This window comes from Scatophagus argus, chromosome 21, assembly GCF_020382885.2.
Source record: "Scatophagus argus isolate fScaArg1 chromosome 21, fScaArg1.pri, whole genome shotgun sequence".
Taxonomy (NCBI): domain Eukaryota; kingdom Metazoa; phylum Chordata; class Actinopteri; family Scatophagidae; genus Scatophagus; species Scatophagus argus.
The window spans coordinates 5,485,564-5,748,450 of record NC_058513.1 but is presented as its reverse complement, the minus strand read 5'-3'; the positions used below and the strand labels follow the sequence as shown (position 1 = coordinate 5,748,450).

At 40.3% G+C, this 262,887-nt stretch overlaps 12 protein-coding genes and 1 long non-coding RNA gene across 22 annotated transcripts; 3 read left to right on the top strand and 10 right to left on the bottom strand.

Annotated features, from left to right (window-relative positions):
- Positions 1 to 9,710: 9,710 nt before the first annotated feature.
- Positions 9,711 to 44,273, bottom strand: antxr1c (ANTXR cell adhesion molecule 1c). The gene is made up of 18 exons (XM_046377479.1): positions 43,414 to 44,273; positions 33,485 to 33,556; positions 31,621 to 31,692; positions 31,068 to 31,149; positions 30,938 to 30,968; positions 30,778 to 30,851; positions 30,579 to 30,647; positions 29,638 to 29,718; positions 28,483 to 28,543; positions 27,473 to 27,571; positions 27,311 to 27,380; positions 22,788 to 22,866; positions 20,750 to 20,845; positions 20,519 to 20,557; positions 19,913 to 20,011; positions 19,614 to 19,781; positions 18,203 to 18,283; positions 9,711 to 12,696 (listed from the first exon to the last, which is right to left on the bottom strand). Exons 1-18 carry the CDS (start codon positions 43,572 to 43,574, stop codon positions 12,427 to 12,429), a joined length of 1,704 nt encoding a protein of 567 aa, XP_046233435.1. The 5' UTR covers positions 43,575 to 44,273; the 3' UTR covers positions 9,711 to 12,426.
- Positions 44,274 to 47,101: 2,828 nt separating this feature from the next.
- On the bottom strand, positions 47,102 to 54,243 carry rbp3 (retinol binding protein 3). Of its 2 annotated transcripts, XM_046378213.1 has the most exons (5): positions 51,565 to 54,243; positions 49,157 to 49,441; positions 48,553 to 48,743; positions 48,042 to 48,184; positions 47,102 to 47,843 (listed from the first exon to the last, which is right to left on the bottom strand). In XM_046378213.1, exons 1-5 carry the CDS (start codon positions 54,223 to 54,225, stop codon positions 47,518 to 47,520), a joined length of 3,606 nt encoding a protein of 1,201 aa, XP_046234169.1. In that variant the 5' UTR covers positions 54,226 to 54,243; the 3' UTR covers positions 47,102 to 47,517. The 2 variants fall into 2 exon arrangements, with proteins under 2 accessions (XP_046234169.1, XP_046234168.1); XM_046378212.1 differs by lacking the exon at positions 51,565 to 54,243 and having other exon boundaries at positions 49,157 to 50,727.
- Positions 54,244 to 59,190: 4,947 nt separating this feature from the next.
- On the bottom strand, positions 59,191 to 62,139 carry gdf2 (growth differentiation factor 2). Its single transcript, XM_046377898.1, has 2 exons — positions 61,420 to 62,139; positions 59,191 to 60,348 (listed from the first exon to the last, which is right to left on the bottom strand). The coding sequence occupies exons 1-2, from the start codon at positions 61,769 to 61,771 to the stop codon at positions 59,429 to 59,431; spliced, it is 1,272 nt and encodes a 423-aa protein (XP_046233854.1). The 5' UTR covers positions 61,772 to 62,139; the 3' UTR covers positions 59,191 to 59,428.
- A 3,412-nt stretch (positions 62,140 to 65,551) lies between these two features.
- Positions 65,552 to 70,099, bottom strand: gdf10b (growth differentiation factor 10b). The gene is made up of 3 exons (XM_046377897.1): positions 69,659 to 70,099; positions 67,420 to 68,324; positions 65,552 to 67,027 (listed from the first exon to the last, which is right to left on the bottom strand). The coding sequence occupies exons 1-3, from the start codon at positions 69,918 to 69,920 to the stop codon at positions 66,836 to 66,838; spliced, it is 1,359 nt and encodes a 452-aa protein (XP_046233853.1). The 5' UTR covers positions 69,921 to 70,099; the 3' UTR covers positions 65,552 to 66,835.
- A 42,015-nt stretch (positions 70,100 to 112,114) lies between these two features.
- On the bottom strand, positions 112,115 to 112,970 carry LOC124052395. The gene is made up of 2 exons (XR_006841993.1): positions 112,832 to 112,970; positions 112,115 to 112,289 (listed from the first exon to the last, which is right to left on the bottom strand). It is a non-coding gene; the product is annotated as an uncharacterized LOC124052395 (long non-coding RNA).
- Positions 112,971 to 113,383: 413 nt separating this feature from the next.
- Positions 113,384 to 126,087, bottom strand: frmpd2 (FERM and PDZ domain containing 2). The gene is made up of 27 exons (XM_046377173.1): positions 125,967 to 126,087; positions 125,614 to 125,777; positions 125,006 to 125,071; positions 124,728 to 124,907; positions 124,500 to 124,575; positions 124,290 to 124,377; positions 123,793 to 123,949; positions 123,591 to 123,662; positions 123,130 to 123,304; positions 122,806 to 122,941; positions 122,571 to 122,709; positions 122,135 to 122,287; positions 121,813 to 121,998; positions 121,528 to 121,687; positions 121,148 to 121,346; positions 120,826 to 120,926; positions 120,353 to 120,433; positions 119,876 to 119,983; positions 119,383 to 119,499; positions 118,389 to 118,570; positions 117,952 to 118,050; positions 117,579 to 117,672; positions 116,784 to 116,869; positions 116,245 to 116,440; positions 114,359 to 114,573; positions 113,694 to 113,760; positions 113,384 to 113,584 (listed from the first exon to the last, which is right to left on the bottom strand). The coding sequence occupies exons 1-27, from the start codon at positions 126,085 to 126,087 to the stop codon at positions 113,547 to 113,549; spliced, it is 3,456 nt and encodes a 1,151-aa protein (XP_046233129.1). The 3' UTR covers positions 113,384 to 113,546.
- Positions 126,088 to 130,892: 4,805 nt separating this feature from the next.
- mapk8b (mitogen-activated protein kinase 8b) lies at positions 130,893 to 160,767 on the top strand. 4 transcript variants are annotated; one of them, XM_046376489.1, is made up of 12 exons: positions 130,893 to 131,192; positions 137,224 to 137,404; positions 138,402 to 138,531; positions 139,456 to 139,514; positions 141,025 to 141,163; positions 143,730 to 143,895; positions 146,101 to 146,172; positions 148,050 to 148,232; positions 149,207 to 149,331; positions 150,302 to 150,365; positions 152,263 to 152,340; positions 160,242 to 160,767. In XM_046376489.1, exons 2-12 carry the CDS (start codon positions 137,283 to 137,285, stop codon positions 160,316 to 160,318), a joined length of 1,215 nt encoding a protein of 404 aa, XP_046232445.1. In that variant the 5' UTR covers positions 130,893 to 131,192; positions 137,224 to 137,282; the 3' UTR covers positions 160,319 to 160,767. The 4 variants fall into 4 exon arrangements, with proteins under 4 accessions (XP_046232445.1, XP_046232444.1, XP_046232446.1 ...); XM_046376488.1 differs by lacking the exon at positions 160,242 to 160,767 and adding an exon at positions 153,297 to 156,621; XM_046376490.1 differs by lacking the exon at positions 160,242 to 160,767 and adding an exon at positions 153,292 to 153,443 and having other exon boundaries at positions 130,894 to 131,192.
- A 357-nt stretch (positions 160,768 to 161,124) lies between these two features.
- si:dkey-191m6.4 (rho GTPase-activating protein 22) lies at positions 161,125 to 188,099 on the bottom strand. 3 transcript variants are annotated; one of them, XM_046376484.1, is made up of 10 exons: positions 187,925 to 188,093; positions 180,314 to 180,513; positions 176,987 to 177,074; positions 167,691 to 167,819; positions 164,837 to 165,044; positions 164,620 to 164,752; positions 164,464 to 164,537; positions 164,236 to 164,357; positions 163,038 to 164,046; positions 161,125 to 162,003 (listed from the first exon to the last, which is right to left on the bottom strand). In XM_046376484.1, the coding sequence occupies exons 1-10, from the start codon at positions 187,965 to 187,967 to the stop codon at positions 161,781 to 161,783; spliced, it is 2,229 nt and encodes a 742-aa protein (XP_046232440.1). In that variant the 5' UTR covers positions 187,968 to 188,093; the 3' UTR covers positions 161,125 to 161,780. The 3 variants fall into 3 exon arrangements, with proteins under 3 accessions (XP_046232440.1, XP_046232441.1, XP_046232442.1); XM_046376485.1 differs by lacking the exons at positions 167,691 to 167,819; positions 176,987 to 177,074; positions 180,314 to 180,513; positions 187,925 to 188,093 and adding an exon at positions 165,494 to 165,678; XM_046376486.1 differs by lacking the exons at positions 161,125 to 162,003; positions 163,038 to 164,046; positions 164,236 to 164,357; ... (1 more) ...; positions 164,620 to 164,752; positions 164,837 to 165,044 and adding an exon at positions 166,746 to 167,259 and having other exon boundaries at positions 187,925 to 188,099.
- Positions 188,100 to 194,474: 6,375 nt separating this feature from the next.
- Positions 194,475 to 198,918, bottom strand: lrrc18b (leucine rich repeat containing 18b). The gene is made up of 3 exons (XM_046378159.1): positions 197,765 to 198,918; positions 197,019 to 197,280; positions 194,475 to 196,016 (listed from the first exon to the last, which is right to left on the bottom strand). Exons 2-3 carry the CDS (start codon positions 197,274 to 197,276, stop codon positions 195,588 to 195,590), a joined length of 687 nt encoding a protein of 228 aa, XP_046234115.1. The 5' UTR covers positions 197,277 to 197,280; positions 197,765 to 198,918; the 3' UTR covers positions 194,475 to 195,587.
- A 5,623-nt stretch (positions 198,919 to 204,541) lies between these two features.
- On the bottom strand, positions 204,542 to 228,366 carry vstm4b (V-set and transmembrane domain containing 4b). The gene is made up of 8 exons (XM_046377091.1): positions 228,085 to 228,366; positions 225,771 to 226,178; positions 211,936 to 211,989; positions 211,597 to 211,704; positions 211,398 to 211,431; positions 211,173 to 211,297; positions 210,123 to 210,187; positions 204,542 to 209,366 (listed from the first exon to the last, which is right to left on the bottom strand). Exons 1-8 carry the CDS (start codon positions 228,134 to 228,136, stop codon positions 209,241 to 209,243), a joined length of 972 nt encoding a protein of 323 aa, XP_046233047.1. The 5' UTR covers positions 228,137 to 228,366; the 3' UTR covers positions 204,542 to 209,240.
- On the top strand, positions 220,266 to 222,386 carry LOC124052617 (golgin subfamily A member 6-like protein 22). The gene is made up of 2 exons (XM_046377090.1): positions 220,266 to 220,492; positions 220,530 to 222,386. Exon 2 carries the CDS (start codon positions 220,549 to 220,551, stop codon positions 222,034 to 222,036), a length of 1,488 nt encoding a protein of 495 aa, XP_046233046.1. The 5' UTR covers positions 220,266 to 220,492; positions 220,530 to 220,548; the 3' UTR covers positions 222,037 to 222,386.
- An 11,454-nt stretch (positions 228,367 to 239,820) lies between the features above and the next one.
- On the top strand, positions 239,821 to 249,119 carry LOC124052780. The gene is made up of 3 exons (XM_046377437.1): positions 239,821 to 239,957; positions 240,044 to 240,140; positions 241,509 to 249,119. The coding sequence occupies exon 3, from the start codon at positions 241,636 to 241,638 to the stop codon at positions 247,963 to 247,965; it is 6,330 nt and encodes a 2,109-aa protein (XP_046233393.1). The 5' UTR covers positions 239,821 to 239,957; positions 240,044 to 240,140; positions 241,509 to 241,635; the 3' UTR covers positions 247,966 to 249,119.
- A 747-nt stretch (positions 249,120 to 249,866) lies between these two features.
- LOC124052781 (bone morphogenetic protein 2-like) lies at positions 249,867 to 257,376 on the bottom strand. 4 transcript variants are annotated; one of them, XM_046377438.1, is made up of 7 exons: positions 257,313 to 257,376; positions 255,838 to 256,016; positions 251,689 to 252,110; positions 251,292 to 251,431; positions 251,009 to 251,125; positions 250,690 to 250,849; positions 249,867 to 250,419 (listed from the first exon to the last, which is right to left on the bottom strand). In XM_046377438.1, the coding sequence occupies exons 3-7, from the start codon at positions 251,999 to 252,001 to the stop codon at positions 250,013 to 250,015; spliced, it is 1,137 nt and encodes a 378-aa protein (XP_046233394.1). In that variant the 5' UTR covers positions 252,002 to 252,110; positions 255,838 to 256,016; positions 257,313 to 257,376; the 3' UTR covers positions 249,867 to 250,012. The 4 variants fall into 4 exon arrangements, with proteins under 4 accessions (XP_046233394.1, XP_046233396.1, XP_046233397.1 ...); XM_046377440.1 differs by lacking the exon at positions 257,313 to 257,376 and having other exon boundaries at positions 255,838 to 257,284; XM_046377441.1 differs by lacking the exons at positions 255,838 to 256,016; positions 257,313 to 257,376 and having other exon boundaries at positions 251,689 to 251,923; positions 252,030 to 253,097.
- Positions 257,377 to 262,887: the final 5,511 nt, after the last annotated feature.

Genomic DNA, 262,887 nt, shown 5'->3' with positions numbered 1-262,887 from the left:
TTGGATTTTGTATAGTTTGAACAGACAGAATTTAACATGTCAGTTAGTAAGCTTTAGAGGTGGTGGTGCAGGTGGGTTTTGTTACACCCGAGGGCAGGGCCAGGCTAACTGTTTCCCACTGTTTCCAGTCTTTATGCTAAGCTAAGCTAAGTTTCTGCCTGAAACTTCATATTTACCATTCATGAGGGTGGTATCAGTCTTCTCATCTGAACTCTCAGCGAGAAACTGAAGCGTATTCCCCAAAACACCAAACTATTAATTCAATGAAGTGGCAACAGGACAAACTGGGTACAACAGTTTTTCACATGTTAACAGTGACGCAGCAGGAATGGGGCTTCAGCACAGGGAGAGCTGGCTCTGGAATGAAAACAAAGCCTGGAATTTATTTCGTACAAACATTAGATTTATACACAGCTCTTGCTGAACATTAGCTGCTGGTATTTCACCTAACAGCACTGACACTGTCAGATTACGGTGGTTCCACGCATGTATAACAAGGTCACTCTGAGTATTACAGTACTTATGTAATATTGTGCTTGGTGTGTGTTTTTGCGTGATTCAGTTTTATTTTCACAGTGTGCAGACTTTAGTGTGGTTTAACATCATTTCCTCTGTATTTTCCATGCAGTCATACCACACCTACATATTTTGTTCAGACTGTGGTTGTTTTTGTCAAACTTTAAATATCACTCAGATCCAGAACTATTGCTATCTTTGTCCGTCTTCCTCCGTATCTCTCTGAAACGGGTACAACTGAAACCAGCTGAGAGATTTTGTTTTCCACTTAGCATAACTTTGGTCCCATAGCCCTTGTTTCAGCAGCACCTAAAACATTTCTTTTGTACTACCCAAGAGATGGTTGCAACCAAACACAGTTGTTTAAAAATGGTTGTAACAGTCACATAAACCCTAGGCCTCTTCATTATATCCATGCTGCATTACAGCAGTTAAATGCCAGATGAAATTTCACGAGGCAGAGAGTTCTCCTCCATTTACTTTCCATGAGAAATAAATGGCCATGATAATGAGACATGAAGATTAATGTAAAGCAGGTCTGCAATATACCTTGAACATTTGGAAAAGGGAGTTTGCACATGAGCACATCTGTGGGATGAGAAGTGAAGCAAAATTCTGCAGACCGTGGGTTTCCTGGCCGCTCTGATGGTTAATGTGCCCACTGTGTAAATGTGAGGCTTGTATCCGGTCCCTGAGTTTGGTCACGTCATGCTCACCATGTCTCTGGACATGTATCCAGTGTCTTTATAGGCTGAGGCGCCTCCAAATCCCTAAAAAACATAGATACAGTTGGTCTTCTTGGGGTGTGTGTGTTACAACTGAGAAGTCTGAGAACTCCTTAGGGACTCTGTGAAAATTATTAGGGAGTCAGTGAGGAAGAGAAAAGGAAAATTTCTTTTATTTTTTTTTTCTTTTATCATTTTTGCCAAAGGCAGGTTTTTGTGAAGGATTTTTAAAACTTTTCTTTCCAACTGAGATTTATGTATTGATCCAACAATCCCTATGAGATTTATCATAAACAAAACAAAAGAAAAGAAAGCAAACAAACACTTAAATTGTAAAAACTGGGGGGCTCAAGTCCCTCAACAGCATCAGTGTTGAAATGCTTACCATAATTTCAACCAATAATTCTATTGTGTGATGTTAAACATCAAAATATTGAGCTTTAAATTGAACTGCCCCAGCTTAAATTCTTTATGTAATTTTAGTTATTAATAGTAAAATGAACTTGAGGAAAGCATTTGCTTTTTTACAAAATTTGAACAGGACATATTGTGTGTGTATCTGTGTATGTTTATCTTCTGAGCTAGTGAGATAAGCGAGCATAAAAGTCTCAATCAGGCCTTCACACACAGTGAAACAGCTTTTTAGAGGACACTGTCACATCATTTTTCTTGGTTTGAATGTACCTCAGCGTGATCTCCATGTCCTGCTTGTTCCTAAAAACCCCAGGTAAACCTCCCACATTCATATCTCTCTTGATCCTTGTGAATCAGCTCCATATGAGCGCACATGCAAGTGTGTGGGAGTCTTGGAACAAGCTGTGATCTCTGTTTATCTTTCTTGTTCTTCCTGCTTCCTGGTCAGGGGGTTGCAATGTAATAAAAGTTTTAAAGGTACAGTAATGCTTAGTGGGAGACAGCCTGGGTCAAACTAAACTTAACTTGGATGACTTTCAGTGTTTCTTCACCAAAGAGTCTAGTTACTAATCTTTTGGCAACACAGATAGTACAAGGAAATAATGCTGTTTTCTCAGTTTGGTTCTGAAGAGAGCCAGTTCAGAGAGGAGTTCTTCAGCAAATTGTTATGGTGCTATGAAGATGTCAAAGGTCGTGACATGAGCTGCACTGGAGACAGAAGAAGCTGAATATAAGACTCTGCTTTACTGAGGAGATGTTAGCAAGGGGAAGATGAGGAAGTGGGGGGGACTCTATGCCACACAAGTTGCCCCTGGGGCCTGAGTGGTTGCATGGGCTTTGGCAGGAAGGGGGAGGTAGGAAGCAGAGAGGAGGGGGATGTGTGTGTGTGTGTGTGTGTGTGTGTGTGTGTGTGTGTAGGGGTAGCTGTTGAGGGCAGCTCCTGCTGCCACGTTTGCATCACAGAACTGTAATTCCTTTCAGTGCTGAGCAAAGCAGAGCTGGCACTGTGGCTGCTTCATTTTTTTGGTTGCCCTTTTTGACCAGTTGCTGCTCCATTGACTCTCACATATCAACATGATAACAATGGGGTTTGGGTTGTATTTATTTATTTAACTTTTCTTTTTGCTTTCATAGTTGTTACATGCTACATTTGTTTGGATCTTCTTTAAAATTTACCTTTGCTACGTAAGATTTGGCAGATCAAACTGGTAGTCATATTTGGAACAGTAGGTCCTAGATTTGCGCTGGAGTAAACTAAATCCCACAAACACTTATTCTGACGTATAAAATAAAGACTGTCACTTGCAGAATTCATCAGCAGTAGGTTGCTAATTGACTGAAATCTGTGAGTTAACAGGATGTTTCCCGGTGACCTGCATTTGATGGTTACATACATTACATATATGAGGATGGACAACCCATCTCCACCTCCCACTGGACAAAATAAAAAGTCAAAGTATTCCTGACACAAGCGCTGCCCTTAGTTATGTCATTTGGAGCCAGAGTGTGCGCAGCTGTCATAGGGCGGTAGAGTGGAGTTTTGAGTTCCTCCCGTACACCTCTCTGACCCAATCACAAGCAGCACTCAGCTGTCAATCATGATGTTTCACTCACTTTTTAGAGAGACAAATAATCATAGTAAACCAATGACCAATGGTAAACCATAATCATGGTCCAAACCATCAGAAAAACACACCTGAACATACATCAGTACATCATACTCAAAATGGACTAAAATTCAAAACACAAAGGAAATAACTCAAGACGAGATGTGACCATGACACATCAATGTGAAAAGTGACAGAAATCATCTTTCGGAAAAATTTATTGGACATTTGGACTTTTTTAGTTTGGTCAAAGTCTTTTCTGCTAATGTGGAGTGGGAGGGGTTAATCACCTGTACTAGGGCCTGCCATCAGGGGGCGATCAAGATTCGTTGGCTTCACTTTGGGGGAGCTGTCACGTTGTTGTTCTTTATATACAGTCAGGTTGCTGGTGTCTTAAATGTCAGCCTAAACTCTGGTGCTTCTTCTAACTTGTGGCTCCATATAATAACCTAGTTGGCTCCTTATATTCTGCTTAGGGAAGGGGTTTAGCAAAGAGTCAGTCAGTCCCTTTCAGCGTCAGAAAAGTCTAATAAGCACCACCTGGCATACTGTGTGTAATGTACAGAAAAGTAAACAAAGATGTAGTGGTGGAAATACAGGTTTGTGTAAATTATGCTTACATACAGCACTTCAACATACAAACACTACAACTTGACAAACAGTGCAAAGTTGCACTCTGATTGGACAATTGATGTTTAGGGGAGGAGTTAGAGTCAGTCACCTCCAATTTCAGAACAGTATAATAAGCGCCATCTGGCGCACTGTGTGTAATGTTCAGACAAGTAAACAAAGTTGCAGTGTTGGAAATGAAGTGCAAATTATGTTTGCCAAAAAACCCTTTGATATAGTCACATCACCAATTTCAGTTTCAATAAAACATGGAAAACACATATCCCAGCATACATGTGCATGTACACACATTAAACCAACCACCAAACTGTTGTTTCTGCCTGTTAATGGCACTGTTTGTGCATCCTCATAGGATGAGGAAATTGCATGACATTAAGTCTAATTGGACCCATGCAGATGTGTCGGACAGCATGTCTGTAATTGTAACATCTGTGTTGTTGCTGGTAGGAATGTTTCTTTTTTCATCTTTGTTTTTGACTGTCATACTTGTACATCGTGCTGTTCAGAGGATTAACAGTGGGACTGCAGCTGAAGCTTCTTTGCATGCAAACAGTGTGAAGTCACTGAAATAGGATTCAAACTAAAAATAAGCATAAAATGCTCTATTAAAGTTAAGTTAACAATATGTATATATATAGGTGTCTTTTCCACATTTAGCCTTTGACCATTTAAGGAGTATAAGCAGGGCCTGCTCATGTGACAATACTGATACAACCAAAGACAACGCTTGGCCCTCAACAGAAACAGTCAGGTTGACCTCAGAAATTCATTGTTAAATTGTAACCAATCTGAAACTAACAACTAAAACAAAACCAAATCATCATGAGCCCACCAATCACACACACTCTCACACACACACACACACACAGAGATAGAGAGGCACTGTTTACTGCAAAGTGAGTCAGTAATACTCTTCAGTGGAAGATTCAATTGGCCTCTGTAACATTCGGGGCTTTCCAAAGAGCCCTGCATGTCGGTGTTGGAAAATTACAGAGGAGCAGCGAATGCTTTTGTTCAGGGAAAAACGCATCCAGAATGCTAATTGACAGTGTTTTGGAGCATTTGATTTGTGTTTTGTCTTGATGGCTATCAAGCAAACAGATAACAAGACAAATGACTACAATAGAACAATAATGATCAAACAAATCAAACCACGGGAGGCAAAGGAAAAACAATACTCATCATGAATGTGGTGAGATGTTAAATCCACACAATCTGATGAGAACAATAATACAATTTTAAGGCATAAGAGAAAGGTGATACTTTAAGAATTCCAAGTCCAAAACTGTAAACATTTAGTGGGTGCACAAGGCAAAATTTGTGTAAACAATTCTTCTTCTTAAATCCTCATTGAGAGAATTATGGGACAGAGGGAATAAATCCAAGACGTTTATCTTTATTTATCACTTCCTCCTCAGTTTTGGTGCCCTTAAATCAGTAAAACATGTATCTACTAAAGGTACAGCAAAGTACAGCAATTGGACAATTGAAATCAGTTCATAAAATGCAAGTGACACCTTTAAAAGCACAGTCAAATTAACTTATCTGGTTGCAATTTTGCCCCATGTAGCAGCACACAGAGGATCAGAAACAGTGAACCCGGTCATACTAAATCAGTTATAACTGCAATAAAAACACCAGTGTGCTTACAGGACAGCTTTCCATCTTTCCAGACTGCTGTTTGCACTCTCACCAGTTACCCTGGATACCAGGGGCATCAAAATACAGGCACAGTGACAAATACCAGCATGTGTGTGTGTGTGTGTGTGTGTGTTGGGTCACTGAGGTTCAGTCTGGGTGGTAATGTGAGACCAAGATGAAACAGTCAGCCATCAGCACATTCCTATGGGCTTCGGTTTTCTTCAGTTTAGAGAGAGAGTGTAAAGAAAGGAAGAAAGGAAGGAAGAAAGAAAGAAAGAAAGAAAGAAAGAGAGAGAGAAAGAGAGAAAGAAAGAAAAAGAAAGAAAAGCGATGATACGCAAAATTAAAGCAAAAAGATGGATGTTAGAACGACAAGAATATTACAGAGGGAGAGAAAACCAAGCAGCAGTAAACATGTCAGCTGCTACTAATGATTCAGTTGCCTCCTGGGTCATTCAGTAATCATAATCATACAGCAATAACTCCTACACCTCTCATTAAAGCAGTTTATACGCTGCAGGTCTGTTTACTGTTGTTGTCTTTATGTAGAGTAATGATATGCTTTATGGAGGCTTTGCACAAACCTGCCTTCAGCCTCATCTGCTTCATGACGGTGGTTGACGGAGGAATTTACTTCCCGCAAATATTGTCTGAATAACTGTGAACCAGACGAGAAACAGAGCGCTGGCTTAAAATGATCGTTGTGATGTGGCTGAAGAACCATTTAATAACCATTTCTTCTACTGTGTACCCAGACGTTTGTTTGGTAAAACAAGTTATGAAACAGACGGCTTTACCACTCAAGTTGGCAGCTTGAACATGCCAGACATTTCTTTATTGTCTCGTGAACAGTACAGAGGTGTGAGCGTCGTGCAGCCGTTAGCTCCATACTCATTTCTGCCCATAGAACTGGATTGCTTTTAAGTACGATAGCCTGCTGTGTCTCCAGCAGTTTATTCCATTGGTGCTTGGCAACCTTCAGGTCATGTGACAAACAGTCTGACAAACTTGACATCTACTTGGCAGATGTAGCTGATACACCAAAATATTCCCTCACTAACAATGGATAAAGCGTTTGCTAACAACCTAGCGAGCAGGTGTAACAGAAAGGCAGTTTCCAGTCGGGCAATTTGTATGCAAATTATCAATTTGTGCAAAGAAGAAGAAAAACTCAAATATCACAAAAGTTTTTCACTCTTGACCAAGGTGAAAAAGTTTGTGTGTCTTTGAAAGCAAATTGTGATTTAGTGAAACACGTCATTTTGTTGCCTTCTTCCTCTGCAGTAGTTAAATGGCACCTGACTGGAGAGTTAGCGCCACCAGGTGTTTATCTCGACAAACCAACTCCTATTAATGACATTACAGTAGTTGATGGAAATGCATGATTTTAAATTTGTTAAAATTACAAAAGTTACTAGTTAAATTTAAATGAAATTCTAGCCAGAGTCCTCCCAGTCAGTGTGCCTAGTTATGTTTTGTCTCTGTACTTCCTGTTTTATTTTGGTTATTTTGGTCTGTTGTTTTGTTTTCTGCTTTGCACTTCTTGTCTTTGTTCTTTTTCCCACCTCTGTGATTGTTAGCTCCTCCCCAATTAGTTTCACCTGTGTCTAGGTACCTCTCGCTTATATATTGCCCTGCCTAGTCTTTGTCTCTTTGTCATTTTCTTATGTGGCATTATGATAGTTGTTCTGGTGTTTTCTTTGCATTTTGCCTTTCAGTTTCTTGGGATTTTTGCTTGACTTACCTAGTTTGCCTCTCTTCAATCCTCTGAATTTGTTGTGGCCTGTGCTGACTGCCTGCCACTGTACTGAACCCCTGCTTTTGTATTAAAGGCCGTCAGTTTGACTAAAGCCTGCACACTGAGTCATGCGTTTGGGTCTTGATCTCTGTGGTTCGCCAGTCTTAACAGATTCCACTTGTCAAAAATCCAGACTCCTTCGCTCATTAGCGAAATACCTCTAGTGGCTATGAAACATTGCTGTGAAGCAGCCAGTTAATAACAGACATGCATGAGGTGGGGTTTTAAACTGGCAAAACTGATTCCAGAGCTGTGATACGTTGTGACACTAAGGGGTGCAACAAGTGGATGGAAAACGTACACACATACAATTTGTCATGTAACATGCAGTGGTGCACTCAGTGGGCTAGCTTGTTAGCTACTGTGGAAAATAATTTTGAACTGTGGCTTTCTGTAGCACTCAGTCCACAGTCAGTAAATGGGAGCACAGCAGTAGTATGAAGCCTCCTAACTATGGCTCCTCCACATCACTCAACATAAACTAGAGTCCAGGGCAGTGTGTGTGTGTGTGTGTGTGTGTGTGTGTGTGTGTGTGTGTGTGTGTGTGTGTGAATTCTGTGAAACTTGTCCTCTGTATACTGTACTGTACGGTGGCTGAGAGTGCTCAGTTTCTGTACTACAGCAAATACAGTATTGTGGTGTTACACAGAGAAGTTCTTTAGGAACGTTATGTAAAAATATAAGCTAACCTCACACTCAACAGCATTCAACTAAAACCGAGAAAGATTTAAAACTGAAAGTGGGTTTGGTGGACGTGATGGGACTGGAAGGGAGACTCCCAGCTGCTGTTATTCTTGTTTTTTGCTTTGTTCAGCTCTCCGTCGTTCAGCATGTCTGTTTGAAGGACTGACTGCACCTCTGCCTCATTTTCTCCATTCTTTTCTCCATTTTTCTGATTCAGCCCACCCCGTTAACATCCCACATCCTCCTCTCCTCTGCCTGCAGAGGGGAAAAACACAGACTCCACAGTAATTATCCAGCTGGAACTGCTCATGGGGGCTATTCTGGCTGTATTAAATTCATTACTGACCAGAGAAACAGATTCTGAATGCTCATTTGGCACAGCAAAAGGCACCTTGATCGTTGGTGACAGAAGGACATCCTTTGAGCTGCAGGGAGACTCAGATACAATTCAGCACACTTGAATTCAGGCCCAGCAGTGACACTATTTCCAAACTTCTTGCTGTCTTTTGACCATTTGGGAGGTAGAGTAAGAACGGTTAGCAGTAAGCACAGCAGAAAATCCATTGAAAAACACTTCACTTCCCTTCAACAGCAAAGAATACCTCCGGAGGATTAAAGGAAGTGGAAAAAATCTTCTAAAGCAAAACCACTTTTCTGGTTTTCTCCTCTCACAGGCTAACTGGGCGAAAATGAATGGACACTCATTTCAAGTATAGGATGTTTGTGTCTCTGGTTAACTTTACATCATAAAGAATTCATTTTTTTTTCTTTTTGTTTTTTTGAAACACCAACACAAAGGAGCAAAAGTCTTACTGCCGACACTACCGGTTTTCACCTTCTGCAAGAACACACCAACATTTTTTATGATAATATTTTTAGTCTGACCTCAATAAACATTTTAAATTAGATCAAGATTCATCTATTTGTGTCTCATTATTCATTCTTGTGGATTTTGTAATGTAAACAGTATGGCAGTGAGCAATGCTTTTAACTGCCCACACAGCAGACGTTTTGATTTGTCATAGCAGGAAAGGCACAGGTGTTACTGATAACATTAATGATGGCTCTGATCTTTTCAAGTGTCTCAGTAAGTCAAGACAGGGTGACGGTTAGCCAGTGTGAACAACACCATAACCTCAAACCTGAAGCAGCTAAATGAAATTCAACCATCATTAACTTATTGACTTATTGGTGCCATCATTTATTTCAGTGCAGTCAAGAAAGTTCTGTAATTTGCTGTAAAGACTGTACAGATTTACAGCCAACAGTTTGTCTTGTCAAGCGCAGGTGTGGCTAATCACATAAATAACAGCTGCTTTACATTTCTGCTGTACTCTACATGCTGGCTCTTCTGTCAGGGTCAGTGGAATCTAATTAAGCAGAGTCACTTGTTAATGTTATTAGTGACACCTGTGCTTCTCTCTGCTATGACAAGTTAAGACGTCTGGTGTGAGAAGGGCTTAATTCCTTAGCAACCAGGAGACTTTTAGGTACAGCCAGATAATTCTGTACTTTTCAGGTAGCCAAACTGAATGTGTGGGTAGTATACAGGTCTAACTGTGAATGGTACAGTTATCCTCTGTCCAAGCTTGCAAGGGCGGAGCTGCAAAAGGGATATTAGGCAGACACGAGACACTGACTCCTGTATTACCCACATGTCCAAGCAGAAATCACACACAAAGAAACTCTCTGATAGAAGCTTGGAAGTCAACCTTTATTGATAATGTAAAAAAAAAAAAAAAATCATGTCAACCAATAAGATAAAATCATATACGTCTTTCATATTTGCTTCAGTACTGCTGTTTATACGTGTAGAAAACAGTGATTAATATAATGAGGCTCATCTCGATTAAGAATGACATCGAGCTCTGACAGCCACTGCAGAAGTTCCCTCTGAAACACCGATTCTGCCTGGCAGTGCTTATTTTATTTATTTATTTTGAAATTTGTTCTTGGATGTTACAGGTGTGGGCCCAATTAATACTTTACAAAAAACAAAGTCTGTCAAACAACAATTCTTTGACACCTCACAAGTTAAGCAACATTGGTATGTTCTGATCAGAGAGAGAAAACAAGGAGATGCACACTGCTGAATCCAAACTAATGATACTTTGTGCATCCATACGACCTTTCAAATCGAACATGTGATGATGTAATGTTAAACATGACAAAACAAGGTACGGATCTTTGATGCAGCAAATTCCTCTGTAATAATAATGGAACTACCTTGCTTGGTTTGGGAATCCGTAAACAGTTGACTTTTCTAAGAAAGAATCTTATTCCTAGTGGTCACACCTTAAACTGCTTAACATACAGGCCTCATTTAAAAAATATTGTGTGATGACACAAGACCATTAACAGCCTCCACACAGCACACTAACATGACGGATGTGCTGTTTGTGCACAAAGCAAATGGAGCTACAGATGACGGTGATAGATTTGAGATGCTGGTGGAAGTGTCTCTTTGTTTACCATGTTCTGTATTGACTAAGAAATAAATCCAAATATACCAAAACTGAAGAGGGTTAGTGACATCTTTTTCTACCAAAAGCTATGAGGTTTATGGGAAATGTAGTCAAATTTAATGCTAGAACAAAAGACATGCATCATGTACCATCTTGTTATTAAAATTCCCATCTCAAGGCCTTTTTTTCAATTGAATAAAAAGTTCATAATGGATCCAATATCTGTACCTTCCTTTGTAGCTCAGCTTTGAGGCGCTGACATTAGGAGTGCATGTAGTAACACAACGGTACACAGCATAACTGAACGACGTACATCAAAATGGAAGCACTAAAAAAAAAAACAAACAAGAGGAAAATTCCAGAAGATTCAGGATATAAAAGGAATACCAGCATTTTTCAATCTCTTTTCCACACATTGAAATCACAATCTCATAGTTATGTTTTTCTTGTCAATTTTTTGCAGGAGGTTCCCCCTGCCACTCTCGCAATTTAGCATTTACTCACTGTTGCTAATGTTGTCTTAAAATTTACACAGCATAACATGTAGCTGTATTATTAAAGATTTTTTCGGTGTAGCTGAGGGGTTGAGAAATACTGGTAAATCTTATATGACTCTTAACTGGCTAGCTGTTGTGTTTCTAAATTCTGCTCACAGTGTCCGTCTTGGTGGTTGGACACCTTGTCGATATTCAAGTACTCTCCTCTATATCTCCTGGGGAGTAAAATAAATTAGATGCTCTTTGAACTGCCCTGCAGTTGCAATGTGACAGGTAATGATAAAACTGAAGACATAAAACACACATTGGTATCAAAGTACAGTATCAGGATTGTGTATAAAAAATGTGAGGAGAGACGTTAAACCTGATTTCTGGTTACTCGATTTTCGTACATTGTCCAAATGGTAACAAAAACAAATACGTATTGTAGTTGCCCAACAGTCTATGTGCGCAGATAACCACGAAAAAGAAACAAAAAATATATATTGCTGTATTCTAAATTCAACTACATGAAAAGGTGGTTAAGGACAAAATCCAAAGCCTCAAAGATATCAACCAAAGTAACATTCAAAAACACATCTCAAACACATATTGTAAAAACTTACCTTCCACATAACATCTGTACACTTCCCTGTCACTGAATGGTACAAAACTGGACCACAAAATCATGTAATGATTGAACAAAATTTCTGCATTAAAGGGCTGGAATTTGTTGGGTTAGCATGTTGTTGGATAAAAGAAATATCACAAAAAGGTGAAGGAAAAAATCGCTTTGGCACTGAGAACAGTAACAATGTCCAAAATTAATTAGTTACAACACCATTACCAACATGACCAAATGGACTTGTTCTGAAATCTAATTCCCACCATCGCAGCAATGAAGAAATAAGCCAATCCATTCTGCTTATGCAACATGGTTAATTTTAGATTTTCATGTACAACCTACTTTTCACCTTAACTCTTGACAACAATGGCCTAACTCAGTAGTTGATAAAGACAACAAAGAAATTTCATCCATTGCAGTATGTCTTCTGTGGACTTCCTGTCCCTACATGCTTTGCTGTCCAGCAACAATCCTCCCTGATCTAAGAAGCGCCAACATGGAGTAAAATATTTTCCCAAATCACCCTGAGTATGGGACAGAATGTCAAGTCAAACTGCTTGTCAAAATCGCATTTCTTGCTCATCAGCAAATACTCTGAATTTTTCATGGTAGGTGGTGGCATGTTTGAAAGGACTTGAACCTGATTTGACACACTCTCCCATACAAGAAGAGGAGCACAGGGTGAATGGGATTCAAAATACTGCTGATTCTTTGGCTTATAGCAGGGGTATCTTTGGCAGCGAGGACCATAACCTTCAAACTGAAAGAACTGGCCAACAGAGCGGTAAGTCTGTGATATCAAAGCAGGTGCGTTGGGGGGGGTGCGAGGGGTTTGTTTGTGTGACTCATGGTCGAAGGCTGGGTGGAGGACGGGATGGCGGTGGACAAGGAAGCCCTGGGGGTGTGCGGGAGGGTGGTGGCCCTGGTGGTAGCTGGCCTGATGGTGGTGATCGGGCAGGAGGGCTGCTATTGGTCGGAGATGAGGAGGTGGTGCGGGTCACAGGACGGTAGTCAGGTGGCGGGGGTGAGGGTGAGGGTGTGTGGATCGGGGTGCGAGGCTGGGCCTTGGCTGCAGCTGACTCCTCTTTCACTCTTGTGAAATTGATGCATCGACCCTAAAGTGAAGAAGAGAGACAATTAAAAAAAGTTAGCGTTCAAATTTATAATTGATTTGGTTTTTAGTGCTGATAGCAACCTGATTCTAGGGGTCAGCAGCCTGATTCTACGGGTCAGCCAGCAGGTCCACCGCTTCAGTCAAAAGTGAAATATACTATATAGACAAAAGCATCTAGATAGATCTCTTTATCATTGAGTTCAGGTGTGGGATGGGGCTGTTTTTCAGGGGTTTGGCTCGGCCCCTTACTTCCAGTGAAGGGAAATCTTAAAGCGTCAGCATTCTAAGATATTTTGGACAATGCTATGCTTCCAACTTTGTGGCAACAGTTTGGGGAAGAACCTTTTCTATTCCAGCATGACTGTGTCCCAGTGCACAAAGCAAAGCTCCATAAAGGCATGGTTGGATGAGTTTGATGTGGAAGAACTTGACTGGCCCTCACAGAGTCCTGACCTCAACCCCATCCAACACCTTTGGGATGAACTGGAACAGAATGTGAAAGCTGCTGTGGTGCACAAGGCCAATAAAACAAAACAAAACATAAAATAAAAATGTACACACACTGACACACTTTCAGGTACAGATACACAGGTATCTAATCTGAGGCACATCTGGGCCAAGAAGGCAGTGACGTTGTGTGTGTGTGTGTGTGTGTGTGTGTATGGCCAGCTGGTGTTCCAGATTGCACTTAATTCCCTACTTTGACGCCCCCAGTCCGAATGATCCAGGTTAGTCCAATGTTCTGTCCTGAGATCTGTGACTCTCTTAACAAAGTTCAGTCACACTCATGAAGAAACCATATGGTGAAAAAAAAATAGGGAGGGGTTAACAGTGTAAGGTTGACTTATCAGCCTTTAAAACAAATGGTTTTGTTCAGGCAGAAATCACACTGCACCCCTGAGCTACGCATAAAATATTTCACTAACCACGAGCTTCAGCCGAGTTCAGAGAGGTCACTGTTGCTATAGTAACCCGACCCACTCCATAGCTGCATGTGGTTGTGGAGTGAAGTAATGTTAATCTGCTAATAACAAGTATCAAGGATTGGAGCCACAGGGCTTTGGTTTTACAGAGTGGAAAATGAGGGAACGTGGATTGATGTCACTCACAAAGCTGTGTGGAATGAGAACAGCTCACTTTTGAAAAAATAACCTTAAAAAGTGTTGCACTTGTGTTGGGTTCATGCTTTAATTTTTTTAAGCACTACAGAATCCCATAAAGGCGACCAAAAGTAAGACAAGGGAAAGAAGATACTTGGATAGAGAGAAAATGATGCCAGAAAGAAGAACATTTTAATAACCCTTATTGAGTTAGGGCAATTCTCTGATATCCCACTCTAAACTTTTGACCTCTAGTCCAGCCAAACACTTTAGTCTTCTTCCACTTGCCACACATATTTCTCTCATAGATATAGTTAAAATTAGCTGCTGGGAGCACAAACAAAAAGCTGAATAAACAGAGAAGAAAAAGACAAGAATTTAGTGACCACCACTTTCGGGTCTGTCACCACTTATCCAGTCTGGCATTCCTAGACATCAATAGAAAAAAAAAAAAGCCTGAATGAGGACCTCAGAAAAACTATTTTCTTGTCTTATGGAGGACAGAAAGTATATAAACTTCATTTTTCTGATAATTGTGGTAAAATGATTTTTAAAGTGGTTTTCAATTGACAACAACAAAAATACAGTACATATTCTTGGAGAAAAAAATGACATGCTTATTTGCTTTCTTGCCAAGATTTATAAGGGAAGGTCAACCCCAAGACGTACCAATAAAGCTCAGTAACTAACAGAGAGTAAAAATAACAAACTGATGTAATTTGTATATATGAAACAAAACATATATAACTTGATAATTAGTGAGCCTCAGACATGCTGGTAGGAGTAGATCATATTTAGCATAGAGACATGAGAGAGGTGTCAGCCTTCCCATCTAAATGAATAAACATATTTTGGCACTCTTGTCGAGCAAGTAACCGCCAGTATCGCTCTTAGCCTGCTGAAGTTTATTGAAAGGTGTAAGTAATTCAGGTTTAAAACCACTCTGATGCTCAGAGAGATTGTTTCTTTTTAATGCCAGTGTGACTTCATGTCCATTGTTCTGTTAGTGCGTGGTTTGAATCTGTAAACAGTTTCCTGGATTAAAGAAAGCCACACTCGCTTCCTCGTTCTTGTTGACCTCCTCCACTGTCTACAGTCTTACCAGGTTCATAAAATTGTCTGGGCCTGACCAGATGTATGTGTGTGAGGGAGAGACTCGGTCGGTCAGTTGGCGGAGACAGCCTTGGCAGTTTTCTGCCTTACCGTAGCTATTACCTCATGTCCTATAGCCAGCTAAATGCTTCCCTGGGGAGGCTTGTGTTTAAGTGAATGTGTGTGTGTGCATGTATGTGTGTGTGAGGGAGAAAGAGAGTGTGTGGACCCCAGCTTTGCCTCACACTGTACACTCTGACGTCAGTGTAATGGATGTGGTTTGGTGACACACGCTCTCCTAATGGCTAACTGCTGTCTCAAATGTAGATCACTGCATCCTTGTGAGCTTAACTGGTCTATCACTGGCTAATTATGTGGTTATGTATGCATACATATGTGCGGTACACACACACACACACAAGCATAATGAATGAACAAACACACACACACATACACAGAGCCTATGCAAACATGCAGAGGGGTTACTTGGTTCACTGGAGGAAGAAAATAAAAGTTAGTGTGTATGTGTGTATGTGTGCATGTGTGTGTGTGTGTGTAGTACATACAGTATATGAACACTACAGGAGAAGAGGTCAGCAATAAAGCGTTTTATTATAAGTCACACCATGGCAACAGAATGACCAATCCAGAGTCCAGACCTAACTCGGCCAACTTGGCTGATGAATGTTGAGTGAATGAGTGTATGTTAGAGTGTGAGACTTTGCTCTCTTAAGGGTGGGACTGTGGCTCCAAATAGCTTTTCAGGTTAACACTATATAACACAGGACAGAGGCGCCCCATGCATGTCTCCACTCTTTTCTTGTTGAAATAAAACATTACACTACATGGAAATGAGCCGGCCCACTGGCCTGGGAGATGTTTCTGCCGCTTCGTTACAAACCACAAATGACTTGAGGAGGCGACATGATTTGAGTGGAAAGAGAGACACGATTCCTTCTAGAAAGTAAAGATTGGGTCATGCAAAGCTTACGTATTGTAGCCATTGCTAAAAGACTCTCTAGCTAAGACAAATTTGTTGACTAAAGAAATCATATCTAAAATCTTTTTTTATCTGACTGCCAATTTGCTTTGGTAAAGATATAATCGTAAGCTAATGGAGAATTTTCCCTGTCTCATCTGTTTCCAGGAAAGCTAAAAGCAAATCCTCTGTACCTGTTTGTGGTGCCAAACACTCTTAAACATGGAATTTAAGAGATCATTGGAAATTTTCTGCTAAAACCAGCTCTAGGATGGGATGTGATCAGTGGGAGAGTTAGCTGCAGAGGATAGGAAGAATAGCAAAGAACTGATAATTAAAGAAACAGTGGAAAACAAAGGGAAGGAGGGCAGGAAAATGTGAAAAAGGAGAAAGTTGTGAAGGATGGATGAAAAAGCTGATGATTAGGAAGAAAAAGCCAAAATAAAAACAAACAAACACGATTACAGTTTCATTTGATTATCATATTGCTTCAGAACTAGAGTCTACATACATGCTAGCAGCACTCTAAAGTTTGCATGCTCACATTGACAATGCTACAATGCTGTTCTTCATGCATAATGTTTACCTTGTTCATCATCTTACTTTAGTGTGAGCTTATCTATAACATTCGCTAATTAATAAGCACTGAACACACTGCTAAAAACCAAGCCATCGGGAGACATGTGAATTCATTTATTATATGCCTCTGATTTATGAAGTGCCCATTGAGGCTTGTGAAGTAGTAAATTATAAAGAATCACCAGAACACATTTAAACGTTAAAACTGACTTTGCTGAATGTGTTGGATGGATTTAAAACATCCCCAGAGAGCTTCATGTACTCAGTGAACTCCCTCTTGTCTCCACATCCAAACCAAACTCTTATCTGGGGGTCTTTGATACAAAGGCCTCTGACATTAAAACTTAACCATGTGGCTGATCTGCGAAGACGAGAGAATTTTTATCAGCTTACACACACGAACACATCAGAAAACTCTCCTATCGAGCAATAAGGATGCGTCTGACTGTGAGCTGCGGCTCTGTTTTCTATCCGTTTTATGGTGTCTAATGTGAAGCAGGTGTGAGAGCAAAGCTGGACCAACAGGATGGAGATGGGCCAATGGAGGTGTTTGCCAGTGCAGGAGTGAATGAGACTGAGAGACAGATGGAGGAAGGGTGGAAGGGATGAGTAATGGATACAGAAGACTGAAGCATTTTCAAGCTATAGAAGACTTTTAAAAGAGCCAGTTTGGAACATGACGTTGGAGTTTCTAAACACAACTCCACATCATTCGTCCAAACATGCCTTTGTGTAAGTAGGCACCGCAGGCCTGTCAAGCTCGGGATTTCTCCGCATGGTGACGTGGTGTGGATGGTGGTAAGAACAATATGAAAGAGGTTTGAGGGTGGCTTTTTTTAAGCCTCGCCATAACCAAAGCACAAGAACAAACATGCAAGAAATGTGTTAAACAGGATGATTAATTAGCTTAACTCCTCTCCAGCATTACCTTCAAAACAGAACATGTCATATTAAATTATGACATTCAAAAAACAAATCTTTCAAGATAGCACATTCACAGTATGGTAGTTGGACCCAGATACCACAGCTATATAGCATAACTATAGTTATTTTAATGGACCTCTGGATCTGGTGAACCTTATGACTCCTGCAATTCCACCCAAATTTATAATCTGAGATTGCCATATTTTCAACCTTAAAAGTTGTTTTTCTGGCAACATTAAAAGTGAAAACAAACTGTTGAAAAATACAAACAATAAATCTTAAAACTAACCATTCAAGTAAATCAAGCATTTATGTGGCTCCATGGTGTAATGGTTAGCACTCCGAATCCAGATCCTAGTTCAGTTCTCGGTGGAACCTGGTAACCATCTAAAGCTTTCTTGTTAAACTATTTAAGCTAAGTAACTAAATAATGTAATATTAGAATGAATGCAATTTTCATGACCATTTGAAGACTGACTGTCTCTACACTGCAATAGGCCTGCAAGAGCAGCACTGCTTCTTCGCATCGGTTCAGTCTTTTTATTACCATGATAGCATGTCTGTAGCCATTGATGCATATTTAAGATTGTTTTATAGAAATCGTGTTTTAAAAAGGCAACTTAAAATATTAAAAAGTCAGTCAGTTTTCAACCATGACTCAAAGTGAAAAGGGAGGGTAAGAGAAAGGAAGGAGAAAGAAGATGGCAATAAAGCCCCTGGTCACCACAGGTATGAAGCATAATGGAAGGGACGAACTGAGGACAAACACACTGTGGAACTGAAAACATTTGATGAACTCAAATATTTTCATGGTGCACCATCGAGGTACTTACATGATCCCCAGGCTGGGGTCTCATCAGGGAGACCTGATCGTAACCACGGCGAAACAGAGCCCAGATAGCATCCAGTTTACCCTAAGCAGGACAGAGAGGGAGAGAATTAACAGCTGGCCACATCTGGATACCAAACTCTTTCACACTGCAATCTTTGATCAAATCCTATTAATACTAATTCTACTGTATCAGCAAACATTTGGTCTGTGGTTCTCAGTCGTGTGAGAGTCTGCAGGTCTCAATGCCAAACTAACACTACAGCAGCTGATTCCACTGTTCCACTCTGGTTGAAGCTGTGCTGATTAGTCACTTATATATTCATATTTTCATATTTTGGTTTATGTCTGATTAAGTGAAGACATTTTTACAGAACGATTCACAAATACAACAATTTGCCAGCGAAAATGATGATCCCACCAATAACAATAGCTATAGTAATCCTGGGTAAATGCATTTTAATGAGACCTTTGAAATCATACTGTTTTAACCTTTAACAGAGCTGAGCGCTGACCCTAACTCTGGTGTTAAATGTTTTCAGAGGGGACTTCTCCTTCCTCACATTATTTTAAAGATGCTGCTGTTATGATGCATTTGATTGGGCCAAAAAATGCAGACCGTTGTGCCTCATTGGCACAGACTTAACAGGAGGGAAATCAAGTCAAGACCCAACATACAGTGACTAGTCAGTGCATAAATTCACATTTTCCACACACTGTGTGCCTGTGATGTGTGAACAGTGTAAAGTTGCACCATGGATCACTGCAGTGCTGCTTGTAGTCACGAGTCTTACTCAAAACACAGCCTTTAGAGTTGTAAGGTAGCAGAGTCCACAGATAAGAGTATGAAAGGCCAGTGTTGCTGCACAGAGCTGTATTGTGGTGTACAATTTAAGCACAAACAGCACTGACGCCAAGTCTAATAATGCCCTTCTGTCTGGAGAGTATGTTATATTACTTTGCCTATGTGAGCACATTGATGGTTGTGGAATTTTGTGCCTATGCAACTAATTATATATAAATATGGCCAGAAAAGGCTTTATTCCTCCCTGCTGTCTTGTGAAAACTTTCCCAGTAGTTCTACTCATGGTGCTTTTCATGTTTCGACTCCAGCTGAAGGATCTCGGGCCCCTTTGTGGCTTGAGAAAATTCTACCACCCTCTGTTATTTGGAACTCACTGAGCAAGAACTCAAAAATGCACAGCGGTCAATCTGTAAACAGGGCAGATTTTCGGGTTCCTGAAATGCTGATTTTTTTCGCTACAGGACAGCAGGGATGCACTCATGTGCAGGAAGGTTTGCAATCACACACTGCAGATGCACACCTCTCATGTTCTCCTAGAGCTTCCACTGCATTCCAAGATTTTAGTGGCCCTATGTCTGTTGTTGGTAAGGGAAATTTGGTGCGTGTTTACCTGGATTGGTGTGTACCACTTCCTGCTCTGAGGCGGCTTCTTGTTGTGAGCTTTCTTAGGTTTGGGCTCAAAGGGCTCGTACTCTTGCTCCGGCATTTTCACCACAGCGTTCTTCGGCTTCTCTAACTTGGCCCCCTCCTCGGTCGAGCCCTTCCCTCCCCAACGCACCTACAGACAGCACACAAACATATGAATATGCAACACAGTGGAAAGAGTGAAAGTAATCTGAAACGTTTTTGGATTGTAGTTTTAGTAATGACTGTTAAAGCATTTAGCATGTGTCTTTGTCATTGTGTCACCTCCATCCTCTTGATCCCTCCGATTCCTCTTCCTCCGTAATATGAGGCATCCACAGTGGGCCACTTCTTCTTTGGCAGGCCGTCTTCATCATCTGACTCCTAAAACACACATAATTATACAAACTGACTTGTTTTCCTCTCATGTAGAATCAGGGGCTTTTAAAACTTTTAGACACTGACCACAAGTCACGTTAAAGTATAGACTTCTGGTAGATACTACTTACTGTGCTAACATCTGTACATAAATGGGAATTATCCGTAACTGCCCTTTACAGTCTTTTATGTATCTCTATACTACTGATAATTACTCTAAGAAAGAGATGTATTTAGGAGTTTTCACACATATTTTTTTTGATACTGTACGTTTTTCACGCAATGTTGATGGTATTTCAGACTTTTGAGTCCTCAGAGCTCCCAGTCAGTTCCTGCTGAGGTACACAATCTCAAATCCATCAGCTGTGCTACATTTGTATTCTATTTATTGAGCCTTCTCTGTGTTAAATACACAAAACTCCATCCATACTTTATACAGTCAGCCATAAATACCTGTATGTGTGTGTGTGTGTGTGTGTGTGTACTTGTGTGTGTTTTGACTCTTTGACTCACAGGCTCAGGAGGAGGTGGAGGAGGTGGTTCTTTGATCACCTGTGGAAGAATAAGAGACATGACTTTGCTTAGCTTTTCACAAACACATTGAACACATCAGCACTTATTGCTTTTTGGGGGTAAAAGCTCCTCAGAAATTCTGTATTGTATATTGTTATTTAAGTGCTTTTAAAATCACACACTTCTTGAATGTAGTTTAGATTAGATTAGATTAGATTGTAGATTTCTTACCACAGTGCAGCAGAGAGGCCAGAACCACCACATGAAGAGCAGGGCCAGTAGGAGGAACAACACAAGCAGGGTGATCAGCAGAATGGTGCCATCAAACTGGAAAGTACGCACACAAAAGTACTGCGTTACTACCACATGCACAGTACTACTGTGTCAAACCAGGGAAGTCTGACTGCACTGGGTGCGCACATGTACCCAGCAGGATGTAGATTTAAACTGCAAATGTTTGGAAACCAAATTCTTACACTGCAGTAGTGGCAGTAGTAGTGGAAGAAACATAAGAAGTAGCAATAATAAAAAGTGAAGCAGTACTATTATAAACAGAGGGTGTTTTGCATTCAGTATTAAACAGGATAACAGTGTAATGGAAGTCTAATCATACTGGCTTGATGGATTAAGAGAAGCCCTCTGGTTTTCTTTCTCTGTCAGTTCTGTCTCTGTAAATATTCATGTTTCTGTTTGTCTGATGACAGTGGCTGGTGTAAGCTGTATGATGCCTGAATGAATCCATCAGTTACTTTGCTTGCTTTAAGGCAGGCAGGCGTCCACGAGCCAAACAAGGTTCCCATTACAGACCACAGATGAGGACCACATGTGGTTAAACTTTCCCCTATCTATCTTGTAGAGAGACGTGGGGGGATTTATCTGGGCTCAACGGTGGGGTCCATCGTAGACAGGAGATCACTCAGAAATTTAGCCAATCAGCACAGTTTTCTATATTCATCAGTGGACTAGCAGAATAATGGATTAGCAAACAAGGAAAGAAATTTTATCAGTGGCCACATCTGTGTTTTGACAGTCTCGCACATATGATGTGTGTTTTCCTGTATGGGCCTATTATGTGGGCTAAGTGGCACTGGAAGGATTTGAGGAGAGGGTGACAAGGGTCTGTTGGGTTTGTTTTCGTTCTTATAGACTTTGGCTTGCATGTTGTTTATCGCACCAGGCTTACCCATCTCAAGTGAGCAACTTGTCGTGCCTCTTTAGGCCTGGTGTGACTATATGGTTTAGTGAAGAGTGGCAGTTTAGTGGGAAGCAGCTGCTAATTGCCACGGTATGTCTAAATGAGCCCTGTGTATCGTGAACCACAACAAAGTGGTTTGAATTCACAGTATTTTCATGGTTATGATGTCACATATACTGAGAGAGCTTCAAAGAGCATGTTGCTTTTTGGCTTTGAGGGAATCTGCTGTGGCTTCGGTCCATATGTTCCGACATACATGCCTTATTTTGTTAAACTGCCCAAAATTGTCTTAAATTGCATCTTGTTTAATCCTGGTTTTAAAGGAATGAAGCTCCACCCTGCTTCACAGTGACACGGTTATATACGTTCACACACCTGGGAGCCACAGGAAAGTATCAACATCAGGTAGCTCCAGATGAGATGTAAATGCACTTTAGTCTTGGCTGTTACAGGATGCTCGGCTTTCACTTTTACAAAGTGTCAAGACTGAGCGAACAGCCGCACGGCCATGAATCTGTTTCTCTAACCTCCAGTCTCCTGCCACCACATGGGGTTCAGGCAGTCTTTTGTCGGGGGGATTGCTACTACAAACCCCTGTGGTTTGGCTCCTCAAAAGTGGAAAATAACAAAACTGAAAAGGGGAAGATGAAAGACATAAGGGGGGGTGAGGAAAGTCACGGCAGAGAACAGCAAAACAACTGACTTCTAGGAAAAGTGTGTCACAGATGAGGCTGGAGAGGAGTAAAAAAGCAGAAGGGGAAAGAACACAGAATTTACAAAACACATACAATCTCAAGAGGATATCCATAATTCTACTTTTGAAGCAGAGAACTCCAAATCAAAATAGTACTCATCATCAGATTAGAGGGAGCAATACTGGCAGAGCCAATACATTGAAATCAGTAAAGTCTATGGCAAAAAAGTCACCATTTGCATGATTTTTTTGACTTACTGCATTTTCAGAAAGTACAGAAAAAAAAGCTTTCATCCATTTCAGTTCAAGAATATTTGCAAAATAAGAGTTTTGATTTACAGTGATATGATTCTACTGGGGGACAAAAAGCTGCCACTTACACACTCTGTGGTGGTGATGTGTACGTTGCTGCTGATGAAGGACAGGCCGTCGTTCATGCTCACTTGGAGATAAATCACCCTGAAACAAAACAAACATGCACAATAATATAGGGGATAAGTAAGTTCTGTATCTTCTGTATGTCGGGACGTAACATCACGGTCAACAACAAGCAGATTTGGGGGAATCTTCTTTTTTCAGTCTAAATCATTTCCTCCTTAGACTCAGTTTGATTGACCAGAATGATGTCATTTGAACTTGGGTTCACACTACAGAACATTACTGAACCAACTGCAAACTATTGAGGTGGTTTGTTAGAAGTGAGAGTGTATGAACCAACAGGAAACAACCACAAAACACAGGGGACTGTGAGCTGAAGGAGAGCTAAGAACAAAGTGATGTCCAGACTGCTGCTCACATTTAGATATTTCTTCTAAGGTTACAGAGGCTGGAAGCAGATGGCTTTCAAGCTGCCAAAATTTATAATCTGGCACGAGAAAACCCTACCAAAACTGTATCCAAGAAGTGAGGTACCTGGTGAGTTGATGGACTATTGCTTACGAGCACTGTTTCACTTGTAATTAAGCAATTTCAACCCCATATAAACCAAATACAAAAGTTTTCCACTGTGGGTGAAAACCAGAGAAAAAAACAACAAACTGTAGGTGATTGTGTGAACCACAGAGCCACACAGCAGGCACGGAAGCCAAGGTTGGATATTTGAACTTGAAGAAAATGGAATTGGAAAAAAAACCTCATAACCTGCTAGTTGAGATTTTGTTTTTATAGTTCTGGACAAGTTGTGTATTTTTCCAAGACATGACACCATACTAATTGCACTCTCAGGAATGAGAACAATCTCTGTCTTTAAAGGCACATGAAGCTACTCAATAATTTCCTTTATGGAACCTGAAATACAGCGAAATAAAACGTATTAACTATTTGTCAAAACATGCTTCTGTCCGTCCTCCAGTCCAAACCTCATCCACGTCAAAACTCCTCTTAGGATCTCAGAGAGTCACGATGGTCTGAATCTCTTCCTTCTCAGAGTGGGGAAAAACAATTCTGGGAATTTCATGTGACCTCCAATAGTCTCTCTGGAGCCTGTTCTCATTCTGCTCTTCAAAACATGTTGATGAAAGGCATGCATTTTAAACAGCCCTCGCGCCCCCCAGATTCTACTCAGTAGAGGACCAGGTGGATGTGAATGAGGACTGGCAGATGGAAAGCAAGCCATTTGACCTATAAACCTGTCTTTTCTCTGACTCTGTCTGGTTTAAAGAAAAAGAGAGACAGAGGGAGAGAAGAACTACTTTAGTGGGTGAAGTTCATGATTAACAACGTACATAACCCTGCTGAAAACATACAGCTGGGAACTAAGGGACTGTTAAAGGTAAAGAAGGGCCAGTTTGTGGTCATATTTCTGTTGCGTCAGCACAGTGTGACTCTGTGTAACTGGGTGAAAAACATCCCTCAGATTTAATTTAAAACTTATGTGCTTAGATTAGACAACTTCAACCCGAGTTTGGAATAAATGGAACAAATAAAATGGTAGTGAAATGGCATTGGGAAGCATTTAGTGATCAGTTTAGGTTCTTTATACTAATGCAGCATCATTTGAGAACCACAGCGGACCTTAATATTGATGTAGAACAGAACAAATACAAATGACAAAAATATATTCATCGATGGCCTATACAGTCTACAGGACAGCAGGAACTCTGCACAGGAGAGGACTGATGCTTATTTTAACTTCATTTCTGACAGGATGTTCTGAAAACCTTAATGATGTCTGGGTGTAGCCCATGAAAAAGGCAGTTCAACAAGGCTTGAGAAAACTGATCAGTGTGAATTTGAGGATAGCTGTTAAGCAATTAAATAAACCAGACAGGGCAGGCAGTTCAAGCACAAACACACACACACACACACACTTGAATGGGGGGCACAGAGTAGAGTTTGTCTCTCACGCATTAGGTGGTGTGGGACAACTTTTCTTCTTCCTTTGTAAAACTGACCAAACATGGACAACATGATGTCACATCCAGATAAGCAGAGAGACACATTTCTATCCCTGAACTATCAGAAAATAGACCAGAATGCAATGCAACGATGATAAAGGTTGAGTTTTGGGTAAAGTGACTACAAAATTGCCAAATTTGCTAGAAAAGATAAATCAGTTTGATGATAAGAAAAGTTGCTATTTAGTCAAAAAGAAGCTTAATTAGTTTGGGTATTAATGGAGCTGTGAAAACACTCTCTGAAGGTTTTTCCACCCTGCTGAGAATCAAGCAGGACACAAACACATGACCACACACTTGAAAGACCAGACTAGCTGCTACGTGGCTTTGATCAGCCAAGACCGGACCAGGAAACTGTTGAAAGAGAGTGGGAGACTGACAGGGGTTGAAAGAGGGAGTTTCTGTCTGACAGACACAAATAAAAGACAGATACAGAGAGAAAAAAGTGAACATACAGGCAGAGGAGGTGAGGGGGTTGGGAAACAGCCAGTAACACAGTTGGTGCGAAGAGCCACCGTGGCACCAAAAAGCAAAGGCAGAGATGGAGAGAAAGGGGAGGGGAATAAGAGTGAGACTGGGGAGCTGGGACGTTAAGTGTTGCAGAGATGGCATGGAAAGACTCAAGGGCAGGAGAAAAACATACAAAGTCAGGAGTGAACCGGCTTAATAGGAAGAAGTTGAGAGGAGGCAACGGCACATGATGTACCCTCACTTTTACGACCTTTCAGCCAAGGCACCGATTAAAGCTTCAGAGCTTGAGTCATCAGTCCAGTTTGTTTAAATCTGTCCTCACTGCAGTTAAAATCAAATTCTCTCTCCTTCCACGCCACTGCCAGTGTAAATATTGACTGCAGATTGGATTTATAACATCTATGGGTGAATAAAATGAAGGAATTTGCATCATAATGATAGAGGTATGCTACCATTAACATCACAAAGTGTGTGTGAAAAGAGTCTAATATGGGCTAACAAGTTTTCTCCTCCACATCATGTCTCTTCTCTTTTTGCACTTCTTAAAGTCTTAACCACCATCCACTGAACTTTCTCTTCTGTGGCCTGTTGTTTTTTTCTTCCCATAAAGACTTAGGTCAGAGAGGTTTGTGGATTGTTGATATTGTAACGTGGTCAGGCGCTAAAAAGAGACGACGGCCGCCTGATACTGAGCAACTCTGGCATCTGCTAGAGTTGGTTACACCAGAAGATTGTTTGACTGTCATGTGGTGAAAATTTGAGTAAAATAACCTCTGTTGTCTTAGTTTTCTCATCCCGCTGCCTCCCTCCTTTCCCTTAGTGACCCAGAGACGAAAAAGACAGCATGTTTCAATCATGTTGTCTTTTTAATCATATAGTAGTAAAACTGATGTGTACTGTGTACTAAAACTTGTGTTTTCTCACAGGCAAAATGGCAGGTTGTCAAACAACAATGAAGCACTACATCAGGTTTTGATCAGAACAGAATTAATCACACAGAAGTGCTGGACGACCAGATTTGAGTATCGGGCTCTTCAGCACAATCATGCAAAGTACCAAGGTGACACAAAAGTACAATTACTTAGGCACCAGGACAGTTTACTTATGTATGGTCTATGTGGACATTGTGTTGTTTTTAATGGAAGACTAGTTTGAATGCTTTTCAAGCTGCTTTAACAGATTTTTTAGCCACTTACAGCAGTCAATTTATCAAGTTTTTATGGTGAACATACTAGCAAACATTTGCCTACATACACATTCATCAGATCTGGAGCAACAGTAGCATTCCTTTGGAGCTGTGTTTCAGTCTAACAGTGAAAATAGCACTGTTTTGGGAAATATGCGGCTTTTTATCTGATAAATGCTCAACTACATTCACCACTGTGTTTTTAAAGCTTTTTCTCGTGAAAACAACTGACACTGACATGAGCAGTGAGACTTAACCAAAACAGTATGGATTTTGGGTTGAAAAACCTAAATAATGATCAGAGAAATGCTTAAAGAGGGCAGCTTGAAGAAACATATGAGCCGAACTGCTGGAGGCAGTACAATACAAAAACATTCGAAAGCAATGATTATGCAAATCATGGGAGTTGACTTTAGATTTGTAAGTTTCACTTAACTTACTAGTGACTGTGTAAGTCAAAAACAAACTGTCTCCAGTCATTTTCACTGCTATGCTCTAATTCAGGACAGAAGCAGGGAAAATGCATGCAGGGTTTACCACTGCATGTGCTGGCACGGCTACAGAGCCCCTTATATTTTGCTTTTTTTAAGCTGTGCTGGGATGTAGACAAGAAGAATGCAGAGACGGATAGGGATCGTAAAAAGAGCTAATGTACAGCAGGCTTCTTATAGTCTGTGCCTATACACACATGTGTGTATACATGTGTGTCTCTTAGTTTGAGACAAACAACGTGATCTAAGGTACACGTGGATTCCACTTAGTGTGAAATGTGAGCGCTTCCTCTTGAGATATTTGAAAAAGGATCTCGAGGAATGAATGAATTCATACAGTCATAAAAAGAAGCACTTACTTGCCAACTTCATCGATGACAGGAGCTGGACACAGTAAGAATGTGTTTTCTACACCGGCCGGCTTTTCATCTAGGAGGAAAAAACATTTTGTTAAATGTACATCCCCCCAGAGTACCTTACATTAAAGCACGGAAACAAGCAGAGGTAGTAGGTGTACTTACTGACTGTAACCGTATCGTTGATCTTGAAGCTGCAGAGCACCTGGTTGATGTTTCTGGCATGGAGGAAACCGTTTCCTCTCACCACCACTTGGAAAGACTCTGGTTACATGACACACATTGACAATTTTACATTTTGGACTCTATGCCAAGCAAAATGACATTTTATACTGTATGTAGCTCTTGAACATGAGGCCCATTTTCATGTTTAAGACTATACAGCTTCTTTTTGCTCCTAGCATGGTTAAAGAGGGCACTACTCAAAGTCTCAGTGGATTCCTGCATTAATTCAGTTTATTTGTCTGTGTGAGAATGCAAGTATTTGAACTGTGCTCCCAAGTAATGACACTAAAATGCACAGTAATTCATTCTTTTATTATATTTGTAAATGTTTAAATATGTATGAATGTATATGTATGTGCATATGCTGTGTTACAATGTGGCCTGCAACACAGTAAACATTCTCAGCTCTTAATGTATTAAGATGAGACTGAGACTGACTACAGCACTGAACTGGATAACACAGCACTCAGTGCAGCAACAGTACGGTGACTACTAGTCGGTTTCAAATTAAATACTTTTCCTCTTGAAGGGTGACAGTAATTCACTGCTTAATAAAAGAGAAAAGCAGATGTGAGTGCAGTAAAAGTTCTTTTGCTTCTGCCAAGTGTTTAATCATCCCCTGTTTTTATCTGTTCATTTGTGCCTTTTAATGTCCATTTAATGTTGCTTCAACTGTGATAATCTTTCTTTTGGCAGGACACTGAAGGATGTTATCTGACTCTGCATTTCAGCTGTAGCCAACAGATAAATTTCCTGTAAGTGACCTGGATGCCCATATATGGCTGTTTTTCAGTCTGGGATTGTCATTACTGAAGTGACAGAATGAGATGGGGCACCCACTAATGAAATTAACACAGCTGAAGAAATGATGGGAGGCTGGCACCAGTTTGATTCAGGAGAGAGTCAGTTCAGTTCAGTGTGTCAGTGAGTGTGTGTTTTTAGCTCCTCACCTCCTGCACACACACTGGAGGGCTCCGCAGCCAAAATCTCAATGCAGGATTTCTTGATGATCTGGAGGGAAAACAAAGAGAAAAGACAGCAATCATTTTTATACACTTGTACAGATTCTTTTCTTGCATAACCCAGCACTAAAGCCCACCCTCAAACAGCAACCATTGATCGTTTTGTGTTGCCTGCGTACTTCAAGGAGCAATGCTGCATCTACGAAGATTAGTTTGTTGGACGGGCTACAGGTTACTTAAAAAAAGGCCATATTCTTGATTAACATCCTGGAGGTTATTAGGTTATAGCCCATTCATGCAGTAGAGCATTTGTAAGGTCAGGCAATGATGACAAAAAGGCCTGGCTCGCTATCTGTGTTCAAGTTCATCCCAAAGGTGTTTGATGGGGTTGAGGTCAGGACTGTGTGGGCCAGTCAAGTTCTTCCCCATCAAACTCATCCAACCATGTCTTTATGGACTTTGCTTTGTGCACTGGAGCACAGTCATGAAAAACAGCCTCACAAAGAGGTATGTCTAAATACTTTTGTCTATATAGTCTAGCTAGCTAACTACAGCTGCTAAAATATGCTCATATAGTTGACAATTCAACCAGCAAAATTGCTGATGATGGGCTAGAAACGAGAAGGCAGCTTTTGTCTGTCTCTGTTAAAGAATTCTGAGAAGAAAACATGTAACATTACCATTGTAATGTGCATATTTGCCATGTGAGGATTTTATGGGAGAAAACCACTTCCCCACTTTACTCTGACAGACAGACAGGGAAACTGATGAAGATATTTGCTTCACTGCATGTGAATGTGTTTCATGAGTGCACAAAGCCTTGCAGTACAGTAATTGGTGCTATTATTGAACTCTTGAATTGTGAAAACCAACACAGTGACTAGATTGGGAGGGTGATAAGGAAAGAAGCTAGCATGTCTAACTGATTGCTTACATACATTTCTGTTACTGTAACTGAGTGACTTTTCTGTCTATTCATACTTTGAATGTTTTCTAAAGCAAGTTTTTACACCCAAGGGAGTAATACACAGTAATTGTAGCAGATTCAACATAAACAGGCTACATGAATGTGGATGCTTGCATGATCTGTTTCTGAAACTAAGTAAAAGGAATGCTTCCCTGGACAGAGAAGAATTTATTTACCGAATCAATGACTCCCCGGAGGGCATGGAAGCCGCCCAGCACAGGAAACACATGCTCAATGGTGTCTGCAATGGTGGCCAGCTATAAGGGGAGAGAGGTGAAGACAGAGGTGTGGATGGAAGAAAAAGTGGAGACGAATAACATGATGAATAACATAAAATAATTCACAAAATGATTAATGAACAATTTACTGAATAAGTACATTTTACATGTTTTAAAGAGTGTTTTTGTGTAACGGTGGCTAGAGACACTTCCAAGATCCAGAGCTTGATGACACTGAGTGGCTAATGCTTTATTATTTATAATTTATGATTATCAGAGAAGCCCAAATTGATGTCTGATGTGCTACAATTTCAGACATTTTAGACTGTAACACATGCACAGTGAGAGCCGGAACTCCGCGAAGAACCTGCATACACACACTGTAAAAGTAATGCTCACACATTATCCACAATCAGGTAATAGGGTCCATTTACAATCAGTCAAATGGAGCTTGAACTGAACTTAAGGGAGATCATGTCTGGTTACTGATGTTGAAATAGGTGTTACAAGAAAGCAGACAGTTAGGTCTCAGATGTCTTTCCCATTAAATACAGGAACCTAAATCATGTTCTTCCTCATGATCATATTGAAGCTAATAGTTATTGTTAAGACATTTCTCCAGTCCGGTCTTGTGCATTGGCATGTACAGCAGCCTGGCAGCTGAGGGTTAGAAATAACTCAGATAGGTTTTCAGGAAATTTTTTAACTATGGGTTAGCCAATTCGTACAGGGGCCACTGAACACACAGCATGCAACATGGAGGTAACAGCATTTTAGATGTTTCCACAACTCTGAATCCCTGTGCACACGTGGTATACAGTACATATGGTAACTAGATGTACACAATGTATTAACCCGCCAAACACAGCATAGGTTTATAGGATTGGCACTGGTGTTACCTGTGTCTCATTGAAGTCTTTGACACCGACACAGTACACAATAGCTCCAAGAGACCTGGCTCTCTCTGCCTGTTGAAAGAAAGAGGGAATAAATCTATTACTTCCATAAAATTGGCACTGAAAGAAGCATTTCTGCTTCTGAATGATCCCTGTTAAAACTTCACTTTGAGGAAATTGGGCCTCATTGTGAAGCTGCTACCTCTTGCTGTGCAGTGATGAGCTGGTGTTCCTGCAGCTCTCCGTCTGTCAGTGCAATAATCACACTGGCCGTGCCTGGAAGAAATACAGGCATGTTATAACCTCAACGTAATTCATAATATAGCCTGAAGAAAGTTTTTATATGAGTGAGTTGTTCTTACCAAAGTTCTCCTGGTGTATCTGCTCATTTGCCTTTGAATGAGAAGACATTTCCACAGTCAGACGGTCAGGAAATACCAAAGCTTTTACATTTCATGAACATAAATAAAATGCATCATGAGAAAGGCTCACCTTCTGCAATCCAAGATGCATGAATGTATCTCCACCAGGAATCTCTCGTTTTAGAGCATTCAACCCCTTTCTGATGTCCACTCTGCAGAGAACAATAATAACCGAGTTGGTTTTCACAAGGGTACTTTTAAACTACAGAGTTTTCCTGTGTGGAAACTAATTCCCTGTAATTTTGATGTTTTGTGAGTTTTGCCTCTTCTCCCAGCAATGGATACTATTGTCCCTGTCATTTCCAAACATGTGGACCGTTTGTCTTGATCTTTTACTGATGTTTTCACCTGATTCTTTTAAGTTCATTCACTGGAGACATCTCTGTTTAAAACTGACCCTCAGTTTATGCAAAAGTGGTTAATAGTGTGCTTCATCTCTCATACAGACACACAAAACACAGAGCATCTGCTTTCACTGTGGTGTAGTAGTTTGAGTTTGCTTCTCTTGTGTGTAAGAGCTTTCCCTGCTAAAATAACATTTATTTAAAACACAAATCTAGGTTTGGTGAGTCATTTAAACCTAATTAACTACAATAACCAACAGACTATATAAGTTAATTTACCGGTTTTCCGTCAGTTTCATGATGGTGGATGCTCTGGAGGAGAATGTTATGAAGGACATCCTCAGCATGGGACTGGAACAGAAACAGAAAGTATCCATCATCAGCCCACATTTTTGGCCAGTTTGGATTGAAATGTGTGAAGCACTGAAATCCTCACAGATGAAGCAATTACTGATGGCATTTGCCAAAATTCAGCAAAATCCAGCTGCTGCTTGGTGATTTCCCACCTTACACAACAAATGAGAACCACTAACATTTGCACATCATCTGAGCTCAATCAAAATCATTGTGTCAGTACTTAGTTACAGAAACACTACAACATATTGTTTCCCTCAGAAACACACAATTAATGGCAGCAATCCATCATGAGCTCCACTTTGATGCCAGAATTAAAATGAACAAAGTTGGATTTCTTTTATTTAAACAATTAATCTCTCAACTATTTCACTTCCTCTGAGGTCACTCGAACAGGCTGTGTATGAATTGCTTCTTGAATGCAGCTCAACACACTGAGACACCAAGTGACACCGCGCACGGGTTTGTGTTGTCGTGCAGAATTTTGAACCCTGATTTTGTGCGTGACAGCGACTTCATTGTTGATACTTAAACTACTTCACTGAATCCTCAGATGTGGACAAGTTTGTTATTTTGTGTTTTTTGTTTTGTGTACATTTGGAAATGAATTGCAAGCATGTAAACACACAGCTATCTGAAGTGAAAAATGTGTTGCGTTGTTTGTGAAAGAAAGTAAGTTCATGCAGATTTGCAATGTTTGAAATTTTCTTATGTTTGTTGAAAACAGAAACTTGGCTGGCTCTTTGCTCTGGCGGAGCCACGAGGCCCCAGGTGTTGCTGTGGCCCTCAGGAAGGAAGGCCAAAAAAAAAATATGTACAAGCAGATGGTTCAAGATGTACAATTTCAGTTCCACATGTTTGACATACGTGGAGCTGATATGGGTAGTGCTAAAAAAAAAATGTAATTATGGTTCTCTAAATGCCATATGGGCCTGTTTTACTTGACACACTTGAAACGTACTGAACAGGATATGAAACAATAATGTTTTTCAAAGCAGATCAAAATTCTAAAAAGGACTCATTGGAGGGACAGTTCACCCTAGAATCAAAAATACATACTTTTCCTCTTACCCGCAGTGCTAGCTATGTATCATGGTTGTTTTGGTGTGAGCTGCTGAATTATGGAGATATCAGCTGTAAAGTCTGTATTTTCTCGAATATAATGGAACTAGATGGCACTTTGCTTTTAGTGCTCAAAGTGCCAAAAAATACATTTAAAAAGCTTAAAAGCAACATTTAAATCAGAAATCATGATGCACCACCCTAAGCAAAATCCCATCTAGTTACATTACGTTCTAGAGAAGGCAGACATGTCTACGGCTGAAAACTCACATCAAAACAGTCAAGCACCAAAGCATCCATTACTCTTTGCCCTCCTCTAAATCTCAAAGGCTGTAAAATCCAGGCTGCTCATACACACAGACCTTCCAGCCTGTACTTCTGGTAACCCCACTGACATGAGACATCAGCACTACTGCAGAGACAGCATGAAACATCAGCGTGTATGCTGAATGGCTTAGCATATGGCCAGTTAGTTGTAGCTGTAGGGACAGATTTTATTTTACTTTACTAGGGTGACCGCTGTGTAAAGTGTGTGTTTCTCTTTAGTGATCTCCATTTTCGGGCTCCAGGAAGGCGAGTACAGGGGCAACACGGTTGTTAAGCGTCTAGAGACTTTCAACCTTTCAAATATTACAGTATGCTGTCCACCTCTAGTTCCGCTTCTTCCTGGATGGGTTCATTATGTTTAGGTACATGTTTGCATAATTGTTTATAAGGCGTCTCTTACCTTTTGAATTTCTCTGCTAAATTCTCCACAAAGTAGTAGATTTCCTCCCAGTGATTCTTCACACTGCCAGACCTAAGACAAAGAAAGCAGGAAAACCACTTAAATAAACAGCAATGAATTTTCAATATAATTACAGACTTGAACTTAAATCATTCCATGTTCTGTACAGCATCAATGCACATACAGCAACTGAAAAGTTTTCTTTGAAGTACATAATGATAAGAACAAGAGTAGGCAAGAAATACATCCATTTGTCATGATAACTTAAGGATAAATGCATAATTTGTGGATGTTATTAGCATGGTTAGAAGAGAACATGCTTCAATCACTGCAGCACTTGTACAATCTCATTTCTGCATGTGTAAGTTACAAATGATTTGTTCAGAAAAATACCAAGACTTAAGCTATCTATCAGACACTAACCCCCATATGGTAGAACACTCAAACAGAAAAACTGCAGCTTTGTTAGCTTGAAACAACAGGGGGTAAAATCATTAGCTCCATAACCAGGAGAACATGCTAGGCTATCACAAATAACGATTTTTACTATTACTTACTTACTTTATCTGTCAGTTATTTGTAACAAAAAATATTGTTTTTTTTTTGCTTTTAAACTCATGAGGAATAATGCTTTTAGTCCATGGTTAAATTTCCCTCGGGATCAATAAAGTATCTATCTATCTACCTATCTAGATATCAATTTCCTGCATGCTTATTTAGCGGTGTAGTACATCCTTTACTAAACCATTTGTTACTAAACCATGGAGGGAAGGATACTGAACATACATTTTATAAAGGACACAGAACACACTGAGGGAATAAAATCAATTAGCATGAATTAGGGGCAAATAAGCGTATGCCTACTAAAGGAGGCTGGTGGCATAACCTGGTTTGTATTTTAGCACATTTCTGTATCCTGAATGAGCCCCTGAAGGCTGAGGAAATAGGTACTGCCCCCCCCCCCCCCCCCCCCCCCCAGAGGATCCTCCATAAAACTGGACAATTATACAAAAAACTCCCTATGGACTTACGTTCATTTCCTCTGGGCAGACTTTGTGTGCTCATGGCAATATTATTACGTGTGAGAATAAAGGGAGAGGGCTTCCGCCATGATGTGACCTGTCAGCAGGTCATCCATCCCGTTAGCTAATGAGTGAGCTAGAGAGATGACACAAGGGAAATGAACTAATTGACTGTGGTAAAACTGGAGGACTGTAAAGGATGAAGCCTACTTAGATTAAAGTGCAAGGCTGACTGAATGTTATTCTAGGTGCTGCCTAACTGATGTAATGGCATTAGACACACTTTAGCTTTGATGTGTTGTTATTTCTCTGTATGAGGCAGAGGGTCAACACCATTTTTATCCACATGGATTAGTTGGATTCTTGAACAGTTTCCCTTTGCATGCACAAATGATTTATTTCTTTAAAATCCAAACACATTTCTAAGTCCATACCTTAATTCTTTAATGAAAGAAAGCACATTAATGAGTGTCATTAAGCAGTAAAATTTCAGAATGCTGGAGGCAAATCTATTCAAAAACAGGCCTTCAAATAGTTTCAATCGGCATGGGGGTTAATGCGAACCAGACTAAACACTGAATCTGTTATCCTAACTCAGTTTTTAGTAGAATTAGTTCCCAGCACACTCAGAAATCTATCTGAGAATCACATCTAGACATAATAAACAGATTGTGGCATTTTTTCATGCTTTTGTGAGAAAGCATTCAAAGCATGAAAACACTTGTTCAGTAAAATGAGAGTGCTATCAACAGAGTTTCTTTCTGTACAATGTATTTTGATTCTTGGATATTGTAAGATGCAGAGTCTTGTGAGTTGCTTTGGAATGCCAGCAGCTGCACAGCCAAAACTTGAAATGGAAATGAATTGTGACTAATGTTATTTGCCTGCAATTGAGTATCTCTTGGGTTATACCCTATGGTGTTTTGTGTTATTGCTTGGCAGCAGAAGGGTACTTATTTGATCACACTGGCCACTTGGCACTAACAGGGACTTTCCCATCATTCCTCATTAATGACAATGTCAGAAGAATACTGTGTGTTTGTTTTCTTCTAATCCCCAGTTTTGCACAGACATCAGGACATCTTTACTGTTGATCAGCAATTACTTATGCACATACTGAACTTTTTGGCCTTTAAACTCACAACCAGCCAAAAAAGTTTTTCTTTTTCACAAGTATACAGCAGAGCAACAGTAGCCATAACAGCTGAAATAGGAACCACCTTACACTCAAACTTCATCAGCCTTAAATCCAAGGAAAACAAACAGACTGATTGCTTGGAAGAAGAAGAGTTACTAAAAAGAAAATGAACTTTCTGAGCAAAAACACCAAGACTCTTGCAGAATGAGTAGAGTATTGCACCTCTGCCAAAGCTAGATGTTTAGATTTGGGTTCCCCAGGCCACCCATGATGCTGGTAATATCTGGACCATTACTCTAAATGCAAAAAAAGCATCTACAATAACATATACATGTTATGTAACTTCCAGTGTTTTCACTTGTCTAGTCTGAGAAGATACAAATACTGGTCAACTAAACATCTGACTTAAGCATTTTCTTATTGTTGCTGTTGATCTAATGACATGACTTGTTCCCTCCACATCAAGGCTTTACATTCCTATGAAGCTGACTGAGCAGAGAAAGAGGACAAGACCTTACAAGCTAAACAAATCCCTCTTAAAATATAAAAAGCTTGAGGTGGAGGAGGAGAGGTGTTTAGTTTGGATGCTCAACAAAATGTGCAGCGCACACAGGAATAGTCACACGAGGATCGTGCATGCGCACACGCACAAAACCGGCCTCTGACCTGCAAATGGCAGCAGCCAGTTTCTTTTGTAAACTGTTCCATTACAGCAACCAGGGAGGCGGGGAGGGAGAATATAAAGTCTGGTGAGACTTTACTGCAGCTAATAGTCAAGTAGAGGTGTGGGGGATCATTTTTGAGTATTTATTCAACATCAGGGTGAATCTGAGGACTCCCACTCCTGGTTTTTAACTGCTTATCTTTATTTCTGAATCACAATGGCTCTTGTTTGACTTGGAAGAGTTCAATTGTCTGAGGTGGCGGCAGTCGTGGGACTGAAGCCTAGCTTGCAGTTTCACTCACCTGTCCAAACAGCACTGGGAAAGGAAGTGGGCCATTTCATTCTATGATTTTTGATGAATCCATTTTATGCGGTGCCTTTTCCCCTCTTTATCCTTTGATCTAATTTTAATGGTTTGAGTTGAGCTTTAAAGTTCAGTGGTTTGGGGTTTGGACACAAAAATAAAAAATTTGAGAAGTGGGGGCTTAACAATCTGCCGACAAAATGATCAAGCCCAACAGCAGTTTGAAGTTATGTCATAGCAAATCATCAAAGCCAAGTGACAGTGTTTTCTCGACTCGACAGATCCTCTGAGCAAGATGGAGTGCATGTGTCTGGCTGCTTGGCAATTGAGGGCTGAGAGAAAAAGAAACAAAGGAAAAGAGGAAAAAATAAAGAGAAAGGGTAAGATGAGGAGCCTTTCCGGTGAGATTAGGAGATTATAGTAAATTCAGCTGACTAGGAATGAGATAATGTGAAAAATCTGTTGGCTCTATCGCAAATCTGTCTGCCACAGGAAACATGACGATGATTCACTGCAAAGTGTGAGGCAGAGATCTTCAGCCAACACAGCTGGCACGACAAAACAACCTGAAGCACCAACATCACTTGACAACCAAAGCAATGAGCATCTGCATGGCTCTGGTCTGACAAAGATGATTCTGAAGTACACTAATACAGCGTTTACATTCACCTCTAAAATTGTCCTAAATTATACAAAACTGGCATATTTCCTTTTCTCTACTGCTACTTCTATACATCTTGCTTTCTGGGCAGTTATCTACTGCTTCCAAATAGAGAGAGAGAGAGACAGAGGACTGTAACAATGTGTTTCTGTGTAGGTCTTTAACTATATGTAACATGTACTGACAATTAGAAAATGCAGGCTGTGAGCAATGACTGGCTAAAATAAACAACACCCTCAGCTTCAGTTTTATTGAATGTTTTAGCATCTTTCCACTGCTTTAGCTTTATTGCCCACAACTTTACTGTTTGATTGAGTCTCATCATACAGCAGCAGGCAGTTGTTTTCGGTGTAAAAATACAAACAAACAAACAGACAAAAAAAAAACCAAAACAAAACGAAAAAAAGCCCCTAGAGGACACAATTCGAGACTAGCTGGTGATCATAATGGTGCAATTAGCAGCTAAACAGATAAATATGTTGGTATAAAAATAAACAGAGCTAAACAGGAGACAGGAGCTGTTGGCTAACAATGACTCACCGACTTGCCTATAAGCCTGTAATGTATCACTGCTGTGTTTACAGCTTGTTCTGCTGTCCCCAGAAGAAAAACGTATTACTTAGGTCTGCCTTAAGGTTCCTTCAGTGGTTCATGTTTTTTAAAATGGTGATTCTGTTAAGGGCCCTCAAGTGACCATTTTGAATGTCAGGGAATTGTTGACTATGCCTGCAGTCCTGTAGCTCTAGCTAAAGATATTACATCTGAATTATGTTTGATACTGAGCTATCTTTAATTTCTCAACCAAGTCCCCTCACAACTACCCAGCAATCACTTCTCTCCCAAAGATGACGGCATGTGGGAAAATGCTCCACTGGTTTGAGGGCTTAGAGTCTCTCGGCTTCGTTCTCACGGTTCAAAGTGTTGAAGAAGGAAAAAAAAATCCCAATTCTTCTAAGGAAGCTGTCTGCAATTCCAGCTGGGCCTACCCACACCACCTCAGCCTGCAACCAATGATGGTGCTCCAATTTAACTGACTGGGCACAAGGATTTGTTTGTTTAAAACCACTAACCTACTTTTACAGCCATTGCACAAGTCAAAGTCTTTACTGCGTGATTGCTGAGCTAATGCAGCACGTCTATTCCAAGTCCAAGAGGAACCACTCGGAAAGATACAAGCTAGCAGAGTGGCCCTGAAATGTGTGTCAAATGATACTGATTTTTCATTATCTGATCATCAGGAGGTTCACAGTAAGAGTGGCATTCATCCACACTTTAAAACCTCTTGTACTTTTCTGTCCTTAAGACAGCATGGTCTCATTGAACAAGACTTTTCTTCCTGTTAAACTGTAAAACACCAAAACACCATGCAGCAAAAGGCAAACTGACAAAGCGAGTGTAATTTCACAGCTAGACATCATTGAAAATATTTATGGACTGCAGCTGCGGCTTGGTTTTTCCACTAACTCGCCAGGACTCAGGAGGTATGACCTAAAGCATCAACAGTGAGCCAAATTGTGACTAAAACAACAACAACGAAAACATTTTGCAACCGAGATTAGTGTTCTCAGAAATAAAGACAAGACAGAAATGGTTGTGTTTTGGCCTGGATATGGATCTTCCAGAGGATGATTATTATGAATAGCAGCACTTAAGTGTTATGAGAATAGCGTATCTCTAATCTTAAAGCGATGACACCAAGTAGCAATAGGAAGAGCTCATGGAAAACTGTGGCAGAAAGTTGAAAAGGGAAGGGAAAAGGGGGAAAAACAACATGTAAGCTTACATGTGTGTTTGCTTGCTTAATAATCTCTGTTACTTTTGTATTAATAAAATCAAAGGCTGATTCTTTTTACTTTCATCTTCCTTGGCTGATACGTTTGAATTCAATGTTCGAGACTCTTCTAATTTGAGCCCAGTCCACATAAACGAGATGCAGGCTTCATTTTAAGGTGAACATTACCATTTGGCTGACAGGTGAATTTCATTATCTCCAGTATGACCACACCCAACCATTCATCTGGCTCTGAGTTCCATATAAAACAGCAAGCTGTGACCCGCCCGCTCTTAATCAGCAAATGTACATCCTCATATGTACATATGCAGCAGTGTAGGGCTTAAAGGTATAAACTAAATGATGAAGTCACTATTGTAAGGCTTATAGTTTCATAATTTGACAGCTAAATTGACCAATAATCAAGTCTTCTCAACACTTACATCCCCAAGAGTGCTGAATTATGCAGGCTTTATGTTCTGGGTGGGAATTTACCATCAGCCTCTGGCTGTTCAGACTTTGGTTTATGTACATTTGGCTCAGAGGATTGCAATGTTAATCTCTTGGCCAGTCAACACACCACATTGCCATTACATCTGGTGCAAACATGTATAGTTCCCAGAGGATGAATGCCGTCAACTTTGGTAATCCTGTTTTTTCATGCTGCGCCATCATCGGGTCAAAATCTTCAGTGACAAACATAACATGGCTTGATGACCACATACCTGCAAAACCACTGACATTGCCATCATCAGCTGCAGTGTGTTCAGTGCTAATTTGCAAATGTTAGCATGCTAATACACTAAACTAAGATGGCTGACATGGCATTGTCACTGTGAGAATGTTAGCAGTCTGTGTTAAGCCTTTACCTCACAGCACCCTTGTGTCTGTTAAGTGCAGCCTCAAAGAACTGTAGCAGGGCATCTTAGCCTGGTTTCTCTAAACTTTATTTAGGTTACAATAGTTGTGAAATTACTTAACTGCTGTTGCATGTCTGATTAAGAAACATATACTGTAAACCACAACTCAGGGACATGATGTCACATCGTTAACTGTGGGTGGCGGGGTGTGGCTATGGCCCATATGTTTCCACATTTTATTTAATCAAAACCCTGTCCAACCATCACAAGTATTAGCAGACATTTACTCCAGCATCTGCAGTCTATTTGCTGTTAAATCTTGTGTCTCAAACTCACAGTTTAACACCAATGTGCTGCTAGGACTTGTAGGAAGAACCAAACTCTGCCCTTATTTGATAGCTTTTAGTCCCGTCACTGGTTGCTGTGTTGCTGTCTCCCATCCTTCTGACCCGTTGTGGGTATTATAACAGCTGTTCTACAGGATATCATATATATTTCTGCAGGGTACAGGGAAGCTGAGAATAGTGTGTCTCGCTGCAGCCCATATTTTCCAGATTATCCATGATTTAAACTGGCAACCTTACAGTTATTAGCTACTCAGAGGTCATTAGCCACCCAGGGGTTCTCCACTAATCGGAAGTTCAGCGTTTGATGCTCAGGACCAGCTGCATGTCGATGTGTCCTTGGGCAAGATACTGAACACCAATTTGCTTCTGATTGCTGTTCCACTGGGGTGTGAATGGCTAAGCATAGAAATATTGTGATGCTCTTTGCATGGAAAGCACTTTGGATATATTGGCCCAGATCAGCACATTGCATTTCAGTGTCTGCCATCAGCGTATGAATGTGTGTGTGAATGGCTAAATGCGGCAAATGTTGTAAAGGAGTTGGTAGACTAGAAAAGCAGTCATTCATACATCTCAGAGGGTGCTGTCCTACATGCCTCAGCCATAACGTGACATCAGTTTCCAGAGTCTGCAATAAATACCTTTGGATCTGACTTAACGAGCCAACTCAGCAGTTATCTTTTCCTCGTTATGGTGAACCTCATGACTCATGACACCTACAACACAAAGTGAAGTCACCCCAACCCTGTCAGCTTAATCATGTGTGGCTGAAAAACACTTGCCCTATCAGCAGACATGATCTTAGTACTGGACCATTCTGCCTCAGAGTACTGACACTGTTCAATAATGAAGGTTTTAATGTTTAGTGCCAATGTTTTCAGTTGTGCACGTAGTTCTAGGGATGTCAGTTAGTTGGTCGGGTCCCCACATTAATCTAAACTGTACAGTACTTTGTTAGCATCCTAACATTAGCTTTTCGCTCAAAGTGCCTCAGAGAGTGGCCAGTGTGTTAATCATTTCTACATTATCAACGCACACCTGGTTAAGGCAGTTAAGCCTTTACTTTTCACCATGCCAAATAAAAGGCTTGGTACTACCTGCGTGGGTAGGTCTACTTGATGTTGGCACCAGACTTCATCTGCTAGAGAATAGTCTGGGAGCAGTATATTTCCTGGAAGACTGGGCTCATTGCACAGCCGCTATTACTGATGAAAACAGCTTCAGAGAGGAGGAGCTAATAAATTACATCCTCTGGCACCATGACATAAAAACCCTCAGCCTTCCCTCTGCTCTACCACGGTGTTAAGTATGGCCCTGAAGTTACTTTATTAAATATCTTATGAAAGATGTGTACCAAAGCTTTTTGTTAATATTACTTTAAATGTCCTCTACTATTCTTTGTACTGAAACCACTTCTCACACTGACACACTTTACGCCTTCCATATGGATCAACCAAGAGAGCACCGAGTTCAGACTGTGTCTCATAAAACCAACTCAGGCCTGAGGGATGGGGGGGGAAAAGGGTGGCTAAGATGCGTTTCTAATGAGCTTCCTCTTGTTTGAAGTCCACAACTGAATGTTTAAACCTTGTTAGTCATCCCTAGAGTATTCACCAAATCACGCAGATGAACTAACAATAGAATCTGACTTTGGAAAAAAAAAAAAAAAAGCTGTTTCTTTATTTGCAGCATCTGTCAGTGTTTACAGCACAGTTCAAGCCAGATGCAGCCCTCCACATCTGGGGAACAGTCCCATGTCCTGTGTCCACCTCTACTTCAGAATCAAATGCCAGCAAGGCACTCACTCTGTTACTGGGCACTGGTTCCCACTGGGGCCCACAAGAGTGAAAATGTAAGCCCCCCTTTGGTTAAAGCAATCTATCGAGGGGTGTGTGAGATATTGTACAGCTGCGGCTGATGCTAGTCTACACAGGACTTCTCACTTCTCTCTCTCACAACCTCATAGGTGAAACCCAGCAGCAGGCCTTTAAAAGTGCTGCGTGCAACATTTTGCTCTCAAAATTAAGACCACATTTTCCATAAATGTTGTTGCTTCCTGTCCTTTCTTGTTTCCCCTCCCCATTCCTAGCATTGTGCCACTAATACAAGATGGAGGACAAGTGCTGATACAGCATTATGCTTTAATAGATAAATACTATTTTTTAAAGTCTTAAATTTCTTACAATAAATGCTTCTATTTTTTTTGTCTCCATCTGCTTTGCCCAAATGGGTTATAATGATGGTGGTTTATATGGTTAAAGTGATCATAGTCATAAGTGTCTGTATGATGAATGGAAAAATGTCTTTAAATTCTACAAGAAACACTTTTATTCCATGAGCTGTTGTGGATATTGAGTCACAATATGGGACAAAGAATTATTCCTGTAATGCACTGTGTCAGAAAACACAAGTTTAAATGTACAGTAACATGCAGCGAAGGCGCTAAAAGAGAAGCAGCCACTCTGGAAGTTTGTCCTGCTTTTCTCTGACATTTTATTTTCTCCCCAGCCCAAGTCCAGTGCAAAGATGTCACATAACCACAACATTTTTTCCCTTATGTGGGCGTACAGAGAGTGGAAATTAAAGAGTGAACGGTGAGCACTCACTAAGAGCAAAATTAGTCCCTGTAGCATGGGCGGGAATAAAAGAACAGCCTCTCTGCGTTATTCTGTTTTATGTTACTTTCACAGGATAACGAATCGTGTGGAGAAAGAAGCAATGGGTTCTAACTTGCAGAGAGAGAGAGAGAGATCCCTGTTGTAGCATCCAGATCGTCAGCCCTCTTTTTCGCTTATTCAGCAAACTGTACTCGTGCAAGTCAGCCTGCAGCGTCATCACGCGCACGAGCAGATGCAGCGGCGCTAATAAGACTTAACTTAACAGCCCAAACTTATTTTCTACTTTTCCTATCGTCTCTGAAGTTGAAACTTGGATACGATTTTATTGAGTTTGGAAAATACGATGTTTGTGCTTACAGCTTGACTTAAACCAGACAAAAGACCGAGATAAAACCCTTAACAGTGACACAATAAGTAAACGCAGATGTATTCGTTTTAGTTCTTCTAACTTCTTCCACCGGGGAAACCGTTACAGGCCAACTGCTGTCGACACTCTCATTGTGTGTTTATGAAAAGAAAGCAGTTCTACGCTATTTCCACTTACTTATCAAGCACAAAATACAGGTCGAAAGCGCCCTGACAGGAGCTCTCCTCCTCCTCCTCTTCGTCTTGCAACTCCGGTTCGGCTCTTGTGGATGGATAAGAGAGCAAAAATAATCCGAACAAAACCAGAACAAGACGCATGTTCAACAAAAATCTCGCCATTGTTTTTTTTTTTTTTTTTTTTTTCCTTCGGGGAAAAAATTTAATTCCTTTTTGGATGAAAAGAAAAAAAAACCGAAAACAAACCACAATTCTTTAGTGTCTTCTTACATCCCAGAGATAGTTAGCCTGTCGAAGAGGCAGAGATGCAGCAGAGACAAAAGAAAGGATACAGGCGATGCTTCCACGTCTCTTTTATTTGGAGCTCAGTTTACAGTCATGACCATCCGCATCCCGGCCAAAAAAATGAATAAATAAATAAAAATATGTATAAAAAAAGCAAGCAAACAACAGCTGGGCAGATGCTTTCTCTCAGTGGGAATGATTCAAAAAAACAAGTCTCGGATATTTGAGAATCCTCATACAGTTGGCAGGAGAGTTAAGTTTTAAAAACCACCTTTGCAGTAACAAATCCAAACCCGCGTGAAGGAGGAGAAACTGATAAAATGATGGAGTGGGTGGTTGGTTAAAAAAAAAATGGATATAAGTTTCCTGTCAGGGGTCTGAAAAAACCTAATGAAGCTGGGTGACAGAGAGCAGCGTTGGCGTTGGAGGAACTGGGAGCCCGGGGGACAGACTTGGCTGAAATGGACCAGGTTTCATATTTCAAACTGAGGAGGAGAGAGGAAGAGGGGAAAAAAATGGGTCGAGAGCCCATTTTGCGCCTCCCTCACGTGGCAGACTTGCGCATTTTGCGGAAAATAAGCGCAGAGCAAGATGAGATGATCGTCATAAAATAAGCCTATATGTGCTGTCTCTCTTGCGTGCCTTATATCAGTCTTTATTGCCTTCAACCTTAAACCATTTATGTGGTGTCACAGGATTTTGTCCTCATTCAGCACTACGAGTGTGCTGTTGCTCCTTCCTCTGCTGCTCCCATTATTTACAGCAGGGAGTCAGAACAGCAACATCTACTGTAATTACACCATTAAACCAGAGGCCAGGTGATCCACTCTAATGAATTGGGACGTATATAAAATTAGAGTAAAATTGAAAGAAGGATGTTTTTGTTTTAGAAATCAAGGTTATTTTAAGAATCCTAAGGAAACTGAAAAACTATGGTTACCTTGAAAGTAGACTGACTTTGTTTAAAAAGCATTTGGGGTGAGATCAAAGAAACTGACATCAAGCATAAAGGTCCTGCAATGCCATATATTTTTGAATTTCACCATATAGACAAAAGTATTGGGACATCCCTTCATTATTTCAGAATCAGAGAATCAGAATTCCTTTATTTATCCCTGGAGGGAAATTCTTGATTCCATCTTAATTCAGATGTAGTACTTCAAGTGATAGGTAGTCTTAATGTTTCAGCATACCAAGATATCTTGGACAATGCTATGTTTGGGGAAGGCCCTTTTCTGCTCCAGCATGACTGTGCTCCAGTGCACAAAGCAAAGTCCATAAAGACATGGTTGGATGAGTTTGATGTGGAAGAACTTGACTGGCCCACACAGAGCCCTGACCTTGATCCCCATCCAACACCTTTGGGATGAACTAGAACAGGGACTGTGAGCCAAACCTTTTAGTCCAACATCAGTGTCTGACCTCACAAATGCTCTGCTGGATGAATAGGCAGAAATTGCCACAGAAACACCACAAAATCTTGTTGAAAGACTTCCCAGAAGAGTGGAGGATGTTATAGCTACAAAGTTGCAGCACCAAAAAAGTTACTTCAGTGTTTTTGATAATTTCACTGCAAAGTGTTTGCTAGTAGCAACAATTTCTCAGAATAACAGTCATTTGCATTATTTATTTATTTTACTGAAACCTGTTGTAGTAATGTTTACACATACAAACAAACAACAACAACAACAAAAATACAGTTTCCTTAGCTACATCTGCTAAGGTCCCCTCCTCCACAGCCAATTTTCTGTTAGGAAATATTGAACTGAACCTTAACTGAACCTTTATTTACTGTGCTGTCATTCACACAGACCAGACAAGCAAGCAGATCCCTTCATGGAGCTTAAAGCTTCACATCCCTTTCCACACACGTATAATGTGCCCCTTAACCCTTTGGCCCCTTGATGTGTGCAGACTAACTGCCACCTAAATGATCACCTCTGATCCTTGTGGTTTACTAATGAAAGTTCAGTGCTTCCTAGGGCCCTGCTCCTCTATCTCACTTTCACTCATATCCACTTACATAGCCTACATACAACAAACTTATAAAGACTCAGGTTCATAGTAGGCTAAATAAGCTGATAAATTAAAAAAAGAGAAAAAAAGAGAGATTTCCTGCCTGTCTCTCTGGTTTCTCTTGAGCATTATCATAGATTCCTGTCACAGACATTCTTGTTCCGTATGTAGCCTCTACAGCAGTACATCGTTTGTGATATAACTGTTTTATTTTTCTGTTAATTTATAACTCTTTTTACTTTTGAAACTGTTTTGTTTTGCACCATTTTGTTTTTGGCACTCTATTCTGTTCTTGTGAGCTGCCATGACAAGTGAATTTCCCCGCTGTGGGATCAATAAAGCTAATCTCTTTCTCGTGTCATATTGACTGTCTTTGGAAAAACCCAAACACAACCAAATTCCAATCACAGCCAAAATATTAAGAATAAAACTCAAATATTTTACTGACAAATTGATAACTTAAAGCAACTTGATAATTACATGTGTTTAATATACTGGATATAATGTTTATTTTGTCTTTGCTGCATGAAATAGATGATCCAGTTCTTTCCACAAAACTGGGAGAAATTTGTTTTTGTTTTTGTTTTTTCATTTAGGCCTCAAGGCAGGGAATCCCACCCGCTTAACTATCTGACTGCATGTTCTGAATTGCCCCACAAGAATATTAATTTCAGTGGATTACAGGTAAGGTTAAGTCTATCACCATTAGCGATATAAATGGAATACTTTCAGACCTTGGTTTCATTTTAGTTTTTGAATGAGTTGAAGAATGTGCTTTAGCAGAAAACCTATTCTTATTTTTTTGTTTCAATAAGATGGTAATGATGACAAGAACATGTATAGGTTCTGTAATGCACTTTGTTTGATACCACTGGACATAAAAAACTAAAACCAACATAATTGTTACCAATCAGAGACAAACATGTTCCTGCAGTCCTCGACATGATTGCCTTTAAACACAGTGTCATCTTCACAATTGTACTGGCAGAAGACAAATTGCAAAACGGCCCCACAAGAAGACTGTGCTTGTGGTACAATTCACTTTCAATCTTGATCAAATCTTTTGCTGAAAGATTCCTTTGGTTACAAAGACTTGCTGTGGCACAGCTGTAGAACTCTATATATTTGTTCCTTTGTTAGTGAACTAATCTACAATTTAGGAAAAATATTTTCTTCACTCTTTCCAGATGTTGGTTATTGCAATTGACAGTTATGCTATGACAAAATATTTTTTGAATATGTTTTGAATTAAAAAAGGAACTTTCTGCATTTCATTGTAGAATAGATACACAACAAATTCATAAAAGAACCTGAGTATGGCTCTGTTGTCTCCCCTGTTAATGTGAAAATAAACAACAAACTACTTGTTTTATATTTCAGTTGTCTTTTTTATTAGGTTTCACCACTGACATTGATACAACCAAAGTATTCCCACATGGCGTAATGGACAAACAGTATTTCCCATACACAATGAAGACATCACATGAGGATATTCTGACCAGAGCAATAAGTGGCTTACTTCACAGAGGTCCCACTTCCAAAATCTTTGACACAGACTTATTCATGCCACATCCTCCACACCATTCATTCTCAAAACCTTCGACAGCCAGACTGCTGAAACTTTACTCTACATTACAGACAGGCTAAAAAGGCTTAGGTTTTGAGATGACGAAAAACAGGCTACACTTTGTACTGTAGTTAATCTACATTCTTCACTGCTTAAACAATTCTACATTTTGAAACCATTTGGCTGCCAAAGCAAAAGTGACTGCTGAAATCCTCCTGGCTTTGTTCAGGACATGGTTTACTTCTGCCCTGCGAAGTGCTTGTTTAAAATGCCCTTAGCGGTCTCGAGTGCAGCGTCAGCTGAGACAGGTATGTGAGGTGCAATGCCAGCTCCCTCCCAGGCTGGACCGGCAGTAGTGTCAGAGTGGACAGTGGGGATGCTGAGGAAGATGTCGGTTTCTCCAACACCGAATGTTTTGGGTGGGTGGGAGGCCCCAGCAGTGGTCTCTCCCACGATCATGGCACGGCCAAGCTTCTTCATGATGTAAACGAACTCCTCTGCAGCACCGGCAGTTGCTCCACTGGTCAGAATGATCAGACTTTTCTTTGAGCCATATCTTGTGCCTGAGAGTGAGTAGAAAGTAGAACGAGGTTAAAGATATGAGCTGGATGAGGCAGAGACATGATGGGTGCTTAGTGAAAAGGGTCAACGCTTATTTGAAGGAAAGAAGTAGCAGCTAGCCATTAACCTATTTGCTAATAGGAATTTATGGCACTTTACTCGATAAGTATAATTCAATGACTTGATTTTTGCTTAATTACCAGTGAGGACAGGCAGTGTCTGGAGCTCTGTGGTGGTGCGTGATGGTCTGTCATACAGCTTGTCCAGCACAATCTGTTTGTCAGCATCAAAGAAGTAAGAGCAGAATCCTGAGATGGCTGTTGTTGGGCCACCAACGTTGTTCCTGCCAAAATAGTTGCAGAACAGTCAGAAAGGTTAGTTTCATGGTCAAATTGTATGATCCTGTGTGAACTTCTCACTTATGAAGCAGTAGATGAAATGAATTTATTGAGTAACTGATCAGCAAAACAATCCATGACCACCTTTTCATTTATTTAATTCACAAAATTATAATATAATAATTAATAATATAACAATAATTATCAATTAATAGATGAATCTTTAAAAAATGCTGTACTTTTGCTGTCCTCAATTGCTCTGTATTTAGAAATGGATTGATGATCTTTAGCAACTTTAGCAGATAATTTGTTTTCTAAAATGGACTCACTGTATCTTGCAGCTTTGACATGCTCCTTTAGCAGGATTACCCACCTGAGGTCAATGATCAGAGCATCAGTGTTGACAACTTTGTTCCAAACGTGCTCAACAATAATCTGAGCGATGGCCTTGACCTCCTCAAAGTCTCCAAACATATCAAAACGCAAGTAGCCAATGTTGTTCTCAAATACATCAGTGTGGAAGGAGACTTTGATCAGCTCAATGTACATTTCTGGAGAATAATTCTGTGGGGAAGAACATGCAGCAACTTAGCATTTGTTAAATTAGCGAAGTCAATATGTCTCACTTAAGTAAAATATAAAAAAGCAAATTTTTCACATATTCCACACTCTAAATACATTTCAATTACTGCACATTACAGACGTCATTACAGATGATATCATATCCCTGATAGAATTTAAAAAAATCCTCTGTGGTGATTTTAAAAGCATAAAAAACTGTTCCATTGTTTGTCCATTCCACATCATGTCATCACGTCAACTTCTCGGAAAATTTGAAAATGTGACCAGTTTGGACTATTCACAGTAATATAGGAATGCCAAACAAACAACAAAATATGGCTGTGTTTGACAGTGAACAGTGATAGTTATATCACAACAGTGAAAACTACTAACAACCATAAACCAATCATTCTCACCATGGGTGGCAGGACTGGGGTGTTCTTGGTTGTCTTCAGACTCTTGTCCCCAGACAGGGTCTTCAGGTCAGCAGACAGCTTTGCCTCCAGACTCTCTTTGGAGACGACTGAGCTGTACTCGCCCTTTGCTAAGAGCCCTTTCAACTTTTCTGCAACATCAGCACCGATATCTTCAAAGGCATAGTTGTCAGCAATCAGGGTTGCTGATCCCTCAATAATGGCTGGAACTTGGGCACGAAGGTTTACGATCTTGATAGCGGTAGCAAGGGCATCCTCTGCGTTGACCTCCACATCAGGGGTAACACCTGTAACCTCCCAGGAGGAGCCGGTGATGGGGTTGATGGATTTTGCAGTTGGCACGGTAACATAGAAGCCAGTGTCAGCCACTTTAAATTTGTCAAGTTTCACAGAGCCCCCAGCAGTTTTCTCGCCCACAATGGTGGCCCTCTTCAGGTTCTGGAGGCAGTAGGCAACATCCTCAGCAATGCCCCTGGTGTTTTTGCTGGTGAGGATAATGAGGGGTTTGGTAATGCCGTATCTTTCCCCCAGCAGTGTGGACATAGAAAACAGCTTAGTGGTGGTGTTTGAGGGCCGATCATATATGCTGTCAATGTGAACCAGAGGCTCAGCTTCGGTGAAGTAAGACACAATGTAAGGAATTCCTGAGATGTCTCCGCTGCCAGTGTAGCGCAAGTCAAAAATGAGAGCTGAGGTAGGCAGGATTTTATTCCAGACCAGGTCTAGGAGTAAATGACCAACCTTTTCAGCAACCTCCTCCCCAAGGATATGATCAATCCTCAGGTAGCCAATGTTGCCCTCCAGGATGTCGAGTTTAATTGAGGTCTGCAGGACAGCAACAAGCTGCTCTGGGGGTAAGGGAGGCATCTTCGGGGGAACCACAGGGACGTAGTTTGGCTCAAAGGACACCATCAAGCGTGGGTCACTGACAGTGGTCTGTACTCCAGCACTGAGGACATTAGCCAAGGATTCTTCGTCTGGGATGTTGAGAACCTCTGTATTGCTGCTGGCTGCTTCAATTGCCTCCTTCATCCCCACCAGCTTCTCTGGTGAGCAGTAATTGTCCATGACGATTTTTGCCATATCTACGATGAGGCTGGGGGCAAAAGAGGCATTGATAAAGAAAACATTTCCCAGAACTAGCAGAGATGCCACCATGAAGAGAGTCTTCCCCATTTTTGTTAGTTTAGTAAAAAGGTGAATAGATGGGAAGTGGAAGTTGTTCAGCTGAACCTCCGTCTCTGAAGAGGTTCTTTGTCAAATGGCACTGTTTTGGCTGCAGGGTTCCTGTTAACACACACATAAGAGGATTTGTCCCACAATAAACCTCTAATCGTATTATCCTGAGTGCTTCTGTAAGGCAATAACAACCTAGCCAAGTCGGTGTAGTAACATAGGGGTGTTGCCAAAGATGGTTGTCTTAGGTTTAGACAAAGTATTTTGAACACCTGTTTAAAGCTACCTGTGGCAGATAAGGTCAACCTCGTAACTTACAAATATCTAGAAAAGGATTAAGGATGGTGAAAATATCCATCCTGCTATGTTTAAGTCCCTGTTCACTTATTAACCCCCCTGGTGTTAGTATTCATAAGTAGCAGTCACTGATATAACTTCTTTGTGATCAAAGAGGAAAGTGTTAATATCTGGAAAATAAATAAATAAATGAATAAAATGAATTAAAATGAACTGAATTCCTTAATTGTTTGTAAATGGTGCACACTTAATGGCAGTTTTTCTTTTAGTGATGTAGTCTCCTTTCTGAAGTGGTGTCGAAATGAAATTCAGTTTACATTTGCTTGATACTTGCTCCCTCTGCTGGTAGTTTTGTAGTTAAGGAAAGATCATTATGGCACACTGAAAGAACACAGTGCAAAGGAAATAAGCAAGCAGTCAAGACATTTATAATGTTACATCATGAAATACATTAACATACATTAACATAATTATTCAGTTATTTTTCATGCATTAATAACAGAATATTTACCTAATAATAATATCATTTTAAATGTTATTGAGAAGAATCAGACAACATTTAAAACAGAACAGAAAAAGGCAACTTTACATGATATAAATGGGGTGGGGTGGGGATCCTGGAATTCTGGGAGACAATGCAAATGTCAAAGAGATACAGGTTGTGGAGGAGAATTTTGTACAAATAATGCAACAGATTATGGAGGAGAATTTTATAGAAATAATGCAACAGTTGCTATGAGGCCACACAAGTCACATAATACTGAACTTTGACACTGAAATAGTGAATAAACACAGGAGAAATTAGACTATAATTTTCAAAGGAAATTAGAATAACACAAGAGGAATTATTTTCCTTTCTTCAACAGCCTTGCTGATATGATTCTCTGAGCTACAGGAAGAGCATCATTTGCCTGGGCAATAACATGAGGCTCAACCCCTGAAATGCTCCACACTTTCCCAGTGATTGCACTCAACACAACTTGGTTGGGTATGGAAGCATACAGGACACTGTCTCCAATCTGATAGGTTCCACTTGATAGAGATCCTCCAATCGTTGGTTCTCCAACGACTGTGGCTCTATTTAGGTCCTTCATAGTGCGGATGAACACTTCAGCTGCTGACCCTGTCATGTGACTGGTGAGGATGTAGACGTCCTTGGAGGACCCATACCTTTGACCCCTGATTTGAGGCAATGTCATGACCTCTGTCATGGTGCTTGTGGTGCGGTCGAAGACAGTGTAAAGATGCTGCAAAGGTTCAGCATCAAAAAAATAGGTGCACAAGAGGGGAATTGCTGTTGAATATCCACCAGTGTTGTATCTCATGTCAATTATGAGGGCATCTGTGTTAACCATCTTGCTCCACACTAATTTTATCAGCTGCGGTCCAGTAGCCTTTACCACCTCTATATCTGCCATCATGTCACACCTTAGGTAGCCAACATTACCTGGCAGAAGCTCAATTTTAAACAAAGCATCAATCATGAATCCCACTTCTTCAGCAGTAGGGATCTTTGGGACGTCATGAAGCGACTCAGGCTCAACATCACAGTGGAAAACATGAAGTCGGTGATCACCTGAAGTCTCTTGCAGGTCTGCCGTCAACTGTGATGCCAAAGATTCAAAGTCAACCACTGCCCGATACAATCCTACAGCCCATTTGCTCAACAGTACCTTGCTGGTCTCTAGTGCAACTTCATGGATTGCATAGTATTTTTCTAACAGTTCCCCAGTTCCCTCTATGACAGACCTGAGCCCTTGATGAAATTTTGCAACCTCATAAACATGCTCCACCGCTTCCTCAGCTAGAACAATAGCATCAGGGACCACCCCACCACCCAGCCAACATTCACCATTGTTGTCTAAAAAGTTTATGAAAGGGACAGTGATGGCAATATCTGTGCCCTCTATGTGAAACGTCTTTGAGTGCATCAGGTTGCCGGATGTAATTTCCCCAATGACTGTGCCGCAGTGCAGGGACTGTATCAGGTAAGCAAACTCTTCGCCAACGCTTGCTGTGTAGTAGCTGGTCAACACATAAACCCCACGTTTGGAGCCATAGGATGGGCCTGTAATTTGCTGAAGAGAGTCATATTCTGTTGTTGTGTTCTGAATACTGTCATATATTGTGAAAAAGTGGTGCTTCTGGGAAGAGTCCTGCAGATAGGACAGTATGAGTGCAAGAGATGTAGAAGATCCACCGGTATTATAGCGCAGATCAATAATCAGGTTATTAGTGTTTTTAAGGGGCTCCCATACCTTTTTAGCCAAGAGGTCTTCTAGTTTAGACCCCGCAGACCACTTGACAAACTTGTCAAAGCGGAGGTAACCAGTATTTTGTGGGAGAATTTCCACTTTGAACACTGTATCAACCAAGTCTGTTAATAATGTCACATCACCTGGAGTGTTGTAGAGCTCAGGGTCCTCCTCTACTATGGCAGCATTGTCTTGCATATATTTGATGGTCAGACGTGGATCTTCAGACACAGTCTGGAGGTCGTGGTTGAGTCTGACTGCTAGGTCCTCCTCAGATACAACAGAGAATAGGTCTATAGATTGCAGATGTTGAAGAAGAACTGGAACTCTGTCATTGAAAGCATAGAACCTCCTGATTATGTCAGATATAGCCTGCACAACCGTTGGAATGGTGCTCCTTACAGCCAGAAGAGACCTGGCTTTTGTGACAGCTTCCTTGGCAATGACACTGACTGTTGGCGAAACACCACTGACTTCCCAGCTCTTACCTGTGATTGGGCTTACTGATCTTGCCACAGGAACTGTGATGTAGAACTCTGACTGAGCAATCCTCATCTTTTGGACTTTAACTGACCCACCAGCAGACCTTTCCCCGACTATGATGGCCCTCTTTAGGTTTTTTAATGTATATGCCACCGCTTCAGCAGCGCCCATGGTACGCTTACTGGTCAAAATAACCACATCTTTCTTCTTACCATACTTTTCCCCAGTAATCGAGGGCAAGGTCCACAGTTCCCTGGTTGTATTTGAGGGCCTGTCATACACAGTGTCAATATGAATGAGGGGCTCAGAAGCAGAGAAATAGGAAATTATAAAGGGAACTCCCGATAATTCTCCAGCTGTGCTGTACCTCAAGTCAAAGATCAGTGAAGATGTTTCAGCAACTTTGTCCCAGATGTTGTCCCTTAGCAGAGAGCCAAGCTTTGTTGCTGTCTCCTCCCCAATTATTCGATCAATCCGCAAATATCCAACATTGTTGTCCAAGATGTCGAGCTTGACAGAGTTTCTCACCAGCCAGATCAGCTGCTCTATGGGGAGAGACGGCAGCATCTGAGGCATCACTGGGACAAAATTGGGCTCGTATGACACAGTCAACCGTGGATCATTCAATGCCCCTTGTACTCCGACTGTTAGCACAGCTGCCAGGGTCTTCCGCTCTGAAATCTTCAGGATCTCTCCGCTGTTAATGGCTTGTTGGATGGCCTCCTGCATCCCAACCAGGTTTTCGGGGAGGCAGTAGTTTTCCCAAAGAATTTTGGCCATTTCTAACACCAGAGCAGGCTGAAATGATGAGTTAACTGATACAGTACATAGGAAAAGCATCAGTAGTAGTGGTGTGTTCTGTTGCGCCATCGCCAATGTCTTCATCATCGCTGATGGAAAGACAACAACGTTGTGTTCTCTTTCACAGAGCTGTATTAGTTCATGTCTGTGTCAAGGGATGATGGTTTTTGTAGGAGGGAACTCTGTCATTCTCTGTTTTTTTGGACAACAACAACATCAACATAAGAGGCTTTTGTCCCCAATAAACCTTTAATCGCTTTATCTGTGGTGCTTCAGCCCTCAGGCAATAACAGACAGAAAGAAAAATGGTAAAATGGCCTGTGTAGTTTCTTATCTTTTCCCCACACCAAAGAAATTAATATTTGGGCTTTTATTTAATTTGTTTCTTATGCAGCTGCTGTCCTAGGGGCTTAAACAATGACACTCTCATTTATTCTTGATTTACAGCCTGCCATATTTTCTGAATCCATCAGCTACCCTATTTATACCATACAGAACTGGTTTGAAGAAAAAGTGAAACATGCGTTCAGGATGGATTAATTCATGTGAAAGCTTGTTCGGAAACTCTCACACTCCTTTTCCTTCACTCTCTCTCTCTCGCTTCCCTCTCCCCCATCTGTTATGAAAGCTTATGGTGGTGTATTTTGGTGTGGTTGGTAGCTTTAGGGGTCATGTCTGGGTCGCTCCACTGGTGACATGATTACACAGTTTGTGGACACGTGGCAAAGCCTTCTTAAAATACATGAAGGATCAGAACTGAATAAAAAAAACCCACACGCTTTGGATATAGTAACAAAAGGTTGATTGGAAAGTCTTTATCTGGATTGAATGCTAAAGTATATGTCTTTTCAGATTATGGATTATGTAAACACTTAAAATATCCATGTGAATAATGGCCAATGCCAAGTTGACAATTTTTCATTCTTTCATTTGATTCAAACTCTATATATGCTGAAGTGCTATTTTCCAGCTCATTATTATGGTCATTCAAATGCTAGACAGTGCTAAGCTAATCCTGACGTCTTAACCAACTAATACTGTCTCAAGCCTTACATAATATAATCCTTCTTTACCAATTCCCAGGGCACCAATCCAGACTTTTGAAAACAGTAATTAGTCATACTTTGCCATTGTGTGTCAGAGGAACAGCAGTGGCAATACAAATACAGCAATACAATTTTAATGTAAATAAGTCTTTGCTGTGTTTGCTAACACATTAGCCATATCAACTCTAAGGTAACAATTTGTCAGTTTTGTGCTTACAGTCTATTGTGCTCAACTGAGCCAATTATTTTCTTGCCTTTTTCTTTTTATTACTGGTAGTTGTTATTGGTGCTATTTTGAGACAAGAGAAATTTTGGATTACCCAGGAAGAACGTGCAAGTGTCTACATGACCTTGTCCCCTATTGGTCTTGTGACAGACATTTCAGCTCTGATAAGGATGTGTCACTGACTTCAAATATTTACAAAGCTGACACGCACACACTTAAGATGACAACATTTGACTAGAATTAGTTTATTTTTGAGCACAAAATTCAAGGGATATCTTTCATGTACTTTTCTGGATTTGACAAAGTGAGAAGCCTCTAACACGTACTACAGTTATAATATGTCATGTTGTAAGGTTATTCACAGATATACAGATTTAAAGTATGTAGTAACACGCACAGAGACAACATTCATAACTTTTCACATTTTAGAAAATATACATTACAATGACAAAGTTGCAAGGTTAAAGGAACAGTAGCCTATAACATTAAAATTTTGCTCCATGTGGTATTAGTTATTTTTAAAAGCTACAATACAAAAGGTCAGTAGCCATTTTCAGTATTTCACCAGAGACATAAATATTAAGTATCAAGTATCTTTTCATACTAAGTGCAGAATAATATTATGGAATTTATTATGTACAATAACACCAAAATGTTGTGTTTGGCCCTGGAAACATTTGAAATGGATGATGGGCATTTTCAGCTGCAGGTAGAAGTTGGGTAAAAAAAGGAAGGTTTATTAAAAGCCTTTCACAGTCACACAGGTGTATTCAGCTGTTAATTAGGCTGTTCATGTTGAGGCGGGTGGAGCTGTGCTGGAAATTATCTGAAGCTACCAGACTCCTTGAAGCATGAATGCATTAAGGGATCATGGAAAAGGTCAGTCATGAACAAGCACTCACGGTCTCTATAGGACATGTGAGTTCATCTGCACCAACTTTAACACAATATTATCTGCTTTAAAGTCATTTGACCATTTATTGTTGGCTCACAGTCACTGTTGAAGGGATACAATGACCCACAGCTGTTTTCAGTGTCATTTGATGAGCAAGAGGATGCAAAACTGCCCCCTACTGCTGCTGGGTGTAATGTCTTTGCCTTTCAAAAGATTTAACATCTTTTTAATTTTCTTAAACATATATGGATATTTCAGCGTTAAGGTAAAAGCAATGGGATTTTTTATGGCTTTTGGATCATGTCTTGCCAAAGAAGCAGCCTTCCATTGTATATTTTTGTTCAAAATAAATAAAAACTCAGGTCAAGTGATTTCAAGTGTCTGTCTCTTGCTGCCTGTAATCCTGTCATTCTGTAAAGGATAATGGTCCTCTCAGAAAAAAACTGTCTCCCACTGGCTGCAGCCTGGACCTTCAACATTAGCAAAGTCACATGAATAATCATAAATTTGATATTAAATTACATTTGCCAGGTTTCGTTAATAATGTTGTTTGCTTTATGTTATTTAGTGACAACTGTGCTTTCACAATGTGTTATGTTAAAAATGTCTGTTGTAGTGAAGTGAATTGCAAAGAGACATCAGTAAGTAAGCGCAGATGGACTCTGATCTGATCCCCAATCTCATAATCCATTACATCAACAAATATACACATATAAACATGCAAACACATTCATACCCATGGACAATAATATAAGCCGCTGTACCAGAACTTAAGCAAGAATCAAAAAGTCAGTGATGAATGTAGGTTACGTACAAAGTCAAAAAAATCGCAGCTAGTAAATCTGTTTTCATATTGTATCATTATTTCACAGCATCAACATATATCTTTAAAACAGACTTTTCATATTAACATGATAAATGTTTGTTATGACAAGAAACCTCCACATACAATCAGAGATTGTAAATGAAAGGTTCTCATAGAATGTTTAGTAAATTCTCTTTTTTTGGGTGAAATTGGTGAACCTGAAACAAGAAGAAGGCTTAGAAGGCCTCAGTAAATAGGCTTATGAGAAGGGAATACTGATAGAAGCTGCAGATAGAAGATGTCAATTGTTTCACTGATTGGCCAGTTAGGACACTATAGTCACCACCTGAAGTCAAAGAAAATAAAAATTGGACAGAAAAAGACAATGCCAGAAAGTTCCAAAAGACAAGATGACTATTTACAATTGAATTTCATTTTGTGACAAGGTTTTATTACTTTTCAGGGTACAGAAGCCTCAGAAACAAAATGTTGACATCTTGAGACACAATAAAGTACAATAAATTCTGAAGTAAAAGCTAGATAGTTTGAGTTTTTTTTAGTTAGCAGCTTTATTATAGATTTGGTAGACTGCAGGGATAAACTCTGGATTATTTTATTAAAAGAATATCAGCCTATATATATTAAATGATACTCTATTAATGCATACAGGTAAATTAATTTCTTTAAAAAACTTCCAATTACTGATAGACCTGCTTTAGAAAGAATTTTTAAAATCTCACAAACAATAAATATATCATTTATAGTAGTTGTAGTAGTAATTAAAAATGTCCATTAACCAAAAAACGTATGGACTTTCTTATATTTGATCTTACCTTTTAATTTTACATACTTTTTGTTCCATTTCACATTACTTACTACATACAAATACTACTACATACTATTTCTGTTTTTTTTTTCTTTTGAAAGACACAAGATCAAGCAGTAGAAAGCTTTTTATGTACATACAGTATAATCAATATTAAATACAAATAAAGATGTATCTTTTCTTTGGTTGTCTGCTTATTGGTATTAATATGTGAAATGCCAACACATTCTCACTCCCAACTCGTCATGGCCTTAAGATTCAAGCTTCATAAAAATGCCCTTCTGACTCTAGCTTCACTTTTTCACATGCAGTGCTCAATCATCAAGTTAGCAATAATAAATATCTAACATCCAATTAGCCTTTCAAAATAAAATCTGTTTTCATATGTTATGTAACTTACATTGTGTACATATATAACTTACACAACATAACACAAGTTAAAAACAAAGGAGCTAGCATTTGGTTAAATTTGGGACTCTATCGCTGGTCTCCTGCAGGAAAGTTCTGTGTTTCACCCATCCAAACACCCAGCCACATCTTGACTCAGACTCTCCGTACTCCAACACTTGACAGATACCTCCAGAAATGATGCTAGAGGGCTACCTATAGTGTTACACTTTGAAGCAAAGGGATACTGACCAGGCTATTGGATCTGATGAACTGGGAGAGAGAATGTGCTGAAAAGGCTAAAAAAAAAAACAACTTTATTATCATGCTGCATTTCAGACATATCACCATTTTTGTGTTTCAGATTTTGTCGACAATAAAATTGAAGAAATGGCAGAAAGGCTACAGTGTCAAATGTACGTACAGCTCATTTAATTTCAGCACTGCATGAACATTATCATATTCTTAGCCATGTAAGTGGCATGGCTTTGTGGATAGCAATGTTGATCCCTTGGCAGGTCTGTCAATCCATCTACCACTTTGGATCAGTTTGAAATATCTCAACAAGTTCTAAATGAGTTACCAAGAAGTTTTGTATATTCATAGTGCCCAGAGGATGAATCTTACTGACTTGATCCTGATCCTGACTTAGCACCATCTTGATTGAAAAAACTCAAAAAACAAAACAAACGAAAAAATCAGCTATTGGATGAATTGCATTTGAATTTGCTATAGGGTCCAGAGGATGAATTTTAATCTTTGATCCCCTGACCTTTCATATAGTGCCATCACCAGGACTTCTTTAGTTTGATGCTGATGTTTAGCTTAAAGCACTGTTCTGCCAAAGTACAGCCTCACAGAGCTGCAGGTGGAGGAATAGGTAGGTAGTGGCTACCCAGGTAGCCACTTTTGGTAGATAATTGGAAGCACCGATGTTTCTTCTTAAACCTGGGCTACTGGACCAACAGAGGGCATAAACTCTGACTGACTTGAATGAAATGCAGCATCAGAACCATAATCACTTGTGCTACCACCAGAGCAAACCAATTCTCTCTGACTACCTGCAGCCACACTCTGCTACCTTCATCTCTTCATAAAGGTATCTTATAGTGAGGCGTCCATTCTCCTGATACATGACTGTGATGGGGTCCAGTTTGATGGGAACGCAGCATGCCATATTGGCCCTCTTGGGGTCCCTGATGTTGATCAGCGTCTGGATGAGGGCGTGTTTTGACGGGGTTGATTCGTCTGTCAGTGGGTGGTAACACATGCCTCGACATTCGAAGGCGTCGTATTCTGGGGGTGCCACAATCCAGCTGTCCCAGCCGATGTCTTTAAAGTTGACTTTGAGAGAGGTCCGTCGGCAGTATTCCCTCTCTGCCTTTCTTTTCTTTCTCCGTGGATGCTGAGCCTCCGGGATCTCGTTTGGAAACTGTTCCCGTCTATTCCAATCAGCGCCTGAGTGTAAGATTGTTTCTTCTTCATGGAGGATCATCTCTCTTAGTTCTTTTTTTGCCTCCCTCCTCCTACTACCCAGGTCATCTGAGAAGACTATCAAAGCTGCTGAAGTGTTATCTCCCACAGTCACGCTCATATTTAAACAGCCTGGTCTTTCTCCTCCACCTTTAGAAGCCTCACAGTCCTTCCTATCCACCACTATATCAAAAACAGTTGCTTCATAGCCCGATCTGATCCAGCTCTGAATAGCTGTAGTCACATCCAATGTCTCCCACATGCTCTGCGAGCCTGTCACTTCTTTGCCAAGCAGTAGCTGGGTGGTGGATGTGAAATTGTTGTAATCCACTTCATAGACTTTGACAGTGGTCTTGAAACTGTGGGAGGTGAATCCTAAATTGGGATCTGGGAGGAAGAAGAGCTGTAGTTCGGCAGTAGTGATCTTTTCATGGTTGGGGATGCTGACATTGAATTGTAGTCTGTGCTTTGACTTTGTGCCATTTGTCACAGAATGAGTGATGTCTGTTAAAGAGATACAAAGAGGTCAAAGGGTTTAATTGAAACAGCAGCTGATTTTTGTACTGTTGTCAAACTGATCAAATGATGATCAAACTGAGACTGAACTTATTTTTTTATTTAATCTTAGTGTTTATTTCAACTTGTACTTATTTGATCAGAAGTTTGATTACCATTAAAGGAATTTAGTGCTGACATCAGCAATTTACGCTAACTAGCTTTCACATTCCAGCAAGTTAGCTTAGCTTTCTAGCTTCCACTTTGAGTGAAACATAAACTTAACTGGACAATGGGTCTTCCCACATGTGGAATGTTGTAAAGGGACAGATATCATGTTGAACAGAGGAAATTTATCAACATTTTCCCTAGTATTGTTAGAAGACTCAACAGCGTGTCAGCTAGCAGCTGGCAGCACTTTAAAAAGTTTAATAATCCCAGAGCATTTCTTTTAATGAATAGCTGTATTACAGTAATTTATTGCCCCGTGATAGCCTAATTACTGCTTCCAAAACAACCAAACAAGCGAACAAACAAACAAAAAAGTGATTCCTAGCATGAGGGTTAAAAAAGGTTGATTGTGCTACACAAAAATGTTTCCTAATTTTTGCAATATTCCCAACAAATTATGAAAAAAAATAAGGTGAAAAAGTAAAAGATTAACTTTGGTCACATTAATGAGGGGTTGCAATTAGACAATGATTCCTCTTAAATGGGTCACAGGCCTTAAAAGTTTGAGAACACTGGTTTAGTCCCTTTATGTAATGTAAAATTCACATGAAAAGCTGGGACTGAACTAATAAACAAGTGCAATGAAAATGCTAACGCGGATTATTCAGCTTGATTTTGTGTGGCTTTGGTGATCAGCTATATAAACAACATAATTTTTTGGCAGGTAGGGATTTCCAGATATTCAAATCTGTCACAACAGTCTGTGAGTACAGGGCTGACTTAGGAAAAAAAGCCCCTAAGGTTAAAACTATCTTTATTAACAGGTAGTATCTCCCTCCCATGAGCTTGACAGATCATTATTGCACAATCATACTTTTTACATTGCAAAGTTGTACCCAATTCATGTACCTTGGACAGTGAAGCTTCGTATGACATCAGACTGAGGGATTGCTGAGCTGTCTGAGGCGTACTTGTCATAAAGCTCCATCATAAACTGAGGAGGGTAGATCTTGCTGTGCTCCTGGGGAACATCCGACAGGTTGAGTTTCCTCAGAAAGCCCTCCTTCATGGTCCCCAGAAGGTCCTCCATCCTGGAGTCGGTGTCTTCCTCCTCCAGAAGGTCCTCCTCTGACAGCTGAGTGTAGAGTCCCTCAGAGTCCTCACTCTGGATGTCATTATTGAGAGGTTTACAGGTGCAGGAGCCAATGGAAACCACCAGACTCAAACACACCTGGAACAGGAATGATCTGGAGCTCTGCATTTTGAAATTAGATTCTCTCTAAGTCACTGAGCTGGCACAAACTTTACCTTCTTCCCGTCTTGAAAACAGACTTTCCGATGGCAAGGTTTGAAAATGGAGATCCCCAATGCAAGGACCACAGTCGTGATGTCCGCTCCCATGCTCCCAGAGTAAACAGGGGGACTTGTGTCAACCAAAATAGCAGCTTGGCCATGCTTATCACCATCATTGGTTCCTTCTTTTCAGCTTTGTTATCATTGGAGAGCTGGCTGCTAATGAAGACACTGTAAACACTTGACTGCGATAATGAGAGAGTCACTGGAAACTGTGAGGTTACTGACAAGCAGACATTTCCATAAAATCCCTTTTCCCAGCTTGATAACGAAACTGCTGGAACAAAAGAAAACAAAGCAACACACAGCCACTGCCTACAATGCTACATATTTCTTACAGGCTAGTTGTTTGATACTAAAATGGGATCAAAACCACTACCCTTGATCCCTTCAAAGGTGATAGTGAGGAAGATAACATATTTGACAGACACAGATGGTGCAGTTTCTGCAGTTTCCAAGAAAATTGTCTTATTAAATTAGTCAGTGAAACTTAAAAATCATGCATCTAATTTCACACACTTTGGGCATTTGTATCCAGGGATTTAATTTGTACCCCACTATAACCCCACTGGTCAAATACCAATTACCAATTAAAGACTGAAGTCACATTCACATTATTTTAAAGCAGCATTAGCAAGTGCTTTCTCCATTATTGCGTGTGTGGCTCCATGGGGAGGTGTCAGTGTGCCAAGTGGAATAGAAATTTTAAATTCGCTGTAGTAAGCTGAGCTGAACAGATGCTGTTGACCACAGCTTGAAGTGAAATGGTCTAAAGATGCAACATATCATGTGCCGTACACACTGCAAAACTCCTGAGGCAAATAGTAATTCGAGATATCACGGAATTAAAAAGAAAATGACTTGAAATTTGAATAGAAGAAGATTAATTACTTCTACTCTTACTAGTTACTGAATTTAAATTTAAAATACCTGATGATACAAGACAAACTGACCACATACTGAGACCAGAACAAAAAGGTGAAATATCAGCATGCAGATACAACCACCAGATTTGTAAACAAAAACAAACTGTTTAACCTGTAGCACAAGACTCTTGTGTAACCACTGCAATGAGAAAACAGGTACCCTTAGATAACTCATGGTCAATACCACAGCTGCCACTCATCAGTTCTGTATTTTGAATCGGTGCCAGCCGCTAAATAGAGCTAAAAACCAGCTAAACATAGCTTAAAATAGAGCAAATGTTCAGCCATATGACACATTTGCTAAACATTTATTCTCCCAGATGGATAATTAGACTTTGAAGCTGGTGTTGCTTCAAGACCAGATACCAAAATACCAGATAGCGAAATGAGCTTCATTTTCCTCATCAGTGTTGCAATGTTCACATGGCCAGCAGCATGACAAGCTGAAAACCTGAACAAAATAAGCTCTGAATGCATCTGTGTGTGTTCACGAGAGTGACAGCCATCCTCCCTCTCCTTTTCAGTAACTATTCAAACCTAAGTTATCTTGATCACATTTCATGATTAGACATTTTAATTTGCTCTGACTTAGCTCTGTTCTGAGTCATTGCAAGGATCAATCTATTGAAATTGGTCAATTGAAAGCGGTCTATTGAAAGATCACCCTGTTGACCAAGCAGTGCGAGTGATACTCTCATATATTTTCTCCTTGGATTTTCTGTTCCGTTCTGAAGTTTATCCTGGTGTATCTCTTTTAGTGTTCTGTTCATCCATGGCGGTTATCACCTACTACCAAATTTATTCCAAGCAAACTGGAAGCATAGTATAATCACTTCCTTTGCACATCAGCAGTCTTCTAACTGAAGAGCAACCAGATGTAGAGCATTATGAACAACACTTGGGAAAATGTTCATGAACTGATATAGGTTTATAGTGGGAATCTATAAAATGTGATAGGCATGAGAGCTTATTTCACAACACTGGCAAATGGAACAAAGACATGATGGTGATGGCGTTCATCACTACACCCTGTCCTGATGATGAGACCCCTTGTTCTTGTGAGGGGTTTGGGCCCAAGCCTCAAGCCAATGTGTCTGGGGACGTTGGCCTGAGTCCGACCTATCTTGGAATTTCTGTCTTTCACCCATGCAGTCCGTCAGTACTTGGTTCATGCAGGGTTTCATGAAAATGCTTTCATTGTGGCCTTTTCAAGCTTCTAAGAGTTCCTTTCTATGGAGTCAATCAGTGATGAAAGGTTGCGACAGAATCCACTGGAATGGACGCAACAAATAATGTAGGAATGAAGAAGGGGGGAAAAAAACACAAGAGGCAAAACTACACAGAGAAAGCACTGTGGTCATATTACTCAGGGCAGCCCATAAGAGGGGAAAAAAGAGGAGCCCAACCCCTAGGAATGTTCATCCTAATATAAGCTGTGATAACTGGATGCTATTTTTGACTAAAATATTCATCATTACTTAATAAAAGAATAGTAATGAATCCTGAAAGCTCTCTCTCCTGAAAATGGCCATGAGTCTTTTTTTCTTTGTACACAATCAATCAATCAATCAAAATGTCAGAAGTGCACATGACCTGGAAAATGTAATTATTGTCAAATGGTCAGGGTTAGACTCTCTATTGTATTCCGTTTCCTGTTTTATTTTTATATTCCCATGGTTTGTCTTGATTATTAGTGTCAGTTGCCACCTTTGTTTATTTTCCAGCCACTTCTGATTACATGCCCTGCCCTGAATGATTTCACCTGTGTTTCATCTCCCTGATGTATTTAAGCTGTCCTGCTCTTCCTTTGTGTTGCTAGTTTGTCTTTGCACCTTGTGTCAGGTGGACCGGCATTTTGTATTGCTGTATATGGTTTTTGTGTGTGGTTTTTAATCTCTGCTGCCCAGTTTTGCTGGCTCTACCATTTGCATTATGTCCATTTTGGATTTGTTGCCCTGTTTTGGATCGTCTTCATGTGTACCAACCTTTTCTGTGCACTAACTTCTGCCAATTCTTGCCTTTAACCCTGTGTCATAGAGTCGTGTTTATGAGCTCTGGACTCTGTCTGGTTACCTGGCAAACCAATTAAACGGACTAACTACTAGCTAGTGTTTGTCTGAACTTGCTTGCAATGTCAGGACCTGACCAGGATTGTGGCCAGAAAAAGATAGAGTTGGTTAGATACTCTTCTGTGTGGGGATGAAGTATCTCTTACTCAGAGCTTCCAGAGCTTTATGATTATTTTCTACTCTTTATGAATATAGTCTACTCTGAGCTCTGAGGAAATGCTAGCTGCATAGCATTCAAAGAGGTGTAGGCAAACTTTCTACAGGTCACAATAAACAACTTGATTAATTCTTCTTGTTGGGTATCTAAAAATGCCCATCTGTAACCCTATTCATGTTGTTGATCAACATCTTCATATGCCACACCTGCAAAGTGGCATAATAAAGTTATCTTGGTAAAGGAGAAGTATTCACTAACATGAATTTTAGAAATTTGTGCTCAAGATCTGAGAGAAATAAATCTTTTGTATACATAAAAGTCTTTTAATTCAACTTGTGAAAAATTACAAGTGTTGTGTTTACATTTTTGTTGGGTGTACAAAACAAGTCAACTCTAAATAAAATATATGCAGTCTGAGGCAGCTTTATCCATCCATCTATATGTGTGGTATTGACATACATTAAGTTATGGTAAGATAATGTCTAAGTAAATGCTTTATATACTTTTTATAAAACCTAAAAAGGTCAGCAAGTATCTTTGACCGTATGTACAATTCACTTTATTCGCTTACCAGGCATACATGATGAATTGTTAAACCACACATCACATAACTATTCAAATACAGTTCTAAGGTTGGACACATTTCCCCCTTTTACTCATTACTGAAATCTACTATTATTACAAACTGTACATCTAATCTTTGATAAACAGTATTTATCTATTAAAAAGAACAGTTGCCAGGATATACTTAAATGTCCTCCTTCAAAATGTTTTAGTCCTTTAAACATTCCCAAAATGCACAACAGGTGGCAGCAATGTACTGTTTTCCCTCTGTGGTTAACATGCAGCAGAAATGAACTGTAGTACATTAAATTTCAGTAGGTGTAATTATGTACAAGATAAAAACAAATGAATATTGAAATATAGTTCAAAGAAGATATTACCTCTCATGCATGAGTAATATTTATTGCTAATATATGGGAGGTGTTCAATGATCACATGTGCCACTGTGTGATACATTACTTAAGAATAAGTACCATTTAGTTTACATTAGTAACTACAGTATTTACATGACAATGATTGATTAATTTGGTGATTTAATATGATGTAAATGTGCTGTCATGCAGCCTCTCTGTTCTTTATACCCTCCTGTGTCTATGAGTCAATGAGCAGTTTGTCCAAAAGTCAGCAGATTCCTGAAGATGGGGACAACAGTAGAAGATATTGATGTCAGAGGGTTTCAGAAACTGTTTGAAATCCAAAAACTGAGCTTAGTCAAGTTGGAACCAATTCCAAGACCAGGTCTGAGTCCGGGCAAAGACAAGAGAAAGTCAAGTCTTGTCTAAATAAAACAACCAAAACCACTTTATAAAAGTGAAAATGTACAGAAAAAGGGCAGAAAAGGTTTATGAAGGATTGACAAAGACAGAAATCCACTTGCAGGAGTTTTATACTTAACTTTAACATCCAGCTGGTCAATATGTAGAAAATGTCTATTACATACACAAGTTTTTATTAAGTGAATTTCTCAAAACTGCTTTTGGATGATGGAAGAAAAATGAAGGCAGTGTGGAGAAAAACATTTAGCAAAACTGCGGGAAAGAGTTGAGTTAATGTTTGATAATAACAGAAACTAGTCCAAGATTCAGCAGAGAGTTCTCAATGGAGACTCAAGCAATAGATCCTCGCCAGTTGTGTCAGTTTGTCCTCGGCTGTCCTCATTACTTCTGTCCTCTTTGATATGGAAATGCCCCCTAGATGTACACTGAGTACACGTGTTCGTCGTCTTCATAATCATTTATGTGTGTTGGCCCTGGGCCCTATCTGCAGGCACAGGTATCCACAGACATGTCGGGATAAACCTTTAGCACCATATTCCTGTGTGGGTCAAGGAAAAGGACACTGAGGGTGCTCATCTTCTCGGGAACACAGCATGGTTCAGGGACACCGGGAACAATTCCCACAGCTCTGACAATGCTCTGAATGGTGGCGTGATTGGAAGGATGCACCACCTGAGAAAATGAATGGTAGGGAAAGGGATTAATGCTAATACACCTTTTGTTATAACTGCAAAAATAAAGGCAGAAATCCAAAAAGATGGCAACTAATGTCTGAAAAGATTTATGCAAAAGTCACCAAAAGGTGTAAAAACTTTATCAACTCATATGTATTTTTGTGTACTTTTAAAATTCCAGTTTCCCAGTTCCAGGTTGACTGAACCTGTCACATACAGAACTTTGTCAGTTCACCATTCACACCGTAAGAGAAAGCATATTTAAAAATACAACGAATCAGAAAAAGCATTGCATATTACAAGACTTGTAGCTTGATCTTCAGATATGAGCAGGGTCTGCATACATGATTAGCTGTCCTATTTTCTGAATTGAAAGTTTCTCTGACTCACTTTAGGGATGGGGAATCCACAGGTCCCAGCGCAGTAGTAGGCATCAAAAGACTTTGGTGCCAGAACCCATTCGCTCCAGCCAATGTCAGCGAAGTCCACCCTGAGGTAGCGCCTGGAGCAAACCCTGGGCTCACTCCACTGTCTCCTCCTCGCCTTTTTCATTGTCCTCTCATCAAAGCTGAGCACCTGTGGCTTACTCAGGCCCTCACTGCTATCCTGACCCTGCTTCCTTCCTTTTGCTGCTGCTTTGGCTTTTGCTGGGAAATATGTGTTCTGCCACAGTTCGTGATTCTTCAGGGTACTGTAATGGACCTCTGGGATGTCATTGGTTTGGATCTGGAGATGAAGCTCCCTCCGGATCCTTGAGGTTGAGGCTGAGGGGGATGCATCCTCCCCTACAGAGAAGGACCCATAGCGCTGGAGCGACCTGGCCACGCTGTTTGGCTCATCTATGGCTTGATCATCAGCGTATACCAAGATGTACGGCAAGTTGGCTGGAGAGAGGCGCTCTTGGCCGTGAGAATTCCTCTGCTGCACTGGAGCCGCCCCGAACCCCATATTAAACTCCACAGTGACCACAAGCTCTTTGACATCCCTGGCATGTTTCAGCATCGCCGTTATATCCCTTGTTTGCCAGGGGCCTTTCTTGAAAGGAGCCAGAGTTATGTTTCCCAGTGGTGTTGCAAAAGCTGAGTTCAGGGACGATCCATGGAAGAGGAGCTGAGCAGAGGGAGGATAGGGATGCTGGAGGCCACCGGACGGGTGGCGAGGCCTTCGAAAACGCCACGACCGTTGCTGGTGGCGGGGCCGCTTGTAGAGGAAATGAAAAGAGGCGAAGAGGATGAGCTCGGATTCTTGGATGGAAGACAGGTTGAACTGGAACACATCTTTGCCATGCAAGACTCCTGGGGAATTTAAAAAGAAATTAGAAGAATAATGAGATGGTTGAGTAGAAAAACATCTTCAAGTTAAAAAAAAAAAAAAAAATTTCTGCAAATTTTTTTCTAATTTTTCTATTGGCTTTAAAGAAGGTTTCATAAAAAGTGATGTGCTCACTGGTTCAACCACACAGATGTTTTGTCGAAAGTGATCAAGTTGCTGCCTTGAACTCTTTCCCCTCTCTTCTTTTTCTTCCTCTATCATCTCATTCTGGCATGTTTGACTAACAACATCCAATATATCTTTGGGAAAATATTGCTCAACACATGTGACTGACATAAGCAACAGCACGGAAAATATTAAGCTTAAGTGCCTGCCTCACGCATGACCAAAAGCCTCATCCTTGATCGCAATCTAGAAGTTTAACCTTGTCTCCCACACTTCCACCACAGCCTGAAAGACAAACATTGGATTGGTCCAGTAGGTTTGTCGTAGGCATATGGAAATGCTTATAGGAGAAAGAGCTCCTCTGAGGCTTTTTTGCTGTGCAGCCAGAGTCTGAGTGTGATAATAGGCTCTTGTCTAACACCTAGGCTGTTAAGCTACTGGATAACTAACAGTAGTGGAGACACAAAGTCCCCCAGTTCACTAAATCACAACACTGGTGGAGCATAGAGGTGAAGATGTTTGGCCCAAAGGGAAGCGCGAGAACTGCCGTGCGATTGATAAAACACCTGCTTTTTGGATGTTTAGGATGTCATGCTGATAAATGAATCAAGATCAGTTATTTTTCAATGTGCTTTGTACACAAGATTGGACTTTTCAAGTTTAATGTGAACTTTCTGCCTTTTTCTGTTTGTTAAATAAAGATATGCAATAAAATGGAGAAAGGATTATCTTATCTTATGTTGCAACAACATGAAGTAAAATAAGCCCTAAAATGTGAAATCCTAACCTTAAAAAATGAGACTAAGAACATGTTAGATGACATAAGTCTCTTGTTTTCTTCATGGATAAGGAACTTAAAAGTATAATTAAGGATAAATAAGAAAACGTTCTACTTTTGCTATATTCATTTGCTTTATGAATCATTTTATCTTTTCTAGGAGTTCTGTTGTGTTTATGACCACCAGCTGGGTTTTGGTTCCATTATCATGACTTGAATTACACAAAGTTGTCTTTCAGAAATACAAATAAACCTACTTTTCAAAAATGTTTTTTCTTTCATATATCATTAAAATTTTGGAAGAAATTGCTCAGTCAGTATACACCAGAGAGTAATGATTGTACAGTATTTGGCTCCCACTCAAACCAAAGCAATAATAATTACAAAAAAAATAAAACGCATTTGGTCACTCACTCGGGACTGCTTTAAAACTTCTCACGGTGTTTCCGTCCCTCTGGCTCTGCGGCTCTTTACTGTACTTCTCGTACACTTTGAACATGTTGATGGAGACCATGTCCCGGTTTGCGCTTTCATGCGCAAATACGCGCTCATCCAAAGCCGGTGGCACATCGGCACGTTGACGCAGGGCTTCCTCGAGATCCTCAGATACGAGTATACCCCAGCTCGACTCCAGAATCAATAATAAATGCAGAGTGTGAAAAAGCCGGGTCGCCATGGTTGAAGTTCTGGGAAACGTGGAGAAGCTTTATTCAGAATAACGAATGAAAGATGCGCCGCCTGTCTGTTTTTCGCCGGTTGATGCCCACCCGGACTTGAAGTCGGTGTCCAGGTAATCCGTGTCAGACCCACACTTCACGGTTCACGGTCTACAGCTGTTCTTACAATGGGAGGAGACCGGGGGAGGACGCACGCATGGAGTTCTGCTGCTGGATGACAGATGGTGACGCCTCAGTGCGCGCAGCCAACGAGAGACACGCAGCGTTTTAGGTGAACTGCTTTCGAGAACTAAATAGCAGCAAATATAAAAAAAGAGCAACTTCATATTGGAATATTAAACATGTAGGCTACTTTAAGTATGCAATATCAGTCCACTCCATCACTGAGAGATTAAGAAACCAGGTACTGTGGCTGTTCAAGGTCAGACACAAAGATCTGATGGTTTAACAAAACAGGCAAATTGAGACAAGTGCACAATGTGTTAAAAAAAAGAGAGAAAAAAAAGCCAAGCAATCAAATTAATAACAAACAAAATAAACAACAAACAACAAGAACATCCTACAACAGTAAGATATATAAAAAAAAATGAAACACAGGATAACATCACAATAAAAATATAAGATGGATCAAATAAATGCATTTTCAATTGTCACATTGACAGAACTTACATCTCTTATAGCCTTGGGTAGGGGATTCCATTTTGATGGACCTTTAAAAAAAAGGCTGATATTGTTTTATTTGTGTGATGGTTTGTAGGCTATAATATATAACATATGTTACAGAAGCAGGATCAAAGAAGCTGTGAAGGATTATAAAATGACAGAGCCGTCAGTTACAGTAGGTCTTTGAGCTTCGTTCTTTCCATCTGTACTGTGCGGTCAATCATGACTTATTGAAGAGGAAAACAAAATCAGGTCTCCAAAGGAAGCTTGTGTCAGTTCACAAGCTTTTTAGCTCAGTTGCTCACAAAAAGACAAGTTCCCATGCTTCAAAGATTTGTATTATTAACATGTGAAACATGCAAATCCATTGATTTCAACAATCCAAAAGAGTTGATTTCAGCATTTTTTAATGTCACTGACCAGGCTTATACTGTGGATAATGACATGCTGTCAACAGTTTTCAACATTTGACATGATGATGTTGTTGCATCATACTGGAGGTGAAAACATCTCAACATATTTTAATGTGCTCTTCAAATATTCAGATAGCCCATTAGTTATGGTAAAATAGCAAACAATTCACACACTTTATGTTTCACCTCTTGTCAACTGGGGGTGCTGCAGCTCCCTCAACACCACCCAGCCCACACTAATGGTCCTCGCAGTTCTCTTCAGTAGGAAGCATAAAAAGCAGTTTTACAGGACAAAGAAAATCAAACCTATCAGAATGGCTAAAAAGAAAAAAAGTGTGCTTAATAAAAGCCTGCATGTGAAACCACTGCAGATTGAACAGTGTGTGGGGACATAAATGAAGATGATTATCTCAGCCTCTGGACAGCTGATAGCACATCATGCAGCACGAGCAGCAGAAAAAAAAAGAACTGCTTAACTTATTTCTAAGGTCTCCTCTGCTGTCTGTGCTTCTGATGAAGCACAATAGTTTCCCTGTGAGAGGGATGGCAGCAGGTTAGAGCCACCACGGGTCAGACAGCTATTAAAATACCTCCTACTGGTCCTGAGGGGGATCACAACGGGCTCTTTGACACCACCGTGTCTTACATCAGAGATAAAGGACTCTGCTGGGACTGGGATCCCCTTCAGTAAAACACTGGTGTGTTTAAAGGTCATGCTGCTTTAGTGAAAGAGCCAGATAGCATCTGTCTCCACCCAGGGAACTATCAAACTCTGCTGTCACTCAGCGTGGGGTTGTCTAATTGGTTCTAATGGAGTCAGAAAACCTAATGTTGCTCTTGTGAGTTTTCTTTTGATGCTGTAATGTTTTTTTTTGATGCGCAGTTTTAAAATAAATTGATGTGAAATTGGGGATGATGACTCTTAAATGAAGGCCTGACCTTTTTTTCAGACTGTCCATACCAGAAAAAACAATGGCATTAATCATTTGATGCAATGCTTTAAGCAAACCATGCTTACGGTTTTCTGACAAGTAGCATCTTGCAGTCATGCAAATAATGACTATTTTCTCAGAAGAAAATGTGACAGCGGCCAAAGACTTCCAACTGGCCCCTTGGGATCTCAGCCCTGGAGAGTGTCACAAAACCTCTTCAGGAGGAGGTCCGGGAAGATGGTTAGGGGCTCAAATTTCATGACTTTGATATTGCAGACCATGATTCACATCACTCTAACTGACTAACATTTAAATTTAAATCTATATCTAATCTAATCTTTTTGCTCTGTGTGAACTTTTGCAATACATGGAGGCATTATATATACATATAGAGAGAGATTTATGGCCTTCATTTGCATTTTTGCTCCATAGCCTGTGTTCAAGCACAGCAGTGAAGCTGTGCTTGCTTTTTGCTGAACCCTCTTTGGTTCTTTGGTTTGAGGGAATAGAGACAAAAGCTGCCTTTTAACATTGATGTTTAAAGACTCTCACACCCTATTGTGCCACCCTGCCTTGTGGAAATACATCAGCCATATCGACTCCTCTGGTTAAGCAGCTGTAGCCACTGAGCCAAAACTGCTTCACCACAGTGATTAGCTGCCACTTCAAAGGTAATTTAAACCCTTATGAGTACTTGTCACACCCACAGCAAACTTCATAAGACCTCTCACTTAACAGCTTCCCTGCAACGGAAGAAATAGAGAAAATGTCAGAGCGGACACTGAGAAGTACAGGGCTCATAATTTGTTGAATTGAAAACTGTTATATCCAATGAGCATAAATCCTCAATGATCATGAAGTCACCTCATTATCGTGGGTTTGCAGCCAGAGATCAAGGGAACATGTCCAGGCTCCGTGTCCCACACACGTCAGCCTAGTTACCAATATAGCTGTTAAACAAAGTAGAGAGTGTAGAGAGAGAGAGAGAGAGAGAGAGAGAGAGAGAGAGAGAGAGAGAGAGAGACTGCACCTACAAAAAAGTCATAAGGTGTTTAGGCACAACTATTTCAAACAAGCTTGAGGCCTCATATTTCATGAGGAGTTTTTAATTTGTTCTGTGAATATAAAAGTAGTATAGCTGTTTTTTTTTTTTAACTAACTTTGTAACTGTGCTGAAAACAGCTTATTAGCTTCTCTGAGTTTGTGCAGTTAAAGGAAACTTTAACTAAATGAGAACATTAATAACACTCTTGTCTATATAATAGATAAGAAGCTACATCTAACACCCATTTTGTTAGCTTAGCATGACAGGAAGCATGGGGAAAAGGTCCATCCGAATGTAACAAAATTTGCCTGCCAGAACCTCTAAAGCTCACAAATGAATATGTTATACCAGTTTTGGTTTATAGGAACTTAAATGCTAGGTTATATCTTAGCTAGATGTAGTGAATTCCCAAAACCATGGCAGCACTGCAAGGTAGAGGTTGCAAAGACTAAAGAAGATATAACATGTGGAGACTTTGAGGCACTGGTAGATGGAATTTTCGCCCATTTCAAGTCTTTCTGTGCTGGCTTAGGCTTTCTAGCTAGCTAGAGCTAGCTAAGCTAATGTGTTGCTAGTTTTAGCTTCATATTTAGCATATGAGCAAGAATGCAAATAGGTATTTTTCTTAAATTTTCAAACCATTCTGTTAGCCAACATCCATTTATGCCTCAGCATATGTTTTATGCATTTTTAAAAGGCTTTCTGGACGTTTTTTTCTTTGACCACACAAACAAGCTACAAAATGAATGGGGCAATTTAAAAAGTTGAAATGATTGAGAGCCAGCCTTGTTGCACAGTTATACAAGTACCAGACCAAGAGGCAGGCCAAAATTCATGTCCTCTACTACACATTGAGACTCATTTAATATGTTCATCTTGTATGACATCATGGATGAGTCACTTCTCCTCCTCCACCTCCTCCTCCTCTTTCTCCTGCTCCTCCTTCTTCACAGGGTAAAATGGGAAGTGTAGCCCCCTAAAATATGCTCTCATTCACAGAATATTTGCCTGGGGTGCTCATCAGGACAGGGAGGAGGACAGACGAGCCCACCATGTTTCTTTTGGCCCAAGACTCCATCCTTCATCCTCCCCCTTTTCCTCCTCCTCTTCCTCCCTTTGACTTGTTTTCATACTGCTGGCTGGAGCTGAATGACCATTCATGCTGGATATGGATGTTTGTGTTTGTGTGTGTATGTGTGAGAGAGTCTGGGAGGCATGACACCCCTTCATCTGATGTCTGCCAAGGCATCCACATACACACACACACACACACACACACACACACACACACACACACACACACACACACACACACACCAGTCTGGATTCTGTGCCATACCTCCCTCATAGAGAGTCACAGTCATGCCACTTCAGCTCACATCAACATCACTCAACTAAGAGTGACAGGTCCACACACACACACACACACACACACACATCACACAGCCCTCTCACACTCTCTGGGAGATATCCGGTTGTCTCATGCATTAGTATTGCAAGTAGCAGTGCCAGCTGAAAGAGGAATGTCTGCTGGAGTCAGAGGGAAAACTTGCGCATTACAAATTTATGACAGCAAATTATTGCAATTTGCCAAAATTTATGGTTAAAAAAACAACAACTGACATCTGAGCAGAATTAAACCACATCTATTGATTCATGCAGCACCTGGACAACCTGCTGACAGAGGAGTCATTGGCGTGTGTGACAGAGAGAGTGCATGGATCTGGTGATGAATGTGAGTTCCTGCAGCAAGAATTGATTTCTTGATGTTACAAGAAAAGTTGAAACAACAGAATATTTGCACTACAAAAGATGACTCTATGATCCAGTTTTCACTCATGATGTGTGATTGCTTTTACAGATTATGATATCTCCAAAGTAATGGCTGAGATTTGAAAACTTGGCAACATTATTAAAAATAAGTCAGGATATGGCAACCATTTGAGTGTTGAGGTTGTAAACATGTTGACAGTTTAGCTGTGTGTACCACTTTATCCAGAGGAAAGTCATAAAGTGAGCCCACCCACAATGCTGCTAATAATTTCAAATGGATATTTAACAGATTATCGATGCAGTTCATTTCTTCACCAGACCAAAGTTGACTGAGGTTTAATAAAGTAATGCAGTGAGTGTTGGTGCTCATTTGCTTCCTTTAATCATAAACGGTAAGAAAACCAAGAGTTTGCACATGCAGAGTCTGTGCTTTTTTCGTTCTGTCAATATGATATTATCTAAAGAAATTTGTATTTGCAAACACATTCACAATTGTAGAGGGTAACAACTGCAATTCTTTTTTTAAATATATATTTTTTGAGGGTGCACGTTATAACTGTATTTGACAGGACAGTTGGAGATAAAACAGGAAAGGGGTTATAGAAAGAGTGGACAACATGAAAAGGGTAAAGGGTCCTGGGTTGGTACTGAGTCTGCTGACACGGACTAAGGTCTTGTTCTTGAAGCCCGTGCTTTACCAGGGTATGTAGGAAGTGAAGTCCTTAAGTGAATGAATTTCCCTCATCTCTAACACAGGCAGAGTGGTCAGCGTCGAGGTGGACAGACAGCTGCACTGACAGAAAATAGTATCCACTGCTCATATCTCCAAAGCGGCCATTGGAGGGTGTGTTTAAATTCCCAGAAAGCCCTCACAGGTTCTCTGAAGTGTAGCTGCTTCTTTCTCTGCCTCCCTGCTGTCTACGCCCCTCAGTACATGTCAGCTTTGACCCTGTGCCACAGGGCTGTCAGAACCACACATGAGGACCTGCTCATTTATCATCCTGCTGCAGACAGTGGGGCTGATGACTAACCGAGGTAATGAGCTGCTCTCGGCTGTGCGAGGGCTTCCCTCCCGAGATCCTACTAACACGTACAGAATCCAAAACCACAAGAACTCCAACAAACCCCACACGGCACCACCCCCGTGTGGCTCCACACAGACAAAGCCAGCAATCAGCGTGATGGATTTCATCCCTGACACGATTTTCCTCAAGTGGCCCAATTAGGAAAATACTTCTGCGGGTTGTTTTTTCTTTCTTTAAGAAAACTAAGTTCTCATTGTGTCTTACCGTCTCATCCAGCGGTTGATGTACTGTACTGTCAGCCAACGGATGGATTGACTTTAAAGGGGAAAATTAGCTTCATTATGGTTAGAAATAAAGAGTTGCGGGAATCCCTTTGCACAAAAGGAAAGTCAGAAACCTGATCTTAGAATAGGTGCTGAACTCAGAAACCAAAGACAGACAGGCGCAAAAAGGCTTGAAAACGTGCGGACAGAACAACATACACTTTTAAAAAACAAGTTTACTGTGCCATCCAACTGTGGATTTCCACTGAGAGGTTTGACAGACTCCCACTCAGCTCTTATTTTCACTAATCGTAAGAAAACATGTCATAGGGAACCTTTATAGCTGAGGGCATAAAGACTCTCTGAGCCAAACGTCAGCTTGTGACTTTGTGACAGATGAGTCTGAACGTCTCCCATGAGAGGAGCTTTCATTAGTAAATGATGATCACTCTCCTAGAGTGTTTTTAAGACTGCAATTTTCTCAAAGCGAGTTGTTTTGGCAATTCCTCCTCAGAGGCCCCCGTCTGAGAACAATCATCCACAATGTGTTTGTCAGTTATTTGAAAAATTGACAACGATCTCAAATTGCAGCTATTATTCACATCTCAGGCTTCTGGAACAGCTGTATTTTAAAAGCCAGTCATGATTGCATATCTTTCTTTGCCAGTGAGAATGGTTCGCAGCACCGGGCGCTGCAGTCGATTTCACACTCCAGGAGCAGACCTGTGCTCGTTCTTGGCTTCACCTTCCTAACTCTCTCCAGACTGTGCTATTGTTTTGTCAGAATGGCCGTCCAGGCGAGCTTAAAGCTGCCCTCTGAAATGAGCACATGAATTTTAGATTGTGTTCATTTATACAACAGTACCAGGCTTTGTCTTGTGTTTTTACAGTTACTGTTCATTTAGGTTTTGCTGTTGGCTTAGCATGAACAAAGGCAACAATGGCATCAGAGAATTCACTTTTAAACTTTCAAATAGATGATTTGTGAGTGATTTGGATTTGGAGGTATTTGATTTATATGTTTTACTGGAGGGTTGCATGAGTTTCCAAGCCGGCAGAATTTTTGTAGCTAAGAACAAGGAAAGACAACAACAACATGATGGATCACATTTAAAAGCTTCATGATCAAACTTGTGCCAGCTAAGTGCATGAGTGGACCCACCCTGGCCCACTGAGCCAGTTAAATTCCTGCCTCAAATTTTGACTCTCATCCCGTTGAAGCGTATAAAGCGTAGCGTTTATTCGCTACATGCTTAACAGCTACATCCTCCGAGTAGTTTTTAAAACTCTTACTTGCTCTTGCTCATACTTGCTCATTTGCGTGCTCCAGGTGAACATGCAAGGTAGGAATGAATCAGAACAGTCAAGTTCCAGGCAGGAAAACCCAAACAATGAGCTGAAAGGTGTGGAAAAGGATAGGTGATGCATGTCTGCGGGTTTATCAATATATGTGACCCTTTTCTCATTGCACAAAGTTATTTCATCCAAATGGTCAATATAAACATATTTTTGACAACTGCAGCTTTAAAGGTTAGCTTCAACAGTGACAAAAAAAACCCCAAAACTTGAGCTTTGTTTGGTTAAAAAGCACCGATCATACATTTTAAGGTGTCTGTGGCATAAACGTATACTGTATTTAAGTATTTTATAGTTTTTAAATTGTGTATTAGTGCAATAAGGTGGCAGTAGCAACACTTAAAATTTGAACTGACCAGATTTAAAGTTATCAGACCAAAACAATGAAGGTCATACACTTCAGTTTGCTTTGTCTCTGTATTGTCAAAGTGCCCTCTCTTTACAGGAAGGCCCCCTGTTGTTTACGCCTGTGACGAGCAGAGGAAGCAGGAATCGGCCATCAAGCGCTGCGCTCTGTCCTCGCAACTATACATCATTTCAAGGGCTACCCTACAGGAAGGACCATTTTCCCATCATCCCTCAGTCAGTGAGGCCGTTACTCTGCACATTAATGGACCAAATGGACTGACGACTGGCACCAAGCGCTCTCCATCTTTCTCTCTCCGCCTCACTTTATTACCCTGTCTTTGTATACTTTCTCAGCCATTCCCAGCCTGCTAATTTCACTCTCTGTGTCTCTTCACTTCCCTCTCTCTAAAGTTTTCTATCAATCCTGTTTTCAGCATTTTGGCTAAGCTGTCCATAAATCACTTGTCATATCACTGTGACGTACTGCGGCCCCACTGAGGCAGCCTGTGGTGTGAGTTAGCCTCGAGTTGATTTTCGTGCAGAGTGATACTTTGTATGTCAGTGCCTCCGTCAGTCGCACACAATTCGGACACAGCGAGTTTTCCAGCCAGGCCTGAAGTTTTTATTCTCTTTTCATGCGAGAGAATGGAATTAAGTCGGTGCATTACAGACTTCAGTTTTTCTGGCCAGGCACATTGTTTTCCTTGGCCGCCTCACTTAAAGTCTGTTGAAACGGGCTTTTTTTTCATGCCTATAAATGGGCTCTTTTCATGTATCCATGAGGGAATGCTTGCTTTTTGAAGGGATTTAAGAGGATACTGCACTGTGCTCAGTCAGGGGCCCAAGATTTGTGCTGCACATTCACATACTCCATCATATTGACGATAATATGGTATGGCTGGGCTCGCTGTATATGAATTGTCATGGTATTTATCAGAACGGCTTGCCAAAGTGCTGGAGACAGGAACAACTGGAGTGGTGATGAGAGGAGTTAGTGAATTGCTTCCTGTCTCAGAGAGCTGATGAGTGAAAGAGAGAAGGAGGCAGCCGGTGCTCAGAGCACAGATAGCAGAGAAATGAATGAAACCAGCGGGATGATGGGAGAAACAGAAAGGAAAGCATGTTTCAGGCCTTTACACATTAATAATTACAAATAGAACGTCACAAAAATGCAAATATTTTGCATCACAAACTATTCATATAAGCACATTTGCTTGAAAAAATGTGTAAAACTCTTTACAATGAGTACTCAGTGTTCTAAACTATTGAGACTATATCTTGAAATGGGATCTGTACAAAAGCAAAGTGTCAAAACGGCGTGTTACAGGGGGTTGTGTGCTGGAATCATTTTTGGCTGGGAGCAGTGATTTCTTGGAGTCTTATCTTAACTGTGAGGTTGTCAGGCTTTGAATTTTATTACCTTTGGACAGAGCCAAGCTAGCTTTATCTCTTTATTTCCAGTTTGTGTGCTAAGCTAAGCTAAGCTAACTGACTACTAGCGGTAGCTTTACTGTGCAGACATGAGAGTGCTATCAATCTTCTCATCTAACTCTTGGGAAGAAAGTGAATAAAAATGCCAAAGTATTCCTTTGAGAAGTTAAACATGCAATGGCTCTACCTCTGGCAGTGTGTACTGTTGCATATGTCTTCTTTAATGTCAAAATAGTTACATATTATTTCGGTTTTTGTCCTCTCAGTGAACACTGACTCAAGCTCAGTCTTCCACTGTTGGCTTTTTTCCTGAGAAAATTCTGACTTAATACTTCAAATGCTCAAAGTGAAAATGTCCGTTCTCATGGAACTAAAGCTCTCAATATAAACATAGACTAAATTGGTGTTATATTAAAGTTGTTTAATGGTAAGTTGAGCAGCTTTTTGAGTTTGGGTGGTTTTTGAGGTTTGGGGGATTTCTTGCTGTCCAAGGGCAAAAGGTCTGAGGTGATATTATGTTACTCAGCATCTCTATCTTGAGCTTGGACCACAGGCGTCTAACTCCACTATTCAGATTATTTCCTCACTCAGACAAGTTTGCAATATTATATTTGTCTCCCTGCTATGCCTGCTTCCTCTTATTTCTAGTTTCTGTGTTTTTGTGTTGTAGATTTTTTTTAACTTTATGTTTTAACCATATTGACAATTGATGCACATTGATCTCTGCCCAATGTTTTTGTTGAGGTACTCACTATTAAACCTGACGCACCAGATGGTTTGTTCCTCAGCTTGTGGGAAGTCGACCCTGCAAAGGATTTGGAAAAAACACTTGACACTTGATTGGATGAACCATCTGTTCGGCAACATTTATCGCAGGCTAACTTCAACCAGTTAAATCAGTGAATCAAATTGATCCCTTGCTGAAACAAGGCAGGAGAAGAGCGACACATTGTTGAACTCATGCGGGTGTGTGCAGTAGTTGCTTTCTGTGCATGCCAGGAGTTGAGGAGCAGCATGTTTAAAATCCACAACATGGACGCAGACTGATTTCAATAACTTGATTCACAAACCACAGCAACAAGTCCAAGCTGTTTGGTATTTGCAGCTCATTTTGTGCAAAAGTTGTCATGATGATGTTTTTGTTTCCTTAATCTTCTTGTGTTTTGTCCTTGTAAATGTGTTTTTCTTAAGTTTGCATTGTGTTGAGCTCTCTTGGGCACCGTGCTTTAGCATCTTTTAACTCACTGTATTGGTTTTCCTGTCTGCAGCTTTCATGTCTTGGTTCACTCCAAGTGCCTTCTGGTCTGGAGAAGAACTTGATTCAGTTTATGTATCGCTGTTACTCAAAAGACTGGACTGTGCTTCATCTTCTGCACCACAATCATACCGACAAAAGCCAGACAGAACTGTTGTTCCTGCAGTATCTTTTGACTTTGGTCTCCGCTTTCACTGACACAAATCACCCCATATTTCTATAGTAACACACTAAATGGCATACACATTCACACTGGTTATGCACAGATAATCTTGTCAATAAGCCAGCACTAACTTCAATTGAGATTTCTGGTTCAGACTGAATTATTTCTAGAATCACACTCTCCCACCACACACCATGCTGCTAAAGGCTGTCTCAGGTTGCTGTTAATGATCGTATGACCCAGTCCTGAACTTCTGACATCAAATATTCCAAATGTAGTGTGATGTGATTGTACAACTATGACTGGTGCGTTTATCAAATCACAGTGAACTCTCCCTGTCTGTTTCCTTTCTTTGTCCCCCCTTTCATCAAATAACACAGAGGAAGTCCCAGCTCAGAGCCCACTTTTTTCCTTTTCTTCCTTCATGCTTCCTGTCAGTCAGTCTGTTTTTCTGTCCATGTGTTTAGAAGTGAAGTCAGGCTGCTGCTGTCCGCCAAACACCTCTGAGCATGTCATTTTGTATTTAACCTTTATGTCTGCGCTGTCACATGCTCAGAGTGAACCTCTTACCACTGAACAAGTTCAAGCTTTTAATTTTGATGCGCCATGTGGTGTTCATTTAAATTCACATACTCATACATTTAGCCATTTGATGGGTTATTTATGTAAAATTATTAACAAGGGATGTGTGGTTGCTTGACGCGTGTGTCAGAATTTCACACGCTGCTGGTGTCTTAGCTGAGGGGCACCTAAAAACACTTCATTTTAATCATCTTTTTCATAGGTTAAAAAAGAAAAAAGAAAAGCTTACTGTAATTGATGCAGAGGATTGAATTCAGTTTCCCTGCCATAAATAGTCACAAAACTAAAGATATAAATGTGTGTCAGGCACACCAGCAGCCATCAGTGTCTGCTGCTGCTACATGAACTCCACAGTTTATCCGTATTTATGAGGACAGGTAGAAGGGGCTTAGAAAAACATCAGAAATGACAAAATATGAATATCAGATATCAACGTTAAAGTGACTCTTAGCGGGCAAAACCAACATCCTTGTGGAAATGACCCAGACACACTTCTTCATCAGACGTCCAGAAGGAATCCCAAAACCCAACATCTGAGGGAACCTGAGCCTGTGTGTGTGTGTGTGTGTGTCTGGAGGGGGGAAGATGAGAACAAGAATGATACAGATGACAGGAGTGTTTCTGACTCGTCAGCAAGATTGATTTTCAGGCTTGTGAGCCAATCAAAAGGTTTGCTAATTGAGTTTAAATGAAATTGGGGGATGGGGGTAGAAAGTTATACTGCCTGTTGTAAAAGAGAGGAGATAAGCAGAAAGGTAAAGAGACAGAAATAGAGATGTTAGCAAAACAAAGAAATTGAAGGAAAAGTGAAGAGAGACGCAGAGGAAAGACACAGACTTGAGACACACAATATGAGCCAGGAAAAGACAGAGACAGACAGCTCGGCCTCATCTCATCAGCCTGACAGGGTCATGAGTGACAGCAGCTTAGCGAGCAACCTCGTCCCCGCCACCGTGTGCCCTCTGCTTTATTTCATCATGAAAGTTTTATGCGTGGAAAAATAACATGAGGTGGAGCCAAGTGACTAAAGGGCTGAGAGAAAGGAAGAAAAAAAGGTCCGAACCCTCTGAGACAAAAGGCTTCTGTTGTTTCTAAATCAATGTAAATTTGGGACTTGGCGGAACCCTGTCTGGAGGGAGCTTGTGGTAAAGAAAAGAATATGAGTCAGGCTCTTTTGTCCACATTTGCCATTTGAGGTCCAGCGTTGTTTTTTATGCAAACCTTGTGGTTTTGCCTTAAAGCCTGGATTTCACCTCTGCCCCTACTAACACCCCACTAACACCCCTCCCACCCCAAATGACTTTTTGACCAAATGGGAATGAATGTATTGATGGCAATGAATCAGAGCAAAAGCTTCACTCTGGGATTCGCCCACTTCACAACAGGAGCCCTTGTTGAAGCCTTTGTTCTCCATTTGTCCTGTGTGAATAAAGTCAGCGTATTTCAAGTTCAAACTTTAGACTCACTCAATACGCAGTTCAAAGAGGTCACAGGAGCAGAGGTGGAAAGGTAGTCAAAGGTAGCATTTATTCAGTGACAGAACATTAAACTTTATGGATCTGTGTGGGTTCTACAGGAGAAAACAATAATAAAGAGAAGCTGACAACTCAGAAAGAAAATTCAACTTATGAAGTGTGTAAAATTAACATTTCCCTGATACTTTACACTTTATCCCCTTTATTTCTATCTTCTCTGTTGTGATTGGTTTATAGATTCACTAATGGTAATCAATACAGGATAACAGATTTTACCAAACTTCAGTCAGTTTTCTATGTTTTCCTTCATCATTTGAGTAACTTCAATTCTGAATTATTTTAAGCCTGAAATTGATATGGGTTGATCAGAGGAAACCTTTTACAGAGCATCCTCAGAACTGAGCTTCAGATCAATGTTTATGCTCACAACAGTAAGAGAACTATATATAGAACACTTTTGTATGAACTTGAATGACTAATCCTCAGTCAGCTAAGAGTATTTTCCTTCATCACAAGCAGGAATATTGATGATACTTGTAAAAAGTACATTATTTGTCGTGAACGCTCATTTCAACCGCAGTGCTTGTTCAACCCCACTAAAGCCCACATTTGTGTAGCTTGTCATAGTATGATTTGTCATGGACTAAAGTACTGAACAGTCAGATGATCTCATCCAGGCTTACTGTGTATGCTTTACTTGCCTCATTCAAACACACATTGTTTTTGCACAAAAATAATTTTTATCTCCACCAAAATATGAATTTGTTCACTGAAGTTCTGAAATGCACATTAATATGCTCTGAATATGAAACACAAGCAACTGGCTCAGTGTGAAGTTGCAAACTAAACATAGCCTGCATGAGTGAAGTGGCCAAAGATAGAGAAGAAGATAGATTAAGGTTCCGCTTTACCAGGAGGAAAAGCATTTCTGCATATTCCCCCAGCTTCAAAACGTGAACTGAGAAAATTCCATCCATCGCTGACGATAAAGACAATGTTATTGCAAGACTCATGGTGCTGAGTTACATGATGTTTGTCTCCCTGGAAACAAGCCCATTGGAGAGGCGTCAGGGTTAGTAGCTGAGTCGAGATCAGAAACAGGTGAAGGCTCCCCCTCCATCATACTTTCTCTGTGCTGAATGAGGTGGGAGGAAGCCTGACGCCAACAGCAGCTATGTACAATATGCTCAAATATGACAGTTTTCTTTTCTTCCAGGTGTCAGTGCAAGTGCATTTGGATCATTGAGGAACCCTAAAACTCTCCACTGAAAGCCAGATATAGATAAAGTTATTTGACTCTAAGCAGCTCATAAGTCTATAAGACAGAGACAGAGTGCTGACTGTGTGTGACTGAGCTCAGGGACTCAGCTTCACCTGAGTGCCATCGATCTCCATTTACAGGAATTGTGTGTGCATGAAAACCAGGTCTGGACTTGATTGGGAAGTGAGTGGAGAGGCGCCAATTTGTCATCATTTGGATGACAACTTGTCTGACTGACATGCTCCCTCACTGACCTCTCTTTGTGCTTTGAACTGATAACAAAACTGTATGTATGCGACTGTGTTGAAGAGGGGGAAAAGAATGAAAAATGACATCGATGAGAGGAACAGGAGATGTTAAAGGGAAAAGCAGGGTTTCTGGGTTAGATGGTAAAATTCCACACTTTTCCAGACCTTCATGTGTTGATTTCATCATCAGCTCTTGGTATTCACAAAGATTTGTGTTAATATTGCCATTTCCACTCAGACTTATTAGACTTGGAAATTTCAAAGAGAGAGCTATTTGAATTTCAACACACCATTGTTTGCTCAAAGATGATAAAAGTTTAACCTTCAACCTTGTTTTTTCTCCAGAAAACTATGTTATTATGCTATTAAATGTTATGTTTTAATTTGAAATGAAACCTGTCCACTCTGGTCAGCACCGGCATTTGGAGCCTTAGATCTGTATTATACGTTCACAGAGACAATTTTATAATCACAGTAATTACATAATTGACTGTCTCAGGCCTCAACAGAGTTGGAACACAGAAAAGCCAGTGTAAGTATTTGTGTCTGTGTGCTTGCAAATTCACCTGGATATAACTTATACATGTGTAGACTTTTGTGTAAGCTGATAATCAAACTCTGCATATCTAGACATCCATAGTTTATGCACGCTTGTTAAAATTTCAATTCAGACAGTTTTGTACATTAATTTGTAACAGCTGTCATTTGCCAAGATTTCTGAATGTGCAGCTAAGCCATCCGGCTATATTTTTTTGTCTGTTATTAATAAGTTCTTTATTCGTCCCTGTACTCTACTCACACTGTAATATTTCAGACAGTCAGCACTGTCAGCATCTAAATCAGAGGAAAATGAACCAGGCAGGTTTTAAAGAAAAACTGCAGTCGATGGATAAACCAAATCTGAACTTGATTACAAGAAGTAACGAGTTGTTCTGTTTCAGAAGCTGATCTTTTATTTTTATTTTTACAAGCAATTGGTAGCTGAGCAAATAACCCTACACGGGGAGCCAGCCAGGTAGACAGGCAGGGGAGGCTGAAGGCATTGTAAAGGCTGAATAATTACATCGCCTAAAATGTTTTTTTGGCTTCAAATATGGAATGGAAGATTAGCTCCAAAGCAAAAGGATTTAAAAGATCCAACCTCTGTAACCCTGCTGGCTTGAGAATGACTTGTGAGGCAGACAAGCTGTAAGAAAGGCTTCTTTCTCTAGTTTTGAACCATTTTTATTATTTTTAAATTAAAGAGAGGGTAAATAAGCAACAGGTATGTGTGCCAGGAGTTTTAAGAGCTTCCCACCTCTTTAAGTTGCTTCACAAGTCTTTTGTTGTTCTTGAGGGCAAGGAAGAACAAGCCAAACAGTTAAGCTCTGACCAGTTATGATTATATAAACTGGGAGATATTTTGGTGCAAATATCAGAAAGCAATGCAAGAAAGAGCTGTTGGCAAACACATGCCACACATGCCATGAAAGCAGAGCTGCACTGATGACACGGTGATCTTCGTATGTCCACTCAGTTCCTGCAGTCACGCACGTTGTTGACACGTGGTTGTGTCAGGTCCAAATTATATTGAGTCATACTGGGTAGGGTCCCATACTAGTGCAGCAGGTCTTGCATCTGTGAGTCTGATTACCCCTCTGATCATATGGTGTGCCATAATCATCTTAATCATTGGTTCCCTTTCCCTTTCTTTTTTCATTTTTTTATTGATATATTTTAGGTACAAGCGATCCAAACCAATCCAAAATCCAAACAGATGGTCTGTTTTGGATTAGATGCAGACTTGCATTTGGTCATGTGAGGACTTGTGAAGTCATGTCCTCTGTATCTGGGGAGATGCAGAGGTCACAGTGGATGTGCATGGTCAGATATTATGAACCCTGACATGCTGTATTTAAAAATGAAGAAGTCATTAATAACATTCAATCACACTTAGACACCGTGAACTGAAGCTTCACACTCTGCTCACTATGTATGTGTTAGCTACATTGTACTCACACAACATCAGATCCCATCCCTTTTCTGAGCTGAGTCTGGGGCAGTTTTGTTGGATGTTTGCTGTGACTGTACTTAACTAATTTTCAATTCAGGTGGAAATCAAATGTGGAAAAGATCTTCAAAATTATGGCTCACTGACAGCATCAACTTTTATTTTGAAATGTAGACGTTAACAGTCTGTTTCCTGTGATGAACATAGCCTTATAGGTTGTGTTGCTGATTTGCTGAAAATGGTCACAGATGCCATATTTGATCACATGTTTAATTATATTCCATTGTGTAATACACTTGATCATGCTTTATTTACATTAAAAACTAGACTTCAGCTTTTATAGTGTTCAAAAAGTCACATTAAATAAATTCTGGCTGCTGTCCTGAATGCAGCTGCAGGTTCTCAGTATTGACATATCAGTGTCACAATGTTTGGAAGCCCATAAATCATAGTATAAGCTATTTTATACTGTTTAACACTGAAAAATGATGTCATGGTTACCCAGTATTTTTGTTAATTGTAACATCCTGTATTTATATCCTTTGCAGATATTGTTTTTACCGTTTTCACACTCAGTAAAGAACTGTGATATGCAGTTGCACATGCAGAGACAACTGCTTTTCTACATAGTTCGGTATCATAATGTGTCGAACAGTGGTTCTTTGTTAGTAGACCGAAACACTTTCCCTGTGCGATCACCACAGGATGGCGGCCTCATAGAAAACGCAAGCTAAGGCAACTTATACATCAGAGTAGTTGCCCTCCTATAAATGTTTAATAAGCGAGGAGAGGGGCCAGTCAAAATTCACACACACACAAACTTAATGACGGGTGTCTCACATGTAGTGCTTCAACTGACGCCAGGAATGGCCAGGAGGGGGATCAGTGTGTGACTATATATACAGTATGTATACAGTATTGTGGGGGTGTTTGAAGGTGTGAATCAAACACTTAACTAACCTGCCCCACTCATGCTTTCCCAAGAACTATACAAACACATTAAACTGGCTGTCAGATTTCTGTATACTGACTGTATGCTGCAACCGATGAAGCCTGCACAATACAAATTCTGTAAAAATAAAGGAAAATAAACGAAAAATAGAAAAATAAAGGCAAAAGAAATATATTCAACTAATTTGTCTCCTGGCCATTTAATGCAATCTCTGACAGATTAAAGGGTTGGTTCATCATACATATTTTCCTTTTACTTTTAACACTATTTATCCAGCTAGATTATTTTGATTTGAGTTAATCAGGTTTGGAGATATTAGCTCTACCATCTCTTGAATACAATGGAACAACAGGGCACTTCGCTTGTTGTTCTCAAAGCGCCTATAAAATTCATCTGAAAAATTCAGCAGCAATGTCTCTTTCCAGACGTTGTGACACGTTTACTCATGATAATCCCCAGATCTTGTTAGGAGCAGTCTCTCTGTTGTTTTTTCTATAGTTTAAAATAAGAAAATAGCTTTCAGTCATGGTAGTAGCCTTGCGAATCTGTACTTTGGCATAGTGATGCTTTGAGCTAAATGCTAATGGATATCATGCTGACATCACGACAATGCTAACATGCCGATATTTAGCATGTTTAATGTTTACCACGTCCACCGTCTGAGTTTGATGTGGTAGAGTGTCTACATATGCTAATTGAAAAGCTAAAAGCTGTAGATGATGGGATTTATGTCATTAGTTTTTTGTCATAAACTTGACAAATGAAGGATTTTACCTAATGACAACGCTGGATGAAAAGTCACGCTCTAAACATTTGAATAAAAGTCAAAAATGTCATCAGGCTGATGGTGCTAGCTAGAGAAAAAGCCAAGACTGATCATCATAAATGTCTTTATAACACATAATGACAATTCATGTCATACTTGGGTAAATATTCTATTCTATTATGCTAAAAATCCACATGCCCACAAAAGAACATGAATGAGCATCCGTATCATCCATAGTCATGTAGAAATCACCTTGTGATACATCGGATTTTCAAACAGTGCAGTTTTGTCTCCTTTTAACAAACAAAGGACGTTGCTTTTCTAGGGACAAAAGACTTGTTTTGTGACAAGAAAAGAAAAAAAATGTGAAGAAAAACATGTGGAGGTGGATTTTGCTCATTTATCTCTTTTTGTGTATTTGTAACCTTTTAACACGCTTGCTGGTCTTGATTGGTGTTTGTCTGTTTGGTATACACTGTGGTGACTTGTGACGTTATTATTTCAGTGGGTCAACAGATCAGTACATAATTAAACGTTCACTGGAATCTATATACTGGACCAAATTTAGATTGAAGCCTGCCAGCAGACCAAGAACCTCTACAGTGTAATCCATTGTGGTTGAATTTTAAGGAAACTCTTTCATAATCATAGAACAGGAAGACGATGCTGATCTTAAATGTTTCTGGTGACAGCAGTTGGTGGAGAGTACAGAGCCCCTGAAGTCCTGTATGTCTTTTGCTTTTGTTTTTTTGTCCACATGAGGTAACGTACAATGTATTAAGATGTTTGTTTAATTTCTGGATGCACCTTATAACTACTGCATGTACAGCTATCATCCCAAACATGCTAGCACCTCTGCAGAGTTTTGTGATCAGGTCTTCACAACACATTGTTTTGCAGAGGAGAAGCCGGTTTCATCCTCTCACGTCTTCTCTTGTCACAGCTATTTTATGGGTATATTCTTCCCCTCGGGCCTAAGCTGTCTCTGCAGAACTCAGGGAGGGTTTGTTGTTTCTTGTGCTTGCACACACCAATTAAGGTTAATGTGAAAGACATGACTTAAGTACATGAAAGCATCTGAGGTTCCCTGGCAAAGTACTTTGTGGAGGGGTACTCCAGTGTTTAAGAGGGGACATGCCGGACCTGAAGCAAGCCCCAAGATTTTAAATTGTCAACAATGTCTGGAGAAAAACCCTCCCATTTAAATAATTACATGAGACTCAATACTTGTGGAATGTACTGTCAAACTCTGTTTGCCCAATAAACACAGACACCTCATTTCATTTTTATTTCTTTACTTTGCATGTTGTTCCTTGTGCCTTGCCACAAACCAATTAGGGGCTATAAAGTTTTGAGCTATCATGCCATGTAACTTTTAGTTTTTCCTTAATTGTACAACTGTAAGTCCATGTTCAGTCTCATTTTAGCTTTGTCTGAGTCTCCACAAACTCCTGAGGGAAATTTCTGGCTCTTCAGCCGCTAAATCTTTCACTGCATTCACAGGCTAATCAAACTCTGACCTTTTTTGTTTACATGACAGCTGTGTAACTTCTTGGTGACTAGGCTGTCCACGTTCCCAGCGTGATGTCATCCCGGGAGTTCTTTAAAAGCACACATGCAGACCCACCACATTTCCAGGGAAATGGTGGTCCGCTGCATGATGAACTGCAGCGCCCTGTGGGAAAGCGAATACTACAATGTGTGGAGTAGATTCAGAACTAATCCAACTTCTCACCTATTTAAACGAAACAGATCACCACCTCAAAGAGAGGGCAATATCCACACTAATAGCAGCAAAGGCCTGTGGCACACCCACCCACCCACACACACACACACACACACAGAAAAGACAGACAGTGATGAATTGTAGTGGGAAAATCCCTGCTGCACAGATCCTTCAAAGGCAAAAAACCTGCAAAGCTCTTCAACACAGATCCTCACAGCACTCACAGAGGGCTTTCTTTTCCCCAGTGAAGAGAATAAGGGTGAATGAAAGCACTGGAAACTCATTCAGACACTTTATTAAGATCTCAAGTCATAAAGCCACTGGAAAGCCATCGGATCCACGGTCATTTGGATCCCGTGTCCTATGGACAGCAATCAAAGAGCTTGATGCATACATCTGGGATAGTGCTTTTGTGCTGAGTCTCCCATACTGGAGTCCATTTGAGAAATAGTATAGTATAGCCATAAATAGAAAGAACACAGCAAGAGTATTTGTCAATAAGAAATACTTTCATTAATCCTGTGTGTTGTGTTAGCTCACATTCCATGTTTTAATCGGATTTCAGCATAGCCATACTGTACAGATCAATGGACTGGCCTCGATGCGGAGCTCACACTGAGTGAAGCGCAGGAACCCCCAGTTAGTTTTGACTAGTGTCAGGTCCAATGATGTTTATTCAAACAGGACCAACAGCCATAATGTTGACAAAAAGATAAAGACACTGTTACTTTGTGCAAAAATGAAAGAAAAATATGGAGTTTTATATTGTAGTTTTAACTACAACACAAACTCTTGAATTGCATACCGAAATTTATGACCTGCCAGATATCAACTGGTCAGCTACCAGAGAGCCACATCGTTGATCATGCAGCAGCATTTAGTTCAGCATGACCCTTCCCATACTACACATGAAACAACAACTGATCTGGCAGAAATTCATCCATGCTCTAAAATGAGTTGAAGTTGTGAAAATAGGGTTTAATGCATGCTTCTGCTGGTGTTTCCTTAGTCCATTGTCACACAAATACAGGGCATGAAGTTCAGAGCCCAAGTCCACCCTGAGCACCCATGTGCCTCACCATGTCTACATAATTTAACAGTCAACTTAAAGGTGCCCTATAAATTGTTTTATTGTTTTCTTCCTTACCGTCCTTACTGAAGGCATTACTGTCACCAGCAGTAAAATAGCATGAAATTATCATGCACATTGGATATCTTGATTTTTTGCAGACTTAATATGAGTCATAATTAAATATATTAAGCCTGAAAAATAGTGAAATTTGCTTACAGATCACGTGTGAATGTATGACTGTTAATATGCTTAATAGAATATAAACTTAACTTAAGACTTTCAGTCAATGTTTTTAAATTTTCCAGTTTGCTTTTATTTATATTTATGAAAATAAAAATACAGTTCTTATGAATTTTGAAAACATTATTTAGTAGGTTATTGCATAGCCTACTAAATATACTTATATTAAGGAAATTCTATTAGAAATGCGCTTGCTTTGTTATTGTTAAAAGTAACAGATTATTGTAACACTTTCACATTTTTGTGACATCTTACTCCAATTATTGAATACAAGTTGCTATAAGCTTGGTTGGCAAGCTTGGTTTGAAAAAGTAAATGTACAGAAATGTGAAATACGTGAAATATATGCTTGTTTTTTTGAAGTTTTTTTAAGAAGGGGAAGGCAGATCGGACAGTCTGTCAGTTTGTTCTCAGTACATGAAAAAGTTTATTCATAATTACAGTAATTAGAATACTTCAAATTAGTGACTTTCCCTCCTTGAAGATGACAAACATTCTTATGGTTTCAATTCCGTCTGCTATGCAAATAGGTATCCTGTAGATTTGTGGGGTTTTCTGAGGTTAAGTGCTCATGCAGGCAGGCAGCAACCCATGCTGGCTTTAACACAAGTACATTCAGGCACACTGAGACAGACACACAGGTTCTTTTACAGCCATTTAACTCTACAGTCGCAAAGCAGCAGTGATATTTTTACAAGCTGCATGCACAGAGAGAAATGCTCACTTCAGATCATTTACTGTCTTGAGCAATGATGACAAATATCAGAGCTATGAAAGCAGTGGAAGATAAGTTTGAAGAAAGGTCCTAACATGATTCTCTCTTTTAAAAAGGGGGAATTTGATTTAAAGTACCCTAACCCTTGATGTTGTGAAATATTTAACATTTTCATTGACATAATTTTCTTTTATATATTTTGGTATATTGTTTTAATTCTAATTCCATGTTTTACTTACATCAGAAATCCAAAACACTTCTGATAGTAGCCAAGTCTGCCACTATTCCTCTACACAATGTGACAGAAAGGCAAGCAGTGCAGTTGGTGTCAACATGCCTCAGCAGCATCCTTTAACACTTCCTCTTGCTACGGTTACACAGCTGTCTCATAAAGCCATCCTCTTCCTATCTCTGTATAATGCATCTTTTTCACTGTGTAGCTCGCTCTCTGTCTGGGGCTTGTAAAGATTTACTTTTACCAGATGCTTTCTGCCTTGTAAACTTGAGCCCATTTGTCTCATTGTAGCTCAGCTCATTTAATAAGATTTGCATGACTGAACATGAAGTCAACAATTCAAGAAGCTATCCACAACTATGTGTGGTTAGGTCAATTCACAGGAGATTTTTACCCACCACAGCTCCTACACCCAAGCCTTCCTCTTCTATATGGACTGAAAATGTTCCTGTCTGGTTTTATCAAAATGACTTTTCCACATTTTGAAAAGAAGTTTGGGTAACTTGAGACTCCGAGCTTTTGCATTGTGTATGCTAGTCAAGGATTTATCTTCAACGGCAAAACAGGGCCTGACATTGTTAATGTTTGCAAGTTAAGCTAAGCTTCCACTATCTGAGTGTATGGTAGCTTGCTACCTTCCATGACAGGACATATTTCCTTACATAAAGAGTGAGGAGAATTAAAATTTCAGTCCATCTATAAACATAGGCTACTATTGAATTTAGTGGTTCAAATTCTGATAATTCGGAGAATGAAGAGGCTTCTTAAATATGATTAAGTCTTATTTTTGGCTGTCATTGTGGAGCAAGTTAAAATAACACTATTCTTTTATCTTATCCCATAATAATGAACAAAGTGCAGTAGACATCCTTTGTCTTTACCCTCCATCTCAGACATTGCTGAGACACAGACACAACTACATAACCATAAAAGCATCCTGTCTGCTTTGTTTGATAGATAAAATGTGACAGTCAAGCATATTAAAAGCTTTTAGTCAGACAGTGGAGTCTCCATACAGTAATTACAGAGTATGACCATGTCTGAGAACCCATAGGGAAAAAACAATATTTAAACATCTGAGACTAAATGAGGCTGTGACATAATTGAAGCCTATATGGACATATATTGTAGATAAATAAGGATGGTATATTTCAAACTCATATGTTACCCACATGTGCTACATAACTGTCACATCAATTAAAGTACCATGGGTTCTTTTATGTATGTGAGGGCTGTACAGTGCAACATATATGCCCCACTGTTTCCAGGGGAACAATGTCATACTTTCTCTGCAGTTAGCTCCATAGATTTGCGCTTCAGAGCAATGCACAAATGCAACTGTTATATTAGTACAGGGAAGCCTCAGCTCTTAATATGTGAATGTCTAGGAAGGAAGAAGGTTTATTCACAGTTCAGTTTTATCAGCAATTTAAAACAGATTTACAAGTGGTTTGGGTAGTTACAAATGCCAGACCTAAAATTTTGATACGGACAAATGAGTTCCTTTATTAAGTGATGTGGGCAGACATCACTTTATAAAGGACATGAATCTGTCTGCTAAAGAATAAAAATTCTTTTGGGCTCTAGCTTTTAGCTGTTACACCACTTCCCATGTTTGTGTAAATCACTACACTACTACAAAAATGCTGTACCAATGTATACAGTATGATCAATATGAATGTAATTTAAATAATTTGTATGAGGATTTAAATTTAAATCTTACATTTTTTTTTTTGTACTGCTCATTCAAAGATTCAAAGGTTTGTAAAGCAAAATGTATCATCTCCCTGCAAATTACCACTATGGGCAAATAAAGAAAATGCCTGTCAGATTTTGTGTTTCCTGTATGCAACATTAATTTCCTTTGCCAGTCACATGCCTGTATAGATGATTAGCTCTACGTGTGGTGGTTTTGTTCGTACCAGATGTTTTATACTTGTGTTATGTGGACAGTGATGCAAATAAAGCAAAAAGTTTCAAATACCCAATATCATGCAAAGGTGAGATAATGAGGCAAACTTTTAACCTCCACGTCTTTTGGGTCACCATTATTTTTTTCCAGGTCGTATTTTTATGGAAATAAGGAGGAGATTTATTACAGCAGTAGAAACATTTCCCGAAATAAATGAGCCATTACTGTCAGCCTATAAATTAAGGAGGTAGTTTTTTTTGGTACAGCTAACTTGAAATAACCTCAAAATTTTAGCTGCCAATTTGGCTATCCCCATCCTAATATGCATAGTTGCAGTAATCATCATTCCAGTTTAACAATTTCCAGATAGATGGTTAAGGATTTTACCGAAGCTTTATCTCATTTATCCGTCAATAAATTCAATTTTGGGGGTCTTTGAACCCTGGAACATTCCTCATGTCTTCAAAGTCTCTGTAGCTGTTGCCTGTGTCTTTCCTGACTCCTGGGGTTGACCCAGTGGTATGAAAGGGGAAGGAGGGTGCCGTCATTCTCGTTAGCATTTGGGCCATTTAAAGCTGATTATATGGAGCTGGCTGTGCCATAAAGCTTCCCTTCATGAGAGATCACCCAGACAAACCGCACGTCCAACTGTCAATATGATGACTGTTGCCTGGCAGGCCAAACACAGTTTGCTGGAATGTGAGTGTTTAATCAAAAGACAAATGCCATATTTTGAGTGGTTTGTTTTTACGGCCCGGTGGGGGGGGTTCGAGCGTGTGAAGTAGCATGACTGAGTGTGTATGTCCCTTTGAATTTGTGCAAAGGTTATATAAACATGCATTAAGTACATTTTTCTCTTGTTTTTGTGCATTTGTTGTACATGTATGTTAATTATATCATTTTACAGTGTGTGTGTGTGTGTGTGTGTGTGTGTCCATAATAAATACACTTTTCTCTTTGAATGTTAGCATGTGTTTAAGAGAGAGCTGTCAAACTGTACACTATAGGGTATGTTAGCATTTATGTGTGTGTATGCCGTGCGCGGTGTGGCCACCCATGATGATTGTGGCGCCTCAGAGTAACACAGCTTGAATCAACATCAAGACAAAACACATTTGAACCCCGCTGAGTTTCTCTGTAAGGGGCCAGTTAATGGTCCTGTCCTGAAAATACAAACAGCACACAAATGCACGGTTCAACACACAGTAGCAACCATTGTGTCTGACTTGCATCTAGTGCTTTGTCACTTCTGTCTTCAGTTCAGAAGAATGTTATTAATATGTGAAATTATGCTTGAAGGATCTGAAAATAAATGTTCTCTGTGGGAAAACTGACCCTGATTTGACTAACTTCTGCTCTGCAGTCTTGACCTCTAATTTACCTTCCCTCCATCACCATGTTTACTGGAGTGAAGGTAAAAAAAAATAAGAAGTACGGTAATGGAAAGCAGTTGTGCTGCAGTCAGAGAGCAGGTATTGTATATAGTATATAGTGTGTTAAAGTTACTTCTATATGTAACTTGTGGGAAGGGGTGGGGGTGGGGATCCCTGCTTTGAGTTTGTGCTAAAAGTTGATATTTTGGAACACCTATAGTACAGTTCTCACTCAGGTTGCCTGATCATGTCCATCATAAAGCTTTCATGACATCATTTAGATGTTTTTTTTACCCCCTGCTGCACTGGACCGTCTGGCCTGTGAAGTGTCTATAGGACACACCACTTGCTGCATTGTCTCTGAATAATAGCACTGACTGTACATAGTGATTGTTCTGCATGCATGTATTTTCTAATAACACAGGGCTGTAGCATCTATACCAGAAAATGCAAAAATCAAAACTGCAATCTGTGAGTTTCAAACTTCAGGAAAAAAAAGGAAGAGAAAGTATCACCATGGAGGGGCAGTGGTCAGCACTGTTGTCTCACAGCAAGAGGGTTCTGGGTTCAGGTCCCAGTCTGGGCCCTTCTATGTGGAGTTTGCATGTTCTTCCTGTGCCTGCGTGGGTTTTCTCCAGGTACTGGACCGGCTTCCTCCCACAATACCAAAAACATGCATATGAGGTTAACTGGCTACTCTATATTGCCCCTAGGTGTGAGTGTGAGAGTGTGTGGTCGTCTGTCTTTGTGTATTGGAACTGCGATTGACTGGCGGCCAGTCCAGGATGTACCCCGCCTCTCGCCCGTAGTCAGCTGGGATAGGCTCCAGCTCCCCCGCGACCCTGACGGATAAGCGGTATAGAAAATGGATGGATGGATCACTTTGGAAAAGTTAAAAGAACTTGTATTATTTACTTTATTGTGGGATGCACTAATACCTACATTCGGTACTTACATTCGGGTATTTGCTGATCTCAAGTAACAACACTGTCACCATCACTTAGTAAAGTAGTAAATTGATGGTGTAGAAAATTAAATTTGAATTAAAGTTTGTTTTCACATCTCTCTGGGGTGTGGATAGTTTGGCTGAGTATAATTTGCAGTCTGCTCTACTTCATCATCTCTTATCCTAAATTATCCACTAACTGCTGACATTGCTCCTCCTTAACATGACATTGCCATTAAGTGGTATTATTTCAGAGCAGTTTTATGACTACAATTAGAGGTACAGCAGAGGACCAGTATATGATACTGTATACTTTATGCATCCCTACTTTACTGTGTTATATTGCATTATATCACTGTATTTAGTGTAGCTGTGTTTTTCCCCATCACACTGAATTTAAAACTTCAAACTGGCCATTAACATTTTGTGAAATACGTTTTCATCACTTATCGCCCAGATTTATACTTAGAGATCATATTCCAAACATGTTTTTACATATAGTTTTGGAGACATCGAGATAAAAAAAAATGTCTGTCTTGAAGAGTGTAGACAAAGAAATCGTGTTTCTGATTTGTGTGGAATTACGTTTAACAAGGGACATCTGTCTTTAACAACATGTGGGAGGCCGCTTGTGCTCAAATCTTTACTGAACAAATAATAAATGAGGCAAATTTGCACTGGATTAAAATCATACTCGACCACTGCAATTACTACATGGGAGCAGGGCTTCTGGCAGAGAGACTTGTAGGCCGTATTTTTGTTCCAGAACCTATGAAAGATGTAGGATAAATAAATGTATGACCGTTTTCACAGCAGTTTTTCCTTAAACACATTTAAGGGTCTGCGTGAGGCTGGCGGTGCCAGGTAGCCTGGGCTGGCTTCTGTATGTTAGGGAGACCTGTTATGTAGTTACATAGTTACGTAATTTTTTTCATACTGCATGAATGCATTTTGTTCTGTAAATGATTGTTGATTAATTTGACTTGAAACAGGCTTCTGATGTTGGCTTGTAGAAATAAATAAATTTGAACTATAGTATTTCAACAACAGCCACCACTACTGCGGCCAGGGACTTATGGGACATAATCATTTAAATCAGTTCCACACTGAACATATGAACAGCATTTAGCATTGATTAGACACCAACCCAGGAATGGATGTGGATAACGCTTGACTTCACTCACTGAGGTTGTCCAAACCAAGAACTGTGTGGCTGATGCTTTTCTACACCATGAAAAGGCTCAATTCCCGCCGGGAAATGACTTCTGCTTTAACATCTTCATTTGAAATAATCCTTGGTCAGTCAGGCTTTGTCTGGGAAGTGAGCCCAGCACTCTCACTAACCGCCATTCTGTTTCTGAAGTGAGGAAATAAATAATTAAACAACAGCCTATTGAAAATTTGTTCTCCCAGTCAATAAGTTCATATCTTTTACAGGAATGCGCTTTTTCACTTCCCACCCAATCCGAGTAACCTCTGATTGTGTATTATCTGTGTGTGTGTGTGTGTGTGTGAGTTTGTGCATAGTCATGTGTGTTTGTGTGATTATTGGCTGGGTTCAAACCCATGACCCGAGGTTGAGCTCGGTCCAAGCCATGAAAAGCATGAATCGAAAACCGCAGATGTTCAGCCAGATACACAACAATGCTGACCGCAAATACTGAGAGGAAGACACACCTCAAAACACTAAGACACTAAGAATGTCTCGTGCTTCTTTCAGCAAGAATATTAATACATTTATATATAATTCTAATATTCTTCCTGTATTTTTAAACAGTTAAGAGTGACATAATCCATCACGATAACCACAAAGAGAGCTGATTTCTCCTGACTCCCTATGCTGAGCTGTATTTTCATGTCAGTGCTGCATGACGTTAAGCTCTGATTCCTGCCAACCACTGGATGCCCACAGGAAGAAACAGAAGCTCTGCAGGAAATGATCCTAAAAAACATGTAACTTTATGGACCAAAAGTGTGATTTTTCTTTTTTAAAGTAAGCCTGCAAATGCTATCAAGTCAGTGTAAAATCGGTGTTGGACCGGATGCTGTGGAGATGAAATGATCCATGGGAGAGGATCTTTCTGATGACTAGACAAAAAGACAACAAAACTGGTTTTATACTTGATGCAACAGCAATCCTAGTGTATACCTACAGTGATTTGTAGTTCACCAGTGGCTCTCCGCCACTGACAGATGGTCTACTTCGGTGGCTACATGCGTGGGCTCCACAAAGTACTCTGCAACTCTTTCACTCACAACTATAAACTCGGCATATGAGTCTTCAGCCATGCTAGCAGCTCTGTGGCACTGTCCCTTTGAGTGGTGTGATGGTTAGCGCTGTCCACATTGCTCCTATCTGTGAGTGTGTGAGCGCATGTGATTGTCTGTCTTTGTTTGCTGGCCCTGCAATTGACTGGCGAGCAGTGCAGGGTGGACCCCACCTCTCACCCCTTGTCAGCTGGGACAGGCTTCAGTCAACAATCCAGCTATGGATGGATCCATATCTGACGTATCTGATGTTGGCACGTGTTAGTTATGTCAGCTGACTTCAACCAAGGTTAAACATTTGTCCCACCAGACGTCCCACCAAACTGACTTTAACACAGCCTGGTATCTCCTCTCACAAAAAGTTGAAACTGAAAACCAGTGACACTGAATAACACTGACAGCACTAATATAAATCTGTCATCAAAATAATAACTTGAAGGAAAAAAATCTATTCATTCAATTATTCAATTATCTTTGAAAAGCACAACAAAATCACATCAAAATTAAATATTTTACATTGGAACTTGATTTTTCACTGTCAGTACAACTTTTCCCAACACAAAATGCTTCAATGACAATGTTTTCAGTGTTTTCAGCTCAGGTTTGGTTTTCAATGCCAAATTTTATTTTATCTCTTGATGTTTTTATGGCAACTCTCTTTAGACGGGACAGAAATGTAATCCAGGATCTGCACACTTTAGATCTAAAGATGATGAAAAATAAGTGAATTTAAAAAGTCAATACGTGCATTCCAAAATGGGAGAATGTAACTTAGAAAAGCAGACGTTCAGCAAATGGGCTGTATCCCTTCCTGACACCGACACCACTCAGCAATGTAAAATAAATGGCTGTGGTAATGTCTATTCAACATTTCTCTTCCTCTCCCTCATGCATTTTTACCAAGCCAGGAAAACCACATGCGCAGTCTATATGATCAAACCCATACCTCAAGACAATACAGACTAGCCTGCCGACTGGAGCTCCAGTGGGGCTTTTGAACAGCAGTCAGAAAAGATCATGTTTTGTATCCCATTTGGTGGTTGGGGAGAGGAAAGACGCTGGCGGAAATCAAAGAAGTGTCTTTGTAGGAACAAAGATCATCTGTCTCTCATCTTTTCTCTTTTGACAGGAAAAAAGAATGTCTGAGGATTAATGAAATTATGGCGAGGGTGCAGTAAGTCAGGAAACATGCACACACGCTCTCACACTCAGCCGAACAGAGCCCAGGCACCTGCAGCAGGCGTGGATATAATAATATCCATCAGAGTGAGAGAAGATGACACGTTTTCTTCTACAGTGAAATGTTAGCTCCCACCAGCCGGTTCTGCAGTGTGTCCTGGGGCATTTGTCTGTGGCATGAAAACACACACACACACACACACATGTAGGAGCTGGAGGAGCTGCAGCTGTCATCAAATGTTGAGGATGGATTCTTAGTTAGCGAGAATAATGGTGTTATTATTACAGTGAGGTAATGGTAGATGGAGGAGTCAGTGTTACACACACACACACACACATACACACAGTGCACACTCCAGTGCACCATACACCTGTCCACAAAGACATGGAGGCACACACCCTCCTCCTGCACCAATGGACATGTCTATACAGACATACATAAAACACACACACCGAGGCTGTAATGGAAATTTTTGCTGCCGGTCACAGTGGTGTGAACAGAGCAGCAAGCCACTGCTGCTCTTCACTGTGCAGGTTTGGAAGCATGGAGACAGAACTGAGTGTAAACCACCAGATATTACTGCTGTTGATACTGGAGGAATTTAAAGCTTAAAAGCGGATAATCATTTTGGTTGAGTTAAACCTCAGTGGGTGGAGCCTCAGTACCCCAGCCTGCTCTCTCGTCGGCCATGTCCGTGTGCCACATGTCATCTGATAATCCACCTAGGAGTGTGTGATTTGGCAGTTGTTTTGGATGATTTGTAATTCTGCATGGTGCTTTTTTAGGTCAGCATGAGCATCACTTAATGTTTTATGTGTCAAGTTTTAATGGCGTGGAATAGGGCAGGGATGTGAAATGTAGAGGGGAAAAACTGTTTCTGACATCACAACGCTTGCCAGCTTGTGAACATTTTGCGCAGCATATATGCATTTTGGCTGCAAAATATCCTGGGAAGATTTGTCATATGAACGGACTCGAAAACCTGGTGACGCCTTGTGAGTTCAACCGGTTATGCAGTACTTACTTTTAACAGAGGACGGCGGCAGAAATACACCAACAAGCACCTTTCGACCAATCATAGCACTGGATTTGTTCCTCTTGAATTCGCCCAAATATATATATATATATATATATATATAAAGCATGGGGAAGACGGACAAATTTGTCATGTCATTTCAACAGACTAACTCAGATCCACAAATGAACAGCAACACTCTTGACCTCAGTTTTACCCCTTTTGTCCTCCCTCCTCACTCAGGCTGGCTGTTTCCTCTGCTGTGGGTTGTTCTCAATTTATTCCTTTAAAATATTATACATTTTAAAAGCAGTTATTTACTGAAATAAAACAGTAAAAAAACAAAACAAAACAAAAAACAGTAAGATATTGTCTTTGATGACCAATTTCAATGATTTCTGAAGTCAGTAAAAACAAATTTTGGTGAATTTGGGAAGTTGGGGCGCATATTTTACAAAGCGGCTTTCAGGAATGTAACGACAGTACATTTCCTGACAATAGTCATATGAAACTCCAGTCTGAAACTTTCTGTGTGATGAATTTGACTTGGAACAAAAGGAACGTTATTATCCCCATTCCCTAATATTTTATCAGAATTAATACATCATTATCATTATTAAAATAATAGTAATGCATACTAGGACCAACATAAATGATTATATAGATTCCTGACTTGCTTGGATTCCTCCATATAATGATGGACTGCAGTATAAATGTTTTCCTTTGAAGTGAAGTGGTATTGGTTCTAGTCAGTGAACCAGAATAACTGATTCAGCTGTGGTTCAGTCTGCATGTGGACACACAATTACAGGACAGACTTCAAATAATGGCAAACATACATGCATGCATGCATGCAATTACAGTACGCATGCACATCCATACATTCATATGCAGACTTACAGACAGGAAGACACATGCTAACAGGATACATTTTAGCAATCTGATGGTCTGTCTGCTCCACTAATAGCCAAGCAAACACAGAACGAGGCTGATTCAGCTTTAATGTTGGACATTCACATGCATGCGCACACACACACAAACACACACACACACACACATACGCATGCAATAAGATACATGTAAGTGTGCTGAACTGAACAAATAATAAACTTAAGAAAACTGTTACTGCACAGGTAACGACAGATTGTTTTACAGATAACTAATGCAGAGGTTGAGCTGTTGTTCTGAAAAGCAGCAAAATCAGATGCTGAAATAGCTACAAAGCCTACATGTATGGGTTATGTTTATATATTCAAAGCCTACAATCAAATCAGACTCAAATCCTGAATGTAGTGTTAAATTGGTTTTCATCCACACTATAAGCTGTGGGGCATGTAGCAGGATGACAAGCTGTCATACTGACACCAGCCAAAGCTCTGCACTGCCATCTTCTGGTTTTCACATACTCTGATAAGAAATGGATCATCTTAAGTATTACAATAAACAAACAGGACATTCAAATTCACACCAGCAGCATCGATTTAGGAAGACGGGAAAAGCTGGGATTTAGAGAAACATAATAAATGTAATGACTATGATAACTATGAATGATTACATTTTCATTTCTTTGGTGTATTTTCAAACATGTATGAGAATACACTATGTGGACATTCCTGTTTACTGCGAACCTCATTCTAGCCTGTGGGAAAATATTTAAAAGCATCATAAATGTACATTATAGAGCTCTCCTTACACATAATACTCAAAGCACAAGTCATTTCATCATTTCTGTTCAATGTAATCAAAAACATAAGTTAACGAAAAGAGGCTGAAATAACTGTGATGCGTAACAGCATCGAACCTTTGATCTTTTTTCCCGTTTATCAAAGTAAGGTTAACTTAGCAAGCTGATAGGTCTCCTGGAAATTACATTTACACGCTACATTTGCAACAGCAAATACATTTTAAGGAAACTTACTTTAATGGTAATGATTTTTACAGACCTTATCAGAACAGGTACATATGATGACCTTTTAAGTTGACTTAGTGAAGTAGTAAATTACAATATTTAATGTCTTTTAGCTCTTATTTTGGTTTCCACCAACTCACACGGGAAATGTACACCATCTACTCACTAACGTTGTTTATCGGGTGTTTGGTGCTGAGCAGATAAAGTGTTTCAGAACTTTATGGCTAAAAATAGCTGCCTGCTGCTGTGGGAAATGACACTAAGTTACTGGTAAGACTGAACCAAAGTGGCTGTGGGCACGAGACAAGATGAGCCAAAATTGCTATAAAGCTCCATAAAGCTAAGGGGAGCTGCAACTTCCAGTGATAATTTTGCCATTGCCATCTGGTACACAATATATACAACAGTAAACTAAAATCTCAGCCTGTCTGTAAGCTAACATCAAAGTGCCATGGTACCTTCAAAGCAATTGTGAAATCATCACAGCGTGGCTATAGGTAGTTGTTCAGTGTGTCCTCTCAGTGACTCTCAGTAGATAGATCCACACAAATTACAGACACAGCGCTTTATTGATCTTTCAGCAGGTTTTCATACAGCAAATTCCACATGCGTTCAGCCAGGTTCCCTTCCATGGTTGTATTTATAGGGTCTGAGGTCAAGATTCATAAATGATTCACAGCATGCTGAAAAGATTCTTTCTAACCTTAAACTTGCCAAAGGAAAAGCGGCAAGAGTCTAAATAACAGGTGGAGACAATTTGACCCATAGGTCACGATACATTATGCACACACAGTGTTCTATTCTTACATGCGTGCATCCATCCTTGATTCAAGCTGCAGTCCACCTTGTAACAATCTGTGCATGCTGTGCATCAAATCATCCATTCCAAGGAGTGATTGGAACAAGATGGACATCACACTGGGAGGACGATTTGTAAAATACACGGCAACAAATTATTTACAGGGATCCTAGCCACCCAAAGCACATTTACAGGGAAAGAAGCTTGAGCTTTTTACTGGGATGAATAAGACTTTTATGAGATGTGATGGACAGATACAGAGCTGAGATTTATGGCTCTGGCACGGCCCGTTCATCCACAGGGATGCATTAAGGAAAAGATGGGAGGGAGAGATAGATGAGGTGGATGAGTAGGGAGGTGAAGGGGAGGAAGAGGGGAAAGGGACAGAGTGCAAAAGAAATAAACTGTAGATTAGAGACAAAAGAGAAAAGGTGTACCGTGGGGATACTTGAATTCTTTTCATTCCATGCCATTATCTTAATGTCAAACAACAGTGCTCTGAGGAGTAGTCACAGTACATTCCTCTGTAGGCTGAGGATTGACTCTCACACCAGAGCAGAGTAAAAATAATATCAACATCTTTAATTTGCCCTTGAACACTTGACACTGATGTTGCTATTACAGATTGCAATGAAAAACATCCCACATGTTACATTTCCCCATGCTGCAAATTGAAATTATTGGACCGTTGTTCTATTACATATCTCTATAGATGATCGCAAGGAATGTGGCTGCTTTTCCATTTTGAGAGGAAGCAGGAAGCATGCTGGATTTTTACAGTTTAATGCACACATATGTCTTGAGCAGAGCTGCTCTCAAGGCAGAAATGATCTTCCTGGCCTGGTCAGACCTCAGTTGGAGAACAATTAATGGCTGAACAAAAGAACTACAGTTTCTCGCGAGTGCGTTTCTCAGTAGTTTTTCCATCAAATCAGTGTCAGTCGCAAAAATGAAAAGGAATAATTGCCACAAAGAGATATGTAACTATAAGTAATATGTAACTTAACAAAAAAAAGGAAAACAAAAGAAAAAAAGAAACAAAGACCAAGGAAGGGGATGGTCTGTAACTTTTGTTATTATCAATAGCTATGAAGGTAGGAAAGGGTGTTCTCCTGCTAAAACACACTGTGGAGCTGAAGAGAACTACAAAGATAATTTTCTGTGGGTTCATCACAGAGTGACTTCTTCCATATTAGACAAAGACAATCTGATCCACTTTAATTTTAGCTTTAATGTTATTATTTATGTTCAGATAAGACAAAAGATACCATAAGGCACCTCCTTACATACTGTTTTACCTGTGTGTGCACTGTATAAGTTTTGACTCCTTGCCTTCTTCTGCTACTGTGGCTGCAGAAAGAGATTTCTTTCCCTCCTCTCTTCTGCCTGTCATCTACGTCTGGCCAGGGGAGGAAGAAAAAGCATTCAACTGAATAGAAACAGAAATGAAAAGCTTTGATGTAGCTTGAATATTTTAGGGAATATAAATCTGAAAAGGAAGCCTCAAACTGATGATGTGGTCAACATTTGACTTGGATTTCTTTTTTGTTGGTTAAGATCTCAAGCTTGCTAGCTTCGAAACATTGCTGATCTTTGGCTCACGCCCACTGAAATGATTTCTGTCTTTGGAGCAGCTGTGTCTAGAAGAACACTTTCTTAAAACCTCAACCTGAGAGTGCTAATGGGACCTAAGGGAGCGGTCTGAGATGGGGAACGGGGCCTTTGGGGGAAAAGGGGTGGGCTGATCGAGGGCAGGACAGAGAGCGTAGGGCTTGTAAAACTTGTCTGGGGCTAATGCCGTCTCGCTTCGTTTCATGGAGGCTGATGTTAACTGCTGTAACGAGGTGGAGGGTCTGAGCACAGTCTGTTTATCCTGGACAGGAAGCTAGCTGGGTGCAAAGAAAGAGGGAGAGAGATGACTCTGGATGATCCAGGCTTTGAGTGCAGATGGTGGGCTTTATAGTACACGTGAGAATTGTACTGCATGGGTATAACCGAGTGCATTCATGTGGTGGATGCTCATGCCACCCAACTGACCGAATGCACTCGCACATCCAGAAAAGACTTTTGCATTAGATGTAACTCCACTCCTCCACTATAAAATCCATCATTTACAATGGCTTCTGCATTGCACATGAGCACATTTTCTTCTCAGCTGGATGCACACCTGAAACTCAGCTCAGTTTTCATACACTGCCCTGAGCATGTACAGAAGCGCTGGTGGAAGCGCAGTGGATGGTATGAATCCTTAGACTATGCAGGATAAGTGCAGCACATACAGTAAGCTTCCTCCTTCTGTAAAGCAACAATCCTCACCTTGATTTATTTCCTTCACTAATTTTCTCAGGAATATCTGGTGCACTATCAGGATTCAAACCATAAAGTTGCAATGAAGCGTGTTTCAGTCAACAGCACATAACATTTGGTCCATTAACACACCCCCGTTCATTGTCTCCTATGCAGGATCGGCCTGATTTCCTGTGGAGAATCAACTCTCTAATCTCACACTTGACTGAAAAGTTTTACCAAAGGTCGCATTAGCTGTTAGAGGCTGAGTGGAGTATGAGTGTTTGTTTTATTAACATAACTGTCTGGGGACTTCATTGTCGCTCTTATATCCAGCTACTTGTGGGAAGTAGAATTACATCATATCAAAAAATGTCAAACAACAATCAGTCCTCTCGGGGCAGCTTCTGTACTCTTTGGAATTAGTTACTGAAGTATGCATGAGCAGCACTTATCTACTGACTCGTCAGGGTCAGTCTTTAGTGTCCAGGTATGTGGCATAAAAGTAAAGCAAATTGTTAGTCAACTAAGGAATCATTTAGTCATCAAAACAAGTGATTTACTGTGATTGCAAGGGCACATTTACAACTTGAAGTTCTTGGTAATTTAAAACAATGCTGAAACTGGTAGACAAAAGCAGGCTTCTCATTTCTACCCAGCTGTACAATGTGTCACCTGATAGGACAAACACTGCATCAGCTGTGGCTAGCTAGTGTTAGCCTGTTAGTGTTTAACACAAAAACCCTGTAAAGCAATCTATAAAGGATATGCAACTGACATGATACAGTCTATAAACATATAGATAATAATCTATATAGACTGTAATAAGTTCACACATTGTGGACAACATAGGTGTGATTGCTAAACTAATCAAGCAACTTAAGGAGATGAATTAGTAATCGTAATTAGGTAGTGAGTAAATGGTTTTAGCCACACCATGTGTCTGTATGAATGCAAACCAAACTAAGCTCATTTCACTTCAGTTGTATGAAAATATTGTAGCATCCACAACTATACACACTGGCTTTTAAGATTCAAGAACTTCCATGACATTAATTAACCACTGGGTCTGGCACACATAGTTTGGATAAGTTTGACTTAGGATGCTCAACTGTAAACTTCCCCAAAACCAAAGCAGGACACTTGCTCCCATTCTGATATATTTGCATCCAGGACTGACTTCCACACAGTGGGGATAAGTTATACAGCGGATGTGCTTCTTATTAATGTAAGGTGATTTAAGAGAGGGCTTGTGTCCCACTTGTCAGTAAAATGACCAAAATGCATCCACCCCTTATTAACCTGCCATCCCTCTCCATCCCCCACAAGGTCAATAATATGCAATCCAGACGCCATCTCCTCCTGACCAGAATAGTTCAGATTATTGAACTAAAAGACTTGGCTTCCATTTCAGCCCCACAAGGCATTTCTGGCCTTTTTCGGCACCAGCAACCCAGAAACTCACAGACCAACTGCATGTCTTGTAAATCATCTCGCGTGATGATACTCATCCAGTCAAGTATCTGCAATGCGTCAGTTAGATAAATACACACATGGGGGGGGGGGGAAACAGATGAGAGACAGTCTGAGAAAAAAGTGAGTCAGAGAAAAGTAATTTCACAAGATGTGCTCTAAAGAGAAAAAAGTAGAGAGCAAAAACAGAGCTTTTAATCAAGAATGGACAGAGTTCCCAGAGGGGGCTCAAAACCACTGTCTTATAACCGAGACCGTGGTGATTATTACAAACTGCTACTACAAAGAGCACAGAGCATCTTTTGAGCAAACCTACCCACCAGAATCCCACCCAAAACCAAGGGCACAGAAAATAATCATAATGGAACTTAGATATTATGACGTTCTCTAACTGGACCTCTTTGAATAGGTGGAAGGGTGGTAGGTAGTAAGCTAAAACTGAACAGTCCACAACTTTCCCAGTCTTTTGTTGCTCCTGTCTCAACTGTCTCGTAAGGTGTTGCTGGCATCAAATTCAGAATAAGCACATATTTACAAAATGTAATCAAGTTGATTATGTAAAACACTTATTCTTCTATTCATATTCTGTCTTTGTGCTGTACATCTAAGTAGCTCATATCTCAAAATGAACTGATAAACTATCACATGCCAGCATTTGGCAGGTGAAATGAAGAAACTGGAATTTATCTGTCAGAAGATTCAGCACATTATTACTTTAACATAACTTTTGTATTTATTACATCTCCCTATATCTAAGACAGTGGCAGGTTCCTGTGTGATTATAGTTTTTGGCAATATTGAGCTCCTTCCCCTTATGTAAGCCTCATTAAGGCTGGAAAAATTAGATAATTTGTTGCACAATACCTCATCCTTCTGGTCTTATCATCACTGTAAAGGGATTCGGGGAAATTAAAGTACAATTACTCCTCTCTGTTACAAGTCCTATTGTTCCCTTATTGTAAGTCCATAACCAAATTTCTTGGCCTTGGACTACACAGAACATCAGGCTCTGGCCTAACCTCTGCTGCAGGGAGTCTGAGCCTCTTTCCTTTTGGACGTTTGATCCTTTGCACAGATGGTTTTCTTCAGGAAAAGGTGCTGAGTGAGAGCTGAAAAACCTGGTTTATGGTATCAAAAGAACTCAACAATATTGACCGTTCATGCAGTCCTGCCAAGAACGGCTCGAGCTAACAGGGGAATGAGCAAACAAAAGTGCTATGACAGGGGGTAAGGATAATAGCTGTTTATTGAGAAATCTGAGCCATAATAATATACAAACTATTTTTTGTACATTTAACAAGCTTGAAATTTTCCAAATGCAGGGAATGCAATATTAGAGGCAGTTTAGTTGGAGTAAACCAGGGGGTGACTGTATGCCAAATCTAATGTAATGTCCCTTTAAATGATGACAATGCCTAAAAATTTTTGTTTTGTTTTGTTTAATAATACTTAATCTGACACATATTAGTAATTCTGACAAATATAAGTATTACTTTACATCTTCAGTTCTGGCATTAAAAAGTGGTGGTCAGCATTAGCTAAGATACATGAATTAATGGACTAGTATAGGAATACATGCTGTGTGACAAGGACATTCAGTGTTTGGCATTTGTGTTGTGTTTTCATATTTACAACAGAGATTAGAATCTTTGAATATGATGAGTTTGTATGCTGCCAGATTCTGCTTGTCAAATGTCTTGCAACCACTTCATGCCCTCACTCAGCCACATTAGCTCTAATAGCTCTAATTAGAGGTGCTCAGCAGCCAGCAGTGGAAACCTGTTGATGTAGTGATGTAGATATAAATGTGTGAAAAAAGGGTGTTGCAACAGCATATGCGTGAGGCACATTACCGTCACCTTTCCCAAGAGGAGGGGTCCTGTCAGAATGCCTTAAAGCGCCACTTGGTGAAAATGAGTTTGTATTTCAAAGAGACCAGGAAAGCTGTAAATCTCATCTAATGAAGCAACTGCTGAACCTTTGGCACAATCAAAAACCTTATCAGCCGTAGGGGGATATATTTTGGTGAGATTGTGATATGGGGGAAGTTTTGACACATGAAGTATCAGATTTCTGTCTTCAAAATGAATAAATCTTTCAAGATCCTTTCCACCTCATGAACTGAGAAAACGCGGAGCCCAGGCTCCATCTCAGGGCTCTGTGGTCCTCTCGTAAGCTTGTTTTGCTTTCCTAAAGCAGTGGGGATGTATGATGAGGATTTCCGCTGAAAGGGCCGTTGAATTTCTCCCTTGTGTGTTAGGCAACATTCCCCTGGGGCGACCTCCCACACTGAACAATGTTGACACATTATGAGCTAGCTGTGTAACTCTCCAATTTCATCTGAGTCTCTCACTTTCCCTAAAATTACATGTGTGTGGACATACAGATACACACCCATTCCTTCACACTCTATTCATCTATTCAACATATTGAACTTTAATTTTCTTCTAATTGCCTCCTTTTCTCTGACAGCCCCACAGTTACCTTTCCAGTGTCCTCTGCCTTTTTGACTCTCCCAGAAAGGTGGAATTCTTTGGCTGACTGCTCCTTTAAAATGTGCAATTATCATTGTTTTCATTTTTAAATATCGGCCATTTTGGTCAGGATATAATTATAATTAGGATATCCTCTTCCACTTGCCAGAAATAAGTCACATTTGATGATTTCCACTCATTTCAAACAGAACTGGAGGTCTTTTTTTTGAGCCTAGAGTTTGTATCACTGGATGCTTGGTTGTGCAGCCATGGTGATGGATTTGAGGCCCTCAAAAACAACACAGTTTATCTTTAATCGCACTTCACACATTAGCACAATCAATTTAATTGGGGAAATTGCTGAGGGAAAGGTGACATCAAAGGCGGAGGCGAACGGCCAAACGCACGCAATCACCCAGCATCCGTTGCTGCCTCTGTGCAGGGCCGTGCGTCACGGTGGCTGAAGTGGAAAATGTGAATCGTTCACAATGCCTTGTAATGCAGAGAGAGGACTTTGAGGCCTGCCAGATTGCATCACTGTGCCCATTCGTCTGGGCGGTGTTTTCGTGTGACTTTGGGGTCCAAGGAGCTCTGGCGTGGGACTCCAAATCAGGAGCAGAGATATTTATCCATACACATGTGCTGGACACACAATACGAAATAATCAGCAACTTTTATGGATTTAGGAGCCAGACACTCGTATGTCACATTCTCCTTCTTACATCAAGGTAAGGAAAAGGTCAGACCAGACCACTTGATTGAGTTCCAGTTACTGTATAATGCTGTTCTTTGTAAATGTGCACAATACACACTACCACAAAACACAGTGTGTGGGAGAGAAATTGTCACACCCTGCATGTGCGCTCAAAGGTTGTGACGTTTAAGTATAGACTGGAGTCAAAGATTTTTATATTTTGTGAGACAGAGCTAATCTTGAGTAAGAAATAACTGGTTAGGTTTAACCTTAAAGCAGTTTTTTCGGCCACACCTGGAGCATTGTCACCTTATAAAGGTCCTATGGCTAACATGGTCCCTATTTAAACACAAGTGTTCATGGTCACAAAGCAAATTTCAGTTTTCTCTCTCTCTTTCTCATTGTAGCTCTGTTTTGCTCTCCACCAACGTCTGAGAAAACAATCTTGCTATTAAAATGTTAATTTCCACTTTACCACTTTACCACCACTGACTCTGACAGGAGCTGGACCAGAGCCAAGGCTCAAGCTCAAACTAAGTCTCATTAAAAGATTTTCACTACTACACATGACCACTTTAACATTAGAATTAGTCAGTATTAATAATATTGATTAATTCAGCTTTAATGTGAGGAAGTATCCAAGTTGAAGTTGGCCTTCTGTTATACTGAATGCTAATAAATGAATTCTAATGGTACAATACATTATAAATATGATCGGTAAGGTAGCCAGAGCTCTGTTTTACTACTTTCATGGAAATTCAGAGAAATTGTTCCAGAAAACTGTGATAAAAATTACTTTCAAAAAATCTTAAACCACTTGATTGGCTGAGAACATCAGAAACAGCAACTTTTTCAGTTTTTCCACTAATATAACAACACAAGTCAGGATATGGAGGGCAATCTCTCATTTTTAAAATCATGCTTTCTGTTGTACTTACACAACTCTCACACAACACTTGGCATAGCTAACTGTGGCTCAGTTCCAGCATATTCATCTATGGTGTAGTACCAGAGAAAAAGTCCACCATAATACTGTTAGCACTTAATGAAATGTTCCCTGGTGTGTGCAGTCACGCACCTCCATGGTTGTAACAACACGCAATTTGAGTGCAAACAACCACATTTGTATGCAAAATCAGATTAGATACAAACTATTTACATATATTAAATGTGATGCAGGTCTTGCATACTGAATGCTTGGCTTACAATTTGTAAATTACATGAACTCAAGTATAAGGGAGATCTTTTTTCACTGTAGATACTCCTCATGTGGTTGTATAATTTTCAAGTTTTTTTTCGCACCTCTTGCAATCTCAATCACCCTTACAATCTCATCTCCTGCCCTGAAGGTTGGAAATCACTTGAGAACAGCAGGGGGACAGCAAAAATCCACCTCCACCCCATCTTTCACTCATCAGTCATCACCACGTGCAGTGATCTTAGCAGAGGCTGCACAGGTCAAGACCACACTGTCCATCTCTGTTACTCTGCTTGTGAATAAACAGAGGGCAGTGTATGGGTGTGCGTGTCCGTCAGGGCGATTACACGCACACAAAAACACAGTGCTCACACACAGCCTCGTGCCGACTCCACTGGCATAATTAGAAACATTTGGGATCATTTGCAAAGGGAACACAAGCTCTGATGGGATCCAGATGCACTACTGGGTTTCACCAAAATACAAGAGCCCTTATTTACGAGGGGCCATTACTGGCTCCTCGCTCAGGGAGGTGTGTGTGTGTGTGTGAGTGAGTGTGTGTGTGTATATGTACAACCTGGTTTGTTCAGATACTAAATGAGTGTTTGGGGATGGATCATCCATATTCAGGTCAGACTCAGTTTAATGGCTTTTGTTTTTGTGAGAAAATGAGACTTTGCATTCACTGGTATTTCTGAACACATAATGGGAGGACTCAAAAGCCAAGGCACATAAAATCTGATGAATGTTAAATTTTCCTTTTAATGACAGAAAAAAGGCGTTTACAGTATTACTGTGTTATTTCAAAATGCAGTGTATGAGTTTTTCTGTCATCAACAAAGTGTTTACTGGTACAGTTTATTTCAGCCATCTTCTTCTTTTGGTGCCAACATAAAGTCTCTTTAAGATTTTCTGTGGAGGAGAAAAGAGTCAAACTATTAGTTTGAAATGCTGTCCATTAAGAAGTAAGACTCTGATTCTTACAGTTTGCAATAGCAAGAGGGTAGCCCAAGTGTTGTTACTTGCAGCACTATACTGCCACCTTGTGACCAAGAGATGAACAGGTAATAAACGTTGTTGAAGATTGCTATTACATCAGTGGTTTTCAAGGAAACATGGATCAAACCAAAGTCATAAATAGAGGGGACTTGAACCTGAAATGTAGCGTAACATAAGGCTGAAATTCTTCTCTTGGACAGATTGTCAGTGTTGCTTTGTGCCTTTGCTTTCCAGCCACTTGAATCCAAAGATGTACTCGCCTGGCTGCATCATTTTCCTTCCCCATTCCTGTTAACCCAAAGATTCTCATCTTCTGCTGTTCAAACTTGCCGTCTTTGCTTGTGAGAACGTCCCTGTTTTACTAACAAATCATTGAACTGTTCCTGTGTCCCCCCGGTTGCATTCGGGTCCTTTTCCTTGCTACCTCGCACACACCTCATTATTCAGTTACTCACATTTTATTTAGTTATCGCAAATCCATCCACACTGAGCCTCCAGCTGCTCTGCGCTCACATTCTGCCACTGTTTCTTCATTATGCCTGGGAAAAAAAAGGACAAAACTTAATTCTTATAAACCAAATAACTGACTTGGAACATTGGGGTAAAACTCAAGAAGGGTGCTGTGTGTGATGTGAAAATGGAATATAGGAAATAATCTGATTTCTCCAAAGATGTGTTTCTGAAATTTCTTCTCATAATCTTCTGTATAACTGACATTTAACAACCATTTTCAACAGTCCTGTGCCCTCTCTGTTGTGTGATGTCATTGTCATTGTGAGTTACACCGTGTCATGTCATATTATGTTGTGTAAGATACTGCAGTGTGTTCCATGTCAAATGTGGTACATTGTTTATTACACAATTTTAGTGTCTGGCTGTAGTTATCCCTCAGGACTATGACAACCCTCAAAAAAAAAAAATCCCCCAGGCTGGTCATCAATAAGATCACAACAAACTGCAAGAGATCACATCGCATCTTGTCAGACTGGAACATCTCTGACCTTTCTGCAGAGTCGGAGTCCGTTGATGAAGTCAGCTTATGACTGATCTGAACACCACTATTATCCGTTCTGTCCTCAGCTTCCATTGCCACGTCCTGACTGATCAGTAAGGACAGTTTTGCTTCTGAACATCCATTGATGCTAGAGCAGTACAGCAGTGTGACATCACTCATGTGCCAATAAATTGATCAATGGAAGGAAGGATCCCTGCAGAAAACAGACAAACAAGTGAGGAAATTTGTTGTCCTCCTGTGTGTGGTGTGTGTGTGTGTGTGTGTGTGTGTGTGTGTGTGTGTGTGTGTGTGTGTGTGTGTACCTGGCAAAGGCCGACAGAGAGTTAGGCGGACCTCTGGAGGGGAAGTCTTGAACAGCTTTAGCACTTTCTACAGAAAGAAGAGATGACTTTTAACAGGGTCATGCACAAATAATGAATCTGCAGGTAGCTGATGTCAGTGCTGGGAAAAGTATTCAGAGCCAAGTATCACTGCCATGTTATGAAAATACTCCACTACAAATGAAATTTACTACAAGTATGAAAAGTTCTCATTATGTTGTAAAATGTTCCCTGTTAGTATTGTACTATTAGCTAAAATGTTTCTGAATACATATTACTGCTGCTTTAATGTATATGTTGTGCTTTACTGCAATGCAGTTTCCAGCCAATCCAAGTGTTTTTCTTTAGCTTTAGAAGCCTGATCTTCTCAAACCAGTTTATCGCAACAATTAAAATTCAAAACCACCAAATTTGGAGATACGTGGTTTTCACTGGACAAGAAGAACATCAAAATACTATAATCTCAAAAGTAGCTAGAAACTATCTGCAATAAAGACATAAATGCTTCAAAACTGATACATCATCACACAAAAGAATTTTCAAAGTTGAATTTAAATTCACAAGCAAATGAAATAAACATCAAATATTATCAAACGAAGGAAGTCTAATTAGATTATAAATACAAATTAATAAGCTTAAGCACATACAGGATAGGACAGCTCCTTGAGTGACTGGCCATTGATGGCCAACAGGACGTCTCCTTCCTGGATCCTGCCGCTCTGCTGGGCTGGTTGGCCAGGAAAAAGCTGCTTTATCCGGACCAGGCTGCCAAAGTCCCGAATGGGTGGATCCAACTCGCACATTAGGAAGCTGAAGCCCAAGCCGTTGGCACTCTTAGTCAGTGTCACTTCCTGGGTGTTGTCTGAGGGTTTGGAGGTGGGATGATGGAGCCAGCAATGGGATAATGATGAGGTGAAACATGAGAGGCAGATGGGAGACAAGAAGGAAAGGGAAAAGAAAAGATAAAGTTCATTATATATTTGTTTGAGGAAATTCTCTAAACCATGTTTATTTGTATTAGTTTTGGGTTGATGAGTTTTAAACTTAAACTGAAGAATGAATTAAAAAAAAATAAAAGCAGAACAAATATTGGTGACTAGCCTCTGACCTTGTCACAACAGTTACAGCATTGTTTGTAGGTATGCAATCCCGCCGCAGGCATCGCAAAGCTAATGAGTTAGCAGCTGGTGATACAGACTAGCAAAAGAATACAGTATGTCATGTGAGAGTAACAGCAAACTGCCTGAGCTAGCTTGTGGACTTTGCTTCCATTTGGTGCGAGAAGCTAGAAAAGACTGATACATCTGCATTTATAGTGACTTTCGTTACTTTAAACGCCATAGTACAACATTTTGGGAAATAGCTTATTTGCTTTCTCGTTGAAAGGTAGAAGATCAGTACTTTGCTCATATCTCTGATAAATACAGGCTAGCCAACAGCTGGTTAGCATGAAGACTGGAAACAAGGAAACAGCTAGTTTGGCTATGTCAAAAGGTAAAATAATAAAAGATAGAACTGGTGATTTACCCCAGTTCTAGTTCCAGTCTTTGTGCCAGCTGAGCTAACTGGCCCCTGATTGTAGCCAAATACCAGACGAGAGTGGTACTGATCTTCTCATGTGACTCTACGAGAAAACAATCAAATGTATTTAACAAAATGTCAATGTTGTTTGTTAACACAAGCAATGGTTTTAAAAAGTCTGTTAGTTTTCTCTTGATTACAACAACAACACGCCAACTCAAAATATGGTTAGAACAGATTCTCTTGATCTCAGAATAATCAATGTGTCATCACAGTCAGGGTAAAGGAATCATTACTTGCCTTCTATAGACATAATGAAAGGCAACAGTAAAATAAATTGCAACACTGCTTTGATAAATATGATCAATTCAGATATATTATTCAGTAACAGATACATAGATGAAATAGCAGCAATACACATCTGCACAGATATGGGTAGGGGTGACATTTTGAAGGTTTATATATCAACATTTGCTATACTGGCTTCAGTTGTTCAAGCCGACAACCTCTTCAAGTTGTAAAATAGACTTTGTTGTTTTAATACACATGATCTGTCTGCCTGTGCGAGAAGAAACAGGAGAGATGTGGGATGACAGATATAGAAGGACAGGACGAAGGATAAGGGAGGCCAGAGGGATAAGAAGAGGAAGGTCAGGATTGGTAAGGAAGATCAGGATGAAGAGGAGGAAGTGTGCGAAAGTTCACCTTGAAGAAGCCAGCATGGTGGGACATTAAAGCTCACAACAGCTTAGAGTCAACAGGTTCCCTAACGCAGATTCTTCCATAAGATGTTGTGACATAGCTTGTGTGTCACTGAGTGAACTACAAATTGATCTGCTGGTGTTTGCAGAACTGTATTCATAATAGAAAGTTTAAAAGAGCACAAAAACTCTCTGCAAATATTTCTGAGCAGTTCCCAGAAAGACAACCCTCAACTTTCTTCATCTGATGGGGCACATATATGTATTTTCCAACCAAACCTAAGGCCTAAAGCTAAGCTGAGGTCTCCTACCATCAGTGACAAAGCTGTAGTCCCTGCGCAGGTCAGAGATTGCGTTTGGAGGAGTACTGATAGACGAGGAGCTGTTGATCCTTAGCGGGCTGGTAGCTGGACTGATGCTCTGATTGGATACACTGCTGCTGGTGTCTGCACTGAGAGAAACCCGGGGTAGGTTCACCAACTCCCTCTCCACAACCAAGGTAACCAACTAGAGAAAGGAAGGAGAGGAAAATACAGTCATCTGATTGGGTGGAATACACATAACAGAAAAAGATTAGGTAGGTAGGAGAGGGAGACGACAAGAGAATGAGCTAAAAGAGGAGAAGAAACATGAGAGTGGAAGAAGGAAGGGTGTGGTTGAGAAGAATGGAAATAAATGGTTGCAACGGAATTGTAGAAGAGATGCTGGTACAAATAAAGTTAGGAAATTATTTAGGTCATCCTCTGGGGGCCATTAATATCAGTATAAAATTTCATGGCAGTCATTAAATAGTTTCATCCAGTAATACTGACCATAACATAAAACAATAGTGCTTTCTGTTTTCTTTTACCTCCCCAGTTTTGCTCAGACACCCCACAGCCTGATGGTAGGTGAAGCCCTGGAAACTAATCCTGTCCACTTCCATCAGTCTGTCACCTGTAAAAGAGAAAATGTGCAACAGATTAATTTATATTTTACTCATTTATATTTTCCTCCCCTAGTTGATTCAATTCATTAATTTGCTATGAGATCCTTGGTTTGTAGGTGATAATATTGTTCTTTAACTCTTGAAAGTATCAGCTAAATACCAAAAGGTATTAGTGTCAATTATTGTCAAATTTCAGTGACATGGTGTTAAGCTGAGTGTTGCTTGTCCACTCAGGGAACTGTGATAGCTCTGGGGAAGGAGCTCAAAAATAAATCTCAAGTGTTAAATTAATTTATTATTTTCTGTGTGCTCTTATTTTGTTTAGTTGGGAAAGAAAAGCAATTAAGACAGCAGAGAAGATCTTGTAACCGACATTGGTTTTATTCCTGTTTTCCTATTTCCAATTTCATCTGTATGTAATGTGTAATATGCTAATCATTATTGCTGTTTTAGGCTTGTTAGTTGTTGTTGTTGTTGATCCCTCGGAACAATAACAAAGTCTTTATACAAACCTAGAAGTTTCCATCAGAAAAACACATATACTAATTTTAATCTTAAATCTGCACAAATGTAAGAAGGGCTTACCCATAATACATCATGGCAAAAAATCAATAAATGGTTGGGTAAGCTTTTAACATGCTATTATTAAACCTCCGCAAGTTCTCCACAAGTACACAAAGCCTTAGCTTGGTTGGATTTGATATTTAGCTGCAATACCTGTATGTATACGTCCGTCTCTCTCAGCAGCCCCTCCTGGAACAAGGCTTCTTATGTAGATTCCTCCATTAGGGAGGTTCGTGTTGACACCACCCTGGATGTTTAATGCCAGAGACTGTCATTCAGAACATATCTGAGAGGTGATATACCGACAGGTAGGAGGACAGTGCGCAAAGAAACTGCTTCTCATACAAACCATATTCCATCAATGTTTCATTATTGTCAGGGAGTGTCTTACAGTATAAACATATGTAGGTAAGTTTAGCACTTTAAAACTTAGCACATAATGGACTGGATTTATTGTAGGACTCAAGTCTAGGGTGAGCTCTCCCATTAGCAACGACATCTTTTACAAAATGTTTTTTAAACTCACAGAGATGCTGATGCCCAGACTTCCTGATATCTTTCTGAGCGCCACAGTGATCTCCTCAGGCCTCGCACAGTTTACAGGGGGAGACAGAGAGCAGCTGTCCTGAAAGCAAAACAGACCGAAATGAGACTCACTTCAGTCCTCTGACTGAATATAAACCTACCTACTGATCCATGCACCCAGTCACAAATACAAAATGACCTAACTGGTCAGCAATTATTGATAAATACCAGCTAACTATTTACTACACCATGTACTGTTGTTTCACAGTCACCATCAGTAGACAACCAAAGGACTTATGTAGGAGCTATAGTAAATTGGTTGTATTGCTGATATTAATTCGGGCCACCTATATCAGGTCATAATTACTTGATGATTCTTCAAATGATTATGATAAAAATTATGCCACAAAACCACCTAAATCATCACTATGACGTTACCTGTGCACCAGGGACTCGCACTTCTCGGGGAACGTGAAGCCTGTTCCTGGTCTTCGGTGTCATCATGACCGAAACAATCTCATCCAAGCTTTCGTCTCCTGATCGGCCGTCTGTCATCAGTGTGGTCTGAGACTCATAATTCCTCAGCAAAGGAGAACGCACGCTGTTGGGACTGAGAGGGACTGTGGACAAAAACACCAGTCAGTTCATGTTATACCTTAAAATACTGAAATAGAAAACTATCTACTACTTCTAAGTTTTTTTTTGACTGATTGATTTTTGTTCTGATTTAAAATCAGAGTCATTTTAATTTCTTCACCTTTGATTGCAGCCAGACTAGCTGTTTCCTGTCTTTAAGCTAACGGCTGCTAGCTGTATCTTCATATTTAATAAACAGATGCAAGAATGCATCGATTTCCTCATCTAATTTTCAGCAAGAAAGTGAATTTAATGTAAAAGAACTGAAGAATACAAACTTCATTTTTGTCCAGATAGCTACATTATATTTACTGAGACAATTGAAATCAGCGCAGCGCTGTTTTAGCATGTAAAATGTTACAAGATGGCAGATGGAGAGAACACTCCTCCAACACTTAGATTTTTCTCAATTGGACTATGATGTGTTTATCAGAATTTGAAGCTATACAGTATGAAGGTGGAGGATGGACTTCGTATATGCCCTTTGAGAGCAATATGAGTCAATGTAAACTGATATTTTGTGAGCAGATAAACAAGTGGGATGATGAAGAAAGAATACACCAATACTAAAAAAGAGAATAGAGATCAAAACAGTACACACAGGGACACATGCTAACAAGAATAGAAGCACTATGCAGCATTTACATGATGGTCATTCAGAGCAGGTGCGTCAGTAGAGTAGGCTAATTACTAAATGACCAACATTACATGCAAACAAAGGAGGGCAAGGGTTACAGCCACAGTGTCATTCCACACATACAGCGAACACACACTCTCTCTCACACACACCCAGCACCTTTTGGCTGTGAGATAATGAGCTGCACCTCCTCAGGGCTGTTCTGCATGACCTCTGCTGCCTCACTGAAGGTGACGCCTTCCAGGCTGATGTGGTTCAGAGAGATCAGACGACCGCCTGCAGGCAAAGGTCACAGAGAAATGGTGCTGGTGTCCAATAACAGTGGAGTCTGAAGACCTCACCACCACATCTGAACCCAAGTGCCCCCCCCCCAAAGTCCTGTGAGTGAACACCTCTCAGACACCTCTCATAGCCTCTTTGTTCTAGTTTGCACTTTTTCACTGCATATTCTATGCATCCTTTCTTTTCAGACGTAGGAAGATGCTGGATGAATTCCAAAGAACAAACAAAACAAGCAAAACATGAGGAGTCTACCTAACAAATTAGTGGTGTGTTTTGGAGAGAGGCTGAAAAACAAAACTGAGAAGGGCTGAGTTTGATGTCAAACTTGATCAATAAATATCCAAAAAACAATATCCACATGATTCTCTACCTGGTCGGATGCGTCCGTCCCTGTCAGCGGGTCCATTAGGCACAATGGAAGCAACGAAGATGCCCAAATCATAATGGCCGACAGTGTCTTCTCCCACTATCACAATGCCTATATGAATACAAACCACAGATGACTCATTCAGCACTTGCATGCTATGTAAGCTACATGCTTACATAATCAAAAACATTTATTCCTATCAGGTTTGTTTACATTTATCATTTTGCTTGGAAGGTTTTAAAGTATGTGATCATCAAGATATTCAAATACACACATGTACAAGAACGTGCACTACACCATATGAATGACATTACAAGGCAAACTAAACATGTCATGGTCCTGAATACAGCAAGTTCACATCCACTGTTCATAAAATGAATAAAGAGCATCCAGTAGAATCCAAATCCTAACAATTCTTCTTGGAGTCAAAACATTAGTGTCTTTCTGTTGATGCTGTGTCTTAAAGTGTGATCAGCTTACCCAGGCCAAGTTTTGGATCTTTCTTTAAAGAAACACATAAAACTTCTCTCTCTGACGATGACCTCAGTTTTGTTGGGGTTTCTGTAAGACACAAAGTAGAAAAACCACAATGTTCACCTATTTGAAAAGTAAACTAATTTGTCGCTGCATTCATTAAGTCAAATCACACTGTCATATAGCAACAACAGCAGTTATTTCAAAGTGCACCATCCCCCAGTTGTTGTCAAAACTGAATTATTCACCAAACAAATTCAAATCTGTAAAGAAATAAGGAAATTTGACGGCAACAGAAGGTTCAACAGCTTTTCATCTTTCACTTGCAAAGGGGTCAACCAGTGGTAAAAGCACATAGTGCTAACATCATTGTTGTTTAATTACTTTCTGATGGAGCTGCCTGCTGAGAGGTGGACATGAGGTACAACATCTGTAATGTATGAGTCATAGGATGGAAAAAATGAACAGCTTGGTTATACCTCTGGCTGCCGGGGAGCCAGAAGGCGCTTCAGATCCACTCCTCTGGGAGCAGGCTGGTGAACGCATACCAGTGCTGCTGCGCTGACTGCTGGAGCAGGTGCTGCAGAAGGGACGCAGAAGAGAAGAAGAGATGCTACACAAGCTAGCATTCAAGGACAGACAATAACTCACTTTAAGTCTGAGCCACATTGTTTCTCAATGAATTCAAGAAAGATTCTCAAAGAGCACAAATGCAACACTAGATGCTGCTTCCGTTTGAATGTGCACAAAACTACAGCTTTTGAATATAATATGTGGAATATGTGCATGTATGTCGACAACCTGTGCTCGTTGACGCTCTGGCGCTGCTGTTTAATGCGGGCCTCGATCCTGGCAGCAACATCATCGCACAGTTTGGTCAAAGACTCATCCTGAGGAGTGGTCAAACCGCTGTCATCCTGTGGTGTCTCTGAACAGGAGAAGGACTTGAGCCGGCTGCTCTGAGCCCGACATACTGCGGCATACTGCACAATGCTCTCCTCTGAGGGGGGAACACACGAAGGAGTAGAAATCAGCAAGAGAAGCCACCAAACATGAGAGTGGGTATCAGTTTTGTCTTTTTCACTAATATCTTCAGAGGTCCATAGAAGCTGGCGACAATGTTTGGAAAATTCTTCATCTCAAAGACAGGCATAGGCAAGGGTCATGGTGTAATGGCTGACCTGAGACCAGGCTCTGGGTGAGCTGGCGAGAGTTCATCTCATTGTTGAACTTGTGCTGGGCTGAGCAGAGGTTACACAGATATTTAGCTGTCCTGGATCTTTCTGTGATGAAGGTGTACTTCTTCTTACTGGCCCGGATCTCTACTACAAATTTACGCCTCTGCAAGAACATGGAGGAAATGTTTGTAAGAAACATAAGACATGTCACTACTGACCACATTTCTGCTTTGATTTCAGTTTCACAAGGTAAAAGGAATGAAATGATAACACTGTAAGTGTGCTCACATTAGAAGAGATTGTTGCTGTCTCCCTCCAGTAAAAGTTTTGACAGGTGGATCGGCAGCCATCTTTAACCTCGTAGACGATGACCCCTTTGGCACAAACCCCAAGGATGATCTCTCCTTCTTGAGGCTTTTTCTCACGCATCACACGGTGGAACAACACGCCATATTCAGGCAACTGCTGACAGACCTAATGGTACAAATAGAGAAAGGTAACCTTGCTCCGTAGTTGTACAGATGTGACACACTGACTTGAATCTTCAAATAAAACCTTGAGGTACACCACCACAAGATATTAATTTTCTTTAGTTTGAATATTTTGATACCTTGAGAAACTCAAGTTCTGATTCGTCTGCAAGCATCTGAACGTTGTTGGTGTGAAGTCTTATCAGCTCCCCCTGAATGTAAGGCAAGGCACGTTTCTCCATCACGCTCTTGGGGACGTACTGGTCAGGGCGGTAGTAGTTCCTACCATACACCTAAACACAACAGATCGATTTTGCGCAATGGGCATCGGTTTATTTGCAATAGTCAATATGTGTTATGCTTTGATGACGCAGTAGTATTCACATGAGATAGAGGTTACCACTTTCCAGCAATTATACTGTTTCAAATACCATTATATAACATTTAAATCAAATATGATACACTGAGATAGAAATGTTGTATGTGGCACCATTAAATCAGTTTTTAGTTGCATTAAATTGGCTTTAGAGACTGATTACGACACACACAAGACATTTTTTGGATCGTTTGAGCAACCTTAGGCATGCAGTCTCCACACTCTGTCTGCAGGGCCAGAGCTCCCAGGTACAGAGCAGTCTCCTCATGGCAGGACAGCCTGTCCTCCAAAAGGTCTCTCCTGAGTTGGAGGTAATACTGGTGGCGGGTCTGTTTGTGCCTGATAGAGGAGGAGGTACACATTTAAAGGATTTGATCCGAGTTTGCGAGACATATTTTGTTTAATGGTAACTACACAAGAAAGAGGAACACTTACAAAAGAAGAGAAATGTCATTGACAAAGAATTTGACCCTGAAGAAAAGGACAAAGGTGGAAGTAGGCACTTTTTTCCAGCTATCTGGAGCAACTTTGGAAATCTTTGTATCATTGTCCACAAAGAAAAACTCATTATCTGAGAAGAGAACAGAGAAAAAATGTATATATAAAGTATATATAAATAAATATATATAAATAATGTAAATGGCATCAACAAATTGCATCACTTGAAGAAACAATATTACGTTGGTCAATTACTTATTTACTCATTCCACCTATTTACACTTTTAACCTCATTTTCATTCTCTCTGGTTACCACTTTACCATCGATATAAGCAAGGCCAAAGTAGAAATGTTCCATCAGGTTGGAGTGAGCCACAATCATGTCAAAGACATCTCCTCCTCTGGATTTCACTTCACACTTGACCAGGATGCTCTGACCATTTGGCATCACCACACTCAGCTCTCTCTGGGTGGTTTGCGATTTCCCTCTCTTTGACTGTGAGGAGAGAAAAAGAATTTTGAAGACAGAGGTAAATAGTGGGAGTTGGAAAGGTCGATGGGAGTAACCTTTGTAATTTTTCTTGGAAAATTGTGCAAAGAATAATAGCGAAGTTTAAAAGAACTTGCTCTTCTGCCTTTTAAATTGGTTTCTGAAGATGTTTAGATCATGACCATCATCATCTATATTTCTCCTAATTCACCCATCAATCTAGCAACTACAAGAAGGCTTGTCCCTTCAAACTGTAAATATGTCCAAATTCATATTCAAATCAAGAACTCACCACAATGGATCCAGGCAGCTCTAAGACAATCAGTGGTTCATCTGACATCCTGATAAACTCAGGACCAATGTCCTGCAACAGAGAACATAAAAAATAAAAACATAAAAATATACTGCCAACACTTCCATCACAAAGTTTGGATAAAATGTGATGGGATATAAAGTTTTCAGTATTTTTTATACACTATATTAATCTTGTTCACCTTGACTTTCTTGTCATTCGGGGTCATTGTGGGCTCAAACTGGGTATGGGATCTTGGGCTGGCATTTCGATTTCCATCCATGTATGGACTGCAGGGGCTGCGGGTCAGCTGCTGCCAACTGCCGTAACTCTCCCTGCGTTGACGTCCTGAGGAAATCCTGGGAAAAAAAATGAATTTTCCATTCTAAGTCTGACAGAAAGGCAAGATCCGTCACTCATGACACAATGGCTCAGATAAGCATCACACATTTGATGGCAGAAGTCTCCTCTGGGGATTTTGCCATCTCAGCACTGTCTTTTTACTTGTCTCTTCTTCCTTTTTACTTTAACCATTTAAATAACTGGACTGAATTAAATTTAAAGTAAAGAACATATGTTTTTACTGTGCCTTCTTACTTTCCTTGAAAAGTGTAAACAGGCTCATGTCTGAGTATTATGTGATAGAAAACCTTTGGTTTGGTTTGGTGTGTAAAATATGTTTGCACACAGACTTCATACCCTGTTGACTCGCATTGATAAGATGCTCCAGAGAATGTTCTAGAAATTTTCTTCTTGAGCGCACAGGTTGAGTTACTAAAAGAGGCTCCTGAAAAACAAATTGATATGTCATACCTGTGTCCACACAATAATTATTATAATCTTCAAATTTGGAATGTTAAAATGTCAAAACAACAGACATCATTCTGACAAAATGGATCAGTTTCTTACTGTGTAATCTATCCCTGACCATTTGACTGCGGTCTGTTAGCTGGGATCCATTTTCAGCCATGGACACATGATCTACCTGCAAAGACATCAGAGTCCATCTCAAAGAAACAGGCAGAGAGTTGGAGCTATATAATTTCAATAAAAAAAAGAAGCTAAACTAAAACTGCTCAAAACCAAACATGACCGTGCCCGCCTAACAAGCTGAAACCGAACTAATCAGACACTCACTGAGTTTCTGTAGACATCTTCTACCAGCTGTCTGATGAGCCGTTCAGCAGGAGGCAGCATCGAGGCCTTGTGATGAAGCTCACAGGCCTCTAACACTGTTACCAAGTCAGTCCGCCTAACCGCCATGTCCTCGCACATGCTCAGCAGCAAGCCTTCCAGCTCTGCACTCAGCTGGACCGGCTGGGAGGAAACATGAGACAGCAAAGTGGATGATGCTCAACTAACTACGAGTGAGCAAGAACGAATTTGAGCAAGAGATAGTAGATGGCAGAAAGTACCTGGTTTTGAGGTAGATGATAATCAACGCACCAGTAAAGAGTCATCCCCAGTGAGTACACAACCATCTGAGGACAGAGGGACACATATGTCTGGACATATCCTGATGGACGTTCATTTCTGCTCATATACAAAGACTTTCTCTGAAGTTCTTCTTTTCTTTTCTTGGTGCTATACTACTCATGCCATTAACTGACTACTAACTATTTGTGCCTTTTCTCATTTCCCATTTGATAATACTCCATCCAAACAAGGCACTTCCCTCTCTCTCAACCTTGGGTCCTCTCAAAACAAAGCAACTTGTCCATGTAAACCCCTATATTGTCATAGGTTTCATACATATCGACTTATGAGTGCTGTATGATAGTTTAATTTGAATAATTTCTAAAAGCCGGAAGTGATAAAACTTTGCAGTTTGTCACAACAAAATTCGTACATACTACATAAAGAAAAGGTTGCAAAGGTAAACACAGTTTGGTGTTTTTGAATGTGTCCTGTCACATTAATTACTCTCTATCTTGTGACCCCTTTTGGGAACCTGCCCAAGGTTTAGAAATACTTGTCTATGATGATATTTTGTAGTAGATGCCCTCACAATGAGTTTTCCAACCTTCTCGGCTGCAGTCCTGGTGGTGGCAGTGTGACCCTGCTGAACCTCTGGAGCTGTGAAGGAGGCCACATCTTCAAATCGAGCACAGCTCTTAAAGGCCAGACTCCCATTGGCTGACAGGAGCACCGAGCACGGGCTCAGCACGCTGCACATGTTACCTGAACCTGAACAGAGAGCACAACCGAAGCTAGTGATATTTACCAGCTCAAAGGGTTCAATAACTTTCTCTTGCGCTATTTGGAAGAACACAGTGTTTCAAAATGAGCTTGTTTTGGATGCTCTCGAATGCTGCCTGCAGCATGAAAAAGAGTCAGACAGCAGATGGAATATGGAGGAAATCAGAACAGAGACACCTTTTTTGGAAATGTCCAGTAAGGCCTCAGTAGTGGTGAGCAGCAGACACCAGATCTCATCCTCATCCAGTGGTGAATCCCGGGCCTCCAACACCTCCGCCAGGGTCACAAATGTACCCATCCTGCTGGAATACACATAGGAATACACATAACAACACTTGAAGGCCACAGGTTGGAGGTGGGAATGATTGTTCAAGGTGTTTACCAATCTGTGTTACCGTTGAGAGGTTTTGTCCTCCATGTGGTCCATTAATTCCTGATAATGGACATCTTGTCTGACCTTATCCCTTACATAATCTCTCCTGTCAGATGTCTGTTTTGATTTATAGCCAAGAGTTTGGGCATGAAACAATAATAACTGTCAACAAAATATCTTAAAACACTGAGGATTTTAGATCAGCAATATCTGTTGGAAATTACACCATGTTATATACTATAATATGGTATGTTACAGAAGGAGTTTTGGCAGACAGCTCAGGGTTTAGTGGAATTAGAGGGCACAAATCCACGCTGTTAGTTTGCTTTTATTCCTATCAAGATAAAGAGATCTCTGCTGATCACATCCGGTTTCACATAAAAATGTACAGAACAGAGCCACAGTGACTACGCTGTCCCTGGAAGGTGCAGTTTTAGTTTTCAAAGGTTAAGAAAAAGAACATACAGTGTGTTTTTCTCTTAAATTGAATTATTTTCCTCACATATATTCTATTCCATGTATTGTATCAGGTCTGGTGTTGAGCAATTTTAGAGCACTTAAGTCCTTTCCTTGAAGAATTTCTGAAATCAAATTACGTTGAGAAGCTTAAGGTAAATATCTGCAAAACTACTGACAAAAACGTAATCGATTGTTAGCATCTTACAGCTGTATAAATATAGTGTTTTCTGAAAGTATTAAGTATTAAAATCAGTTTGGGAAGCACTGCAAGATCAGTCACTTCCAAAGCAATGTCCCCTCATAACATTCTGCTTAGTCTAAAAGTGTCCTGTAAACTTTTCAGTAAACTTCTTTCACCTTTAAGTGCATGTCAAAATACCGTAATAATAATACATATTGATTAAGTAAGAGCTATTAGAGGAAAATAACATAATCAGATAATAATATGAGAAGCATCTGATTTGGCATAATGGATAATGAATCCACCACTCGCATCTCAAAGCTTTAGATGGATCAAATGAGACATCCCAAATTTTCAGTATAAAACATAGATTTGTATCATTTTCTGATCATAGTTAAGAGTTTAATATGCTGACTTCAAAGCAGCAATCATAATTATTTGCCATTTTTTTTCTTATTGTAACAAGGAACAAAACCAGGTCATTCACTTCCTCGATGCAGTCTTGAGCTCATTGCCATATCTGTTACAGCTGACCCAGGCATTTGGGGAGGGGGTAGGGAACATAAATTAAAGGTGTATATGAGTGACAATGTAGCACTTCTTGCTATTTATTATTAATAATTTAGTTGCACTTTAAGTTGATATAAACTCCCCAGGCTGAAACCCAAATACAACAGCATTAAATGTAGGATCACCTTATGGAACAAAACAAGAAGATGAGCAAACTGACTTAACTCTTTAGTGATACGGATGGAGGATGGCGGACAAAATTTAGGCCAACGCATCTGTTCTGCCTAATAATGACAAAAATAAAACTTTTGCCTGAAGACTTTTTGTTTAGCCATTTATTTGGTTTATTTGTTACAGCAACAGCACCTCTCACATGAGGTGATAGTTCCTATGAACAGATCAACAGGTAACAGATTAACATCCAGATGTAGTTATGTTTGTTTCCAGGAAGCATCGTATTGTAGTCACCTCGTTGCTTCTCATATTAGAGGTTAAAAGGAGGAAGACAGAGGAATGTGGGTGGTGATTATTGTTTTCTGCCCTGATGACTTCACTTCCTGAACTGACTTTAATCCATTATAATTTAATTGAATGGACTATTTTAACTGCCGCTGGCATTTCTTACGTTTAGACACCACATAGAAACGCTGCTTTGCGTGCATTTCACTCCGGGACCTTTCTGACTCATAAACACAATTAAAACACTGACAGAAAGCAGACACACTTACTGCAGCATGTCAGGTGACATGACAAGTTCTTAATCAGGTTATGTGTGCTGTGATTCAGTTCAGCTAAGATAACCTGGGCTGAGTTGTCTACCAGGTGGCAACAGCAGTAAGTACAGGCCTTTTCACACCAGACATTTTGACCTCGTAGTAGGGAAAGTTAATTAATGAATGAAAGAATGATGGCTCTATTCTATTTCACTGCCCCATTAAGCTATGACAATGTGACAGTTAGCAAGCATGTGCAACATCAAGACCATGAAACTGAATTAACTACAGTTAATAAATGGAAGTCAGCCAGTATTGATTTTACAAAGTACACCTGTGCTTTATTTGCCCATTATAAATCACACACAATCAAACTGGTTGGCATGGAAATACAAAGAATTATTCCCAAGAATAACACTTAATTTCAAATAATCAAAACTGAATAACTGAAAAAAATGCTAGTTAAACTGCCACTAACATGCTAAATTATAAAAACAACATGATCATATGAACTGTGTGCTTTAAAACATAAATGTTTTTTCCCCCACCAGATAACAAAAAGTATCCTAGTGTCGCCCACTATGTTTGATTGTTTGTTGCTTCGCATTTTGTTTTTTTAACTTTATTTATCCAGAGCTCACAGACTGCTAATCAGTAACATCCTGATTCCAATGTACTCAGTGTGATGTGTGTGTGTACAATGTGTTACAGAATCAGCATATACAGAGAATCACAGCCAACATGGTGTCTGCAAACATTTTTTTCTCATTTTTCTCACATTTCTAGGGCCACAGGTGGTTTAATGAGAAAGACTAAAATCTTTAGAACCCAGTTTTGACACATGATGTATCTTACCTTATTTCATCCGGTGTCAGGAGAGATTCCTAAGTTCCTTCAGACATCCACCACTCTGAACCTAATCCTTCTTCCTCTTATGCATCCCCTGCTGCCATTCCACCCACCCCAACCTTGACCGAATGCTGCACGCCCTCATTTCCTCATGACAGATCAATTGTCTTCACAGAAAGGACACATCAGCTCCATAATATAATTTGCACTGCGCTAACAACTGATGACGTGTTGTTTCAGTGTTTTCCTTCATTTTCAACTATTTTTAGACTAGGGAAGATAAGAACATAATTGGATTTGCAGGGCAAGCTAATGGCAGATGGGGCAGCAAAGGACCAATCCATTGTAGGCGGCACCGTGTTAATCTGATGTTTCAACCACAAATGACACATTAATTGTCCCACTTTCTATTAGTTTATTAGATTATGGAATATGCTACAGGCTTGTAGAGTATAACCTTCCACTTGATCAAGTGTTTAAAAAAGTACTCAAAATGTTATTTAGTGAGAAGTGGGAAAAACATAGTACAGAAATGTTCTCATTCAGAAATATGACCATTATAAAATTAGAAAGCACTATATTAAACATCAGTGGTAGGCATAAGTATCAGTAGTAATAATACTATTCTGAAGAATCTATCTAGATGTGATGTAAAATTTTTAGGTCATATAGGTGAGTATAAGTAGGTCATACTTCTGCTCACACTGCAAGAAATGCTTACTCATCACTTCATTCAAAGGGACATCAGCAGGAGAGGCCTTATAATTTAGGATTTGTGTCTTTGTCCTTTACAGCTGAAGGAAAAATTAACACTGACTTGCAGAAGACATTTCAAGGTGATGTGTTCGTGCGACCTCCTTGCCACCTGCATAAGCTTTCTTAAGCGTCACATTTGACACTGGTGATAATGGTTAAACACACCAACTGTAGTACGCTTATGTGGGTGCTGAGCCCCCCAAAACTGAACAGAAAATCACCAGCAGGACAGTGCTGATTGAATGATTTATCAAAGTTGCTGCCTTTGTTAACAATTTGATAAGATTTTTTGATAAGTTTTCCAGCTTTTATGCTAAAAAAGTGCAGCTTGTCTTAGAAATATTTATAATTAGAACATTTGATGGCTTTTTGACAGTTTGATTGATGAGAGATAGCCTTACCATAAAATGATTATTAGAAAATAAGAGATAATTGTTTTGATTTATTGTACTTTATGCCTTCTTGCATGAATAAATGTCTGATTTCTATGATCGACACTAGCAGTTTGTACAGGGTTTTGATTATATTTTTGATCTAATGTTGTACACTCCTTTATCGGGAGGATCTGTGCTGATAATTGTGTTTGAAATATAGCAATCCTTGTTGATTATTGTGGTTAGCACTGTATTGCAACAATGTGGCTAATGTACACCTACATACTTTATTAGGTAAATGCATCTAAAACTAATGCAGTCTAACATAACAGTACTTCAATGCATTCTACAAGAATTTTATAGGCTATATATTTTTTGTTTTTCCCGATACTGTGTCCCGATATTGTCCACTTCCTTAATATCAGCATTAGCAGACTAAATATTGGAATGTTAAAACTTTCACACTGGTAGAATTTACTGGACAAATGCTGTACTAAACTGCACTAAATTGCTTGAGCAAACTGTACCTGACAAACTAGCAAGTGAGAGTTTATCTCTTAACTTAATTTAGCACTCCAATTTAGCGCTTAAAATTTTATAGGCTGTTGGTTACGTTTTTATTAAAACTGTGAATGTCTAATTTTATTTGCCGGTTAGTTGCAGGCTTAACTGCTAACAGGAAATAGAAAAAAACCTATATGTGTGTATTTATATTTACGTATACATTATGCATGCTGGTGCATTGTGTGTGTTTTTAAGATGTAGTGAAAATACATTGTGTAAATATGTGTAAAATATCAGTACGTTGTATGCAATGTCGTTTCAAAACGTTGCGAAACCGTCGCTTCCGCTTCCCTGGAGCATCTGCCGGGAACGCGCAGGCGGTGTTGAACGTCCCCTCGGTCCTCATTGTGCAGCCGAGGAAACATCGCAAGGTTTCGACGACGTTGGTATGAAATGGCAGAAACTGCTTGTGTCACGGAAGCATATAGATTAGGTTACGTAGAAGCTACACATGTTTTTGGCGATGATCCTGGCCTGCTAGTGTGAGAGAAAAGGGAGTGTGTCCGGAGGAAAAAAGAATTAAAGTGCTGTTTTTCTCCAAAAAAGAAAAACGTCCGGGTTGTATCTCCAGCAGACGGCGAACGGCGACTGCGGGTCGACACTGTTGGAATTAACTGGAGAGGGGTGAGCTCGACATATGGATTTTTTTCTTCCTATGAAACATGTTTGGCGTGTTATTGTCTACTGTTTGGGGACAGGAACAAACTAATGTGGGTCACACACGTTACTGTAAATAGGTGTTACTACAATGTACACGGTGACCACCCCAGCAGGCAGGACAGGTCTGGCCTAACTGGTTAAAGGCAACCAGACTGAGTGACTACGCTGGGAAGCACACAACTGTAACCTATCCATGTCAGTGCTACACACACATTAGCACTGTCCGCACTGTAAACTGTGAACCGGGTTGTGTTGTCAGTCATAGAACAAGTGAAAGGTTCAACTAAAATGCTGTGACCTCCAGTCGGTGGTCACCCAAAGGCGATAACATCTTCTTTGTAAACAGAAATCACTTATTGACGGCTTTGAATACACCCTGTTTGAGCTAACCACTTTGCTGATATTTGCCGCTGTGATATAATCTGTTCCATATATCTGTTAGCTTGAAAGGTGGGCGAACTGAATTGCTCCTGTGTAAACTGAGCATAGGTGGGTTTACACGGGTTATTCCACTGTAGTAGCATGCCTGTGAATTCGTTAACAACACTAAGCAGGTGGGGTGTCAATAAATGGCTCCGTGCAAGGCTGCAGTCTGTCTGTTTATGTGATTTATGCGATGTGTTAATGGTCTCACTGACCTGCGAATTCAATAGGTGACATGTGATTATTCTTCTTTGGGAATTGCACGATGTTGCAGTTTGGGTTGTCTTTGTTTAAGCAAACGATTGGTGAAGATGTATCAGTTTCCATCTTTACAACAAAGTAAGATAGCTTATCAGGCCAGGGGATCATATGTGAATTTTTGTAATCCATAGAATTATCAGTGATATTAACAACATGGTGCGGTTTACTAGAACTATCTGGTAGGTCAGGCAGACATTGGCACAGATTGTGTGTGTCCAGTGCGTGCATCGTGGTTGATATGTTCTTGTAGTCATATATGGGTGATGTGGCTCCCAGACTGCACTGCACATTGCTAGCGAGCTTTTCTAAACAACCTGCCAAGAGAACAGCAGCAGTCAGCCAAAAGCACCAAGAAATCTGATTCCCGCAAAGGTAGCCTGCAGAGATGGGATTATGAATTCTTGCTAACACATGATGAGCTCATATTCATATCTGCAAGTCCTACTGGTTGATGCTGACAGATTTGAAGCCTATTGACTTGTGAATGTTAGATAATTGAAATTTTTTCTCAATGGCTGAAGCACAGTGCTGACAGTATTAGGGCTGGCTGTCAATTTCACAGCTCCACCATGCTAACATTGAATCAGCTGCTTGAGAATACCATAATATGTCAAGCTGGGTGGAGTTAATATGTGATATAAAGACAGGTCACTGTGGCATGGGCTGGTTTTTCCCGCTCTCACCTGGTGATCAGGACCAGGCAACAAAACAACAGCATGCCACGGTTCAAGCAGTCATGGTTGAGAGCAAAGACGGTTTCCCTGAGAAACAATCACCTCTGTCTCATATCTTCTGTGGTTCATGTTCAAATCCTCTTCTTCTGTTTTATATGTTTTAAATCCTTTTACAAATATGTTGTGTGATTACAAGTCACGCACGGCAGCTGTTAAAAAAGCTTGTAAAGATTTACAAGCATAGTATGTTATTATCAGTATGTATTATCTATATTATGTACAAAGGTATTTTCTGTATGTGTAAAATTAGACAATATGGAAAAAATGCAGTCACCATTCCTGTTGAGCTTTAAGATTTAAGCCTGAAACTCTCTAATAGATTCAGAACCTGACGCTGGAAAAATAGAATCAATCTAATAAATCTATTTTAAATAATAAGTTGTACAAAAGCAAACAAAAAATCTGTCTAAATCTATATAGATACCACAGTGTAAAACATTGACATCCAGGGTCAGTCATTTTGATTATTTTAAGTCCCTAATTTTCTTTATTTTTTATTTTTTGCACATATCCACCATGTCTTTTACCATATTAAAAAGAATGTGTGAGGTGTTTATTAACAGGGCGGAAAGCACGCATTAATGTTACTGTTTGTTATGGGGGTGTTTCTCTGAGTGCCATGCTGCATGCTCCAGAGGATGTGTGTATTAACTGGGGTTTGAGACTGTGTACTTGCACTTTGCATGGTTTATTGGATGATGATGATTAAGGTGATAAAATTAGATTGCTAGATTGTCAGATGTCTCCTCTTTGTTGGCGTGGGTTTTTGGCTTAGCTAAGGGTTGCATCACTTCGCTGTTTGGTGTCGGGCTTTAAGAAGCCTAACCCTGATTTGATCCCATCTCATCCACTGTATAGCCAAATGGGGATTTATGTACGGTAGCCATAGTTTTACCCAGCCACTGATGTGCTGTTATCTTGCATAGCTTTGTTTCCTTGTTGGTTGGGATTGGATGTTGTGACGTTCTCAAGCATATTGATGATATATCTAAACTTTTTATAGAGGAAATTTTTTTGTAGTGGTCAGTGTTAGATAGAGTAGATGAAATTCTTAATCCCCGGATGACCTCGGTAACTAACATAACTAACGTAGCTAACAATCTTGTTGATACTTGCAAGAATGTGAAGGGTAAAGTGATTGCAGTCGGAGTGAAGAGGAGCAGACCTGTAACAGCCAATGAGAGATGGATCAACTCCCAGGAGAGACGGTGTGATGGACGGCTGTGTGGGAGAGGCCAGGGCAAATCTAGACAGCACTGCCAGGGCGAATGTGTATTCACCTGTACAAAGGCATATATCTGACACTTTTTGACACAGTTATCTGTTCTTTTCTGTCTGCTTGTCAGAGATATTATTTCCTCACAGTCAGTCATTTTCAGTGGATGGCAACAACTGTGCCAGCAGTGGGTGTTGGGAAATCTGTGATAAAGCTGCATACTGGATGCCTCAGTGTGTATGATACAGCAGGAGCTTTATAGGAGGATTATCAATAGTTGTGAAAGACCTTTGACCTCTGCAGGTGTCATGTGGTCGGAGAGTTAAACTCGAAGGTCTGTCTTTTGTATTGTTATATGTAAGCTAGCGATTTTTGTTCAGTCATGCAACCTGGGCTGTATAACATTGTGAGATGGGGAGCACACATATAACACTCTGTCCTCTAATGGTATTAATGGTTGTGCCAGCCTGACACACACAGTCAAATCTGCAACCCATTTTCCCATGCAGCTACAAATCCTCCAGTCTCAAAGGAACCCGATATGTGCCGCTGCTCTGTCTTTAGATTAGGGTTAATGTAAAAATTTTGACATTAAGTCAGATAGATTTACCACTCGGTGTTGCACATGCACGTCTCCTTTTTTTCATTTGGTGCAACTCTATGATAGAAAATTTTTGCATGTTGGTGCATAAATACTTTTCCGCCATTCGTTCAAGCAGCACTCAGTTAGTTAGTTAGTCTGTTACTGCTTTCTGCTCTACCCTGTTTTCACATTTGTGACAGACCAGAAAAAGCTAACTAGCAACTGAGTGGGTGCATGCTGTTCACATAACACCAAACCAGTTTAAGCTTGCACTCTGCAGTGGCAAAAGTGGAAAAGTACCAAACTGTAATTCAAATGGGAGAGAAAACCATGTCACACCATACACTGAAGCTGAGCATCCAGCTCAGACATATTCTGCAGTTTTTTTAATAGGCCTACATGGAGCTGGCAGAACATGAGACGAGTACACGCTCTCTCTGGTGTGGACTATATTTGATTTATCAAAAGGCATTTTCTGAAAAGCGTGTTAGAAGTTGTTTACATGTTATTTCTGGTGACTGTGCGGCCACATGTGTGTAGTCTGAAACTGAATGACATAAATTTGATGATATAAAAGGGAAATGGGACATGAGAACATTATAGAATGAGGTTTTTATAGCACTTGTGGTTAAATGGAAATAAATTCTTTCATCCTCACTACAGATTCTAATGATACTTCGTTGCACTGTTGACTGAGAATTTAGTTTTTTAGCAGTTTTTCTCGAGTCGCATGCATGCCCACACACATTTAATGTATAACATTTTGGCATTTAAGAGTCAAAAAATGACAACACCTTATATACTGATTAACTTTGCATTTATATTATTTCAAATGTTTCCAACAAATCTAGAGAAATCAGTAATTCTGTTCAAGTTAATGGCACGTATCACATGGTCGCCTGTAGGTGGCACCACATCGTCTTTGATTCCTCTACTTGCTATAACATCCGGAGAAACATGAGAAACACCAGTTGATACATCACAAAGCGAGTAAGAAAATTGGCAGAGTAGCCAGCTTGTCACTTTGTTGTTCAGTATTTTGTGATCAGCTGTAGTGGTTGTTTAGCTATGAAGACAACATATGAGCCCATGCTGTTTCTAACTAACATTGTATATCTGTCAGGTGGTAATCAAACAGCAGCAGGTGGTGGACATTCTTAAAACAATAATGTCATCTTTTTCCAGCTTGTCTTGGCAGAGACACTGCAGAAGCTTTTCCATTTGAATTCATGCTGTTGGTTTAGTAAGCTTGATCAATATCTCTGATTCTACAGAAGCGTCATGTATTTGTTTGTGTTTCTGGAAACTACGAGTGTTTGATCAAGCAAATGTTTTTGCGGCCGAACATTTGGCAGCACGTCTGTTGCTGTTTGATAAAATAACGTGCCTGTGATCCTTCGTTCCTGTACCTCTGCAGGCTGTGGTCAAAGCTCCTTCAGCAGGAGGGAGAAGATCATGCTATGATCACAGCCACAGAGAAGAGGACACTAAGAGGAGGAGAGGAGATGAAGATGAGTAGAAGGAGAAAGAATGAGAGGACAGGAGGAGGCTCGAGAGGACACGAGCAGCGTTTGAGTTGAATGTAAAGAGAACTTTTCTGGCACATTGGTCTTGATTTCAGCCGGTTTTGGGATTTCTAGAAGACTTGAAAGATATGCCTTCTCACCAACAAGAGATATGTCATTACAGAACAAGCAGTTGACGTGCTCAGGATTGAACTGCTCTGTCCTTGACTTGGTTTCTGCTCTGCTCTGGTCTGAATCCGACAGAACCTTTTCTCCGATTTGAGATGGAATTATCTCCGGTGGTCTTGACTACAGATAGAAGAGAAAACACAACAGAAGAAAGTAACAAAGGTTTGATGAACCCCATTAAGGAAGGTGGAGAAAGAGAATGAAAAGCTCATAGACTAACGGATACTGAAAGCAGGACGGCGGCGGCGGTGGTGGTAGTGGTGGGGGTTAGCAGTAGTCAGAGAAATCCAGAGCTCAGGTCACGGTTCGTGGAACGTGGACCTATCATCACAAAGTCGACCTCCTCAGCACAATGTTCCAAATTCCACTAATGATTCGTTGTCTTCAGAGCCAGCATGAAACCCAGCTTCCTGCTTCCTCTTTGTCCGTCTCTGCCTGAATCATCGCTCCATAGCCCAGACCATTGGATTTTATATAGTAGTCATTATAATTGATGAGCCTCACTTGAGCTTTGGAAGCGTTGCCGGTTTGAGTTTCTGATACGAAAGGATTTTTTTTTCCCAGTGACGAATCAAGGATTTTATGAGGTTAAATGGGCAGTAAGATAAGATTTCCACTGCACCGTCAAACATGCGAGCATGTCTGCACTTGAGTGCAATTGACTGCTGACTTGACTGTTCTTTAAGGAAAACTTGACATTACATGAGGTCCCCATGTAATACCTCCCTAAGTGATGATTAATTGAATTAACCAAGTGACAATAAGCTGTTTCTGAGCTGACAGCCTGTAGTGCGGGGCTTTTTGGGCAGATCTGCAGTATGGGCACTTCAGTCTGTTGTTCTAAACTCTGTTTTTGATGCTGGTACAGCCTGGAGTCTCTTGCTAAATATGACTTTGCCACAGATTAGGGCTGTGTATTGGTAAGAACCTGGTGATTCAATAGTATCACGATAGCATTTGAAAAGCACACAGTATAGAAAGAATACAATATCAATGAGAATGTTTTGGCTGCTGGAAGAGAAAATGTGAAGTCAAAGGTTTAAAATGGGTGAAAGAATCTCTTCTGTCTCTTTTCACTCTTCAGGTCTTGAGAGGAGAGCTCCACTTGGATGCCCAGTCACAGCGCTTGTCCAAGGCTTCACCATGAACCGGAACAAGCGTGAAAAGGAGTACTACAGTACAGATGTGGGCGATTCAACTTTTACGGTTTTAAAGCGCTACCACAGCCTCAGACCCATCGGATCCGGAGCACAGGGAATTGTCTGGTGAGTCCAAGGAAAAAAATCTTGATGTGAACTTGATCTTAGAAATAATGTTTGGCCAAAATAAACTGAAGGTCCATTTATGCACTTAATTAGACTTTTCTGCTCTTTTCAAATGCATCTCATGGGCTTCATCAGTAGATAGTGTCTGATGTCATGGAGACGGCTTAGGTCACATGATGACCACTAAGCTGTCTCCATGACAACTAGGCTACTTTTTTGAGCTTCGAGAACAGTTTTTTTGTGTTTACTCATTCTGAGGATTGTGAGTAACTTCAATAAAAAGGAGTGGATGCTTATGTGACATTGGCATTGTTTTTGCGATCAGTCAAAGTCACGTTGTTTTTCAAAATCTTAAAATATACTAAATAATATTTGAAATATTTCTTTTTAAATCAACTTATTGGCCTTTTCATATATTATTTGAAGGCTAAATAAAAGCTAGAAATTAGTGATCAGTGACTATTGAACAGGCCATTCCAGAGCCTTATGTACGACTGGGTGACTCGTCAGCCATGTGGACGAGGTTTCTGTTTCACAAGGCCAAAAAAAACATCTTTATCAGTATTTATCAGTCAAAATGAGTGCAAACTTCAGAGCTGAACTCCCACATTGGAACTGTCAGCTGAGGAAACTACTACTGATGCAGTGCTCAGTCTTTGCCAGCTGTTGCCTCTGAAAGCTGATGAAATCAGATGTTATAACATCAGCATACAGCACAGAAAATGATGCATACTGTAGTATTTGTTGACAGTACGCTATGCTATTGTGTTTCCTGCGGATTTTAGGATGATATTCAGTCATATCATGCGAACTCCAAAGTAATCCACTCCCAGTCTTTGTAATACAAGCAAAGCATGATGAACTCATCCAAGTCCTTTGCTGTCGTTCTCTGGTCCACATGCTGGGACCGATAAAGTGTAAAGGGTATCGTATCAGGAGTGCTTTTTGTGACATATATTATTGTTGACTAAGGTTTTGCTTTCACTCTTCACCCCAGTTCAGCATATGACCACAACTTGGAGAGGAATGTCGCTATCAAGAAGCTGAGTCGGCCGTTTCAGAATCAGACTCATGCAAAACGGGCCTACAGAGAACTGGTGCTCATGAAATGTGTCAACCACAAGAACGTAAGAGCTCGACTTTCCTGACGTTTTCTGCTTGTTTTTTTAAGCATTGTCAGCTGTGACATCCTTACCGTCTTATTAGTAGGTATCTTTCCCATACCTTGCATCTGCTTTCAAATGCATGAAGTTGGTGTCAGAGTTGAAATCAGTTAAAAAGTGATGAGATGAATGTGAAGCGTGGAGGAGGAGTGAAGGAATAACAGAAGCTTTCCCTGAGGGAAGCTTTGGAAAAGGTTTAAGGAAGAATTCACAGAAATGGCACTGCTGCCACTGATGGCACAAAGGACTAGAAATCACTCGCAACCTCTTTCTGCCCCATCTCAAGGTCCAATTCAAAAAGATATTGTGCTTAAGATATCAGAACACAGACGCACCCATGAAGAGTGTAATTTGTCCTTGTTTTACTTCTGATTGCAATTATCCATGTGGTATAATGTCAATGACAGTGGCAGGGGAGAAAAATAAAATTTCAGAATGTGAGCTGCATATCCTGGCTGCCGAAGTGCAGAGGCATAAGAAAGGACTTTGAGACTGAGGAAATTGTCTTATTTGTGCAGGTTTAGCGGCCGCAAAAAGCCACGTTAATCCTTTTGTGAATTTCCCTTTCGGTTCACTAAATCAATTTGAGCGTCATTCATGTCCTGGTCACAGTGAGTCACAATCATAATGATGCAAAAACGTGCCCGCTTTGTCGGACTGACAGGTGATCTTGGAAACAGGAAGCTTGTGGATCACCACTGTGCTCATCACATCACTGCTGCTGCACTGTTATTTTATGCAGTGTTTTGAATTAGAGTATATCCTGTTGTTATTCATGATTGATGGTCTGGCTGCTCCTGCAGAGGTGGTGGTGATGTCATTCCTTACTGCTCTCTCCTCCCCGCTGGATTTGCCGATTAATAACTGTGCTTTTTAATATTTCGGCAGATAATCGGCCTGTTAAACGTGTTCACACCACAGAAGACACTGGAAGAATTCCAAGATGTGTGAGTATTAATGAGACAAATAACATCAGCTGGCAGCGTGTTTGCAAAATCAATACAGGATGGAGCTCGCTGGGGGCTTGGATTATCTTTTGTGACTTTTAGGAGCTTGTGGTTAATGTTTTATTCTGCCTTCATACAAGTACACAGTACAGGGAGGTGCATTTCAAGGAATACGTGGAATTTTGATGCCTGCAATTGCAGTATGTTTAATGTTTAAGAGATTTTCTGTTAGCTAGATTCAGTTGACATTTTTCATCTAAAAATAGCTATTTATACTGACCAAAATCTTAATAAAATGAAAAAGGTCACATTTGATATCAAGGATCAGGTAGAAAACACAATTCTTTAATGCACAAGTTGCTTTCAGGTGATGCTGTTGGAGTGCAGCTTCTGTCTTAAGTTTTATTCCTTTGTAAACTCCAACTTGTACAAATCCTACACTTGGCTGGACACTTTAATAAGATCAACACTGGGGCATGCCAGGCAGCATCCTGGATGTGTTTTGAAGTCGACAAGATGCCCGTGCAAGTGGAAACTGAATGTGGAATCGCACAGAGTGGAATACTAAACTGAGATGTGGTTTCGCAGAGTATGACGGGAACAAACATGATTAATGCCATCTTCTAGAAGCTCTGCGTGTGTGTGTATGTGTGTGTGTGTGTGTCCGCAGTGCTGTGTCTGCCTGATTGGAGCTAAAAAGGAAACTGGACAAATCATAGCCAGAGGGTTGCGGGACAAACACACAGAAGATGGAGGATGAATACTCCATTTGTCTGTGTGTTTGTGTACCTGAATACATTGCAGTATTACAGAACAGCAGACTTTGTGTTTATACCAATTTCTAAAAACATGGATTTCAGCATATACATGTCAGCCTTGCATAAGAGCGTTCATTGACAGTGAATTATGCCCATTTTCAATTCACTACAGCTTGTATTAAAACGTGTAGCGTAAACAAATATCATTCAAGCAGAAGTCCTGCTTTTTACAGTCAGAATCTGTCACCAAGATGTTAGCTTTTCGTATAAAACTCTGTGTGAAGGTCTGTACTCCGTGTGGGAGGATTGTGGGGACTGACGATGTAACAGCTGCCAGATAGCATAACATCATCACTGTTTTGAGAAAGAGAACTCTTACTGTCACTTCCTAAATGCCATTGCAAAACAAATGCAGCGTGGGTGAGGAAATAAGAGTTTTACAATGTAGATTAAAATTTGTTTTTGCTCGTAGTTTCCATAGTTAGGGCTTGATGATGTTACACAATTGTAATAAGTCATTTCTTTTTTTTCTGTTGGGGGGGTATAACTTAATCAAACACTGATCACATTACATTTTTAATTTGTTTGAGGAGTTGTATTATGTTGCCGGATAGGAAATCAAAATATACCACATCCAGTGTGAAATAATCAGTGGTTTGTGTAAAATACCAACATATGTAAGTGTTAGGTATGTAGGATTCTCTGTGCAGGTGTGTCTGGGTGCTACTTTACCGTCTGTGCTTTCCCTGCAGGTATCTAGTGATGGAGCTGATGGATGCCAACCTCTGCCAGGTGATTCAGATGGAACTGGACCACGAGAGGCTGTCCTACCTGCTCTACCAGATGCTGTGTGGAATCAAACACCTGCACTCTGCCGGCATCATACACAGGGTGAGGCGCACTGATAAACGTGCACTCAGTTTGCTTGCATCTACAGCTCCAGATAAACAGGTCCAGGTGTTGGACTGTAAAGACACATGTGAACAAACTGATAAACAGCTGTAGATTAGAACACTTTCAGACTCAGCAGCTCCGGATCTCTCAGCATCAGAAGTTTAAAGCAACCAGTTTTTGTACAAGGCTGCCAGCACTGATATGTGAATAAGATTCAGCAAAATGTCCTCATGTGGTTGGCAGCCATTAGCCAGAAAAATATGGCACTGAAATGCCAGAGAAAGCCAACTGAGCTGCAGCAAACTGATCTTGTGCATTGTTTCCAGCTTTTAAAAGTTGGAGTCAAAGGAGTAGGTCTAAATAATGCACTTATTTGCTGAGAGTTAAAAGAGAAGTGGTTACTGTTTCTTTGTTAGACCAAAGACGTCGTCTTGCCCAAAAGGCCCCACTGTAAAAGCACAAGTTGTTATTTTTTACACTTGCAAGCTTTTTATGGATTAAGCAGAGCAAATTTTAGCCCTTGTTCAAATCGTGTAACACCTGTGCAAAGCGGTAGGTCTTGGGTTAACGCCCTGTGTGTCTCAAAGTGCACAAATGTGATGCTATTTCAGTCAGAAGTCTGCTGTACGTCATGTTGTCAGTGGTAATATTGTAAAAAGCGATACAGCAGCACAGAGGCTGTGATGCTCAGGATTAATGAGCTCCGGTAATCAGATGTCTTTCTCATAAACAGGCAGAATGCCGAGATCTAACTGACATGTGGTTATTTTGTATCAGCCTTGTGTTGTTTCCGGGTGACTTAATGAAGTAAACGGTGAACTGCAGGGATTTAATGAAATGAAGAACCAAGATTTCATTCAGCAGAAAGCAGATGCTGTAAGAGCTACTCACATTTACAAATAAATCAGCTGCTTTAACCACCTGAAACCTTAAACTCATCTGCTGGTTGGAGAGTATTTAAATCAATCTGTTTATTTGCAGTTTAAGCATTTACAGTTTAAGTATTTTATTATATTTTGTTCTTGCTGCATATTTGCTCAAGTACTTCGGTTTGCCTTTGTGGATGAAATTACCAACTTGCATTAAATTTACTTTGCACCAGAAACACTTGAAGTTCTAAGACCTCAGCACAGTCTAAGATACATTTTCCACCAAATTACTAAACAGCTCTCTTAGTCCTGGCCGATTTGAATTATTCTCCCTCCTGTTATGCCCCCCTCCACACCTACCTGTGCCACTACACAGAATAGTAAAGCCAATTTCAAGGTCGGGAAAATAGTCAAAGTGCCTGCTTGGTCTTGTTGTGGTCTTGTTGTTGCACTGCTTTAAAAACAGGGTCCATTACATGTTTACTGATGAGCTTCAGATGTGGTGCTGGTTTTGTGGGGTTCGTCACCCTCAGAAGACAAAATGAACATAGCTTTTCTCCTGTCTCTACATTAAACTGTCTGCTCTTGGTGGCTTCACCCCATACTGACATTAAGTGCAGTATCTTGCAGTCTTCTTATGTAATTCTCAGAAAGATGGTCAACGATTCCTTTTGAATTTAGGACTTGGCAGAGTCTACTTTAGTTTCCATTTAATAACACTTTAGTAAATATAAAATCACCAGACAGCGTAGGCAAACATAAACGGGTTATTCTGCAGAGGAGTTGATGAGCAGGTTGCAGTAATACACATATGTACACACCCTGAAGCACCAGCAGCGATGATACAAAGGATCCCTCTTGTATGCGCACACACACACACACACACACAGTGACAGCACTCTGTCAATCACCCTCAGTGAAAGACGCAGCAGTAGATTAGCAGAGCTCCTCTTGCTCTGCCATCCAGAACTAATTGTGCCACAGGCGGAGCTAACCAGCCCCGCTCGCATCAGCGTGTCTCGGCACGCAAAGTTTTCTTAAGATGAACGCATGCAATATGAGTCATGGATCGCCAAAGATTCTCTTGCTCTTGTAGGCTTTGTGTCTGTGATGAGAGCTCTCAGGTCCTTTTTGAGATGCTCAGAGTTGCTAAGCGGTCCCTCAGGAACACACTTTCCTACCTCTCAAGGCAGTCGAGCACAATCGACTGTGCTTTAGCCTTGGGTCTGATGGTCTTGCTGTCAAGAAGAGATGATATTGATTATGATCATTAGGATTTATATTTGTAATGCATTTAAGATTTCCTGAAATTCGTGTTGTAGTATTTGCCAGTCAGTGATTGACATGAAGCATTGCAGAACATAATGCAGCACTGTTACGAAGACACTGAAATAAGGAAACAAATAAGGACGAAATAAAAACTTGGACCAAACAAAACAGTGTTCACCGTGATACATTGTTTCCATTGGTAATTGTTTTTCATACTAGACAAGAATTAATGATGGCTTCTTCGAGAGGAAAACAAGTACCATTGTCTAAGCCCCGTTAGAGCAAGTGTTTCCCACCTAAAACAGTTGTATTTGCATGTTGTATTTCATATTTCTTCCTTTTCTTTCAGAGCAGAATACCACTATATCATACTGCAGCTGTACCACCTCAGTCTAAATCAGGCTTGTGTTGTATTTTCTGAACAGGACCTGAAGCCCAGCAACATTGTGGTGAAGTCTGACTGCACGCTTAAGATCCTGGACTTCGGCCTGGCCAGGACAGCCGCCACTGGCCTCCTCATGACACCCTACGTGGTCACCCGCTACTACCGCGCCCCTGAAGTCATCCTGGGCATGGGCTACCAGGCGAATGGTGAGTGGAGGAAAGCAGCTTTTTCACAGCAACTGGCCAATTAGGAGCTACTAAGCTGCTGCCTGGCCTACTGCATGGCCCTCCCCCCCCGGGATGTTTTTCGACAGCACCTCCCAAGCACACACACACACACACACACACACCCACACACCCACACACCCTCTTCCTGGAAAGGTCACACTCAGGGGGGAAGTTGGCATGTTGGGCATCGTTGCTTTGTGGGAAACTTCCTGTCTGGGGACTCCAGTTCTCAGCAGTGCTTTAGCATGCGTTTGATGTTTTATTAAGAGGTTGCCTGTCCTGAGCTCCTTACAGCCTGGCTAAAATGCCAGTATGAATACAGGCACTGGTGCATGCTTCAGCAGTTTCACTCAGTTCTCCTGCTTGGAATGTATCACAGTTTCTGCAAGACGGTCTGAAACGAATAGTTGAGCATTTGGGATATATGTTGAGATATATGCTTTTTTGTCATCCATAGGATGGGGGAGTTGATGGCTCCCAGATCCTTCTGTTAGGTATTAACCTGGAGATAGGAGACACTTAGCTTAGCTCAGCATGAGAACTGCTAGCAGGATGAAAATAGTTTGGCCACCTCAGTCCAAAAGTGACAAAGTCCACCTGTCAGCCCCTCTTAAACTCACTAGAAAGCTGAGTGTTCTTTGCTTCTGCATATGTATGTGTTTTCTGCAGAGAGACTTGATCAGCTTTTACAGCAGCCAGTAGTGTTAGCACTGCATGGTATTTTTGTAACATTAAAGCTATTTGTCCATCAGGAACATTTACAACACTGTTGTAAAACAGGCCTCAGTTAGTCTCGGGGGCTGGGTTCAGTCTTTTTCACTGGGGGGCTGCTCATCTTGGTACAGTTAGCAGTTATTTCAGCAATGAGTAAAATCTGTTCATCAGGAAACTCTGAGAATAGCAGTACGTACACTTGTAGGTATAACATCAGATGCATAACGGCCAGTTAAGCAAAGCATTTTCTCTTTCCTACCGGCATCATGAGGTCTGTATAGCAATAATTCAACCGTTACAGCAAAACGGAGGAGGAGCTTGTTAATACTAATATTCATCCTTAATCCTCTTTACTAAAAATATTGATCCTAATTCTTCTGCTGACTTGTTTAATTTTTTTTTAATTTTATTTTATTTTTTTGCTTATTCTCTTCTCCTTCCTTTTATGCTGCGCATATGTAGTGGATATTTGGGCTGTGGGCTGCATTATGGCAGAAATGGTTCGCCATAAAATCCTTTTTCCAGGAAGGGATTGTATCCTTGAGCTGCTTGCAGCATTGTGTGGGAACTTCTTGTGAGACAGAACACAGCAGACAGACGCTCGAATCATTAGTTTCATCAAATGGATCGAGCGGAGATCATATCCTGCGAACAACAGCAGAAATTCTATTTCTTGGATTTGTCTGACACCTCGACTTGCAGCCACCCACCTGCTCTCTCTTTCTACAGATACACAAACTCACACGACGCCCTCCTCACTCGTCTAGGCAGCAGAACTGTTTCTTCAAGCATGAAAGTCACATGAAAACTGAAATAGAATATTTTGCTCTCGTATAGATGAGAATCAAACTGCAAAAAAAAAAAAAAACACCCTCGTCTATCCTCAAACTGCTTTCCATATGTCTTTGTAGATGCCTTAGCAGCAGTCAGACAGAAAGATGAATGATAATTGTTAGGTTTGGTTTGTAAAATGCTGAAAAAAATTGGTGATCAGCTGCAGAAATATTTGTGAGGCTGCAGTGTCACACATGTGGGTGTGACAGAAAAAGCTCAAAGCATTCTGGTTTAGCATATGTAGATTGCAGTGGCGATACCGAGGGTGTTAAAAATGCATTTCTGCACAAAACATTTTCACTGTCTCTCTTCAGTGATCCTGAAGAAGGAAAGATTATTTGATTAGTAATGCTGCTGTTCTTGCAGAAATGTGCAGTATATGCAGTTCATGCTGGCCAAAAAGAATGATAATCATTTGCCTGAGTGCTGTGGTACGCTGACCCACGTTTAAGAGTGCACTCAACTGCATGCAGTTCATTTTTGTCGTGTAACGCACATCACCTGGCACCACATCATGTTTTTTCCCTTTTGTTCTTTTGAGGGTATTTTTTTTTTGTTTGTTTCTGTTGAGATTTGTTTTCTGTTTGTTTTTCAGTCCTGCATGCTAATTTTGGTGGTTGTCATTTCATTTTTCAGTTGATGTCTGGTCTGTTGGCTGCATCATGGCTGAAATGGTCCGGGGTAGTGTGTTGTTTCCAGGCACTGATCGTATCCTTAAGTTGAACCCCCATCCAAACCCCAAACGCTCTCTTGTCCCATCCCTTATGTGACATCTTGTTCATATCTTTGCACACAATCCTGCTGACTGGTGACGTTATTGGCTCCTGTGCTGACATTCATTTCTTTTGACGACTGAGTTGAAGTAGAATAAACTTTTTTTTTTTTTTTTGGCAAACAGTTTGACTTCTCATAGCAACAGGTGTAATTAATGATGGGGCTCTTCCATTTTTCATTTTATTAATGTTTTATTACCGTTTATTAAGCTACACGAAGCTTTTGTCACTTAACACCATAACATGCTAATAGTTGACTTTGGTTAGCTTAGTTCACAATAGCATTAGCTCGCTAAATAAAGGTTTGTACTGGTTGTTGTTCACTCACAGTTTGTAGTGTTGAGTGTCCTACAAAGAGAGTGATATGAGGCATGTTAGTATAGATCACGCTGCTATCCTTGACGAGACCTCGCCCTCCTCTGCCTTTGATCAGCTTACTCTGATATTTTTAACACAAATCCCATTTAGATGAAACCACGATGAATTTAACATTACTATTTATCAGAGTGCTGAATGGCACACTGTAATTCCAGAGAACTACGAGTTAACATTTTGAGTCAAACGTAAATGACTGCGCTTTCTGGTCATGTCAGTGTTCGCATTTCCTTTTAAATCGCAATTAAACAAGCAGCCAGCAGCAGTGCTCGTTCAGTGGATTGTGAGCAGTGGTTTTCCCAGGTTTTCCCAGACGTGCTGGTTGTCGGGTTGCCCCTCAGCGCACGCTAAACTCGGACAAACAGTACATGCAACCAGGACTGACATTACCTGGTTTTGACAAGACGGTGTTTGCATGCTGCTGAAACACTGTGGCAGCAGATTGGCTGTGGAGGAGGAGCAGCAGCAGCAGCAGCAAAAAAGCTGTTGGCGTGTTTACCAGGGAAACTACAGCAGAATCCATTTTGTCAGCTGAACTGCTTGCTTGTTAGAAAACAGACACAACCACTCATAGAACCTTGATGATGATGCTTGACTCAAACTGTTAACTCACAGTCATGAGTAACCAATGCAACCAATCAGAGGCAGAGTATGGTGGGTCTTGCAAGAAAGGTGGGATCCGCAGTAAAGGAAGAAAGATGACACCTAGAGAGCTTTTTAGAAGCCATCTCAGCGAAGAGTGAGGCAGAACCTTATTGGTCTTTGATTTTCCTGGTTTTGGTATGACTGGCTGGACTTCCCTACTTGAGCAGAGATATGAACAAGGCGTCTCTATGTGTGTTCTCCAGACGTATCTGTACATGTTACATCTGTATGTGCGTGTGTGTTCTTGTCCTCAAGTAAAACGGTTCCACAGACATTTCCAGCATCTGGACTACTTGAGTCGAGCATCACCTGTCACTCCTAAAATCCAGTGTTTCTGAACTTCCAGGTGTTTGAAAAGATTTGAAGGATATTTAAATCTGTTAAGACTTTTGCCTCATAAGTAAAAAAAAAAGAAGAAAAAAGAAAAAAGTCCACAGACCAGCTTTCAGCAAACTTTCTGAATATTTAATTTTTTTCCTTTTGAGACATTTTCCACAGTTCATCCCTTGATGCACTCTGTTATCTTAAGCCATCACTTTGCAGAAGAGGTTACTGTCTGGTTAGCCTTTCAGTACAATCCCTCATCCAGGAACAGCACTGATATTTTCTTTTACAGCACAGTTGCACTAACACAAATATGCAGTGCAGTACAGGACATAGCAACTCCAGATGGTCCTCTTTTATTATTCATTAGTTCAAAATGTTACTCAAAATGACACAGCCCAGCTCTGGAATGGTAGCTCATTTAGTCCAAACCCAGCCCAGTGCTTTTCTTAATGAAGTAAACCTAAGATATCGACCAGTGGAATAAGGTGATCGAGCAGCTGGGGACGCCGTCTCAGGAGTTCCTGATGAAGCTCAACCAGTCAGTGAGGACCTACGTGGAGAACAGGCCGCGGTATGCTGGCTACAGCTTCGAGAAGCTTTTCCCCGACGTCCTGTTTCCTGCAGACTCCGAACACAACAAGCTGAAAGGTAGAAATGCTTTCATCTGTCTTCATGCCTGTGATGTGTGGCAAGAGAAAATTGGTTTTAGGTTGTAAATGAAGTGCTAAGAGTTAAAACCATGTTGCTGCGAAGTTCCTCCATTACAAGTGCCGCAGTATGGAATGGGGACCATTTCTAAAATTTAAATAACTCTTTTATCACATCCCAGACAGTGCAAGGAATAATGAGGCAATCAGTGTTTCTGGGGCTTAGTTTAATGCCGCAGTGTGCTTCAGTTTTACTTTATAAAGCTAGTTCTTTTTGGCTTTTGTAGAATTTATCAGAATTGACCTTTAAAATGTCTATTTTTGTAATTGAAGGATTAATATAATGAGTCCAGTGTGGCTCAGTAAGTATTTATCAAGTCAGAAAGATGAACCTTTCCTCCATGTAGCATCAGTTTGTTTTGCACTCTTGTATTTGCAACCTTACAAACATCTGCTGACAGCAAAGCCCAAGTGACAAATCACTTTTTAGCAGCTGCCTTAGATTAAGCACTCACTACAGAAGATGACAGTTCAGGAGCAAGTTGTTTACTGTGAAGAGGAATTTACCTCAAGCGTGTTCATGTGTAAATGGAGAGAAGATGACAGGAACACGCACAGCAAACGCTGTGGAGCTGTAGCGAGATATTGCGAAAAAAAAAAAAAAAGCTCATCTTTTCCTGTCCTCATTAATCCACAGAGTCAGAAATATGTGACAGCAGTGTGTTCCCCTGAAGTGCTCCTGTTACACTGCATATATTGTATATTCACATTTGGCTTGCAAAGATTTAATAGACCCAGCTGGTAAGGCTTTCAGTTAGAAAGTGGACGTCCTAAAAACCCAAATACAGCCATAGAACGGATGCATGTTTTCTAAATGTGGCTTCTGTTTAAAAGGCGAGGCACAATGTGGGAAGTGTGTTGTTGTTTTTAGTTTAACATCTCTTTTCACCTTTTTGTGCCACAATTCCTTTACAGCGAGCCAAGCTCGAGACCTACTATCCAAGATGCTGGTAATAGACGCGTCAAAGCGGATCTCGGTGGACGAGGCTCTTCAACACCCTTACATCAACGTGTGGTACGACCCCACTGAGGTGGAGGCGGTGAGTGCTCACTGAAGAACATGTATATATTATAGACCCTGAATATTCAAATTCACATGGATCAGCAACATATTCCAACAACCATGCAGCTGTTGTAAGATGTAAGAAATAAGTTGTAAGAAATTAAAAGAGTCCATGTCTTAAAAATAAAAACACACGGTGTAATGACTACAAACTAAAACTCCATGGCTTCTTCACGACTTTGTATGTGTTTGGCAAGTATCCACCTCACTCTCTTTGTAAACACAATGACTCATCCGGTGCAAATTGATTTCGCCTGCGATCATGCGGATTGGTAGAAGAGGTGAATTGTTGCTTTCTTCACCCTCCTCGCTGCCATGCAAGGACTCTTTAGAAGCCAGGGCAAAGCCTTGAAAAGTGCCGATTTGCACACAGATTTTTCTCTGACACAGCATCAATGCATCAAATCTCCATTTGACTCTGAGGACCACAGATAACTCAATCCCGCAGCTCGCTTTAAGGTAGTTTATTCCAGCTTCCAACGTGTTTTCATTTTAGAAGTTTGTGGTATTTTCCTGGAAAGGTTTGTGCACTCCAAAGCAGAAACAAAAATCAGTGGGTTTAATGCGAGGACTCAAACATGCATTAAGCTTGTTGGGAAATGACCGAGATCCTCCGGCCTTCTATCTAGACAGACTTCATCTTTGGAACTCAGAGGCTACAAGTTCTGTAAAAGGCAGTACCAGTAATTTTTTTGTGACAATAAATAATAAACCTTTGCTGGTTTGTAAAAAAAATAAAGGTCAATGTGAAACATTAAGGTAAAATTTATTCTCTGGAAGAATGTAATACAGTCTTTTTCAAATATTTTTGGACGTTCACTGCGCTGTGTTTTGAGTGTAAAAATGATTTATGTGAGTGTGGTGCGTGCGGACTTGTTGCGTTGTGTTTAGAATGAGCATCTATTAAAAGAAAAATAGAAAACGTGTGTCTGTCTGCCTGTTTCCAGCCGCCACCCGTGATCACAGACAAGCAGCTGGATGAGAGGGAGCACACAGTGGAAGAGTGGAAAGGTAGGAAAGACATCCCGCCCATTTCTCCTTTAATAAGCTGTCTGGTTTTTGCACTGTGTTGCATAAAGTCTGCTGATTTTAATCTCCAACTCATACTTGTGTTTTACTGTGCATCCTCAGGATTTCTAAATGCACCAGTGTCTGATGCACAGTTCTAACTTTACACAGGAAATTATTGAGGCATGTGGTGCATACATATCCTTTAAGTTTCGTGTTTTCACTGCTTGAAACGTGTACATTAAATTTCAGCAGGATACTGAAATGGGATACTAAGGAAGACAGTTTAGCAACAGTTAGGCCAAACAGACAAAAGACCAGACTGAGGTAAAGTTAAGATAAAAGACAAAAGAAGAATTATACAGCTAATAACAGTAGAAGTAATAAAAGCCACATTAGGGGAAATAAATACTGATAAAAAAGAGCAACAAAAAGACGACATCACATTAAAGCAAATGTATAAAAATGGGTTTTAAGGTTTTAAGTGATTTAAAAAGAGTCACTGCGAGCCTTATCTCATCAGACAGGTTGTTCCAAATCTGAGGGGCCCTGATAGCAAAAGCACAGTCACCTTTACATTTAAGCCTCGACTTTGGAACGGTCAGAAGGGCCTCGTCTGAAGTTCTAAGGCTGTGCACTGGCTCATATGGAGGGTCAGCGTTTTCTGTTATCTAGCACGGGGCCAGACCCTGACGAAGCCAATGGAGAGAGGCCAGGATTGGGGTAATGTGATGTCGACCAGTGAGAAGACTAGCTGCTGCATTCTGAGCTGGTGGGAGAGCAACTTTTAGGTTATGCCAGCAAGGAGGGAGTTACAGTAGCCGAGTAGCCAAGTGAAAGAGAATATGAGTGCATGAGTGACTTTTATCTGCATTTGAATCTTTGTGCTTGTTCTTGATCATTCTGTGTTATTTTTATAGAATCATGCTAGAAGCATACTTTACCCTTTCAAGGTCTGTAAAAGACAAAAACTAACTTTGGCAATGTTCCTTAAACGGGAGAGGGTCAATGAAAGCAGAGGTCAGAGCAGATTGATTGTGGAAAAATTCCTCAAAGCAAAAATGGACACGGGACTCAGTTGTGGATCATTAATGGAAATTTGGGACTAAATAAAAAATAAAAATGTGCGTTTATTTTTAAAGATATAAAATGTAGCGTTTCCACATAATTGTCTAAAAACATCTAGTCAGTTGTTATATACGTTGTTGAGTTGCCTGCTTCCATTATCCCAAATGTTTCCAACAATGTTCAAAGCCAAATCCATAATTTTACTCGAGTCATTGATTTCATTTGGTCGCCGGCTGCTAAAACATCTGTGAATTACTGAACGGAAATGTAACTGAATAAAACGTACCTCGTCAGAGTCACATCAGACAGATTTTCATTGGCTGTGGTGCTTGTTAGACAGTGAAGAAGACCTGTGGATGACCCCTGGGCAACACCAGGGGAAAGTGAGGAGGCGCCTCCTACATGTAGATTCTCCTTTGAAACATCTTCCTCCTCCTCAGCACTGACAGAGTGATAATGACAGCAGGGGCTTCACACCTGGAGTGTGATTTGTTGGTGTTTCCTGTTTCCTCACACACTGCAGGAGGATGTTTCATTACGTCTTTCTCTCCTTAGAAATAAATTAGTTTATAAAATTGGCCTTTTATGTATTTCACCAAAATGAGAGTATAACAGATTAGCACCAGGTCGCACTGTTATAGAAAATGACTGGATAACAAAATGGCAATGAGCAGTTCGCAACCTTGAACATTCAGAAAACATGTAAGGTCACATCAGTGAACTGTACAAAGATTGTAGGATCTAAAACATCTGAATCTGAATCTGCTGTGAGAGGCTTTTGTCTGCCTCTCTTTTTCCTCTGTATTAAATGGTTGTGTCTTGTTTGTTGCAGAGTTGATATACAAAGAAGTGTTGGACTGGGAAGAAAGGACAAAGAATGGTGTCATCAGAGGACAGCCAGCGTCCATAGGTTAGTGGAGTGTTAATCTTGTGTGTCTGTGTGTGTGTGTGTGTGAGAGAGACTGCATGTTTAAGCAAGCTTGATCAAAACTGTGTTAATTATACAGCACACTTAAGCTCTCAGTGCCCATAAGCTCTCATTGAATCATACTGCATGTGTGCAAGTGAATGTCTCTGTGCTATGACCCTGCTTGATGTTGACAGAAATCTTTAAATGACATGGGATTATTAAGCAGGATAAGAACTCTAGCAAGGCTGAGTTACTGGTTACTGTTGTAGAAGTCCACTGCAATGCATTTATCCAGCATGTAAGGTGCCACTAGTGCTGCTGATTTTGAGTGTTATGCACAGGAGTCAGTCCAATCTGGTGCACAAAGTGACCTGTTTATCTGCCAAATCTGTCCTGTGTGTCTCTGACCTTGTTCATTGTTTTGTATGTATGGAACAGTATAAATAAACTCAAATTTATGACCATATTTATTCTGTTTGACTTGGGGACTGCAGAGTATAAATATGCTGTAAGATTACATGCAGAGAAGAAGGGACAGTTCAGCTTTTACGACATGTTCATATGAGTCACTCCATTAATATGAGTTCTAATGTACATCCTGTTCTCAGAGACACGAATGAGCTGGCATCTTGTCAGGAACAAAATAGCAGTAAATGGGACAGTGTCATGAAACCACTGTACAAAACTACACACATCACAGCACATCGATTACTTATTTATACACATTGTATCATGGTAGTATTAATTTTCTCCTCTCCTCTTCTTTAAAACACCTGGTATAAGAGATTGCTAATTTAATGTTGATATAATCTTAAGATTACGAATCTTACATTACAACTTAGATTATACAGTAAAAAGGATCACTGAATACCAGCTGAAAGAGATTTGATTAACTTAGCTGCGAGTTCCCTTTCGATGGCTGACCACAGGCCCGTTTCCTGTTCCTCATAGCACAGGTGCAACAGTGAGTGGCAGCCCCCAGCAGCACCACCAGTACCGCACCTACGCGTCCTCCTCCGCCAATGATGTCTCCTCCATGTCCACTGACCCAACCCTGACCGACAACGACAGCAGCCTGGAGATGGCCAGCATTGCCGCTGCCCCCCCCGCTGTTGCTGCTGCTACAGCTTCAGGCCCCCTGGGCTTCTGCAGATGACTATCATCTACACCTCCTCCTAGTCCTGGGCTGGGCATCACACCACGGTCATATCCAAGACTTCTAGCCTGACACTGGCTCCCCCCCTCCCCCCCTCCCCCGGTGCATTTGCCTCCTCCCACCTCCTGTCTGTGCTTGTCTTCAGTAGTGTAGCAATTAGCGAGTTAGCTGTTTGAGAAGTAAGTTTGATTTCTGAAAGGACAGACCTTTTTCTTTTTTTTTTCTTTCTTTTTTTTTATTACGGTTAAAGCCTTTTTTTAAAAATTAGGATTTCTTTTCTTTTTAGTCCTAGCTGTAATTTATTGTGGCATTTCTTAATTTCTTTCGGAAAAACTAAGATGATGATAAGAGAATTTTTATGATTTCACAATGTTCTGGTTTCTATTAACCAACAGTGAGAATTTAAAGAAATATCTGTAAAATGTTTTAATGTGATCTATTTTTCTGTTGAAAATCATTAGTTTCACTTGTAAGCTACTGCTTTTACAACTTGCCATATAAATGTAGACTGAGTTTGTACAGATTTTATGGTAGACGTAGTTTTATCTTCGATACGAGTTTGCAGTGAGCCATTGAGACATAATTGACAAATGTATGGTCTTAGTACTCCCCCTATGTGTTTTATCTCACATCATATGGATATCGTTTTAAATGCATATGACATATCCATTTATTTGAACCAAGATCATGTAGATTTACTTGTAAAAAATCTTTTCTTGTCAGTCACTACTACTTCGTACATTGTAAAAATTGTAATGAAAGCTTTATAATTTGCTCATTCTTCACTTCCTGTTCAGACAGGATTTCAAAAATCATTTCCACTCACCATTTGATTCATTTTACCTTCTACATTTCAGCTATAGGATTGATAACGGCACAGTTAGGTCCCGCAAGACAACGTGGAGCTTTTTGATGACTGTCTTCTATCTTTTTAAGTGCTTTAAAGAACCTCTTCCTCTTGTGTGCGGCGGGCTGTGTGACTTAATGGACCTGGAGTGGTGGTTTTGCTTTGAAGATGCATGGAGATCTTTTACATTTTCCACTGGCTTGCTTTGACAGTGAGGTATTGCTAACAGTTCAGGACTTGAGAATGTTTTTTTTTTTTTTTTTTCCTTTTTTTCTGTCTGACATTGGGAGGTTTTTCGAGATGTTGAGTTGAGCGAGGTTGTAAAATTGGCGACGGTGTAAGTAGAACGTGTTTCAGTCAAGTAGGGAATTGTGATACTGAGAATGCATGTGAACGTGTTGATATTCGGTGTCTTGGAGGGATTGTGGTTCTGCAGCCTAATGGTAGAGTGTGAAGAAGATGTCTACTTCCTACTACAAGATCCTATTATTAGTAATGTACTTTAGTGAATCTGGAGATTTGAAAGTAATTTTTCTAAAAGTTGGCCAAACTCTTTGTGTACCAGACTTGCCTGCAATTGTGAATAAAACTTAAAGAACCTAAAACAGCAGCACAAACAACGAGAGTCGAAAGAAACAAATTATGGTATGCAATAATAGTGCCCTTTTGAGTGTTTTTGATTTAGCTTTGAAAGGAAAAGTGCCTGTTGTTTGTCATTCATTCCTGAGTACTTGGTAGGAAGTGTATTCATAATATGTAGGTTTTTATCACGTCTGAACAACAACAATAATAGTTTCCATATCAAACCAATGATGTATGATGGGGTTGTAGTTCTCACAAATGTGTCATATATTTTTCTACTTATTTTGATTTTGACCCTTGAGCAGGAGACTGGTGTCTTGCAGGGTAAGAAGGTGATAACGTATAGGTTGAGATGCTTAAGCGTGTGTTTGAGACATTTCAAAAGATAAGGCAGTTTTAACAAGGTCTTTCATCAAAGTAAAGTGTTTCATTGCAGTGACAGCAACCGAAAAATAGGTTTATACATTTTTTGGCTTTTCTTTGAGTACTAATTTAATGTGATGATTGCATAACAGAAGACTGAACAGGATAGACGTGTTAAAAAAATTCAACTACTGGATCAAACCAAATGAGTGATCTCTGTGACTGCATTATTGTCAGTATTTTTTGGTGTATTTGGATGCAGATTGTTGCTTCAGTTAATGAAGACATATCTCCGAGGCAGAGCCAAACAGACAGGGTGTTTCTAGCTAATTCATTTTTAAATTTAAAGTTATTGAACACTTGAGCTATTAAATGCTCTAACCATAGTTCATATGAGTCAGAGTAGCTTAAAGCTATTTAGCCAAGTTGTGTAATGGTTTCTTTTGAAGAGCATAATGGTCATAAATGAATAAAAACAAAGGAGCTGTTTCCAATTAAAAATTATTTTCGTAACCTACTGAGGTTTCATGTGGGCATTATGCCTGCTAGAAATGTTATCATAACTAAACTTCCTATCTGCAACAGGCAGAGTATTGTACTGTCATGGATTATGAATAGGTGTTAGGGATGTTGACAGCAGAGGCATAAACATTACAGTGTCTGTCTTGGTCTGTGATAAAGATGTTTTTCTAGGAAGCTTAAAAGCAAAGTTGCAAGAAAGTTTGCCTTTAAGAGCTCTGTGTTGTGCTTGACTTGCAGCTTGTTACTATCTGCCAAATATGTAAAGCTAAACACGGACGTAACCCATTTATTTATTGGCATGATTTGTCATACTGCTGCACTGTGGCTCGTTCTGTTTCAAGCTCTGGACTTGCACCAGCTATTCGTAAATCCATTACTGAATGTGTGTGTGTGTGTGTGTGTGTGCGCGCGTGTATGTGTCTTGCTTAAGTTACCGTAACTAGCTAGTTTCTAACTAGAGAAAAATTGGGTTGCACCATTGAAACTAAATGGATGTCTCAGCTGGTAAAAGCTTAGCGATGGGTAAATCGGTTGCTAGAAATCATCTATAACAATGTCAGATCAAAGTCAATCAATAATTAAAATAGAAGCATCACGAGCAGTAACAACCAAACAGCAGATCAAACTTAACGTCAGTCTGCAAATGTAGGTAAGATTTGCCTTAGTAGAAAATGGATATGTTTTACAGATTTTAACAATTTCCTGCGGGATCAATAAAGTTCTTATCTTAATTTAGTAGTATTCATACAGTTACATACAATAAGTTAAAAATATTCTCTATGCGCTATTTGTTCATTCAGTCTGACATTACTCTTGTAAGATTTTGTAATATGAGCTATTTTGTGTAATGTTTTTTTAAATTTTAAAACTTTATACTTTACACCATTACTAAACTGCATTTTCTTAAGTGTAGCTGTTTCAGAGGATAGACCCCATCACGTTACCTCGTACTCCTCAGTCTAAACAGGTAGCATATTAGCAAACAAATATAAACACTGTCAATGAACTAAACACTAGTTAACATGTAATGTATTAGCAAATGAAAGTTAGCTTTGTCACTGAGCTATGCAACTTTTGAAAAATTAGCAAGAAATCATTAGCTTTGTCATTGAGTTACGCAGCAGTTAACATTTCATTTGTTAGCATCATCAATTAGTTATATAACCGTTAATATTTAATATATTGGCTGGATAGTGCTAACTTTGTCAGTTAGCTAAACGACAATTAACATGTAATATATTAGCAAGCTAACGTTAACTTTTAGCTAGTTAGCTATGCAATACTAAAAGGGCACAGTAGCCTTCAGTTACTGGGTGTAAATATTAAGAAACGGTTAATCTCTGTGTAAGAACTAGTTTATGTGGTGCAACCCAATAACCCAGTAATTTTGTTATGCTAAATCTAATGCTAAATTTGTAAACACATCCATTTCTGAAATTACAAACAGCTGGTGCCACTGGCTTCTGCTCTGTTGAAAGGAAAAGTTTATTAATTGGCAAGCATAGTTTGCTAGTAAGGGAAAAGCAAATGCAGAGCCATATTAAAAAATCAGTTTGCAGTCAGTTATTGTAGATTTCAAGAGCAAAATAAATAAATTAAATGACCAGTTGACGAACAAGGAGTAAAAATTAGTTTAACATCTGCAGGAAGGGAGAAAATCGGTGATATGTATCCATTTGTCTTATGAACCCATTTGTCATATTAGTTAAAATAGTCAATCAGAAAAAAAAAAAAACACTTTGATGTCTAAAGTGCTCTTAATTTTCTGAGCCCAACATTAGGGGCTTTAATTGGAGTTTGGTTTTTTTTTTTTCTCCATCCTAGGTTGTTGCTTTACTTTTATATATATAATTACTGCATCTCTCAAATGTCATTCTGATTTAAGTCGGCTTTGATGAACTACCTCACGCTGAATTTCTGCCAGTTCTTGCATATACTTAGTCGCCTGCAGAATTAGCTATCAAAGACGTGTGAATAACAGATTCCATTATTTATTTATTTTAAAGTGTACTATTTGTTGGTTTCAACAGACTTCTAGTTTTGTACATTATGTATACTTCACCTAGAAGTAAGAGAATTGATATATGTATTTTTTGTTCCTTTTTTTTTGTTTTTTTTTTGTTTTGTTTTTTTTGTTTTTAAACTAAATGTGCAATACCTTCAGCAAACTGTGCTAGTAGTATGTGATGGGCCTAGCCTTTGTTAGCTGTCTCCTGAAGGTAAAGAAAATGTTTGGTACTGTCAATCCATGTTTTCCTTTTTTATGAATAAGATCAGTTTTTATTTCTGTGACTTGTTTATAGTCATGATGTTATGTAATCAGTCTTACCCACAAAACAAGTCTGTTGGCCAAGGTTTGTTGCAGAAACAGGAAGTTTTTTGTCACAACATGGCTGACAGATTTTGATTTGGAATGTGGTAAGGACAATAATGTTAATAAACACAGAAAAGATGAGTAAATACCTACAAGAAATCAATATATGTATGGTGCTGGTTTGTAATGTTTGCTAGTGAATCCAGCCATGCAAGTAGTTTTAAGAATTCCTGGATCTGCGCGTCCCAAAAACCGCAACCAACGAAAAGTGCACTACTAGAATACATGCACTGGGATCTGATGATGCCACCTCTTAAAAAAATAAATAAAAAAACATGTACTGCAAATAAAAGAAATACACTTTGATTTCATGTCACGTCTTCTTTTTTCATGTAGTAACAAAACATTTCTTGCTTTGCATGCAGCATAATCTGGTGCAGTAAAGTTGCACTTTAGTTATGTGTTTCACAAAGTGTATCCCATCCTTGTTTGTGAACAATTGAACCTTTAAAGGATGCTCTTTTCATACCCAGTCATGACACTATCACCTGTTACCAATGTGTTTACCTGTGAAATGTTCCAAACAGGTGTTTTTTGAGCAGTTCACGACTTTCCGAGTCTTTAATTAATTTAATTGGGGGTTGTTCATGTGCACTGTAGTTCTGTAGTTTAAAAACAAATGTGTTTTAGCCCCCCCAGCTAAAGATGGTCCCTAACACATGCATTTACTCCTGTTGGTTGTAAGGAAATTATCAGTCTTTTTTTGTGTGTAATTCATCTGTCATTGTTTTGCAGGAGCTTGTCTCTCCAGTTCTTTTTACTGCCATGTATTAGTTCATTTTATTTTATTTATTTAACTATCAAATTTACTTGAGGTGAAATACAAGGAAAAAAAAAACCATTAGGTTCACTCATGGGTCACAGATGACCTTTGTCACCTTTAATCCCATACATGTCTGTCATTACAATAGTTGAAATCCATAATAAATAAGCACCATAGATAATCAGCAGAGCAATAAGAAACATTTAGCCTTAGTCATAAGACACACATAAAGAGACATAAATGTATCTGTTAGAAACAGAGAACCTGAAATAGATTTAGACCATCATACTGTCAACTGTGATAGTGGTAGTTCTTAGGAATGAAGTCAAAAAGCCCCAGATTACCTTGTAAACCTGTGCAAAAAAAGAGGGTAGAGTTATAACATTGGCCTCATGTTTCCTCATTAAATATAAAAATGAAAAATACAGTCACATTGTCTAACAAAAGCACATTTTCACTTGTAATTGTACTGCTTGTCAGGCCCTAAATTTTCTGGACATTGTTGTGATTGCTGATAAGACGCTAAATATGACTTTTCCAACAATGTAACCACATGCAATTCCCTCAAAGTAGATGTCTGCAACTCTTCATTTTGGAAACATCAAATTAAGTGGTAATAATTCCCTTGACCAGGTGTGCACGCAGGACATCACAGCTTCTCATAATATGTCATATGTCCAGCATTATCAAGAGATGAAGTCCTGAATGGAACACCATCAGTGATTAAATATATTTTTTTCCCTCTTGTAGTTGTTCACATCTTTTTTTTTTTTCATTGGGCTGGTTTCATCAACAACACATTACATTCACTACAAGGATACATTCTTTAAAACTTCCATTCAGTTCATAATTCACTTTCACAAAAATTGGCACCTTCTAGGGAGATCAAGTTACTCATCTTCAGCAGTTTCTTGCCATATTTTAAAAAAACAAAACAAAATGCAGCCACTGTGTGTACTATGCGCATATATGTGCACTACATCTCTGGACAAGCAAGCAACACTACATTTTTCCTATTCAAAAACACTTCCCTGAAGGCACAACCAGGAAACTCCATTGTTTCTTTGAGGGCAGTGTTCAGCTTCATGTGCCAAAATCAACATGGCTTCCAGGCAGGCCATTCTGATCTTTAGCGAGCAAACAGCTGAGGCGGTCCAGCTTTGGTATTTACTGTACACTGTAAATGGCCTTCACCTAATGAGCCACATATCCTGTGCCCTAGGCAGCATGCGCTAGTTTAAAATGCTTGAATAACTGTTTTCATTGTCCCTGTTGTACTATCTGTACATTAAAGGTATACTGACATCTGTGAGGATCGGAGTGAACCGAAGACTGAGGCTTTGCCATCAAACGGACGTGGAAACCATGTAGGCGAGAGAGGCACTGGAAGGGTCTGAGGACGAGAATGCACAGAGGCAGCTGTTGCAGAGGTTCCATCTATTATAATCTAGTTACCAAAACCTGCTTTTGTGTTATGATATACAAATCTGATACTACAGTTAAACATCTAGAAGAAAAATGTCTGCAATACAAATACAGGACAGGAGGATAAATGCAGGAACGTCTGCTAAAGCTACCACTGTATAGTTTAATGGTCAGTTCACTTAGACTACAAAAAACATATTTTCACAAATAGCCTTTGTGGTGTCTAGCTATGCAAATAATGTTTGTTCAATATGTGTAGGTTTTCTGCCCGTCTGTCTGATTCTGTGTATCTGTTTCTACTGCCAGGAACCTTATAAAATAGAAGTAGTGGAAATTTTGGTGGTGCTCACAGCATTAAAAACTACAATTAAAAAACCTCATATTCAGCAACATTACTCTGGATAGTTCAGAACTCTTTCTGATCTTGAAAACCTGGTCAAAAAGAATTTACAGAACTAGCTAGCAATACTGAGAAAATACATTTTTTTTAAAATTTGGTTTAAGTGACCCTGCAGCTGAAGGAATAGCTTGACATTTTGGGAAAAACGTTCATCTCCTTTCTTCCCAAGTTAGATGAGAAAATTGAAACCACTTTCATGTCTGTTGGATAATCATTAGACCACACCAAGCTGCTGGTTGGCCTAGCGTAACACAGGGATAGCGATATGGCTCACAGAGTTTAAATAAACTTTGCTGATATAAAGCTAGAGCCATTAGCCTGTCAGCTTAGCTTTGCATAAAGTCTACAACTCCCATAAAACTGCAGCTTGTAGCTTTTTTTTTTTTTTTTTTTTAAAAATGACTATTTTCATAAGTAAACAAGACATAACCTTTTAGTTAGCTTCATATACAGACATGAGAGTGGTATCAAATAAAAGCAAATAAATGTATTTACCAAAATGTAACATTATTCCTTCAGATGAAGACAAATATCAGTTCAGTCTGCTTTCAACACTAATGTCTTTATCGCGTCTTGTAATGTCCTTGTAAAATAGTGGTTGAAGAAGTCAGTGCTCTCCAGTATAGAGAATGTCAGAGAAATAACATCATGTTCCACCAATCACATACAGGCACCCAAACTGCCTTCACAAGACTAACCCTGGATTCATCAAGGAGTGTAATCACAAGAGTGCCATCTTATCTTTACGTTCCATTTCAAGCATGCGTGAGAAAGTCAAAAACATTTAATGCTAAATGGATAGAAACAGTCAGTCCCAGTTTGATATTTGCATCCTTCATAGTTTACTTCAAGTTTGTCTTAAGTGTACACAGTAGCTCAGGTTCCTTTACTTTCTTGTATTACTGTTCTTTTGAAGGAATGTCCTGATGCACTGAGCAGGACGTGAGCCCTTGTAAGACACTAAACCCTGACAGTTTTGGCCACAGACAGATGGGTGGACTTGCCGTGTCAAATGTCACTAGTCCTTGCACCCAAGGCCAGATCTCCCAGTGTGGAAAAGAAATCCTCCATCTCCTTCTCCAGAAGCCGGTTGCGGTTCTCTGCATCCTCCCTTGCCCGCTCAGAGTTGCGAAGTTTGATCTCCAGCATCCGTTGCTTCTTCCTTTCCTGCTCCATCTCCTGTTCCAGTCGCTCCATCTGTGCACACAGAGCAGCACTAGACTCCTCCAGTCTGAGGGGAGGCAGCAATGTCCCAGACAGAAAGCAAAGGTCATTGACATTAACTTTTGATAAGACAAAACTTAAAGCTGCACCAGGCAGGTTTTTCATATAAGAATGCTATCATCTCAAAGAGCCTGTTCATCCAAATTATTAGGAAAAAAATCACTATATTTCAAATAGTTTTGGTTATGTTTGCCGATGCTTTGAGACATATTTCAATAGAAACTCAAAGTGTCTTTGTAGAGTTTTCGTTCTAACTATGTTCTACCTTAAAACTACAAACGTGGTTACATTGAGGTTTGTATTTTATCTAGAGCAAAGGGTGGGTATCTAAAACCAGGCAAATAAAGAGCTTGAAGGGTTAACCCTTTATTGGGCTACTGACCATATTTGAGCACTTAAAATAAAGGCGTAAAGGCCTCATGTTATTGTTACTGTTATCTGGTACCATGAAGAAAAGGCCTAATGTTGTTATTATTGTTACTAGACTCATCAAGGAAAGACCTAATGTTATTATTATTGTTATTGGGTAGCATGAAAGACGGGCCTAATGTTATTGTCAGTGTTATTGTTGTTTATGGTTTGATATGTATTTAATTTTTTTTACATCTAACGGGATAGGAACAATATATGGTCACTTCGTTCAACTTGATTTTCTACATGGAAATATTTTTTTTTTCAAAATGTTACACAAGTGAAATGGTCATGTTATTTGCTCCAACAACATTTCAGAGTTAAAATTTTGAATTTACAGGTATTTCAATGAGTGCCCTTTAAAGGCTTACAGATTGAAAATTCACTCCGCTGTGTTTTTACTGCTCACTGACCGGGTTTGTAAAGGGTTTTTTTTTGCCACAGATCTCTGTAATAGATAATGTTTATTGGTACATACAAGTTTGGCCATGTGACAACAAAGCTAGCTGCTTGCTGCTGTAGAGAGAAATGGTTCCAAACTAAGGGCCCAAACTGAGAAACTTAGTTTTTTTACTTACTTTTTGCAATTACCACAAAACAAAGGGTTAGGAACCCCCTGAACACACTTACTTTTGGATCCTGGCCTCGTATGAAGTCTTCTGCTTCCTCAACTCATCCTTTAGTCCCTCCACCAAGCTGCTCAGTGATAGATTTGTTCCGTCTCCATCTTCGGACATGACAATGGAGGGCACCTGGGCTGCCGTGGCCGTGTTTCCATTCTCACTACAGGCTGCACTGCTACTGCACAGCTCCATAGCCTCACAGCTGTCCTGCTCAGAGCTTGGGTCTGTTGTCATCCCTCCATCCCTCCCTCCTTCGGTCTCCCTCTTGCTCTCCCCCTTTTCCCCACTGTCAACCTCTATTCCGCAGTTCTGGCTCGCTGAGGGCTCACTTCCCGAGTCAGGGACGGAGATTTCGCAGGAGGAAGTGGACCAAGGTGTGCTGGCCACACTGGGAACACTCCCCATGCTAGAGGAAGAGGTGACGTTGTCATAGGTGGACAGTCTCTGCGAAGAGCCAGTGGAGTCACGATCACGGGCAGACCGCTCGCCTGACGACGTGCGTCGGTGTCCCCTCAAGGAGGACAAACCATTCATGAGCCAGTTACCTCCACCTCCACCAGAAGACACACTAGTGATATCGGCCACAGAGCTGCCGCTGCTGCTTTGCTTGGCCTGCGTGTGGGAACGAGGCGCAGAGGAACTTTTGAAAGAGTATTTCCAGGAAGGAATAGTCTTGGCTTGTTTGCTCGGGCTGACCAGTGTCTCTCCTTTCCCTGATGAAGACCCCAGTTTTGATCCAGAGTTCAGGTTTGGGGTCTGGGCGGGAGTGACTGCTGCACACAGTTTGGCATCAAGGGATGAGGCGCTGCTGTGCAGTTCTTGGTCAGGGTTGGAGACTGGGCAGCTCTGGAGGTCTTCTTCTGAGATCCAGGCACCCAGACTGCGATGCTGGAGCTGATGCCCCTGAACCGGGAGCTCTGTTTGGGGTGTGCCAGGTCCTTCCTGGTCCCTCTCTGAGTACAGACGGATGTGTTCCCTAATGAGGACTGTCATCAGGTGCTGGACCAGAGAGGTGCCTACGGATTGCAGTCACATAGGATCTCATTAATGTACAGTGGAATTATTTCAGTTTGTACCCTGACCACACAGCAAGTTCAATATATACATATTTTTTTAGGTGTAATTTCATGTTAAAGTGATTTTTTAAAAGTGAATTCTGGTGTGTATTTTTTTTTTCATTAGACTTTCCAAACTGTCCACTTTACCTTCCATGATAGTGACTGGGTCCTCCATCTTGGGTCGAAGAATATTTGGTCCAAATACAGTGGCGAGGTTCTGGACGCTCATCTTGTTCTCGTTACAGTGGGACTGGACTTCATCAAGGAATCTAAAGACAGATAACAACATTATAAGCCAAAGTAGAGACAGATATTATTCTGGGGGTGTGATGAGATTATAACATATCATGAGGAAACAAACAGCAGTGGACTTACTTGCATATGTACTTGAGGAGATTGTAGTTAGGTAGAGGTAGAGTACTAACTTGCCTTCCAAGCTCCTGGACCCCCTGATAAAAGATAACAATTAAAAAATTGTGTGACACACACACACACACACACATAAGCACACACAAGATAGACTATACATACCTCCTCCTCATCTTTGGCCAAAAGCTGTGCACAGGTTAGAAAATCTTCGTATTTGGAGAAGGGAATGACTGGTTCAGGCAGCTCTCGGAGGTAAAGTTTTAGCAAGGATGCCACCGTGTGGACGTCTGTATTACTACAAGAAAGTCCAAAAAAAAAAAGCTGTCAGTGGATTTTTTATCTTTAAATTCTCAAAAAGCTGGTGTACTCTTATAACTACCTGTCAAACAGAGGCTTGTCGCCACAGTCAAAGGACTCCTGCAGCTCTTTGACCAAGTTGGCCTGTCCTGGCATCCGGAAGAGACCCTCCTCATCCAAACCCCTCTCCCTGATGAAGTCAACACACTGTTCCACCAGCAGGGGAGCTAGCCGGGGACCAAACTTCTTCTCATACTGGACCGTGTCCTCCAAACGCTGACCAAATATCCCTGGGGACAGATGGAAGGACGTTGCCTAATAAATCTTTGCATTACAAACACAAAATAATTGTAAGTTCAGCTGTCAGAGCTTACATGTTAATACTTCAATAAAGAATGTGAAAGCGTTTGAAAGCTGAAACAAACCCCTAACTACCCATTTATTTTACATTAAGTTAATTACCCAATCTCTGAAAATCTTTGCAGTTATATATTGTATGTTTGGTGCAGCATGTTATGAGCCTCTAACTCCGCAGAGGCTGTTGAGATTACCATGAAAACTTGTGACCGACTGATTCGCTATTTTTGAATCTTGTAAAACAAAGGTAGAAACGGTTATTTGTAAATAGTTTCGACAAACCTCTTCATAAGTCAGTCATATCTAACACTACAGCAAAATGCGTAGCTGGACGGCCTGTCTAAACGCGGTTTACTGGCTGAGGATCCCTGCTGACTGTTACCTGCTGACAGGCTGCAGCAGTCGCAGCTGGCAGACAGCTCACAGTAATCGTAGTAAGTCACCGAGCAGGAGCTGCACAGCAGCACAGAGCGTCTCTCGTACATCCCGAACCCACATTTCACCAAGTTCATCCATTCCGGCTCAGGCATTTGTCTCGACGGGTAGATTATTCCCACATTTACACGCTGACGGCGTCAGTGTGCTGTGACCGCAGCGCTGCTGTTAACTACGGGTCTATACGTCGGCGACAGGTCTATTCTGGACCGAGAGCCGAGAGACAGACACCCCCCATACACTGTGAACCCGAGAGGGAGGCTGGACATATGCCACAGCCAGCATAAGGTAACTCAGCAGATAGCACATTACCACCACCCTATTGCTGATTCTGATGCTGCTCTCCCCCTTTCATAGACAATGTATCACGCCTGTGAACAGGTGTGCAGCTAACCTCGCCCCGCACCTTTGCTTCTTATGTAACAACTTTGCTTAAAGTGATAATAAACTCATCCAAAATCTATTTGCAGGCTTTAGATCTTAAGCAAACCACTTTTGAAACCAGACTATGCGGCATTTACAAAAGTGAAGCTGCATTAACCAAATTTTGGCCACCAGGGGGCAGAAAAGACGCTAAGGGACATACAGCCATTACAAATTACTGCCTCAAAGTTGACATGGCCTTACATTCTTTCATTCCTTCATTCACTGAAGTCACAGGGCTAGGATCCATTATTTACTTTAAAAGATGCCAGACGGTCTTCTCTGTGTGTGTTCATGTTTGTTAAAATATGAAAAAATAAAAAATGTGACATGAACATAGAAAAATATAACTGATTTTAATTTTTGTAATACAAACAAGCAACAGCATCCCATTTTCTGCTGCCATTTGAGTTTAGATGAAGAAATATAGTTGATACTTTTGAAATCGATTAAAATTAATTTTAATTTTATTTTATTAATTAATTTTTTTTCGTCTTTTCTTAAATATTTTTTCACCTAGATTGTCAGAGGAGTCTGTGAGAATTTAGACTTCAGAATCAAATCAAAATCAATTGATAACCATATGAGAATTTATTGATTTTTTAAGACCTAATAAGACATCACGTTGGCCTAATACAACACTTTTGTATTTTATAGAATGTATTGCATTTACTGTCAAAAACTAACAATAAAATACTGATCGTTCTCATCAGTTGTAGCTCTAGTTGTTGACACCCCTGTTGCCTCACTGCCAGCAGAGTTTAAAGCTGGCTGATTAAAATGAATAGAAAAATGAGACGAGTGATGTCATACACTCTGTCACTGGTGTGTTATTCTACATTTATCCCCTATTAATATAACACTCCTTTGTAACCCAACACCAGGCTGTTCAGCTGCTCCTCATGTCCCAGTTCACACCCAGACAGGCCTGGTTGTATTTCTGGCCTCCTGTCAAGTACACTAGTTAGACAAGCACACCAGAGTAGACAGGGTGAGAATTAACCACAGGCTCACTGCGGCACGGAGAGAGAAAATAGTCTTTTTAGGAGTCAAATAAATTCAGCTCCACTGGATTAAAACTCACAAACTAATCAGCAGGACATTTATGCCCTGCCGATCCTTGTAGTTTATTACCCACCACAATAAGACATTTAATGGAAACAATCTGTCTTCAGTCTGAATTAAAACCAACACTGTCCGGGAATGGATTGAAAGCAAACTCTGATCACATTTCCCCAGTCAGGAATGGTAGTTGGACAGCAGGGACAGAGACATCAGAGCGAGAATGAACTGCAGGATGCAGAAATGAGACACAGTAGAGGTTTGGTCATCATACTTGCACAGTATGTAGGCTTTTCTAATTTCAGCAGCAATATCTTGTTTCAAGAAGTGTTGAGAGATCTGCGGACTCTACAGGTTGGAAGGAAATGAGGACTTCCTGGTTTGGGGTAGTGACCTCTAAGATTATAAGGAATTATTAGAACATCTTTTCCACCACACAGACGAACACATTCTTTGCTCTCTCTCTGTTAAAAAGCAAAATTTTGGCCTTCATATAGCTGGATCAAATTGTATGTTTTGAAATGTTGTTGATTTAGACCCAGCGTTTGCATTAGAAAGGTCTTAAATTTTAATTTCCGCTCATTCCTATGAGGAATGGGCAAAAATCTGTTTAAATGTGATCATGTTTCTCCTATTTTAGTTCAAAGATCTGGCTTTACCTCCTCCAAACGGCGCCCAGATGACCCGCCGTATGGCCTTGACCCAGTCATCCATGTCTGTCTGGGAGTTTGCCATGAGCAGGAAGGATTCATGGCTGATTGGTGCACGGTCCTTCTCTCCTGTTCCACCTGTAGATGTAATGTAGAGGTGAGAACAGCAGAAATTGCAAGAACATCACATTCTCACATTGTAGTGTCTCAGCCACTTCAACCATTTCTTAAATTCCTTAGTTCCTAATTTTTTACCACAGACTATACAGTAAGCTTCATTGTCAGTGGCCTTACTCAAAGGGTGGTGCCGATTCAGGGTACTCTAAGCATCTTCATTTGTGCAGCCAAATCAGGCTCTTTGCAGTACAACGACAGCAAACTTCCAAAAGAGAAAAAGGGACTGGGCTACACTGATTGGTTCGCAACCTTTAAATGTGCAAACAAAATTTGTATTTGCACCCTCAAGCAGGTTTCCATTGCGGCAGCCAGTCTGGGTTTGAACCAGCACACAGGTATTGAACTGAGCTGTGCAGGTGCAGGTAGATCTTTAACCAGCAGGTATTTTTCACAAAAAGAAAGTAGAAAGGGATTATTAAAAGAAACTATAGAAAGGCATCGGAGAGGAGGATGGAACCTAAGATGGATTTGAGCATCTTGTGCACCAACTTGTCTCTCAACTTGATTACTTGATTTTCAAGTTGGGACATGAAAAAAATGAAATCAGAACCAAGATAACAAAGACAACATTGGACATTTATAAGCCTGCCATTTTAGTGGCAATGGATGCTTTTGTATGTGCATCGTATGTGCACGTATGACATCTCGGTATGTATGTTGAAACCAGCATAAAACCAATGTGCTATAGAGGTTTTTCACCACTAGATGTCACCAGTTCCTATTTAATTTAACATGTATTTGGTTGAGGCTGTGGTCCAAACACACCAGTGCCAAAGTAGAATGAGCCTCATATGCTACTGTTTTTTGGACTTTACAAATTACAATTATTATTGTATTATTATTACAATAGTGTGCAGAGCTACAGCTGCCAGCCAACAAATGAAACAAAATATTTTAGCAATTAAAGTGCATGAGTGACATTAGGTTGAGATATAAATGCTGGTCATTTGGTCACAGAGAGCAAATATATTTTGCTATCTTGGTCTATACACTGTTTTCTTTTGCTATACGTCCAAATAATTTGGAGGATATGTCTTCTGTTTCCTGTTTGTCTGAGCCATTAGTGTTGGATGGTGTTGTTGCCACAGTCACAGTCATTGAGCTGTGAGCGGGAATCCAAATATAAACAGCAGTGCCATAAAGCTAAGTGCCATTTCACCCAGCTTTGCAAACTTATACTGTCATGAGGAACAGCACACTGTCTTCAGATGTGCTCCACTGTTTTGGAAATAACCAATTAGAGATATACTATTATTTAATATTTTGCCCTCATGAATGCATATACAGTGTTTGTATGTATAATAGTAATAAATGAGTGCTTCAATTTGCCCTGATCAAAAAGGGTCGTTCAGAAGTAATTGAAAATATAGAGAGTAGATCCAGGCACACACACACACACACACACACAGCCACTTAAAATCAATCCCAACATAGCCGACAGACACCAAAATTGTTGAAACATCTAAGCTGGATGGATAAGGAGTACAAAGACCCCTTTGGCAGTCTATTAAGATACCACAGACTGCAGGATTTACAGAGACATGCAATAAACTGCGTTTTCTTCTCAAAGTCTCAGTGATGAATTTGATTCAGACAGCTGACATTTGAGCCTGCAAAACAGTTGAATGTTTACAGCTTGCGTGCATTAAGCCCTCAGTGACTGACATTTAAGAGCTGAAACTATGATGCTTCACAGTTCTAACTTCCTCACTTAAATGTCAGACTGCTGGCAGACGCTGTCGGCTGGGAGATGGGATCAGAAGGCAGAAAAGAGATCAGGTCATTTTGTGCTGAGTGAGTGCTGAAAACCTTTCTGATGTCAGGGAGAACGAATTAAACTGTCAACAAGGAGAGAGATACCTGTGCTCAGCATGAGAAGAGTGTCAGGTAATGTAACACACCTTCGAACTGAACAATGTCAGTGTGGGTAATTTTCGCCTCCACTTTTTCATGTTTTAATTAGCTGATCTGAACGCTAAAATTTAGACTAGCTGTCCTAGACTAGCTGTCAGCATTCTTATTTTAACAATGATGAAACAAATATTTTAGTAGCATTCAACAGCCTTGAAGTTTCAGTATCATTTGTTTGCCAAGTACTCACTTACTCGGTGAAAAAGCAATTACATTAACATTCCTTGTTACGTTACTTTCAATAGAAGCCAGCCTGTTTTGGAGGTGTTTACTAGCCATCAATAGCAAACGTCATCTGAGTTTCTCTCACTGCACTCAGCACTCCAGTGCAATTAATATTTTTAACAAAACATATCGATGAGATGACATGTATCTAGTGAGCTTTATGCCATGGATTCAGACTACATGATATTTCTCACAGTTTAGCATTTAGCAGCTTTATGACAATCTGTGGCTTCTCTGCAAATATACAGCGTCTCTAACCACCCTTCTGGCCCAGCAAAGGTTGTGCAGTTTATACACGGCTTGTCTGTGTTGTCCCTCAGGCCATGTCCTCTATTAATAATGTGACTGATGATTGGGTGCTATGAATTGGTCGGGGATTAACTTAATATGGTCTTATTATCTCTATTATGTATGTGCAAGAGAGAGAGAGAGAGAGAATGTGTGTGTGACATAAATCAACAGAAAGAGAGAGAGAGAGAGAGACTAGCAGAGAGTTGTGCATTTGTAGTTACACCAAAATTCAAGACAAACCAGCGCAGCCCATAGCATCATAGCTAACATTGCAGGTTACTTATGGTATGCAGTCACCTCCATGATGATGTACCGAGGCGTGTTTAACCTCATGTTTGGGTGAGCTCTTCTTTTGTGTGTCTGAGAGAATTCAAATGTTGTTGCCAAACTTTGTTGCCAGTTAATCAACAGTAAACATTTCAGGATTTCCACTCAGCATAGCGAGCCCACCACTCATGAGCTTTGAACATACACCGTCTTAAATAATAATCAATTTAAAAGTCACAACAGTGAAATACTCAAGCTCACTCAAGTCACTGTTATGATTTTTTTTTTTTTTTTTTTTAACAAGATGTAATTAGAGTGGTGTTGATGGTAACATGAGTACAGTGCTAGCTGTGAAAGAAACAATTAAAAAGACACTTCATGGCTAACCTCCCAGTTGGCTGCAGCAAAACTAAACCGCAACCAAAGACACACTCGTGTTTTTCATCCAGCACGCACTGCTGTGAATACAACAAGCTAACAAATGTGCTGCAGTAGACACCAAACCACCGTCATACTACATCAATAAACAAGTGAAGATGACCCGTCGATCATGCAGTCGCAGATAGCTGCTTTAAACAATTCTTTAGATCACCAGATGATATTGAATTTGCATATCAGGAAACTTCCAGCACATTAAAAAAGAAAATATAGGAATAGAATAAGAATAATTCAACCAAATACTTTTGCTTACGTTGGGCAACAGTTCAGCAGTTTGTCATTCATTTAGTTCATCATTTAGTATATTGGTGAGTTAAGAGCAAAGCTAATTTTGCAGCAAATCTTTGCACACAAAGTCAATCTGATGTTTGTGTCTTGCTGATCTCTAAACAATCACAATATAATATATCATGCAAAAACGCATAAACTAAGATGGTAGGAACAGGAGTCAGTACATTTAATGCAAAAAAATCCATAAACAAGAGGTTGTAATTTGGGCTTCCATCAGTCTCTCAAAACTACTCAAGCGCTTCACTACACTAGTTAAAAATGTACAGCATCTGTTTCCTGTTACCTTGGAGCTGTTGTTTCTTCCGTCTGTCCGGCTTGCAGCAGACCGGCCCCATGTCTGAGTGAGCAGTGCAAGCTGGAGCTGGGACTGGATCTGGCCTAAAGCTGCAGCATGAAGTGGCCTATCCGTCACCACTAAGTGCGCTTGGAAGCAGATCAGTACGCAGGTAGCACTGACGGCCAGAACCTGCCAGTGAGGCATGCTAGATGCCAGTGGAAACAAAACCCGTCAAACGAGTCCCGCTACTTGCCCTTCATTCACTTATTCTACCCATTCATTCACTCTTTTCTGCCTGTTTTACTTCATTCAGCAGCGTGGGCAGCAGGTCCATTCCCTCAGCACCCCTGGGGAGAAGCAAATCCCTATGGAGGAGTGTAAAAAGACTCTCTCTCTCTCTTTCTCTGTTGTTCTCTCTTTCTCTGTATGTGGAGTAGCAGGGAGATGGGCTGTCCTCCAGTCTTTGCCAAACAAGCTTGTATACACACACAACAGGAAAGCAGACAGTGGCAATCAATCTCTGAGATACAGCCAGTACAGACTTTGGATTCTTCCTTAAGTCAGACAAGCAGGATCATCCTGAACTGTGCTAACGTAGTATTCTGTTCTGCTGCGTTCATTCACTGATTGCTGTAACCATGCAAGCATGTAGTTGCTTTCAATAAAGCACAAGTCATTTCTCGAAAATGGATATAGGCAACTCTCCAGGGTCCATACTTTCATCTAAACTGATTAATAAGCACATGAATAACTTTCTAAACAATAACCAAATGCAATCAGCAGCTGTTTGAGGTTGTAATGGGCTCCTGTTAAATAACCTATGATGGAAACCTACTTTAGCCTATTTAAGATAAGATAAGATAAACTTTATTGATCCTGCAGTGGGGAAATTCACTAATTCATTTATTCTCAGCAAGTAATACAGCATACAGTATGCTACTTGTTTTAGATGGAGGCCAAACTCAACAGCATTCTGAGAATATTAACTTCTGTATTGTGAGCAAAGATTGAGGTGGCGAACACACCAACATACCCTACTATTGCTAGCTAACTATTACTCTTAAAATTGATAAGTCATAATAGTCATAATATTATTGGTTGTATCAAGTCTATTTAAGGATGTCAGATTTTGTTTCACAGGGAGAAAACATGATTGGATTATCTTTTTAAAATATATTTTGGCTTGTACGTATTGTTAAATGAGTGCATATTATGACCATCCTATTCATAATGTAAATCACAGTATTTTTGAGACCAAGATGCACATGTCATGTGATTCCTGGGTTGGCATAACCTCATCACTCAGTGTATACATTATACAGTGTACATAACATTCTTGGAAGTCATTGTATTTACTGTACTGTGTGTTTATTATCCTGCTAACCCATATTTAGAGTGTAAGGTAGGTAATTATGGGTGGTTAAAGCATGACTGTCAGTCTTTGTGTACTGGCCTACAGTGAGGAAAAAAAAGCCATATAGTCTAAATATCAATCACCTGCATTTTTTAGGCTTTGAACTCCAACATTTTCACTATGCTATTACATCACCATCACTCTGCTCACAGACAATCTTCTGTTGAAAGCAACAAGTTCACCTATAGGCCTTTTGACAAGAGGACGAGACAGTGACTGGAGAGGTTCAGCCAGGTTGAGGGAATTTGGGGAAAAAAAAACCCCAAAACAAAACAAGCAAAAAAAAAAAACTTTATACACCTTTCTTTTTAAACCTCCCCATGTGCTCTGATATGCATTTTGTGGTGCTTTTTGTAGGCCATGCATCAAAACCTGACAAAAAAAAAAAAAAAAGTCACACCCTATGAGGACTCATATACAGTATAAACATACTGTATGCAGTTTTGTTCATGTTATGGGGGGGATGATTCCAAACCCTGATGTAAATTTGTTGTGGCTTCTTGGTAAAATGATATTTCTAATCCCGTGTGTGTTTGTGCACACATGGACAGAGGAGGCAAGTGTGTGGGCTGCTTGAATTAGCAGAAGCTTTCATGTTTGCACAGGCACAAGTGTGTTTTGTGTGTGCTGTTTTCCAGATGGCTTAATTGCTTCACACTCCCACAACAGAGGGCTTATAGCTTTGAGTCACCCATTAAACACAAAGTATATTTTAAAATATCCAGTTATTTGCCCACTTCCTTCATGCCTACAGGCTTGGGGACGAGCTCAATTCAGACTCAGGCACATGACCGTTGAATCGGCTTTGTTTGGGTGCCCTGCTCGCTGTCAGGAGTACATACTGATAAAAAAAAAACTTGGTGCAAGTCCAATTTTTAATTGCTTTCGTGCTAGACTCCTGCTGTTATTTCACTCACATGCCAAGAGGGAATTATCAGGAGTAGCGAGTTGAGTTTTTTGTGTTTCTTTTGCTTCCAGCTCCACTTCCAAATGCTACTTATTTTTTGAGCAGTTGGGATGCTTTTCTTTCCCATGATGTCATGAGTCAAGTGTGCTGAATCTACTTCTATAAACACAGACGACAACTGTATGTAAAGCCATGGATAAAGAAGTGCACTGTGCACAGAAGACTTTTAACTCTCACAACATCAAATGTGTGTGTGTGTGTTTTTGTATCAGTGGTTCAGCATCCTGCAACTGTTATCTGTCTTGTATCTACCTTTTGCAACAGTGCTGGACTCTCTGTATCTCCACAATAAACATGACCAATGGATTTACCCTGTGGCTCCACACACACACACACACACACACACACACACACACACACACACACACACACACAGGTGAACAAAAACAAAGGGCATCAGTCAGTGACATGACCCAAATGCGCAGCCAAGGTCCCTGGGCTTCTTTGAAGGACGAGGTTACTATTACAGTGGACAAAGGAGCGCTGAACGTGAATGAAACCCAGTCGCTTCAGTTCTGGATTTCTGGGCAGGTCTGACCTCAAATTAAGGGAGTATCAGTCTGTTATCAGTCTTGCCTCTAAGATATGTGGTTTTCTACCATGTGTAGCAGAGGTGAAGCTACGTCTGCTTATGGTGCAACATACACTAAATGGTAGCATAACCAGTGAGAGCACCTAGGCTTTTAAAGCATAACATTTAAAATGTTCAGGGCTTCTTTAATTCAGAGGCTTCATTCTGGAAAAAGTTGCAGCTAAACAAAACAGCAGTATTTTGCCAAAGGAAAAAAAAAACGTGTCAATGTCTTGCCCAACGATAAGGCATCAATTTGCCAATGTTTATTAAACCATGGTGAGTTAAGGACTTGTGTGCAAGGACTCATCAAAGACCCATTTAAAAACTTATCAGTGATGGCTGAGACGTCCTCGAGTGGCAGCTTTTTCAACAGCCAATGGTAAACAGTCACTATTGTCTTTGTTTTCCTTTGAAGAATGAATAGAAGCATAAAAGATTGTGTAAAAGCACATCGGTGCTTAGTGAGCTCATTGCTGATTACTGTTTTGCCAGAGTGCACTGAGACTTTTCATGTTTGATCAGGTGATTTTTTTTTTTCCCTTTTTTCTTTACCAACCAGCTTCTGTGTCTCTGTATTGTTCAGTAAAAATTAGCTGCTGTTGTGAGGAAAAACACTGCAGACATGACTGGACACCATAATGGCTGTCCTCCATGAAGCGTTACCTTTAACACCACGTGAAGTCTAAAATGTATTCAGTCTATTCATTTCATACAACAGGAGTGATTAAAGCCTTCATCGCTCTAAGCCGATTACAGAGTGGAGAAAGAACAGAATAACTCGTGTGTTTCTGCCTTAGAAGCTGACAAATCTAATATACTGAAGATCCAGTCGGCCCACGGATGGAAAACCGTGAGAAGGAAGAATGGAACTCATACAGATTGAACTGGATTACTGAAATACTGAAAGTCTTCATCAGGGTCTTTTTTTCTTGTGCAGTATTTCTGCTCACCTGCCTCGTTCTCTTCGTCCTACCTGTCTCTTTGCATCGTCCACCTGACTGCCTTCCTCCTCATCTGTCCGTGTGTCTATCTGTCCGTCCCTCCTCCCGCCCACCCTGTCCCTCAGGCTGAGGGCCTGTCTGTAGAAACACATCGGGATTCTCACCCCTCTGCTATGTTGACCGGCCATAAACAAAACACACACTCGCAAGCCTGTCGGCCATTCTAAACACAAGGAGAGGCCACCGAGCAAACACACCCAGAATGACAGAATGATATATGGAGCCATTGGGATGAATTATACCTCCGGCTGAGCTCAGCTGCTGTCTTGCAGTCTGTCGGACTTGTTTTTGAGGTTGTATTTGTGTGGATGCTGAATATCACATCACATGCTAGACATTTCACAAAAAGTAAAAGTGATTGTTTTATTGATTGAGTGAAAACTTGATAGGCTGCGTGAGGTCAATGTAAGCAGACTGTTGAGCTGCAGGCAACTTTCTGTATGAGTGCTTACATGTGAAGCATGAAGGCTCACTAACAGCCCTGGGATCTGAAGGCACAGAGCTGCTTGAGATGATGGAGAGGCCAATTTATTTTCTATTTATTTTATGGTACTGAGTTCTATGTCTCTTGAAATGCACCTGACATGTCACCAGCTCTGAGGTCATGTGACGTGAGACTGTCCATAACAGCAGCTAATCCTTTGCTGTGTAATAGTGCTCTCTGCTGTCTGAATACAAAATAGCAGCCAGAAAATTACGGTATTACAATTATAATACTGTTTATCTTGTCCATTTTTAAAGTAGTATGTAATGTAATAATAGCACATAATACATAACATGTCTCTCATAATATTCCACATTGCTGGTTCAGTTTTAACCTTTGAGTTTTAAGTGCTTCTTTACACATTAATTTGCTTTTCTTTAAGGTGTTTTTGTAGAATACCTCCCTAAAGAGGAACATTTTGGGAAAAGACCTCACAAAATGTCCACTGATCTGGACTATGATTAGCCTGAAATCATAAGACCATTCATCAAACCCCTACATACTCAGTATGCTTGGTTGTTTTCTATTAACTTCTTCATACTCAGCATATTTAAATGTTTTATGTTATGTGTTGTTGTGTGTGATGACTGTTGAGCTACCAACCATACCAGGATACATTTGATTTATCTTGCATTTTATCCACATCTGGGACCATATTTCATATTGGTTTTCACAAATTAGATATGGAGGTTAGGAAGCTTTTGGATTATTCATAGTCTGAGCAAAAGCTTACACAGTGGGAACACAAAGCTAGTTTGAAAGATGAAGAGGAGGAGCAGGGAAAATGTGTCAAATAGAGCAAATAAGGGAGCATAAAAGTTATTTACAGTCCACATGTGGAAGCAGAGTGATCTGAACTCACACGACTGAATTTTGGAAGTGCACCCCCAAAATGAAGCTTCATAATATCGTTTTATTGTAATGTGTTTTGGGAGATGTGAAGTCAACCAAGTAGAAGTAAAGCAGTGGTGGAGAAGGAGGATCTCACCTGGTACAATCTCAAAAAGGTGTCTTCCTGGTTCGTCCGGATTAGCTGTGAGCTCGTTCACCTGGCATCCCTGCAGAGGTATACAGCCCTGAAACAGAGAGAGGAGTTCAAATACTGGGCTGAAAAAGAACAAATGAGATGTCTTCACTTCATTTCACTCCTCTTTGTCTTCTTGCTCTTCTGTGATTCTTATAGTATACCAAGCAGATTTCCTGTTTTCTGCTACGTTCAACATTTTGTTCATAACTGAAACGTCACAGTTTGGTAGATTCATGCAGGACTATGATACATAATATATACTGTCTGTATACTGCCTGTCTTCCTTCCTACATGCTTTGTTCTTTCTTCCATCCTTCCATTCTCCCTCTTGTCCTTGCTCCCTCCTTCTTCCTTCACTACGATCTTAACCCCTCTAAAATTTGAAGCAGCTACTCCTGTGATTGAACAGGGACCCACACAGATTATCAGAATACATTATCCAGATCAATACCCATTTAGCCCTAAGAACTGAGGCCCAGTGAGCTGTGAAGAGATGCCAGCGTCTGTAGGTCGGTCCACATTAATCTGCACGCTGGCATCCTCCGTCGAATGAGGAGAGGAGTCTGCCAAAGCGCTTTAACCAGAGAGCCGGGCTGTCGCCAACATTAGTCGCCATGACAACAAATGGAAGGGGTGGGAGCTGTGGATGGATGGAGCACAGGGGCAGGGCAGGAACTAGTCGGGGGTGGGGCAGGAGGGGGGACTCCCAAGGGTGCTATGTGCTCGGAATAACATGCGTAGCTGGCCGGGGATGAATGGATAAGAGGAGGCAATACGTCATCACAGAACACAAATCACACAGTCAAGCAGCAAAAGATGAAAATGTAGCACAGACAGCATAGTTTGTCCTTTTCAAGGTCTTACCTTGGACACAGAATGACTTTGGATAGAGTTCATGTTTTTTTGGAATCAGCATGAAACTTGGATGAGATTCCAACTAGCCACTAACAGATGTGGACACTCCCAGTTTAACCTGGTTTGCACATAAATGCCAATCATCATTCTGGACCAGAACAGCAGTCCAGGCCCCCGAAGACTGATTCTCGCTCTCGCCTCACCTTGGCAACAATGCTCTTCTGCTCGTAAGAGCATTTGGTTTTTACAACCCACAACTCTACTGTTTTGGTTCACTCTCACTGCTGTAGTTCGTCTTCTTGCCAGCCACAAAAAGCAGTAGTTTTTAGCAAAAGAGTTTAATAAACTGACTGTTCACTACCTTTTGAGACAAAGTCAGCTATTAGCTGGATATCATACCAGAGAATTTATCAGCTTAAGAGTCAAACATTTTACCAAGAGCTGATGAACAACAAAACAAAGTCAGTTTTCAAAATACAAACAGCTGCGCAGACTCCCAATAGGAAAAACAGAGAAAGAAACCATTAGACTAAGTAGCCAACTAACTATGGTAAAAACACACAAATTTAGGAAAAATGACCACGCCTACCTATATAAATCTGAGCAAGACAGATTATTAAATGGACAATTGAAAGCCATCTGCCCACACTGTTTGATTGACAGGTGGTCTGTACATCTAAACACCCATCAAGCACAAACTTTGAGGCAAAGATGGGGGCAAAACAAGCTCATTTCTAATCACTTAGAAAATGTTATCCTTTCCTTATTTGTGTGCAATGAATTACAGCTGAAAATTGTAATGATCCTCTCCTCCTCCACCTCCACCACCCATGTGTTTCTCTCGTAGCCACAGAAATCTGTTGTCCGATAACTCAAGTCCATTTGTTCTAAAGTGGATTTATCTCCACATGATGAAAAGGAATACAAACTCTGTATAGATTCTGCATCATTATTGCCTTCCCTTCAACCAGTTATCACATCTTTTCATCTTGGTGGTAGTGGCAGGGGGGTCTTGTTCTGTTGCTCCATACTCCCCCTCCCATTAGCCTCCCACTCCCAGCCTCGAATTTCCTAACGATTAGAAGATGAGAGGGAGAAAAAAAAAGGGCCAGAGTGACACTTTCTCACACATCCTGTTCTCTGAGGGGGAGGATTTGTGTGTGTGTCTGTGTGCATAAGTGTACATTCTTCTGAGTGTATGTGTGTGCATTCAACCTTGTGCGTGACTTGAATCCACTGGGAGCTGCAAATCAATAAAGGCTTAGATGGCTATTGGCAACCTCTGATTAAAGACAGTCTGTCAAAGTGTTCAGTCTGTTGCTCCCCGCAGAGTGGAGAATCCATGGAGGAGAGACGTCATTCTGTTTGTATATACTCTGTGTGTGTGTGTGTGTGTGTGTGTGCACTGATACACTGAAAGACACTGATGGCAGACGGCTGCTGCTTGCATGGAAAGAACAGCAGTCACACAGAGTGAAGACGGAAGAAATCAATAAGTGTCGAGATTTCAGCCAGGAATGTAAAGAGACGATAATTATGTTCTAAAGGCCGTGTGTGTGTGTGTGTGTGTGTGTGTGTGTGTGTGTGTCACAGACTTGCTCCTGCTGTCTTTTGTTATTGGATTACATCATCGCCTCATGTTACAGCTATGTAAGCCTGTCAGCTAGGTTGACTGTCCATCACGTCATCCATTGTTTATATGAATCTGTGTGTGTGTCTGTGTGTATGTGTGTGTGAGAGAGAGAGGTCAGTCCAGGCCAACAATCATACAGCTTGTACGAAACTCTTCAATAAGAATCATAATGGGAAAATGTGACTCAGCACCTGGCCACAAAAGACGTCCCTCATCAAAGAAGCAATGGGATTGATTAGGGGTTTACTCTGTGAATATTTTTATGATGGTGCACTAATGGGCGAGGAAACCAGGCGTCACACGCTGCCCTGTTTAGTGCTAATGCACTAAGTGTCCTGTGAGTGTGGTGAGTCATCATCACCACTGTGCATTTCCATCTGTTGTCACAAATAAAGAATATACAGGAGTATAATTGGTAGACCTTAAAATGTTTGTTAAAGAAACCAAGAAGCTTTTCTGTCAAGAGTACTTCACTGATTTATCATTGCATGTCCACAACACTGTCACCTTCATGATGGACAGCAAAAGTCTTCAGTTTGATTTAAATTACATCACTTGAGGACAGACTTCACTCAACTCCCTCTGCAGCCACAAAAGGCTTCCTGAACGTCTTTTCCAACAACATAGAAGGACTTGTTAGTCTGTAAAAATCCATCAGTCCTCCAGAGAATGACAATCTGCACCGCTGAGGATGAAATAAAACGCTTCCATGTAATTGTGGAAACGTAATCACACAAACCAAAGAACAGTGATTCATCTTGGTTTGAGTTTCATTGCCCTTTCAGCGTACTCGTTATTACCTGTGGTTTGGTTTCCTCCTCGTCTTTGTAGAAGAAGAGCTGATCTGAGCGCAGCACAAACCAGCGCAGCTGCCAGTTCTTCATGATGCTTCGCTGTTTCTTCAGCCAACCAGCCTTCAGCGCCCCCTCCTGGAGGCTGGGGGAGGCCGGCCGGCATGGGCCCCGTGACACTTCACCCATCACCATGCTCTTGGACCTGGCTGCAAACATATAGACACACACACACAAAGCATTTTTATGCTTAGACAAGTAGGCAGAAAGCAGGGTGGGGGGATAAAGGGGACTGAATTGGTGTTTTGGTTGGATTTATTTTATTTATTCCATTTTCTTTGGCTTGTGTCTTTATATTTTCTTCCTAATAGAAGCTTGTGTTATCCCTCATTCTGTATGCTGTATGCACACACATGCTCTGCCAGGCTCTTCAGTCATGAACACACACAACCTTCTACCCCAGGCTGCAATGCCTGAAATTGGGGGGGGGGGGCTGCAGTGAGGCAGCAGGCACAGATAATAACAGAAAACAGATAAAATACAGCCTGTGAAGAAGGGAATACACACACGCACACACACACATAGCCTCAGGTGATAGGGATCCCCCTACTATTTCAGAGGTCCTTGGAAGAGACTTATTGTGTGTTGCAACAACCCAGTAGCATAGCAGAGGCTTTTGAGCTGAGATAATAGGACCACATGGGATTGACTGCCTGGCTGACTGAATCATTCTCAACAAACGTGTGTAACCTGAGCTCAGTCAAGGACGGGTTTCAAAGGGAGGGGATCGCAGCAGTATAGCTGTGTCCCTGAGCTACTCATATTGTCCTAGTATGACATCAGATGTGGAAAAAAGCTGATTTAGTTGTGTAACGTGTATCATTTTTGACAATATTTCATGATAATATAATGTCACCTGACACTTAAAGATGGCTTTTGTTAAGATTAAAGACCTTTGCCAAGTACACTGTCAGCCTCTGTGTTTTATTTTCTATTTCACACGGTGAAATCTGATCTAAAGAAAGTCATGCTTTAAGAGGGAAACATGATGCATCACAATAAAGCATGTGTCTCTTTTTGTAAGTTATAAATCGTTTTCTAATCTTAAATATGTCATGACATGAGCATAAACTATTTTACACAAAACTAGCTGAAGATTTCAAGGTTTTATACAAATGAGAAAAGGCCACATAGCCAGGACAAGGGCTATTATTCTGGACAGGGAAACAAGGCAATACTACTTGATCATTTATAATTTATAGAAATCCATTGTGCTGACATCCTCCCTGCTGGTGTGTATTTTGTGCCACACACACACACACACACACAGAAATGATCAGTGTTCAGATGGTGCAGAGGTAAGGAGGGAAAGGGAGGGGGATTTGGGGTAAGAAAATCAATTTTTTTTTATTGTCTCATCTTTCTCTGCCCAGCATGCGTATAACTTATAGAACAGGACTCACGTCACAACCCTTCCCTCTGAAAGCCTGTTGATTCTCTGAGGTGTGTTGAAAGACGGTTGGATTTTTCACACTTAAAAAATTTGTAGATTTTCACCTTATAGTGTTTATGTGAATTCTGTGAACTACTCATACATCAAAGGTCATTTAAAGGAGGAACAATTACACTTAACTAGTTTACCAATTATTTAGTTGAACAAATATATCATCTTAAAGCAGTATTAAATATTTTGGTCAATTTGGGTCCAACTTTCACTCTCCTTTTAGCTCTGTTTTGGTCTCAACCAACTCCTGAGGGAAATATCTCTCTTGTCTCTTGTTCACCAGCTCCTCTTCTTGGGTTTGGGTTTATCAGACCTTTTTACTTAAAACAGCTGGCTTCTGTAGCTGGAAACATGATGGAAGTGGTGAGACTGAAGCAAAACAGTAAAGCTCTAAAACAGAAACAATAAGTAAAGTGCAGCTTTAAAGTGCCACAGATTTTAAAATTATATATAGAGATTTTTTATCAGACTGCTAGAGTTATAATGTGACTTTATATAATCTATCTTTATAATATCTGGTCTGTTTTGCATGTGCAGTTGTTCACTGTATTAAAAGTAATTCTTTAAGATCATGTTTGAGTTTCAGAATTCTGTCCATGACATCCTTTGATGGTTTTAAAAATAACTTCTTGATATGTAATATGTTTAAGTTTGGGCTAAAACGCTTGTCACATATATAAAACTTGAGCAGCATGGTAGAAATTGGATGGCAGAGTGTGGTTTGCTAAAAATCTGTAAAGCAACCAAACGTGTTAAAACATGTCGCTTTATAAGATCAAAACATCTGATGAATCGATATCTTTTCCTACTCTCTTCCTTCCTTGCTGTATCAATAATAATGACATTTTAATAGATGGACATTCTTCCCTTTTTTTTTGCTCCCCTCTCCTGCTGTCTTTCTCTATTTAGCCTGTCTTCTTCACCTTGGCTTTTCTCGTTTATCCGTCTTGTCTTAATTCCAGTCTTTTTCAGCTCTGTATTTTCACCCCCCGTTTCCCTCCATTCTCCTACTTTGTCTCGCTCTAATTCATCATCCCCTCCTTACGTTCAAGCACTGCTGGCCCTGTTGAATCAAAGCTCTGTTATTACCAAGAGCACACGTGCATACACACAGTCCTCTCACCACTGGCACTTCATTTAAGGGTTTTTGTCTATTAAATGAGTTCTTGGATTTTAGGCACATTTTCATTAGCTATTCTTAGAATTTAATTATTTCCATTTTTTTAGAACAGTGTTAATCTTTAAGCATTGCAGAGCAGTCTTAATTGCTTTTTGCAGTTGGGATGCTTACATCACAGAGGTTTTACACCAATCGGCCACAACATTAACGCCACTGTCAGGTGTAGTGAACAGTATTAATCACTAATGTATTTGCAATGCAACGTTCTGCAAGGAAACCTTGGGTTCTGGCAATCATATGGATGTATGTCATGTACCCCATCACATTTCAAAAACTTGTGAAACACACCGCCGATTCACCCTCCCAACAGGTGGGACCTCCCATCTGGAGGCCTGACCCTCAATGCACAGGACCCAAAGGATCCAACATTCTAATGCCAGTGACCACAAAATATCCCCAGAGGTCCTGTGTCCTTTTCCCTGACAGGGAGCTGTTTTAGCAATACAAGGGGGGTTGTTTTTTGTCTTTTACAACCCATGCAGTCCCTTTGACCTGTGATCAAGTGTTTTACTAAACACGCTGCAGTCATACATATAAGTACTGATTTCATAACAGTCTGGAGACCTTAACAGGAGACCTTAACTTGAGCTTTTTGACTCCAAAACTGTTTCTTTAATGATGCTACAATTGTTGGATTTTCCAATAGCTTTTCAACTGCTGCATATTTAAAATTGCTTTTTCCTGCATTTAAAATTAGCTCCACTACCACCAGACAACCAACCAGGTGCACATTTTGGTTGTGTTAACATCATGGAGCAAAGTATGTCTTGTGTGATCAACAGCAGTGTGAACTGAGCCTTGAAACTGGGTGTCTACTCTTTCCATTATATTACCAGCTAAAAGTGGCACTCACCTTCCCTGTCCTCCTTTGCCCCTCTGTTTTTCCTCACCACTTCACATCCCTCATGTCTTTCCATCCTTCCTCAGCCTGCCAGTATTAGCATAAAAGAGCACCACTGTTTAACACATCAGTTGCCTGGATCATAGACTAAGTGGAACATACACTCGCAGATGATTCACGCCTGAGTCACAACAACTGATTTTTGAGTGTGTGTGTGTGTGTGTGTGTGTGTGTGTGCATGCGTATGTGCATGTGTGTATGCCAAGCACAACTACCCACTGCGCCAATTTGGACCTTTTGCTCAGAGTGATTCAGACCTTCCCTGGCTTGGGTGGAGCTGCTCTGTGGTCACTTCTAAAGCTATCAACTACAGCGCTGAAAAGAAGCGATTTTACTGTAAAAGTGCACTCTATGGATAATCACTGCAATTCACTGAAACAGAGATTGTAATTGTGGCTCATTCATTTACAGTAGATGGTGGTTACGCGAGGGCTGAGTCAAGTAGCAGGGGTGGGGGCATCATTCTGGACTGTATGTGCAGATGTACAATACTCCCGTACTTGTTAACTGTGACGTATTCCAATGATAATTTATGTAAATTGGTTTTCGTGTGTCAAGTTATTTCCATGTCATGGATGAATAATTCTGGTATGAAGCTTAATATCCAGGAAGACCAGATGGATTGGCAACTCATTAGATCGTGAGCTCATACATGATATCATGAATATGTGTGCATGTTTGAAGGGTGGGGTGTACTGAACTGAAGAATAGAAGTCTGATTTGCAGCCTAAGGGAAAATCAACTAATTATTAGACAGAGAAATACGCAACTGTCCTGACAGATTTAAAGGTCACACAAAATGACAAAAGTTGCAATGGAATTACAATGATCAGTGAATTCATCCCTGAGGGAAATAACTCTATATTTTTACATTTTCAAATTCAAGTTTGCCTTGTTGAGATGAGATGAGATGCTACTGATTCAGCCAGTTTTCTCAAGCGGCATGGTTGTTAAATGAGAAATGCAAATATTGAAATTCAGACAGTCTCTCAAAGGACTCTGCCCAGAAAAAGTTGGAGTCACACGTGTCTCGTCAAGTATGCAAGTAATGTTTCAATCTGAACAAATGGTTGTCTGTAGCCTGAAATCAAAACACAAGTGGTATAACACATGAAGGGACATTTGATGCTATTCTCACACACAGACATACTGTATGACTGAACACACACACTTTAGGAGCCAATGAAGTCACTTAATGCAGTTTGGAGATGTATATTTACCATCCGCAGGAAATGAATATATGGCTCTTATGCACAGGAGAGGAGCCCATCCATTAGCATAGCAAGGCGGGCACTCCAAAATAGACAATACTACACTGATGACTAAATCACACACACACACACACACACGGATGTTGGAGGAATTCAATTTCATTAATCTGGCTGTTGTGTAGTGATTTATGGCTCATGGAAAATGGCCAAGAGAGTTACAGGTGCATCAGCGCATAACTTCCATTTTGCCTATCACTGTTGATTAATGTGTTAACCATTTTGTGTGTGTGTGTGTGTGTGTGTGTCTGTGTGTGTGTGTGTGTGTGTGTGTGTGCATGTGGCATGTGGCAGCCTTCCTTGACAAGATGGAGGTGTGGCCAGTAATATACAGCCCATATGAAAGCTGTAGTGGAGCAGAAATGATGATCTGGGTAGGATATCTGCACATTTCTGTGCACGTTATCATCTCCACATGCTCATTTTCTGTGTCAGTGAGAGAATGTTTTTTATCTCTGCAGTAAGCTCTTGCTATCTAGTCATGAGGGTGTTCATTCATGTGCCTTGGAAAGGCAGAATGCCAGGGTGTTGCCACATTGCAGCACTTTGATCATAAAACCATGGTAACACAGATCAGAAAGACACCAAGAGAATGAAGCAGCTGATATGTGGGCAATTAAAGCCGCTACTAGATTTGTGGAGCCAGCCAAAGAAAAAATATACCCAGAACCCTTTTATAATTTGAATATGCTGTTGGTTGTTGAAGTTACTGAAATAAAGCAGTCAGACTTTTCTTCTGTGGAGCAGATATTGTTGATGAATAGATTCCTAATTAGAGAAATGTGTCTCCTTGTGTCCTAGCAAAATTGTGTTTTTATTTACACAAGCATTTCCAATTAAGAGTTGTTTTTAAAAATTAAGGTATGATCACACTGGTTTAATTAGATCTCAGGGGCAGGATATACTCACATGGGTAAATAATGTTCGTGCAACATTTTGGGAAAATGTAGATGAGATAAGCAAACAAATGTCTTTATGCTAATAATGCAAAGAGCATTTTTACAGAGTAAAAACACAAAAAGTACAAGGTGTCAATAAGGATGCCCCCAGCTTCCGCTAAACTAAGCTAACTGTCTCTCAATCTAGCTTGGTATTTAGCGTATGACATGGCAGCATGAGTCTTCTCATCTAACTGTCGCCAAGAAAGCAAATGTTTATCTTTTCTAAAATATCGAACTATACTTTTAAGTGAAGCTCAGTGAATAAAGAGGCAAGAGAGAATGAAGACAATAAACTGAAATCTACCTAGAGTGGCACTGAAAAAGATGCATTGTTTTACATAATAATATAGGAAGAAGATGAGCTAACCCAAGGTAACATGTCATATATCTATGACATCTCTATGTCCAAGCTAGTTAGCTTGTCATTGACCTTTCAAAGTCAAACATGACATAGTTTATACAAAATGCATCTCATGCATGTCAACTGACCTAGCATTATGAATGTTGCAGCCATGAATGATCAATAAAGTAAAGTCAGTAAAATGATGATTGATTCATAGCTTCTTCTTTGAACATTCTAGTTTCCCGGTCTGAAATGGTTCAGCCATACGCTTACTAGTTAGTTTTGTGTCCTATCCATGACAGACTTTAACCCCAGTTGAGCCTGTACTACACTGCCACATCTGTCACATACCCGTTTATTCATGGGTTTCATGCAACAAATGTGATGCTGTCAGCAGCGAAGCATCAATTTATAGAAGGCATGCGGAGAATGCTTCTCACGCACAATCATAGAATCACTTTAATCTCTTCAATTTTCACTGTCTTAAGAGAAATGCAGCAAGGACGAGTGGTATTTACAGCACACTAAAAGTAGCCAGACAATTATATTGCATTTTTATGAGGTTTTGTATATTTTGGCTTTATGTAAATGCACATGAAACTTCCTTTCTCACTTAATGAATCATCGTGTTTATTAAAATTATTTGACCCTGCCTAAATGTGATATTGTAATCAATTAAATGCTAATTTACAAATACACACAGTGACTCATCAAGCCGGTTGAATCTGTTCTGCTGTCTTAATATATACCAACACAGATTTAATCCACTTTGCTGCCAATTTCATACTGCTCCAGAGGGGAGTTTACACATCATTCTCCCATTCTTGGGAACTATTCATTTCATCTTAATCAGATCCAGCTGTATAATTGCAGTCATGGAGAGTAGTGCCAAGGAACGAAGGACACACACACTGACACACGCAGACATATTAATACATCCATCCGTGCAGACACACATACACATACAGTCCATGTATGAGCGTGAGCACAGGCGCACACACACAGCAGCAGCTGACGGCAGCCTGATAGCACTGAGCGCTGCAGTGATGAAACTAGAGATGCTGCTCGATCCTCTTAATAGAATTCACACTGGCAGCATTGCCCAGCTGTAGTAGAATGCTAATGTACGCAAGAGCTTCCCGTGCGTGGGCAGACCTGCCCCTTTATTCAGAAATATGTGACCGCTGTAGGAAAATAGAATGAGTTGGAAAAAGTGTTTCTGTGTTTCTGCAGACATATTCTTGTGTAAAATCAGAATTTTAGAGAGGTAAAGCACTTTTTATAAATGCAATATATTTGTAAAAGTGTACATCATTGTCCAGATAAAGCCAATCCATCTCAAACATATCCTCTGATCTTATAAACTCACATTGCGCTCCCTGTCCATTACAATGTGCCACAGCAGAGTTATGGATGAAGAGGCAGCTAATGCAGCTGGCAGGTACTGTAGATGTGAAGACAGAGCAAACAAACCGTGTCCTACCTCTCCTGGTCTGTCTGATCTTTGGGCTCAGCATGGCTGTCATCGCTCGTCCACACACTCTCCTCTCGGCATGTTCATATACATCCAAGCACCCCACCCCTGTCTCTCCCTCTGCCTCTCTGTGTCTTTGCCTCTCTCCTCTTCTTCCCTCTCTGACCTTCTGCAGTGCGGCCGGCAGCTAGGGGGTTGGGTGAACAGTGGAGGGGAGGAGAATGGAAAGAGAAGGGGGTGGTGAAGGAGAAGGAGGGGGAGGAGGAGGAGGAGGAGGAACTACCCCTCTTTTTTTTTCTATGCACACGCCCAGTGGCCTCCACCCCTCCTCGTTACATTATTCATAGTGGTGCATCCGCCTGGGGTAGATGGAGGAGCAGGTTTTTGGGGTGGGTCTCACATCACCACAAACCTGACAAACCTAACAGATGCCTGGTTTTAAGTGTTGTTATTTTCTGCAATGAGTGCTTTTCAGAAAGACCTGCAGGGTTGTAAAGGGCAGAGAAAGTGAAGGGGAGGGGGGGTGATCATTTGGCAGGTGTCTCCTCCTCCTCCTCTGCATCTAATTAAGCTGTACAGGCCCTCAGCCTTTCTCCGCCTCCTTCCCTTAATCACTCACATTCCCGTTCTTTCTTCTGCCTTCTTATTTTATTCACACCTCTCTCTCTCTCTCTTACTAATGTTTGATCTCCTTTATCTTTTCCTGTCCTTCTCCCACCTCTCCACCTCTCCCACTAAAAATCTATCAGTTTCTTGTCTCTTCTTTTTTCCTCTTAATTACCTAACTTTACTATTTTTGTATTTGTCACTTTTCGTTGTCTAAAAACGATGCTGTCTTCAATTCTAAGTCAGACGTGGGAAACTCCCAGCTCGTACAGCAGGTCATAATTACATCCTCTGGGCATTCCAGTGGCAAAACTCAGAAAAACCAGGGGAGAAAAAAATACTGTTCCTCCTCTATCAGACAATGTCATGTTGCCTTGAGATACAGTGGCCTGTAACTGGCACAAGAAAGTGTGTAGGAGTGTGACAAAAGACAAGAGGAAACATGTCACCATGTATCCATTTGGCTGCAGTTTTAGTCTTTTGACAAAATGCATTTTAGTGACATTTCAGTAATATCACTCTAGTCAGCAAAATTTAAGTCTCATTTTTGTTGTTCGTTTTTAACCTTCATATCCTCTGAGCATTCCAAGGCTACAGCAGCTGTCGTCTTTTGCTGTGTACTAGCGGGAAATTCTGTGCTTGTTTATAGCAGAATGCAAAAGTGCAATCACATGTGTTATTTTCTGCAATAACAGACTGAGTTTTCACAGTGAATCCAGTTGTCATGCCCAAACTTTGGCTGTTTGAACAGAACCACCCACTCACTGCCGGGCTTATTTGTTAGTGCAACTGCAAAGCAGCCTGGTTATTCACTAAAATACTTTTTAGTATGAAGGTTTAGCTTGGGACAAGCAGCTAAAATATTTGATAACATTAATATTTAATATCTGATGATATTTGGTGGAATTCAAACATACATATTGAGGCTTGGTTGGTTGACAACCCATATCAATTCACAACCTTAATAATTTAGTTATTATTAGCATACCTTATATATACCATCTGCTGTCAAGAGCTGTTTCTTTTCATTTTCCCTATTTCATGTTTTAAATAAAATCCCCCTCTCTGTCTTCCCTGGAAGGCAGCATCAGACCTGTCATTGCTGTTAGCAGCTGTGCTACAGCAGCCAGGCGTCCCTCCTCCTCCAGTGTACAGAGGATAATAGCCTAAAGTACTGCACTGCAATTGAATCAGAGCTGGCCTCACGTCAACCACAGCTGCTCTTATTACAGAGCAAAGAGGGAGAGAGACACAGAAGGGGTGGATGAATGTGTGTATGTGTGTTTGTATCCCTTCAAACAACATACATGCACATGTACACACAAACCAACAAGGATTTAAAATTAAGCAACAAATAGAAAAATAAAGATCTACTGTGCACACACATGCACCAAAAATGGAGGCAAAATGAGGCTGAAAGAAAGAGGGACACACGCATATGCAAGAAAACCAAAAGGAAACAAAGCACAGGAGGGGTGACACAAATACACAAACACACCAAAATACCAGAATGGACAGCAATAAAAATCCCTCAGTGCCAGTGTTTGGTTTCAAGACCGAGGTTGGGTGAAAGCGATGTGACCACACCATACTGGGTGTGGCTCTGGATGTTTTTTCCCTCTGGATGGGATATCATCAAAATTATCCTCCTTTTGTTGAGTTCTCACAGAATGGGATATTGAACCAAAAGAAGAAGAGACAGGAAGGTGATTGGGGGGTTGGGGGGGTTGGGGGCGGACTCAGAGGATAGGATGTTTCAAGCCACAAAGCCAGATGAGTGGCAGAGCTGCAAACCACCAGAACAATGCTCAACCATACCTTTCCTGTTTTTGTTTAGTCATAACCACTGGGCTGCTCTCTGTGGGCACTTCACTGGCACCATGACTGGTACATACAATCCTCTGTGATAATTTCATGTGTGCTTAACTCTCAGACTGTTCTCCATCTCTTGATCTGAATGATAGAGTTAGTATCAGACCAAGCCCCAAAGTCAAGTTTAGTACATGTGAAGGCTGGTATGAATGCTATCAGTCACACCCTAGTTTGCAGCCAAAACAACCAAACTGAGAATGCTTGAAAAGATGTACCTCAGTCCACATTTATGATAACTGAAATGTCATTTCAGCAAGCTAAACTACCAAAATTCAATTCAATTCAATTTATTTATATAGCACCAAGTCACAACAAAAGTCATCTCATGACACTTTCCAATTAGAGTAGGTCTAGACCTCTTTGATTTCATTTTTAGTACAGAGAGACCCATCAGAGAAAGAAATATGACAGTCAATGCTTTTTCTTTAAGTCAGTCTCTTTCCACAATACATTTCTGTAACTTTCACATTAAAAGATTTGTTGAGAAGAAAACAAAGGTTTCTCTCCACTGAAATGCTAGAGGGCTTTTCATTTAAAATGTAGGCGGGAAGTGTCTTGTATTAATAAGACACTGCATTAACTTTCATAGGGCAGAATGAGTAAATCAAAATGAGACTTCGTATTTAAGTATTGAAGTATGCAACATAACATTATGCAACATAACCTGCACCAACTTGGTACTAGTTTGAACTGTCTTTCGTGAATTGCATCAGAGCAGTTTAGTGGCACTGCATGCGCAACTCGCATACCTCCATCAAGGCCAATACCATCTGCAAGGGCGTCCACTATCTCTCTGGAATCTGGATTAGTGTTGCAAGTTCATTTGAATCGGCATGTATGAATAATCATCCACCCGACACCTGGATTATTTTCTTCCATTTAGAGACCTGAGGGGAGGGAGAATTTTTCGCATTAATCACTCCACCACACCCAAATTTTTCCGAAGGAAGGTGGAAGGGGAAGCAAACCGGTGACCCTCCGATCACAAGCCGCTTCTCCAACCTCTAGGCCACGGCTGCCCCCATTATGCAGGACAGAAACTACTACCGCAAATTACAAAGGAAACAGAATTAAACCTTTAGCTTCTGAAATAAATGTTTTTAGACAGCTCTGTTGGAGCTCAGGATTTATCAGGAGGACAAACTAACAAGCTGGACAGAAAACTTCATGATGGAGGCAATTGAAAGTGGTATAAGAAAGTGAAATGCAAACAGCATAGTAGAACATAATAAGATAATAATCTTAAAATATTTTCTAAATATTAAAAGTAAGGCTATTGCTGCAGCAGGCCATGCCTTTAATACAAGAATGACCCCACACAAAGACACACATACACACACACACACACACACACACACACAATGCAACCATTGATGTTTCTCTAATTAATAATTGTTTATCCTTCCCCTGTTGCCGAGGTCACATAATGTCACCGAGAATGAACCATGCTCAGTAAGCTAACAAGTCCTTAGGATCCACATTGCTTAGAAAACCTTGTGAAATATTGATACTACCATTAAAATTTCATACTAGGAGGGATGGGCTGTACTGAAACAGACCAGTGGGTGGCTGCTGAAGGTGTGACTGTTGACTTTGCATTACTTATTGATTGCCACTGGCTGACTGCAATTGGCCTCATCGGAGGCCGTATAGCTCTACCTCTCAAAGTAATTATATTAAAATTTGAATTTCTTTCCATAGGACATTTTATGTAAATAGAACTGGCAAACCAACAAACCAGACAGAAAACTAGCTGATTTAGGCAATGGGACAACATATAGTTTTAGTTAATTCAATTTTTTTCTCTCCTCTTGATCAACACAAGGCCTGCACATCTCATTATTTAATCAACTTACTACAGCTCATACATTCAAATTTATACAATTGTTCTCCATATATTTTCCTAAAATGTAATATAGTGTAATATTGTAACCTGTCCTATAGTCACCTGTCCCACTTGGTGTAACAAAACAGTAAGAGGAAAAATGAAGTAGAAAGCTTTTGTTGTACTTACACTAAAATCTTAATGCCTCTGTTACGTTTTAATTGCTCTACTAATATGCAAAACATTGAAGTAATAACATTGGTCACAGTGAATTGCAGATTTTCCTCATTACTCGCTATTAAGTAAAAGTCCAGCTCTCATCCCACATCCTTTAATTAGAAGCTCATTAAGTGAGACGTGTGACTGACTGAAGAAACACACAACAGACAAGTGTTCTCCCATGAGGTCAGTCTGTCTTCATGTCAGTCTCTCTCTCTCTCCCTCTCTTTCTCTTCCTAAAACCCCTCTCTGGCCCCATTACCCTCACTCACCACGCTGTCACTGACAATTAGCACAGGGACATGACTTCATCCACTAATGGTTATGAGAGGAGCTGACAGGACAGCAGACAGTGGTGTATGCAATATGGATGGAAACCTTCTGCCTGTCTGATTGTGTGTCTGTCTGAATTTTCTTAGTCGGTTCTTTTGCCAGGTTAGAGTTTCATATAAGCATTTTTTGGAAGATGAGCTGGTCTGAAGACTGTTGTTTGTAAACCTGGGTCTCATTCGCAGGTTGTCAAATTTCCACCAACCACCACCAAAACTTAAAATAAGAAAATACAGGCAGAAGGCGTGGTCTCTGCAGATACAGATGTGACCTCACACTTCCAGTGTGGTTAAGGGATGTTTGAGAGGGATAGAAGGAAGAGTCTATACATTCTGTTTTATAGGAAGTTTCTGAATGTAATGACTTTACAGTAAGATTCTTCTGACTAGTTTATGCAGCAGGTCTGTAAAGAGACAAAGTCATTATGTCAAATCCTGGCAAGCTTTTAGCCACTAGTAATAGTAATACCAGTAAGTTTTTAAAGTGTGTGATGGTGATTGCACAGAAATAAGCCCCAGTCATGACTATATAGGAATTTCTTCCTGCCCCTACCTGTTAGTCGTTATTTTCAACATGTAGTCAATTTGCATTCTTGACTTAATAATGTCTTACAGTCAGTTATTTCTTTAAGAGCTCTTTGTGACACCAAAGAACATAAATACACACATCAGGAGCATTAAAATGCTACCTTAGTTGGTTGGGAACCATTGAACAAACTACATGTGTAAAAACACACTTAAACAACAAAAGAAAGCAAAGATTTAACCTTTAGCTTATGGAAAGCCACATGATGGCTTTTAAAATTCCTGGTTTCATTTCCTGTAATGTCACAAAGTACATGTGCCCGCTATCTCAGCCAATAAAGAAGCCAGGGCCATGCATTCAAAATGAATTAGATTCTGCTTGTGGCCACATTGCTTTGCTCCTGCAGCAATTCTGTTTCATTCATTCTGCCTGCCTGTGTGCGTTTAGCTGATTGACGTACAAGAGAGACTGGGGGGGGGGGGGCGCGGATGGAACGACTGAGGAGAAAAGCCGGGAGAAAACAAAAAGACAGCACATGTGTATGTGTGAATTGATTTTCAATAGCAATGACAATGTGCAATGTGTGTGTGGAGTGTTGTCCAAAGAGCATTAGACTGTTCAGCTGGAACGAAGCTCCAGCTACAGCTACACACTAAACCAAGCAGTGTTCAATCAGAGAAATGAAATACCTAACAATAAATACGCAGATGTAAATACACTTTTTCTTTAACTGTGACAGACTAACCAGAAAATTGCATGAAATTGATGTTGTACAGCTAAAAGAGAACATATTGCTCATGGAAATCTGAGCAGAGTCACTATATAGATTTCTGCCTTGCATTTTACTGCAAAATTGCTCATTCTCACAATATGGCTGAGTCGATATCAGGCTGCTTGCCTCCTTAATGAGCCTATCTGCTGAGATCTTAATCCAGTCTACTCAGCACTCTTCAGCTCAATGATGAGGTAAAAACTGGGTGACAAGGGCCTGTAGGTAATTCACTGTTTTCAGATTGTATTGACTGTGTGGACATAGTGATGACAGTGGGAATGAGGTGTGAGACACAATAAGAATCTGGTGCACATAACAAAACGGTGAGGACTCATTTCAAGCCCAGTCACGCACAGCATAGACTGTTAAACCCGTGCAAACTGATTTTTGTTATGTCAAAAAAAAAAAAAAAATACACTGATGGGAAACAAAAACAGTAAATTTGTGGGCATCAAAACCAAGTCTTCTGTCATTAGTTTTATATGTGGGTGTGTATTTTGGCGTGTGCATGTGTCTTGGCGTATTAGAAGTTTCATTGTTTTATTTACTTTATTAGTGCTTATCAAATTATTAGTGTTTTGCCCACACCTTCCTCATTGTCACGCCACTAAACTATGAATACTAAGCCAGAATAACTGAAATGTTTACTTGCGCCTATCCTCATAAAGTCTTTACAGATATGGTAGTTTTATAGGATCATGATGATGATCATTTAGGATCATAATCAATAAATCATGCATACTCAAATATTAATACACTTCACGTCAGACTTTGAAGATAAGAGTTATCTAATTTCTTGCTTGTTAAATCATTCAGAAACAATGGCAGCAAGGTGCTGGCAGAAGTGTTGGTCCTCAGTGAGTCTTTGCTGCCCTCTAGGCCCAAGAGATAGTCAGCACAGTAGTCAGCACATGCAGTACAGTACATGCTGATTACAGTACATTTTACTCATGGATCACAAATATACAAATTTGAGAATTGTGTTCACGCTGTGTCCTACCATAAATAAGAAAATCACAAAAGTAAACTAGATTAAATTTCTGCGATCAAAACTGCTTGGATATTATGCTTGTTTATTTCAAACGGAAATTTTTAAAGGTAAATGTTATATAGTAAGCAAAAAGCTTAAGATGAATGAGCTGACCTGCTGATTAAAAATGTAGCTGAATTTAAGTTATAAACTGATGTGTTCACAAGCATCCATATTCCTGAAGTGTATTGGACCAAAACACAAACTCAATCCATACCAGCTCCATAAAAGTCAATTCAAACTATGCCAGTGCAACAGACACATCTAGTGGATGTTTAATTAGTCTCCTGACTGTGTTTTTAAAGCAGCAGCTGGTGCTGTGGTGCGAGTTAAAACCACTTTACACTGAAGGTGCAGTACACTATGAAATCATCTCATATGCTTGAGCGTTAACATGAGGTTAAAAACAATCCTTGTATGAATGTGTCTTTTAAAAGTGAGATCAGTTCCTACATCTCCCTGCCTTTCCGAATCACCATGTTGGGTATACGCACTAATTTGGGTTCCTTGCTCGTTCCTCCTTCAGCTTCTTCCTCTCAGCTTGGCACTTATTCAGGCAGTCCTCACACAGGAAGCTCTCCTTGACCAGGTAAAGTCTCTCCGTTATCATGACTGACTCCTGGCTGGGTGACTGCTCAGGAAAGATGGGGTTCCTGTCCATGTTGACCTTCTCTAGCTTGTCCAGCTTCGAAAGGCAGCCGGGGACGCGGGTGAATCGATTGTCGGAGAGGCCGATGTGGCGGAGCTCCTTCAGAGCGCCGATGGATGCGGGAAGAGCTTCCAGCTGGTTGAGGCCCAGGTTGAGCGTGTGGAGTTTCTTCAGCAGGCCGAGCTCGTTGGGGAGGCTTGTCAGACGGTTGTTGCATAGGTTCAAAACCAGCAGGTTCCGAAGACGACCGATAGTCACGGGGAGCTGCTCCAGCTGCAACAAAAACACTGTTCTGTAACACAATATGATGTCTTCCAACAGTTCACATGTTGTAGTTTCAAAACTCTTTCCTGGAATTTGTCACCTACTTCTTCATACAATCTTCATTCATTCTTGTTTCTTAAGTGTATTGCTTTGTGTAAAAATCACTTTTTTCAGACATCATGGCATCCAAACAGATGCTCATTCACTAAACTTTGAAACTCATGCAAAACTACACATCAGATACAGACATGGTCACACAACAAAGCTTGATTATCATCTGGGCAAGCCAGACAGCTACCCTCGGAGCAGCAGACCTCCTGGGGGCCCAAAGGTTCACCATGTGGGGTTTGTAGTAATGTGATAAATGGATTTGTGTTTATTGTTGATTGGGTACGCTGATGAAACCACAATGTAAATGTAAATCACAGGGGACTTAATTATTAGATAATTTAGGAGCCAGAATATGCTATAAAAGTACAACTGAGACACCTAAGACCTTCCTCAGGTTCCACAGCAGTCAGATAATACACAATGAAACATCTAAGACTCATCTAAGACTTGTTTTTTGTTTTTGTTCGACCAATTTAGTCTTGCATTTCTACAAGGTTTGGAGACACATGAGAGACAGAATTGAAACTGATGTAGTCAGAGATGCTAACTTTTAATCCTACACATGGGTCAGCCTCCAAAGAACTGGGGTCCACTTCCCACAATGCAACTCAACACCATCCTTGAACGTCATTCACACTTACAACCTCAGTGTAGGCTTTGGGTTATAAATTTGCTGACTCCACGTGCAAATCGATGTCACCTTGATGACATCTTGAAGGTTATTTTCTTAAACCTGGCAAAGAATGTATAAAACAGCTGGCTAAACAGTACTACAAGTGGAAAATAGGACAACTGAAATTACAGGGGCATGTATGTGAAAGTGTTTTGCTTGTTCTTGCTATGAAAAAGTCACTCTTTTGACAATCAGCCAGTTTACAAAGTCAGATAAACCATACTCACATAGTTGCTGTGCAGATCCAAAACACAGATGCTAATGAATTGGTCAGTAAAGTCTGGGAGCTTTCTTATCATGTTCCTGCTCAGATCCAGTTCATCTATTTCACCCAACTTCTGGATGCACTTTGGCACCGTGGAGATCTCCTTGAAGCTGAGGTCCAGGCAACGTCTACCATCCAGCATCAGTTGAACGCAGTTCTCAGCCATTTTCAAGGTGATTGTCTTAGTTTTAGTCTGTCTGGTTTTCTTTCCCTTGGCCATTGTGCTGCAGAGAGATCCAGGACAGGACAGTGACAGGCTCTGTAGTTAACAGTATTCAGTAATGCAGTGACAGAGGAGTTGACAGTGGAACTGGTCTGGAAAAGATTATGTTACCCAACACAGTCCAGCCAGCTGAAACAGTAGACAGAGCTGAGCCTTACCTTTCTCCTCAGATAAAATAACATTAACGCCATTGTTCCATGATCAAGTTAACTAACACTTTACACATGCAAAGTATATTTACAGTTTGTATCCACTATACAGTACTACACTACAATGCTGTGCTTATTTGGCAACAGGTACTGTAATACACTGCAGTAGTTTGTCCAGAAGACTGACTGTACTGAGTGCCACTGAACACACTGTGATCAAACTAAATCAGAACTAAATACAAACTGAGGAGGAAATGTGTGAGAATAAAGACAGTGGTTGGGTATTTTCAACATATTCTTGCAAACAAATTCATGCTCAAATATCTCTTTTCTTACCAGCATTAATGAGTCCGCTTCCTTACATGGAACACACCGGATACCAGGAAAGAGATCAAAAGGACAAAGACTGCAGACTAGTGCAGTTCGAGTGTCACCTGAGTATCTTTTTCTGCCTGAGAATTACACTCATCAAGCCATAAATGAAACCTAGTCAAACTGTTGAAGTTAGAAGGGGAACATGGCTGACATGTTCCACAGTGGCTGTCTGTAATTTTGCAGATCCTGGATTCACTAGGCCAGACATGAGATTTGTTTTCTTTTGTTCCCAAGCAACTGCTGTTTGCTCTCAGTAAACTTTCCGGCTGTGAACGGCTGTGCTTAGTTCTTTGGTGGAAGAAATTTTAAAAGATTATAGTAACTGTTTCTGTGGTCATTCAGTTTTAAATAAAAATCACACATTGAAGGTGTGTAGTGAGAAGAGCAAAATCATGCAGTGTATTTTGTATCCTGGTCATTTATTTGTTTTTATATCGCCACAAATACATATAACATACATATGAGTTCCACTGGAAAGTAAATATAACTCAGTATTATAAAACATGATTCAAGTATCCAGGATACTGACCTGCTTAACTATGCTGTGTTTGTCAGTCTGACCCTTTTCCCAAGCTGTGATATGATACAGCACTCACACAGCTGCATTGATCTCTCTCTCTCTCTCTCTCACTCACTCACACACACACACACACACACAGTCAGCAGCATGATGTATCACATACTGTAGTCACATCTCAGACATTACTCAGCTGTGACCTGTCTAAATTTAGCCTAATGCATTTCATATTTCACTTAATGTGAATAGCACACAGTACCTCCTTTCCGCCAGTAGTTGGCAGTGCGTCCATACAAATTGCAATATTATTTCACTCCACCTCGATATCAGTACAGATCCCAATTGCAGCAAGGTGAATGATCTGTGCAGTTTCTTAATCAATCAAACTGCATTTGAAATTGGATTTGTCAGCTCGGATGGACAAATGAATTCTAATGTCTGTTACCAGGCCATGATTATAGTCTGATAAGATCTTAACTGGGTTAGACTTTTATACTGACACCTTTCACTGACTGTTTCCCGGCTTACCAGGAAGATAAACTGATTCTTCAATTTAGTTTATTCCCATAGAGAAAAGATAATAAAAACTGAAATAAATTCATATTAATATAAATAAACGGAAATATTAGTCATTATTAACATAAACTTTGTAACTATTTTGCAGAGACCACAATCCTTATTTCTCAGGTTGTGCCGCAGATGGAGTCAAATGCATGAAACCACGTCTGCTCAGTTTGTCACCTTTTACAGTCAATGGAATTGAAAATAGAAAAGTCTGCAAGGCACTATGTTTATGTAAACCCCCAACATTACTTCATTAATTAAGAATACTAACCACATTTCTCACAATCAGTATTAGGTTAACTAATTATTCAAAACTGAGTGTAATTTCAGGTTTGCATGCACCACCAACCTGAAGTCAGGTCATTTATGGACCCACACAGAGAAGGGGATCTCGTGCAAACACACGCTTGAGTCCTAGCAGTAAATATAATAATCCCACAGAAAGACAAAAATCTGCTTAGGGGTCAGATTCCACTGTGCCTGTGAGAGCAAAAGCAGCCATGGCATCGTAGACTGTGGAAAAAGTAGCCGCAGAATGCCATACTTTCTGTAATTTTAAACTACAGGCAAACCCAACTACTTTTTACTTCCTTACGACATATTGTCCATATCTTCCACCCAGACCTGCCCCTTTGTTGCTGTTGGACTTTCTCTTTTGTTTATTTATTTTTAATTCTCCTGAAACAGCAGGCGACAGTACAATACGGTCTATGAGTCTGAGTCATTTCCCTCAGCAGTGTGAAATGCGGGTCAGGAGATATGTGGAGGAAATGGTGCTGACCTAATTGAGTGAAGTGGTGCACGCAGCAATTCAGATGACTTCTGATGATTAGAAACGTGAGCTCTGTAAGTGTGTGTGTGTGTGTGTGGGTGTGTGTGTACATCTAGTCATTTGTAACAGAGACGGGGAGAGAGAGAGAAAGAGGCCAAGAAACTAACAGACAAAGAAAGAAGGGGTGCTTAACGATAAGTGGCATTTTAATCGTACTGTATGTGCACTAACAGGCCACAGACCAGGCTTAGCTAGGGTAACCTACTGTAGCTAACAAGCTAAATAACAAATCCAAAGTTAGCCATGGTTAGCTATTATGGCTAACACAATAAAAATTACAGCTTTGAACAGTGACAGCTCTGAAATCATCGCACCCATAAAATGTTTACAGACAACAATTTAAAGACATGGATAAGTAGGTGTAGGAGCAAAATCAGTCATTCACTGTTGTCAAAGACCAGAACAACCCCAACATGGCTGCTTGGTGTCTATAGATTTGTTTGAGATGTGCCAGGCCTGTGCTACATGGAGGTGGCTGCCATTTTGGGGTCCAAGAGAGTTGCTCCACTGACTGCAATACTTCCAGCATGACATGAAACATGAAAGGTGTTTCATGTCATGGCTGGTTTACATGTTTGGTCTGCAAAGTCACATTTTAGGCCTATAGAAACTTTTCCTATTTTGTTAAATAGCAGAGATTTTGATTTGATTGGTCTGATTTTGCTTTTGCTAATTAATAGGAAGTGAGCCATGCCAAAATAACATCTGCACAGACATTTTGACATCTAATGAAAACTGGTGTCCTCTGCTGTCCTCTTCCTGCACACTAACTGACTATTGAATCACTCACTTTCATGATGATCACTGACTGCTATGTAACATTTAAAAGCTTACCATCTCATATACAGTATAATATATGAAGAACATAATTAAAACAATAGTTAGGGTAGAATGAATGCAAGCTGATGACATTTTCTTAGGTTGAGATCCGAGTATGTGATTGTGTGAGCGCTTCTGTGACTTCCTGTACGCACCGAATCTTGAACGAGCCTATTGTTAACCTCCAGAAAAGTGGACTAATGACAGGGATTCAAACATACAGTAGCAGATATAGCAGCAGATAAAAAATATCAAAACAACAATAAAAACTGACGTCATGTCCGTCACTATCCTCAGATTTCATTTACTAACATGCCAGCAAGGATTTCCTTTGTTTCCTTCGCTCATTCCCTTCCTTCCTGTCCTCTTTCACAGCTGTTCGACAGCATTTTGACACACTTTCCTGGTGCAGTTATGTTTATCATTACTGTCCACAAAGGGTTTGCTAAACACCTGAAATGCAGGTCAAATGGTCAAATGTATTTTCACTAATTACTACAAGCACTACAGCATTAGTCTTAAGTTAAATATTTGATCTGAAAACTAATTCAGACCTTAAAACATTCATGCCCTTTTTCACATAAAACACAACACAGCAAAAACATTTAAAGGATCGCATGGCACGCATGTGGGTGAATTGTCATCAAACACTTCTCTGTTTTGTTCTGGCGTCATGCTCTCACTTCCCTTTTAAAGTGCTTGCTAGGACAGTTTTTGATTAGCAGAGGGAAGCAGAAACTGCAGATGAAAGTAAAGTAAGCTTAGAGCGGCAGCATCACTTCCATGATCGCAGTGATTTAAGACTGAAGGAGTGGGCTTCTCCCAGGTGTGAATATATGGAATTACTGGATTGTGAACTGCAAAAGAAGATTAAAAATATGTCAGCCTTTGTGAGCCACAGAAAGTTTTAAAGGAACACATAAATGGTAGCAGAAGGATGTGGCTTCATCCCACTCAGCATCAGGCATATGGAATGAACCACCAGCACTGAATGAACACTCCAGAATTTGTCACAGAGACTTTGTGATTTGTTCTTTCCAGCATGCTTCTGCATATTTTGTCTTCTTTATGAACTGTTGTTCTTCTAATCCAAAACAAGAGAAAAGCTGCTTTTGGACAGAGATGAGTGCTAGCTAGTTGGACATGTTTAGGAAAGCTGGCATCGCGGGGGCAGAGGCACTCAGTGTTTATCTAAGCTGTGAATGGATGTGGTTTTCCTTTCCTATAACTATGTGACTGTTGTGTTGTCTTTGCTTCAGGGCTGCAAGTTCAAAGAGCTCTTTTCCTTTTTGTCAGTGTTTGTCCACGTTTCATTCAGGAAAGCTTAACATGGACTTGACATTATATTCACTGGGCTTTAGGGAAAGTGTTTTCGATGGGTGGGTCGGTAGGTGGTGTGGTATCACATGCAGTACATGTGATAAAAAGTAATGACTGAGTCAGGATTAGACACTCAGAAATGTCTTTGTTTCAAAGACTGAATTCTAAGACATATAGTGATCATTCATCATTGGTGCTCTTAACTGTTCCCATGAACTTGCCAGAGGAAATTCATTAAGCAAACTGTGTGAACGTGTAACTCAAAACACATTTCTATAAACTTGGATATAATTATTTACAACTACTGTCCATTTGTTTTATAGAATTGTGGTTCTTTTCCTTTTAAGTGTTTTATTTTACTACACCTTTGTTGTTGCTAAAATAGCAAAATGTCATTAAGCATTAAGCTGATATGAAAAGAATTAAATTCTTTTTTTTTAAAACTAGCGCTTTTTGTATTTGCTCATGAAAAAAAACCTCAGTGGAAATATTGCAAAAAGTTCTTATGCGTGGCGGAGGTGGAAACGTTAAGTATGTAAAACAAAAAAAAAAACGCAAGAAAGTACAAAGTACATATTTCCATCATGCTTTCTGTATCGTTTTTGATCTTTAGCGGTATGACCAGCATTCATTTAACTGCACCATCTTGTTGCATAATCCATCAATCATAGGAGCGGTTACACAGTGACACTGTCACAAAAGCTGTCTTTGCTTACAAGAACTCTAAATTAGCCTCAATGGAGGGTCTCACAGTGTGATCTGAGACCATTGATTTGGAATGACCATTTGTGGAATATCCCAAAGCACAGATGCCTTAAATCACTGCATAAATGGATGATTAGAGGTGTAAACAACAAATCACTTCGCTGATTCAAATTGTTTGGCTTTGTCCATAAAGATTCTTAATCACTGAGTATGTAGCTGTGTTAGCATACTCAACAGTAAGTGAATGCATCACTGTTCATACATACTGAACATACTGTGAATGACAGCCGGGTTGAACCCAGAGCTTTCAGTCAGCAGTGAGGGGAGTTGCACTGCTAAAAGCTATGGATTCATTCAGCTACTATACTGATTCAGTGAAGTCTGTTCATTTAGAACAATCAGCGTATTTGTTCTTAGATGTTCTGAACACCACAGCTGAAACTGACAGTGATGAGTCAGAACAGGAACTTTGCTCCAAAACCAGAAGAATGAGCTTAAAGGTGCTAAAAAGGTTCTTAAGGCTGGGGGGGAACGATAATTCTCCATTTATAAGACCAACCCCTTTCAAATTACACATTGTGATTTGATCATCTAAAAAGCAGCTTTAAGAAAAGTACAAGTTGACTTACAGTCACTCAAAAGTATTATAGTAACACTAGATGACAGATAACAGTAAAAACAAAGCAAAACGTTCCAACTCCATTGCCACATGGAAACCTCATCCCGACCTCATCGGCTCCAAGACTTACAACTTTGCACCCGCACCACAGTCCTCACTGGCTGTTAACAATCTTGAAAGCCATTGTAATATGATGTCATCATTTTAGGAACCCAAAGGGGTGAAATGCAGCCAGCCGGTGAGCCCGGGACAAGCTGTTTCTCATTAGGTCTGCTAGGTCTGCAGTTCCATACAACAGCAGAGGCCGTCACAGCAGTAAGACATGACAGTCGCCTTTGCTGCAGACTAATAAATCTCTCAGTGAAATGCCTCATCAGTTACAATGTGTCTGTCAAACAAATCCCAGTGTGAGGCACAAAACGCCTGTTGGATCCAACACAATGAGATCAGATACCGTCATCCAAAGCTGTTTTCAATAAAGGTCATGACATTTATAGTTTAGCTGACCTGCAAAGGGGCAAACTGTCTTCCCTTCCCATTTCTGTGCTATTTCGTGCATCAGCGTCCAGTAAGAGGATGAGCTGTTAGCCTGGTGTTTTTCTTGGTGTGTTCTTCCTCTAAGGATTTGGAAAACAAGTCGCCTCCTGCGCATTTTTAAACTCACTGGACTTTCAAGACTTTGTTTTAAGGCAGTGGTTTGTTCCTCAACAGGACTCTTACATTCTGCCTGTGTATTCCACTGTGTTTTTAAGAAGGTCAAACAGCCAGAAGCCTGTTGGGTTCGCAGGCTCATGGGCAATGTCCAAGTGGGCCTGTTTGAAGACCTTAACTGTATGGTTTGTGTGGACATGATCTTAGAGTAGTGCTGTATACTTACAGAAAGGATTAAGGAAGAAGAGGTCACTCCTATAACATGTACTGACCGTTCAACATTGGATACTGGATCAGAGTTGCTTACAGGGCATCCAGTCCCGAGCCTTCATCTTATTCCTACTTCCTGCGATTTCCACTTGCTCAAGTCTTTCATTATACGCTCTTTTTTGCCTCAAGGCCAGTGTAGCTATGCATTACTGTAACCACACAGGATATGTTGGTTGTAGACTGTGTTTACTATGCATTGTACTTCTATGGACTGAGATGATGGCATGCATGGGACAGAACGAGCACAGACACACGCAAGGGATTCAACTCTAACAATAGGTTTTGTTTGGCTGTTTTACTGGTGACATCAGTTGTTTTTTAAGGGAGCGTCTCGGAAGCTGTCTGTCTGTCAGACAGGAAACCAGCATCTGTCCTACACCTTCAAGTACAGCTTTTTGGATACAGGGCAGAATTCCTTTTTTATTTCCTTCTCTCTCTCTCTCTCTCTCTCTCTCTCTCTTCTTTTATTTATCACATCCTCTTAATATTGTCTTCATTTTCAACAATTCCACCCACTTAAAAAAATGTATTTACCTTAATGATCATATTTTATTGCTCCTGAACCATTTCCCTCAAAACTAAGTCATCTGACCTGTCAACTCTGTGTTTTCTTTGTGAGCGAGACATTTTTATAAGACCTCTGGGGCTCCTTTTGCCCCCTCCCATCTCACACACACTCACACACATGCACACACAGTGAGCTTCCTCTCTCTTTTCCTTTCGAAAATAATTTGGAGGTTGCACTAAACCGAACATTTAATTCTCCCCCTCTCTCATTACAGCGCCTCCACCACCACAAGAGCAGCTGACACCCATCCAGGCTGCTAACGACTGCACCCCTCTATCATCTCCTCTTTATGTCAACATGGAGGTGAAATATAACTGGAGCTGGGGAGTGTGAGCTCTGATCACAGTGTAGATACTTCTCTTGACTAGCAGTGAATGCACATTAATAGTATATGAAAGCTTAAAGACCTCAGTTTAGTTGGATCTCTTTCTGTAGCATTTGGATATGCTTTAATTCACCCAGCAGATCAGTCAGATATTTTCAGTGGATGAACTAGGACCATACGTCTTTCATAGAGTTAATGGGAAATGATACAATCAGACCCAAGCCATATAATTTTAAAATAGCTGCTATGTTAGCTTTCTTTGAGAAGTTACAGCTTTTTAAACCAAGAAATGAAACGAATCAGTGAATCATAAATTTACATTTAAACATTTCTGCATAGAAAATGAGTCCTGTATTTCATATTTGCAATACTAAATAATTTCCACATCATACAATACAACTGGCAGGTTAAATGCCCTCCTCAGTGCCTCACCTAACCAGTGCAGCCAGTGCAATCAATAGGTGTGGGAAGCTTCACATGCTCACAATGACAGTGTGAGGATGCATATGTTTAGCTTGTCACTTACGCACATTCTGACATTTGCTATTTAGCATTGAAAGCCATCAACAGGTCAAAAATTCAAATGTAAAATTTCAATTTTGACCAGATGGTAGCTGGAAATGAAAAGCAAAATAATCTATATTCATTCTGAGAGAACAACGCAAATGTAAAAAGATGACCAAAGCAATGAGGACACATCATCTTGGAATGTACGTACATCATTTTGTAACATTCGATCATTACAAGTCACAAATCTTGACCTGCAGGATCATCAGTGACAGCTCTGAATATGCATCCATGGGTCACATGACACAGATAATGTAATAGAAAATTTTAGCACAATCCTTCCAATAGTTGTGGAGTTATTTCTGTCTGGACCGAAGTGGTGGACTGACAGACAGACCATTAGCATGGTTAGAAAGCAGCATACTGTGCATATCCATGTATATATTTATTTCACTTAGTGATACACAGTGAACTGATGAAATGAACAAAATGAAAAAGAGCAGAAGTGGAATGTTGATGATTGCAGAGGTCAGTGGTGGGCAGAGAGGGAAAAGAGGGAGCAGAGAGGCAGAATTCACACACATGGTTCTAGTTAGTGGACTCCCATTAAGGACAATGTGGTCTGGAATAAACTTTACATTTCACAGTTTAAGGGCATTTTTAAGACACTTCTGCCCGCCACTGAAAGGTCACTTTCAGTCGTTTCATGGATAATACACACTGTGCAACTGAAAAACACAAAAGAGAACAACAATGGAAAATTGGAATGGTGACAAATGGAGGGCGATAGTGGTTTGTTCTGAAACATAATATATAGGCAGGAGCAGAAAGAATGTAAAAATCTGCAACCACCAGCTTGCTGTAAAGATTATAAATATGTGGTTATCATACAACATAACTGGCTTGACATTTTAAAACAGACATGAGAACTTCTGTCTTTTGTTGGTGGAGACAGACTGTTTCAACACATCAGTCTCAGAAATTTCATGTGTACATCAGCTGTTTGCTAGCTAACCATAGTTGGTCCATAGTTTCTCATTACATAAGTAAAGCAAAAACCACCTATATAGATTCTCTAATTACAATCAGATCGGTTTGCTCATGTTATGTGCTGATTTAGCTAAAGTCTGACAATGACTAAAGGCATGCAGGGGAAAGAGGGACTCATGTTTGTGAGGAACTCCATCGCAGTGGTGGAAAGCAACTAAATACATTTACTCAAATACTGTACTAAAGTACGGTTCTGAGGCAACTGTATTCTGTATTACAATTTTCTGCTACTGCGATTCACATCACAAATACATTTCAGAGGGAAATATTGTACTTTTTACTCCACTGTATTTTTCTCACAGTCACTTGAGTTACGATTTAAGAAAGACTCAATAAGAGTATGAAATACAACACATTTTTAAAGAATACACCAGCGTCTGGTTCATGTCTGGCTGGGGCCTCTCTCTTCATAACTGAGATGTGTAAAAGTTGTCGACCCTGCAAAAGGGACCTCTCATTTCGGTTTCATTTAGATGACTCATGCTGATCGCCACATGACCCCTGAAATTTATCTGATGACCCTTGGGAGGGACGCGACCCCTAGGTTGGAAAACACTCAACACGACTAATGCAACAGTTAAATACGGTACTTTTACACACTGATGCACCAGTAATGGAAACCATTCATGTAATATACAATAAGGTAACACTCACAGGGGCCATTTTTTGTTAAATGCGTACTTTTCACTTTGACTTTAATTACTCTGTGCATTGTGCTGATAGTACTTCTGTAGTTTTACTTGAGTAAGATTTGGAATGCAGGAATTTTGTGTGTAATGAGGTACTTTAACATCATTGTTTTATTATTTTTACCAAAGTAAACGAGTACCTCCTCCACCACCGCTCCATTTTTATGGACAACTCCACACAAGATAGTGGAGGTCTTGGGGGAAGGGAGGGATCCGGTGCCTTTGTGTCTGGGTTTCAAGTTCACTGTTTAAAACACTCTCCTTTGCTTTTCCGTGCCTGCATCCAGAGGATCATTAAATGGAAAAAGAGGCCTAAGCACTTTCACACTCAGATTCGTGGAAAGTGAGAAAGCAAAGAGACTGTACAAAGGAATGTGGGGTTTCAGCTGATATGGCTTCTGGCTCTTATCTCAAGTCGAACAACAAAATCTCCTTAAGCTTTGAAGTAAACTACATTAATGTGAAATAGTTCAAATACTGATATTAGTTTTTCCCAGTTTGTAGATCAGGTGTCACAGTTGTCTGCAGCGTTTTGGATTTATAGTATGTGCCTTTTTAAGTTTGACGGCATTTAGCCTACATGTAACTCCACCCTTGTTTGTATATAGAGTATGTTCATATGTCACTGGTGTGCTAAGTGGCTGTTGGCACCACATGAAAGGGCTTGGATGGTCTCACATACTTGCCCGTAGGGGGAGGTCATGGGGCTAATCGTTACTTCAATATCAACTCTGTGGAGTTGTGGTCATTATGAACTGCAACCTGATACAAAGATTCTGACTGAATGAAACTGAGATGCAGATGTTGTGAGGCAGATAATGCTGGAAACACACTAGAGGTTAATCACATTTGGAAATACACTGATTCACATCCAATAACAGCTGATGTCTTGATCTTACCTCGTCTCGCCTTGATAACTCTGCTTAGACCTACTCGAGATGAGGTTTCCCACAATTCACTGTGAAAACAACTGACTGAGGAAATTTCAGACGTCAGGACCTCACAGAAACCTATTTGGTATGACATGTTGTTGCTTAAACATAAATTTATGAAAATGTCAGCATCCAGATTAATGTGTATTTATGAATTTAAAGGAATAGTTTGTCATTTTATGAAGCAGCTTAGATGAGAAGATCGATACCTCGGTCCTGTCTGTACATTAAGTTTGAAACTAGAGCCATAAGGGACATCAGTTCAGCTCAGAACAGTCTGGAAGCAGGGGAAAACAAAGGTTTTTCGATACACCTACTAGCACATCTGATGCTCACCAATGAACACATAAGATCATATTTGCTTTTTATCCATAAAAATATAGAAGAGGAAAAACAAGAATTTGTAGCTTTACAGAGTTGCATAATGTAGTTTTGTTCGTGGCTGACAACAACTTGGATATATTTGTAAATAAACAGTTGCAACACTTCACTTCCCCTAGCTAGCAGGCTAAAGCCAGGCTAACTGTTTTCCCCTGCTGTCACTCTTAATGGTAAGCCTAGCTAAGCTTATCACTTCATGTTTCTAGTTTGATACATAATGCACAGACATCAGACCAGTATCAACTGCTTTATCTCCCTTCACCTCATCCTGAGTGTCTACAACACACCACAGGACATTAACCTTCTGATATCAGATTACAAATATGAAATGAAAGTTTTATATGAACAGGCAGATTAATCCGCGAGTTCAAAAGTCCAATCTCCCCTCCGACTGTCATGATAGACAAATCTGGTCTTAATGCACCATAGTCTTCTATTATGTTTCCAGTTTAAGCTACACAGAATACAAACACTGGTGCAAAGGAAATTTCTATAACACAAAACATTTCCTTTTGCATCTTGGTCTCATAAAATGAAGTTAAATGAAAGAATATATAAAATCATATGTACAATAAATGTGAGACATTTTGCCCTTCACAAACCATAGGAATACAAAACAATACAGACTTTAAATAGACAATATTTTTTTTTACACAAGACACAGTTAGTAGTGGTGTGTGTGTTTCTCTCATAGCTGCTGCTCTTCAAACAGTATCTGAGCATACACAGTGCCGCTACATGATGCCTTGGTTTCTGGAATGGGTTTCACCAGATCCAGCTCTGCGTAGGTCAGATTCTCCTCCACTATCTTCGGCTGGAGATATGGAGATGTGGAGATGGAGGAGAAGGAAGGCAGAGGAAACGACGGAGGAGAGGGAGATGGAAAGGGAGGGAAGTGGCATCAGTGGTTAGAAAATGAGCACAGAGGTTAAGGAAGAACCCCGTCATTAATCATGAGCTTAAGCTTTCTTGTCAATGTGAACACAGTCAAGAAATCTTTAAATTGAATTAAAAACGAATCCTGAACAGCAGTTAGCGCGCACTTTATCCTGAGAGAGGAACACTTAAAGTTAGATGTTTTGCTCTCTCATCTCCTTGGTTTGCCTCTGCATTGGTTTGGTAAATGACAGCCTGTGTGTAGACGTCTCCTAACAGGACTCATGGGTTAAAGATGCCAAAATTCAATTACCTCTTGCAGCATTCTGTGCCGTTAAAAAGCCAAGTTGCCACATAGCCACTTCATTCCAGTGACAATTAAAACATTAAATCTGGGTTACGTGGTACACTTTATGACATTTTCTGGAACTTTTACTGGCATACATTTCTGACACGTGTTGGTCATTCTCCATTGTACTTGGCACAGTAGCAATAGTAGGCTGTCTCAAGTAGGCAATAGTATCAGTGAGTGAGTACTGGCAGAAAAGTGTTCTCAAAAATAACATAAAACACATATTTTATGCGGGTTACACACAGGTAAAAACGATTATTAAGTAGACTTCCGATTATGTGACAACAATAATGAATGATGATTAAAATAAAGAATGCATCAAAGGGCACGTATTGCACTCACCAACACTACTTTCCTTGGTTGCGGTTTTAAAAGTTTGGGTTTCCTTGTTTTGTCTCCAATGGGAGCTGCAGGGACAAAACAAATGTAAGTGGTTTTGCAGATATCCTTTATCTAGATTTACAAGATCCAGATCTCTATCATAACCACAACTCTGACATGAGTTCACCTCCAGATAGCATTAAGACCGACAGTGGTGATAACAACAGAAAACGTTCAAGGCCCTTACAGATTCTATTATTAAAAATTCAATCCCACTTCTGAAGTTACTGAGCTTCTGAGTGGAGCTTCTGAATAATTTTAAGCACTTTAAGCTCAGTGTTTTGTTTTTATAGCCTGCAGTTTATATCTCGTTGGTTTCATCAGTACAAAGTCAAAGTGTAAAAACTGTTCAGTGATTTAAGTGATGTATGAGCCCAACTTATTCCTCGTGTCTCCTTTGTGGTTCCCTGGAAACAACCCTCCTGCAAACCTAATGTTTTTCACAGGTTTTTGTATGTATTACACAAGATACCAAGTGTTAATTAGTTAATTAGTAACTTTTAATATTAATGAATGCTCAAAAATAATTCAGTTGAAACTGCTTAACATCAAAACAGCAACAATCAGTGAGGTTGGCTCTAAAACGCCTCAAAACACTGCTTGTCAGCACAGTTTCTAGTTAAATTTTAAACATGAGCCATGAGTGGGGAGGAAACTGAGTGAGTTTGGAGCTCTACCACAACATGATGGCCATTAAGACTGTACTGAACCCAAAATAACTCATGTTTTTTTGCTTTCAGTGAGAAATAAGAAAAAAAAGAAGCCAAGCAGAACAAAATGAACCAAGTGTAAACCTCAGTTTGGACTGATGCTCATACTAAGCTATTTATGTCAGACAGTAAATGAGCTACTTGTGAGTCTCGTCTTGTTGACAAGGTGTGGCTCACGTCTGATTGCACAGTTTACATCTGAACAAATCTAAAACAAAAATGGATCCAAGTCCAGTTTTTTTCCAACATGCTTTAGACAAAACTGTAAATGCTGTGAATGCACCCAGACACTCTTGTTTACCTTTTGCAGGTATCTCTGGTGGTATCTCCACCTGGTAGTCTCTGCTCCTTTTCTTCCTGTACCTTCGCTCCTTCTTAGGCAGAGCAGGAGACACGCTAACCAGACTGGTGACGGTCTCTCCTGAGCTGGATTGAGACCAGATTTCCACATGTTCAGTGTAGTCAAGAACATTTGAGTGTTTGCTATCTTTTCTGTCTGTGTGTGTGTGTCCTCCTAAAATCTTACCTGTTCTGAGGGCTTTTGACCAAGTGGTAATTATCTACAGAGATAAAACACATTTAGAAATGTGATATCTGACAGGGAGACAGGTAAGTGTACTTCAGTAAAAGGCAAACTTCTCTAGCTGAGTGCTTAGAGGAAAAAGATGGACACAAAAAAAAATTGAGACTTAAGAACCCAAGTCAGTGGACAGTAATGCTCTAACCTTTTAACCTCTGTTTCCTCTGTATGTACTGGCAGGTTACTGTTATCGTGAACATGCACATACACAGCAGACCCACTGAGCAGATCAGCACTGCACACAGGTACACATCTGAAACACAAAAACACACACTTTAGTTCATCAGTGCATCAGCCTCATGCCTACACAAAAATCTGAAAGAAAAAAGAAGTACCGGTACATGTTTTATGAGCTATTTAAGTGACTGTACTATATCCTTTGGTTTGGGCTATTTTAGTCTGCCAAGAACCATACAGTGCCAGTACACCACACACACACACACACACACACACACTCGAACACACTAAAAATATAACAACTTACCTTCAAACAAGCTCCACAGGCTTTCTTTGGCCTTGGTGGCCGGTAAAAGATGCACTACATGAAGAAAGAAAGAGAGGGGAGAACCATGTAAAGTCCACAGTCATCACTGCGGCCTCCCTGCCGCCTGATTACACCCTGGTTTGAGTTTAAATAAAGGTAATTGTAGGAAGACAATGAGCCGAGGTGGGTCTCCTCCCTGCCTGATCCTTGTCTCTGAATCACTGTCTCAATGTTAACCTTTACTGTTTCTTTTTGGTTTTTTTTTTTAAAAAAGGATAAATAGCTCATTAAACCAGGCATTAATGCAAACAATTGACTTAGAGTTATGCATCATCACAACCTTTTATTGCAGATCCACCAAAGGCCACTTGTGCCCATTTCAATCAAGAGTGATAACGATGGTTGATTTACCACTCAGGAATGTGTAGTATTTTTTGTAACAATGGTTCAACTTTTAAGGCTGTTTTCTCTTCTTTCCTTATTTTATGGTCAGTGCAGAGAACGTGAAAAAGAGGTATGACATGGATTTATGGTTCCTGTGCAGGAATCGAACCAAGGACAATACACATTAAGACTACCAGGACACCCTGGATCAATGGGTTTTTGACTTGAGACAGTGGAAGACAAAAGCAGACTTCTCAATTTCACTTGGACAACCAGTGATGTGGCCACTTTAGACGACCGTTGCTGGCTGGACTATTTAGTGTCTTAGCCAGCTCAAATAAAATTATAGTCCTGCAGACGGTCTTAAATATGATATCTGACAGGCCAGTTGTTATGGTTCTAAAGCTTACAACAAAAAAGCTAGCATCCTCACAAGTTACTTGTGACTGTACAAGTCATGGGCATAAAGGAGCAGGACTGTTTTATTGGATTTAGAGTGACGCTAATTAGCCTAATTGTGTTATGAGAAAAGCTTGTCATGCTTAATTATGGTTGCTAAGCCTTGACTGGTCAATTAAAACTACAAGGTACACATCATAATGAGAAAGAAAAAAGCTCAGATGTGACTTTTGAGCTTTTTCAGCAACCCCATGTCCCCATGTCTTAGATAGACACCAGTTACTGTACACCGCAGCATAGACAGGATAACTGTGACACCATAAAATATATGAGCAGAATATGAGCAGCAATGGGGAAGGCCTGTGAATGCGGCCTTTATCTGTGTAATGAGAATTCCAGTTATGTGCTGCTTGTCTCTAAAATGACTGAGAAAATATGCTTCCCATCCCATCAACCTGAAATCTCACCCCACACACTCACTCATTTCTCCACCCCATCTGACCACAGTAGTCTTAACATATGCTATACTCTTGCTGCTGGTGGTAGGAAGCTTGTGAAGTGACACCCACTAGGGCATCTTGAAATACCCCAAACCACCAGCAGCTGACGACAGGCAGGCTCACCACGCTGGCTGGAGACTTTCTCACAGGAAGACTGGCTGCGCTGCTTGCTGACTGACTGACAAATTTGTTATAAACATGCTTCAGGTGATTCCAAAACACAGCTACACGGTCGGAGCTATTAAATTGATCCTCTCTGCATACACTGATCCTCATGCAATTATTTATGTACAAAACTGGCATATCAAAATCTAAAACACTAAAAAGTTAAGAAACCAATAAATAACTAGAACCATCTGATAGATGGAACATATGAGACTTTTTTTAAAACCATTACTAAAACACTTCGACCTCCCAGTCACAACTTTCCTTTCATACAGCTAGTGATATAAAACTGTGTGGAACAGCCAAAGCATGAATTAAACTGCCAAACATCACATAAATCACTGGGATGTTTACTGCAAAGCCTGCAGTTCTGAGAAGATTAAACCGTAGGAAAGAGCTTCATCAGAATGCTGCATCATGCTCATAACGCTACAGTCAAACTACTCATTCTGTTATGGGACAACATTTATTAAAACTAAATGTCACTACAAGGCCAGTAATAACAGGGTACCCTTATACAAAAAAACAGTCAACCACACACGTCTTTCAGCAGTTCACAGAGAACTACATTAAGCAATGGTTTAGAAAATGAAATGTACTAAGTAGTGGTGTTACCATTTTGCTCAACCCATAATCAACTGCTTTCATGACAGAAGAAGTGAACGTTCTTGGACCACTATATCCCTGTCTGCTATTAATTGGCTCTTAGATATTAGACTTTTTTCAACCCCCCCCCCCCCAACAACAAAAAAAAAAGAAAAAAAAAGGTTACTGACATTTCCACCTTGTTGGTTGAAAGGCTTTAATGAAACCAGCAGTCCACAGATTGTTCTCTGCTGGGAGCATACTTTTGGATTTGGTCCCCATCTGTGAAACCACTAACCCTTCACTGGCCATATGTGACCTACATTTTGCTGTTTGAAAACATTGGCCTTAATCATTTTTAAAGGGGAGATGGACAAAATGATCTTGGCTGTGGATTATTATGTTTACTACAAAGTGTTTACATTGTAAATATGAGTAGGTATAAAAGTTTAAGAGTTTTGCTAAATCAAAGTTGGTGCTTCAACGTAATCAAAATGTGTGATGAAAACTCAGAATATCAGATTAATTCGCCTTGATGACTGGGCTCAAAAAAGTGCAATCAGACAAAAATAGTGGTTATAATCACAAAGGTATCAGTGATGAGCATCAACAGAGTCAAATCCTTTCATACCTTGTTTACCTAGCCTCTAGCTTTATCAAGTAGCTTGGTTTGCTGTCCAAGTACGAGTTGACAGCAAATGTAAATCAGCACAGGAACAACAATGAAATCATGGTGTCACAGTAATGCATCAGCAGTTGATATGTAGTGTAGTATGGCTGTCACATTATTTGGAAAGGTTTTGTGAAACACATTTTCTAAGGACACTGTTGTTTATAAAAATCTCAAAAGCACAGTTTCAGCACATACATCGGCGGCACAAACAGACAGAACACACAAAAAGACTTTCTGTTGCTTGTTCAAAATGGCAGATGAATTCATTTAAAGACCCGTCGTTCCTTGACAGTAAATTATTCAGAGCGTAAATCTTGCCAAAATCTATGACGTTTATGTGGTGTTTTTGCCTCAGGTTCTGTGTAGCTCTGTCAGAGCAGCAGCTGTAAATGTTGGAATAATCAGAAATCGGATAAATCTGGTGTGCTGTGTACCATAAAACTGGCTCTTATCCTCATCTAGTCAAAGTCTTCTTTTATATACAACTTTTGAATTGCAGCATCAGACTAAAGTGGAAACATTCAAACAAACTCCTTTTTGTTCATCAGAGCCACAGAGTTGCATTCATTTGCTGAGTGTATTTCAGATTTGTGGCTCTTTTTTGTACCCCAACAAACCTAACACTGAACATCAATACCCAGATGTGGACGGGAGTGAATAATCTCTGTGTCTTCCCCATTTATGGAGTTAGTCACTGCTTTAATTTACTGTATTATAAAAGCCTGGAAATGAATGTACACAAGTGACATTGTGTGTCTTAACAAAGCTTTGAATAATCCAGCCTTTCCACTTCCTGTTGTGTGTTTCCATCTTTTCTTCTAAGAATTAGCATCTTTTTGTATGTCTGCTCCACCATCCTATCCTTATTATAGCTGTAAACATGGGCCTACTGGATGTACCTTTTTATGTCTACAGAGATGTTTGTGACCAAAGAACTGAGAATCTGCTAATAGGATACCCAGAGGTCTGTGTTCTTACTTTACTTAAACCCATGCCATATCTGTGTGCCGCGCACCCCTTGTTAACTCACAGTCGCCCACATGTGTTATAGAAATACCTATGAATTTAGTTTGTTTATGCCAAGAAGAGGCTGTGTGCACATTGTGCTCTGCCCTCAGTTTTTCTACCAAACCCTCTGACCTCTCTGGTTGTGTTTATTATGGCAGTAGTAAGTAGAGTAATGGGACTTCTGTGTGTGAGACATACTGTGGAAACACCTGGTCGCCTAATGTTATCCGACCGCAGGAATTCCATCAGCTTGACGTCACAAACACACGCAATTGTGCACATAAAGCCTCAGTCATCTGCTGTTTCTCATCTGAAGTGGGGACCCGAAGCAGTGGCCCCAGAGGGGTATTAACTCCTCCGATGTGTAGCTGATGTTTATCATAGCTGTCAAGCGTTCGTGTGGATACTGTGAAGAAATACCGTAGGCCATTTGTCCACTGGGCAGAAATAATGCAGTTTTTCACGGTTGTTATGCTTTAGCCCATCCATTACGCGGCCTAGACAGTGGACAGTGTATGTCAAAGTGTTTGGTTCGGAGAACTCATATCTCAGATGGTGACAAAACTCATGGGTTTATCTTTGAGTTCATGTTGGTTTCCCTGAATCTTAAAGGCTTATCAGGGCAGGCATCTAAGGCATCTTAGAGGGCACTTCAGTTGTGTTGATTTTCAGAAATTTGGGCGTCAGAGTGCAATTGAGTTCACCAGTGCAAGGGAGGTATTCCAGTCTAGTCTAGGCCTACTTTTGAGCTTCCACTCACTCATGTTATGTAATTAAATTTAAATGTTGTAGTTTTATTTTCTACATGTATTGCCATCTGTGTTATAATTGCAGTGTCCATTTCAAAATGTCTCAGTTGTTTTTTTTTTCACTAGTATCTCTGAAACCACAATGGACTGGTGCCTCTTTGGATAAAAATAACTCTCCACATCCTTAACCACCAAAGGTTAAAAGCCAGACATGAGTCAGCTGCCCACTCGATTGTCACTGCAGACAAACATTCAAACTTTACCTTCTTCAGCACAACTATCTCTTGTTCCATTTCTGCTGAGTCTCTCAGGACTGTCTGTTCTACTTTTGGGAGGGAAACTCCATGTCAGGGCCAATGTCAACAGCTTTCATTAGGGACTGTGTGTCTGCCCAGACTTGGCTGTGGACACCCCGAAAGTCACAGCCTGTAGGAACCCTTCCATGGAAAATGTGGCGAGGAACATCTTGTGTTGATGAACACTGACAGTACTTCAACAATGAGCTTTCATAAGATGAATTGTATTGATGTATGATTGTAACAAGAATGAAACTTTGTGATGCATTCATACTTATGATAAACCACTCAGAAAGCAGCAGTTTCACATAAATACCTCTCTGCTTTCTTCTGATCATTGAAGTAACACAATACTGAACCTGCAGCCATTTCATGAAGTTTCTGCATTTGCTGCTTTAAATGCTTAGCATCTGTTAGCTCTTTCTCTGATAAAGAATGAAAATGACTTCCAGTGTTGGAGTCTGTTACGAGTCAATAAAAGAAAACCTAGATAGTTGGCATTAGCATCACCGTTTAAAAAAAAAACAAAACAAAAAACAACAACAAATCATTAACAAAATCAAACACAGTAAAAGACATCTCACAACTATACGAGTATGAGTATGTATGTAAGCTAAATCAAACAGTGAAATGTTAGAACACATTAACATACGTAAATATGAGACACATCTCCACTTCCTCACACTGTACAAAAATGAAGCCAAAATATCCCAGATATAAGCGCTGCCATCTTGTGTTGGTGATGTCATTTGGAGCCAGTAGTGATTGGTTGGTGGAGCCATGGGACTGAGTTCCTGCCTATATACCTGTCTTACTCAATCTGGACAAGAGCTCATTTGTAGATTATGAGTCGTAGTATCACAATATGAACTTGCTCTACAGTGCAGTACAAGAACAACTCTTCTTTATATCCATGTTTTCTACTTGGATGATCAACTGGTGAGGATGCTGACTTTCTGCCAGGGCACATATATCATTCTTACATCATCTCATCCCTCATTTGAAAACAACTCAGCTGGAAAGATTAGAGAGTCTGCAGGAGATAGTGTGTTCATCCCACTCACCGAGTCAACGTTAAAAATCTGTCACCAGCAATTATCATTTCAGCCTCTTAAGTGATGCTTGCTAGAAACGTGAAGCCTTCGGGGACAGAAAGCTTCACAGACGCACTTTATCAAGGTGCTGCTTAGCTTACAGTTAGATAGCAACAAAGTTTGAGAGAAACACCAAAAAACATCAGCATTCTCCTCATGTCTGTTGGTGAACATGAGAATTGCATTCAAAATCTGACACAAATGAAAAGTTGAGAAGATAATTACGAAGCTTTTAAAGTGTGTCTACGGTTTTGTGAAAGTGAAGAGAAGAGATTTCTGGGCAATATCTGGTACGAGGGGATTTGTCATCCATTCCATTGTGTGAGCGTCTCATGTGCCAGCAGTGGCACTGAAACCACACATTCTCCCTCTGCTCTTTCTCCAAGAACATCTACTCAGTCAAAGCCACAACTTATTGCGATGGAGGATCGTTTTATCTCCAGACTCACTCCTAACCAATGACATTTCCCCTCACCAAATCAAAAGCAGGACAGTGCTTTAACTGTGTGAACCCACTTCACTATTTCTCCAGCCAGATGAATTACATCATCCAGTTGTGGTCACAGAAAATGCTACTGCTGGAGACTCAAAACTGCTCCCCCCAGGACAAATGTTTTTTTTAATGCTGTATTCAGTGTACTGATCACAATTTGAGCTTACTTTGGGCTTCTCTGTAAGACTATGAACATCACCCCATTTGCTTTAAACTGACATTTGGAGGCATTTGACAGAATTACATGTCAGAAAGATTTGTTATGTTGCTGCCCGCATCTTCAGATGCAGTCATATTTTTGAGGTAGAGAGGGAGTGTTAACGGGGCATCCATGCTCTTTTTCCATGCTTTTCTAGCTCCAGCAGTTTCATGTGTTCACAGCTGCGCAATAGCAGTCGCCGTTTTCCGCTGCTGGCCGTTTAAGGTTTCTGCAGACAAACCTGGCATCTGCGTTTTCTGCGGTCTTACTATTATCAAAACAGCATTTGTCACTGCTTCTGTTGTGGTTGCAAAAATAGCTGTTAAGTCTCCACCCTGTACCATCAAAAGCAGTGACGTCACTCTGTGAGAAACTGGGCTAAAGCTACGGGTTTCTCCTGCCAAGTATAAATTGAAGCAACTGAATACAGAGATTCCCCACCTTTTTTTGGCTCAAGGCCTCAATTCCCACTCTGACAATTAACGTAAGTCCACTTGTTTAAAACAAAGACATTTCATTGCTACTGGATACTTTTAAAATGTTGGACAGAAATTTTAATAAAGAAGTATGAAAGAACATTTTAGACTATAATAAGCTATAGAGGTTGGGGCTTAGAGTCCTTATGCAGAAAAGGTTGAGACTGATATGAACTCACCATATCTAAAAGATGCAGTGTGTAGTCACATTTCCAGTCCTAAACATCTTTTAAATCCAGCTTCATGTCAGTGTTTGCAAAAGCAGCATTCATTTACATGAAAGGTTGATCAGCCGTTCTACAGCAATCCACAGAGACTGCTAAACACTACTTACCAGGCCTCAAGAAAGAGATTTGCTTTCTTTGCTATGTACACTGTAGGATGTTGTGAGGTTGTTGCGATGTGCAGGTTTATCAGTTTCAACAGTTATGCAACAAGGTTCAAGTGATTTTTTAAAAACTCATTTTTGGGATTTCCAACTTATTTTAGGCTTTGAAAAATAAAATAAATATTTAAATAAATAAATAGGGCAGCATAGCGGTATATATAAGCGGTATAGAAAATGGATGGTTTTAAATAAATATAAATCTAATATAGGTTTGTGACCTATGCTAGCCTTCTACCTGTGGAGCTGACATGAAAAAATATTTTGATTCAGTTAGTCTGGTGAAGGAAGTTTGGTTGACTACTGTCCCTTCAGTTGCTGTCAGATGGTTGCTTCTTTGGACTGAGACGCTGAATGCAGGTGTAAATAAAAGGTTACTACCTCAATGGCGACAATAGTACACTATGACACTAAGAAAAAGTCACATGAGTCACATATCTATGAATCTGTCTTACTTTCTAACCAATCAGTCTTCTCTAGTAGGTGACAAATATTTTTATGTATTATTTTCTATGGTTGTGTTTCCTCTGTTGTGGTACATGATATCAGTATACACTACTGTTTGATTTGGTGAGGTACGTTGTCACACTGGTTAGAGGCAACCTGATCTCACAGAAATACGTGACATATGCATGGATTGTTGACGCTGCATTACGACGCACTGACACAAAGGCAGAACAGCTTCCAGGTGTGAATGTGTGTCACTGTGTGAATGTGATCAGGGCCTTCATGCTCTCAGCGAATCAACAGAGGTAAAAAATAATCAGCACTGTTGCTAGGCAACACATGATTGAGCTTGCAGAGTTTTACCAGTCCTATGATGTTCCAGCTTCAAAGCCAACAGAATGCTAGAATCTGATGACATCAGACTTGACATCAAAGCCGGACTGCAGAACTCTGAAATCAAAAACCCAGGAATACCACAACAGTCGAGTCAGATTCACTCGGATCAGCTACGAACAAGTGACGTGTCGCACAGTCAAGTCGATTTTACCTTTGAGAAAGTCCTCAACAAAAATCTACAGCTCTCAACAGCAAACTACGGTGTACAACAGACAACGCGGTCTATAACAGACAACACAGTCTATAACAGACAACACAGTCTATAACAGACAGCTCCAGTCTGCGAAAGACAACACCGTCTACTACAGGTAAGTAAATTGTTCTTGTGCTGTTTTTTATTTACAGTCTACATCAGACAGGGACCATGGACCAAGCAAACAATCCCGGAAACAGCCAACAAGCTGCTTTCGCTGCTCCACAGGTCAGTTGGGCCCATGCAGCGCTTCCCACAGATCCTGTCGAACTGCAGCGCGAGCTTCTAGACGCTCGTGGCGCCCTGGAGCAATGGGGGTCTCAGAGAATGAAGATGGGATACAGGATCCACAAACTGAAATATGAGGTCAACAGACGGGACATGTTCATAGACCTCAGGGACAGAAAGTTCAGTGACGAAACACAAAAGAGCCGTGACACCATCGCACAGCATGAAGAAGAAATCTCCAACCTGAAGAGAAGTCTCCAGTACATGCAGAGCGTTCAGGAAGAGAGCGTCCAAGAGAAAGAACACATGGAAGCCAAACTGAAGGCAGAGCGACAAAAGGCCACAGAGAAAACCAACGAGCTGCTCGTGCTGAACCTAGAAAAACAAAAGATTGTTCTGCAGCAGAACGATTTGCAGAACATGGTCAACCGGCTGGAACAGCAGCTCCGTCAGAGGGACAACGAAAACCAGACTCTCAGGAAACACAATGACAGCCTCTATCACAGCCTCACTGAGGCCAACAAAATCCTTCATGCCAGAAAAGCTGAATTTCTGGAGAGCAACAGAGTCTGGCAAGACAAATACAAGGCTCTGCAGGAGAAGTTCAGCGACAAAGAACAGGTTTGGGACACAAAGCAAAACCTGGAGGCAGAGAAGAAGAAACTGTCTGAGAAACAACTCAGTTTGGAGACGACAGTCCAAAAGATGGAGGAACAGAAGAAGGAACTGTACGAGAAACAACTCAGTTTGGAGACAACAGTCCAAAAGATGGAGGAACAGAAGAAGGAACTGTACGAGAAACAACTCAGTTTGGAGACAACAGTCCAAAAGATGGAGGAACAGAACAAGGAACTGGAGGAGCTCCGTCACAAACTCAAGGAAGTCAGACTCCAGCTGAGGACCACCACAGAGAAATTTCAGCAGAGCGACGAAGCTTGGCAGACAAAACACGAAGCTCTGCAGCAGAAATTCAAAGACGAGCTGGCCCAGATAGAACAGAGGTGGGAGAAACACGTCAAAGAGCTGGAGGAAGAGAAGAAACAACTCGCAGAGGAAAACCAGAACTGGCAGATGAAAGTACAGCAGCTGGAGGGAGAGAAAACTGAACTGGAGAAACTCTGTCAGACATGCAGGAAGATTCAGAGAGCGAGGAAAAAGAAAGAAAAAGAAGAGAAAGAAGAGATGAAGAAGAAAGAAAAAGAAGAGAAAGAAGAGATGAAGAAGAAAGAAAAAGAAGAGAAAGAAGAGATGAAGAAGAAAGAAAAAGAAGAAAAGGCAGAGATGAAAAAGAAAGAAAAAGAGGAGAAGAAAAAACAAAGAGAGGAGAAGAAGGCAGAGGGCCGCTGGGGTCGGAGGTTCAACAAGAACTACGACAGCGACAGGGTGGTGGAGGAGGTTGCTGGTTGTTCGGCTCAGGTCGACCAACAGTAGTTCCTTCTTCCTTCGTCTGTCCTGTCTCCACCCTCCCTTCACCCTCTGTCTCCATCACCCCTTCCTCTTTCCACCTTCCCCCTCATTCCTCCCTCCAACTCGCTTCCACCTTCCTAACTCCCCCATTCTCTCTCACAGCCACCTCTTTCCAAGACACTGAAGCTCAAATTGCTCCCAATTCGAGGACGGCACAGCGGCTCACAGAAACACCTCCACCTCGTTTCTGTGAGGAGTTTGTATATCTCCCTGTGTCCATGTAGGGTTTTCTCCTGGTGCTCAGAGTTTCTCCCACAATACAAAAACATGCAGCAAAAACCAAAATTAAATTGCTCATGAAAAAAAAAACAAAAGTCCTCAGAAACGGGAAGTTCAATGCCAAAACACAAAAGAGCTGTGACACCATCACCCCTTCCTCTTTCCACCCCCCCCCTCCCCCCCGCCCCCCATTCCTCCCCCCAGCTCTCTTCCACCTTTCTAACTCCCCCATTCTCTCTCACTCCGTCCTCCCTCACCCCCACCTCTTTCCATCTTTCCCTTAACCCCCCAATCTCTCTCACTCCTTCCTCCTTCACCCTGTGGGGCGGCTGTGGCTCAGGGTGGACGGCGGGTCGTCCACTGATCATGCAGTTGGTGCTCGATCCTCACCTCCTCCTGTCCACATGTCCAAGTGTCCTTGAGCAAGACACTGAAGCCCAAATTGCTCCCCATTCAAGGACGGCACAGCGGCTCACAGAAACACCTCCACCTCGTTTCTGTGAGGAGTTTGTATATCTCCCTGTGTCATGTGGGGTTTTCTCCTGGTGCTCAGGATTCCTCCCACAATACAAAAAAAAACAAAAACATGCAGCAAATTCATCAAAAAATATTCAGCCAAATTAAATTTCTCATTAAAAATAAAATACATAAAAATCAAATTAAAAAAAAGTCAATCATATTTCAACATGCTTGCCTCTCCGAATAAACATACCGAGTATAATACAAATGTAAGACATTATGGTGGCACAAAGTGCTGATATCTGTCATCAAATATTGTTTTCTTCAAGTTACTGTTAATTTAAATAACACTGCAGTTGTATTTGGACAGGATCTGTGTGATTGTAATGGTCACTGGGATGGAGGGTGAGAAACCATACGTCTCAAATGAGATTAAAATCACTGACCAGTTCAGCTAATACTGAAATAAAACCTGTCTTAACGGCTACAAAAAGTCCAGTCTTACTTTTTGCCAAGAAATGTTCAAAAAGATTAATCATCTCAACAAAGTCATGTTTGACGAGTCAAATTACTGAGGATATGGAGGTTTGTGACGTGTCAGTGGTCCAAATGGATTCTGAGGCAACTTCCTCGTTACTGCCCTCGATATGTTTCAGTTGTGTGTTATGTTGTGTGTGGTTATGTTAAGGTACAAAAATCACTTTGAAGAAAAGATCATGATGTGGCTTTAAATACCTGGTTTGGTTACTAATCAGAATCAGAAAGACTTTATTGCCATTGTAAGTGAAGAGGTTTCACATTACCAGGAATTTGTCTTGGTGATTGGTGCATACATAGAACGTGACAAGTAACATATAATAGAGGAATAAAATAAAATAGAATAAGGTAACACAAAATAAAATAAGTAAAATAAATATGTTTCTGGAGGTAGTCCAAAAGTGAGGTAGTGCAAGGTGGAGTATAGTGCAAGTGGGTGAGGTAAACAGTGCAAATGAACAGCAGGTGGATAATGACATGAAAGAATGACTGGAAAACGTCGAGACCTCTTTTTAAAAATAATACGTTTTTCAGCTGGAAAATGAGGAATTTCAGCAGAGCGACGAAGCTTGGCAAACAAAACACGAAGCTCTGCAGCAGAAATTCAAAGACGAGCTGGCCCAGATAGAACAGAGGTGGGAGAAACACGTCAAAGAGCTAAGAGGAAGAGAAGAAACAACTTGCAGAGGAAAACCAGAACTGGCAGATGACAGTACAACAGCTGGAGGGAGAGAAAACTGAACTGGAGAAACTCTGTCAGACATGCAGGAAGATTCAGAGAGCGAGGAAAAAGAAAGAAAAAGAAGAGAAGGAAGAGATGAAGAAGAAAGAAAAAGAAGAGAAGAAAAAAAAAGAGAGGAGAAGAAGGCAGAGGGCCGCTGGGGTTGGAGGTTCAACAAGAACTACGACAGCGACAGGGTGGTGGAGGAGGTTGCTGGTTGTTCGGCTCAGGTCGACCAACAGTAGTTCCTTCTTCCTTCGTCTGTCCTGTCTCCACCCTCCCTTCACCCTCTGTCTCCATCACCCCTTCCTCTTTCCACCTTCCCCCTCATTCCTCCCTCCAACTCGCTTCCACCTTCCTAACTCCCCCATTCTCTCTCACAGCCACCTCTTTCCAAGACACTGAAGCTCAAATTGCTCCCAATTCGAGGACGGCACAGCGGCTCACAGAAACACCTCCACCTCGTTTCTGTGAGGAGTTTGTATATCTCCCTGTGTCCATGTAGGGTTTTCTCCTGGTGCTCAGAGTTTCTCCCACAATACAAAAACATGCAGCAAAAACCAAAATTAAATTCACCTGTCTGTGAAGCTCAGTCCAGGAGTCCTTTGGAACTCTCTTGTTTTCCTCAATTGCTGCATTTTCATTGATTGTTGTTTACAGATGTCTTCTGTAACAGTGTTTGCTAAATACGTAAATACGTTAAATGATTCATGTGTGTCGTTTTTTTAAATATGTATCATATCACATTAATATTTACATTAATACTTCAGTGCATATAGTGTATATGAACTGAATATCTCATTGGGAAACCTAGGAAACGGAAATGTCATGTCTTCCAATGAAAAAGAAGAAGAAGAAGGTTGAGCCCATTTTAACTGCTTATATATTGTTGGGATGTTAATTCTACAGCAATGCATCATATTCTCTAAGATCATCAAATGTTTGTTAGAACTACATATCTCAAAAAGGTTTCATGCTCAGCTATGGGACGATGCATTTTACAACTAATCCAAGAGGGATTTTCAACAGTTTATTTAGCACAAGAAGTAGGAGAATGTTTTGTCAACACATAAGAAAAACAGGAAAGAGAAGAAGAAAACAATCTGACCTGAAAAATAAGCTTTATAGTGTAAAGAAGTGGACTAAAATGCACAGGTGAAGTACAATATGATGTAGTAAAGTAGAAATCTGAATGGAAATACAAGTAATTATAGGCTTTTCATTTAGGTTATGCTTTTATTCTGTGGTGCCCGCACGTAATTTTACCACATTTTGTGTCGGTACCATGTAATGCAGTGTCAACAATCCGTGCATATGTCACGTATTTCTGTGAGACCAGGTTGGTTAGAGGATGTGATGTGTAGAGAATCCATGATCTGCTCTACCACTGGTCTGAACCACGCCATCCAGGCGTAGTCCTTTGGCAAAATACTGTGTGAGTATTTGGAACATACTGAGCATATGTGACAGTGGAAAAGTGGGTTTATTTCTGACTGTTTTGGCACAGAGAGCGGAGGGAAGGATCAAATTACAAACAGAAACAAAGTGTTTCATGGTAAAAACAACAAGGTAGAACAGCCCTTTATTTTTTTACATTCATAAAGGGGTCCACTGCTACTTGCCTGATTCCTCCTCTAAGGTGGTCGTGACTGTTTTGTAAACTAAACGAATATGAAGTGACGCTCACAGAGTGCCTGCTTCTCAAATCATCCAGGGACAACAAAAGAACACATTAAAATAAAGCATTAAATTCAGCGCTCACCTCTCAGCTCAGTCGCAGCAGTGCAGTTTGATGAGGCCTTCCAGCGGTTTTGGTGCTTTTTAAACTCCTGCACCCGGCACATGTAGAGCCCACGGTCCCCCTCGGACACATTCAAGATCAGCAGGTCAAAGATCTTCCCCTGCTTTACCACCGTCAGCTTCAGTTTAGGCCACGGGAAACTCTTTGTGTAGTTGCCATAGAAACGGGCCTTCCTCATGTTGACGCGGGCTATGAGGAGTTCGTCCTCTGGCCGGTCTGTCCCCGCTGGCAGGAAGGTCCATTTCACCACTGGGAGAGCAGTGTTGCGGCGCCGCTGGGACACAATGCAGGAGAGGGTGATATTTTGACCCTCCTGGGCCACCGTGAAGGGGGAAGGGATGATCGTGACGTTGACGGCCAAACATAAATCTGAAGAAAAAAAGATTTATTCAAGTTATTTTAGAATTTGAAGCAGTATGTAGTCTGAATATCTGGATCTGTTGGTACAACTAATGATATCTGTTAAATATCCAGTCCTTGAAAGATGGAGAAGTGGTTGAAGGTTAAGTCTTAACAAAACACATGTGACTTTGAAGCCATGCTCCTCTCATGTTTTGACTGCATGTGGGTTATGGCAACCCCAGTCTAAGCATCTCTCTAAATACTTGAGCTGTTTCAATTGTTTTGTACGTGAAACAGATGGTTGGCTAAAAAACAAGTCAAGTAAGTAAAGCTGAGAATTTAAAGGGAATCAAATTTAGTTTCTAAACTTCTGATCTTCATTCTGAGTTCATTATTTTAATCAAGGAGTGATTCGAATAATTTAATCTATTCTAATAAATTCGAAATTATTAGTTTATTTCGCTAAATTTGATTGAAATTTTGAGACAGTATGATATTTTGTCAAAGAGCAACAGAAGGTTATAGGTTTCAGTTTTCACAGAAAAACTGAAGTTTTTGAAGATCAGTGATTCTTGACCTTGAAATCTGCTGACCAAACAATCTTCACTGAAGGTCACTTACTCAGTTTCTCTGTAGCTTCTGACTTGATCACAGGTTGTCTTCTTGGCTGATGAGTTTTAATGGGACTCAAACTTCACATGATTTTCACTGTCTTACTTTCTTCTAGGACTTCTTTCGGGGTCATTGAATGATCTGTTCATTGCTACCGTTCAGTCTTTTATTGCTCAAAATAATGTCAAGTTAAAGACAGGTTGTCCTGTTTTGGGATTCAGTCTGGCATTCACCACAATTTTGTGCAGTTCAGTTCCTGTATGGGGTCAAATCTGTGCTGAAAGTGATGCAAAATAAAGTAAAGCATTGACTCAAAGCTTGAGCATCTTTATCATAAACCTTAAAATAAAAGAAGTACTCTGATTAATTTAAAGCTGTTTTTATTCCACTTCCAAAGTTACACTTAAATTGAATCCAGCTTTACGTTTTAGAGATGTCTGAGTGCCTGATGAACTGGAGCAGCACGGTAAAATAACAATAAGCATATCAAATACGGTGAAAGTTTGTTCCACAATGAAAACTATGAAGTCACTACAGTCCACATCTTCAGTGGGCTTGTTGTTGTTCAACAGCCTTTTTCCCCCATCACGCTGACAGCCATGTTGTTTTTGGCAGCATGACGACATACGTTGGATGCATATTGAGGAACAAACTTTGCTGCTTCATGAGTTGCATGACTATACATCACACGGCATTTTTTCCAAACTTGGGTAATTTCATAATCCACATTTTCCATGACACGCAAGCATTTCAAGTGTGGCACAACTCAGATGCTTTCAGCTCAGCACCGGTGCCATTCTTACACTTGTGTCTTTCATTAAGTTTTGATTGATGGAACAAAACAAGGAATATACAGTTGAGTGGCTGAAAAGTGTTGTTTTGGTTTTGCATGTTGATTTTGAGCTCTCTAACTGTTAAATGTAATCATCTGTTTGGACAGAAGTTTTCTGAAATCAACATATCTGACTGGAAAAGTGAGACTGCAAACTCTGTTTTATGTTCAAACACTCTGAGGAAAACCACCAATTTTCACTTTGGATTTCCCTCTCATCTCTGCAAACACATGCAGCTTGATAAACTTGTTATTCACCATACCCTGCTAGAAGATCTTTTTTTTTTTTTTAACAGAAACAGGACAGTGTTTAAGAAGATTTAGTTAACAGAGCATCTTATCTACTGAAAAGATTTTTCCCTTCAATCATCACCATGCTGTCTTCTCTAATTCTCACAAGTTTACCGCAAAGCTTCACTGAAAAATAACGGGAAACATTTTGTCTCCACCTCATCCACTTTGGTATGAAGCAAAATAAGCTTTTCCTACCTCCAAGCAGTGCTCGAGTCAGGAGAGCGAAGACCACAGAGGAGATCTTCATTTTCCACGGCTGCAGCCTCCATAAACTCCCAGTTAAATGCCTCTGAAGAAAAGAAGCCCAGAGTTTCCTCCTCCTCCTCCTTCTCTTCTTCTTCTTCTTCTGTTTTTTCTCCCCAGTCAAAGAGTGTAATATGAAACATTGGACGTTCTGTTTCTACTCAGAACCTCCCTCTGCCCCTCCCCCCCCGTTTGTCACACACAGTGGAAACACATTTGGCAGACTCACGTGCCCACACACAAACATACGCACATGCACGCAGACAGAAACAGACAGGTGAGCATGTCTGAGGACACACGCGCACACACACACACACACACACACACACCTCTGCTTCTGGCGAGTAAGTGGGAAATGTAATTTCCTGAGCAGGATGGAGGGGAGGGGTGTGTTGTTGTGATTGACGCCGAGCAAATAACACTTCCAGCTGTGGAGGACAGCAGGCACAGGACCAGAGTCAGGGCTTTTATTTTGGAACACACACAGGCTGACAAAGAGGGAGGAGGGTGTGTGTGAGAGGGGGTGCAGTCTGTGTTTGTGTGTGGGCGGTGAAATGATGGAGAAGAATATTCACTACTGTATCGCTGAGGTTTTGAGTGTGTGGTTGTGTATCCTGCTTTCAAAATTGGCCCTTGAACCTCCTGTTCGTTAAACTGTTGTGTCTGTCTCCACATCAGCCTGCTCTCATCTCTCGTCTCACGTAACAGGATCCCACAGTGAATCTTTGTACGGAAGTCTGTCAGAGCAGGTTTTTCAAACCTCGGAGAGCAGGGCTGAGAAGATCTGGGACACTTTTGATTTACAGATAATGGGTGAGATGGGCAGTGGGGCCTCTTAAGTGCTTCTAGGCTGGCGAGTGCTTCTAACGTGGCTGTTCCCTTGACAAAGAAGTCTCCGCTTTACCAAAGGTCAATTAGCTTCAGTGTTCAGTGCAAAATGTAGTGAGGGATTAGTTAGTTAGGGTTCATGCACGTTTCCTGCATCATTTCTACAGGTCAACTCTTTCCTTAATATTGCACATCAGTAAAATATAAGATTTTGCAGCAAAAAAACCCCAAAACATTGGTCTGTTTTTTCCCCTTAAAACAGCAATGAGAAAGCTGTGAGACTGGACCAAAACAGCAAAGGGCTGGAAGAGACAAAAGAAAAGTCCAGTGGAGCTGAGTGAAGCTGCAGTACTGGGTGGTACCTCCTAGCAACAGATAGATCTTTCAGTAATTTTTATCTGTAGGTAAAACTGTAAGTGCAGCAGTAGTTCGTGCACTGTGCAGTAAACAGTGAAACTTTAACACTGACTACATCTGTTAGTTATTATTCTGTGTTTGCATATTGGGTTACCAGGATATTAGAGAAGGTTGTTTTTGTATGGCTTCTTCTTCATCCATCTCTGGGCTCAAGGAGGCAGTCTCACAAACCTGGCATTAGACCCAGGCTCCTACTTAGGATGATATAAATCAAATGATCTAAACAGTGCCAAAATACTTTGAAAGACTCAGCATTCTTGCAATAAATGCAACAGTACAGTGAATTCAGTTTCTAGATGAACAAAAATACAAGACACCAGCTGGTACTACACAACAGACACCGTGACACTGAAAAAGAAAGGCTGAACCTCAGCTTTTAGGCCAGCATGGACATGAGGTCCCTCGAGTGCTGGATCTGGACAACTGGGTAAACTTTTTCTGCTTTTGAAGATCATGTGATGTGATTGGAAGCCTTTGAACAGTTAGAAAACTGATCCTGTGCTGAGACAATAGTTTTTATATTAATAAATGACTTTGCCTCTCAAATCCAAGTATGAGTTGTTTGAATGCAAAGTGTATTTTCAGCTCTGTCCGCAAAGTTAGCATGTTTAGCAATACATCTCACAAAGTTAATGGAAAAGGATTGCTAAAATTTGGTGAATGGGTTGGTTGGTTTGAAGTTAATTTGATCTTTTTTTTTGAGAGAGCAAACTTAGACAAAAGACAAAAATGTTATTACAGTGTGATTTGCTCTCTCCTATGAACAACACCATTTCTTTCAAGGCTCTTTTAAGAGTAAATTTGATTTTAACATGTTTTTTTTTCATGACAAAGCTGTCTTAGTTAGATGTGGTGTTATTGTCTGGGGTGACAGCAAACTTCACTTTGTTTTGAACTGTCGTATCCATGAAAAGCCTGGTGGGACAGAACAGAACTGCCAGACATCCACAGTGTTGTGCTTACAGAGACAACGAGCTAAATCTTTGAATACACAAAGATCCTACATGTGGGAAAAGGGCTACAACAGCAACGTGAGTTGAATTTTTTTTGATGTTCAATGTATGGCATTTTGCAGGGAGGATTCAAACACTGTCGTGATCAAGATGTGATTAAATGTCCCATCAATAATTTAATGTTCTGACTTAAATACAAGTAATTAAAGTACAAAGAACTGTTTGACAAGGCTCCTCTGCTGCTCAGTTGGGAAACTGAACTTCAGTTAGAAGAGGGTTAGTTTTTATTTTCTTGGAAGCAAACATCGCCCCCTTGTGGAAAATGCATGAAGTGCTTCCTTATGCTTTGTGCTGAGTGGTGTTGAATATTCCCTGTGCAGTATGTGTGTCAGTAGAACAGTAGGAGTTTACTGACGAGGAGTGAAACAAAACAGCCACATATTCAGGCTCTTGAAAGGTTGAAATCTGGTTTATCAAGTTTTTTAAATGACACAATTCTACAAAACAAAATAAAAATGCATTATTATTAAAAATTCTGTTCCTTGTCAGAAATAAAACAGATCCATGGTGATGTTTGTGCAAGAAAACGTGAGGGGACAACGTGCTGCCTGTTTGACCTCCCACCCAGATGCCACTTGTGCACGGTTCACATCAGCCTGCAAATCACTCTGCCTGACCTTTAACATTGCATGTTATTGGACACCGTCACTTGAGATGTTCTGATTGGCTGAGAAGGCTCAAAGTGAGCAGGTGAGGCTGTAGATGAGAATTTAAAAAAAAAGGTTATGCAAATTAAACCTTTGGATACAAACTTTACTAAAAATACAAGAAAATTAATTTGTCATTATAAAATATTTGGGGTCCATATTTGTGTTAATGTTAATAATTTAGTTTTGTGTTTAGTTTGTTTGTATAATGATTGTTGTGTCAGCATTAGTAACATCTTACCTCTGAAGGTCTCTTCAATCTGTGGGGAGGAACAGTTTGACATATTACTGTAAGCAAATGATGTTGTTGTTATTTCTTTAAAACACAGTGTCATATCTTCATCAACTCCTGACAAATTTGATTTTGGTATAAGAAATAGAAATTCTGAAGAACTGTCTATAAAAAAAGGACAAATTGAAATGAATTGAAAAAAATGTAATCTGAGCACGCAGTCCATCACCTCAGCTCGGCTGATATCCTGGACTTGCTTCCTGATGATGCAGACCTTGACAGTGATGAATACAGCAAGCAAGAACAGGCCAATCCCACATCCAATCAAAACATACTCAATTTCTGAAGGGAAAACAACCATTAGACATCATGCAGCCATTAAGAAACAAGATGCAACTGAACACCTGCAGCAGGACACAACATGAGTTTGGGAAATGCCAGCTCATGTTCAGCCCTCCTGACACGCTAAACAGCACGTGTATGAAGAGTGGGAGCAAGACGAGTTTGATTTCCCAACTTGTTTACTCTGGGAAAGCTAAAAGTTTCAGTCATGGTATCACACTGCTTTCAACAAATTTAATTGCGTCACCAGTGTTTGCAATTTGAATCCTGAATGACTAAGAATCGTGTGTGTGTGTGTGTGTGTGTGTGTGTGTGTGTGTGTGTGTGTGTGTGTGCTGGGGTTACTGCTGGTCAGAGTGACTCTCATGAGAATCTGATTTCTTCAGCAAAACACTGTCAGCTGATTACTCAGATAGTACCACTGTAGAGGTCCTGATTATTAAACGTTTTCATTTTAAAAATGAAAAAAAGACTTATTGAAGAAATCAGTTGTCCATCACTTCCAGCAAAGAATGCAGGTAAAGTTTGGCATTGAGAACCAAAATGTCACAATATGATGTTATAGAACATTAATAATACACAATAAAATAGTTCTGAAAGGACTGACATAACTTTGTTTTTATAGATTCACAAAGAAGTAAAAGTCAGTCCAGTTATTTACCAAACAGGAGCAAATTTTAGTTCAGGCAACTTCAGGTAGTTTTTTCTGTTTTGCTCTACTATTAATGAACTCATGAGCCCTAAAATGTGTCCTGTGACCCCCCCTCGTGGTGGTTTTGTTGTTGGAAACGTTTGGGACAATGTGAGGATCCAACTCAACAAAATATATTACAGAATTCCAACCACATTTAAAACTAAGCTAAAACTACTTCTTTAAAAACCAGACCAGTACTTAATGGTCAGATTACTCTCGGGTTAAGTAATTAAGCCAAAGTAATTCTTTTACCTTAAAATGTACAAAACTTTACGCAGACTTTAATGACAACCACAAAGGAATTTATTCAGCAAAGTGTTTCTGAATGTGTGTTTTAGCTTTGAAAGACTCAGTGGAAATCACCTCAGCTCTACTGTACCACTTAGTATTTTCAGCATATTTTCATCTGTTGACCCACCTAATCTTTCTTCAGAATCTGCTCCATCTCCTCTCACACTCCTCAGCAGACACTCTGAAACACATTGTTTTCAGTGAAATGGTTTTAGGTCACAAAAACAGGCCAGCAGTTGAGACAGACAGGAAGACGATATCACCACAGCGTTGTTACAAATCAGATAAGGCAGATCTCAGAGTTCTGTACAGTGCAAAATCACTTGTGCAATATGCAGCTATAATGAAGTGCTTCCAAGCACCTGCAGTATTCTACAATACTTTTCAAGCATTGCTTGAGCAGTGGGAAAGTAAAGGCCTTGCTCTTGGACACCTTGGCAGTGGTCACTGTTCCAGCATCAGGTTTTCACCCCTGAAGATATGAGCTATTCTGTTTCAAACCCAGACTGGTGAGAAAGGATAACATTTGACCTCCAGCTCCTGCCTCCAACACCAAATATTACACGTCTGTAGTTAGAGGCTTCAAATCAGTGCACACCAAGACTGTTTTCAATACTCCACTGTGGACTGCTTGCAGAATTTACAGAAATATGTAAAGACAGAAATAAAAACGAGCGCTTTGCACACACCAGTACGACGCCGACAGTAAACATGCTTATTTTAGAGCTAGCTTGACACGTGTCCACTGGCTGGCTAGTTAACAGCATGCCTTACCTTTTCTAAACAAAACACAACAGAAAAACAAACAAAAAAGGAAAGGCTGATTTTAGTAAATAGAAAGAAAACTACTAAAGATGTCTTATAAAGGATAAAATGCTGTATATCAAGACTGACCAAATGAATTTAACCAAATGGAGATAGGCTCTTTGCTTAGAGAAATACAAATACAAATACAAACCACCCCATGAAAGAATTTGAATTAAAACAAATAATTTTCAACAGTTTTCGGATTTCAAAGGTTTGCACCAATTTTCTGATAAAATATGAAAGGGAGCCTTTAAATTCTTCGCTAAACTGCCAAATGAGGAGTGCAATTACTTTGAGTGCAGGCTTATCAAGAGCAAGTGCAGCAATTATGTGTTTAGACTCAAGAGCGGTGAGTTATTTCCAAGGCTCCATTGAGCCAGGCACTCAGTGATCAGCTGCTCCTGTACAGACGGGTGACAGCAGCGGAGTACACTGTGGGTAGTCATGTGTGACTGTAACTGAGAGTGTGAGTGGAGCAGGGTGTTGCTGAAACAGAGCATACATGGCCAGCAAGTGGTTATCTTACATTTCAAAACCGCCAGTCACATTACTCTGGCAGCCCTGGGTCCTGGCCTGCTAACTGCATGGGAGATTATCAACATTTTCCTCTGTCCCGCAGGTAGTGGTGATGCTAACTTTCTCCTGGATAATAACATGGGCTGTAACCATTAAGCCTGTGAATATTCTCATTCATCCAGGTCATGGTTATCTCAAGGAAATTCAATCGAATGCAACTGGACTTGGTTATTTGTAACCATTAGCTTCCTGGCTAACGTTCGCCTCCTCAGTCACTTCTTTTCTCCCTCTTTTCTAGCCCTGATCCTGATTTATGTGCAGGTCCTGACTTGGCTTTTTCTCTTTTAGCCCCACTTATGGGCAGCCATGGGTTGCATGGACTGACCCTGTGACTTGTCACCGTGTGTTATGTATCAGTCTATGGTAACTTCAGTTTAATATGCCTCGAGTGTTGGGAAAGATAAAGTTTCCAGTGACCAGCGGGTGACCTCTTACATAATGTGTCCAGCAAGCAGACCATGGAGAGTGAGCAGACCGTGGAGAGTCTGACAGCCCACTGAGGTTTTAACTCGCGTCCCAAATCAAAATACAAGTACATATGCAGATAGACAATGCTTGCTTTGTTACAAAATCTGAAACTTGCAGAAACATAAAAAGTAAAAATAATGCAAATAATGTTGAATTTCAATAAACTAAACTTCCCTACAGTTTAGAACAGTGACTTCAGAAACACTGAAATTTAGAATAAAAGGGATTGAGGGTTCCGGTTGGCTGACAAACTGTGCAACAGAAGGGTTGTAATGCTTTCATATTATGAATCTTAGCTTGCTCATTTTACCACCCAAAAATGTAAAAAATATTCACAATCATAATCACATTTTATTAATATTATTTCTTATTATTACATATTGCCAAATGAAAAATGCAGGGAAAAAGCATGACATAAAATGGAGAAAATAAAACTAGCTTATAAATATGTGTTATACCACTGACAGTCATTTTATTCTGCTTCCTCCTCAATGTTGCCTCTGGGAAATAATGAAATGAAGTTGAGGTGGGCTGGGTGAGACGCTAACCTACAGCATTCAAGGCTGCTTTCAATCTGTCCTTTGCCTTTGATTTTGTGACTGTGATAATGGTTTATGGCTGTTTCAAAAAGTGTTTCACTTTGTGCCACTGAAACCAAGGAAACAGTAGATTAGCTCACAGCGGCAAAACACGTCTGTCTCTAACCTGGCTGATAATGTGTAGTGATTGGTATGGTGATACTCAAACTTAATTGTTCATTGAAATTATTCATTTTATTTATTACTGAGCACTTATTGTTAGCTAACTTAAAGAACTTAAATTTATCTTTTAACTGTGTATTGTAGACTTCTACAAATTGTGTTGTTTTCACAGAAATTATACTATAACATCGAATAAGCAAATTTTATTGTTAAAACAGATGTGAAAAGGATGTTTCTGAATATAAAATAAATAAATAAATAAATCTTACACACTTCCTACATCTTGGTTTCATTAACTGTCAAGCTGCAAACACCCAAAAGCTAAGGTCATTTTTGCACTCAGACTCAAACAGTAACACTACACAGAATGCTGTACTCACCCAAATCCATCACCACAGCATGCCACATTTATGTAAGACTGAGAAATATTATTTACTATTAATTTCATCATACAGATGTCCATTGTACTCACCAGTGATGAGGACAGCCCTGATAACAGCTGGCAAACACCCACACATATGAAATGTTTTCATCGTTCTTGTTTCTGGACAGTTTACTTACTTCCTGTGAGTGCTGTGAGTCTTCACTCACGTATAATGATGAGCAATTTCCTGAGCATGTGGGTTTCAAAGCCTTGCTGATGAAAAGAGTACATCCAACCTACTTCTTTTGAAAGTTATACAAGCTGCTTTTTTGCACACATTTCCAGGAATGAGAATTATTAAGAGTTTTAGCATTGAATATTAATTGGTGAGAAATTCCCATTAAAGTATTCAGGATATTTCTCAGATAAAAACAGTATTGTACCTGTAATTTTCCAGTTATGGGACTAATAAAGGATTATCTTATCTTATCTTATCGCTTGGATTCACTTTACTGGTGGGTAATATAATCAAAACAACATATGCCCCATATCGTCTTCATGAAAGTTTTTACTTTTTATTTGCTGTGTGGTTCTTATGTTTATTTATTAAATGTCATTCAAAGAGAAAATGTGTTCCAAGTACTGCGCAATAAGTTTTAAGACATGTCTGTTATTGTTTATTGTTTATTATATTGTTTATCTCTTATACATTCATATTTTTAGTCATAACATATCGTCTTCATGAAAGTTTTTACTTTACTTGCTGTGTGGTTCTTATGTTTATTTATTAAATGTCATTCAAAGAGAAAATGTGTTCAAAGTACTGTGCAATAAGAGTTAAGAGTTAAGTTGTTTATCATATTGTTTATCTCTTATACATTCATATTTTTAGTCAAAACATCCATTCCACATTCACAAATCTAAGCAGATTTTATAGGTCATGTAGTTCAAGTTTTATGTAATTTTTCATGTATTTTCAGTTGCGTGTCTCGACTCAGTATCAGTATGTGGTTTGCACCGCTACCTGTTGACACTCTTTGTTGGATGCAGGTAACTGATAATGTTGTGCAAGTGGAAAGATTTGTGACTAGATGTTGCAACAGACATGATGATCATCAGATTTATTACTCCAAATAAAATATCAAAGGTCAAGGTCTCTGCTTAAACTAGACTGGATCCGACCCAGTGGGCTTGGACTTGGTGAGATATTTTGGTCATACAATTAAGTTAATGGAGTGTTTGGCAGTTGGTTTTTGTCCATGTTTAACAATTTGACTTCATGAGATGATGATGTAACTGCAGTTGACTGTGAACGCTCTTCTCTTATTGGTCAACTGCCTTACCAGCCCTTGAGGTTATCAGTTATTGCAGTCCTGTCATCACTGTCCTCACACAAGACAAATAACAGCTGCTGTGTGATAAAGTTAAGTTCCACTGGAGCTGCAGGCTACAGTCTTAACTGTTTTTTGTATCTATAAAATTTCCTCCAGGCAGTTTACAACACATTTACTATCATTGCTGAAAATAAAACATATAGGGAAACATCTTCATCACCCCCCCCAAAAACACCCAACCAAAAACATAGCATCTGTGCTTCATCTCTGTAGTGACCAGTGTACCAGTTTGACACTTTCATTTCATCATGCATGGATAATTAAATGTGAAATTTGTTTTTGTTCAGGTCAAGTTTTTGCTGCCATCAGAAAAAAGGTGGACCTTGCTGCACACAATCACAATGTGCTGATACAACAAGAGTTTTTTATAGAAAGAATATTTACATGGTAGGTTACAGTGTTTCTCTGTCACTAGGTCTTCTTTCCTTCTTCTGCATGTGATCTGTCTCAGCTGTCCTAGAAGTCCCAAACTTGGGTTTACTAGCCTGTCTGTCCTGAAGGCGGGTACCCTCCCTGCCTGTCTGTCTGTCCCACATCTCTTGCTGGCATGAAGGAGCGTGAGCCAGTCTGCTTTGTAGCTCCCTGTGATTTCACAGCAAACAAGAACACATGTGGGTGTCAGTCATAATGACATAAACAAAGACTGAATCCTGAACCTGGCAGACTGGACCTTCATTCTTTGGTGTCTGTTGTCCCACTTGCCTTTCTGTCTGTCTGTCTGTCTTTGTATCACAGATTGCGAGCCAAAGCATTCAGAAATATTGATCAAAACAATAAAAGATCAGGAAAATATAAAATATAATCTACAACAAACAAGATCAAGTAGCACAGGGTCTCCCCCTCTCCTATTTCTCCATGCACATGCAGGCAGCAAACAAACCCACCCAACAAACAAACTCCTAAACAGTCAAAGATGGAACACGATTCATTAATTATTTAGTCAATTTGAAACGACATTGTCTTGCATTATTCACATACAATGCCATATTTTAAGTTTACAGTGCTTCATGCTTAAAAGATAAATAAAAGAAGATAATTTTCTGAAATGAACTTCTATTCCCATTATAACACAGGTTATCTTTTTGGCTAAGGTAAAAGAAACAGCTGGGCAGCTGGCACAAGCACTGAGTCAAATTCGCTGTTGGAGGGTTGGAGGCAAACAGAGAAAGGTGAGATTTGGTGTAAGAGGGGGAGTAGGTGGTGGGGGAGACAAGAGTGCAGACAGTAAGACTGAAATGGTCTCATATCATGTCTGTGCTCACAACATGATATTCCCACAATGCTCAACAAGTAACACTATCCACCCCAAAACAATGCAGGGACTTTCCCTGGTAAAAATGAACAAGCCACATTATCCACAAGTGCAGTAATTATATGATTTAACTAATGAAATATGATTTACATAGCTGTTTATATCTATTGAGTCAAGGAAGAACAGATTTAAGTGACCTTGGTAGAGTCTTGCGCTTTGACTAGACATTGTGCAAGTTTATGGTATTTGTGCATTCAGCATAGATTTGTGTAACATTTTGGCAGACAACGGCATGTGTTAATGCATAAATCTACACAGCTAACACGTACAAGGTTTGCGCTTGACTGATTTGCTGAAGAGTGGAAGGTACAGTCAGCAGAGTGGCTGGCTGTTACCTTATGAAATACAGCATATCAGAAACAGACAGGCTTAAATATGGTACCTTGATAAAATCCTGCAGATGCTCGGTTCATGGAGCCTTGGAGTTGTTGTCAGACTCTTGGGCGACTTTGTAGTGAAGCAGATGCAGATGATGGTGATACAAGTGGTATATTAATATACTGGCAATGTAATGTAATTAAATGTAATTGAAAAGAAACAGTGCGGCACGGTGGTGCAGCGGTTAGCACTGTCGCCTCATAGCAAAAGGGTTCCAGGTTTGAATCCTGGTCTGGGCCCTTCTATGTGGAGTTTGCATGTTCTCCCTGTGCCTGCGTGGGTTATCTCTGATACAATTAGGTTAACTGACTACTCTACATTGCCCTTAAACACTTGTCTGTCTTTGTGTGTTGGCCCTGCGATTGACTGGGTACCAGTCCAGGGTGCACCCCACCTCTCGCCCGTAGTCGGCTAGGATAGGCTCCAGCCCCCCGCCCCGCAGCCCTGACAGATAAGCAGTATAAAAAATGGATGGATGAAAAGCAACATAAACTGTAAATACACAGTAAATAGCTCTCTTGTGAGACATAAAACCATGTTGAGCCTCACAGCATTTCTTAAATGCTCCACTTTCTCCATGTAGGGAATTCAGAGGGTCAGCTTCACATGTGACCTCATCTGTTGACTTCCTCTGACTCACAAAGGGTAACAAGTCAACAAAATGCCCTGTCCATTTCAGCCTAATCTCACAGCAACAACAGCTGCACTGGTCCTAAAACCAGACGACCCAGTCACACACCTTCATGTCCACGACACGGCCTTGTAAACAGAGCTTGAACAACAAGAATTAGCCCTTCCCTATTATAGTTGCATCAGTCAGCAGACATATGCCTCCAGCCAGCAATCTCCACTTCAGGGACTGTCATACTAATCTGGAGTTGTGTGATGCAATGGCCTATAACAGAAAGCTTGTTACTCTGGGTTGACAGAGGCAAAATGAGTCACAAGCTAAATGTTGGCCTATGATGTTTGCAATCAGGTAAGTACACCCCACCCCTCTGTATTTTCTCCACAAATACCCCAGTGAATAACGCCTCTTCTTCATTGACACGAAGGCCCTGTCATCTTTGCAAAGGTGCTTGACAGTAAAAAGACAGGGTTCATATGGGAGCCTATGAGCCCTAACTGCTTAGTTACAAAAATAACCAAGGACCGTGTTCATTTCATCTACTGGCCTGTGTTGCCCTGCCACTCGACACCCACTGCTTATTCCAATAGGGGCTAGCTAGCTGCGTTCTGTGTTGCTGCTCAGTTTGGCCACACCGACTTGTGCATCTATTTTGGTATCTTCCGAGTTTGCTATCAGGACCCTGGCCACACCAGTGCATTTGAACATGGATCTGAGGGCTTGACTCACTTTGGTGAGTTTTCTTTGTTTCTTCAACATCAAGAGAAAACGTATGTTCACTATGAATGACAAGAGATAACTAGAATTTGTTCTCAGCAGGTGTTCTTCAGTGGATTCTTGGCTTCTACACTGAGGATTTGTGTTTGATACCACTGTCTTGGACTTTTACACTCAGCATGAAAGATCCATCACCAAGGTGAGGGAGCAGTGTACTTACATGGATGTTTAAGATGATATGAAAATACTGAGGGCCAGCAGACAGAATAAAGAAAAGTTTCTTCATTTCAGATTTGGCCTAAATGTTATTGTCCAAAAAGACTTCTTTTTCAGCACAAGAGCCCTTCAACACGTCTGTATTTATTAACACAAAATCATTACACCTGCATACTGTCAAATCAGTTACACTAATATTTACACATCTGTCTGGAAATTACAAATTATATTCCAAGAGTGCACACAGTACAGTTAACTGGGCTAGCTCATTCTTTGGGTATAAATACACAAGCAGATGGGGGGAAAGTACCGTTGCTAACTGATCTCTGGTTATGAGACTGTTGGCGACTAAAGTCTCCTCAAAAGCCAAAACATTCTTTAGGTCAGACTCAAGATACAGTAAAGTCACTAAGTTCTATCAGTAGCAGTATTAACTGTTTTGTTAGATTCCAATAATAACGATAATACTGACTTTTCTTCGGCTACTGTAAGCTCAGCTGCCCTTCCTCAAATCATTTTTGACTGTCAGCATGTTTGACTCATAATGAGATTGCTTTCAAAAAGTACAGATTTAATGTAGAGATAGAAGCAAACACATCATCAGATCACTGAGTGTCTGTGTTAATATTTGTCTTCAATAAACCTCAGGGTCATGGTTTTGCAGATAGTTAAGAGTTGAGTTATCTGCTTGTTGCTGTGCTCCCAGGTCAGGATATATAAATGGGTTAATGAGCTATTCTAAGACCTCACCCAGATAGCTAAAGTAAGCTACAGTAGAGCAGCTGCTCTTGAGGTGCTCTCTGGCTGATGTGATGATTTACTTGCACTCTATGGCAAACCTGCCACCTTGAATATTGTTCTAGAGCTTTGTATATAGTAACTGCGTATATAATAACCAAATGAATTCATTAAATGTGAAAAAGATATGATAACATTTGAAATGCAATGTGGGTTAAGTTTGAAATGCACACACCTGAACAATGGAAATGTTCGTGTTTTCTAATAAAGTCTGTATAAAAAGGCCAGGAGCTATTCTCATATCCACCAACAGTATGCTTAATGTTCACAGCTTAAGGCAACATACGGTACTTAAAATAGCCAAGCACATGGTATGAAGTGTTTGTCTGCTGCCTGCATAGTGACAGCATGGCTGATGGCAACATGGCACATGTGTACATAAAGGTCATCAGCGGAAGTACAGAGTCCACAACCTTTTATAGTAATCATGCTAATCAGACAACATTTTTGTGAGTTTTTACAAATGATGAAATTATAACTGCTTACAATGTTTGAGTAAGTATATTGGTATAAAGCTTTTATGCACTGACACTGATTTTACTGTCTTTTTTAGGAAGCTTACATATCCCACCACTTCACTAAATTCCATCTGAGCTGAAAAGAAAACCAAAGGATCTGCAGAGCTGCATCAACCTGGTAAAACAGGTGATGCACAAGACAGAAACACAGTTGTTGACATCATGAGCTGTGTAGAAAAGCGACACATGAGCCATCGGATGGGAAGCATGCTGCACCATCGCTTCCCCAATGGCTTCACCGACTTGTTCATGGATGAGACTGATCGCGAGGTCAGCACTCTCACTGACCGGGCCTTTCGAAGTCTCTGCGTTGGAGATGACGCAGTTTACAATGACGAGTTCTTGTGTGGATACTCACCGTTTAGCTGCCGCAAGCCTTTAGCAGGGGAGCCTCTTAAAAAGACTCATCAAAAGGAATCTAAAAAGCAAGGACAAATTAAAAATGACAAAAATTATGCTCAGCCATGGACACAGCAGCAACAGAAGAGTATATCCCACATGTCATCTTTCCTCAAGGCTTTAAGTGCCACAGAGAAAAGCTGTGAGGGGATGTTAATCAAAAATGGAGGTATGACAGACTCTAAGGGAGAATCTTGGGATAAGTCGGCACTTCGCAGCATCCAGAGAGAGCTATCGGAATTCTCCTCGGATTATCACACCAATCTCAAAGATGTTGCCCTTCCCTCTGGGAAATCCTCAAAGATGAAAAATCGGAAAACCACTGTCAAGCTAAGGAAACTAAACATCAAAAACTTTTTCCTCCACAGTGAGTTTAGTCCTTTCCAAACATGGAGAGATTTTAACCAGTTCCCATTTGGCCAGGAGGACACAGTTCTCCCCACAGATAATATCCCTAAATGGTATGACATGCCTTTTTACAAGGAACTGACAGAGGCACACAGAAAAGAGACTCTGCATACAGAGGAGGAGCAGTCAAGCCAGAAAGTGGCTGTTGAGCCCCCTCCCCCCATTGCTCCTAAACCCATCCCTCCCTCTCCTCCGCCAAAAGTCCTGCCAAAGCCCTCAGCTACTCCAGCTGAGAAGAGGTGTTCATCAGATGGACAGGATGGGAGCTCTGCCCCCTGGAGGCGCAACAGGTCCAGGGCAAAAAGTGTGATTCCAGTCAATCAGTCCGGAATGCCACCTCAGGAAAATAATTCAAAAACATTGGATGAAAGTCTTTTTTTGGTCAAAAAGGAAGTCAAATCTGTGGAAGTGAAAGCAGTTGAAGAGGTGAGCTCTTTGGCATCAACTCCATTCAGCATCTGCCAGCTAATGACTCCCCTCATTCCCTCCAGACAACCAACAGAAACATCAGAAATCCTCCAAGGGGTCTTTTCGCCCTCTGCCCTTGACCTTCCACTAAGACCACAATCTGAGGCCAAACTGACCCCTGAACCTCCAGTCAAGCGGGACAGCTATAAATCACTTGCCTCTAGCATCCTCTTCAATCTTAAAGACAACAGGAAAAGGGTGAAAAGCCGTTACAGTCCTCCTAAATTTAAAGCTTTAGAGGTGCCTGGGAGTGGCACACAATCTCCACAGTCAGATTATCAGAAACATCCATATGCTGGCTCTGAGGGCAATGCATCTGGCTTAAGCACTCCTGCAATTTTAAAAGACGGACAAACAGTTTGCTGTGCTGTTTCGGAATGCAACAGCACCCCGATAGTTGATGCTACTAGGAATGACACTGGGAGACGTCTTTCAGAGGATTATTTGCTATCAAATCTACTGCACACCAAAAGAGAAGCTGCAGGTAACAGTAGTCTTGGTGAGGAGAATCCCATCTCCCCTTTCATACAGTCAAAAAAGAACAAGAGTCCCATGGCTAAAAAGCAAAACTATCCTTCCCTGAATTTATACAAGAAAGCCAGCAGCCCTGTTAACGATGATATGAAATATCTTCAAGTTCCTCTGGACACTGGTGCTCCTACAGCCATAGACCAAGTAAATGAGGCAAATGAACTTTCACCACCTACACTAAACAAAGAACTTTCTCCAAAGGCAGCGCCAACAAACACAGGGCTTTCACCAAATACTTTAAATGTCAACAAAGATTGTTTGCCCATAATTTCACCTCAAGCACTTGAGAAAGATGGGTTGTCATCAAATGTAGCAGTAGGGAAAAGACCACCAAATCTACCAGACAAGGGAAAACAATCTGAAAAAGACATAAAAGAAAAATACTTTGGAGCACAGCCCGTTAGTTTGAAGGGAAAAGATACGCTTGGCCAAACCATGAGCACAACTGATGTGATCAGAGCAGCAAGGGAAGCAATTAATGCAGCTAAAAGTAAAGCTCGATCTGCAGCTCAGTCAGATAACACCAACAAGCCCATTTCAGACATAGAAGAACTGAGGGATATAGAGATAGACATGAAGGCTGCCCATTCAGATGAAATGTTTAGCAGCAAGATGGAGAGTTCAGAACCAGAGAACCACACTATATCATCTCAAAGTAGAAATTCAACACTGGCTGCTAAAAAAGGGAATGTCAAGAAAGAGCCTCCACCAGTCCCAAAGAGAAATTTTGTTAAATCTGATATTCAACTCCATTTTGATAAACAGCAAACACATAATGTTGACAAACTCAGTAACGGTATTTCGAGTGATGCAAAACTAGACTTACCACCAAGTGAAAATGAATCTGTCCAGAAACAGGGCAAAATCAAGCATATATTCTCAGCCAGACAGAACAGTTACATCAAATGTCAGAGATACTCAGTGACCGATGATGACCAATCAGAGGAGCTTGATGAAGGCAATGTGAAAGTGAACACAAGAATGGAGACGGGTGAGGAAATGATGTCAGTCAGAGAAATGAAAGATAGTGAGCACATAATTAATGATTTGCATGCTTTGAAAGAACTGGAGAGGGTAAGACTTGGTGATCGTGTATTTGATAATGCAAAGAACAAATCAGGTGTTAACATAGATGAACAGGCAAAGGCTAAAAATGATTTAATCTCCAAGGAGCTAAGGAATATTAAGAAGGGTATGCTGTCTATGAGAGGGAACACAGCAGCTAAGAGAGAACTATTTGCAAATAAAGAAAAGGAGCAGAACAACCAGGATACTTTCACCAAGGTAGACAGCAATGTTATAGTAAACAAAGCACTTTTCAATAACAATTATGACAAAGCCAAAATGGCACTTGAAGAGATTATCTCAGAAAGGCAAAAGAGAAGTAATACATTAACGGAGCAGGATGCAAATTCAGTATTTAATGAGAGGGCCAGTGATGAAAGTTGTGTGGCAAGGATACAGCAACGTAAAAAATCTGTGAAAGATTCTATGATAGAGGACAAGAAAAATGGCAGCACTCTTACACTAAAAGAGAACGACTTAAAAGACAGGTTAGGTGATCTGAGAGACCACAATCACATGAGACAGATCTTGTCACAAACTAAACCTGGACTTGTTGAAGCTCACGTCTCAGGTATTAGGATGGCGCTATCTGAAGTGGACAAGATTGGCAATGAGTTAAATGCGCTCCAAAAAATTAAAGCTAAACATGTTAAAGATAAACTAAGTGACAATTCCAGATATGAATCAGAAGAGGTGAATTTGAGACATACAGAGAGACAGCTATCTGAAGAGAGTGGAGAAAGTCTGATGAACCAAAATGAAGTCAAAAATAGAGATGCTCCTCCTGTCCCTCCCAGGAGCAAAAAGGCAGGAAACAGAAGAGATGTAATTGTGACTAAGGACACAGACAGTTTGAAAGATGCAGGAGAAGACGGTATCTTTAACAAAGATGGAAAACAGGAAAATGGAGAGGAACACCTAAAAGACAGCACAAGCTCCGAAAAACAAGAAGCAGATAGTGACCTGTTTGCAAAAGAATCTGGACACAGTCAAAGCGAAACAAGATCCGAAAGGTGGGATGTGGTAAATAATGCAAATGTAAAGTTTGATACTGTAACTGATTCAGTTATATATGACTCCATTTTAGCTTCAAAATGCCTACAGTCTGAAAATCGATGGTGTCGATCACCAGAGATTATAGGAAATGAAAATAAGGCAAATAACTTTCAAGCAGATACGAGCCCCGCTACAGGAGCCACATCTGAAAACAGCAATGACAAGACACAGGAAACTTACAAAGTAAAGCGGAAAGCTCCTTTAAGACCAGACCATCTAAACACATCAGATGGCAATGTAGCTAACAATTTGGTGGCAGAAGAACCTGACAAAATGAATAGAGCTAATGAGGAAATAAATGCAGACGTAGAGACTCTCAGTGAAATCCCCAGGAATATAATATCACCTTTACTATTGGTAAATGGTATCAGCATCAGTCAGAGCCCACCTGATCAAGCCAGCTTGTCCTCTAAATCATCCTACTTCTCTGTGGAAAGTGCACTGCACAGAAATACTGAGACTGAGTCAAATGTTTACCACTCTCTGGAGAACCTGAATGGAGAGCTGGAGGAGGTTGATGAGGTGAAGCAGAATATTTCACAAAACACAAAACAGGATTCAGACAGGACGGAAGTGGAATATTATTCTTTAAGTGATCATGAAAGTGAGGCAGAAGTTGCAAAGCGACCAATAAAATTTCCTCAAAAAGAGACAGAAGTACCATACAAGGACAGCAAGGAAACAGAAAATGCCACTGCAGAGCAAAGATTAAATCACGATGAAAATAATCAGGCACCACTGTCACCCTCCAACACTTTCTCCCCTTCTTCAGGGATTCCTGCCTTATTTAAGGTCAAGGACAACACTTTTAGCAATAAGTTGAAGAAAACTGCACAACCCTGGTCACCAAGAGGAAGTCTGAGTGGTTCGGAGAGGGGGGAGGATGAGTTACCTCAAATAAAAGAAAATCCAGAGCTCCCTCCAACAAATGAAACTGTCACCAGTGATAATACACTAGTCCATGAAGAAATGTTCAAACCTAGAGAAATTTCATCAAACAGTGCACCTCACCTGCTTCAGCCTCCTTCAAATCAGCAAAGTGAAAACTTAAAAAAGACACGATATGGAGGGTTACTCACTGTCCCACAGGAGGAAGACAGATTTTCTGGAGTGAGTCTGTCATCTGAAGGAGTAGAAAGTTTAACAACCAGCACAGCTGACACAGCTGATGAGTTGGGAATGAATGTTGGAGTACTGTCAGAATGTGAAGCATCAAAGGTTCCTAGTGAAAGGTCTGGGTCCACCTGCAGTGGGAATGAAAGTCAAACAGGGCTGCCCAAACCACCAGCTGTCTTACCCAAATCTGAAAAGGCTGTTCTCAAAGCTATTAAGCTGACAAATAGAAGGATGAAGAAGGAGGAGGCCCAGAAGTCTTCCCACAAATCATCCAGAAGCAGCAGCAAACAGAGAGCGGATAGACACAGGAGTGACAAATCTGAGCACAAAAGCAGCAGCAGTAGAAATAGCAAGGGCAACGAGAAAAAGCTTGACAGAGAAAAGACTGAAGTTGGTCATCGTTCCAGTGAAAACCATGGTAAAAACAATGACAACCATAGTGAGCATCTACTCAATGAAAGAAGAGGCCACAGCAGCGAAAACCTCCATCATGACAGAGCAGACGTGGGCCACAAGACTGTGAAACAGAGCCACGATTCAGTGGAAAGCAATAAGCAGAAAATTGAAGCACTACCTGTTGTTGCAACTGAAAGGCAAGGCCGCAGCAGCAACAGACACATTCGAGATAAGCCAGAGCGAAGAGACTACAGCAGTGACAGGGTCATAAGTAATGTACCTGTGTACAAAGCCCACGTCAGCGAGAGAACCACATCGGACAGACAATTCCACCGATCACAAAGCATTGATAGGTACTTAGTAGATAAAGTGGAGCGCAGGCTCAGTGCTGATGCGTCAACCAATGAGAAACTTGATCCACGGTCCCAGCGCATTGAGAAATCTATCATGGACGAGCTTCAGCAGAGAGGCCGATCCAGAGACAAGGCGATCAGAGACAACCCACTAAGAAGAAGTCACAGTATTGATGCACACAACACTGAAGTTTCTCATCCTTCAACCCTGTCCCGCCAGTCAAGCCACACCAGCCAACTTTCTCGCCAGTCCAGCATTGAGCACACCATTGTTACTCAGTCCTTTCCTATGACCCAACGAAAGCTTCTCCAGGATCCAGACTCTGGGCAGTACTTCTTCGTAGACATGCCGGTACAAGTCAAAACAAAAACTTTCTTTGATCCTGAAACAGGAAGTTATGTGCAGCTGCCGGTTCAGCCACCAGAGGGTGCTGTTCCTCAGGCATCCCCCTTGGAGGTTTTGACCCCACCTCTGGTTGTTTACCACGGTTTTGTCCCGGTGCCTCTATCTCCCATGGCTCAAAATGCTACAATCCAAGCCCCTCATATAGCACCGGAGGAGTTTGAGCAGAGACACCAAGAGAAGTCAAGGCAAATGCACTGTAAGGACAGAAATCCATATTTAGAGCCTGTCTATGCTCAACATGACCACATGGTTGGGGAGTTTCTAGGCACTGAGGAGCTGGACTGTCCAAGCTGATAGGCCATTGAGTTTGAAAGGAAAAATCCAACAGCAACAAAATGGACCCAGAAATGCAAGGTACATTGCCAATATCTATTTCATTTTGAACAGTCTTTGTGTTTCAGGGAGGATTTTTCCTTCAAGGCCTTTCCATAAATTGTCTGAACCTTGCAATGCTTTACTTGCCTTAATTTACATGACTTGAGTATGTATGCAGGGTTGATTTGTGTAAGATAATGCGCAATTTGTGACAAAAATGAAAGGGACATGGATTATCCATGTACATAATGTATTTAAGTGTAAACAGAGAGGGTAAGCTTGAATGTAAATGTGGAATATAAATTGTAAATGCTGAGAGTTTGTTGTATACATCTGTAGTGGTATTGGGGTCTCCACTGCTCTTCAGGTATTGTGGCTTTTTCTTTTCTTATGATTGCAAAGTTAGTTGCCTTTTTTCACCGAACAGTTTGCAGTTGCTTAAGGTATCATTAGTGACACTTGAAACAAATTGAATTTATTGAGAAATATGTCTTTGATTTGTATGTTATTGATCATGTCCACACAACTAAATTTTAAAAACCTTTATGCATGCTGAAGTTGAAATTGTGGTTACACCTGCTGAATGTGTTTGATACAACAGAAATTTCACTCATACTGTCTGAGGGCTTGAACTAGCATTGATGCAATTAATGTTTTTTAAATATGGAGAGAACATGCAGGAGAATTGGTGTTGCAAGTTTGTTGCATTGGAATTTTTCCAAACTAGAATAACGCAGGGCTGTATTGTGTCTGTGATCCATTCCAATAAAAAACAGCTGTTGTTACAGACTGTACTCGTATCACTAATTTCTCTGCAGTGTCATTCTTATATAATGATTATAACTGTTACTTATTGGTGATTCAGTGTGGTTCAATGACAGATAAAAGTGACAGTTTTTGTATAATTCTTTCAGCATGCAGTGAAACTCCACATGTTCACAATCATTAATTAACTTCATTATTAATTACAAATGAGTGAACATTGTACTACAAGAAGGTTTTCGATTTGGAACAGATTTAAAGTTGCTCTTGTTTAAGAGTTTTTTGTATATATAATAGTAATTTCTATCTTGCCATCTGTTGGTCAGCAGCTGAAGTGACAGGAGTGAAGCAGATGAGAAAAGTGAGTAACACCCTGTATGTTGGTTTTATTTAATTAGAATAGGAACAATGATATAAAAACAAATAAAAGGAGGATAAAATTCAGAGTCAGTCAGAATGAAGCTTTCCTACAAATTGTTTTAATTATAGAGGGACAGCTCATCCTGCAGCATCTGGTGTTGCATCTGGTATTGAATGTTTATGTAATAAAATCTTTATTCTATTGTTTCTAATTTATGTTACAAATGTAGTGGCTGTGAATTTTGCTTGTGTTATGACTATTCACATTTCAATTTATTTCAGTTTTTTTTAACTATTACCTTTCACTGCATTGTTATGATGTGACATCACAAGGGACTGGATTACCCAATCCAAATACCTGTTTGTGGGGTATAAACAGTATAAATATAATACTCAGATACAATCAAATCCAAGTACTGACATTTTTGCGAACTGAAAACTTAGAAGCAGAAAGGGCAGTAGGTTATTAGATATTCTATAAACAGCTTCCCATGGGCTGGCTAATTGGCATGGACAGTCTCACCTCCAGACGACCTTTATGTGGTTATACAATGTTAAAATCTAAGTTCAGTTTAAATTTGAGTAATTTCCAACCTAGCACCACTAGTGCATGACTAAGAACAAAAACTATTCTCAGCTGATATAGTATAATTATAAGTTAATATTTTCAGGTCTGTTGTTAATCGATTTTGGCATCCTTTCATGAAAAGGTTTTGGAATCTCTGGACTACTCTAGACAAAGGATCTCTGATTAATAGTTGGGGAATAGTTGTTTTATTTGTCAAAATAACACAATATTTAAACATATGCACGAAAATACAGTATTCTGATCAACTCAAGTAAGCCATCATCTCCCCATCCCTCTCTGTTCCAGTGTTATAAAGTGCAAATGGTGCACAGCCAGTCAGTGACAGCCGCAGCTTAACGCCACCATGTCGTCATATTGCTTCAAAACCACGTTCTCCTCATCATCAAAGTATAACAAACTGATGGACTGGAGTCTGTCGGGCACGCAGCAGGGAGCTCCCACTTCATCACTAGAGAGCTTGAGTGCATGCATGATGGAGCGCACAGTGGCGTGATTGGTCGCTCTGAGATTTCCCCCCAAGGGGAACGGGCAGGAGCCTTTGCAGTGATAAGCATTGTACCCCCGGGGAGAGATGATCCAGCCAGACCAGCCGATCTCCTCAAAGTCAACGAAGAGGGGAACCCGCTGGCAGGACTGGGAGCGACCCTCGGGCAAGAAACGTGGAGACGCCCGCCGTCTCCTGCTGCGGTGGTCGTGGAGCTCAGGGGCTTGTTGGGCTTGCCCTGTGGAAAGATGAACATAGTATCAGATTAGCATAGCATCATAAACATTAAATATACATATTTAATATAATGAGCCAAGTTTTATTAACCTTTTCTATTATTTCAAATAGTTGATTCATTTGTAGATTTCATACAGTTTAGTCATATAATCTTTACCCAATATTGCACATTTTGGGGTCCATAATGTAAATGCAAAGTAAATTGCAGTAAAATACCATCTCATGCCCATTCTCAGTATCTTCCACATTCATACCGCAGCCATCAGCTTACCAAGGTATGATTGGTTTAATGCTCTTGTCCTCTCATCGTCTGAGAATATGACCAGGTAGGCAGTCATGTGTGTCATTGACTCCATCCAGTTACCAGAGGGAAGCGTGGTCACCACAAGGATGCCGTTATTCTCCTGGCTGTTACGGATCCACTTTGACACCTGCCATTCAGGACATGATTGAACAGATTAAACACTTCATCCACCTTTCATCATAGTCTCACTCCAGTAAAACTCAGCTAAACTGTATTTACGTACTGTATAAAGGAAACTAAATCACCACAAATTTTATTCTTAATTAAAACAAAGGGATGATGTTACCGTCTGAGTGACATTGAAGACTTCCCATCCCTGTGTGTAAAGGGGCACAAGTCTAGAGGTAATGAGGTTTCCTCTCCATGGCTTCACCCGGCTGTCCAGTACCTCATACAGATCCACCTTGACAATCACAATATAGAGCTGTTAGTTCACTAAAACAAGGTTATCTGTTCTTATTTGGACATTGCTTGAAATGACTCACCAAAATGCTGCTGGGAATAATAAAGTTATGTCCATTATATCCATATGAGAACAGATTAAATAAAGACACACAAAGGACATTTACCTTATAGAAATGAGGTCCATATGATTTTCCGAGGTAGAACTTCTGTTTCTTTCTGAACCAACGGAACTCCGCTTTGATCATCCTCTCGTCTCTGCCGAAAGACGACAGATTGAAGAAGTGAAGCCTCTCTCCAGTATGGCCTGCAGACCAAAATATATCAAATGCATCCTCAGTTAAACGTTTAAAATAATATTTTGGTAAAGAATTAAACAAAGACATTTTATCATAAACACTAGCCGCGCGTAATCGTGCGTATTGCACACTTGGATAACAATTACGCACTCTTATCTACAATATTTGCTATTGCTGTATGACCAAATACTGACCAAATTTTCTAAAACATCTTCCCACAAAACAATTACAGTCTGTACGTAAATGTCACTTTGTTTTTACTCACCTTTATCCTCGAAACTCCGCACTACGTTTCCCTCCAGAATCTCCTTCTGGCTTTTCGGAGTGCCATTGGAGACTGACACCGCGTCAAAAAGATCCAACATAAACTGAGGCGCCTTCTTGTGAGGGGCCACTGCCGGACCCCGAGGTAAATCCTTCAGATGGACCAACGCGTCCAGCTTCTCGTTCACCGTTTTCGTCGCGTCCAAACCCACCTGTTGCCCTGCTGTGCCTCTGTCCTGTGGGATAGCGAGCGGAGTGACGCATCTCAGCTGGAGAGCCAGCAGGAGGCAGAGGCAAAGAGCTCCTGCTGTCATTTTAGTGAGAGTGAACTGAGCTCTACACCTGTGGGACAGCGGGTGATAAGGGCGACCCGCTGCCTTTGATGACAGGCTGCCCCTGATGACAGGCTGCCCCTGTATTCAGCTAACACCAGGAGATGATTGGGCCGTGATTGATGATGGTGGGAAAACAACACAAAGGAAAAGTGAAAATGACCCGAGAGTCAGCTATATTAGATAAATAAATGATATATTTCCCTTCATTTGTATATGCAGCTTACAGTAGGTCAGAGGCCATTTTATTCATTCATTCGTCCATCCATGTCTCTGCTTGCTGACTTTTATCAGGAAGCAGAGACATGTTGGTAGAGATATGGACGGTTTTCTGAATCTTTAATGCCGGCTGTTTATAGATCATTTAAAAATGATAAATGATATAAGTATCAACAGAAATTACAAGCCTATGAAACAGTCTGTTGAAATAACCCGTTTAGCCTCATCAAACCCATTAATACTGAATATAGGAGGGGTGTGCATTACTGAACAGATGAAAAACGGATATGGACAGTGATTGAATATTTAATAAAATGTTGCTTACACATGTGGCAACAATATGCTTGAAGTTATTCATTTAACACTAAACATGAGGGGTGAAACCGCACAATGGACAGGCTGTGTTACCACACTGCATAATTACAGGAGTTTCGTCATAGGGACCAATTAGCGGGCCAACCAAATAAAGTTATGATGTTTTGCCGCCGGTGCTCCACATCGTGTGTTTCTCGGCCCAGTTGTCTGTTATCAGTATGAGGCCAGTTGCAAGAGAGCAAACGAACAGCCGAGCCGTGACGCAAATGAAGCGCGTTTTCAAAAGCTGCTTGTTAATGCGCACATTTCCACTAAACGCAGTCGGTCATCGTGTCCCCTCCCCTTCTCCGTTACTGTTTGAACAGTGAGTCAGAGTTAACACCGAAATCAGCACGACATGTTTATTCTTCCTTAAGATGAATCCGAGATGATCTCCAATCAATCAGGTCGAACAAAAGGGATCAAATTCTCAAGATCATCGTGCTGATCAATAGCTCGGTCTCTCCCCTATTGTTAGTCAAATTCGTGGCGATTACACAGGAATGATGATCCCTTCATTTAGGGGCCATTACTCACGTTTAAGACCCCATGGCCAATGAGCCATTTTCTGATCTGTCTTGTATCACCCAGTAGCCACGCTGTCAGATAAACAACAGGATAGATTATAGCTATAAACACTGCAAACAACAAGATACCAGGCGAACAAATGATTGGATTTGCTTGAACAGAATTTGTATCCTTTAAGCATTTCGTGCTGTATGATTTCTTTTGTTTACAGTCAAGTTCAAACTTCCAACTTTGTTATCCAGAAAAAGTTAGAGGAAGTATTTACATGTGATTGCTCAAATGCTAATGACAGACATCAGGGTAATATATCAGTGTGTGTAACAGTGTGTGGCATGTTTCATGCTTTGAGATGGTGTGTCTGTCTTTAAATTTAAATTTCCTGTTAAACTAAGGACAGGAGATGCTGATGAAGTCATTACTTAAGGAGTGGTGAAGCCCAGCAGAGCTAAATGACTCACACATTGGCTGTGCTTCTTTCTGTGATATGTGACTGTGTTGTTCTGTACATGTCTACTGTGTGTGTGTGTGTGTGTGTATACTGTATGTGACATCTGCCACGTGAACGTATGTGAGACAGCTGGCTGGTGTGGGATGTCCCCAGATGTTTACACTGAGCATGTGCTGCTCACAGATAGGCTGAAAGGAAAGCCCTCTGACGTAGATTTGTGCAGAGCTTCACCTAAAGGCTGACAGATGACGGCACTTAATGCTGTATACAATAAGGTCTATGATGGAGCTGTGAGCCATGAACTGGAGTTTTTTTTCGAGACTTTTATATAACGATACAGTCATCATGTTGTTTTCAAAGTGAAAGCGACATGACGGAAATATTCTCTGTGTTCGATGAATAAATCTCTTAACCATAGCACTTACAGTTCATGTTTACTCAGCCAAAGAGAATAGATCTGGCAGAGCTGACATCTGGCAGGATGCTGCATTGGCCTGTCAGATACATATTATGCACATTCCATCCATCCATCCATTTTCTATACCGCTTATCTGTTAGGGTCGCGGGGGAGCTGGAGCCTATCCCAGCTGATTAAGGGGGAGAGGCGGGGTTCACCCTGGACACTGGACACCCCTGCCCATTATGCACATTCCTTGTAGATTAATCTACAAGGAGTGAGTTGCATTTGTGAGTAGGTTTTATGCCTAAACCTAACTGAACTGTGACTGTATGTCTAAGGCTAAGACAACAAAGGTCACATGTTTAATGTCACCTGACTTTGTCCATTCCCTGCAGGTCTAAAACTCATAAAATGCAGTGTAAAATCACACGTGGAAAGCTTAAAATACGTGCACACCTTCAATGGGCCCTGCTATTTAGATTACAGGTCATGTGATCACACATTGCTTTGAACAACCTGCCCGCACAAATGTGCCCCATGCGTTGTTCTAGCTTAGGGATACTCATCACACTCCAAGTAAACATCAGCCCTCAGATACTGTGCTTTACGTTTTCACCAAGCTGGACTACAGTGCACTAAGAAGACTGATATTAATATCCAAGGCATTTAACTGCCTTTTTCATGGTACACCACCAAATGAACTAACTTGATGAATCATGAAAACAGACCAGATATCGGAGATATTTAAATCCCTTTTTGAAAACTATCAAGATAATATGGACTGGTGTGAGGAGGACTGAAAGTGGAACAGTTTACACCAGCCATTGTTCCAACACTGTGAGAGCCAAACTTGTTTCTCCAGCTTACCTCATATTAACAGGGTCACATAGCAAATGTAAATTTTCATACTTTAAAGCCACATGTTATAAATTATTGTCATATAATTGGTGCCTGAGTCTGTACCAGGGTAGGCTGGTTAAGAAATTTTCCCATTTCCAGACATTATTTATCAGCAGACATATGTAAAAAGAAATTAAGTCAGAAGGATAGGATTTGATGTAAATATTGCTAGTGGAATTTGAGGTTAACGCCCAGATGGAGTCTCAGGATGTAACAAAATGTACTGCAACTGCACAGTTTAATAAGACTCACAGCTTTAAGCTTTTTGCCACAGCAGACATCTTGACTTGTGGTCTGAAAAGCACAGGTGTTACTAATAACATTAACGATGGCTCAGTTATGTTCAAGTGTCCCAGTAAGTCATGGCAGTGTGACTGGGAGTCAACATGCTCAGTTCAAGCAGCGCCCTGAACCTGAAGCAGCTTGATGGAATTCAGCCATCATTAACTTTATTATTCAGTGCTATGCCTTTCCTACTGTGACATGTTAGACTTGCCCACTCTTGTCTCTCTTCAACACTGATCAAATCTGTGTTTCTGTTCCAAAATCTCAGCATTACTTTGGCAGTGCTTAATGTGCGAATTCTGCTGTTTATTAACTGTGCCACATTTACTGCGTTTTCACTGGATGTTTGCAGTGCTCTCAGCTGAACAGCAGATAGAGCTATTGACTTAGGCATGGTAAAAACAAGAAGCACATTTTCAGTGATGATGATGAGTATGATCACATATATATATAGAGAGAGAGAGATACATATATAGATAGATATAGATATAAATAATACTTAAGTGTAGACATTTCGTACTTTCAAAATTATTTAAGTTTTACTTTTTCCATATAGAAAACCCCTTAATTGCAAATTCTGTGGTTTCAAGCTAAAGAGAAAGATTTGAGGGCAGCATGAGGAATTTTAACTGTTAAGAGATTCTCTTTATATCTATATCACATTTTAGTGCATTCTGAACTTGCCTTTTTGCTTGATGATCATTGAACAGCACATTGGAGAGGAACCTCTCAGATTTCTTCATCGGGCACACTGGATGGTGCATTAGCTTTAGCGTGCTGTTGTTTTCTCTTTCACCCAGGGCCGCCTGGCTCCACATCTGACAGTGTGCCCATGTGTTAATGACTTCACCTTGTGTTAAATACTGAGGCAATTAGAGACACATGGAAGGCATTTGCTACAAGTGCTGGCCACTGCTGCAACTCTGTTTGAATGAATAATGAAGAGGAATACAATCACAGCAAAAGTGGAAACATATGACATGGGTGTTGGAGTCAGCGTCAATGTAATGTGGTTTTAAAAAATGCATCTCTGTGGCCTCTGATGACAAACAAGCAGGATCAGCAACCTTTTGAGTATCTGAAATATCCATTTTAAGTAAGAGGCTCTGGCGTCTCTCTCTGTCGTTGCTGAGGTCACAGCTATAACTAATGATGTCACTGATAGATGGTTGGTGAGCGCAGTATCTCAGTATCTAAAAGACATTGTTAGTTTATGCCTAAAGAACATGTTGGAAAAAAGGTTGCCGCAATAAATTTGCATGCTAATTATGAAGTAAGAGCCTACAAGTGTTTAGCTTAGCTTAGAGCTTCCGAGGTGCTGGTAAGTGGATTTTCTCACCTAAAGAAACAAAGCTAGTTGTTTCCCCATTTCTGCTCTTTGCACTATGCTAAGCTAACTGCTTACACATAAGCATAAGAATGACATTCATCTTCTCATTTTAGTTTTGATAAAAAAAAGAGTATAGTGGAAGAGGTGCATTCAGATTTTCCATTTCAGAAATTCAGATGAAACCTTGCTAAAAAGCAGGGATTAACTTTTGAGGCAATGGAACACATTGCAGTACACCTCACCAATAACTTACTGAATAAAGAGAGAGATAAATTTGTGCTATGAATTAATGCATTACAAGAATGAATTAAGAATGAATGCCTTGGTTTGAACCAAAAACTGAATGAAAGTGAAAGGACAGTTTGCATAGGTTGGGCATGGCTGTATGATTAAGCAGTGGAATTCTTTGGCAAAAATCCTTAAACAACTCTGCCCGCACAGACTTTAGTTCTTCCTGATCACTCAGTATACTGTGCTGAGTTACTTGAGTCCTTTTTGAGTGAGTATTACCAAAAACCTACTGGTGAAAACCTATTCTAAAGTCCCTTTGGGTCATGCAAGTCTGAGTCCGCACAATTAAGGGTGCAGGCAATATCCCCACTACTATAAAACACATACCAAACTGTGTTTCACCTCCAACTAAAGACCAGAGCAGAGCACAGTACTATAGAATGCTTTCAACACAACAACAAAAGATATTAGCTACATGTTAGATTGCTATGTGGTGTCATGTCTTTGTGACTGTAACGGAGAGCCAGTAACATCTCAGCTAAAATCACGAGTCCTGTGGATCGATATCTGTTTGATGCCGTGAGTCCTGCTCACTCACTCAGCTCAGTCGGTTACAGCCTGATTCGACTGATCCTGGTCGGCTACGTTTCCAGCCATACAGGAAGTTTTTCAGTCAAATCGAACAGAATGAGATGCCCAGTGTTTGAATCAATCAAAGCATTCAAGTCATTGTTAGCTTTAATAAAGCTGTTTCAGGGCTGTGGTTGGTCTGATAGCTGAACTGGTATTACTCAGCAAACAAAACTTTATGAAACACAAAATCGTAATGTGTTACAAAAAGTTTGATACTTTCACATCATTTCCAGAGAAACCCTAATCTATTAAAGCAACAAAGAATACAAAAAAGAAAATAAAAATTTAACTTAATCTTCAGTTTTTACACTCATTATCTTTTCTAAAAGAAGGTAAAGAAAATAAAGATAAAACCTCAGTGTCTGATGTACATTGTAAAACCACCTGTATGACCCGAGTGAAGTGACTTTAAAAAGTCTTCTGATTTCTCCTCTCTTTTTTTTCAAAATATACAAAATGTGCATGTTTTAATTTGTCCAATGATTAGTCCTTTACTTGAAGGCCAGCTGAAATGAAATAGATCTTGTGATCTGATTGAAAAAATAAGTCCACACCGTAAAGGGGGAATTTCTGTGTTGTATCTTTTGGTTTGCAATCGAGCCAGCCATTTTTGCATTATTTTGGATAAAAATAGTGCGAGCTCTCCATCTACAGCCAATCAAATTACTGCATAATGAAGCTGTAAGGTCATGTTTTCTACAGAACTTTCCCAAAGACCAACAATACATTTAAAACACACTGACATTATTTTTCACTTCTAATAGGATGAGTGAACATGATTTCAGTTGTACTTTAAGTTCTTTTCAGCCAGTTGGTTTAAAACTGATGCTGTGCCAAACCGATAGACTGTACTGCCAACATATATGTTGCACCTTCCTATTCTCTTTACATGTCTTCAAAGTCCTTCAGCATTTTCCTCATGTTTGCAAACTCATTAAGAGATTTTTCACACTGCAAGGCTGAATATGTGATACAGTTTCTCAACTGCGCATCTTTAGGGGTTGAAGTGATTCGACTGATGAAGTTTGGCATGGCTGGAGTCACATCCATAACTTCCCTGCTCCTTTGTGCCGGTTCAGCTGTTTGTCTAAGAAACTGCTGTAGTTGTCTTGTTTCTGACAGACCTCTTTTTGCCTGTTCTCCAGTTGTTGTCCTTAAAGAGGATGATTTTTCCTCCAACTCCTGAGACACCACCATAATGTCTTCCAAGATAACCCTCTGTGGTTTAGTTATATCTATGAATTCGTTTCCCAACTTTTCCACAGTTTCTACACTTATTTTCTCCTCAATTGCCTTGACCATATTTGCTTTAACAACACCTGTCCCTCCAACAATTGCAACAGTGCATCCTAGCACTGCAATGAGTACAGCTCCTTTACCAGCTGATGACACTCCGGCTAAGATAGCTGCAACTATTCCGAGTCCTCCACAAGCTGCGCCTACCAATCTGGTTGTGTTTGCTCCTTTCTGCACTTCCTTTACTTTTTCAGATATTTCCCAAAGCTCAGTTGCAATGGCTTGCATCTTTTCTTTCTTGCTTTCATACAGTTCAATAAACCGTCTCCCATTTTCACTTAGTGTGTGTAGCAGATCAGACAAGTGAGGAGGTAATTGTTTGGTGACGCCTTTTGTTCTTGAGTCCATTTTTAGAAAGTCTAAAAATGTTACAGAGCCTACTCTATACATGGTTGAACTCTGTGAGCTATGGGTGAAAAGCACCAGAGTTTCAGTCCGCTGATGTTTTGTTTTGAGTTTTGTTCAGAGTTTTTGCTTCACTTTCATCAAGACAGGACCATATATCACTTCTTAGCCTTTAGCACATGCTTTAGAAAAATATTACAAACACTGTTAAATACAATTCAGCAACACAATGAACAGACAACACCAGAATAATTGGCAGCTTTCATGTGCCCAAACTTACAGAAGGGTTATGAAGCATTATTTACACTGTAGCTTCAGATGTTCTTTTTTCCTGCAACCTCAAAACTGAAAGGTGAAATAAAAAACAGATGGTAGATTGGTATGAGATTGGTATGGCATCAAATTCATTTAAATATTCGAACGTATAAAGATATGCTGTCGGCAGTCAAATGCAAAGTAGATAAAACATTTTGCAGTGAATATTACCTTGTTGTTTTCACTATCAGTTTGCGTTGTCATGATGGTGTCATCTTCTTGGTCTGAAGGACGAGGAGCCAATTAAAAAAATTCAGTCATTGTTGATTGAGAAATGTAGGCGACCTGAGGTGGTGCATTAAATATGGCTGTTAATGTGGATGTCAGAGAGGGTATGTTGTAAAGTGATTCACTTAACTTAAAATTAATCCAGCAACTAAATTACTTAAACATTGTTAAACCCAAATGAAATATAGTATTACAGCATATATCCTAGACATGCTTACCTAAATGGATCTGACAGGATTTTAACATAAGCTAACTGGCTGTTCAGAGGACTCTATTGATCACTAAATTCCCTAAAAGATTTCTGTGCATTCACAGATTTTTAGACATTCACAAATACTCTCATGTCCTCTCTGTGTAAAGCAAGAAAATGCTGAAAAAGAACAAGTTAGTAAATATGGTCTTCCAGTAATTGGCATCAAACAACTATCATTACAATCATTACAACTATAATAAAGTAAATTGCCTTGAAATGACTTACATGATGGTTCATCCTTTCCATTGTCTGTGTGCACCAAACACTTTCACTTTGAAATGTGTCAATCAGCAGTCCACAGCTCGTTCCTTTTTATTGAACATTTCAGTCACATGGCTCATTAGTCACTCACCAAACCAACTTGGCATAAAACAGAAAGTAAACAACTAATAATAGGTTTTATCTGGCAGCCAGGTTTGTTAACAGATCAGAAAAACAAAGATTTTTAAGATAGGAGTGTGTGAAAATGGCATCAACAGATAACATGAGATGGTTTTTGCTAGTAAATTCTTACCATCTATTGGCTAAACACTGGAAAGTTGCTGTGTTCAGGTCAGTCAGCCAAATATAAGATGAGCGAGGCCAAATTACTGATTTATTAAATCAAAAATGTCTTGAAATACTCACCTTAAAAGCAGCAATGGGACAAGTTTGAACCAGTATTCAAAATGTGTATAATTATATGTTCTTTTTCTACTTTTTCCAAAATATACTCTAACCAAAATGAAATATATTTCCAAATTAAGACAAACTAAAATGAAAAAGTGAAACTGAAATGTGAGATAATAATAATAATGTCTATAATAACAATAACAGATTCTGTTGCCTCATTAACTTATGACCTATGATTACAGTTGACTGATTGCTCAAACTTACGGTCTCTCTTCAATCTAGACTGGAACTTTGTTACTTCAACTATTACTATAAACATATATTAACACACATGTATTAAAACAGGACATTCACAACAGATCAATAACCATAAATCAACATATCAGAATTAAATAATGCAGAGAAATCAACATGAATCAACCAGGTAAAGTATAGAAGCTAATTCTCTTCTTCTTCTTCACGGTTTCATATCCTAAATGCTCTGCGTCTAAAAACAAGTTCCTCTTATTTTGATTGTGGTTACTGAGATTGTGAGTACAATTAATTTCATTTCAGTGTTTTCCTGGAACAACAGGCCACTATGATCATCATCACATGTTTTAAAGGTTGGTATGTAAACTGGCCAAACCAGAAGAGCCAGTTCTCAAAGAACAAGAGATCAGAGCTCTTACAAGTGCAATGACAGTTGCCGCTGTTGTCGCCTTAGGAGCATTACTACATGTGTGTGTGTACTACTTTTATTATAAATATTAATTGCTCGAATCTCTAATGTAACTGCAGGCCTGATTATACACACATACACCCAAGAAAACTGGTGCACACTGCATTCGTGTGTTCTAGCTGAGCCCTGACACCCCTGTCTTAATGGTTTTAACACCTGTAAAATATGTTTATCGGGCAACAACACATCAGCATATGATATGCTTCCAGAATTATGTAAGGTATTAATGCCATGTTTGATATTTAACCAGAATGTGGAGTTTGGGATTGGAAGCTTTGGTAATAAGACCCGCCATTCAGAGAGTGCAGTCACAGCAGTCCCACATACTGATAACCTGAGAAAGCAAATTCACCATTTTTCCTTCATGGAATTTTAAATGTCTATAAAGTTAATAATGTGTTAAGTAAAATAAAAATATAACTCAAATTGAGTTAGCCACAAGTCTACCTTTAAAAATAATCCATGTGTAGAAGAAAAATAAGCCAAAGAAGACCCTTTGGATAGGTTCTGTAACTGTCCCACCTGTAGTTCAAACAATACTCATCTACTTAACAAAACTGGACCATATAGGACCTGAAGTGAGCTAGACCCCATTTAAGCCCACCCTGGCTGAACCATTAGCCCAAGTGAGTGGACACAATAGGGGCCCTTGTGGGGCCTGAGGATGGTTGCTCACATGGAACCCAATGGGATCCCGCGTTGGAACCCTTAGTGACCCATTACCTGTGTGCATTTCTCTTTTGAGTTTTTCCTAACAAGAACTGTGTCAATTCTTTGTCCACCCTTTAATCCTACACATTTTCCTTTCCTGTTTTCCCTTCTTAAGACTACTCCCTTTAAGGTCAATCTAGACATAATAGCTTCTCCTAAATCTCTGCTTCATAAAAATGTCAAAATATAGTTTAAAGACATTTTGCAGTAAGGTGAGCTGAAAATGAGAGTGCTTAGAGAAAGACACATCATAAAAGGACTAATGAGAGAAATGACAGACATCGATAAGGAATGACAGAAAAGAGAGACTGAGACGGAGTGAAAAGACAGAGCAGGGTACAGAAAACTGAGATTTAAAATAAAGCAGCCAGGTTTCTGTAATCCTCCATCGCCATACTTGAGACAGGAGTATTAGCTTAATACTCACTGGAGCCATTAGAATGACTACAGGATATCCTCCTCAGCTCCAATGAGGGTAGGAGTGTATGTGCTGGTCAGGTAGAGACTAAAGGACTTCCTGCTTCATCTTTCCATAAATGAAGATTTGGCTTACCTTTAAGTATATCATTTTCTTGATGGAAGACTGCCCAAAATTTTGGACTACGTGCGAATGCACAGTTCGTGTGCAAGCAGGCCTGAGTATCCATATGCAAGGTTAGGCTACTGTGTATGAATAAGTATCTGTAGACTACTAGAAGGAAAAAAAGCAAAACTAGCAGAAACAAAATATATATATTTAAGTTCCTTTAAACACCACACTGATAGCAAAAGTCTCAACTGCAGAGAATACAAAACATAGGATGATGTTGTCTGTATTGGTATTTTTGCGGTTAAACTGACCTATTAAATTCATAATATTCACTAGTTACTAAAAGAGGGAGAGAGAGAAAAAAAAACAGAGCACCCTGTGTGCTAAAGTAACATCTACCAGTACCTCTAGAGAATAGAGATCACTAACTAACATTCTGGTAACATCCTGGTTTAAAAATACCGGAATTCCTCTTTAAGTTTGCTTATTTAATATCTGAATTCAATCTTTCATCTCATTCAGATCACAGC

What these genes read in the sequence shown, in the direction of transcription:
- antxr1c (XM_046377479.1), bottom strand. Translation starts at nt 43,574, where the DNA reads ATGGCGAGATTTTTGTTGAACATGCGTCTTGTTCTGGTTTTGTTCGGA. An exon ending in CTCCAGTGTGTGTGCAGGAG is followed by an intron (nt 27,572 to 28,482) that starts GTGAGGAGCTAA and finishes TCATGTAACCAG; the next exon opens with AGTCTTTCCAAGTGGTGGTG. An exon ending in GTCATCGATGAAGTTGGCAA is followed by an intron (nt 22,867 to 27,310) that starts GTAAGTGCTTCT and finishes GTTTTGTTTCAG; the next exon opens with GGTGATTTATCTCCAAGTGA.
- mapk8b (XM_046376488.1), top strand. Translation starts at nt 137,283, where the DNA reads ATGAACCGGAACAAGCGTGAAAAGGAGTACTACAGTACAGATGTGGGC. An exon ending in CATGGGCTACCAGGCGAATG is followed by an intron (nt 143,896 to 146,100) that starts GTGAGTGGAGGA and finishes TTCATTTTTCAG; the next exon opens with TTGATGTCTGGTCTGTTGGC. An exon ending in CGAACACAACAAGCTGAAAG is followed by an intron (nt 148,233 to 149,206) that starts GTAGAAATGCTT and finishes ATTCCTTTACAG; the next exon opens with CGAGCCAAGCTCGAGACCTA.
- vstm4b (XM_046377091.1), bottom strand. Translation starts at nt 228,136, where the DNA reads ATGAAGATCTCCTCTGTGGTCTTCGCTCTCCTGACTCGAGCACTGCTT. An exon ending in GTCAAAAGCCCTCAGAACAG is followed by an intron (nt 211,298 to 211,397) that starts GTAAGATTTTAG and finishes GTCTCAATCCAG; the next exon opens with CTCAGGAGAGACCGTCACCA. An exon ending in AACCAAGGAAAGTAGTGTTG is followed by an intron (nt 209,367 to 210,122) that starts GTGAGTGCAATA and finishes CCATATCTCCAG; the next exon opens with CCGAAGATAGTGGAGGAGAA.
- LOC124052781 (XM_046377438.1), bottom strand. Translation starts at nt 252,001, where the DNA reads ATGACAGCAGGAGCTCTTTGCCTCTGCCTCCTGCTGGCTCTCCAGCTG. An exon ending in GCGGAGTTTCGAGGATAAAG is followed by an intron (nt 251,432 to 251,688) that starts GTGAGTAAAAAC and finishes TTTGGTCTGCAG; the next exon opens with GCCATACTGGAGAGAGGCTT. An exon ending in TCTTCAATGTCACTCAGACG is followed by an intron (nt 250,850 to 251,008) that starts GTAACATCATCC and finishes CCTGAATGGCAG; the next exon opens with GTGTCAAAGTGGATCCGTAA.
- rbp3 (XM_046378213.1), bottom strand. Translation starts at nt 54,225, where the DNA reads ATGCTTTTCCTATGTACTGTATCAGTTAACTCATCATTTCAGCCTGCT. An exon ending in CCCCAGTCCTGCCACCCATG is followed by an intron (nt 48,744 to 49,156) that starts GTGAGAATGATT and finishes TCTTCCCCACAG; the next exon opens with AATTATTCTCCAGAAATGTA. An exon ending in GCTCTGATCATTGACCTCAG is followed by an intron (nt 48,185 to 48,552) that starts GTGGGTAATCCT and finishes CTATTTTGGCAG; the next exon opens with GAACAACGTTGGTGGCCCAA.
- gdf2 (XM_046377898.1), bottom strand. Translation starts at nt 61,771, where the DNA reads ATGCAGAGCTCCAGATCATTCCTGTTCCAGGTGTGTTTGAGTCTGGTG. An exon ending in ACGAAGCTTCACTGTCCAAG is followed by an intron (nt 60,349 to 61,419) that starts GTACATGAATTG and finishes TCTCTTTAACAG; the next exon opens with ACATCACTCATTCTGTGACA.
- frmpd2 (XM_046377173.1), bottom strand. Translation starts at nt 126,087, where the DNA reads ATGGGTACATTTGTGACCCTGGCGGAGGTGTTGGAGGCCCGGGATTCA. An exon ending in CACCCAGAGCCTGGTCTCAG is followed by an intron (nt 121,347 to 121,527) that starts GTCAGCCATTAC and finishes TTCCCCCCTCAG; the next exon opens with AGGAGAGCATTGTGCAGTAT. An exon ending in TGGCTCCCCGGCAGCCAGAG is followed by an intron (nt 120,434 to 120,825) that starts GTATAACCAAGC and finishes TGTGTCTTACAG; the next exon opens with AAACCCCAACAAAACTGAGG.
- si:dkey-191m6.4 (XM_046376484.1), bottom strand. Translation starts at nt 187,967, where the DNA reads ATGACAGCCATGCTGAGCCCAAAGATCAGACAGACCAGGAGAG. An exon ending in TGGCCAAAGATGAGGAGGAG is followed by an intron (nt 164,538 to 164,619) that starts GTATGTATAGTC and finishes ATCTTTTATCAG; the next exon opens with GGGGTCCAGGAGCTTGGAAG. An exon ending in TACGAGGCCAGGATCCAAAA is followed by an intron (nt 162,004 to 163,037) that starts GTAAGTGTGTTC and finishes GCCTCCCCTCAG; the next exon opens with ACTGGAGGAGTCTAGTGCTG.
- LOC124052617 (XM_046377090.1), top strand. Translation starts at nt 220,549, where the DNA reads ATGGACCAAGCAAACAATCCCGGAAACAGCCAACAAGCTGCTTTCGCT.
- gdf10b (XM_046377897.1), bottom strand. Translation starts at nt 69,920, where the DNA reads ATGGCGACCCGGCTTTTTCACACTCTGCATTTATTATTGATTCTGGAG. An exon ending in AAGTTTTAAAGCAGTCCCGA is followed by an intron (nt 68,325 to 69,658) that starts GTGAGTGACCAA and finishes TAAATTCCCCAG; the next exon opens with GAGTCTTGCATGGCAAAGAT. An exon ending in GTGGATTCCCCATCCCTAAA is followed by an intron (nt 67,028 to 67,419) that starts GTGAGTCAGAGA and finishes TCATTTTCTCAG; the next exon opens with GTGGTGCATCCTTCCAATCA.
- LOC124052780 (XM_046377437.1), top strand. Translation starts at nt 241,636, where the DNA reads ATGAGCTGTGTAGAAAAGCGACACATGAGCCATCGGATGGGAAGCATG.
- lrrc18b (XM_046378159.1), bottom strand. Translation starts at nt 197,276, where the DNA reads ATGGCCAAGGGAAAGAAAACCAGACAGACTAAAACTAAGACAATCACC. An exon ending in TGGATCTGCACAGCAACTAT is followed by an intron (nt 196,017 to 197,018) that starts GTGAGTATGGTT and finishes TTTTTGTTGCAG; the next exon opens with CTGGAGCAGCTCCCCGTGAC.